At 49.0% G+C, this 243,793-nt stretch overlaps 3 protein-coding genes across 4 annotated transcripts; 1 reads left to right on the forward strand and 2 right to left on the reverse strand.

Moving 5' to 3' along the window:
• Positions 1-120,553: 120,553 nt before the first annotated feature.
• CUNH8orf90 (chromosome unknown C8orf90 homolog) lies at positions 120,554-125,269 on the reverse strand. Its single transcript, XM_063231363.1, has 3 exons — positions 124,966-125,269; positions 124,603-124,722; positions 120,554-121,029 (listed from the first exon to the last, which is right to left on the reverse strand). Exons 2-3 carry the CDS (start codon positions 124,667-124,669, stop codon positions 120,569-120,571), a joined length of 528 nt encoding a protein of 175 aa, XP_063087433.1. The 5' UTR covers positions 124,670-124,722; positions 124,966-125,269; the 3' UTR covers positions 120,554-120,568.
• Positions 125,270-129,753: 4,484 nt separating this feature from the next.
• On the forward strand, positions 129,754-210,825 carry LOC100722093 (maestro heat-like repeat family member 5). The gene is made up of 30 exons (XM_063230981.1): positions 129,754-129,929; positions 161,521-161,678; positions 162,579-162,724; positions 163,382-163,510; positions 165,526-165,685; positions 166,464-166,516; positions 173,329-173,430; positions 173,715-173,831; positions 174,252-174,371; positions 175,094-175,246; positions 175,812-175,934; positions 176,635-176,714; positions 178,067-178,202; positions 179,884-179,979; positions 181,356-181,460; positions 182,415-182,550; positions 182,784-182,953; positions 185,279-185,434; positions 186,155-186,309; positions 197,817-197,973; positions 199,372-199,556; positions 204,695-204,832; positions 205,312-205,426; positions 205,884-206,027; positions 208,445-208,621; positions 209,128-209,283; positions 209,702-209,824; positions 209,961-210,063; positions 210,250-210,324; positions 210,663-210,825. Exons 1-30 carry the CDS (start codon positions 129,850-129,852, stop codon positions 210,761-210,763), a joined length of 3,849 nt encoding a protein of 1,282 aa, XP_063087051.1. The 5' UTR covers positions 129,754-129,849; the 3' UTR covers positions 210,764-210,825.
• Positions 210,826-213,440: 2,615 nt separating this feature from the next.
• Ptp4a3 (protein tyrosine phosphatase 4A3) lies at positions 213,441-223,655 on the reverse strand. Of its 2 annotated transcripts, XM_003473293.5 has the most exons (7): positions 223,503-223,655; positions 220,364-220,677; positions 219,765-219,916; positions 218,079-218,171; positions 216,255-216,385; positions 215,438-215,512; positions 213,441-213,957 (listed from the first exon to the last, which is right to left on the reverse strand). In XM_003473293.5, the coding sequence occupies exons 3-7, from the start codon at positions 219,867-219,869 to the stop codon at positions 213,840-213,842; spliced, it is 522 nt and encodes a 173-aa protein (XP_003473341.1). In that variant the 5' UTR covers positions 219,870-219,916; positions 220,364-220,677; positions 223,503-223,655; the 3' UTR covers positions 213,441-213,839. The 2 variants fall into 2 exon arrangements, with proteins under 2 accessions (XP_003473341.1, XP_013011601.1); XM_013156147.3 differs by having other exon boundaries at positions 219,765-220,677.
• Between the last annotated feature and the right edge of the window lie 20,138 nt (positions 223,656-243,793).

Below are 243,793 nucleotides of genomic sequence, written 5' to 3' on the forward strand. Positions count from 1 at the left end.
AGTGGAAATCTCTAAAGAGCAGAATTTCCAGCAGAGGTGCTCCCGGGCCTAAAGCAGAGAAAGAGGCCAGGTAGGGAGTAATGGTGGCCTTAGACAATGATTTGGTCTGCCCATGACCAAGTGACCAAAAAGGCCAAAGGAAGAACAAGGCTGGCCAGTTAGTCCTCTACAAGGAGAGAAAAAGGAAAACTCCACCTTGTAGCTGGGCAGTTTCCATGGTGTCCACTCTCCCAGACAACTCCAAGTCACTGGCACTTAACATCCAACTGGCAAAACCCTGGAAATGGAAGTCTCTGTGGGTACCACAGTGATCACCACCACCAGAGAGGACAAGGCTTCAAGTAGAGGCTTCCAGGATGACTTCCCAGAGCAGTGGTCCATGGGCAGGAAATTGTCAGGCACATTGTCAAGCAGAAGCAACAAGTGTCCCCCCAAGGTTGGATCACATCCTTGACCCCACATCTGGCTCTGGACAGGAACACAGGAACCTTCTGTCACCAAAGGGCTGGTTTCCAGGGGAACATTCAGGGTCAGTGAGGACTCTGTGGGCTGCCTTTGTGCACTGGGCATGCCTCTCTGCACCTCTGAAAAAAATCACTGCTAATCAACACTCTGCTGCCAGTGCCAGCAGATAGGGAGCTGGGGGCACTGTTGGAGCTAATAGCCAATGCCTGCACAAATCTAAGATCAGTGGACAGAAAAGCTTTCTGTGCAGAGATAAAATTGCAACCTGAGAGTAAAATGAGCAGTCCCTTTTATGAAATCTCTCTGCACCATCTACAATGTGACCGACCTGCAGGCAGTTAAGAGAGGTGGTGGGGGCTGCCTCCTATAATCCCTGTGCCTGCCAGCAAGACCATACCCACCACAGAAAGAAGCCAAAGACTGGACAGAACAGGCTCCTCCTACCTTCTCCTCCTTGAGAAGGCCCATGAAGGTTGGAGCGCAGCACAGAACTTAGCCCACAGAGGGAGATTTTCACAACTCTGGGCACCACATTGGCAGTGGTGGGTGCCAACAGGCCATGAGAGGAGGCAGGAGGGATGGTACCATCATTATCAGATCCCTGAAAGCCAAGATCTCTGCCTGCCTTGCTCCCTGGACATTGGGATGTCCACAAAAACCTTCTGCTCTACACCAACCAGGCCTAGGTCTCAGGGTGGACAATGGGGACAAGTGGGAGCTCTGGTACAGAGGGCACAGAGGAGGCCTTCAAGTGAGCACAGAGGAACAGGGCAGCTTGGGACTCCTCCGGGCAGTAGGTGCTGGGGATAGGAGCCAGCTAGAGACTACAGCAGGTGAAACGTGGCTGGCAGGATGTTGTGACTGGCCTCCCAAGGAAGGGTTGGGGTTGCCAAGAATAGGCCAGATGGCCTTTCACATTCCACTCTGTAAGCTTCCATGAGAGAGGCCTGCAGTGGGTGCAGATAATGTGAATTAAACCATGCCCAGAGGAGGGGTAGAGAACAGAGGGACATGGCCAATTATAGACAGCATAAGAGTGGGTTCTGCAGCCTGACACCCAGAGGCTGTGATTAAAGATGGAAGACATAGCTAGAGCCAATGGTAGGTTTCCCTGGAGGAGTCAGTCTGGGTTGACAACCAACCATGGCAGGGAGGGCTCCTTAGGCTTCTCAGGAGCTGTGCCCCACTGGGGAAGGCCTGGTGCTGCCTTCTGATCTACTATAGCCAGCGCCCCTCATGAACTCCTGATGACTGCACAGGAAAGGCGCCCTTTCCTATCAGACCTCCTCACTGCCTCCACACCTCCAGTCTGTTTCCTCAACTAGAGAATAGAATGATGATAAGTAAAGGACCTTTGAGTGACATTACAGGAGAATAGTGCAGGGACCCACTCTGGCAACACACTCAGCATTGCAGGTTGTGTAGAAGCCAAAGCCAGTGCCACTGTGGAAGATGGACCTCCCACACCTGAGAGAGCAGCTTCCACAGAATGCACTGTTCCTCCACCACCTGCAGAGCTCCTGCACTTGGATGGCCTTGTTCCTGCCTCTGTATCTCCACACACCAGTGTTTCCCTGGACACATACCCAGCTTGCCCCACTCCCTCACCAGCTACAGATGCTGCTGAAACTGACAGTGAGATAGCGACTGCCTCCTGGGAGCCCAGGGTCAGCCTGGGTGTCTGCTGTATACTTGTATCCTACAGCAATTCCCCAAGGAAAAGAAGAGCTCTCTTCCCAGGGAAGGGCACAACAGTTCTAGACACAGCCAATTTCTTACCTATGCTGGAGCACTGTGGCCCAAGTTTACCTGCCTGACTATGGCCAGCATAAGCCATAGACCCAGGTGCAGACAGTTGGAAGCCAGGACCTGGGATCTACCTCTACAAACACACCAGGCTCCAGTCTGTTTATTCAACAGAAATTCTGGCAGACACTTTCTCCCTGGTTTCAGCCCTTTTCCAAACCAGATTCATTGGATTTCTCATCTTTATTTTGGCAAGGGAAAATGTAATTTCTAATTTAAAATTTGAAAAACCATCATCCTCATCAACATGCACTCGGTTTGAATGGTGTTTAGGAAATGAGCTCAGTCACTCCTGCATATATTAGCACAAGGCCCAGTGGCACAGGTGGGCTGTCCCTCCTTAAGGTTCCCTCTGCCCCAGCATGCTTGTGGGTGGTGCACAGATCTCCGAGGGTGGCCAGACAAAGACAAATGCAAGGGCTGAGACTTGGAGCAAATCCTCAGCCTATTCCTTGTCTTCTCTTGCTGATTTGCTATGTAACATCCAACATACGAACTCACCTCTCTGGCCTTCCTCCTCTCCAATATCCAGATGGCATCTCAGAAGACAAGCTGTGACATCATGGAGGCTCATAACTATTGTGGAGAAGTTACAGAAAGGCCCAAGCACAACCTAAGCAATTGGACCAACCAAGATTTTCCCTCCAGGGGAACCACAAATATGCTGAGCAACTTGGGGAAGCCCAAGGGCCTCCCTGACCTTCAGCAGCAGTATCTCCAGAAGAGTTCAGCTTCCCTGAGTCACCACAGGACAAGTGGTCAGATATTCTGAAGGAGCTGAATGCACTTTGAGGAAGAAGAATATCACTTGGACTATTAGAGAAGCTCGCTGTGGGAGTCAAAGGCTGACTTCATGGAGTCTGCATTTCCAGATGGAAAGACAGCTGCTAGAGGAGGCTGAACTCTTCCTTGTTCCTCTCTGTACTTGGGAAGGATAACCAGATCTCAGAGCCCTAAATAACCACCATAGACTCCTCAACCTGTGTGAAAGGTCAGCAAGCATCTAGTCTTCACCATCCTTTAATGGCTCTATCATTTTTTTCTCCCTTTGCATGTATAAAAACCAGCCCAGAGGCTGAGGATATGGACTGTCCAAAGACTACAGGTGTCCTGTTTTTCAGGTTCCTTGTAACAGTGCTAGAAACACAGCACACACAAACTTAGATAAAAAGAGGATTTATTGGCTCACAGCACCCAAGGACAGCTATTCAACCAGTCCCCAGGAAGGCTAGCATTCATCTGCTTAGGCTGTGAAGGCTAAGTATATACTCAGAGCCAGATGCTGTCCCAAGAAGTGTGCAAGGGAACAATAAGAAAACCACAGGACTATCAGGAAGGGACAAGTGTCCACCACACAACAGTGCAATATAGCACAACAGTATAATGCCTGGAACTGGATCACAAGGGAGGCCTCCAAGGAAGAATATTTAGTCCCCGACCAGTAATGAGATCTCATAAACACATTCCTTGGGAATATACGCTCCTCTATGAGTTCAATCTCCTTCTCTCACCACTTGGATGAAAATGAGGACTGCAGCTCACACTGAAGCTCAAACCAGGCCCAGCATCCCACCTTTAGTAACAAGAAACTCTAGGGAAGCACTTTGATTGCCCCGGGTTGAGTTGAATAGCTGTTTTGTACCAATCAGCTGTAGGCTATAGGCAGTGTGCAGGGCCAAGTGAAGATTGGCAGCTCCCATCCCACCTCACAGTTGAATCAAGAAGAAAGACTCAAATTCTCGGAGACAAAAGAGGGTAGCTCTGACCACCATCAGAGCTGGGATACCAAAGAGGGTCTCACACCTTCCCTCATCCATTCACTGCATCTGAGAAGTTCCCAGGATACCTTATCCCTTTTAGTTCAGCACCAAGATTTCAGGTGAATCTTCATTTTCCATCCCTTTGAGAGCTCCTCTGATTCCAGGCCTCGTTAGAGATCATCTCTATATTTTGCCTGCACATCTGTTTTTGGCTCTATACTCCCGAGCCCCCATCACAGGTTCTCCTCAAATCCCCATAACATAGAGGGTCACATTTCGTGGAGCATTAGAAATGCCACCATCATCCTATAGAATGGCTTAACCACTCTCCTGGATTCTAGGAGCCCAGCTTCCCATCTTGAGCACTAGAAATCACAATGCTTGACTCTTGGGATTGTTGCATGGGATGAAGCAGAGCCTGGTTTGGTGACTGGTACAGGTGGCTGCTGATGGATGGCTTATCAGATGCCTGTGTCTGTGATGCAGTTATCCTAATATTGGGGAGGTGTTCACAGAGGCAAGAAGTCCAGTTCCTCAGAACCCCACCATCTGCCAAGGAGAAAGTGGGTGGAAGGGCTGTAGGGCCACAGGCATTCTGACCCAGTGAACAGCTGAGCCATAAGCAAAGACCTGCCACAAGTTTCCAGTCTCCTCAGCAAGAGGAAAAGACATATGGACCCAATGTTGGGAAAAGGGGTATCCTTGGCCAGCTTTGCTCTGTGGAACTATTTGTTTTGAAATTGTCTACTGCTTTGAATTTTCCCAGATGAAAAGCCACCCTCTTGCATGGTCTGGAGATCACCTCAGTTGGGAAGAATCATCCCCAAAAGACCTCACCTTGTGCTGGTTTCTTATGAGTCATAGATCATGCAGGCTAGAGAAATTACTGGCCCTGGAACACCATCTTGAAGACCCCACACAGATGGTAGCCACCCACTGCAGATCCTTGGCCCACAAGGCAAATCTAGTGAGTGGGACACGATGGCTCATTATCCAAGGGCCAGAACAAGAATGAATTGAAACTTTGGGTCTAATATTGTCACTGGAATTCTGTCACCACAATAATACAGCAGCAGCTCTGGCAAAAGGCTTCCTGATTAGTGCTAGGCAGACCCTATTCCTCCCACCTGAGGTTCAGCCCTGGCCTCCTGTGCAACATAGCTGCTCACTATCTGACATCACATAGACATCAACAAGGTGATGGTAGCGGCAAATCAATACCATGTGTCTCTAGCATCTTATCACACTGCTGGAACCTTACCATGAAGTCTCCACTCCTGAATCAAGTATCATCCTTTTAAGATTCAGGGCTTAAGGGATCTCAAATGTGACCAGGCTCTGCTTCATCTTGTGCAACAACCCTAGGGGTCAGACATTGCAATTTCCAATGCTCCAGACAGAAAGTTAGCCTCCTAGAAACCAGGAGAATGTTCAAGGCCATCCTGCAGGAAGTGATACACTAAAAAGTGTATCACAATGATCTGCATTATGGGGGTTTAAGAAGTTGGGAGCACAGAGCCTAGAAGAGATGTGTAGGCAAAACACAGAGATGAACCCTAACATGTCCCAGAAGCAAAGGAGTTCTCAAATGGAAGACATGGTATAAGAACTGTTGTATTCTTCATGCCAAGAAAGATCTGGGCAGGTATGCAAATATATCTCTCCCTGGATTACTACTAAGGCTAGACCTCATTCAAGAGAAAGGAACTCTGGGTGCTGAAGACTTGCTTTTTGTCAAGTACTTGATGAGCAATGTGAGTAGAGTGAAAGGTAGGGGATGCATAATGACATTAAGACTTAGACACAAGTACAGTTCTGTTTGCCCATCCTTTAAGAAGGATTTGGCAGCACGTTTGGTCAGATTAGCCATCAAATAAGTGGGTTGCTTGGGGACTGAAGCAGGGGTAAGGGATGTGCACAAAGAGGAGGCAGAAAGGTATTCGAAGCACTGTCCATGGAGACAAGGGGTGAAGTTTGGATTTCTCAGCTCTAGGAGCAAAGCTTCAGACCTATGCCTGAAGCAGAGCGAATAAAAAATAACTGGGTGGATGGAAAATGGAAGTGATGGTCATAAACCATCTCCCAATTCTTCTCTGAATACGTGTCTTATGTAGGAAAAGTAAGTCCCCAATTCTCTGCAAATCTTCAATGCCTTCTTTGTGTTGCCCTAATTTCACTTTGCTTTATCCAATGTTTGCCTCTAAACCCCTGTTTCCACTTTTTGGATGATCCTCTTAGCACATATGTCTAACTGTCAAAGTCTTATTGCTTTTGGAAGACCCAAACTCAGCTAGGAAGGCAAAAGCGAGATGACAGCCACAGGGGGTAGATGGCTTAGCCAGAGCAACTAATGTCAGTAGGTCCAAAAGGAGTAAAGAGTCATTGCCTTAGTGCCTGGAGCCAAGGGAGCTGGTCTGATGTTACTTGTCAGGTGGGTACGAGCGTAATGAGAAACAGACATGCAGGCTGCTAACTGGAGCAGTGAGAGCTGCTCAGAACAAAGGCTGTGCCTGCAGTGGCAGCATGGGTCACTTTGTATTTTATGGGCAGGGGGTGAAACTTCAGGTTCACACAGTGCTTAATACTGGTTGAGGGTCATCTCCTGACGACTAAGGAAGGCCATGACTTATATGTCCAGTGGCACCCACCAGTGCTCGCTCCATGCAAGTATGCTATCCCCAGGAAGTATCTCCTGACTCCACCCTATCCAGGGCAGAGGACCATCCTGGGCTAGGGGCACCCCCACCTTGCTCAGGTGACCTCCCACCTTCCACAATGGGCCTTAGGTACACTGGGCTCTGATCACTGCACCTTCCTTCGCTACAATCCCACTGCCTGGGACAGTGATTAACAGAGATCACTTGATACTGTTGGGGAAATTCATCAACTAAATAGGATATCATTTTTTCAAGTAAATACCAAGCTCAAGATTCACCATAAATGACCCAAGTTCAAGGAATGAATGGGTTCCATGAAGGTGGATGGGTGGGATGGGGTGGAGTGGGGTGGGGTAGGGTGGGATGGGATGGAGTGGGGTGGGGTGGGAAGGGATAAGGTGGGACAGGGTGGGATGGGATGGGGTGGGGTAGGGTGGGGAGGGATGGGATGAGATGGGATGGGATGGGGGATGGAATGGGGAGATGGGTAGGGTGGGATGGGGTGGGGTGGGGTGAGGTGGGATGGGATGCTCCTTCATGTAGAGATGCTCTCTCTACAACAGAGAGAATGACCAAGACAAAAATATGTTTCACTTCGTGTAATCTTGAGAATGTACAGTGGCAAGCATGTGACAACTCTCTCAACAGCAAGTCTATGTGTATGCATCCTCTCTTTTGCAGGTCATTCTCCTAACAGGGTGTCTTGGTCAGGGACGACACCAAGACAGTATGAGATCATGTGTGAAGAAGAGAGGATACCTCAGGCAGAGGTAGGGGCCCAAGGGAGGTGAGTCACCACAGATAGAAGAGAAAAATTGACTAAGGTTGAATTAGTTGTCAGGACTGGGTCAGAGGCATAAAACTAGATTGAGGACACTTGAAATGGATTGAAGGAATTGAATTTAGTGAGACTGAAGAAATCAAATCAAACAGAAAGAACCCACTGAAAGGGAATTAAAATACATTATATTGGCTCAATTTGATTTGAATTGAGGAGTCAAAGCAATAATTGCAAAGAGTTGAATGGGAGGTCTGGGTAGAGGTGAAGGGAGGGAATCAGGAGGATTTGGGATACACAAGAGGAACTGAGCTGAACTGACACTTTTGAAACCAGAGACAGTGGCCTGAGTTAATTTCACCTGAGGTCAGGATATTCCACACCAAAGTTCCCCCACTGAAGAGCACTTGTTCTCTGAGACATGTTGTTCAGTGAATGTTTATGAAGCACTTACTATAACAGAGAATGTGCCCTCTACCCCCAGCCAGTAACTTCAGTTTCTTCGTTGCCCAGGAAGTAATTCCTGTTCCAATTCTGGTTGCTTTTCTCTTAGAAAAGGCTGGTGGCTGTGATGCATAGTTGGTCACTATAATGCACATTGTACAAACCAATCCCCAACTGACAAGCCATTCTGTCTCTGTACTTCCTGCTTGCTTATCCCATATAAGCCCTAGACCACCAGAGACTGGGACGTGATACTCTGGGAAGGATCCCAATCAGTGCCTGTCAACATAAATATGTCTGTCTCCAAATTCTGGGTGTTGTTTCAGTGTTTCTGCCAGTTGTAGCTCTACTTCACGTAGGAACTAGACTACAACCAGAACTAAGCCTGGCCCTGCCTCCAGAACACCAAGCACGATTATCTTTCCGTGCTAAAGCCCTGAGGTCAGATCCTTGGACAGGGACAAGCATAGTTTGTTAGAGACTGGGGACCTGTGGTCTGAGCCTTAAGTGAAGAGGTGCCTATTCCCTGTTCTCCTTGGGCCTGGCAATTCTAAGAGTGTCATGTAAACCCGGCCTCAGGACTGGGCCAGGAGCCACACATCTAAGGCCGGAGGGGTCAAATCAGAACAAGTTGTGGGGGTTTGGTTTCTGTATCTGCTGACCCTGTTTCTTCACTGTAGAGTGGCAACCAGTAACTTCCATAGAGTGCTTCAAAAAGAAGAGAAAATCTGAGCTTCTGCCTTTTGTTAATATCATTAGCAGTGCCTCCCCTGATTCTGCATTGGTTAATTGCTGGGTCTTCCTTTTCAGCTCCGCAGAGACACTGAGATTCTTCAAAACTGCTTTTGGAGCCCTAAGACACTCCTTTCATTTCCTAGAAGCCAAAGGCCACAGTGGAGCCATCAGGCTGGGCCCTGGAAATGGATTTCCTCCTCCCCTTCTCTCCAGTCCCTCTGATCCTCCGTGGACATTTTACACCATGTGGAAAAGCCACTTTTACATCTCTTCGGCATCTGTATCTCAGGCTTGCAGCTTTAAACAGGAGCCACTCATGCCTCCTTCTGGTTGGATTTTCTGGCTGCTGGACAGGCTGACACCACACCTAGTGGGCCACAACCCCTGTGCCCTAACTTGTGTCACGCCCTGACAGCTTCCTGGGCTCCTCCTGCAGCCCCCATGGACATAGCTGAGGGCTTTCACCCCTGCTGCCCAGGGCAATGAGCCATCTTCTCCTTCAACAACCTTATTCCTGGTCCTTTCTTCCCTAGCTGTCCCCCCTGGAAGCCTTTCAAGGACGAGCTAGACAGCTCCGGTAAGGGCACCTCTGCCTCAGTAGGTAAATTGTAATGAGAATTCACCGAATGTAGCACGTGCCTTTCAGGAAAACATGCTCAGCTGTTTCTGAATGTTTTTTGCATCTTTTCTCTGCTATTTTTTCCAACTTGTGTCAAGTTCAAGGATTTTTAGTCAATTAGTCTAAGAACACTTGTTTTCATATTTCTAATAAGCATTTAGCACACGTGGGAAACAAACACATGGTGACTCTTGCCTGCCTCTCCTCAAGTGCCAAACCTGGCAGTGCCTTTCACTTTTTTTGTTTTCCAAGGAAAGGACAATGAGGCCAGGAAGTGGGGATGGGAAGAGCTGCCCTGCCCAAAGGATGCGGGTTCCTTCAGGCCACCCACACACACCAGGCACTGATCCAGGAGAGACAGGAGCTCTGGCTACCTGAATCCCACAGAGGACCCTGCTCTGTAGAATTCCTTGGTCCTCCTTGGGGGTGAGGGCTAATATCTCATAAGCAAGCCCCACTCTCCCACTCACTAGTTTTTCCCCTGGTCATGTTCTTTACGTCTATTTTGGCTTGCTTATCCTTTTTTTTTTTTAACAAAAAAGAATAAAAACGATATTACAGAATTTCAAAACAACATAATAGAAGATTAACAATGACTAATATATTGCATATTGTTATGATTTGCTTATCTTTAAAATGGGGATAATAACAATGACCTACTGTGGCAAGGGAAAACTAAATGCTTGGATTAGGTAGGATGATAGTAGGTAAAAAATACCTCATGCATAGCAATCAATTAATAGTGGCTAGTACTAATATTTATAATAGTAATAATGGATCACAAAACACTTAAGTGACTTGTACCACTCTTTTTTTAAGGTAAAACACACTCTTTAAAGAAAACTAGGAAAATACAAAAACACTGTCAGGCCTGCGCAAGAGCAGGGCACTTCCCCTATGCAGAAAGGCTGACCTCTCCCTATCACTTTAACAACCTCTTCTCTCTAAAAAAACATCTGAATTTCACATCATGTGCGTTTCCACGTCTTCAGAGAAAGTCTTATAAGCTCTTTATTTAATAAAGAAATTAAGCCTCTGTCTGTCATATTTGCTGCAAGTATATTTTCCAGGCCAATTTTGGGGGGCCTTTTTTTTCTGGTGGCTTAATTTTGACAGGCACGCAATTTTCATTTTTATGCAGTCAGGTCTGTCCATATTTTCTCTCCCAGTTCCTTGTATTAGTTCTAAACTTAGGAAATCTTTTCTCTCCTGAGGCATGATGAATATTAAATTCTACTTAATTCTCACTTTTCTGTGCCCTGATTTTTTTAACTGTACTTAACGCTAATCCCGATGGAATTTAGCGAGGTGGTGAGAGGGTGGAGGGGACTGAGCAGGGCACTGGCCTCCTGCACATCTCAGGCCTTCACCCCCGCAGAGCCAGGGCCCCTGCCCTCCTCCCTGACCATGGTGGAGGGAGCCTCATGGGCTGCCAATTTACTTCCAGAGGAACAAATGAGTTAAATCCTCAAATGCCCAAAAGTCATCTCAAGCAAATGACCACAAAATAACCCAAGTCATTGCCCATGGGACACATTTGGTGAAGGCCTGCCTGCAGGAGTCTGAGGCTCCTCTTCCAGAAGTGCTGCCCCAGGGCTGGCCCCACCTTACCTGATCTTCTTTTTCTACTCTCAGCTATTGCCCCACTGTCCCCTACCCCTGCTGACTGACCCCCAGTAAGGGACTCCCTCCAACCCTGGATCTAAACAGTCAGAAGCTCTTTTAGGGTGCTGAAGAAGTCTCCCTGCTGCTGAGAAGCAGACTTCACACCGCAGGTGGAGAAACCCAGCCGCCAAGATATGACACCTTTATATGGTGACCCAGGGAGTGGGCAGTAGCAATAGATTGCAGACTCAGGCTGGCTGAGCAGCTAAGCGCCTTTGCTAGACCTCTCTCCCATGAAGTGGAGTCACAGAGGCAGTAGATGGAGTTCAGGATTGCAGCAGGCCAGGGGTGGGGTGCTGTGACCCCATCATCCCCATGAAGGGAAACACTGCAGGGGGAGCAGGGCCCTGAGACTTGTGAGCCTCTGTTTATTCTCCTTCTAGATTTGAGGCTAGGATTAGGTGGTTGATCTTCCACACACTTCCAGATCAGCCTTGTCACATCTCAGGCTCTGTCCTGCATGGAAGCTGGGATGCCTATGTCCTTTCCCTCGACTTCCTCCCCTCCAACCCTCCTTGAAGAGCCCATGCTGGAATAAAAGCCAAGAGGACAAAATATGACCCGTGACATGGCAAGGAAGAGCTGGAGACAGGGTCTGGAATGGAAAAGGGCTCAAATAAAACAGGGGATCCCCACCCAAGTCTTAGGCAGCTTGAGCTCTAAGACAGAGTCAGCAAAGCTGAGCCCTTGCAGGGGTGGCAAAAAAGGCAAGAAAGTGGGGAGCAACTGCTGCCTGCCTGGAGTGTTTGGGGACATTCAGGACAAAGAAAAAACCACCCTCTAGGGTACATTGCCTCACTCCAGGACACAGGCCAAAATTTCAGACCCAAAACCCGCAGTGGGCAAGGACAGAGGCAAGGTAGGAAATAGCTACTGCTAAAATTCACATCCACCTTGGCTCCAGCCCTCAGGAGGCACAGATGGACAACCTCACCTCCACTGCACAAATAGGATAACAGAAGCATAGGAGGTGACACCCAGGAACACCGTGAGGAGACAGGGCTGGGAACTGAGCCTATCCTGCAGGACACTATCCCTGGGGCCAAGACCAGTATCCAGGAGTCGGTTGGGATTGGAGGTGAGGGAGCAGGTGGGCATTGAGACCCAGTTTCTGAATGAGGTCCTGGCACCAGATGAGGCTCTCTAGAAAGACCATAAATTGCCAAGAGCTGATGGATGGGGGATGGAGCCAAGCCATTCCTCGGCATTTGAATTTCAGCATGTTTATGGGATTCCGAGATGCTCGCCAGGTGGAAAGGGAGTAGTTGGCCTATTAATTTCCTAGTTAATCATGCAGGACATTTGGTAATTAGAATGCTTGCCATCCCATCTCAGTGGCCAGCCCTGGGCTGAATGGTAACTCACTCCTAATGATGCAGACAGTGCCAGAAGCCCGTGCCTTGGGGCTGGCTGCAGGAGGCATCTCACTGAAGCCCTGTCACCCTGAGTGATGGGAGCTGTTCCCACCTCCACAAGTCTGTCCTCTGTCCCACACTTCAGGACCCCAGAGCCCTCCTGTGTCACAGGGTCTTGTGCCTGCAGAAGGCAGATATGGGGATGAACCAGATGCTGCTAGCTGCATAGGAGGCTTCACCTAGTTGTTCCTATTCTTGCTTCCCAGAAGGAAGATGTTTCTGAATCCTCAAAATGCCATCACCAAAGTAAAGTAAAAGTTAAACCTTTTACTACTGCTCTACATGGCCAGGGATCAGGCACCTGCTGCCTGCCGTCCAGAGATGGAGTCCTACACATTGGCAGGGAACCACCTCTCTGTGCCTCTCAAGGGAAAGCCCTTGTGGGTCACTGTCAGGAATGTCACATAGGGCAGGGAACTGGGGCACAGATCCATACCTGTGAGGGGGTCTGGGAGCAGATGCCTCTGTGTGGTCTCTGTGCCCAGTGAGGCCCATGATCTTTCTGTGGTGGCCCTTGTTTAAGGTTCACAGGACCATGTAGCACAGGTGCCAGGGAAGGGTACAGCTCAGAGCAGTCCATTGTCCACCAGGGACATAACTGGGATTGGAAGAGCAAGGCAGCTCTGCTGTCACAATAGAGACCCACAGACTGGGCGGCTTGACCAGGGCAGCACTGATACCATTTCCTCATGTAGAAAACAGAGAGGTGGGCCTGATGTGCGATGTGAGGCCCTCCTTAAGTGAGTTCAAGTTCTCTTATCTCATAAACTGCCACCCGGAAAAGTGAGCCTCAACAGCTCACAGTGTACCTGGAGTCCTTTTGGGGAGATCAGGAGAATGTATGTAGCATGAAAAGGCAGGAGGGGCCTCATAGAGTCTGGAAGCACTTATATGGGAGTTGGGGGAGAGGTCCCTGGAGAGTCAACCTAAGCAAAGAACTCCCTTTCCCTCCCCACTTCCAGCTGCAACTTCAGCAAATTTCCCCGTGCATAATAAAGCTGCCTGCCCAGCTGTGATCAGACCAAGGCTGCTAACTCTTTTGAGGCTGAAATCAAAACCCAGAGTCCCAGAGAACTCACGTGAGCCTTTTGTCTCTGCACTGAAGCTGTTTCTACAGCTGGAAGCCCCGATCATTCCCACCAGCATCAGGACTGCATGGAAGGCAGCACCAGTCACCATTCACAGACCCACAAGGTAGCAGTGGGCAAGGTAGGGACAAAGCCCTAGGGTTGGGACTAGGCCTAAGAGGAAGGCAGACAGGGTGCAGAGCCAAGAAGGGGAGGAAGCTGCCACCAAAGGTCCTGCAAGGAACTGAATTAAGGAAGGAAGGAGCAGTGAGAGAAGACCTGGGGTAGGGACCAGCAGGTACAAAGGCCGGGTGGCAAGGCAAGAGGAGCTTTCTGATCAGGTCTAGGCAGGATGACATCTTCAGGGTGGACACCACCACTAGGACTCCATAGCTCCCATATAGCCTACCTTTGCTAATTTAAACCACAGTCTCATCCACTTAGCCTCCCAAGCTTCCTACAGGATAGAAAGGGCCTTTCTCTGATATGTAGATACTTCCAAGAAGGAAAGGTATCTGATCAGATGTAGACAGACAGATAGATAGATAGATAGATAGATAGATAGATAGATAGATAGATAACAGATAGAGACAGACAGACAGCTAGATGATAGACAAGCAGAGCATACATATGTATGTAGAGCAAGTGTTCCATGTTAAAAAATGCTTTATATGGATACTCCTCCCTCTAAGATATGGTATATAATTCCCATTCTCAGATAGGGCTGAGTACAGTGCCTCTCCCTACAGCATACAATACAGAAAGGGAGCAGAGGAGAAACCTGACACACGACCTCAGCTAGGTGACCAAAGTTAACAGTGACAGATCACGCTGCTGCAGTAGACTGTGAGATGACTACACCTGGGCTCAGTGGGCTCCCAGACACATGGGTCTCCTCCAGTCCTCTGAAACACACTCAGATGTTCATACTCTTTTAAAGACTGACTGCCAAACACAAAGAAAACCTGAGAAGTTGTCACTGCCAAGAGAAGCCTCATCTTGAGACACAAAGGAACAGGTAAAATCTGAGTAACTGTTAACTGAATATAGAGCTTAGCTAAGGGCACTGTACCAATGCCACTTCCTCAGTCCTGAAGAATGTGCCACAGGGACATGAATGTTAATCACAGGAGAAACTGAGGGTAGGCACACAGGAACTCTCACTACTGTCTTTGGAATACATCTGGAAATCTAAAATTATTCTAGAAGAAAAAGGGTTTTTGTATTAAGTGACAAAAAGAAACAGTGAGACAGAAACAGTTCTAAGTCCAAATCTGACATTCAGTTGTTCTTAAAACATGACACTCTACAGCTCAGGAGCCCTGGGGAGGGTCTGATGGTTCAAGATGACAAGCTTTGTGATTGCTGCAAAAACATCCTTCGGCTGCAAGTCTTAACTCTTTTCGGAGCCTCTCTCCCCATAAGAAAGGGGCACAAGCCAGCAGGGATCAACACCACTACTATGAACAAACCTGGGCTGCCCACTCAGTCCAGAGCTATGCTGTCAGGGCAGCCTGGCCCAGGCGAAGCAGGACACTATGCAACACCTCCATTGACATGGGACCAGAGAGAGGAACAGCTACTTCTTCAAGTGATCAAAGGAAAAGGGATTCTTGAAACTGCTGGGACCTTGTAGTGAGATGAGCAGTGTCCCCCAAATCCATATTCAGTAGCAGAGCATATCCCCAGCATTCATGAGATCCCAGGGTTTAATTTCCAGGACCACAAAAACAGAAATCAAGAAACAAAAAGACAAAGGCAGGCACTGGAGTGCTTCGGTACTCTGTAAACACACCGCACTCAGCACCAGCCTCAGCACCAGCCTCACAGGGCGCAGGCAGTGCCATAAAAAGATTTCCTTCCTTGTGGTGAGTCCAGGGGAGTTCCAGCTGCCAGGCCCCACCCCCAGCACTGAGCAGAAAGGAATCACTTGCAATACAAAAATAACACTTTTATGATTATTAAAGTAATAAGCACTGACTGCAAAAAAACATAAAATAAAAAACTAAGATGATACCTAAAGGAATGATGAAGTGAAAGAAAATTACTGATGATCTCCTTCTCTGGCACCCTTAACACAGCAGTAAATAGGTTTTTAATCTTTGCATTTGCCATTATTCTTACTCAAACCTGGAGAGCTAGAGTGTTGAGGAAAAGAGAGCGTTGCAGTGGCCCCACCTGGGACGCACAACCAGAGGTCTCCGTGGTCTGCCTTCTGTGCAGTAATATACTCCACAGGCACCTTTCTACATCAATAAATGCAAATCCACACTGCCTTGCTGTCTTCAGAGAATCTGTGCGTTGGACCTGACGTCCTCTACTTAACAGTTCTGCTGCCCGTGGACGTTTTGTTCATTTCCAGCTTTGCAGCAGACAGTGGCCTGTAACCAGCAGGACCCACAACACTTTCTTACACGTTCACAGGCTCTCATCCAATTATTTTGTGATGATATACCATAGAAGGGAATTACTTCATCCAAGGGTGTCAGTATCTTAAAATTGCGTACACCACAGGACCAATTGCCTTCCCAGGAAGCTGGAGTCAGTGGCTATCGCCTCCATGCCTGGCTATCACCCTCACTGGTCCCTGTACACCCTAAGCAGTGCAAAGCAGGAAACACTCACACAGGTGGGGGCAGAGACAAGGCCCATCAGCTATTTTCAGCTATGGTGATGGAATGCAGATATCCTATGGCCTCTTTATTCAAAGTTCATTAATTTGATTGTACAATCTGAGAGCTCACTTTGTGACCAGGAAAGGAATGAACAGAAAAGAAAATATCCACAGCAGAGTAGTGCTAGGGTTCACATTTTCAGAGGGAAGCCAGACAGTGCGTGCACACACATGTGCCCTCATACTCATTTACACGCTCACGTGCAAACACATGCCCATACACATTCACACCCAAGTTAGATAATCTAAGTGACTAGAGGGACACAAAGTGCAAGCACATGGCAACAGAGGACTGGAAAATGACAGTGGGAACTGTTTCCCCTACAGACTGCAGGCTCCACAAGGCGACCTCCCTCCCACGGGTCCCTCTTGAACCCACATCTTCCTCTCCACATTGGCCACACTCAGATTCTCTCTATACTAGTCTGCCTGGAGGAGGCAGAGCTGGCAAGAACAAAGTCTGAGGCCCACATGCTGCGGGTTTGATTTCACACTGTGGGTTTATAAAGCCCACATTGCTACTCCAAGGTTTGATCCATGTGAGACCACACTCCAGAATCTTGCCAAGCTCAGTGTTCCACTGTCCCTTAACCTTTGTCTAGGGCTCCTGGGGCCCAGAAGCGGGGCAGACTTGGCACCTCCACACATGAGGCCCTCAACAAAACCCCAGAAAGTGAGCAGACCAGCTGAAGTTGGTGATGGTGTCCATGTGTCCCCACTAGGGTGCACTGTGGCTGCCCCTACATGAAGGGACCTAGGTTCTCCATCCTCACTGCCATTGTGACAACATGATTCTGCTTATAAACAACAGGAGGCACTGCTCACAGTTCTGGGGACCAAGTCTACGCTCAAGGAGCTACATGAGGCTCCAATCCTGTAACCTACACTTTCTGAGAACCCTCTCCATTTAACAGACAGAACCTGCTATGGTCCCCCATACTGACTCAGAGAAAGCAGAGGATCCCACTGTCCCAGGGTCTTGGAGGCAGAGGAATAAGTGGGAGGTGGAGAGGCAGCTCCATACACAGGAGAAGGCCTAGACCTTCCAAACCCTCCTCAGCAGACCAACCTTTGGGGCCCTATCTCCATTTTCCCTAGGGAGGAAGAAAGACTGGCTTATCTGTGACTCCAGGTGCACGTGGCTCTGAATCCCCAATCACGCAGGCTGGCTCTGTCTCTATTTCACAGAGTCTTTTCTCTGCCCCACCCCTTGACCTTGCACTGCCCAGAAACTTTACTTTGGCATCTCTGCTACATTCCTTATTGCCGTCTCCTCTGTTTTCTTTTTATCCCCCTGAATCTCCCTGTCATCGCTCTATTTCTTCCCTTCCCTCCCTGTCAGTGTGGCCTTAGAAAAGTCAAGTTGGGATCCATGTCCTTCATTCCTACCAGGGCAACAATGTCATCAGTACCCCTTGGTAACAAAAGACGTTAACAGAGCACCTAGACATTTATCCCACCTGGCTAACATCCCCTTCCACAGAGCAGTATTAGAAGTCACCAAAATAAAAGCTTGCATAGAATCCAGCATGTTAGAACATGATGCTCAAGATGTCCAAGTTTCCATCTAGAAGCACTAGTCACGTCGAGAGCCAGGAGATCTCAAAATGAGTGATTGATGATGCAAGGGGCTGACCCCAAGATGCTGGACGTTAGAATGACCCAGAGGAGTTTAAAGCAGCTGTCATGAAAAATGTCAGTGAGCAGTCATGAATGTGCCTGCCACCAATGACAAAATAGAAAGCATCACCAGAGAAATAGAAAGTTCCTGCAAAAAGAGAAGATAGAACAACCAAATTGAATTATAGACCTACAAATTACAACCAAAAATTTTTCAAAATTCAGCGTGTGGTTCTCTAGTAGAATCTGTACTTCAAGTTTCAAGGGCGCTCAGCCAGTCTGGGTAACAGAAAAGAAGGTGCTGGAAAATGAGACACACCTGTGGAGTTTCACTGTAGACCACAGTGAAAGATCACATTGTCATTCTCAAAGTCCTGGAAGGAAGGAGAAGGAGAGAGGGAGGCCTGAAAATGTCTTTGAAGAATTCTTGGCTAAAGACTTTCCAAATTAGGCAAGATATAAACACACAGATTCAAGAACATGCATGAGCCCAACAAAGTATCCCAACAAAACTCACAAATCTTCTAAAAATCAGAAGAGAGAGAGAGAGAGAGAGAGAGAGAGAGAGAGAGAGAGAGACAGACAGACAGAGACAGAGACAGAGACAGAGACAGACAGAGACAGAGACAGAGACAGAATTCTGGAAAGTAACCAGAGAAGGGCAAAACCTTATCCATAAGAAAAGGCAAACAGGATGATAGTGCATTTCTCACCAGGAATCATCAGGGCTGGAAAGAAGCGACACCACATTTTTTAAGTACAGAAAGGAAAGAGCTGTCACCCCAGAATTGTATACCCAGGAATCGCTCCTTTCAGAAATGAAATGGAAATCAAAACTTTCTTGGGAGAGGAAAACTAGGAGAGATGTCACCAGCAGTCCTGCCTGTGCAGAATGGCTAGTGGGGTTTCCCTAAACAGAAAGGAAGTAGTGAAAGTGGGAACTTTGGAACGTCAACAGGAAGGAAAGACAACCGAATAAACAAAATATGGCTAAATGCGGTAAATTTTATTTCTCATTGTAAGCTTCCTATATTAGTTTTGATAGTTCAACTAAATATTGTAACACTGTTAGGGCTCTAAATCTTAGTACAAAAGGTGTTTAAAATGCACTATAAACAGGAAAAATAAACGAACATAAAAGGAAGTTCGCGGTCTTCCTTTCTCAAATGAATAATATAAAGATACCAACAGACTGTGAAAGGTTATGTACATATAATGCTATTCTTATAGCAACCAGTGAAATACAGACACAGGGCCATGGATTTAGCTAAGCAGTGTGAGCACCTGCCAGGCAAGTGTGAGGTCATGAGTTTGATCCCCAGTACAAAAACAAAAACAAAAAACAAAAAACGGCTAGCCACTACTGAAAAACAGGATAGATAAATCAAAATGGAACTATTTTTAAAGGACCATTCAGGTAACTCATAAGAAAGCAGAAAAAAAGATGAGAAGAAAAAAGAGAATAAACAGAAAGCAAAACTAAATGACAGCCCCGACATCTTAAGAATTACATTAAATGTAAATTATCTAAACACACTAAATAGAAGACAGGCTGACAGAGAGGATTAAACCACACGGCCTGACCAGAAGCTGCCTACAATAAACTCACTTCAGTGTAACAATGCAGGCCAACAGAAAGTCAAAGGCAAAGATGTGCAGACAGCCCATAAGAAGCAGGACTCTTTAGCATCTGGCAGATAAAGTGGACTCTAAGTGAAAATGAGACGGAAACAATACACTGATAAAGGTGTCAATTTACCAAAACTCAAAGCAATCCTAAATGTATGTGTAGCAAACAACAGAGCAGCAAATTGCAGCAGCAAAACAGAATGGAAAAGAGAAACAGACCAATTCACAGTTCCAGCTGGAGGTGTCAGCCCTCTTCTGTTCGCAGTAAAATAACTAGACAAGAGTGTAGCAAGACTACAGGGCAAGTCCTCATCAATCGCCCCCTCTGTCCAACCGCAGATGGTACATTCTTACTGAGGCCCACATAAGGTAGATCAAAACAGAACACATCCTGGGCCATGCAGTGAACCTTAGCAAATTAAAAAGCAAGACTTCATGGAATGCAGTCTCCAGCACAGTGGATCCGACTGGAATCTATCACAAAAAGGCAACAGGAAAATCTCCAGACATTTGGAAAATAATCATGAAAACAATTCATTAATCAGAGAAGAAATAGTGAGGGAAAAATTTTTAAATGTATCGATCATATAAAAATGAAAACATAATGTGTCAAAGTTTGTGGGGCCCAGTTAAAGCAGTGGTCAAAGAGATTTTTCTAGCAGTAAGTGCTTACCTTAGAAAAGAGGTAATGTTTTCACTCTTTTGTTTTGATCAGTTTTATACTGTTTTGTTTTGTTTGAATTCATTGTGTATGAAGATATGAACAACTATTTCAGGAAGAACAGGAGACAGTTAGGTAGCCTCTGTTGATTTCCTGTTGTCTTATTTTGAAATCCTGTGTTGCTTGCATTGTTTTGTTCTGATCTACTTAGCTCTGACTTGTTTTGTTTTGTTCTATTCTCTTTAAAATAAAAAGAAAAGAGGAAGGATCTCAAAGCACTGATCTATACTCCTGCTTCAAGAACCTAGAAAAAAGAAGAGCAAATAAACACAAGCAAACAGAAGAAGAGAAAAAAACAAGAGCTGAAATCAGTGCAGTTGAAAACCAAAAAACAATAAAGAAAAGACAATGAAACAAAAGCTAGGTCTGTGAAATTATCAATAAAATGAACAAATCCCCAAAGTGCCCCTTGGGACCTGCCTCCCCACCCCTCTTCTACAATATCAGGGGACTCGTTTCTCTTATGTGTGACAGAAGCCCTGGCCTGCCCTGACCCTGGACTTAGGCAGGGATGCCTGGCCTCTCTGAGCTCCAGAGTCCTTGTGTGCATGCTGAGACAATGACAGTGATCTCTCCTTTCAGGTGCAGACATTCTTCTCCTACTATGTTGTGGTGACGGGGGGGGGGGGGGGGGTGATGCTGTCCAAACACCGCTGAGTGCTGATGGCATCGTTCTATTCTCCTGCACTCACCCTCACCTCCTCCTTGCATCACTGGCACAATGCCCAGCCTACTCCAACATCCAGCTCTCAAGGCCCCCAGTCCTCATCCCCACATGGCAGTCAGCACCCACCTCAGGACGCTTGGGCATGAGTGCATCAGTGGGAGGCATTGTGAACCCCACAGCCCACTGTACTTGGCAGGGTTTCCTCTCATGGTGATGATCTGCACTTGAGGGGCTGGGCTGGGTCTGCAAATGAGGTCACGTGGTAGAATGCCCAGGTGTCCTGGAGGACCAAGTCCATAAATTCAGGACAAAGAAGTGAGCTGGATGGGATGCAAAAGGCCACTCATAGTCACACCAAAGCCAGGAGTCAGCACTGGCTGTCCCAAGTTACACAGCACAGAGAGATCAAGCTGTTCCCTCATGTCCCCCAAAGTGGCCTTGGCCCTCAGTGTCCTCATCTGTAAAATGAAAATAATAGTTGTCCCTACCCATAAGACTGTAACAAGGGCAGACATAAGAACTTGCTACTTAAGCAGATTTGGACGGATGCTTACTGGTGGGCTTGACAGCTGCCATGGGGGCTTCTATGAATAGACAACCTGCTGAGTCCCTCTGCAAGTTAAGTTCCCCATATGTAATAGAACAGTAGCTCCTTCCCGCAGGGAGGAGTGGAAATGAAACAGGTTAATGTCCATGGAAGCACAGTTTAAATCCGGTAAATTCTGTGACCCTTCACCACTGCCACTGTTGAGAAACATTGAGCCCCAGATCTCAGCGTAAGCACCACAAGGAAACCAAGGCAGAGCCATTATGTCCAGAAGCAGACCCTCCAACCTTACCCCACTTGGTCTGCAGAAGACATTCCCACTCCACACCCAGACAGCTTCTCCCTCTATATCCTCATCTTCCCTCCCACACCTCCTGGTTTGGTTTTGTTTTTTGCATAGGGAAGAGTAAGGCACATGGCTAGCCAGGCACAGACATTTTCCTGCAGGTCATAGCAGAGGATGCTGCTTCTAGGTTTCAGGGCCTGAGAGTTACTTGCAGAAAGAGGTGTCACATCAAGGGTGTGCATATGGCTCATTGTGACTCCTCTGCTCTCCTAAGGCCTGGCAGAGGGGGTGGGAAGTTAAATTCTCTGCCCACCCCTCACAATTAAATCAGACTGAAATTGCAGAAATGCACTAAAAGAAGATCCCTTCTTGCTACTACAATCCTGCAATCCACTACAGGATTGCAATGGCAATCCTGTCCCCACAGCTATATGCAGAAATAAATGTTCATTAGCACTGTTCACTTGTAGTCCATTTTAAGGTCAGCCCTCGCCTCTGCTCTTCAGATGTTGACATTTGGACTTGGGCTAATGTGGGAGTATACTGAGGCACTGGGGGCCAGGAGGCCTCGATGCTCATCTGTGGCTAAGGGAAGCTAAGTGACCATGGCAGGATCTGCAGTCAAGCACAGCCCATTTTCAGGTTGTGTTCTCCGCCTTCCCTGGCAGTAGCTCACATAATGATGATAGGGATGACAATGACCATGCAAACTTCCACCTGAAGTGGAACCATTTATAAATTCCATATCTAATACCTGCCCCCAACGTGAATTTGTTATCTGCTGCTAGGAGGGTAGGCAGCCTCAGCCCAGAGAACAAGGTCCTCATAGACCATGAGCATCATGCCTGCCAGGTCTGGGTGAGGTGGAGCCAAGACAAGCCATGTGATGGGCAGTACTCTTGGGGACTGGAAGTGTCATGTATCCCACGGGCATGGGTTCATGTCCCATACTCAGCAACAAGCACGCTTCCAAGCTGGGGAGCCAGCCCTGCCTTCTGTAGGCTTCCAGTAGCCAAGATCCCAGCTAGATTGCCAACTTTGAAGGGTCTAAGATAGGACGAAAACATGAGTCCCTGCTTCAGTGAGGTGACTGCAGAGCATCCAATCAGATGGGGCTTCAGGGCCACCCACGGAAAACTGGCATGTCCTTTATTTCCTCATATGCCAACGAGTACCAACTGACACCTGAATTTTTGTGTCTCAGGGTTGCTGAGCATGAACCAAGCAAGAAATGAAAGAATAGAGGTGAAGCCTCTGCCCCATGTCCTGTGGCCAGAGCCGTGAGTGTGAAGGTTGTGACTCTTCATCTGACATTCTGGCCAGTGGGATTAATCGTACCTGCTCTGTCCTGCATCCAGGCTCTTGGCCCTGTGCCAAAAAATTTAATTAAATTAAACTAAAATAAAGCCACTGTCACTGCCATATCTGGGAGCTGATGACATAGCGTGTGGATAAAGACATAAAAGATGCTCGATTTTAACAAGTGGAAGCTACAACTGATTCTAAGATGCCATGATTTCATGTGGCAAAAGACATCACCAATTAAATCATGACATGGTGCCTCATGACAGTTCTGCACACCACATGAAGGGCCACACTTGCCTCTTTCAACTTGAAAATTACCTCCATTTCCTGGGAGGTGTTAGACGATTTTTCCTGTGCTCTGCATCACCTGTGTTAGCTGGGCCTTGTATATACATCTTTGCCCTAAACCAAGTACTTATCCTCTCCCTGAGCACAGAAAGCAACTGGTTGCTGTTTTCCAAGAATGCAGGAGCTGTGGCCTTTTCTTCACAGGTGAGCATTTGCTTTCCCAATACACACAGAAACCCTAGTCTGTGCTGTCTGTGCTTTGCTGTGTGACAAGGCCCACTGCATGACAAATCAGAGTAGCAACTTCAAAGAAACTTCAGATTACAGTTAGATTCAACCAGTGTAATACATCAACAATACACATAACTGAAGGGGAAGCTATATGAAGAGTTATGTATTAGTTAGCTATTGCTGCATAACAAACAACAACAAAACAAGAATTGCTTAACATAATTCAACTAAAGTCATACAATTGCCTAAGACAATAGAACTTAACAGGGCACTCAGGAATCCTAGGTTCATCCTGTGTTTTCCAGTCCCTTTAGGACTGTCTCCTGGTCTGAGGCTGTCTACGGGTTGCACGCGCAGCTCTTCAGGTCTGCACTGGCTGTGGGCTAATTCAGAGCCGTCTTGGCTGGGGCTATGCAACTTGCCCTCATCTGCATAGTTTCATCTACCAGTGGGCTTGCCTGGGACTGCCCTTAGGATGGTTATGGGGTCCAAAGAAGTCAACAAAGCCACTTAAAGCTAAGCACTGTGACCTATCAAGGTCACTTCCACTGCCCCTCTTCCCTGAGTTCCACGACATCATACTGGCAACTGAAAATCAACTGTGATAGGAATTATTCAGGACTGCAAATCAGGGGTTGAAGACTTTGGGTCGAGAAGGGAACCATTAACTAGCTAACAACTAATCATGTTCCATCAGCAAAACTGAGCCACAGAGCCAACCCTACCTTAAGGAATAGAGAACAATAGGACCAACTTGCCTTGAGCTAGTCACATCTTTCCAGTTTTAGTCCTGAATATCCTCTATCTCCAAAATGCCCCCAGTTCCAGAAAAACCAAAGGGTTAGGGTCTTATTTACTTTTTCATAGCTGAGACACAATATCTGATACCCATAAATTAAAGGAAGAAAATTTTATTTTGGCTCACATCTTATGGGAGTTTCAATCCATAGTCAACTGACTCTGGGGCAGAACCTCATGGTAGAGGGACATATTAGAAGAGGGTTGCTCATGACATACAGTCAGGAAGAGAGAGACCCTTGTAAGCCATGCCCCCAGTGATATACCTCCTCAGACAGGCTTCACCTCCCAGTACACACTTAGCTATAAACTCATTGCTGGACTAATCCACTGATGAATATCATACCCATATGATCCACTCACCTCCCCAAAGTCCCACCTATGAGCTAAGGAGACTTTGGGGACTATCTAGATAAAAACCAAAACAGTGGGTCCCCTTAGGAACAGATTCCGCATTTGTATGGGAGAAGCAACCAAAACCATGGTGCAAACATGGCAGACAAGGTGTAAAGAATCTTGAACATAATTGCAATCAACCCGCATCAGCCACAGCCAAATTCAAATCTATATATGAGCAGGCCACAGCAGCTCTCTCTTGATTACCTCTGGGACCACAGCAATTATGAGACCCCCAACAACTGCAAGGTATACCCCAACTTCAGATGAGTTGGAATTCGGAAAAGTGATTGTCTTGGAACTAGCATGGTCAAAAATAAAGATAGCAAAATCTGGGGCTGGGCTGTGAGTGAAAAGAAGGATCCATCCACGTGGTACTGGGGGCAGCTTGCAAAAAACGCCCCTGGCCGAGCTCTGAAGCACTACGCATTGCTCCCAAGTCCCAGAACAAACAGACCCGGCCTCTTTTCTTTTCCCCTGGGCAAGCGAGTACCTGAAATGGCCTCTTTGAGTCCAGCAGGCTGGGGCTGCGTGCTCTGCATGGAGGGTCAAGGGAATGACAATGTGGGGTCTCTCTGACTTGGGCATCCCTGGGGGAGATGGGGCAGAGGTGACTAAGTGTTTGGAATTGAAAGGCTTCCTCTGGTGGATAAAAGAGAGAAGGGAGGGAGGGAGGGAGCCACTGCAGCATTGAGAGCAACAAAGCAGATACAACAGAAGACTGAGCGTGTGACAATTCCCAGGGAGGGTTCAGGCCCCTGAGTGAGCAGGACACATGGAGACCAGGCTTCCCCAGGGGATGCTTGACAATATCTGACAGTATTTTTGGTTGACATACCCAAGGAGGAGGGTGTCACTGGCTTCCAGAGGGTAGAGACCAGGGATGCAGCTAATATCCTATCATGTTCCTGATGGATACCATCAAAGGAGTCCCCAGCCCTAAACATTTGTAGCATGCAAGGAGAGGAGCCTGACTGAGAGGGCAGCTTTCCCCACAGAGGGAGGCAAGACAAGAAGGAATCTGCCCACCAGGTAAGCCCTACGTGGGCCCTGGCTCCACCTTGCCTCAGCCCTAATGCACCAGAGCCCCAGGAACTGCTGACAGGCAGAGACTGGAGGACACCTCAGACCGAGAATACCAGGCACCCAGAGCCCTGAAGAGCTGAGCTCCCACTGCACCCACCCTGGAGTAAGCTGTTTGCTATTCTGCCCCAGGCCCCCAACACAGCTGCTCTGATCCCCGGGAGGTGGAGGGGCTGCCCTAATTGCACTAATGGCTTGTAATCAGGCGTAATGGGGTGTTTGTACACAGGAGCTGAGCTGCAGGTGTGGAAGGCAGGCAAATCCCCTGGGGCCCCCAGAGGCTCTGCTGTGAGCCAGCTGAGAGGCCAGTGCCTGTGAGCAACTTCACTCCCAGTTTAGGCTTTCCCTACTGTACTGGGATACCAGCTCTCTGCCTGCCAGCCCTCCAGAGTGTCAGATTTCATGGCTGCTCTGCCCTGTCTGACTTGCTTTTTACCTGTCAGACAGGCAAAGCGGATAGGTACAGAGCAGACAGAGGAGGGGAAGGGCACCTCACAGTACTAACACTGAACTTCAGCATCCTGGCCCAGTGTTCAGGGTCACCCCTTCAATGGGGCCAGAGGCTTCTGGTTTCAACACAAAGTCTGGTTTCAGAATCCACTGCATCTGTCCTGGAGACTGTGCCTCTGGCTTTTGGAGGTTTATGGGCCGTAAATACCCCCAGGAAAGAAACAGGGGTGGAGGGGAGCCAGAGGTGTAAACTAAGATGGGAGAGAACGACCAATTACACGTCAATCTTATTTTGAAAATAATTTCAGTCAAATTCCTGTAAAAAATAAAGTATGTGATGTAATCAAGGAAATCGGAAGCTTGGTTGGACATGCCTAATATTAAGAAAATATTGTCCTTTCCTACAGGAAAGTGGGACAGCGGCAGAATGGTTGTATATTTTTAGGAGCCCTCATCTTTCAGAACTACATGCTGAAATGTTTATGGATGAAAGATGAGTAGCTCTCTGTGTAGTGACATGGAAAATGTTCATAATTTATAACTTTAAGTGAATGTAGCAAGCTACAGATCAATGCATCAGATGTGATCCAATTTATTTTGTGAAGAAAAGACCAAAGTGGGATGTCTACATGTGGTGTCACTTGCTCAATCTTGGAGAGGGACATGGAAGACCATAGCAAAGTTTGCTGCTGGGCACCTCTTCAAAGCAGCTAAGTAAGGAGACTTGGTACTTTACAATTTTTCTTTGCAGTACAATGTCACTTTGTGAGGAAAAGTAAAATGATAGCCCCATTTAGGAACCTCCAATGACTTACTGAACGTGAATACTGATCATCTACAGCTGAGGTATCACAGACAAAGGCCACCAGACCCAACACCATTCATGAGGCAGTTCTGCAGGCCACCTCCAAGTCATGGGGACCAGTCTAAGAGGATCCAGTGGGGACAATCCAGAATGTGGCACACCCCACAGACAACCCAGTTTCTTCACAGCTGTATGGTAAGAGATAAAAAGAGATGAAAAGGAATCTATAGATTAAAGGAGATTTTTAATGTCACAGAAACAAGTGCTTAGACCTTAGTTGGGTACAGAATCTGGTAAGCTTTTAAGTATAGTATAACTCTGGGGACAGTGGGCAGAACTGGACATTGGGTATCACCTCCTGGGGATGTTGATGACTCATGGCTGTTTTTTTTTAAATCCTATCTTTTATGGACACATATTAAAATAGGTTAGATAAGTGAAATGAAGCCTTAGATTCGCTTCAAATCGTCTCATGGTGGGACATGGAAGTTTCCTGGCATGGGTTAAGACAGATCACGTTGGAGGCTGTTTCACAGGGCTCATTGTATGGCTTTCTGTGCCTCAGCTCAGGTTAGGGATGTCTTACAATATTATTAAAATATTATTTGTACTAACGAATGATTACTTTTTAAAAGAGGGGTGGTGAGAGACACCGGAGTAACCAGGTATGATGTCCACACTAGGGAGATGCAGAGGACAATTACCAGCACGCAGGGTTAGCGAGGGAGCTGGAGCAAGCTTGTTGGTGTCTAGTGACTTGCCTTCCAAGATGAAGGTGACAGCACCCTCCTGGGAGGGTGTCTGTGAGGTGACACCCACAGAGGCAGGGGATGTGGACACTCCAAACCCGAGGCAAAAACTTTCAGAAAACTCTGAAACACTCAGGCATCTACAGGTGATGAAAGGTGAGAGGCTCCTACGGGCAGGTGGCAGTGGTGCAGGTGGGTCAGGGCACAGTAAGCAGTGAAGAGGTAATGAGGGGCCACCAGAGGTCCTAGGCTGCTTCCCACTCCCACTTTCCTCAAAGGTCAGACATGCCTGTCTCACATGCAGACACCTGTCACATGCAGAGTTGTTCTGGCTTATGGCCCAGGCACTTAGTTTCAAGGCTTCTGTCAGTCATCTCAAGTATGTAACCTCACTGTATCTCCCCCAGACACGCTCCAACTTCTGCACCAACATTCCTCACAGGAAGGGAACAAGATCAGTGACAAAATGTCTTTATGCAAACAAGAAATGATGTGGAAAGTATTGCCCCACAATGCTGACTATGGGACAGTCTAGACAGCCAGCCTCACTAGAACAAGGACCAGGCAGAGGGATACAAGATCTCATCAGCACCCAAACCCTGCTGATGGGAAACACAGGGTCCAAGACTGTTTCTGTGAGAGATCCTTCACAGTCTCAGGTCTCTGCTCAGGTTCTTCTGGCTCCTGGAAGGCATGTATTAAGGTAGGAGATTAGGGCACGGAAAGGAGGCTGGACAATAGGGGAGTGTGAATCATCAGTCACAGAGACTCGTCAAATCACGATGCAGATCCGAATCTGATCTCAGAAGGATATAAAAGACTGTGACAACTGACTTATTGGCCACTGTTGCTTTCTTGATGTTTCACTGGCCTGTCCTGAGTATGGGGCATATCTTCACTTTTGTTTGCTTCTCCTCCTTCTTCTTCCATTACTTTAAATAAACACTGCATTTTCAAGTTCATTGGTTGTCCCAACCAATTCTTTGAATAGAACAAGCACAGGGAATAAACACACCATCCTACAACAGTGTGACTTGTCACATGCCAAGGACCTGAGGTGACTTGCAAAAGTCAGAGATCTGAGTGTGAGCTCAGTTTCCCCATCCTTTGGTTCAGTCCCACCCACAATATCCTTGATGGATACCCCAGGCTCAACTAGCCTATGAGTCCCCATTTCTGGGGTCAAAGCATCTCAGTTAAGGTTGACCCCCACCTCAATCCCAGCTTAGGCAGGGTGGGGGTTGAGGGAACCATTTAACACCTGTAACTTAGAAGACATCCATGGCTCTGGGCTCTTGCCACACATACCATGGTGGGAAGTCTCCTGGCCTTACCTTGATCCATATCCTCTCTGCTACTGGGTCTCTTCCTGATCAGGACACAGGTGGCTGTCATCACAAAAAAAATGTCCCACTCAGCCTAGCGTGTCTTCACCCACCCTTTTCCACTACTATCTCTACGAGGACCCTGCATGCCTTCCCTGTTGGGCTCTCATCTCAAGGGGCCTTTGATTCCCAGCCTGCCCGCCAAGCCCTTTTTGCCCAGCAAAGGTCCTGGCTGCTGCCCCAGCCCCTCTTCTAATGCCCTGAGAGGTCCGTGCCTCAGGACCATGTGGCGTGGCCATCACACTTGTCTCAGAGGCTCCTGCTGTGCCTCAGAGCCCACCTACGTCCTCAGAGTCACCAGCACCATTCCTCCAAGACCTCATGAGGAGCCCCGCTATGAGGCTTGGATCTTGCCAGAGGGTCACTGTGGTAGCAAGAGGGGGAATAGGCCAGAGCTGCCACAGGCCTTCCAGTTCCTTCCTCTCCAAACTCAGCTCTTGTTTGCAATGGAGGCCCTTAGCCCTTCATTCTGGAAATTATCTTGTGGAGGGATCATGGAATGCTTTGCTATGGAATTCGGGAACTCCTACATTGGCCACTTCTCATGCCAGGGACTTGGGAGCCCCTCCCTGCAGACCTCAGTGCTGCTCTGCAGCAGCCTGGAAACAGGCAGTAGCCACCCAAACACTACAGGTAAGGAGTGCCCAGCCAGCGAGAGGGAAGTCATGTGGTCTCTATCAGCTGAGACCTGGTCTGAAGACCATGACAATTGCTCAGCAGGGAAATTCCTCCCTCCCCAGGAAAAGTGGCTGCTGTCTCCAGGTTGACTGTGGATTTGCCTTGCACTGTGAATGGGACTTGGCTGACTATGAGTTAGAGGGGCCTATCTCTGGAAAAGTCACCTCTGGATTGACTAGCTAGGTGGTTGAGCCAAACCAAGGGGAACAATTTGCACTACAGGAAGCCCCCAGGGACAGTCTCCACTTTGAGAGCTAAAGTTCCCATGACATGGGCTGTGGGTCTTCAGCACATCACCCTCTATTGCCAACAACCTCCTGTACCCCCAGCCTTGAAACGGCCCTGGGCCTCAGGCACCACCAGAAGGGCTTGTGCTGCACCCCTGAGGACATGCAGTGCCAGGCAGCAGGTGGCCTGGGGGTTGTACCTCTAGCGCAGCCACTAGAGGAGAAAAGGGCCACCTTCTCCAGGAGTCCCGAGACTGGCCCAGGAAATGGCCTCCTCCACCACTCTCCCCAGACTGAAACACTGCTCCTCATTCAGTCATTTCTGCAAGCTTCCCACCCTGAGATTCTTTCCGGAAAGCCTGTCTGCCCCTCTCGAATGCTCCGCACTCTACTCCAAGGCCAGATCTGGGGCAGGGGGGAGGAAAGGAAGCCCACCTCAGAGGTCTGCAGGGGCCTCAGCACGTGGAGTTCAGCACATGGAGCTCCTCCTCCCACCGCAGAGGAAGTGGTGTGGAGCCACAAGAGTTTCATGGTTTGGTTTGTTGTACTGGGTATTGAACCCAGGGCCTTTATACTGAGTTAGACCCCCAGTCTTGTGTTTATTTTTTGAGACATGGTCTTTTTAATCTACTAAATAGTTCAACCAGGACATGATTTTATAAACTTCCTGCCTCAGCCTCCTGGAGTTCTGGGATGACAGGCAAGCACCACCACTATAGATTTCATGTTTGGATTGAACTCCATTAGTGAGGGGAAGGTATGGGGGCAGCACTCAAGTCCCTGTGTCTGGACAGCCACATTAGCCAACCCCATCTAAGCAGTAACAAATGCCACCTTCCAGGTAAGAGCAATGGGCCAGGAGAATGAGCATCCAAAGGCCAGCCATGGTCCAGCCAGCACATAGCCCGCATACTCTCCCAGCACAGCTAGAGCCCATCCCTTCCTCAGGTGCTCTGAGCATCCAGCCTCCCTTGCCATATGCTTTTTCCTAGGACCTGTACCCATCATGAATATATTGGTTCCTCTGGATCTCAGCTTTTCCATCTCAGTTTTTCCATCTGTAAAATGGGTGTGTGAGACCTGCCCATCTTAGGAGCTACCAGAGGCCTTGGGACCATGCCTTCTGGGTGCTCAGGATGACACTCTGATTCCCCTTTCCCAGCAGCCTAGTTTATAGAGTGGAAGGCCTGGCCTGCTGTTGCACCAGCAGCTCCAGGAGGCAGGAAGTGGGGGGTTATGGGCCCGCAAAGCCCACCCACCCAGCTCTCTGCTTAGGGTTTTGCCTGCCTGGCAGGCCGTCATGTTCTCTGCAGAGGACAAGATCTGTGATTATTAAGCACACACAGCCCGCAGACTGTGGGCAGGAGATAAGGAAATCTCCCTCGGACGGCTGTGGGATGGAGATTTTGTCCTTTTTTTTTTTTGGTCTTTTTATTCTTCCCTCAACTTGGGTATTTTTGAGCTTAGAAGTGATTGCTCTAATCGAACCAAAAGACCAGCAGCGGGAGGCGGATTCACTCACAGAAAATGGAAAGTTAAAAAAAAAAAAAAAGAGGCGGAGGTGGGAGGAACTTATTCCAGAAACATGGAAACAGCGGTTAGAGATAAACACAGGCGGGTACACCGCAGCCCAGCCAGAGCACAGGACAGAGGTGAGAGCCCTTGGGAGCCTCTAGTCTGTGGCAGAGACAGAGTGGCTCCAGGACCACCCTTAATGGGCATCTCCCAGGTGCAGACAGCGCCATAAGACACAGGCACAGCTGGTGCTTGGTGTGGCCAGGACTCCTCCCTGATGGCCAACCCCTCTGAGCAAGTCACCCCTGGTGGGCTGTGTGTGTCCTGCTTATTGCCCTAGTCCCCTTACCACCGGCGCCCATTCAGGTCACCTCCCAGGAGTGACAGCCCCCACTGGGGGGACAACCTAGGTACGGGCCAGGGTTCATGCTGGTGCCTAACACCCAGGTCCTCCTGGCCCCAGACACATCAGGTTTAGTCCTGACAAAAGTGCCATGCTGTCTTTCAAGGCCATCACTGTCATTCATGCCCCAGGTAGAGACCCTGACCCCAGGTAGAGAGGCCCGAGAGGAACAGGCCTGTATTAAACCCCAACCTCCAACGAAGTAGACTTCAAAGGATATAAACGGCCAGAAAACATTGTTGAGCATGAGAAAGGTCCTTGAAGCAGCAATAACTGCTTTCAGCTCCCTCTCTCTCCCCAGAAAGCTCCCTGTCACAGAGTCTGACACTCAAGCCTGCCTTCAGTGCTGTTCCTTGCCCAAAATGCTTTTCCTAATGCTCTCCATAGTTCAGCTGGCTGCTTATCCTCTAAGTGTCCACTCCTTGTCTCCTCCTTCAGGCAGCCTCCCCCAGACCAACCTTCCATTTTCTCTACTCTTGCTGGTGCCTCTCGCTTCCTTGGAGTGACAAGGGTGACATACCTGAGCTTGCCTGCTCCCTCTGTCTTTTTCTCCCTCATGGTGGGCATCCTTCATAGGCCAGTCAGTTGGGCTGCAGAAGGTGCCTCCTGCATATGCATCGATGGATAAATGAGGAGCCTCTAATGTTTCTCCTATCAGCCTTTCCCCTGACCACACCTTCACCATGTCAACCCCAATCTAAATAGAGCTGGCAGGTGGCAGGGAGTAGGACCTCCCCAGGGTGAGGCCCCTGTCAGTGTACCAGCCCTTGCCCCACCCAGGAACCAAGGTAGCCTGTTGTGGTTTAGATCTAAAATATCACCCCAAGTCTCATATGTTCAGAGGTGGGAATTTGAGGTGATTAGATCACAGGGGTGCAATTCTCATCAGTGGATTCATTCATTGGTGAGTTCAGAGCCATTAGGACATAAAGCCTTGTTGGAGGTGGGTCCCTAGGGTGTGACTGCTCACTGTGTATTCTTGTCTGCTCACTGCTTTCCCTTCTCTCTTCGTCACTGCCATGGGCTGATCAGTTTCACTCTACCACGTCCTTTCACCAGGGAGCCTTGGAGCCAGTCAACCATGGACTGAACTCTTGAAACCATGAGCCAAAATAAACCTCTTCTCTTTTAACTTGTAAGTGGGATATTTTATTACAGCAATAGGAAAGTGACTAAGACACTGGGATTTTTTTGACCCACAGAATATGGTGGAAGAGACAGTGTATGTATTCCAGAGCTTAGCAGTACATGCTCTCACTGTCTTAGGACCCAGGGCTACACAGACTAGCCCCACGGACACACAACACTTTCCCAAATCTCCAGGCTTGTCACTACCTAAGCCCCTTACTTACTACCTAAGCCCCACCTAGGGGACAAAGCTGAATGGAACACGGGGATGGGAAAGACCCCAGGGTAGGGGGTGGAGGATTTCATGTGTCCCAACCAAGGCACATGAAGGTTCTCAATAGTGGCTGCCTCCTTGGACAGTGTTTCAAAAGCTCTGCGGCCACTCCCTGAAGCACATCGGATTATCCCGTGACCTATATGTGCAAAAGCTGCCTCTGCTGAGCTCCTCTGTGTATGATTTCCTAGAGGACCTTGGAGGCCCCTGGAGGAGGAGTTGTCCTTTCTCAGAGTTCCCAGCAATCAGAGGCCATTCTTTAAACCAGAGTGTTCCCTTGTAAAAGAGAAAGGAAGTGTCCTCGGGCACGTCTTGGGAATGATTATTCTTCCTGTCCCTCAGCCACTCAGCAGTATTTGGGGCAGGATTTGAGCTTTTAACCAAAGCACCCAAGCCTGCTGCTGCCACTTCTGAGTTGATGATCTACCTGCACCTGGCCTGGGAGCAGGGCTCTTCCTCTTCCATAGACCATGACCTTCCACATTGTTCCAAGATCTAAGCATGACATTCCAAGCCCCCAGCATCCACCCTTATGCTCCCCCCTGACAGTCTGCCTGAGCCTGGCCAGCTCCATACATGTCCTCCTTCAAAGGCACCGTATCCTCTGCCTCATCGTCCCTGGAAGGTACTATGCTCTCTGCCTGGCCTTCCTCTATCCCCAGCTCAGCTCCTGCTGCATCACCGTATCCTGCAGCCACCTTCCTTTCCTGCTTGGCAGCAGCCTGGTTGATACCCCAGAAGCCAGGACAGCCTGTTTGCCTTGCCTCCTCACAGGGTCTCACACCTGAGTGTGCTCAGAGGGCTGCACCCAGTGCCTACTGTCTCCATTCCTGGCTTTTCATCCCTGCCATCCTGAGCCTCAGGCCAGGCAGTTCTTCTTGGCCAGGACATCCTGTGCAGGGCTCAGCCTCATCTCCGCCCTCACCCTGCTGGGTACCCATGTCACTTCCCCATGCTATTGCTGACTATAAAACATGCCTCAGGCCAGTTGATAGCCATCTTATGCAAAGCTACATTCCCTAGAGATAGCATCCTCCCTGGCTGAGAAGCTTGCTCCAGGCTGTCCCCCAACCCTGTCTCATACTGGAGGATATGACCATAGAAACCACTGGCATTTTCCAACCCCCTCTGCAGAAAGGTGCCAGGCTGACATGTCAAGGCTCTTTGGAAGAGAAGGATGATTTCCTACAACTCTCTTCCCAGGTCCCCACCACAGGCCCCTACCACAGAGGCAGCCAGGCCAAGGCTGCAGGCATTTGTGACATGTGTATCATAGTATACTCTCCAAGAGACTCTGGTTCTCACGGGCCTTCCAAGGTGCAGTGACACAACTTCCAATGGGGACTGCAGAAGAACTTCGAGACCCAGGATGTGCATACACTCCTGGCTCAACAGGGCTTCCCACACAATGCAGATCATAGGACTGTGGACCAGCAAGTCAGTGAGGCCCAGTAAGCACCTGCAGGCAGGTGAATTCCTCGCTGCTGCTGTGATCTCTGCCCCTACTGCCTCTCGCTCCCCATGAACACAGGTACCTCCAGCAATTCCCAGCCTCAGGTGAACACAGTCCATTAAAAGCAGGATCTTAGGGCAGAACCTTGGCTTCCAGGAGGAAGCTGGGCCACCACTGCCACCCAGAGGCTGGCTGGGAGCCAGGCTGCCTGGCATAAGAATGACTCTAGAATTACTATTCAGGCAATATAGCCAAGCCCACAATGGAGAAGGGCATGTGGACAGCCCAGTACTCACTCTACAGAGCCAGGGATCTGCAGATCAAAGCTGAGACCAGGGCAGCCACAGAGGTGATCCAGGAGCCGGGAGCCAGTGAAAGCACCACATTCTGGCCATGGGGGGTCACCCTGCCTGACCTCTAGAGCTTCCTGGCATTCCAGTCCTGGACACATTCCCTTCAAACACAGCCTATCTGGCCTTCCTAGCTACACTGAGCAGACCTGTCCACCAGGCAGCACCTGCTGCCCCTAGACCAGCATGGACCCAGGCCACCTGCTAGCTACATTTCTCCAGGGAAAAAGTTATAAAAACAATGATAAAACTTGTCTGCAGAACACAGGATGGGGTTACTTCGCTAAAGATAAACAGATGGGGCAGGGATCCTTGGCTCACCTGGAAACCCCTCCCTGACTCTCTTACCCCAGCAAACCTGTAAATGGGCTTAGTGCCTTACAGTCAAGCCATGACTGCAAACATCTCTCCATCTCTCCAACAGCAGGCAGAACACACCCATCAGCCAGCAAGGCCATCCCACTTCCCTCTTGCTCCAGCTCCCAGAGGAAGACATTGAGGCCCACACAGGGCAAGTGACTACAAGGTCCAGCCCCAAACTCGGACTCTTCAGGCAGTCAAGGGATAGAGTGTAGCATGGAAAAAAAATGCCAGTAGGCAGCACCTGGAATTGGCAATCCACTGCTGCCATCCAAAGAGAAATGCCTAGCCAAGGTATTACTCAGGAAGAAAGACCAAAGGTGACCTCCCTCTGCCACCTTTGCCCCTTCTTCTCCTGCAGTGGCACCCAACCTTACTTCAGGATCAGTGACCTGGAAATTCACTAGATTCCTCCTTGGGCCTCAAAGCTGTGCCCACCTCTCCTCAAAGCTTGGCTCATCATAAGTGACTAGAGGTATCCACTCAGAAAGAGTCACCAAGTGCCACCTTGCACACCTGCAAGCGTGGCTGTCCTGATGTCATCACTGCATGCCACACACTCTGGGTTCTTAGAACAAAGGGCCTGGGACCAGGAAGCCTGGGAAGGCCAAGAGGAGCCAGCCACATGGACGCTGGCACAGAGGAGCTACACAGTGCAATGCTCCCGCCCTACAGACTGAGCTGAGAGGCAGGGCAAAAGGGCGCTGAGACATGTCGCTGACATAAACCCCTCTCACATTCATTATAGAAGGGAAATCAAGGCCCAGAGAAAGGACATGGCATCAAGCACATGGATGTCTTTGTCCATGACAGTCTACACTAAGCCCTGTGTCCTAGGGAAGCCACCACGAAGGTGGCCCAGCAGAAGGGCCTGGGTCACCTTCCCTATCCAGAGCCATCTATATAGACTAAAAGGAAGGAACAGGGGTCTCATCAGAGACAGTACTGTGGCAGGCACTGTACTGACCCTCTAGGGACATTCCTTGTTTGTATCTTCACAAACCTACCTGGAGGTGGGATCTTCCCACTTTCACAGGCCAGAGGCCACTACACCTGCAGGGGCAGAAGAGTAGGGACCCCAGCTGGCAGAGCCGTGGGCAGAGACCCAGGTCGGCTTGACACCACCATGCAGTGCTCTGAGCCTACAGGTCCATCTGCAGTCCAGGAATTATGTTGTCATTACTCTTCAGCAATCACCATGAGGAAATGCCAGTTTCTCCTCCTTTCCTATCTGTTCCGTGGACACCTGAAGTTCAGGCCACAGCCACATGATGGACACAGTGACTGACATACAAGTTGTAGGCAAAGCATTCCAAAGTGTCCAGATGAATACTGAAACTTCTGTGTTACAAAAAATCATAATAATTAACAATAGCAACAATGACCATTACCACATGGCAGCTGTCTGGGGCTACAGATGTGGTCACATCCTCAGAGAAGTCAAGCAGACAGACAGCCCTCTAAAGGGTTTAACTGATAGCCTGAAACCCAGCCATACTCCTGAGGAAGTCTGGTTGGGAAGCTGGCATGGACAGGCCCTGCTCCAGAAGGTGTCACAGCAGAACCACCTGCCCTGCCTTCACCATAGGTCATCTGAGAAGCCTGAGTCTGAGGAATGTCCAAGGGAGAAGAAAAGGGACCTTTGTCCAGGAGGAGGAAGGGAGAAAAGGCAGAGGGCAGAGATGGAAGGAGTTGCCTAGTACTTTATACCAAACCAAAGACATTTTAGAAGCTCATGACTCAGCTTTTTGTTTTGCAGATGAGGAACTGCAGATCAGGGAGGGTAAATGACTTGCCAGAGGTCACCCAGTGACAGGGTAAAAAAATTAAGTTCAAGGCTTCATTGACCAGTGGCACCTGCCTTGCACATAGGTCCCTATCTAATTACTAATAGAACAGTCAGCTTAGTCTTGATTATTAAAAAGGTCGCCACCATCCATTAACTCACCCCAAATCTATTTCCTTCTCCTGTCTACTCACCCATTCATCTGTTCATCCACTCACATCATCTTTCATCCATTCACCTACCTCCCATCCACACATAACCATCCATATATACTTCTATCCCCATCTTCCCTTCTCACCAACTCATCCATTCATCCTCCCACCCACTGATATATCACTCATTCATCCACAATACATTCAACCCACATCCTCCCACCCACTTTCAACCAATCCATATAGCTATCCATCCACCATTCATCCTCCCACTTGCTTACTCCTTCGGTCTGTCCCTCCTCCATCTGCGTATCTACATATTGATCCCTCCAACCACCTACCCATCTTTATATTTTTGAATATTTTTAATCCATCCTCACATACACCTATTCATCTCCATACTACTTATGCTGATCCACATATTTATTCATTTATCCTCTCGCCACTGACACCCACCCGTTTATCTTCCCACTCCTCCATCCACCTGTCTGCTATCTTCCCTTTCACCTACCTGTCCACCCATTCACACATACTGATACATGTTTGCATGTATGCATACATCTATCAGTCCATCCCTTTATTCTTTGTCCTTCCTTAGGGCTTATGAGCACAGACTTGTATACTCCTGGCTTTGCACTTATGGATTTGCTTGTGAAAAAAAAGACACCTTGCACAACTCTGTTCACTAGGCTCACGGGGATGCAGGGTCAGGACAGGGAGAATATGAGGAAATAGGGGCATTCTCAGAAATGGAGGCTCACCTTCATCCAGTTCCTCAACATATTATTCTATGTAAGGCCTGCACACTCCCCATCCATATTTCCCACAGGATAATGGCACAAGTCCTGGTCTCTTCCTTCGTCCCTCCCCATGCTATAGGTAAGCTGAATCACCCTGGTCTCTGACCACACTATCAGGCCATGAGCTGCAGAAATCAAGGCTGTGTTCCCCAAATCCTGTGACCTGGTGTCACTGTATACAGCCCTCGTTGGGCCTTCTTGCTGTCCTTTCCTGAATCAGCCTTTCCTTTCCATCTGTGCACTGAGGCACCAAGAGCAGAAGGTCTCCAGGACCCAGGATCTCTGATAGTGTGGCAGCCCCAGGGGAGGAGATGAACCACTGGGGGCATCGAGGAGAGACCTGGCCTGCAACTTCTCAGTATGTACGTCCAGCACCATGTTCAGGTTCACACACTGGAGCCAGGAAGCCATTCTTTACCTCCATCCCGATGACTCACTGTCAACACCTGATGAGTCACATTACTGGCAAATAGGGACCGTGCTCCAGCCACCCCCACAAGGACTCAGCTCTCCCCAGGAACAGCTTGAGCAAGCACTGCAGCCAGAGATGAGCCATGGGGGAGGGCATGCCTCTCCCCCATCCTGATTTGATCCAGGAGAGCAGCTGCCTTGCCCAGAGACACAGCGCATAACAGGCAGTAACAACATGGCACAATACATTCTCAGGTGGAGTTTGTTGGACATTTGCCCTGCTCTTTTCTGTCCAAACTGGGCTCAAGCCTCTAGCCACCACTGATCACACTAGCACTCTACTTTCTCCCCAAGCCCTCTTCCCCTCACTCTCCAGAAAGAAGAAAAGAGGCTCTTCTTCTGGTCCAGGGAGGCTCTGCCTCTGTGGCTCAGAGCCTACCACAGCCCAAGAAGTGGCTCAGAGACTGCAGGTCCCACTCAAGTTCCTGGGTTGGCCATGCCAGTCATCGCAGCAGGACATCATCTGGACTGCTCCCTATGTTCCACTACCATTCTGAAGCAGGCACAGCTCAGCCTGAAGGGCAACTAGTACCTTAGCACCCTAAGTCTTGCACTTCTCCCAGACAGAACAGATTTTGAACCATGTTCATTCTGCACTGATTGCTCATTCCTTCATGTGATAAGCATCTACTGAGCAGTGAGGGGGTTTGCATGTAAGAAGGTTTTGCTCCCTTGCACCCTGCCTCATGGATATGAGGCTACAGGAAGGAAGCCTTGCACCCTGAAGCTGATCTGTGCCAGGATCCACATACCTGACCTCTCTTGTCCATTTAGGACTCCTAGCTCTAGGCCAAGGCACCTGTCTTTAGAGGGCAGTGGTAAGTGTGGGCAGCCCTATGGGCTTTCTGCCGCTGCCACTCTTTATGCTAAATCTCATCCTCAGCAACCCAGTTCTAGCCTGATCCAGCATACAGGGTCCTGCATAGCAGCTTCAGCATCCTCACCCTCCATGACCAAGCCCCTTCCTGATCACTAGCCTGACCTAGTACCAGGCCCACAGCAAGCCATTCCATCAGCCCATGACAAGTTACCAAGTAACTTGAGGGAAGGCTCAGTATCATCTCGTATCTTATCATGATCTCCTACTGGGCCTGGCATGCAGAGACGGGCTCTGAGCTCTGCACCCAGTAAAAGCCACAAGTTGGTCTTGCAGAAACACACAGACATTCCTCAACCTGGGCAGGTGATGAGGTGCTTCCTCTTCTTGGGTGGAAGCGAGTTTCTGTTGTCCCAGAGCTCCTTCCTACCTCCCCTGCTTCCTTAATCAGTTTTATTATCTGATTCACAATATCAGTGTTTTAATACTTCAAGCGGATTTGAATTAGCATAACTGGCCCTAAGTGAAAATAAATTAATGTTAGTGCGTAAGAAGTTTCTCCAGACAATTAGAACTCAAACTAAATTAAATTAATATCTAATCTTTTCCATTCTTATTTCTGAGCCTCAGCTTCCAGATGATGCAGGACTCAGGGGGACATAGGCTGTACTGAGAGGCACCTTAGTCAGGGGGGAATGGGGTTCAGCACCACTCCTCCCCACAGTCTTGTGGAGACACTGAACCAGACGAGAGGAGTATGAGGCTCCAAGCTTGGTGGCCTGTGAATGCTGGAGAACACAGCTGGGAAAGGCAAAGCATGGCATCTGGGGGCTGTGGGACACCCAGTGCAGTGGCTTCGGGAGTCCCAGCTTTAAGAAAGAGCTGTATCCCCTCTCCAGACCTTCTGCCTCTGGCAGTGCAGAAGCTGCTACTGCGGATACTGAGGTGGAATTTTCAGTACCTCTGGCCATCTCTGAGAGGTTTCCTCCAGTTCCCAAGTAGGTATTGCTAAATGAATGCCTAATTTATTCTTACTCTTAAATCTCCAGGGTACAGGTCCTAATCCCGTCCCATGCCTGGGAAACTGAGGTCCAGACCCAAGCCAAGGCCATTGAAGCTTGGATAGCCAGCAGAGAGCCAACCACACTGTAGGGCTCACTGCAGGAGAGCTCAAGCTGGCCTGGAGATATGCCCACAAGAATAACTTCACCCTTCAAAGCACACCCGCGGTTCTGTCTTTGTCATTTCCCTGGGACCTTTGCCCTGCTGGACCATGCAATAAAATCCACCTGCCCTCCCTGCCCACCCATCCCGCACACAGGCCAGTCCTTAGGTCATACCTGATAAGAGGAACTGGAGCAGGAAAGGGATCCAACCAATTGCTCCAAGGAGTCTCAGAGATCCTCAGAGCTCAGGAGTAGCCAGGCTTCTCCAGAATGACTTGGGGTCACCTGTATCACCACACCCCCTTATCTGCCCCTGTCTACCTCCTCTGTACATCGTGCTGAGGAGGACAATTCAGACCCAGAGATGAATCAGTTTGTTCAAGTTCAAATGCAAGAGTTAGGGCTAACTGGACCCAGGACCTTTAGCTTCACACAGGAAAGCAGCTCCTGAGAGACCCCAGGACTAGTGGGATCATTGCCCTGACAAGGTCCCCTAGGCAGGTAGGTCACAAGGGCATTTCTTTACTCGAGGGCCTGCCTGGGGCAGAATTGTGTCAGGGGCTCCTCAGAATCCCTCTTATTTCCCAAATGGGAAAAGAGTTCCCCAACAGGTCCCTCGATCAGCATCACAGCAGGAAGGAAGCAGGGTTCCAACCCCGCAGGTAGCTTCTCCAGGCTCTGCCTTGGCTGAGCCAACCCTTGGCTCCAGTGACGCATACCACCCACCAGCCAGAATATGCCAGCCCCAGCACCCCATTAAACTTGCTTTCAGTTCTCTTGAGAATGTTTTGGGTTTTAAGGTGGGCGTTTAGGAGAGACAAGTCACCTAGGGTGACTTCTACCGGAAATGGCATAATCCAATGTCTCCAGACCCCAAGTTCTCAAAGCAACCACTTAGTTCTTGCCTAGCCCATGCTACCTCCAGCTGCCCCCTCAGATACAGACTCCCAGTCCAGTGCTCCCTCCATAGTGCCATGGAGACTGCCACAGGTGGAAGGAACAAAGACAGGCATGCCATCTTCATGTCACAGCACCCTGCAAGCTGGTCAGCCCAGCGTCTGTTTTCAGAGCACCCTCAGCAGCCCATCCACGGCCGGCAATGAGTGTATGACAGCATCTGCCTTCCAGCCAAGAGCCGGACAGCAATGCCAGCTGTACAGTTGTACCTTTATTTTGGGCAAAGGAGCCAAGCCTGCTCCTCAGAAATCCTGTCCCCATGCCTGAAGCCAGACTGACCCACACTCTGAAGTTTGCTTCCCCAGGCCTGCTTCTTACTATCTGGGAATTACCCTTTAACTAACCAACCTACCTGATGCTTGGAACAGCAGGTGGAAGTCTCTAGGAGCCAGGCAGCTTCTGGGCTGCTTCTGGGGACATCTCCAGCAAGACAGGACAGCAGTCTGAGTTCAGCTGCAGTGAATGCCCTCCTTGCTCAGAAGGGAAAGGTATTGGGCTGAGCAGGGACCCAAAGAATAACAACGGTATGAGACACGGAACCTGACTCTACACCCCCACCCCTCATTTGCTGGAGACTGAGAGCAGCCATGTCTCTTCCCTGCACCTCAGGGCCCCATGTGTCCAATGGGAGAACTGACATGTTGCACTAGAATTCACATCAATATAGGCAGAGCACCTGGAATCCAAAGTCTCAGACAATGCCAAGGACTTTCCTTACAGTGGGAGAAGAGAACACCTACATTCAAAGTCTGTGCTAAAGCAACTGAGAAGTCCACTTGCTGGGGAATCCAGTTTTGTATTTAATCATTTTCTCACCTGTTACTCAAATGTCCGTCTTGGACCAGCTGGACCCTCGAAAGGGAGAGATCAAGCCCCTGGCCTGCCCTTGGTAAGCTTTCAGTGCAGTACCAGGCAAAGCCAGTGTCCACAAGAGAGACCACAGCCAGAGAACCAGAGCACAGCAGTCCCCATGCCACAGAGCCAGGTCTGAGACAGCCAGAAGGGGGTGCCTGGAGGCTGGCAGGCAACCTGGAGGAGGGGGCCTGATGTGAGCTTTGATGGAGAAGGAGAACTCAGAAGATTTCATGGAGAGAGGGGAGCAGGGAGAAGGGATGTGGAAGGCGTCTTCTCTGCTCGGGCACAGGAAGAGGACACGCAGTGAGCAGAGTGCTCTGCTTGAGTGAGCAAATGAAGAAGCCACATTCACAACTTTAACAGTTTACAAAGTACCAAAGCATTTCCACAGAATCATTTTGCTCAGCCTCCACCTTTCACCACTGTGTCCGTCCTGCAATGTGAACCAGCACAGGCAGTCCAATTCCTGGAGGAGGAAAATGGAAACAAGTGGGCAGGGTTAGAGGCTTGTAGAAGATTGTTGCCACTGAAGTGCCAGACTTGAAGCCACACCATCTCCGCCCTTGGACAAGAAACAGAGAAATTGACTCAAATAAGGTCCAAGTGCTGTCAGTGTTGACATGCAATCCAGGCAAGGCTAGATCCAAGGGTCTGATGATGTCATCAAGACCAGGCTTCAGCTCACCCCCTCATTGGTTTCTTTCCCAGGCACTGCATGGCAACAATCTGGCCTCATAAGTTCCAGCCATCTCTTCCAGGCCCAAGTCCAGAAGCAGAGAGAGCTCCTGCACCATCAAGGATACACGCTGACTGGACAGAGCTGAGTCACATGTCCACACTTGAGCCAGTCACAGTGGCCTTAGGCACTGGGTCCTGTAATAGGCCAGAAAATCTTGATATGTCCTATCACACGTCATCAAGAAACACAGCCATTGTAAACCCAAAGCTAAGAGAACAACATGGAAGGCTGAGAAGAAAGTCCTGAATCCTTTCCTCTGCAGAAGAGGAAGGAGAAACTAGATACACACCAATTACCTACCCTGGAAAGAAACAGCTGAGCCCAGCCTTAAAGTAACACAAAGGTTTCAGGCTGAAGATTTCCAGCAGGCCAAATCCACAGCACCTGAGGGTCCCAGGCACAGTGTTAATGTCCTGAATACAAGCTCACGGATAAGAAAGACTGAGATGATAGTGTGAATCCTACCCTGCTTCTCTCTAGGGCAAGCAGTAGGGTGCTCATGACTGACATGGCCCAGGCTGCCAGGCTCAGGTCCTGGGCCACCCAGTGGACTCTATGATGCATTTGCCTTGAGGTCTATGGCTGTACAGATATAGGGTTTGTGGTACGGGGTTCCATGTGTTATAAGCACCCAGCACCACACCTGGACCTAGGGCACATGAATACAGGGGAGCAGCTGCATACAGAAGGAGCAGTTGGACTCAAGGGAAGCATCTGGGCTCAAAAAAAGTAGCTCAACCTAGAGGTAGCAGCTGCACACAGAGAGCACAGCTGGACACAGAAGGAGTAGTCAGGCTCAGAGGGAGCAGCTCGATTTAAAGAAAGTAGCTAAACAAAAGGAGCATGCAGACACAGAGGCAGCATCTAGACACAGGGCTCCTGGGCACAGAGGGAGCACTGGAGACACTAACATTGCAAACTGCAAAGCACTTCAGAGATCTCAGCGAGGGAGACCTGGGTGTAGAGGAGGTCAGGTCTCTGCCTGGGGCTCTTCCCAGTGGCCTCTGCCAGGCCTGCCCCAATAGCTCCCCCTCAGTGGCTTTGCTCAACATCTCTTTTATGTTGGGTTTCATTGCAAGATTTTTTTTCCAGGAAATGATTTGCACTACTTTATAATACATGGGAAACAGATCTATGTATACACAGGGGATAAAGTGAGATAAAGGGATGACATCTCTGAGGATGTCATGGATGACAGGAGCTGGCACTGCACTTGTGGAAAAAAGTGGCCACAATAAAGAATGTGAGCAGGGAGGGATTTGGGGCCACAGTTCTGGGTGAGTCAACTGTCTTCTGACACTTATCACCCAGTAGGCACTCAGAAGCTGCTCACAGATAGGTAAGTGTTCATCAAACACTGTGAAATGGGAGTGGGGGATACGCTGGCTGGGAAGAGGAAGCCTGTAGAGGGTATGGGGTGTCCTGATGCCAGAGGAGGCTGACCTCCTGGACCCAAGACCCAGAAGATGGCCACTTCATGGCAGCCTGAATAGGTCCCCAAATGATGGGTCATGATGCCCAATAAATGACATAGAACAACTGAGTCCTCAGGGAATTGCTTCTCCAGACCTCAGTGTCACCTTCTGTATGGTGACAGAAGGTTCATACCATCCCACCATCACTTGAGCCACCCACAATCTTGTGCTCCACACATGTTCCCTTTCTCCCCACAAAGTCCAGGGGCACACTTTTTGTGCATGCATACGTGCTTGTACATAAGGCCTCTCAGACACCACCGTGTACTGAAATATTTAGTAGAGGGTGTGGTCCAATTAGCTGGAGTTGTTTTGTCCATCTTTTCTCAAAGTTGATCAGATCCATAGTGTGGGGGTTGAGGTTTGCAAACAGAGCTCTCCCAGCAGGATGAGGCTGAACATCGCTCTGGTTGCCTCCTGGGTTTGCTATCTTCTTCAACCAAGATGTCTTTGGAGTGTGTATCAGGCAGCACAGGCTAGATTGTATTGCAGGATCAAACAGCACTCAGATATCTCTGGATTTTGAAAGCCCTAGAGGCTATTTCTCACTGATATTCTGTGCCCACTGGGGTTGTCAACAGGACTCTTTCTGCTGCAACATCTCTAGGACCCAAGCTGTCAGAGCTGTCCCATCTCCCTGTCTCTGGATGTTGCCATAGGAAAGGGAAGAGAGAGCATAGGAATCCATATGCCTGCTGAGGAAGGCACAGAAATGCTCCTCTGAAAGCAATGCTTCTGATCAGCAGAAAGGACACTGCAGGTATCTTCTGGGTCGTTATAGCTAAGAGTATAAAGGGGAAACTGAGGTAACTAGGAACCCATTGGGCACAAAACATGCATTACACAGAAAAAGAAGGAAGGGTGAGCATGACCACCAAGGTAGAAAGCAATCTGTCCCTTAATACTATTAATGCAGTTCCTTAGTTGGCTGAAAAATTGTCCTAAAATAAGTGCTGAGTCTCCTCTGCTTCTTGATGCTAGTTCTGCATATCCAAGGGCTGAGCATCCAGTTTTGAAGACTATTTTGCCTCAGAAACAAGGCCACACCCACCCAACATGGAGCCAGGAGGTGAGCTGGGAGACATGCCTCCTCAGATGAGGCTGCCAGGTGTATACAAGGAGCCATTCCCAGGGCACCATTCAGGCCCTTAGGCCTTGCCACCTGCTCTGGCAAGTACTCTCTACTCAATTAGGACCCCAGGAACCAGGAACGTGGTGGACAGCTGAACTATCCAAGTTGCCCCTGGCCTGGGCAGTGACTTGAAATATCTTCTAGTATTTTGTTAATCTTTCAGCCTCATCTGCTGCTTTTAGCATTCACAGATGGGCTGTAAATGTCACCACTAGGCAGAAAAAAAGTAGGTCTGTGACCAGGTGTTTAGGAGGCACAAGGATGCCCTGAAAGAACTCTGAAGAGTGACGCTCTCTGTTCAGAGCCCCTCTGTTCAGCCTCACACCAGGCTGGGCAGCACCGAATTCTGCAGGGTGCATGGCCCCCACCATAGTCTACCCATGACCTCAGTTGTACTCAGAATACCACTGGGGTTCTGATTTCAAATGCTTATTTCCAACCACCTGAAGAGTTTCTTACAACTCAAGCATGATAATATCAGAGGAAGTGAATTCAAGCAGAAATATTTGACCCACTGTGAGACAAACAAGCATGGAGAACTTCTGAAGTTATTATTAATCATTTACACACAGAATTGACTACAAAGAGGGAAAGGCAGAATCCTTACCTATCCTCACAGCAGGGTTTCTTTTCAACCCTAAGGATTCTTTTTGAAAACTGGGGCCCCAGATTCTCTCTCCTTCCCAGAAACCCCTTCTTCCAAAATATTCAAGGTGCTGGCAAGGCTGTCTTTCTGCTGGGCCTAGAGGCCAGCTGGTAAAAGGCAGGGACACACCAGGGGCAAAATTTAAGCATCATCTGCCTTCATTTTCACAGATAAGCACAAGCTCCTAAACTCCAGCCTTGCTTGTTCCCTAAGAGAGGCTTTCTTCTTCATAAGGAACTAGCAGGGAAGGTGAGGAGAAGGTAAGGCCAGGCTATGTCCACTTCTCCCTATACTTTGGAGGAGGTTGGCACAGGTTGAGTGAGATGCCCCACAGAGAGAAGAACTCCAGGCAGGGAAGGTGGGCATTGATACTAGAGGACTATGTGTCACCTTGTTGTATCTTGTATCTAGATATCCACCTAAATCTGCTTTCAGTAGTTCATAGGTGGGGCTTTTTGGAACTGGCTGGATCGAGACTGTGTGACACTTAAATTAAGGGTGTGTGGCACTAAATGAGTCTCCTGATTGCCACCAGCATAGTTCTGGGTGTGGCCAGATGGATTTATCGAAGGCAGAAGCCCTGCCCTTCTGCCCCCTCAAAAGATTTGCAGCTTGGATGGAATAACAGGGAAAGGTAGGCTTGCTAATGGCTGCCTCACTGCCTGCTGCCTTCTGTCTGCCACACCATGAACTCTTTCTCCTCTGTGACACCTTCTGCCTTGAAATCCTGCCTCCCAGCTGGCTATGAACTGAAACCTCTACAAAATTCAAGCCAAAATAAACCTTTGCTCCTTTAACTTGGAGTGTCAGGTATTTTGTCTCAGCAACAAGAAGCGTGATTCAGACACACCCAAAGATGCTCAAATGCTGGGGCAGTTTGAGGCTGCTGCCGTCGTGGAGAGCTCTACTCTCCACCTAGACAATCCTGAGCACAGGCTGCTTTCTTCCACACTGCCCTTTTGCCTTACCAGCACTGGCTGACTGTGCCATGTTTTCCAGCCCCCAAGGATAGCCCATTGTCCACAAGACCCAGCCACATGATTACAGAGCTCACCTCCCTTCCTTCCTAGCTTAGGAGCCACCTACCAGTAGGGTAGCTGCAAGACCAGCCCAAGGCTCACATCACTCAGCTCCTGGGTCTACTGGGCCCCTGATATCATCTGTTGTGGTTGAATGCCCAACCCTCTTAGACCCCTTAGTGCTACATCCACACTCCCACACTCAGCTCATCCAGACCCAAAACCCCGTCTTCACCCCACATAGCTTTTGTCCTAACTAGACTCTTGGTCATCTTACAAAGAAAGCAAGGGGAGGGCCCAGAGGAGCCAGGCCCCTTCCTTGTGAGGCAGCTCCTGGTGGGCCCACGCTCTGGCAGGGGAGGAGCCAGAGAAGGCTTCCCAGGTGCCACCCCAGGATCCACTACTATGGGTATCTGGGTCAGCAAAGAAGTCCCTGTCCCATTGGCCTCCACAGGCAGCCAATGATCCTGCTGGCACCCAAACCCCCAGGGTCCCCTGGGCAGAACTCTGTCTTTCTCAGTACTCACTAGTGGTGATACAAAAAGGAGGGATCATAGGATGGCTATGCACACTTTGGCCCATGACTGTGGGCCTGTTCCCTGCCTTGCTGCACCTTGGTTCCCTCTTCCATGAAGGTTCAGTAGCTGGGACAAGTAGATCAGCTGGGTAAAGTGATTAGCAGAGTGTCAATAACCACTTCTGGATTTCAAAGGATCACAGCAGGCAGAGGTCAGCACACCTCCCCACGCAGGCCACATATATACCTACACACATGCTATACGCATAGGTTCATCTACATGCACATCTGTGCCCATGCTTGCACACATGGACCATCTGTATAGTTCATAGATGAGCACACACATTCCCTGACCACCTGGCATCTCCACCCTGCAACTGCTTGGACATTGGATTAGCCCTGGGATTCTTGGTTCCCCAGTGGGTAAATTCCCCATAGCTGCCTGGGGTTAGCTTTCTGTCTACATAACAAAATAACTTGAGATAGCGAAGTTATAAAGAGGCAGTGTTTATTTTGGCTGACAGTTATGGAGGCTTCAGTCCATGTCAATTGGCCTTGTTTCTTTGGTGCCTATGGCAAGGTAGTACATTCCCTTCAGAGAAAGCTACTCACTTCATGGCAGAAATCAAAAAAGAGTAAGCAGGGGGCTGGGGCTCCATAACCCCTTGAGGGACAAGCCACCTCCAATGGACTAAAAAGCTCCTACCACATGTCACCTCTTAAAGGTCCCATGACCTCCCAATAGTGCCATCCTGGAGACAGTCTTGAACACATGTGCCTCGCAGAACACTCAAGATCCAAACTATAGCACCCCTCTAAACCTCTGCTCTGGGAGGCTATCTTTAGGCTTGGCCCTGACTCTGGAGTGGCTGTGGTTTCCACAGGGCCTCTGCAGGCTGCAAGCCAGCCCTGAGGCAAGCAAACCACTCTCCAGCCACACAAGGATGCACCAGGCTCTAAGGGGAGCAACAGCTCAGAAACTGATGGAATGAAGTGGACACTTGCCTCCCCCACGTGCCTGCAAGCAGGTCCTCAAAGGCCTGGCGTTCAGGCTGCTGTCACAGAACTCCATGGCTTGGGTGGTTATAAGCCACATCATTTACTTCTCACAGATCTGGAGCCTGAAGTCCAAGGTCAAGGTGCCAGTTGACTTGGCATTTGCTGAGAGTCAAGTCTTGGTTCACAAAGAACACCTCACCACTGTGTCTTCAGGGAGTGAAAAGTGGCAGAGGGCTCTCTGGGGTCTCTTCGTACAGGGCTCTTGTCCTCACGAGCTCCATTCTCACAACTTCATCACTATCCAAAGGCCCCACCTCCTAATACCATTGCCTTCAGTGTTAGGAATTTGACACACTGTGGGGACACAAGCGTTCAGTCTGTGGTACTTGACCACCTTCCTGGGCTAGTGAGGGACACAGCAGAAAGCAGAGTAGTGGACGATGACCCTATAGAAAGCCTTTGCTTCACTGTCCTTTGGAACAAGCCAGCAACACCAGTAGGACACTGGTGTCTTTGGGGCTGTTGGACAAATGACCTGGATGCAGAGAGCCCAGGAACCAGCCATAGACAGCCAGTGGGCAGGATACGAACATTACCTTGGAATTACTCCTTTCTAGGTGGTCTTCCAAGACCTGGGAACTTCACCAGGTTTTCCTGAGATCCTGGGAATTATGCACAGGTGTTTCCAATAGGGAGACAGGGGGAAGTGAGTGTACAGAGGGATCTCATACAGAGGAAGCAGTGCAGTCACGTGGACCCACATGCACTGCAGAGGTTTTGACTGGAGGCACTGTGTTGTCTCCTACCACAGCTCACAGTGGAGAAGAGAAAATGTAGCCCACCGCAAAATGAGGAGACAGCATCCACAATTACCCTTATGCCTCTTTTAGACCCCAATCCTTGCCCAGGGGTGGGTGGCAGACAAACTCTAGAGAAGCTGGAGCCAGCCCAGAAAGCAGATCCCAAGTATCTTGGTTTTTAAGGCAAGTTTATGAAGAGTCCCGTCAATTACCACTTAAGTCCCAAGCCTGGGATACCTCCGCCTAGGATTCTATTTTAAAACGTTAAAAGCACTATTTCAACACAGAAATCAATAAAATGTAACCCCCCGAAAAGGAAAGGAGCATCCTGAGCAAAACATCTCTCTGCCTCCTACTAAATGCTATTTTTGAAAACATCAATAGCTGAAGCTTTTAACTTAAGTCCAGGGTCTGTGGCCAGTCTATTAGGTATTTTTATGGTGTGGCGGTTCCTGTTGTTGTGAACTGAGTCCAGCAAGATCAGGCAGCTCAATTCCCACTTCACCCTTCCAGAATCCAGGCTCCAGGCCCCAGCACGGCTTCTACTCCCAAACCCAAGCCCCGGCAGTGTGGGTGCACAGTGGTTCAAAAGCCACTCCAGAAAGGGAAATTAGCAAACTAAATCCTCACTCCCCTCCTGGGTGACAACTACATGGCAGAGAAGAGATATCACAGGGGTCATAGGCCTGAAATGGACATAGGAGGCAGGGGCGAACAGGCCAGGAAGAGCAGAGCAAACCACAGAGAAGCCCGGGGAGGGGGCCCACCTCCCTGCCTGTGGAGCGGGGGCAGAAGCAGCACCTCGTTCTTGCACATCTTTCTGGCTCTTTGTTCCCACACCACATGGAGTGTCTCCTTTGTCACGATTGTGTCCCTGCTCCGCAGCTGTGGGGTGAGGACTGCCAACTGCGTGAGAGAACCAGGGGCACAAGGGCAGATGTGACCCCTGACAGTCTTAGGACAAAGAAACAACTTCATGCAGTGACACTGGGAATGAGCAGACTCTGAGAGGTGAGAGTCTGGCTCAGTGGCCCTGATACCGCTGCTGTCCAGGGATGAGGCAGCTGCTCTGCTCTCTTAGCTACAATGTCTCCTGGCAGAAATGGAGGTCAGACCAGTCGGCTTCCAAAAAAGACCCTTCGTGATTTCTAGGATCCAGTCTTGTGCTAGAAGGCTGGATATCAAGGCATGTGCTACTTGAAGGCCCAGCAGCATCCCTCTCCCTGAGCCTCAACTTCCTTCTTAGCCCCATCACCAGGGCTGTGCCTAGGAGCCCAGTGAAGCTCATCTGCTCCTGGACATGAGGGAAGTCCAGGGCCTGTTTGACTTTCCTGAATACATTTATTTGTCCTTGCCCTTGTAGAAGCCAAGACAATCCTCAGCTGAATCACTCCTGCCCAATATTTATTCCTATTCTGAAGACAATAAATCCCTAGCACCAAAGTTAAGAAGCATCCAGAAAACTAACAGGTGCACCTTTTCACTGGTGTGTCCCCACCACCACTCCCATCACCAAGCAGGGCCAGGAGGAAGGAGGAAGCTGCAACCACTAGGGGAGGAGTTGAGGGGGCCCGTAGGAGCTGGCACCAGCCTCTGGACCTCTCCCAGCTGCTGCTACCGAAGAAAGTCGAGAATGGCCTAGAAACTTGGACTCTGAGAGCCTGGTGCTCTGAATCTGTAATCTCAGATGCCTACACTGAGGCAACTACAAAAGGCCCCTGTGCTTTAATTATTATAACAAAGGCCCAGAGAAAAAGCGTGTTTACTGAGCTGGCACTGATGAAGCTTCCTTTGTTGCTTGTGATGAACTGCAGGCAGCCGGGCCTGTGGACGAACTGCACAGACGAAGGGTCATCTATGGTTCTGTGGTTCAGGGACTGCAGGACAGTGGTGATGCAGGACTGCAGTAAGACCACCCCCACACTCCAAGACCAGCTGGCTCCCCTGCTCCCTGACCCTAGCAGTTGTCCTATACACTGCTGGACAAGAGTCTGGAGGCACCAGACTTGGCACCCTTGTCCTCAGATGTGAGCTGGTGGAAGCTCTGCTCAGTAAGCTTCCCTGGCCCTTTCCTCACCCTGGGAGGCTGATCTAGCACTGTCCAGGTCCCCATTGTCTCCTGAGTCATTGCAAGCAGGCAGGATAGGCTGGGCCTTGCCAGTAGAGAGAAGATAACAGAAGCCAGGAAAGAGGTGAGAATCCTTGCACTGCACCCAAGGCCCTGAAGGAGGAGGGGCTCATAGACACAGCATAACCTTTAGGATTGTGTGTAGCATGGCCATCATAGGCAAAGGAAGCACAGAAGACATTGAGGAAGGCTTCTGCTCTACGGTGGAAGGATTAGGGCCTCGGGAGTCTTTTGGGTTGGCCAAGGGTATGACTGTGGGAAGGACTAGAACCAGAACCTGTATTTAAGGTGGTACTGGTTCCCTGTGGTGCAAGGGCAGGGTGGACACTAGAGAGGGAGCAACACCCTAAATCGTGTCCCCTGAGGCTCATGTCCCCTTGGCTCACTCCAATGAGAGCTGGTGGGAAGCAGCCCTGGGGACCACTGAAGTGAAATTTAGTAAGGGTGATGGGCTAGGCAGCTTTCACATACACCATCAGCTTTAAATGTTTAAGCACCCTGTTTCATCTTTATTCTGGGGGAGAAAAACTGAGGCTCATGGAGGTTAACATACTTGACCAAAGACACACAGTTGCTCATGGGGGAGGAAAATTAAGGTTTGAATCAGTTCTGGGGGCCAGGAGTCTGAGGTTGAGATGTTGTGGGGCCATCTTAAAGGCTCTGGGGGTAGCTCTTTCTGACCTCTTCTAGCACTGGTGGCTCAGGTCTTCCTGAATAGCCCAAGCCTCTGCTCCATCTCTGTGCAACATCTCCTTTGTGTCTGTGTTTCCTCTTTTTATAAGATACTAGCCATTGAACCCAGGGCCACTCTGTCTCATCTCAAGACCCTAAATTTAATTATAATTGCAAATACATGTACTCCAAATAGGTTATGTACTGAGGTTCTAGGGGACAGGACCTTTTCCATATGAGCTACAGAACATCTCCTAAGTCACAGAAAACCTGGATGAAAGCAGTGTACAGACCCTGGGCAGAAGGGACTCCTGGCCACCACAGCCTCATTTCCACCCTCAGCTTCTCCACCAGCCCTGGCTAGGCAATGTGCCTTTAGTGTCTGTGTCTCTGAAGCAAGCCCAACAGTGTGCATTTAGACAGGGGCGTGATCAGTTCACTGCTGATGAATGCCTTGGGCTTTGGCCAACCCAGGTCCCTACCATGAAAATGTCACAGAACAGTGATGTCACAAGGCTCCTACCACTGACAAGAGACAGTTCCTCCTTCTCTCCTTCCCTGTATGCTTTCCCAAAGCTGCGGTGCCTTGATCTGTTAGAAGCTAGCACAGAACCCATGAAGCTGATTCTTCCGCTTTTGCATATTCGTTGGTTCTCCTAAGCCTCAAATCAGGGTTTAGCCTACAAGAGTTGAGGCATGTGCTACTTGAGGGCCCAACAGTACCCCTCTCCCTGAGCCTCAACTTCCTTTTAACCCCATCACCAGGGCTGTACCTAGGAGCCCGGTGAAGCTCACCTGCTTCAGAAGGTAATCAAGATAATCAAGATCCCTGGATATCCTCCAATCTCTAGGGTGCACCCCATTTTTCCTCAGATCCCACATCCTTCCTGCCCATCCAACAGCAGAAAGCATTCCAGAATTCACCAGCACAGCATATTCTGGGCACACACTGGAACCCGCTGAGAACAGGTCAAGAGGCAGACACACACATAGGAAGTGTGTGGAATGGACTTCCAGTAGCAGCAATGTTTACAATGATCCAGATCCCAGAGAAGGTAAGTAAGCCGCCCAGAGCTGCATACCATCAAGGAGCAGAGCCAGGTTTGCCCACACTTGCCATGTGTGGAGGGTTCGCCATGGTTGCTGAAGTCTGGTTGTATTAGGACACTGCTTCATGGCCAGCTAGCACAGAATAGACTGCCGGCTCCTTCCTCCTTCCCCATCACATCGACCCCTGCTCAGACTGGGTCTTGTCATCTGGGCTCTGGGCTCCCACCCATGTCACTAACTTCAGACTAACTCATTCCCTGTCTGGCCAGATGTGCTGCCTTGCCCATTCCTGCATGTGTATATTGGCAGTAGTGCCCACTCCTGGCAGCCTCCCCAGTTCTGCCACTCTCACAGGGAATTGCTGGCTGGCAGAGAACAAGATAAGATATGTGCAGCCTAACTTGCGGTGACCTTTCTTTTTTTCCTCCAAAAAGCACTTGTTTAAGAAAAAGCTCAGCCATCATAAATCACCATCTTTCAGGAACATAGGGGCCAGAGCTAGAAGCCTGGTACATTCATCATGGTTTTGGGAACTTTGACAGGCATTCATTCTGCAATTTACAAACTGTAGCCCCTTCCCCTGTCACCTACCACCCTTTCTTTAACGAGAAAATGTCTTCCCTCTGGGGCCCTTCCTGCTCCAGTCTCTGGGTAACACCTGCAATTTCAAGACAATTCAGGACCACCTCCTCTAGGAACCCCTCGCTGACCTCCCATCTAAGGGGACAAGGCCACCTGATGGCAAGGCTTATTTTTCCAGGGCTGGAACAGGCACAAAGAGATTCCCCACCATTGAAGGTTAGCATCCCCCAGCCTGTGAATTGAGTCCTGCGAGGTCTCTGTTGTAACTAAAGTTTGGTTGACAGTCATGCCCATTCATTTACATGCTAACCTGCAGCTTGCTATGTAAGAACAAAGGAGAGTGACCACAGCACCAATCTCAAGATGGTAAAAGAATTATTCTTGGGCCTTCACTGGAAAGTTTGCCTCCTCTGGCTGTGGCCTTGACTCCACCTTTCAGGACTCCTCTTTCCACATCGGGTGCAGCTCAGAGACAACCAGAGACTCTCCCAGAACCACATGGTAGTGAGTCCCAGATAAGGAAGCTGGAATCCAGTCCAAGCTCTCCATTCATGGCCCTCCTGGAGACCTGCGTGCTTGAGAACCCAGGCTGAGCACACAGGGGGAAGGCCATAGGGATTGGATGTGCAGAGAAAGGTCAGTGTGATTGTCCAGCAGAAAACAACTGCGCTCAGCCCAGTCAGCCCCAAGCTGCTCTCCTGAGCCCTGGCTATAGGGCGAGCATCAATAAGGCCTTATCCTTGAGCCCCAGCTATTTGCTTTCTGATGCCCCACCTCCTAGAAAACACTCTCTAAGCATAAGCAACCATGTTGAGGAGCAGCCCCTTCCTCCCTGAAAGTTGGGCCTATCACCAAGTGACCAAGGGCAAAGAATCGTAGGAAGGTTCTGGGAAACAAGTGCCAGGTGTGACATAGGGCTCAAAGTGGGAAGAACCCTAGGCCATGAAGCCATGAAGTGGGCACATGGGCTGGCAATGAGTTAGGAAGGGAAGATAGGCTGGGAGGCCACTGGGGAGGGCTTGAGAACAGAAGGGCTCTGCACAGAAGATAGGCAGGGCCAGAGCCACAAGGGACTTGACCCACCAGAGAGTGGCTGTTTCTGGAGCAGAGATCTGGTGATTGTAGGACCGGAACAGCATGGACACTCGCAAGAGTCAAAGGGATGGAAATGTCAAGGGTGGACCCAGGATGAGGCACCTGAGCCCCTGCAGAGGGACAGAGGCCCCTCTGAAGGAAGCAGTGTGGGGAGTGCCCACTCCAGACCATTCTTCTCCCTCTCATCAGCCAGGGACCCCATGGGACCAAAGCAGAGCACAGGACACAGGTCTGGGTCAGTGGGATTATCCCATGCTGAGTCCTGAAACTCCCACCTCCTGCCACCTGCCCAGCATCAATGATAGCTTCCCAGAGGGACCAAGGAGAGCAGAAGGGAGATCCTTTATGGGAAGGGAGGGCCACCACCTGTGGACAGGAGAAGATGCACTAAGATCAGAAGATCAGGAGGAGCTGTGAAGGGCATGATCCTCTACTCTGAGACAATGCACTGCTACTCAGAGGAGGTCAGGCCCCTCCAGATGATGAGGGAAGCAGGAAGCAGGGCCTCAGCTCTCTGGCTCTTGGGACAAAATGGCAAGTGACTCCTCTTTCACCCCTTCCTTCGCTTTTTCTCAAGCCCCTACAGCACATACTGAATGCAGATCACGTTTAGAGCCACCACCACACCATGATTCCTGTCCAGGCATGGGTGTCTAAGATGCCCCTTTCTGCTCAGGCTGGGCCTGCCATGGGGAGAGAGGCCCAACTGGCTGTGAGAGCCCAAATACAGGAATCCTACACAGTCATGCACTCATGTGTCCTATAAGCACCTCCTGTGTGCCAGCTCCAGGGTGCAGTAGCTAGGCCTGGGCCCTTGAGGAGATAGGATCAAACAATGCTACACATGGACCAGCACCACCCACTGCCATGAAGACAGCATGAGGAGACTCTTACTGAGTGTCTCTGAGGGAAGTTCTGACCTGCCGGCAGGAGGCCAGAGCCCAGACTGTAGGGCAGAGAGGAGGGAACAGAATATACGAAGATGAGGAATCCACAGCGGAAACTGCTGGAATTGGGGACGCTGGGTGGAAGGAAGATGCTCAACCACACTTTTATACTGTGCTTGTTTATTTCAAGGGCACTGAGAAGCCACAGGGGTGTCTGGTTTCCTGGGGAGTTGAGGGGGAAGGGTATAGTCAGCTTTATAATGTTAAGCATGAGGTTTAGATGTAAAATGGACAAGGAAAGATGGTAGATGGGGTGAGGGCACGTAGCTGACTCCTAGGTCCTAAGACAGGAGTTGACTCCTGTCCTGAATGAAAGGCATTCATTTCTGTTGCTCTTTGGGGACCCATGGGGAACTCTGGATGCCAGAATAGGTCTGTTGGGACAGGGGCTTCATGGACACTGACCTCCAGCCCAATTCCCCCCTCCCTGACCTACAGAGCAATTTGTGGAAGTCTCAGCTACTTTTGCTGCCCTAGGGGACTCTGCCACCTGATCTGACCCTTCCTGATGCTCTGAGGAGGGTCCAATGACAAAACACCAAAGGTGTGATGTGCAGGACAAGGTCAGCAGAGCTGCCTTCAGGTTTAAGACAGTTGAATATTTTCTTTGGCTCTGTCTGTTGGAATTTTCTTAATGCCCAGAGCTGCAGCCCTTGTGAAATCTGCACACATATTCATGCAAATAATATGCAAACCACACCACCCCCAGATCAGCTGCAGGAATATGGCTGCCTGTCCTTCCCCAGAGGGTCAGCTCCACCCCCACAGCTACGAAGAGGGCAGACCAGGAGAGACTATGCTATCTGCCCTCACTCATGTGCAGATGGGGAAACTGAGCCCAGAGAGAGAGATAAACTTCCCAGATGCAGCAGGCTCCCCCTGAGAATGTGAACAGGACTGGGCCTGGCAGGCAACCAGCAAACAAGACAGTGGTCGGTATGGCAGGGTAGGAGCCTTGCAGGAGGCCCAGACGCCTCCAATGAGAAACAGTAATATTTGCTCTTAAATCCTCTCCCAGGGGACCTAGCTAGCAATCCCTCCCTAATCAAAGCCAGCTCCAAAAATAAAGCATCCGCCATCCCTGCATAGATTAAATGTCACTGCGAAGAGGCAGAGGAATAATGAGTCTGTATGGGGAGCCGGGAAGGGAAGTGATGCGTTCCAATGACCATGATTCCCCCATCAGGACCATGATTCCCCCTCCCCACAGCCCTTCCCTCATAACCAAGCAGCTCTCAGCACCCAGCTCATTGCTTAAGTGAGGGAACTGAGGCAGGGGAGATTAGCATCTCCCAGTGAGAGGTACAGATTCCAAGCTAGAACCAGGTCTCCAGATCATGGGTCCCTCCAGGAACAAGGTTGTGCAGAAGCCTCAGATCCTCTTCTCTGAGAGTGGACGGATGCTAGAGAAGGCTGTGTGCTAGGATCAAGGTGATGGTCCCTCTGTCCTGGAGCTTGCAGAGCCTGAGCCTCAGGATAAAACCTGGAAGGGGAAGAGGGTCCTGCTACAGCTTGAGAGCTGGCAGAGTGGTGCAGTCTGTTCTGAGACCAACCATCACTTCTGAAGTACACAGGTCAAAAGGAGGGCTCCCAGAGGAATGCATGAGGCCTCACCCTGCTTTTGCCACTTGTAAATCCATCAGCCACAGTGTCTTGGCCAGTCCATGGGGTAAGAGTAAGCTTTCTTTCCACAGTAGCCAGGAGCCTAGGAAGAACCACTCAGATCTGCAGAAAATCATGAAGTGGTGTGCCAGAGAGAGTTCTGTCAAATCCAGCTATAGAACATTCTTACTGGGCCTAGAACAGAACCCTACAGCATCCTCTTGAGGAGACTTTTTAGTGTGTCTGCAGCAGCAGCTCTGCAAGGCCATGGTCTGGGGATCAATTCTCCATGGGGCCTCTCCACTAGCCACTCATTCCTCCTCACAACAAGGTACTGGGGCCCATTAGCGAGTGTCACCAAGAACCAGGCCGAGCTGTATGACTTAGGTTTGAAGTTACCTCGCATCATTTCTTTCCTAGTCAGAATGCCATCAGATCACATGAAATGAAGGAACAGACCCATCTCTTATGGAGAGCATTGTCATGGTCACATTGTGAAGGCAGCTCATGAGAAAAGAGAGACTGTCACAGTCCTCCTAGAAAAAGCAGAAAGCCCCTGTGCATGCTCACTGCCTGCCATTCCATAGAGCTGAGGCCCCCACAGTCCCCACAGTCTGTGATCAACCAGTCACCTGACATGTCATCTTTGTCCAACACACCAGCATCTCCAGCTCTGCTCCACATCTGGTTTGGAAGCCCTAGGACAGTATGCAAGGTCCAAGACAAGGGTCGCTATCTTCCCCTCAACCCCAAGTACACCCGTGGGAGAGGCTGTGTTGCACGTGCAGCCTCTGTCTGCCTGCCCCATTTCCAACCAGAAAAATGATGACATCTTCTTGTCCCCATGATTCACAAGTACACAAGGTTCCTAGGGAAAGAGACTGCCATGGGGGCAGGTTTCCTGGGATGAAGGAGAGAGAATGAAATTTATGAGCTGTCAAGAAGACACTGGAGCAGGCAACTCACGGAAGGAAAGGTGAGTTTTAGTTCTGAACCAAAGAGCGTCATGAAGGGAAAAGTCTAGCTCCAAAGGAGGCAATGGCAAGCCTCCGAGCCCTTGGAGCGGGTAGAGCGGAGCTGGAAGCACACTGTGGAATCAGTAAGGAAGGCCTGACCTGGGGATCAGATGCTCCCCTGGAAGTTACCCCTGGCTCATTTGGAAATACTCAGCTGAGCCCAGGAACACACACACACACACACACACACACACACACACACACACACACACACACCAGTGGGGATTCAGGCCTCACCCCGAGGAGGAGAAGAAAGGATGAGAAGTGAGGGCCATGGCCCACTAAGGGGCCAGCACAAGCTGAGGCTCCCCTTGAAGAAAACATGTGGCTCTACATATCAGGTGGAAAAGTAAGGCTCAGGAAGTGAAGATGGAAACACAAGAAGACCTGGCTGGGCACAGACCCACTCCACACAGTGCTGCTGTAGCTGGGGGCTGCCCGCAGGGCTCAGGACTCCACTCTTGGCTCCATGGGAGGTCAAAGCTCTCATGGTCAGCAAAGTGTATGCGTCCTCTCCATACCCTACATAAGGCTCCATCCTGTTGATGGAGGGGGTCACTTTCCATGGGATCCCATGACCGCTCCAGGAGGAGGCATTATGGAAGTGAGAGTGAGGATCCACATCAATTATAGGCACCTCCTGCTACAAGACCACTCTCATTTTCTGAACAGGGACTGGGCACTCCTAAAGGAGCAGGAGCTGGGGCTGCAGGCATTCAGAACACTGCTGGCTCTTTGGGGATGTGCCCCTGCCTTGCCCACCTCCTGCTTTAGGGACAGGAGACAGTTGAGGGACAGAAACACTGAGGTCTCGTTTGCAAGTTAAACAATCTCCTTGAAGAGATAGCACCTGCCACTTTAGTGGATGGCCACTAGCCAGGTCTGCTGCAGGAACAAGGGGGCAGCACTGACAAAGAAGTGCCATCGGTCCTGTACCACCATACCCTGCACCAGAAGCCCCCATGCAGCACCCAAATGGGCCTTTGGGTGACTTTTATCATTTCCTATCTCTCCCTGGTCCCAGGCCTCGAACCAGAAGGCTCACGAACCAGGGATGTTTGGGATATTAGAAACATGATGTGGTACAGTATGTCACAACGTACATTTCACAGAACAGCCACATGGGGTCCAGGCGCTGGATACAGACGCAGATAGCTCTGCAGCAAAGCCCAGAAGTGCTCACCAGTGTGAGGAAGAGACCCAGGTACATCATCAGGTGGCAGTGCTGCTACTTGGGTTACAAGCAGGCTTTTTTGTTTCATTGCCCTTTGGATTCACAGCTCAGATAGGGCTGTGAACTTAATGCTCTTGCAGATAAGCAAACTGAGACTCAGAGATGTTCCACACAGGGGAAGGAGACAGGGCCATTCAGGTCTATCTCTTGTATCAGACTGGCTCCAGTCAATGTGCTCACTGCCCTTGCCCTTGTGACTTCCTCAGCTCACAGCCAGAGCTAAGGGGAGTGACCTTCATAGCCTTCAACTGGTACTTTCCCAGAACCCCATTTACTCCCCTGTGGCATGGAAAGAAAACAGAGTTCAAGGAGCTGCCAGTTGGTGAAGGAGACCAGCCATGGCAAGTGTTATCAGAAAGCAAGGCCAGGATACTACAGCAGCACCCTGGACCCCTTGATCCACATCTCCCTTTTCTTCTTCCTGTACACACACACACACACACACACACACACACACACACACACACATACACATACACACACACACACCTAACAAGGCAGGGCTGAGGTTGGAAACAGCCACACCCACATTCCCAGGACCCAGAGACCACAGGGGCCTTCCCAGGCCCTGGACAGGCAGAGCTGAAAAGCCAGGCTAGGCATCTGAGCAGCACAGCCATCCTCCACACCAGGGACCAATGACACTTCAGTGACATACATGAGCAGTGATCCAGTGGTACTCCAAGGTCCCTCCCAGCTCACTGGTTTTTAGTCGTCGGATCCAGGGTGTGTTCTGTGATTCAGTGCCTGCACTGCCCTTCACATATATTTTCTTGGGATGTGGATGCATTTGGTGTGGAAGTGCTGGCTGGACTCTACTGGGACTTGTCTTGGGCGTTGGCTCCCATTGAGAATGAGGTTGTATACATCTGAGACCGTATACTGATGGAAACCATCAGTCCCTTGCAGCACACAGGGAAAGCTGGCAGGTGGCTACCCTGACTCCTGGCAGCACATTGTTGTGGCCAAGACCTATCTTGCTTCTCCGCCAGTCACCAATTCCCAGGAGCCTGCTAGCCTCCTGCTCTGCTCAGTAGCTCTTCACTGATGCTTCCAGGTCTCTTTCAGCCTCCACAGAGACCTGGAGTTTCCAGAGGGCCGGACCAACACCCAGGCAGCCATACACTGTAGAGGCAGAGTCTGGGTGAGGGAGAAGAGCACGGAGCTAGAGAAGGGACACTGGCTAGGGTCCAGGCTGGAGTCTCATGAGCTGAGGAACTTTGGAAAGGTGCTGAAGCACTCAGAGTCTGTGTCCTCAGCTCTGATGGGGCACCTCGGAAGAGGACCATTGTGTAGGGCTTCATACTCAGTGAGACTCAAAGCTAAGACAAGTCCCAGTAGAGTCCAGCCCTCACTTCCACAGCAAATGCATCCTGGACAGGTAGGGTAGGTGACGGTCCACATATCAAGCACAGGTCACTGAACTTGTGGTTTAAACACAAACAGCTGAGAACAGAACCAAGACCAGTGCAAAGCAGCCCAGCTCGCCAGTCATCAAAACTTTGCAGAGCCCAGCACCTGGCTGCTATGCTCTGTTACTGGCCCAGTTTGCTGATGTCCTGCCCAGCAGCAAGAGGACAGAGGTCATACAGAGGATGTGCAGTGTTGGTGGACAGGCCAAAAGATGAAGCTCCTGGTAAAAAAACAGCAGAAGGGCCTCCTACTCCATGCACACCTGTGACACCTGACACCACACCAACACTGTGAATATGGGGCTGCGGAACCAAAGCCATGCCCTGCAGGCTGTACACTGTGAGGGAAACAACTCAAAGGACGTGGCTGTAAGTGAATGTGGTCCCTGCTAAGACCACGCCAGAAACACCAGGGGAGAGGGAAAAGGGACAAGTGGCCTTTACAGAGGAGGTCAGCCACCAGTATTGTTAAGGGTGGGCAAGCCTATGTGAGCAGACTAGCTAGAGGACACCCTGCTAAGAGGACATAGCCAGGACCCAGGACTCCAAGTCTTATTTCACAGATGGCTATGATGGAACTTTGGCCTGCAGGAATCAGGGCCACCTTACTCCATACCCTGCGCTTCAGAACATCTGTGCCCACCCCACCCCACCCTGTGGCAAATGGTGTCCCTAGGCCACTGCCCCTTTGGGGAAGACGGCATGTGCTACACCATGAGGACTAGCTGTTTCTCACCCTGATGGTCTCTAGATCTGAATATTGGCTGACATCAGCCTTCAGCTCATCTCTGCAGAATTCCTGTGGACACCAACAATCGGCAGATGTCTTCTGAGCTGCCCAGGCATCTTTCCAGGTGCACAGTGTACAAGAAGACACTGTCACACTTTCTGGCAGGAGCAGTGCTGCTGCACGGCCTGGCCATCCCACAGCAGGACTCCCCTCCTGAAGCAAGGGGCTGCCATGCACCTTGAAAACCAGGACACAGCACCCCATTGCTCCTAGACGCCCCACTCTGTGACCACACCTCCCACAACTGGATCCAGCACAGACGGCTGAGAGCCTCTCCACACCTGGTGGTACTTGGTCCCTGGCAGGCAGCAGAATCATTAATGACAATGCCTGCCCTTCAGAGCCTCTCTACCCCTTCCTCCAGAATTTGCCAAGCAGTTTGGCATCTCCCCTGCATTCAACTAGAAGCTCCCAGGAGCCAGGAACCCAGTTTCCAGAGGCCCAGCTAGGATTAAGTGTACAGCACTGGGGATTGCACTACTGACAGGCTATTCCATACCCACCCTGTTTTCCCCCTGCACCCCCAGGCTAAGCCCAGGTTCCTCTCAAGCCCTTCGAGTCCCAACACTGCCACTGCTAGGTGGTCTAGCACTTCCTGAGGCTGATTTTCCTGAGTTTCACTTGCTGTGGGTCTGGAGTCAGCCCAGAGGGACCATACCTTCCCACAGGTATCTGCTCTATTTGATGCCTATAAGTGTCTGTCCACGGGCCTCTGGGCTGGGCCTCAGAACCCCAGCACAGGGGTCAGGATCCCCAGTGCAACCTCAGATGCCCGCCCCATCTCTGAACCTGTTCCTTTCCTATTGGACTTTAACTGTGGAGTGAAGCCCATCTGCCTGCTCCAGTGCTCCGCCTCCCCAGGTCCAGCTCTCTCATTTGGCCAACTTCAAGGAAACAGTTTCCCTCCCAGTGCTTCCTGGGAGTCCGGAGCCCCTGTAATGCATTTCAAATGATGATTAGTGGTTCTGAGCCTGTCATTTTCTCTCCATGCATCAGTGGCTTCTAGCAACTCACCCTATTGCACAGCTATGAAACTTCCTAAACCAACCCATTAGGAGACAGATTTGCATCAGACTCAGCATCCTCACCCATGTCCTTTTTTACTCACCTGCCTTCCCTCACCTGGATTCCAGGCTCACTTACACATCCTCACCCACCAGTCCCAGTCATGGGGTCCAGGTAGGCAAGGGAGTTATGTCAAACATCACTTTCTTAAGGCTCAATTCCTGGGGCAATACTTGGGACCAAGTGTCCTAGTTAGGGTTCATGGGACAGGAATCCTGCAGTGACCTGGGGTGGGGAGCTTCACGGAAAGTTCAGGAAGGAAGTATGCTAGGGCAGAAGGGACTATAGACCCATGAGAGTCCAGGAGTGAGCCTGGTGACCATCTGTCCGCCATGGCCCAGGAGTCCAGAGTATGTGTGTCACCCTGGGAAAGGAGCATCACATCCAGTTAAGGAAGAATGTTGGGTCTGGTCAGACCTCTGTTGGAGGGGTGAGGATGCACCCCAACAGCTGTTCATGAAGGGATTCCCACTGTGTTCGGGTGCAGGGAAGAGGAGGGAGCTAAGGCTTTGAGAAAAAAGCACAGCCCAGCAGCACCCAGGAGTTGAATTAGAACCACTTCCAAAGCTCCACTGTGGCCCTCCTGACACCGTCCATGGTCAGCAGAAAAGGGGTGATGAAAAATAGAGGGGTCAGTGTGCAGGAAGGAGGCTCCAATGGTTCTAGGAACTACTCCATGGGAGACTTGGTTTGTGGCTGCTAGGTCTGAGGCTTTCCAAGAACCACAGTGAGCCCTGGCAGACAAGCCCAAACCTACTGGGGCTGGAAGGGGAGGCAAGGCCTTTAAGAAGCCACCAAAGAGGGATCTGGGAAGTTGAGACCCAGGGTTACTCCAGGACTGGCCTTGCCTGATATCCTGACCTCACAGCCCTGGGTCTGAGCAGCTCCTGACCTGCCGCTGTGAGAACCCAATGAGAGGAGAGCACCTCGCCTGTCACTCACCACAGTCAGAAGAGTAACTCTGAAAGTTCCTGTTCCTTCTGGGCAAAATAAGCCTGCAGGTTCCCAGGCCAAAGCAGAGGGAGTGAGGCTTAGAGGAGGAAACCAGGGAGGTGACAAAGGAGGAGGCTCAAAAGGGCACCCACTCTGTGGATCCTTGTTCCCATCCTGCACCAGCCACCACTCCCTCTGGGCAGACACAGGCCACGACAGTGTGACAGTGAACAGCATCCCAGGATGGAGTCCAGGCAGCTCACAGACCTGCTCCCCTTCTTCCTGTTCCAGCCCCAGCTTCCCAGCACTTCTCCACAAAACCCCGGGAGTCATCAGCTCATGGAGGATAACAGCAGAATAGCGCACCCGGATGACAGAGTGAAACAATGGGATCGCAGAAACGAGTCACGTAATCAAAACCCTTCCGAGCCGCCCAGAATAGAATCACTGCACACTCAAGAATAACTGTGGAGTTGAGTCATAAAACCATGGAACAAGCCAGGGAGGGTGGAGGGAGGGGGACCCAGGTCCACAGGGCCGGCCTCCTCCATTTCCAGGGAGGGGAGTTGAAATCAGCTGCAAGGATCTGGGACTTCCCAGAGAGAGGGTACGGGAGCCTGGGAGTCTTAGAGAGATGGGGCCCCCACCCTATTGATCCAACAAGCACCCCCGTGCAGCCAGGGCCAAGCAAGAAAGATGAGACCAGAGGGAACTGTGTCTCTGGGCATCTCTGGGCCCAGCCACATGGCCTGGAGTCAACAGGCAGCTAACAGTGGTCAGGTCTATGCAGGAAAGATGGCACATCATGAAGCCAATAAACATGAACGAGAGTTTGCTGAATGAATGAATGAACGAGGACTGTAATGCAGACTCTGTGAGAAGTTAAGAGCCCTCGTGCTATGCCCATCACCTCTGGCACTACACAGCATCAGCACATACTTCGCTTTTGTGGAGGTTCCGGTGAAAAATTCCACATCACACTTTTTTTTAAATTGAGGCAAAGCTCACAGCAGATAAAATTAATTACCATAAAGTGCACAACTCCACAACACTTGACGTATTGCCACCTCTGTCTGCCCCAAAACATTTCCATCCCCCCAAGAGGAAACTCCACTCTCAGGAGGCAGTTCCCAGTCCTGCCCCAGGCAGCCACCAGCCTGTGCTGGGATGCCCTGTCGGGACCTGCCCTGGAAGGGAGGTCGGCCTGTGCTGACCCCATGCCCTCACCACCTTCCCTGGACAGTTATTTTGCCTGTGGCTTCTAGTCACACTCGGTGTTGTTTTTCAGTGACTCAGTGCTGTCCTCATGGTCAGCACAGAGAGGCTGAGGAGCTCTCCCAGGTCCCACAGGACAGGCCCAGGCAGGACTGACACCTGCTTGCCTAACAAGAGAGACACGGGCTCTGAGACTGACAGACTGGAGGGAGGGAGCTGGAGCTGAAGGCAGTAAAAGGGACATTTAAGTTGTCCCTTTTATAATGTCTGGGTGCTGGGCATTGGGTACACACAGCGGTTAATTTTAGGCCTGTTGCCATCACAGCCAGGTGATTGCAGGCAGAAGGTGCCGCAGGCCAGGCCGCAGGAAGTGGCAGGACTGTGCAGGAACCCTCGCTCTGTCCGCCTCCTACTGGACCCCCTCAGACAGAGCCACCAGAGGCCATGTGCAGTCTCAGGGGCTCAGGGTAGCCAGCTCCCCTCACTGTCATTTGCCTTAATCCCTTCAGCCATTGTGACAGAATCCCGCCTCTTTCGGCAGCTCACAACCCTGACAGTTCTGCCTCAAGATGCAGCCCAGGCACAGGAGCCCTCAGCGCAGGTCCTGCCTCTACCATGAGACCGAGCCAGAGGAGGCTCCTACAGTGCAGCACCCTGTAAAGCACGGCCTGGCCTATCCCATCATCCCATCCCAGGTCCTGGAACCTGCCAAAGTCACTCCCAAAAGTGATGGCAGATGCCCCAAGTACTCCAGGAGAAGCAGATCCTTCAGATCCTCCCTGAACCCAGAAGAAACCAGGAGTACTTGTTGAGTTGAGCCACTATGTTGGGGCACTTTGTTACTCAGCAGCACCTGGTAGTAGCTGACACTGTATAGGATCCCACCTAGGCCAGCCGGAAAGAGTAGAAGGTAGGACCGGACAGGGGTGACCCAGGACTCTTGGTGTATCCTCAGGCCCTCTCTGCCCAAAACCTTTATTTACTCTGTGCATAGATCCTCCCACTTCTTTTTTCCTTTTCTTCTTTTTGTTTCCTCCTCTACAAGATCAAAGAAAAACCTTAAGAGAAAAATGTAACATTTTTCTTCCATGACAGATCCTGCACTGAAGGGCTTAGCCAGGAGCTGCGCTCAGGGACATCCTTGTAATTAGAGCTGCATAAGGCAACAACAGGGAAGCATGCTCAGCATTCTCTTCCCTGTCCCCTCTCTGGGACAGATGACTGGGCCTTGCCCTCAGCTCCTGGAGGGCACCATCTACATTTTAGAGGAAAGGGACCCCTATGGGAGAGAGCACAAGAACCCCTTGTTCCCAGAAAGAGCCTGGGCCTCTATAGGGGCCCAGCAACTTCCTGGCTCTCAGCTTCCAGCAGTGAGGCCCCAGCTGCAGGTCTTCCTCCCTCCACTGGTGGCCTTACGCTCTGGTCTGGTCCCACCAGGAGCTGCCAGCTCACCTCCCCAGGGTGTACAGGGTCTTGCTCTAGTGAAGCATGTCTCCCCTGCATGCCCTGCAGGTACTGGGTCCCTATGTGGCTCAAAGCCTCTCCTTCAGGTTTGGACCCTAGGGACCATAGTGTTCGAGATTATTTGGGCCTAGGCCAGCGGTGAGGATCCAGGGATGCGGACCCACAGGACTGCATAGATAGGGCAAGAAGCTGCCCATCGGCAAAGGGGCACCTGGGTTCCTTCTGAGGGACTTTTCCCTTCCCTAAAGCCATAATACTATGGTGATGCAGTCAAGGCACCACAGGCTACAGTGGCTGACTCAGAGGTAGCTTTTGACATCCAGTGGTCAGCGTGGTCCCTGTGGAAGAAGGCTGTTGGGCAGAGATTCTCCACGTACCACACACCCTGACCTGGGAGGAATTAAGGTAGGAGCAGCGGCCTATCATGCGGCCCACGGAGCTCTAGAGTGCCCTCACACCTGGAAATCAAAGAAGTAGAGACCAAGAGCTATAGATCCTCCTCTGGATCAAGCTGGCACGAACCCTGGACTTTCACATGGCACTAATGTCCTTTCCTATTTGTGTCCTTTTGAGGTTCACCTTCTTCTACCTTCAATAAAAATTCCCAACTGGTTATGCTCTTCCTTCAAGGGCAAAGGGACTTGTCCTGGAACATCCTCTCATTTTCTCATGTTCCCCACCCTTCTCTTTACCTACTCCTCTTTCCTCTACTCTCCTCCTTTTTCTTCAGGCTGTAGCAGCATGGAGGATAGGTCCATGATAGCCCAGGGCCCTACCTCATCTTGAGATGCAGAGACCCACTCCTCTAATAGCAGGTGGAGTCCACGGTGGCCAGAGCTGCCAAGCAGAAAAGGGGCTGAGCTGCTGCTCCAAAGGCCAGAGCACCCAGGGCCACTGCAGGGACTCTTCAGGAACTCAGGACACCAAAAAGCCCTTCAAGAGGCAGAAGAGGTTGATGTCTTCGCTGGGACCCCACCGGCTCTGCCATCCCAAGTGACTGGTTCTCAGCCCTTTGACCTCTGCACTTGGCACCCCCCACCCTCTCATGGCCCTGTCCATACCCAGCCAGTGTTCTTGGGATTCCTAGAGGCCGGCAGGAGTTGGAGGAAGCACTTCCAGGGTGTCCCAAACATGGGTCCTCTGCTTCCTGGTCAAAAATGGCCCAGTTTTAAAGTTAACAGTTGCTTCATGCATTCTCACTCTGTGGGTGAACCATAGTTTCACTCTCATAGTTTCAAGAGAGTCTGCAAAGAAGAGATCAAGATCAGTGTCAGGGCTCAGTGTCCAGGACCAGACCTTAGTCTGTAGAAAGGATCAGCACTCAGTGTGACCAAGATCAGTGGTCAACCTGGAGCCAGCCAGCATCAGGACTCAGTATATGAGAGGACTGAGGCTGGATCTGTTACCAGAATCAGCCCAAAGTATAACAGGTCAGCCTCAGTATCTACAACCCCTTCCTAAAGGATCAGGTTTCTGCAAAAGTAGAAAATGAGAGAGAAAGTGGAATCCACACTTCCTCATCTGGCCTGTGTTCACCCATGGGGCCAAGGCCCTACCAGCCCTCCTGAGGTCCTCTTGGCTCAATACCCAGGTGGAGGAAGAAGAAACCAGCCGCCAGCGCCTCCTGAGGGATGGACACACAGTCCTTCCTCGGGCGCTGACTCATTTCTTCCCTTTGCTGGGAACTGGGTTCAAATAAACTGTGACTCTCCAATTCATCATGACTCTCACAACCCCAAGCTATCTCTGGAGCTCTGTACTTGAGGACAAAAGGGAGGACTAGATGTGGCCACACAGCAGAGGGAGCTGTGCCTGGGCACTGGCCTGGGGCTCCACACAGCAGACGGGCTCCCCTAGCATTTCTCCTCCTCCTTCCCAGAGATTATCTGACCAGGTCCCATCTGTGGGGTTCTCTTCCCAGCCAGGTGTCTCTGCCAGATCCGCACCAAGAAATCCTACCACTCTGGAGGGTCCCAAGGCCACCCTAAACTCAGGCGGTCTAGAGTCAGGCTCACTACCAGCCTTGCTTACCATCAAGGACAGCAAGGGAAGGCGCAGACACTCCTGCCGGGTGACCGCAGGAAGCTGCTCAGCATCTCTGATCTCAGGTCCTTGAGATCAATGGCAGGGGCTCCTGAGAGCAGCAGCTGACCTGATGGCCACTGCTTGGCAATGACTCCTGCCCATCTGGCTGATTCCCAGTGCATGTGCTGCCTCATGTGACCACAGTATCCACTGATCAGTCAGCAGTCAGCTAGTGTCTGGCTCCCTTCCAGTGTCCTCAGGCCAGCTACCTTCCATCCACACTTCTTTTTTTGTTTTTTTGTCTTTTTCCTTTTTATCGATACCGGGGATTGAACTCACGACTGCCTGCTTGCAAGGCAGGCACTTATGCCGCTGAGCTAAACCTCCAGCCCCCTATCCACACTTCTTGACAGAGACAGACTCCTGCCGGTCCTGGCTGCTCAGGACCTTGCACAGTGTACTTCCCACCTGGAGGGTGGGACAGAAGACTTCTTTCCCACTCAGGTTGTTGTGCTTTTTGTGTTGAGGGGCAGAGACACCAAGAAGATGAAATGTCTGCTTCTATCAGGGTAATGCCTGCGTCCCCAGGATCCCTGAGCACCCACCCTGGCTACCAAGGCCAGTCCAGCAGCATTTGGGCACCGGAGGGTCATGGGACAAGCTGACCAGGATCAGGGGACAACAGGGCCAAGCTCAGATCCTGAGGCCTCAGGAACCACAGAGAAATACTCAGTACAGACCCAGGGTAGATCTCCAAAAGAGAAGTTTCACCATGGGGGGTGGCAATCAAGTGACAATGCCATAGGAGTCCGCAGAAGTCAGCTGTCACCCTGGTACCCCAGGAGACTCTCCGGAGCAGATGGCCTTGGAAAAGTTACAGAGGACACTTGGGGCAGAAGGAAGAGATGGAAGCAGAAGCCCTGGAGGAGCCCAAGGCAAGATAGACTTTTGCCTATAAGAATGCAGAGACAGTATAGGGCAGTGCCAGAATCTGAGCTGGTAGGGCTACAAGGTTAGATGGTAACATCTTCAGGAGTCATAGGGCTGGGAGTTTGTAGCGACATGTGTCAGACCACCAAAGAGTCTGTTGGTGCCCAAGAGAAGCCCCAGGCCAAGGTTGGAGGAGTTTCCAACTCAGGGTGTAGGAGCCACAGCAAGTTTCCATGGTAGGTGGCATCCTGGCCCTCCACGACCCTCTCTCATGGTCACTCTCAGTCCCCGTGCTTCAACCAGACTCACCCTTCCTCTTCCCCATGGTCTCTAATCAAAGGCCACCAGGATAGAGAGATCTTACTTGTCATCATGGGTGTGCAGACCTGTTTGTGTTGTCACCCTCCCACAAGGCTAGGGCAGGACCATGGAGCCAGAGCCCACAGAAAATGCCTACTTTTCCCCTGTGAGTCCCATGCCCTTGCTGTACTTGGCTTCTTCCTCTGTGAAACAGGAAGACCCCAGACTTCTGTATGTGCAGAGCACCTCACCAGGCTAGGCATCTCACAAAAGCCAGATGGACCTGTCACCTGAAGTGTGAGCTGTAGTTCCCCACTCCTATCCCGAGGCAATGACACCTCAGGTTTGGCTGATTCTGAATCCAACAACCTGTGCTCTCAGGAGATGGTTTTGTTGTTATTGTGGGATGTTTGTTTGTTTATTTGTTTGTTTGGCTGGTTGGTTGGTTCTTGCAGTTGTGGGGACTGAACAAAGGCAGCACTGAGCTACAACACTTGCCCTTTTTATTTTAAGACAGGATCATCTTACATTGCCCAGGCTGGCCTTGAAATTATGACCTGCTTCAGCCTCCTGAAGAGCCAGAATGAGAGGGAAGTGCCATTGCTGTGAGGAAATCACTCTTAGATGGGGAACAGACAAACCCTGGTCTGAAAATCCCAAGGTAGCAAGCTATTATTGCATGTGAGAAAGCTCCAGCCCTCTAGACAGTGCTATGGGCAAGGGACAGGGGTCCCCCAACACTCAAGGTAATGTCTCCCTGGGGTGCCTGACTCACATGGCAAGTGAGAAAGGATGATGACAATGAACTGGGACCTTCTGAGCTGCACCCACCTCAGTGGCACCTGGAATCATAAGACACAGTGTCCCTGAGCTGGGACCCCAAGCAGCACCCTCCAGAAGTAGGAGGACTCTGGCAGCCCCTCCTCCAATCCAGCCCAACCTGCATGCTGAACTACAGAGCTCTCCTCATGCTGCTCTGTGTGACGTCTGCTAGAAAGCATCGCACCCCCATTTATTCTACTTGTCAGCTTCCATCTGCCACCTCAGCTCTGGGCGAGAGTGTCCTGTTGAGTTTGGAAGCCATTGCCAAGCTTCTCTCCATAGGCTGGCTCCTGGAGGGAGCCCAGGCGCATGCCTCCCAGCGGGCAGCTGGGTTTAGGATTGGGGCTAGGACCACAGTAACAGTCTCACAGGGCATGACAACCAGGAGGCAGGAGGGGCAGATGGTGCTGGCCAGCAGGGAGCTGGAGAGCGTGTGGGTCAGCCTCCCCCTTGACAAATGCAGAAACTGAGGCTTAGGGTTGAGGAGCACCTCTTACAGGGACAATGTCGCATCTGTCACCAGAGACCTGAGTTCAAATCCTGACGATGCTTCTCAGGATCTGGACCTTCAGCAGTCCCTTGATCTCATAGAGCTGCCATTGCCTCACCATGAAACCCCCAAGGATATGTCCTGCTATGGATCAGGGCCAGGAGCCTACCAAGCCTTGACACTGTGAGGTTCCAGCCACATGGAGCTTCATCACTGACAACAGTGACAGGGTCAGCTATGCACCCAAACCTGAGCCTGGCACGACTTTGCACCTCTCCAAGGACCACCATTTCCTCAGTGCTCCAGGGCTGGTCCCTGCCCACCTCTAGGGCAGGATACCTGAGTGCAGGGATCCAGGGATACGTCCCTGGTCTGTCCAGTGCCACCACAGCAGGTTCCCCTGTCGTGACACATACAAGTGCAGAGAGCCCCAAGTGCTATCCAAGGAAGGCAGAGGCTGGGGGATAGAGAGAGCTTGCCGTCCCTGCAGCTAGAATGCCCAACTTCAGCTGTCACAGCTGGTACCTGCTCCAGGAAACCTCCCCAGATGCAAATCCAGCCAATGGGTAACCAAACCTCCCCTCTGAACTCAGCACACCTGCCCCTGTGTTGGTTTCTCTCAGAGTTATCTGAAACCTAAGGAGCTGGATGGTGCACAGTACTGTGGTACAGGCTGTTCACTATGCCCTAAACAATCTTCTTCTCTTCTGATGAACTTCTATTCATCCATCAATACCCAGTAAGAGGGTCACCTCCAGATATCACCTACCCTCTAGACTCCCATGAACCCCTGGATTCTCCATTGTAGGACATCCCTCCCACTATGGGCTGAGACTATCCACTGGTCCTCCTCTTTCCCTGAAGGACAAGACATGTCCCTGACAATGCTTTCAGGGATGCTAGCACTGTGCATCAGTTGCCTAATTGATGCTTGCTTTGTGAATGAATGAAGGACTAGTGCCCTGCAGGCACTTTCAGCTGCCTCCTTGAATCTGGGCAGCACCCACACTGGAAATGAACCCATTGCTCTTCCAGAGACAGAGCCTCAAGTTTCCTGTCACTGGGAGCAGCCCCCGCCCCACCCATTGCGACATTGTCCCTGTAAGAGGTGCTGGAGTCGTGGTTCCAGGATGAGTCATAGCCCCAAGAACAAGCAAGATCACCATGGCAGGGGGTCCAAGCTCTAGTCTGGACAGAATTAGTGGCCCAAGAGGTTGTGAGGGGCTCATATGGCATGGGGGGACAGGACAGACCTGGGCAGCAGCCCCTGTCTGGAAGGAGCATTTGGACACTCCCATTCTCATAGCCACCGGGATGGGAATGTTCTCCTCGGAGGACAAACTGCTGAGTGTCCCATGTGGGCCCACTGTGTGCCTCAAGTCAGCTACCTAGAGATGTGCCACCAGTGACTGCTTTGTGATTCTTCAGTTTCCTCATCTGCAGATGAGAGAAGATGGCAGTGCTGAGCACATGTGCATGCGCGCACACATGCACACACACACACACATACACACACAGAGGCTGGGACAGAGCTGAGGAATGAGTTTGCACCCTTCTGAAGGACAGAATTGTCCTGCAGCCTTGCTCAAGGCCATGAGGCTTCTCATCCACTCCACTCCTCCTGCCAGCCATCCAGTCCCCAGTGGTCCCCAGAGACACCTCCTCTCCCCAAGCACACTGAGAAGTATCTGGCTGGGCAAGTCTGAGGAGGTGGCTGGAGCCAAGGAACTATTCCAGTGCTAAAGACCTGTTCAGGGTATTAAACGGTCAGTAAACTTTAATACCAAAAACCAGTTTTAAATCAATGAAAGTTTATGGCAAATGTCAGCCCCATAATTATCACACAGCGCAGTCCCCGTCCTGCACACTTTCCACTCTCTTGGGCCCCATGCAGGCCTTGGTGCATGCACCTGACATCAAAGTGACTCTGGAAGTCCACAAAAGCAAGGCTTAGAGGATGGTACACACCAGATGGAGCCAGCTGCTGCTTCCCAGTGACTGCTCCCTGGGGTACAAAGGTCATTTCTGAGAGAGATGGAGAAAGCTGAGCTCCTCCAGGCAGGAGACCTGAGCAGCCCTGAGCCCCATCTGCATGCAGCTCTTCAAACCAACCTGTGTGGGCCCAGACCTGCTTCAGCAGTGAGACCACTATTGCCTGCCTGGCTTGCCTAAAAAGAGGACAGAGCCTCTAGGACCATCCCTGAAAAGTTTTGGTTTGGGGATTTGGGGTTGGTTTGCTTTGGTTTAATTTAGCTTGAGGCAAGTTTTCACTAAATTGTTCATGCAAGGCTCTAACTTGTGTCACCTGCCTCAGCCTCCTAGAATTACAGATGTGTGTCAAAACACCAAGCTGATGCTTTTGACAAGTATTTATGGGGTGTCACTCAGAGCCAGGCTGAGCAAGGTAGGGGCAGCAAGCAGGTCAGACCTAATCAGTCTTGATGCATGACAGTTTCAAAGAACAGTGCCTCAAACAATCCCTTGCTTTCTAGCTCCTGAGGGCTCCAGGTATCCCTTGGGTTTTGGTTCATCACTCCAGGCTCTGCTCCTGTCACATGCTGTATTGGGCACCTCTGCCCTGACTCTGAGCCCTGGGTCTCAGGGCACCACAGGAACACCTACCTCCCCTACTCCCTCCCAAGAACAAAGGCTCAGGGAGACTGGCTCCACTGGGCCACTAGGCCAGCAACTGGCTCACAGTAGGTGTTGACCCTTGCCTACACCCTCTCCCAGGGCCTGAGGCCTGTGGTGTGCGTGGAGCCTGCCTGCACACGTGTTTGTTTTGGCCTGGCTTCCCAAGCCATGCAGCCTCCCTGAAACACTGAGAGAGGGACTGATTCCTAGGACTATACTGGCATTTTCCAAGTAGAACGCAGCACAATGAGGAACAAACTCTGGATGAGCAAGTTACCTTCCCCAAATCCAAACCTCCGCCCCTGGTCCTGTGCTGGATGGATGCAGCTTTATTTTACTCCTTGCTACTGTGTTCACCCGAAGGAAATTGGGAGAATCTCCTCCCAGAGGTGACTCAGAGGGCATACTGGTCCCCCAGTCCTGCCCAAGAATGAGTGAAGAATTACAGCCTCTGTTTTATTAGGATGCATAAACGTCCTGTGTGTTTGATGCTCTGGCTGCCACCATGAGATTGTTAAGAGGGAAGTCGTATTTCTCTCTCTTCCCATGGGTCCCATCCATGTTGAGCATGCTGAGTCAACCAATCCAGCAGACCTGCCCTCCAAGGCAGGCTCTGGAGCAGACTTGGGGGAGCAAGCCTGCCTGTTCAGCCAACCTCAGTATGGTCAGCCCAAAAAGGCATCAGGTCTGAGGCGCCAGAGGAAGGCAAGGCAAGAGCTTTGTGTTCCCCACCTCCCACCCAGTCCCCTCCAGCCTCCAATCCCTCTCCTTGAGGACTTTGATAAGGAGGCAGATTCTCCCAATGAGGTGCAATCTTGTTTAGGAAGAAGAGTTCACGCCTAATTCCCAGAAGAGGAAACCAGGGTTCAGAATAGATGTGCTCTTGGCCATCAGGCCAAAAATGATGGGAGAGCCAGCTTGTCGCACGACCACTAGAAACCATATTGAGCACAGCACAGGTGCTAACTAGGGCAGCCATACCTTCCTCATGCTTGGAATTGTCTGTACTAAGTCTTTTTTCATTTGCATTACCTCATCTCCACAGAGCTGGAGATCCCAAGCAGTGCCCTGCTTTGCAGGGGCACACCTGAAAGGCAGGCAAGGGCAAGCCAGAGTCCTCTCTCTGGCTACTGCACAACCAGACTGTGCACTTGGGTGTGGCTCACACCCTACTATAAGTGGCTGGCCAGGTGTCTCTGCAAGGCTGTTACTGGGACCTGAACACCTTCATGTTTCCTCATTTGCCCATCTATCCTGAAAAGCCCTCAGTGGGGAGTGGGCACCCTCCTTCCAGTTGCTCCTAAGTAACCTGTATCTCTTAGGCAGAGGGGAACAGAGATGCAGCAGGAGCATTGGTGTGCTGTCAAAGGGGTGATCATAGGGTCAAGAGACACATTTGTGGAACTGTGGGGTGTTTTGTCCAACCTTGGTCCTATGGCCCTGACTTCCTTGGGAGTTGGCTGAAGAGCACACTTGTGATGCTGTCCATGGTGCTGATAGCAGAGTCCCTCCCTAGCAGGTAAGCCCTAAAGTGGCCCTGGGTCTATCCACATGAGAGGTGTGGCCTCCATAGTTAGTCCTGGAATCTCTACAATCACTGAATCTCCGTGCCCAGAGACTGTGCCCCTTTATGGGGTTGGACATACTCAGCCAGGACATAGGACACTGACCAGGCTAGGCTTTCATCTCCCTTGGGTGGCATGCTTTGGAGAGCTGCCTCACGCCTTCCTGCCTCTCCAGCAGATCGATATCCCTTTGAGTTGGTGTCAGAGCCTCGTTTGATCTTAGAAAGCCTTGTTCTTCTGCAAAAAGACAGGCAGGTCACATTTATTTTCAGATTCCCAAAGGAGAAGGCCAGAACTATAGCTTTTAGAAGACAGAATGATGCAAACCCCAGGTTTAGGCCATAGCGGCCTACCTGGGTGGGAGGTGTGCTCCATCACCTCAGTCAACTGAACACCAGGAGCTTTTGAGATATTAAACATCTTATACCTGAATTGTCAGCTCACAACATAGAGATCCCCTTCCAACACACAGACAAGGAAACTGAGGAACAGAAAGGTTAGTAACTTACCTGAGATCACACAGTAGTATGTGGAGAAGACAGGGCTCTAGGTTCCAATGTCTGTAATCCTATCATTCTTATGAGCACTAGTCACAGAGCAGATCCTGGACCAAGATAGGCACAGCACTTAGCACACCAAGACATAGCCAGGGCTGAAGGAACTTTGTGCTCCCTCAAGGAAAGTCCATGGATCAGATGTTAAGACACTCTAGTGCACAGCCGGCTATGCCCAAGTCAGGAGCTCCTTCACCAGCTCCCAGGGCCAGAAGCACCCTGTTCCTGGTGATAGCAGGGCCCAACTTCCCATGGGAACACATAGAATTCAAGCAGAGATAACTGGGCTGAAGAGGTGTTCCCAGGACTCCTCGGAAGAAAGAGAGGACAGGACCAGGAACACAGAAGCAGATCAGGGCAGAACAGGCAGGCAGAAAGGAAGAGACCCACTGGTCAGAATCCCTGTCTCTCACATAAAGGGTCCCTGCAGGAGTCATCTGCCATGAAAACCAGCTCCACAGGTCTCAGAAGGGACTTTTCCTCCAGGTAAGACATTAGAAGACACAAGAGCTGTACCTACCCGGCAAGTCCTGAGCAGCTCAACTCTGCCAGCCCCTCAGCCACAGCCTACAGCCATTCTACCTTGAGTGGGGACTAGCACTCCAGACACCACACATTTAGGGCACCAGTAGAAGGTCAACTGCAATGAAGAGGGGAAGCCTCTCACTCAGATACAAGGTTTCAGCCCCTCCTTCTCCTACCGATACTCTCTCCATTTTTTATGACCAGGAAGATGGCACAGAGCTAAAGCCAAGAGCTGCAGACCTGAGAAAAGCCCAGCTGCCCAATTACTTGGACCATGTCCTCCAACTGGCCTACAGTTTGCCTGTCTCATGCAGAGGCTGACTTAGTTGCCCCCAGAATTTGTTTGTGTACCATGTCTGGAGGGGCGGAGTATATTTTTGCTTCCCTCACTCTGCCTACCTGCAATATTGTATATCTCCAAATCCAGCCAGTCCTCAGAGTGTGTGATAGCCTCCAATCTATAGAAACATTAGCCCTTTCTCAGGTTCATTCCTCCCCCCAGGAACACTGTAACAGCCTGGGTACATTGTGGACCTCCCCCTGATTTCCAAATGGGACATCCTCCCCGCTTTGAGCTCCCTGGACACCAGACCCCTCAATCCATATCACTACTCTATGATGGGCTTCAAGGATTTATGCCCAGCTTAGGTGGCCCATGAGCAAGTAAATAACACAGTCAAGCCCTGGTGTGCAACTGAAACTTCCAGGACTATGCCTACCATGACTTTCCAGGCTGATTAGGAGGGCTCAGCTCACACAGCACAGGCTGCACATGTGTCTAGCTCATCTTGCATACCCTTCCCACCTCCCATTCCTAACTAGATTCTTGGCTGGGACCACACAGACCCTTCAGTCTAGCTAAAATAGTTCTAAATTATAAAAGATAAATTTAGAAACCACATGTGTGTCTCATATTAACATGGCACTTATTGACAACATGCCCACCACAATTTTAAACACTTAACTGAAATTAACTTTTAATCCCCATAGCAATCCTGGGGAAATGTGTTATAACTATCTCTGTCATACAGATGAGGAAACTAGGCACAGACTGAGTGGCCAGCCAAAGATAGACAGTGAATTCCTCCCAAGTCATCCCTCAAACCATGACCACCAACTTGCCCACTACTCCCATATCCCAGCCCACACCTCAGCTGGCTGCAGTATAGAGCCCTGAGTGGAGTTTAACCCCTTCAGCATCTGGAAGGGCATAGGGCAAGCCTTTCTGGATCCTTGAGGGCCAACACAGAGGGAAGGGAGAACTTGATGCGTACTTACTGAAGGAATGAGGTCTGGCTGGATGGATGAATTGATATAGGGCTGAATCAATGGATAGAAGGAGTATGGGTGGATGATTAAATGGGTAGACGCACTGGTTGGTGATGGATGGTGGGTGGGTAGAGGAGGGATGGATGAATGGATGATAAATGAATGCATAGATGGTTGGGTAAATGGGTGGGTGAATTGGTGGTGGGTACATGGATATGGATGGAGGAGTGAATGGGTGAATAAGTGGACAAACTGGTAGACATATGCATAGATGGTTGATGGATGGGTAGCTGGATAGACAGATGGAGGATGAGTTTATGGATGGGTGATGGATAAGTGGATAGATGGAAGATAAATTAGTGGATAGATGAGTGGAAGATGAATGGATAGATGGTTGGTAGTTGGATGGATACATACATGAAAGAATGTTTATGATAAAGAATCTGATTGGGCACAAGTGAAGCATTAACTAGGTAATGCCAACATCCCTCAAAGCCTTGTGAAGTTTTGCATATGTGAGAGCATGTGTGAGTGTGTGTACTGGAATAATGCAGGAATTAGTCACACTCTGTACCTCTTCTGAATCATAGAAGCATTCATTTACATAGCCATCACTTCCACCATTAAAAACAGCATCAGTGATGCCAGTCTCATTTCCCAGTGGAAACTTGACTTAAAGGCCACCACTAGCTCCCTCCACAGGACCCCACTGCAACCCAGGTATTGGGCTGTGTCCTGGGGTCTCCCTAGCTGAAGAGATTATACTGAAGGCAGGGAGGGTCCTTGCTCATGACCACTGAATTAGCAAACTTAAGCCTGAGTAGCTCCTTTGTGATCCCATAACACTACCCCATACCATATATGTGCTTGTGCCTACTACACATGTCATGTTTGTACATTTGCACACAGACAATAAGCTTCACATATGTGTGACCTATGTAGTCACATGAGGTCCAAGCTCTCAGGAGCCCATTGCTTAGTTTAATGCTATTCTGAAACTATTATTAATTTTTTAACAGTGGACTCTAAATTTTCGTTTTGCATTTGGTTTCCAGATTCCATAACTGATCCCTAACATGGTGGATATGTTCAGGGGAGCCTGGAAAAGCTTCCTCTCTTCTGGCAGCCTGACATCATTCAAGTATCAGCCTCCCTGTCTTGGTTCTTCGCTGTGAAATGGATGGAGCATGTGCAGAGGACTGGTCAGGGTGAGACCCCGGGGCCTCTACCTGGACCTGCCTTCTGCAGGCTCCAAGTTGACACCACTTCCTACTTTTGGTCCTTTGCTCACTCACTGGGCCCTGTATCTGGGCCCTCTCTCCATCTGTGTGCCAGGAAGAGACAGTATGTCCGGGAATAACAAATAACACCATTAGGGAGGCTGAGCAGCTCTATCCTTCCAGGGGAGAGAAATGAGGCTGTCAGGCAACAGGGGCTCTGGGCCTCCAGGCCATGATTAACGGGATTGGGCGACCCACATGCTGCAGCAGAAGGTGCCAAGAGATGATTGCTTACAAAATGTACCAATTACCTTCGCGCCTTCCCGCCCACCCTGCCGTCAGGCAAATAAACACATCAGTTGCCAGGCTGCTCCAGCCTGAGCTTAGACAGGGCCTAGCAGCAGCCACACAGGGGATGAGGTCCTGGAGAGGAACCTCAGGGTTCAGGCTCACAACCAGTGAGACATGCAGCCAGTGCAGGAGGTGGCATCTTTGCCCAGGAATGGTTAATGTTTAGGCAGGGATATGGGAAAAATGCCAAAGGCTCTCCAGAGAGCCCTTATGGGAGGGGCTGCCCTCCCCCACACTGGAGATGGGAGCAGTGAGCCGTGCACACAGGAACAGCATCAGTCCACTCAAGAGCCATATGGAGGTACATGGGTCTGCATGTGCCTGTGTGTCTGCAGGGTCACCTGTGTGAGTTTGCCAAGTCCATGTGTCACGTGGAATGCCTGCATCACTGTGTTCTTTCTGTGTGATGTTTGTTCCTGCATCCAAGTGAGTGTCTGAGTCTGTATGGGTACACACCCGTGTGTGTACCTACATCGGTGTGTGTGTCCTTGTGTGTGTATGCATCTGTGTGTGTGATGTGTGCAGCTATCTCTGGGTGCATATCTGAGCCAATGCATGTGCACACATTTGTGCAAGTGTGATGTGTGTACCTGCATCCACATGTGTATCTGGGTCTGTGTATATACATCAGTGTGCCTGCATCTGTGTGTGTTTCGGGGTTCCTGTATGTGCATACATCTGTATATGTGATGTGTGCAGTTACTTCTGCGTGTGCATATCTGGGTAAGTGCATGTACACACACTTGTGTGAGTGTGATATGTGTACCTGCACAGGTGTATATTTGGATCTCTACCTGTGTGTGTCCACACACATGCACAGGCTGGTTTCTTGTCTACCTGTCCAGACCAGCATTCGTGGGCATAGTGAGGTGCTGGTGAGACCAGGGCATCCTGAAGAGATCTGCCTTCATTTTATCATGCTTGAACAAGGGTGACCAAAATGAGATTAGAAGTCTAGAATCCCCACCAGAGGAGGGCATGGGGCAGCCAGGTGGTCATCTGGAGGGCTGCTGTGAGGACAGCTGGAAACTGAGCGTAAGAGTGGTTTGGTTCAGTCCAAGGAAGGATTTCCTCACAGTCCCTCCCATAAGTGTGCACAAAACAGTGAGGTGTCTATGAGGTGGTGAGTCTCCTGTCCCTGGAGGTGTGTAAGCATTATCTCCCTTCCTGGGAACTTGTCATTCAGGTCCAAAGGCACTATTCCCTAATAAGAGATGGACCAAGCAATCAAGGAAGCCAGGGAGCGAGAGATCAAGGAGCAGTGCAGGACAGAATCACATGCATGGGCACAGGAGCAGATGTACACGCGTGCACCCACTGTGCCTCTGTCACCCCCTCCAGATGAGCCTAGCCACTTCATTGCATTCAGACCTAGGGCAAGCTCAGAGACAATGTGTGGTCCTGCAGGGGCAGGGAGCTCACTACCTTCCATGAAGATGGAACAAGAATTTTCTTGGCAAGTGCCAATCCTGGTCCTGTCACCGAGTTCATGGTCTACCACTCGTCGCATCTGGACATGGATGGGGTCTTCAGGGAATTGTGTCCTTGCAGCTGCCTGTGTTACAAGTCTTTCACGCAACCCTTCTCCAGACGCCTCCTTCCCTCTACCCCTGCCCTCCTTTGCCTCCCTGTTAGGAGACAAAAATGGTACTGACCTAACCCATGGGAACTTGGAGAGCAATTCACCCTCTGCACCAGACCAGGCGTGTGGCCCCCAAGGACCTCATCTCCACTGGAAGAGGCTCCTCTTCCCTGAGAACAGGAGAGCACAACGGTCAGACTTTCCTGCCACCCTATCTCCTGGGATGTTTTGTGTTTGTTTGTTTCGTTGGTTTTGCTTTGTACTGGGACTGAATCCAGGGCCTTCCCACTGAACTGTGACTACTTCCCCAGACCTTTTTTTACTTTTTTAAGACCTGGTCTCACTAAGTTACCCAGGCTGGAATCAAGCTCATGACCCAGAGGGCTGAGAGGCCAGGTATACGCTACCATGACCAACTCACTTTCAGGATTTTCAGTGCAAGGCAAAACTAGCAACAGAGAAAAGGGAGACCAAAAGGGAGCAGTTGGGCAGACATTCACCACTGCAAGGTGACAATTTGCATGGCCAGTGCCATTTAGAGTGAGGTAGGTAGATGCTTCAAGGTGCTCATAAGTAACAGATGCATTTCCTGAGCCTCAGTTTCATCTGCATGGAAGTGGGCACAACAGTGCTGGCTTTTTGAGGATGAAATGTCATGGACAAGTTGTGGCCAACCTTCAAGCTTCTGCAGAGGAGCCATCCCTCTTAGGAAGCCTTTGACCGCCCCTGTCTCAGCCATCTCTTCTTCTTCCAGGCACAGCTTCTCACATGCTCAGCTCAGAGAGGTCACGCTCTGGGAAGGTGCTGCTCTTTATTCCAGCCCTTGCCATGTGGTAAGGGATGTGGACAAGACTATAATGTTCTGAGACTCAGTCTCCTCATCTGGAAAATGGGAATGAAAGATTTGCACTTGTTAATGCTTATTTCCCATTAGGCACCATGCAAGCCTGTGGCAGAAACTCAGATTCACCCTATGCCTTACAGATGGGAGCTCAAAGCTCAGACAGGTCAGGCAACTTACCTGAGGTCACACAGCTGATCACTGGAGAAGATATATTCTATTTCTGTTTACTTTGATCCCTGTGTGACCTTCATCCTTGCCAGATTTCCCTGCTGTGAGCACCACATGACCATGGGGACACAGACACTCTTTTCTGACTAACCACTAGACTAATGTCTGCTTCCATCCCTCTCTCTCAGGGCCCCAGAAAAGGCATGGTCACAGCACCTCCTGACCAAGGCCTCAGCCCCAGCCCTGGTCCCAGGGGGGACAAACGGAGAGGGAGAGGTATTCCCAGTGTCACTGAGCAAGCATCACCCTCCACCAAGAGGAGAGAGGTGTGCACCACCCCTGACCACAGCCTTGGGGGGACCCAAGCACATGTACTGGGTACCTGTACATGTGAAGCACCTAACTCACCTCCAAATGGCACTAGCAGCTCTATGCCATGCAAATTGTTGCCTTTCAGTGGATCATTTTATATGACAACCTGACTGGGCTAAAGAATGCTGGGTGTGTCTGGAATGGGGTCCAGGAAGAGACCAGACTGGGGCGCCGTAGACTCGGTAAGAAGAGCCCTCACCAGTACAGGGCTTATCTCGCCTGCAGGGGCCAAATATAAGTGAGGTAGAAGGTGGCCCAGTCCTCTCTTCTCAGGAGGGGATGTTCATCTTCTCCTGCCCTTGCACACAAAGCTCCTAATATCAGACCTTCAGACTTGCACTGAATTCCACCTCTGGAATTTCTGGGACCCCAGATTTCAGGTGGCAGACAAAGGACTTAGCCCTAATAATCATGTGAGTTACTTCCTCACAGTGAAAGCCTGTCTATCTCTCTATCTTTCCACCTATCATCTATCTATCTGCCTATCCACCTGTTTATCCACTCAGCCATCCACCCATCCATCACCTCTTCTACCCATCCACCCACCCATCCATGCACTCATTTATCAGTTACCATCGCATTAGTTGCTTCTCTGGAGAACACTGACTAATACACACCCACTGACAGGTAGAGAAACTAAAGTCAGAGGTGAAAACATAAAAGTAATAACAGCATCAGCAGTGGTAGAACCTAAACCATGAGCTGGTTGCACAGACTTCCTCAGGACCCCAGGCTCCAAGCTTGCACAGGCTGGCAGGGTTAGCCTTGCGAGGGTGGGTGGGGCCCTGAAGCAGAAGGTGCCAGAGCCCAGTCTCCCAGGCCAGCACTCACTGACCAGGTGCAGTAGCAGCTGGTCTCTGCCTTTATCTGCCTCCAGCAGCTGCGGCTGTCCTCCACACCATGGCCCAGGTCTCCCTCAACACCTAGACCATCACAGGCACCCTGATGTTGGTCAATAGATTGGATTGAATTTACAGTATGGAGAGGCAAACAGCCTGTGGGTCATGCAGAAGGGACATGTATCTCATTTGACTGTTCTTGGAATGTCAACAATAAATGCCAAGATGAATGATGAATAAAAATATTCCCAGAAATAGCAAGAAAGCGGCTCTCCACAGACCAATCCATGAGCAGAGTGGGTGGAGTGGGCAGATGGGGTGGGGAGTTAACAGCCTATGCTGCCTGATGGCCAGACAAATCCCTCCCTGTCCTGGTCTCAGGTCCCAAGGATGGATCCGGAAAAAGTCCTCTATAGCAGAGAGTGATGGTGGAAAGGAGGGGACCCAGGACTCCTCCCCCACCCTACACACTTCTGGCCGACCTCTTGCCTGTGTACCGCCCAGGCGGCGAGCAGGAAGTGTCCGGGCATTGATTTCCAGCAGGCGCTGGCAGAGCTGTGGATAAACACAGGCTCCTTCATCCACAGAGGCCCCCCGCCAGGCATCCTGAGCTCAGGGCAGCGGCTGCCTGAGCCACACACCTTTGCAGCCCCTTCTCCTTTCTGTACCAGCGCCAATACCAGACTGAAGAGTCCCCAGGAACCATGCTGCCCAGAGCCTGTGACTGTGACCTGACTTGAGTGGCTCTTTGTGGAAATCATAAAATTAACAGTCATACTGAAAAAGGGAGGAGGAGGGTGCTGTGCAATCCTAAAAGTGTCCTAAAAAGAGAAAGAAACTTGGATACAAACTCAGAGGGAAAAGGCCATGTAGCAACAAAGAGTGAGGTCACAGTGATGCATGTGTAAGCCAAGGAACCCAAGAGCCTGCGGAGCCCAGGCGGCAGGGAGGACCCTCGTGGCCTGCAGCAGGTGTGGCCCTGTGCTGCTGTCACTGCGGCCTCAGGCTTAAGCTGCAGGAGAAAGGACACCGCCAGGCCTTCTGCTGTGGAGCGCTTGTTAGCACTGCCACGGAATACTGAAGCCTCCCTTCTCTCCGGTTCCATCCACTGCCCCTAAAACAGGGTTCCACTCCATCCCTGGCTCAGTCTGGGCTTCCCTAGGACTCAGACAGGACCTTACCAGCCTCTTTCCACACTGACCACCCACACCCAGCTCCTAGTCACAGCAGCCTGCTGCCAGCACGTAGCAAACAACCACTCAGGTCTATTCCCCATTCACTACCAGCCGTGGTACCTGCGTGGCAGCCATTCTTGGGGCCCAGAGGTTTTCCCAGCCACCAAGAGTTGAAGTCTTACTCCAAGAACCTGAAATAACATAAAGGGATGGCCCAGGGGAGACAGCAGGGGGCGCTCTGCCAACTTTTGCCCCCTCATCCTATCTTCCACCAACATGTTCTCCCCTCACCACCCCCACCTGTTCTCTGCACATTAGGCAGGTGATTTTCAACACCACATATCTTCCCAGAAGCCCCTGCAGCTCCCCGGGCCAGGGCCACACACTTTGCTTTCAATCCCTTCAGCAGGAGCCCAGCCTGCCAGCTGGTGACGTCCTCCCAACACTACTCCAAGGAGACAGCCAGGACCCCTATGTGAGAGTCAGACTGCTCTCCAGCCCAGAAAGGATCTCCTCATGTGCACCCCACAGTTGCACATCGCTCTTCCATTGCTTCTCTTCCACCCTGATTTCCCACCCACCTCCCTTCCAGGGACACTGCAGTCCCAGGGAACCCCTTCTTTACCAGGGACACACACCCCTCGATCTTCTACTGGTCCACTGACAAAAGCAAGCTGAAAGACCAGCTCAGAGTCGAGATATACTAATGTAGATTCTACCTCCTACAGGAGGAGAAGCAAGGTGACACCACAGAGGTCAGGGACACTGGCTGGAGAGATTTCATCACAAGAGGAAAGTCAGCAATCCGCTTTACGGAAGGCACTCTGGAACAGCTTTAAGATGTGAGTGCATTTGAACCAAGTGGGCCAGCAGGAAGAGTAACATTAGCCATTACTGTTATAGCAGTGAAGGGAAAGAATGGTATCAAGCCAAAAACAAAATAATGCCAGTCACACAGCACAAAGATTGCACTTAGAATTGTGAGGGACACAACCCGAGCAACTGTACATGGCACTCCTGCACATTACCAAGACTCTGTGACAGCACGAAACATCTGCCCTGTGTGCTAATCTTGTATTTAGCCCTAAGAGAACAATAAGACATCTGCCCCATTTCTACCCAGCCCTGATAGTAAAAGGAAGCCTTTCTGGCAGTGCGACTATCCGGCTGTTTTTCCCTCAGATGATGGTTCTTTGTCTCCCACTGAGCCTGCTCTTACCCCTGCAAATTGAAGTCAGCCATTAAGATCCACACAGGGGGCCCCCGCTCCAGTGCTCCATCTCACCCACACTTTTAGAAAGATCCCTTGGGGTGCTGGCCATCAGACCTTGGGAGGTCAGTGACCCTCTGAGTTCTCTGCAGACATAAGTGGCGGGGGGCCTGTGTCCTCTCTTCTTGTCCCGCCCGATGAGCAAACTCATGACAGCAGGCTTCCAAGGAACACCACCAGGGCTGTTTCTGGGTTCAGGGCTTGGATTCAACCCCTCTCCGGCCCTCCTTCTCCTCCAGCTGAAGCCCTGTGCTGAGGTCAGAGCATAGCAGAACCTGGACCTTGAGACAAACTTGAAATCTTCAGAGCTGAGAGGACATTGTCCCAGCGTGAGGTAGCCTGCCCAGGTCACACAGCACAGGAGATTCAGGCGCTTGCTCAGAGCCAGAGGAGGGAGGAGCTGACACTGCAGGATCTTGGCCCAGAACTCACTTGCTCTGAGCTGTGCTCAGGACCACCTGCTCCAGGAAGTCCTCCTTAATCTATCAGTGAGACTGGACCCTCTCAGAAGTGGACAGTTTCCAGGAGCTGGCAGTGTCCAGCACCCATGTGTGCACCCTGGCAGTATCCAGAAGGCTGCATTCACCCTCAGCCTCCCAGGTCAGGACCATCTCCGTGGGCCAAGGTCAGTGTCCCCATCTGTGAAATGAGTATGATGTTCTCCCCTGTTGGTGCCAAGCGCTAATGCGAGGACCCCAAAAAATAATATGAGGGATTCAAAGCGCTGCACTGGGAAAAGGCACAGTGGGCACTGGCCTGGGACAGGGATTTGATGAAGATGGGCTGGGGCAACGCCAGGATGAGCTGCACTGTCTGGATGGAGCTGGCAAAGGGGCACTGCTGAAGCTTGTGACTCTGTGCCCTGCCACAGCGCCTCACCCCAGGACAATTCTGAGACTGAGCCCTGTGTCCTGAGTGTACACATCCCCACAGCTGGACGGAGCTGCCCCTGCTTGGAGCCCTCACTGCAGCTCCCGCTACGCCTGGCCATGTGCCCTATTCTGCTCTGCTGGGCAGCATCTGTGAGTGTGACTGAGCCCCCCAGTGAGCCCCAGGAATGGCATAAGCACATGCCCACACCCATGTGTGTGTATGCATGCACTCAGAGCTCATGTACAAGGCACACCTGAACACACTCACATGCTTAACTACACACATGCCATCCACTTTGGGGATAGTATGATGAGTGTGTCCCTCAAAGCTGGTGCACTAGATCTGTAGTTCCAGAGGGCTAGAGGTTGGGGGCAGGGTCCTCATGGAACACCAATGGCTCTCTGGGGAGGAGTCAGCTTTCCAGGGAGCCAGCCCCCTCCTCCCCCTCCCGCCCCCTTCCCTTCATCCCTTCTCCATAAGTCAAAACAGCACAAGGCCCTGCCAGAAGCAACTGCTCAACCTTGGCCCTCTCAGCCTGCAAAACACAGAGCCAAATTAACCTCATTCCTTACAAATTCCATAATCCCAGGTCCTCTGTTACAGCAACAGAAAATGAGCTAAGACAAGGGGTGAGGAGGCCATGTGGCCACACCAGGTGAGGCCTTGACTAGGAGTGCAACTGTCTGGGGCACCCATCACCAGGTCGGGTGAAAGTCAGGGAAGCAAACTGCTTCTGAAATGGCTAAAAACAACGCAGAGACTCTGAGCAGGGGTGCTTACTGCTGCTGGGCATGATCTGGAGTGGAGAACTGAGGCCACCTGCCTTCTGGGCTTCCCAGAGCAACAGATAGGAGGACAGGGGCTCCCAGGAGCCATGGTCAGAGCAGTGCAGGTGCCAGCTCAGTGGGAAGGCAGGAACAGGAACAGCCATGGAGGTGCAGGGATCCAAGGCAGATGCGTTATGCGCTGCCTGAAGTCCATCTGTACTAAGTGACTGCAGGGTCACCCTCGAGCACAGAACACACATGAAGAAATTCCATGTCCCTATCAGAGTGCAACCAGGTTAAGTCTGTGGCTAAACATTATGGGAAATGTCACAGGGTAACCCACTTAATCACTTTCAGGCTAGGAAGAGGTAGAGACGGGGTCTGACTATTGTTCACAGGGAGCAAAGCAGGGTCCTCAAATCATGAGCTGAGGTCAGGGGTCTCAGCGGGGTCAGAGAGAGACAGGGAAGTAGCTCAGAGAGAGAGGAAGGAGATACTGGAACCCAGAGCTTTGAGACTGTGGAGCAGGAGCCAGAGGAACCGGTCTGGTGCAGGTCCGTAGGGTCATATCTGAGTCTGGCCAAGGTGGGTAAGTTGGCTCCAACCCCAGGGAAGCAGGAGCCTGCAGGGCTAAGGGAACTGGGGTCAGGCAGAAGGCAGATGGGGACCAGAGCTGTGGAATTCACTGGGTTGGATGTGCCCATCACATGGAGGAGCACACATCACAAATACGCCCTGCTCACCTACTGCATGTCAGCCTCTAAGACAAGGGAAGAAATCAAAAGAGCCCGTACTGAGACTCTGGCCACCCAGCATGAGTTACCACAGCCCCCCAGAGTCCCTGATCAGTTGGTATAAAGTGTCCCCAGCCCCCCACGGACACTGACCACTCACACCAGATCCTCTCCATGCCCTTGCTCTCCTTCCTGGCACTGCCTGCTGAGACACCCTTGGCATGTATGTGTCTGCTTCTGGTCCACCCCTCCTCACCCCCACCCTAGTGGCCCCTCCTCAGCACCTATACCACGGTGCAGTAGAAGTTGTCCCCTAGATGCCTGGATGCCTGGAGCATCTTGGATGCTCTCAGGCCAGTTTCACCTTCCTTCCTCATGCAGGGTGACTTGGGCCTGGGCTCCAGCTGACAGTGACTGGCCCAGCACTGAGGGCATGTTCTATCCCACAGCAGGACCCAGGAAGGTGTATTCTGGCTTCTTGACTGTAGCAGCTGGATATTGGAGAGCTGATGCTGCTGCAGAGACGTGAAGCCTGCCACCAGGTAACTCCAGGAGAACTCAGCGTGGGAGACAATGCCTTTTCTTCTGTAGGTCCTGTCTCTGTGCCCTTTGTGTTACAGCCCAGGGTCAGTGACCAGCAGTGACCAGCAGTCAGCCTGAGACGTACAAGCAGGAGCTTTCCAGGGTGAGTTGCTTCCGGCCAAACAACCAGGCAAGCAGTGGGAAGACAGGGAACAACCCAGGCAGAAACAGAGGGACGGGCTGAGCACCTCTGCCTGCCACCAGGCTCCAACCTCCTCAGCAGCAGCCAAGCATGAGGAGGAAGCAGGAAGAGGTGGTGGCCCGGCCCCTCCTTTTCTCCTTTCACACCCAGAGTCCAACTTCTCAAATAGATGGGAGCTACAACCCCATTTCTGGGACTCTGTCCTTGACCTTAAAGAGCCCTGCATTTTTGCCAAGGAAGTGCGGGCAGGACCATCCCTAAGGATGCATCTCAGAGGACTCAGAGGACTCAGAGGACTATTGTGACTGGCAGTGGATGGGGCTGCCCATCCAAGCTATCCAGCAGGAAGATGCCAGCTTCTCCAGTTCTAGCAGCATCTATGAGGTGTACCCCCTTAGCAAGGATGAACCAATACACGGACACGGGGCACTGGGGAAGCTAGTTCTGTGAATCTGTGGGATCCTAGGTGGAAGGATGAGAAGGCTGGGACCCAGTCACCTCCTGTGACTCCTAAGTCCCCACAGGCCCCTGGTGGGGCTCACCAGGACTATTCCTATGATTCTGAAATGGTGGCCTTGGTGTGCCCCAGGATGGAGGGGTGCTGCCCACCAGCATGTGGATTGAGACACTTGGAATGTCACATAGAAAAGCTGGGGTGACAGCTTGCAGGAGAGGTACGGGAGTACCCATCCCCAATGCAAATGCAATCAGCAGATTTGGTTCAGGACTGACGCAGAAGACAGGACCCAGTTCTGGTGCTATCTTCCTCTTCCACATCTTCAGGAGACCCTCGCTGGGGCAGGGAGGATGAAGCCTCATCACTACACAGCCCCCTGAACCCCTAAATCCTTTCTGCACTCTCTGTGCCAACATCTGCAGCCACTAATGTTGCTATACATGTGGCTGCTGGCCCTGGGGAGCCCTCGCCATGGCACTCAAATGTTAAGTGAGTCACAGACCCACCTCCTTGCAAATGTCACTTTCTGAAGTGGAGCCCCCCAGCAATGACACGGGTAGGCAGAGCATCTATCCCTGCAGCAGCCTGAGCTGAAGCTCTCCCAGCTGTCCTCTATACCCCTAAATCCTGTCCACATTAGGTGCAATGTGGGGCTCCAGGGCAGGGAGCACCTCTGCACCAATGACCACAGTGCTGAATCTGAGCATCTGTCAAGCACCAACTGAACACAGCCACTGAGCAGTGCTAAACCACCATCATTTGGTCCTTCCAACCTCAGCCGACCATAATTTCTCCCTTGCATCTACCAGTATCTGAGGGGCAGGGTTCCTGTCTTCCTGGGGTAAGACTCTGCCAGAACAGCCACACAGAGCTGCCAGCTTCCCAGGGGCCACTGCTCAAGTGATGACGGTGCCCATCACTCTTCCCTATCACCTGCGCTAAGACTGGACATATAAGGGCACAAGCCTTTATGTTTACATATGAAGCCCATGCCCCAGGTCATGAGGTGAAGCCTCACAATGGGGCTCATACCCTGGCAGAAGGGGACAAAGAGAGACCTGTGCACCTTCCCTCAAGTCAAGACCTGGTCTGTGACCTGGACCCTAGGCCTTCCAAGCTTTGACTCATCATTTCCTGTGATACAGGCGTTTCTCTCCTCCCAAGTATTCAGACAAGAAGCAGAAACTGCAAAAGGGAAGTTATCACCAGTGCCCCAGAACTCTGTCAAGAGCAGCTGCTGCAGGCCTAGTTCACTGAGCTCCGAAACCATCGCATCACCATCCTCTCTCCCTGTCACTCCCAACTGCCTACACAGGATTTCACTGGAATGGAGCAGGACCTGCATGTGGTCCACAGTTGGGAATACACACCTGCTGGCCCAACCCCAGCCAAATCAGAGATGGTCTGCCCTAGGCTGAAGGACAAAGGCCTCCAAGAAGAGTTGTGGCAGGAGCTGGGCGTAGTGGCACATGCCTAAAGTCCCAACACTCTGGGAGGCTGAGACAAGAGAATCTAGAGCTTGAGCTCTAACTGGGCAAACCTTCAGTGTAGCAAGGCTGTCTCAAAATTTAAAAGGGTTAGGAATACAGCTCAGGGTGAAAACCTTAAGTTCAATCCTCACACAGCAAAAAGGAAATAAAAAGCTGTGACAGCCTGGTCTCCCCCTCCCTGATGGCTGACTTAGCAGGGATGTGGGACTGTCACAGATGCATCATAAACAAATTGTTTTCTACTTTTCCTCAACCATTAAACAGGTGATTGACTTCATGAGGAGGAAACTCGGGTCCACTATTAAACAACCTAATGGCTTTCTAAACTTACAGTGTGGGCCACAGTGGCAGGCTGGGGAAGGGCCAAAAGATCCCCAAAACACTCCCTGCATGAAAAACATGGAAGAAGGTGCATGTTTGAAAGGTGGAACAAGGCACTTCTGGGTAGGGATTGTAGGCCACCAGGAAAGAGGTAAGATTCCTGTCTTCACTCCTCTAGCAACTTTGGCCAGTGCAGAGATGGCCCCCAGGTCAGATTGGGAGGGTTCACCGTGAAGAGCCTAGGCATCTCCAACCCCTGTTTATAGCACCTACTCACACTGGGGAGACAGTTGGGGCAGAACCCAGAGCCTTGTTGGCCACCTGCACAGGTCCACGTCTTTCAGCAACTCTACCTGTAAGCCCTGTATACCTCTGCTCAGTGTCACAGCTCAGAGCCACAGTGCAGCCCAGCTCTCAAGCCTGGGTAGTTTCAGCATCCAGGCTCCCTCAGTCTGGGAAGAGCTCAGGACCTTGCCATTGCAGGACACGATCCCATTTGCTTGTGGCAACAACCAGGGTTGCTCTGGGCAACTGTAGGATTTAGGGAGACTGTTAATGCAAAGGCCACTGGCATCAGCATCTCTAGACATTTTGCCCAGCTTGGGTGATCACATTTCCTACTTCAGGGGCTGGGAGGGGCACTAAATGAAGCAGTGATACTGAGGCTCCCCTCAGGGCCCAGAACCTTCGTTCACAAATTGCTCCACTGGCCAGAGTGTGTAGCAAGTAGTGGAAGGCCTAGCTCCTAGGGAAGCAGTGGTAATGATCTCAGCAGGTGATAGGACCTCACTTGAGTGGCCAGTGTCCCAGCAGCAAACTGCATGTTACATCTGTACTCAGTAAACTCTGACAATCACAGAAGTGCTGTTACAGCCACATCAGTCTTCAATGACCTTCACCAGATCATGCTGGCCAGACTGGAGGCCCTCAGCCTAAAGGACAGGTGCTGTGCTCGGCATCAAACAGGGACAGTCAGGTCATAGGAGCATCTTGGAAACAGGCTTGGTGTTATCTCCCTCTACTGCTCCCAGGACTTTGCTACCCCCAAATAAACCACCACGAGGTCTGCTCTAGCTTTGCATCTGCACCTCACGTCCACAATACAAAGCATGGTCAGCACTGTTGCCACCCACCCTCAGCACCTATCTCTTCCCAACCTCAGTGCCTGGCAAAAGTCAACATACTGGGTCACTCCGTGTTCAACCATGCACTCATTTGGTACACACCGAGTGCCCTGGGCACTGACTCTTATTATGACAATGTCACAGTGCTTCAGTCTGTCCTTAGTTGTATGAGGCCAGCATGGCCAAAATCCTGTTCTATATCATGGCCCCTCACAGTGCCCAAGTGAGCAGTGAGAGGGAGTAGAGTCACAAATATCTTGTGAAGTCTGACTTTAAAAATGTTTTGATATGGCTTCTTTGCTTTATCTTTATCACGTGTGTGTGTGTGTGTGTGTGTGTGTGTGTGTGTGTGTGTCTATATGTGCAGTGCTGAGGAGGTGACCCAGGACCTCAAGTATGCTAGGCAAGTATTCCTGCTGCTACAGCAACAGATAAAACATCACCTAGGATTGGAGGCAGATTTATTTAATAAGTTTTATTTCAAATCAGTTGTTCCTCAAAGTGGCAGGCCCTGAAGCCTCAGGGAGGAAGGTTTTTAAGGGGTTGGTTACAAGGGGGAAGTATAGAGGCAGAGGACTTGGCTGTCTTTGGTTGATTTTTACAATATATATATATCATAGTGACCAGTTATGCATCTCAGTGACCAGCCATTTCTAGGAGACAGTAGTAACAGGAACTGTAACAGGAACTATTACCTGGACACTAAAAACTGAAGTATACTGGATAGGGAGTCATTTTCTGTTACACTACCACTGAGCCACACCCCCGCCTAACATCAAACACAAAAATACCACCTCACGCCCACAAGAATCAACAAGACACAACTACAAGTATGGTGCAGTAGCTAGGGTAATCAAAATGCTCACACACTGCCCAGGAAATATATATGCGGTGTCAGCTCCTCAAACTTCTCACCAGCTACTACATGCCCCAACAACCCCACTCCTAGGCAAATGCCCAAGAAAAATGAAAATGCATGTCCACCCCAGTGTTCATAACAGCTTTCCTTGTATGAGCCAACAGGCACAAATACGCCTGTTCACCATATGAGCAAGGCTGGGGCAACAGGGTATAATGGCACCCAATCATAGGCTTACACCTGGGACTAATCAGCAGGTCCTAATTTGGATCAACCACAGGCCTAACACCTGCTATAGAAGCAGCACTGCCCTCACACTGCCCTGAACCCCCCAAGGCATGGCTGTTACTTCTGTTTTCTTCCCCCAATAGCCATGTTCCTGGGTACTTCATTGTCACTGTGTCCTCAGCTTGTCACATGCAGATGCACCCCAGCCCATGGTAATGTCGGCCAAACTCAGAGGTGCACGAGTTCACACAAAGCCTTGCCCGGCTGGTCCTGTAAATCTTGTCCTGATCTATTTCTTGGGTATAGTGAGCTAGGAAGTTCCTGTAAATCTACTCAGAATTTTATCCCAGGTAGTGTGGACCGAGAAGCAACAGGGGCAGGGGGTGACACCCAGAGCTACTGCATTTCTTTTGAGGTGACAGAAGTGCTGAAATCAACATGGTGGTGTCTGCATGACACTCTGAGCATACTAAAAGGCACTGAAATGTACACTGAAAAAGTGATGAATTGTACAATATGTAAATACCTCACTGAAACTTGTTTTAAAACGAAACATTAAACAGCTTTATTTGACATTAGTCAGTTGGTTTCCAGCCTCAAAGGGAATCTGAGACTGAATTCCCCTTCAAAACTTACCCTTAACATTACCTCTCAGTGTAGATCATGCTGTAGGAACTGACTCTCAGCTCTGAAGTGGGCCTAGTTTGGAGCAGAGCAATCATGGGGCTGAAGCACCCTGGCCCCCTCACTCAGAGGAGCTGCCTCTGCACACAGAAGGAGAGAAGAGCAACCTCAGGAGTCGGGATGGGACCAAAGAACATAGTAGGTGCTCCATCATCCTGCAAACAGGAACCCCCACATCAGGACGAGAAGGAAGAATGGCAGTGGAATTCTCTGATAGGTGAGTCTTGTGTTTATTTTCTGGGTTTGCGTGCATCACCCAGTTTTTCCACATTGCTTGTAGAAACCTAGTTGCAGCTTCAGAAAAACAGCAAGGCTCTGGCCATGACTGCAGAGGGAACCAAGGTGAGTGGGTGCACACCTGGGTGGGGACTCTCAGGAAGGTGAGGGGGGGTGAGGAGCAGAAAGCCAGGAGGAAGATATGGTGTGGAGGTGCTTCCTGGCTGATCCTCGCCTCTCCTTTCATGACAGGTTCCGGCTCAATTTCAGTAACTACTCTATTCAGCGTCATTCTTCCCTCTATTCAAGGAGTGAAAGCACCAGAATCTCTCTGAGAGGAAATTCTCTTAGATTTGCACATCTGTCCTCTGTGTGCGGTAGAGGGAGGCAGCTCTCCCAAGTTACTCTTGCTTTGGTCCCTGTAAGGAATGCTCTTATTCTCCCCATCCAGGGTCTGCTGAGCCCTCTGACAACACGTGGGGCTGGTCGAGATTCACTACTAGTATGCAGAAAGGCTTCTCCTTCTGGCAAGGGATGGAAAAACTTGGATAAAAAAAAGCAAAGGGGGCGCCCCCGGCAAGCAGCAAAGGTATCTCACAGGTGTGGAAACTGAGGCATAGAGGCTTTTCTCAGTGCTGGGCAGGTACTAAATGCTCCCACATCACCCATGGGGGGCCAGGTCATGCACCTACGAGTTTGGCCAACGTTACCAGGGGCTGGGATCACAGTGACAATGAGGTATCATATCCTGTATCATACAGTCTGGTAGGAGAAAAAAACAGACAGAAGGAACCCTGGAGGGGGCCCTTCCCAGGCACCACACTCAGACAACTTCCCTGAGGAGGTCACTTTGGGCAGTGACAGGCTGGTCCTTAACGGGCGATTGTGGGAAGCCCATCAGGCAGAAGGAATGGCAAAAGCAAGGTCCAGGGTGGCACTGAGCAAAGACATAGGATGAATGAACCACAGCAGCTGGGATATCGGACAGGCCACCACTTCCACCTCCTTCCCCAGGAAGCCTCCACGGAGGCCCTAGGGATGAGAGCAGCAGAGCTGCTCTAGTATTCAGGCAATGTGATTAGAGGCAGCCCTCGTCCAGCTGCCCTGTGTGCGCCACCAAGACATGTGGACAAGCCCCTGACAATGCGAGTTGAATTATGATCCCCCATAGACAAAATCATGACATGGCCCTGGAACCTGAGAACATGACTGAGCACCCTGTACAACTCTGTCATCCAGCAGACTCCAGTGTCTCCTTCAGGAGGGTCCCGTGACTCCTTGAGGATCCCCTGTCCACATCCAACCCTGGGTCAGGGCACAGATGCCCCAGGTTGTCACAACAGAATCCCAAAGAACAGCAACCGAATTGACTTTTTCCCCAGCCCTGGGGTAAATCCAGAAGCCACAAGATTGGTTCCCTCCAGAGCAGAGCAAGAGCCTGTCTGACCCTCCTGGTTTCCGCTTCCTCAGTTTGGAGTGCACCACTCTGCTCCCTGCTTCCTTCCTCACAGAGCCTCTCCCTGGGCTTCTCCAGCTTTACATGGCATTTGCTTAGCTCTATGTCTATGTCCTTTCTAATGAAGGCATTGATCGCAGTGACTTAGGGACCACTCTATTCCACTATGCTCCACCTTAGTATCAAATATCAAAATACTCTCACATTTTCAGGTGCCAAGGTTAAGACCTGAGCATGCATTTGTGGGATCCCAATTCTTCCTCCAGTAGTCAAGGACCTTGTCTCTATCTTTCAGCAGCGCAGGATGGTCAGCCAATAGATAAAGGCCTTGCCAAATATCTGTTGACTAAAAAACAGGCCAACACAGCTTTCAGCACTCAACAAGAGTAGATCCAGGCAACTGGCAGCTTATTCCAACACCTGAGTCTCTGTTTTATAGTGGGATGGCTGGGGTCCTCATCCACAACCCTGGGGGAAAGAGACACCCAGGCCAGGTGAGACTTTTATCTCAGCATCTACTTCTTGGGCACAGACACTCCCCAGCCAAGGCAGCTACTATGAGCCCATCAAGTCCCAAACAGACTCACCCTTCCCCAATCCTGCTGAGGGCCAGATCAGTTGGTCTGATTTATTAATCTGCCAGGAACTTCTCATGATCTTAATGCTCATGTGTTTAGAATCTAACTGGGCAACAAAGCACCTATCACCAGAAGCAGTAAATATTATCACGTCCACAGGGCCTTTCATGTGCCCACAGTGGCTTATCCCCTTCTGGGGGACCCACAACCCTCTTCGGCAACTTCCCTCCATTCCAAGCAAGTGCCTGTTTCATCAAGGGATACCCCCACTGTGAATTTGGGAGACCGACATAAAGGGCCCCTGCAAGTCTGTGATTAGAATACAAGAGGCAGGATCAAGGTAATTAATTTTTTAACTTTAAAAAAATTTTTTTAGTATCCCCATCAGTGCCTGCAAAGCCGAGTGAATTATATCTGCTTATGTAAATAAAGCTAACGGGTGATAACATTAATTAGCAGCATAAAACTTTTGCTCATCCAGCTGGAGATAGCAGATAGTTGGGGAGAGGATTAATTCTTATTTTAATTAGAAATTTACATTTTCAGCAGTGTGGCCTCCAGTAGTGAACAGTGTCAGCGTCCAGTAACAAATTTTAGTTTCCTCTAAATGTGGTGGCTTCCAAGAGGACACTAGGGGCATCTGTCCCTGCAAGGGGATCCCAAGGCAGTATAGACTTGACTGACTAAAAGCAAAAGAACAGGAGGACCCCTGGGGTCCTGCATGGGGCTGGCTGTTGCTTGGGTCCACCCACCCACCACCCATCTGCAGCAGGTGAGAGACCTGGGCCCGAGTTATGCTGGTGGGCCGAGAGGGCAGAGGTGAAACCCAGGGAGGAGATGGAGGGCCCCATCCCTCCCTCACCGGCAGGCACGGTCTGTAATGGACTTGACATAAAAGGAAGCCCCTGGGTAAGAGCCCTGGGCAGCAGAGACTTTGGCTCCACCCAGGTGCAGCAGGTGGAACACTGGCAGATCCCAGCACCCCTGGGGCTGGAGAGTCTCTGGTCCAAGTTGGGGCCTGGGCTTGCCCTGCATGCATACAAATATATTCTGAGCAAATATGACCACAAGGTGGACATGAGACTGTGCGTGGAGTACCGGGTGTGATAGGTATGAGCGGTAGATGGGAAGCGTTTGTGTGCAAGGAGAATGTGAGTGATTTGTTACTATTTGATTCTATGAAGAGGGCTACAGGATGCTGCACAAGGGTGTGGCCAACACGGAGAAAAGTCAAATAACAAAAGAATTGCTGTTCCTCTGTACCCCTGGAAGGCACAACATAAGCAAGGGGTTACCTAACCAAGACCAGAAGGGCCTTACAGGCTGAAATATGTTCTCCAAATTCCTATGCAGAATCCCTACCCCTGTCGGTCAGAAAGTGATTACGTTTGGGGAGCTAAGGCAGAATATGGTCACCAGGCCCCCTCCATGGCATTTGTCTTACAGTGCCAGGTCACAGACAGAAAGGGAACAGCATCACAGAAGGAAAGCAAGCCCCAGTATGGGACCAGGATCCACTCCAGTCCCATGAGCCTGCCTGGCCCTCAGGGACATGGCTGTCCCTGTAAGTCCTTGTAGACAAGATTAAGTGGGAGCAGCTGGGCCTAGGTGAGGGACGAGGCTGGCAGTAAGTGAGGTAAATGGCAGGGGCAGAACTGGACACCAGGGAGCCATGAGGCACCCTGCTCAACCCCCACCTGGGCTCAGCCATCCTTTCTGTGGACACGTGATGTTCCAGCTGTGCCACGGCCATGCAATGAGGAAAAAAGACCCCAGGGAGATGCAAGCCCACCAAGGGGCTCTATCCATGGCTTCCCAGGGAAGTCAGCAGGGGACAGAGCATGCTGGGCGCCATTGCCCCACAGGTTTGGATCTCATGTGTGCATGTGGGGGGTAGGTGTATGGGCTGCATGTGTACACGTGTCTGAATGTGTGAGAGCAATACACAAATGTCCATGCTGCTAAGCTAATTTTGTTTGCATGTATTGTATTAAGTGTACATGTGTGTGCATTTGTGTGTTTACTGTACATGTGTGCCAGTGTGAATGAGTGTGCAAGTGGTATAAGCTTGGCATCTGACCATCCTGCATTCACATCCCCACTCTTCTCTGGGCCTCTCCCTTCTTGTCCAGAACATGGGGACAAGGTGCCTAGCTAAATTCTGTCCACAGCTCATGGGGAGGATGAATGTGGTCTGTTTACACACGCACTCCCAGGAGGAGCCCAGTTCCTTCAAAGCCTCACCTTTGCCACTCAGAGCTCTCACATGCACTGAATCCTGCTGTGTGCCACTAAGTCAAGCCGCCTCAGGGAACCATCCCTGCCCTGTCAGCTGCCCTGATGACCCTCAGGAACACAGACCATATAACCCATCTGGGACCACATTACCCCTAACACTCCCATGGTTGCTGAGAAGGAGACTCTGGGGCCCCAGCATTAGCTCAGTCCTGGGTATGGACACAGGCCAGCATGCCCACCAGGTGAGGCTGGAGTTCAAGAGGACAGAGGGGTCCAGAGGTCCTGGCAGTGATGAGGTACCTGAGGACAGCTCCCTGTTCCCAGCCTCTGTTCTGACCTGTCATTCAGTTGGCAAGGATCAAAAGAAGAAGTGACTCCACCAGGGCCACCACTCAGTGGCCAGGGCTAGCCTTGCTCCCAGCTAAAACTCTTCTCTCCACTGCTCCTCAATAGCTCAGCCACAGGTACCTAGAAGAAGGCACTGAGGTCCCCCACTCCCCTAGGCAGGCAGAAGCCCCTCTTGCAGCTTCAACCCACCCAATCCTCTAATTGGGCTCCAAAGAGGAGGCTGACTGGAGTTGTAGCAGGAGACAACTGGGTTAGATGGGAGGGAGGATTTCCCAGGGGGACCTGAGCAACCAGGGGGAGAAATCAGCTAGAGCCTCTGAGCCCAGAATAGGTCTCAGTCCCTGTTCAGGAGACACAGGAATTGATCCCAAGCCCTGCAATCCAGCCCAGTCCACATGAAACCAGGACACTAGCCTCATACCACTGGACCTAAAGTCGTAAAGAGAGGACCTGGTCAGGGTCACTCACAGCTGGGTCCTTGGATCTGGCCCTACACAGGGCCCAAGGAGAGACACTGGGGCCTAATAATGATAACAACCCTCCTGGGCACTGGTGTGGACCAGGTCAGTTCCAAGGGAATCAGATCCAGGTTCATTTAATCAGACCACATCACCCAGAGGAAAATGAGTTATAGAAGGCAGAGAACTCAGCACCAACAAGGTCACAGATGAGAGAATGACCCCTGTGTCTGCCCTTCCCACCAAGCAGTGGCCCTCCTTTGGTATCAGGCTGGCCAGTCCCTTCTTCACGGAACCAGACAGTGCCTGGGTTTCTTTCTTCAGGTTTCTGCCTGCAGAAGGGAACTACACACCTGAGAGCAGGGCCTCCCAGAGACAGACAGGTGGCAGCAGTGCCTCATAGCAACACTTCCACCCCCACCCCGTCACTGTTGGTGCCCGTGCCACAGTCCTAGAGCCTCATGCCCTTAGTTTAGGGCTTCCTGTAGCGGCCCTACCTCTTGTGCTACTGACTACCCGTAACTCTCTCAAGGCAGCATTTGTTCCTAACAGGGACAGACCTGGTGGCAGCTGCTATTTTCGTATAGCATATTTCATTATCTGAGGGTGAATGTTTTGACAGCTCCAGGCACCCAGGGTTGAGACCTATCTGTCCTGCTCCATTCTGCCCAGTCCCATCCTGCCCCATGCTGCCTTGTCCTATCCTGCCCTGCCCTGTCCTTCCAAGGATGAACTTGGATTTCAGACCCAAACCCATCTTCAGTTTTTAAGAGATAAACTCAGTGGCCACGCTGAGAGGACCGTGAGGTTACAAGCCCACTCTGTAGGTGGAGAGAAGGGCTGAATGGGAGCCAGTGACCTCCTAAAGCTGAGACCTCTAAGCCCATGTCCTAGGCAGCTGGACAGCACCAGGATCCCTGAATGTGCCCAGCCTGGATAGGGGTGTGGGAGGAGGAAGGGAAGCCTCCCTCCAAAGAGTCTGAGCTCAGGGGTCAGCCATTCCTTAAGACAGCAGAGAGTAGCCCATTCTTACTGATTTGTCCAAACTTGTGTGGTACGCAGGAGTCAAAAGTGACTCTAATGGATGTAAGGAAATCTGGGGTGCAAGGGGTTGCCCAGGACAGGCTTATGGACAGTGACTGCTGAGTCCCTCCCTCAGGAAAAGTGTTCCCACCTACAGGTCAGCGGTGGTGCCTGCCCCAACCTCTGGCCCCTCCCCACTCCTTGAGCTGACCAGCTACAACCAGGTCAATCTTTCAGTCCCCTGTCCTGCCTGACACCATGGAGAGGTGTCCCTGAGTAACTACTGCCTACCCTTCCAGACACAGAAATGACAGGCCCCTATTACACTACACACCCAGCTCCAACCCCTCCTCCCCTAATCCAGCCTATCATCCTTCAGCAGCCTGGACCAGGAGAAAGCGGTTCCCATGACAACAACCAGGACACCAGCTCCAGATGGGGATTCATCAGAAGATGCTGTGCAGGGAGGACCTCTAGGTGAGTGGGCAGGGTCCAGGGAGGGCCACAGGTAATGGCTTCAGGCAACCAGGAGGGATGGCCTGAATGGAACCTTGCTTGCCATGTGACCCTGGACAGTCACTCTCCCCTGAGCCATAGCCCCCTATCCCACTCCAAGAATAGACAGACACAGCCTGTTTCAACAGGTCGACAGGAAGATTGTTTTTCTCAGCAATGACAGCAAACCCTGGGCAGGGGCCCACCCATGGAAAGGTCAGTAGTTGAGCTTGTAACTAGAACAATGACCAGAAAGCTCCCTCAGACCCCTGTCCTTATGGCATGCAGCAGGGTACCTCAGAGTTCCAAGGGAATTGGTTGGAAGTCATCACCTGCTGGGGTTTGGAGATGAATGCCACATCCCTGCAGAAATTTCTTCACACTGAATACTCAATCAGACATCTAACCAAGGTCAAGACTCAGTGAAAAGTATTTTTCCTACCTCTTCAAACACAGTCATGAGTGTCATTATGGCAGCCACTGCTGATTTTTTATCATTTTGTTTTGAAATCCAATAATGTTTCTGTTCTTTTTTTTGATTGGTTTTAGTGTTTTCTATTAGTTGATTTCAATATGTATGAAGGTATGGGCAGCTATTTTGAAGAGAACAAGAGACACTATGGTAGCCATTGCTGATTTTCCTGTTGTCTGGTTTTGAAGGCTGATAATGCTTCCATTCTTTTGTTTTCATCAGTTTTATACTGTTTTGTTTTGTTTGAATTCATTGTGGGTGAAGATATGGACAACTATTTCAAGGAGAACAAGAGACACTGTGGTAGCTGTGGTTGATTTCCTGTTGTCTTGTCTTGAAATCCTGTGTTACTTGCATAGTTTTGTTCCGATCTGCTTTGTTGTTTTGTTTTGTTTTATTCTCATTAAAATAACAAAAACACAATCATGAGTGAAACTGATTTTTGGTTGGTGGACAGTAACTGCTGAGCCCCTTCCTCATGGATTTTTTGGGGGAGGTGGTTTGTTTTTGAGGCTGGGCTCAAAGTTTTAATCCTCTTGTTTTGGCCTCCCAGGACTGGGCCTTCAGGTATGTGTCACCATACTCAGCCTAATCTGGAGAAAGGGCCAAGTATACCACAGGACCGCAGGCTGCCTTGCTCACTTTCCCTGTCACACTCATGATACACTGGGGAAGGAGTGTACTGTGACTTCCTAGCTCTCACTGCCACAGGAGGCAGGGTTAGGGATGAGAAACAATTGAGCCCACTATCCTTGGCACCAGGCATCTTTGTTACTTTTCTCATTGCTGAGACAAAATGCCCGATGCCCAAAGTTAAAAGAAGAAAGGTTTGTGGAAGTTTCAGTCTTTAATGGGCCGGCTCCAAGGAAGGGTGCCATGGCAGATGAGCATCACAGAAGAGGAACAATGCATGACAAGCAGACACCAAAATCAAGCTACTGACAAGAGTGTGCCAACCCTCTTTCTATCCCTATATTCCATCCACACAACAGGGTAGCCCTTCATCTTATCCAGAACTATGCCAAGCCAATCAGTGGACTGATTTAGTATCACACACCCTTCATCGCAACATAACACACTCCAGTTCCAACCGGCTCTGAAAAAGCCCCCATGAATGATTACATGAGGTTTTGAGGGGACACTTAAACACAAGACATTACACTAGGACAGTGCTGGAACCCAAAGCCCCTTCCCTTGGCCAGGCTGCACCCCGGAGGAAGGCCTCAGGAGCCAGTGGGCTTCACTCTAGCAGGAGATACTCTGGGCCCAAAGGGAAATCTTGGGCATATCAGATGTTGGTCAAAGCAAGCGCTAAGTGTCGCAAAAAGTCAAGGCATGGGGCTCAGTTACCCTGCCCACGGCCTGACATTTTTCTGGGCCCATTCCACCTCCATCTGGTTAGGAATATTTCCTAATCTTCTGGCTACATCAGGCACACCGAAACGCCTAAGCCCTGACCATGAAGCAAGGTTTTCTGCGTCAGGCCCAGGACCATTGGTTCCTTGCTGCTTGCATAAGTCAGCCCAAGGCCTTCCCACCTTGAGAAGGACTCAGTCTGGCCCTTCTGCTGACTGAGGTTGATTCATGACGGGAGGGCAGATGGTTCACCCTGTCCAGCCATTCTCGCTAACCCAGGAATTTAGCATGCTGTCCTGCCTTGGTTTATTCATTCCTCCACTGAAAAGCACATGTTATGGGAATCGTCAGATGCTGGGCAGAAATAAGAGATGCACCCTGGCCCATGAAAATGCAGGGCATATGGCTGTCATCTCAAGGAACTGCTACTGGGTTGATACCTCTATTCCTGCAGACACTAAGTGGAAAGAGAGCAGCTGTTCCAATAGCACACACAGCCTGATGGGGGACAGACATGGAGCAGACCATCAGAGGAAACCACAGGTGTTACCAACTGAACACAAGAAGGAAGCGTGTCTTGGCTGTGGTAACAGCATGGTGAGCATCTGGAAGGACAGAAGAAATGCACTGGAACAGCACAGACCATCCTGAGGGACAGAAGAGGGTTGGCAAGGGAAGGAGGCTGAGCTGTGGGTCTGCCACAACCCTTAGAATCCTCAGGCCAGAATCTAACAACCAGCAAGACAGGAGAATGGCCCAGGACTTTAGCTCACATGCTCATCCGACAGACATGAATGAATCAGCAGATGCCAGCCACCCAAATAGAAGCAAGACTTCCTGGAGGAAGAATGGATATACATGAGTATAGTGGAGGCTTAGGGAAGACCTCAGGACCCCAGTTTGGGTTCTTCCTCTGGGCCTCACAGCAACTTCATCCACTGACAGCATCTTTGGGGCCATGAATTTAGGAACAGCCCTGGCAGGTCACTGTGCAGGAAACTGGGCCAAGGGGGGCAACCACCTGGAGGTTAACACTGAATACTCTAAGTGGGCACAGGAGAACCCATGTTATCCTGAGATCTCAGGGGTCTCCACTTGAATATTAGAGTCACTTTTGATAAATGTAAATAAGGACTTATTCAAGTCAATTGCATCAATTACTGCAGCTTGTCTTTGGGCAAAGACTCATAAATATGACACTAAAATACATAATTTGCACGGTGTTTTCATGAACTCAATATTTTCATTATTGCCACAAAATGCAAGTGACAGATTAAAACAATAAAGACCATCCACCAATGCCCACAGCCATGACATCATCATCGGCAACAATGCCCGTTTCTCCTGATAACAGAATGGATGCCATTTCTGTGCCTCCCAGACTCTCTGTTCCTGTCCCAGGGAACTAGTCTGTTGGGGGAGGCAGCACCCAGGCACTAGGCCCCAGTGGATGTTGTCCCAACAGCTGCTGCTTCGTACAGGCTCTGAGCACATGAGCCATGTGGACCTATCAGGGCCCTTGCCTGGAAATCTTTCAAACTGATCTCTAAGAAATCCTCAGCCTTTTCTGTTGAAGGAGTTGTGAGCCGCTGAACTACTGCTGTATGGAGGAGGCCTAACTGCAGAGAAGAGAATGAAGACAGTGTACACAGACAAGAGAGAGAGCTGGCTGGCCCATGTTTCAGCTCCATCATATGCACAGCTTTCTCTGTCTCCCTAAAATAACAAGGAATATGCAGCCTTTGCAATGAGGAGATGGAATGGGCCATGGTGGAGGCAGGACATGGCTCCATCACCTCCTCTGGACCCAAGGAGGGCTACCTTTCCCCAACACCTGCACACCCTACAGAGGTCCACTGAAGGCCTGGATGTTCTACCATCTGTCTGTCTGCAACCTTGAAACCAGACAGTATCGGCACACAGCTGAGTGACCCTGAGCCACCCAAGCCACCTCCCAGAGCCACCACTGTACTCATGAGATGGAAAGATCCAACAGTGCCTTCCAGGAGTTGGGGAATCAGAAGAGACAGACGATAAGCATGCCCTGTCCTTCCCAGTGCTCCACCAAGATGGAACACTGTGGACTAAATGTGGGAACATCTCCACATCATATGTGGGGACAGGGAAGCCAGGAATCATGTCTCAGCCATATGCAAAGAAGCCCAGCCCTGAGGCCTACATCCTATTTCAGGGTTCACAAAGTCTTCTCTGGATGCTCAGACACACCATATTTGCCTCTCTTTAGGGAAGGAGTCTCTCCCCAAGACAAGAACTGATACTAGTCTGTTAATATATGATACCAGTACTGTTATATGTGATACCAGTACTGTTACCAGTACTGATACCAGTACAGTAATATATGGTACCAGTACTGTTAAGAACTGGGCCACAAGACAGGAGGTGAGCGATGAACAAGCAGGTGAAGTTTCATCTGTATTTACAAACCCTTCCCATCATTCACATTACACGTCATCTCCACCTCCTGTCAAATCAAGGCTGCCGTTAGTTCCTCTAGGAGAGCAAATCCTATTGTGCACTGTGCATGTGAGGCATGCAGACTGAACACTCCTTGCTGAGAATCTAATGATCTGAGATGGAGTTGGCTTGGTGATGCTAGCACTGGGGAGCAACTGCAAATACAGATTATTTCAATGCCCAGAAACCATAATACATCGATTCCTTGAAAACCATATCAAAGCCCTATCCATGAGGGGCAAGTAATAAATGAGATGCATCTGGCTTCAGGCGTTAGCTCGGTAGGTGAGTTGATACACCTCAATTCTGCAGCTGCATCTAATGGCAGGCTACAAATCAAAATTTGATAACTTACATTTAGTCCACGTATAGTGGCCCATTATCTTATTTACTACTTCCGTTCGTGCCTCTGTCCCATACTGTGCACTTTTCTCTGTCACCATTTTGGTAGGCCCACAAGCTAAACCTCACCAAATGAGTAAAACATCAAATATTACTGAGATTCTCTTTTAAAAGGGGAAAACACCAATCATGCGAGAGCAGGAGAGTCTATGACTGCCAACAAAAGAAAGATGCATTTAAAAGAAAATACCAAAAGTCCTGCTTACATTACGGGATCGTTAGAACAGGTGAGTCACGTTTTCCAAGCTCACTTTGTGTAACATGTATCCAACGAAACCATGAGATGTTCAAAACTGCTCTGCCACATGGAAACCAAGCACCCTGCATTAAAAGACAAACCTTTAGAGATTTTTTTAAAATGTGAACCCAGAGGACAACAGCCATTATTAAAGGCCACCACTTCATCAAATGTGTCTGCAGAGAACATCATTCTTAGCGCTGAACTGCTTTGTTAAAGAACTGCTTTACTGTGGTGAAGTTAATCCTACCTGCTGCTAAGGTCCTTTGGCATGAACTTTTAGGAGGAGCTACAGTTCCTCTTTTGTCTAGAATCATAACTAAATGAATCAGTGAACCACAAAACGATATTGAGGTACAGTTGTTAGAAAGGATTAATGAGTTACTTTAACATGTGCTCTAGGTCGCCAAGTCTGTTAATGTTGACAGCAAAATGCTTTTTTCTGCAATATATTTTTCAGGAGGACATGCATGTACACTCCTGTTGCCAGTCACAGCTGCAGAACTACTCAGTTTTTGAATGATTGCCTCTCAAGAAAACTGAATGGATCATTTTGTGTTATATCTGTCTGGACAGAGCAAGTGCCATGACATGACGGCTTTCTGGCTTCACTACTCATGTCAAAGAAATCATTTCTGAATGTTACTGTACACATTATACAATCTGTAAAGAAACCCTGGTGATCTGAGAAGTGTCACCTGAATTTAACATATTTTTAAGTTTGCTATTAAAATTATCAACTACATTAAATATGCCCTTGACTCACATCTGTTCACACAGCTCTGTGAGGTGATAAACAGAGCACATTCTCTCTCTCTCTCCTCCCTGGTTTGTTTTTAGATTTTTGTTTTGTTTGTTTGTCTGTTTGTTTGTTTTGAGACAGAACCTCACTTTGTAATGCAGGCTGGCCTTGAACTCAGGGCAATTTCCTACCTCAGTCTCTTGAGTGCTAGAATTACAGGTGTGCACCACCATACCTGACTGATATACATTTTCTCTTATACACAGAAGTGAGGTGACTTCTCAGGAGTTTTCCAGTTATTAAAGCTGCCCCAGAAATTTCTTTTAGTAAAATCATTATCAAATAGCAAAAGCAATTCTGACCAGCAAGGACAAGGCAGAGGGCATCACAATCCCAGATCTCAAGTTATACTACAAAGCTACAGTAATCAAAACAGCATGATACTAGAAAAAAACTTTATAGATCAGTGGCATAGAATAGAAGATACAAAAACAACGCCAGGCATGCTTAGTTGGGCTCTTTGACAAAGGGTCCAAACCCTTTCACTGGAGGAAAGATAGCCTCTTGAACAAATAGTGCTAGGAAAACTAGCTATCTGCATGCCAAAGCTTGAATTTAGACCCATATCTCTCACCATACACTAAACTAAAATCAAAAATGCTAACATTCGAGCATGGACATTTAATGCGCTGGAAGACAAAATAGGTAAAACTCACAAAGGCTTTCTAAATAAAATCTCAGTTGCACAAGAAATACTGTAGTACCAAGAATCAACAAATGGAATTACTTTAAATTAAAAATCTTTCACACAGCAAAGAAGCCACCAAAAAAGTGAAGAGACAACCTACAGAATGGGGGGGGATGCCAGCTACTCCTCAAGGACTAACACCTGGGATATACAAAGAGCTTGAAAAAATTAGACCCTCCCCCAAATTTAAAGACCCTGCCAAAAAACAGGCATCTGAAATTAATATATACTTCTCAAATGAAGAAATACAATTGGTCAATAAATACATGAAAAAAAAAACATTCAGCATTGCTGGCCACTTCAGAAATGTAAATTAAAACAACATCAAGATTTCCATCTCACCCCAGAAAGAATGGCTACCAACAAGAAATCAACCAACAACAAACACTGGCAAGGACGTGGTGAAAAGGAACCCTTCTTCACTGTCGGTGGTACTGTAAACTAATACAGGCATTGTGGAGATAAGTGTAGAGATTCCTCAAAAAACCAAACATAGAAATTTCATTTGACCTGGGTATTCTCCTACTCGGTATCTTCCCAAGAGACTTAAAAACATACTACAGTGATGTACGCATACCCATGTTTATAGCAGCACCATTCATAATAGCTAAGTCCTGCTAACAGCCTTTACACCCATAAACAGAAGAAGGAATAAACAAATAAAATGTCATGTTTATATGCAGTGGAGCACTACTCTGCCATAAATATAAACTTGAGGCTATGGAGGGAAATGGACGCACATCGAGACCACAATATTAAGTGAAGTAGGTCAGACACGTGAGCTTAAATACTCATGGTTCCTCTTCTATGAAAAAGTTAGCACATAAATAAAGTATGAAATAAAAGACATAATGGAAAAAAGGAAGAAAATTACTGACTTCTAAATATGCTTCTGCTGTCTGTTTCTAGTTTCATTCCAATATGGTATGAGAGCTCACTTTGCAGGACTCCTATTCCTTTGGACTTGTTAAGGTCTTTATTATTACTATGACTATGGTCTATCTTGAATTTAAAAAATTAATTTCCAGAATAGGAAAATCTATGGAGATAAACAGTAGTTCAGCTATTGCGCAGATTTAGGGAAGAGGGCTTGGGAGATGGTGGCTAGTAAGCAGCGTTGTGCTTTGGTATAATAAAAATGATCTAAATTTGGTTGTAGTCGTAGCTGTATGACTTTTTCAAACGCTAAAACCTACTGAGTCATACATTGAGTTTGTAGCTTGTACAGTATGCTCATTTTAGTTCAATGAAGCTTTTGTTTTAAAATTTAAAAAGAAAAAAAAAAGGTCACCAGTGGTAGCACATTTCAGTGACACAGAATGAGTTGCAAACTTGCTTACTTGTGTGACATATTTAACTTGCTCAATGAACTCAATCTGTCACTTTAGGCAAGAATGACAACTATGTTCAAGTCAGCAGATAACATGGAAGTGTTCAAAGCCAAGCTGGAATTATGGATATGATGAGTAAACATCAGAATTTTTGACATTTCAAACATTAGCGGAGATTTTTATAAGACCAAGCCAGAGCATTCTGGTGCTTAATCAGCTCTCTCAGTTTCCAAAAGGGTCGAGCTTTACTTCCCAATCACAAAAGTCTCTTGAACTGGGAAGGAATAGATCTATGATCTATTTGTGAATAAACTAAGTGAATCAACTTTGTTTACACTAGATGAAGACTAATCGCTTGAAAACTCAAATGATGAAAGCCTTAAAACTATGTTGGAAACAACTTCAAATCTCCATACATTCTGGATTAAAATCAAGGCAGAATATGCTGAGATGGCCACAAAAGCTCTGTAAAACCTCTTCCATGTCCAACATCCTGTCTTTGTGAAGCAAGGTATATTGCATAACAGAAACCAACACAAAGTTTCAAAGTAGATGCGAACAATACACTTTGGGTGATACTGTCTCCCATCACCCCCAGATGAGACTGTCTAGTTGCCAGAAAACAATTTCAAGGCTCCCTACTGATTCTGCATTAGGCTGAGTTGTATAACTATTTCATTATATTACAATGTAATAACAGTAGAAATGAAGTGTACAACAAATGTAATGTACTTGAATCATTCTGAAACAACTATCAACCCCCTGCCCAGCCCATGGAAAAAATTGTCTTCCATGAAATGGGTCCCTGATGCCAAAAAGGGTGGGGACAGCTGTTTTAGAGGCATTGTCAAAGGGAGCTGAGATCATCAGTGCATACTCAGGGGCGTAGTCTATAAACAGGACCAGGCCCAGATCATGACCAAGAATTAGGCTCAGTTCATAGCCAGGATCAAGGCTCAGTTAGTGTCCAAGATCAAGTCTCCACCAATGGCTGAAGTCATGGCTCACAGTCTATGACAAGATCAGTGCTCAGTCTGTGACTTGGGTCAAGGCTCACCCTAGGAGAAGGATAAGAGCTCGGTACACAACCAAGATTTGACTCAATGTTCTGCCAAGGTCAGGACGCAGCCTGTGACTGGGAAATAAGGGTTAGCAAGGATGGCACCGTTCCACTCCCTCACTAAGCTCCAGTGTCTGTGTGCGCCACCAGGCAGTGATGTAAAGGGGAGATCCGGAGACACCCGCTGTCGCTTCTGACGCCAAACCACGCTTGTTTTGCCTGGTTGTTTCTCTCATTTTCCCTACTCTCAACCCAGCCAGGCAGCAGGGGAAGGTGTAATTAAAAATCAGGTTTGTTAACATGAACACGACGTACATAATATTTAAAACATCCGAGCGCCTTTAACTCGCTACCAACGTGCATTTGCTCATTAAGCAGGAATTTTTTTTATGGCAGCAACACTGCAAATAGCTCTTATTAAAATGCTCAAAACACCATCTGGTCCTTCACTGAGACTCTGAAGTGTGGCGGAGGTGGCCCAGCATGCCTGGAGACCTGGAGATTCCCAAAGCAGTGGCAGGCTGGCTTTCCCAGCCAGCTCTCCAAGCGTTCTAGAATTGGGGTCTGATTTCCCAGCCAACTCACCTCATGTCATCCTCACAGCACCCCCATTTTGCAGATAAGGACATGGAGGTTCAGAGTTGGAAGCACTTGCTCAGAATCATCAGTGAAGGAGAGGCCTAGTTTGAGCCTGAGTCTCTCTGTTGGGGAAGGAGGGGCCCTTGAGCAGCGAGAGCACAGAGATGGGCGGAGGAAGAACAGGGCAGCTCTAGCAGTGGATGCAGCTGAAGCTGGTTCGGGGAAGGGTGGGGCTAGCCCATCACTGTCTCCCCTACCCAGGAAATTCACCAAAGAGACCCCAACCCTAGTGGGCTTGGGCAGGAGTCAAAAGGTTGAAAAGGGATACGGAGATGCATTTAAGGTATCTTGAAACTATACCACGAATACTACAAGGTCCAAACACAGTGCTCTGGGATGGAGCTGTCAGGAACCCTGGAGACCAGGCTGTGCGCCAGAGGCACAATAGAAAGGTTTGTGCCCAGACAGCTCTGCCCCCACACTGGCCTCTGAGCTAGAGGACAGGGCACAGGATTCAGTCATGTGGACTAGAAAGGATCCTCTTGGTCTCTCTTCTGTCCCCAGTTCTCCTTCCTCTGTTTCTTTTCCCCTATCTTCCCACCCCTGGCTCTCCCCAGTCACTGGGCAGGCATCCTTCCCCTAGCCCCATAGCAGGACAGACACACTGACAGAGGAGGGACCCACTCGTGCTGTTTACAGGCTAAGAGACAGCCAAGAGCTGGCTGGCCTCAGTGGAATGCAGGACCGGCAGCCAGTGCCCCACCCACGCCCATAGCAGCCATCTCCCTGATCAATCAGCACAGGCCTCCGGTTACACTGACAACTCACTCCAGGCTCCTTCTGCATATGTCCCTGGAGGAAGCCTGTGCCCAACAAACAGCACGGGTAGGCAGTGTGACACCTGTCTGCCACCTGGCCGTGACAGTGTGGAAATTAATGCTGGGGCTGGAAGGCTGGCAGCAAATGCAGCCTGAGTTGTGTCAGCCACTGCCCACTTTCGCTTTGGTCCCGGAAAGTGTTCTGCTTCTGGTCCTGAGCAACGCGGTCCCACAGGAAAAAAATGGAGAGTGATAGCAGCAGGAGCCAGGTTTGGGGATCCTAAATCTGGATGTGGGTGTGATGGGGGTGGGGCTTCCTGGAGGAGGTGTGCTCCTGAAGACAATGGCCAGGGACTAACTTCAGAATGGTGAGGAAAGGGAAGGAGAGGTCTGGGAGGAGGGAACAGGAGCCAGAAGAACTGGGTTGGGTCAGGTGCACAGAGAGCAAGCCCTATGAGACTGGCAAGAGAGCCCTCCAGGCAGGATTACCCTGAACAGTCTTTGAGCTCTGTCATGGGCTCTGACAGCATTCCCTGGAGAACACTATAGCAGGAGGACTGATCACAGCAGCGGAGGTAGAATTTCAGGGAGACCCACCAGGTATGAAAGACATGGAGGACTGCAGACATCTTCAGCAGCATATCCTTCCTACTGCCCAGGCCTACAGTGTGGCCACATCTATGTCTCCAAGTGCCCTTGGGTCTTGTGGATATATATCAGGACTGAAAGCCAGAAAAGCCAGCCCATTTGCAGACTCTTGCAGACTGGTTAGTTTTTAATTCAGAGATTTCCAGCAAGACTTCCAACTCCTCCCATATCCTGAGTTTCTTCCTCAGTAAAATAGGCAAAAATCTGGAGCCAGGGATTTAGTTCAGTGGCACAAGCACCTCTCTGGCAAATGCAAGGGCATGAGTTCAATCCCGGGTACCAGAAAAAAAGACAAGAAGCTACAAAGAGCCACTGGGGCAGATAAGGTACAAGGCAGGCCTCAGCTTTCCAGAACTGCAAGACTTTTACGTTATTATGTGCCAAACTACACACACACACGCACACACACACACACACACACAGAAGCATGGCTCATATCTGGGGGCGGTACACAGAAGTACCCATGAGTGTGCACAATACAAGCAAACTGCACACACACACAGCAAATCATGTGCAAAACACAGCACAGCATGCATGCAGAGTGCTTGGAGTGTCACACTGCCACTATTCTGGTGCCTTGCTTTCCTCACCCTCGTGGCTTTAGTCAGTATTAGGAGGTAGTAGGCATGACACCCTGACTGTAAACAGGCAAAATTCAAGTTAAAAAACTAATTTAAGACATTTGGGTAAACATGAAAACGTGAAGTGTTAAAAATGTACAGCATGCAGAAACTCTTCTCTTCCTCATCAATTTGTAATCTGGGTCTTGCGAGGAGTGGCAGCCCCAGAGTTCACAAGAGAACATCCACAGCGAAACCCAGCCCCCAGCCTCCTCAACTGCTCTGCTCCCCCCACTGAACCCCCTGATAAACCAGAGCCCCAGTGCCCCAGCTCCAGATCCGCTGAAGCCAGCTCCCATCCTGGCTGGGACTGCAGGCTTGAAATGCGTGGGCTCCCTTTTCTACACCCCTCCCCAGCGGTAAGTGGCAGTGTTCAGAAAGTGTCAACTTATTCCCAGCTGTTGTTGCCAAAAAAAGGAAAGAAGAACAAAACCTTCATGGTTTCAAGGAAACTTACAACAACTTTAGAAAAACTTGAGAACGTGATAGATGTGCTCATTTCCCTGAATATTCAGCAAAGGCCAGGGGCCTCAAATTTGTCACATGTATTTTGGAGCCTCTGGAAATGGGCCAGCCTGGGGACCTGTTGGGGTCTGGCAGTGTTCGTCCTCAGGCCACTCCAGGCTTCCTGGAAGGAATCATCTTTTATTTCTCTTTATTCCCAGGAATAATGGCTCTTGACATAAACGACTCCCGCTAGCAATTAGCCATGATTAATGTAGAAGTCGGCTGCAAAGGCAGAGGAAGCCATGCAGGAGGGGCGGGCAGCATCCACATATTCACGGCTTGGGAAGAATGAGCCACGGTTTCTTGCCAGTGGGGAGGGGGCTCCCTGGGACTTTTTCCAGCACTCTGGGCCTGGGCAAAGGGTGTGTGCTGCTGTGACGGATGGCAGGCCTGGGTCACAGGGCTGAGGCCACCAGCTGCTCATCGCACATCCCAGACACTGGCATGAGCCTATAGCCTGGGTGAGCCCTCCATAGATGAGGAGACCTGGGGAGCCTTGAGGGCTTACCCTGGCACTGGGCTGAGCACAGGCAATGTGCACCCTTAATTCAACAGTGTCCTTCCAGGAGACACCTGTTACCCCACCTCACAGATAGGAAACTGGGACATTTGGGCCAGGGCACAGAGCAGACATAAGGCACCCAGATTCTAGAACCAGAAACTTCCTGCCATTGCTGCATGCCTGTGCTTCCACAACCAGGAAACGAGGGAACAGCAGTCCCCACCTGGTCTGGGGCTGTGGCCTTCCCACACTCACGGGTATGAGAACTCCGGATGAGTCCATTCTCTCTTCTCTCCTGGGGCTCAGGGGAGACCCAGAGCTTACCTAGTCACCAAATAATTTATAGGTCCCCGTGCCCTTACCCCAGCTGTCATAACCACCCTCCCCAGCACCCATCAGTCCTCTAGATTCCTGTTCTTCTCTGTGATTCAAGAAAAGACAGGATACTGGGTTGTCAGCTCCTCTTCTTAATTCAATTTCAGGGCTCGTTAGTGCTCGGGAATTAAAGGGCCAAGGGAGCACTCATTGCCACGGCAACAACCCAGCCACTCAGGCTGGGAGCAGGCTCAGCAGCTACTGCCAGGGATGCCCCCCACCAGAAATAGAGCCACACCAGCAAGCGTCTGCAGGCCCACTTCATAGATGAACAGCCTGAGGCCTGCCAAGACCAACAACCCCAAGGGGACCTCTCTTGCAGCTACTGTAGTGCCTCGGCACCCGCATAGGGGTCCTGCTTCCTAGCTGAGCCTGTACCCTCAGTGTGCCCTTCGGGAAGGTCCCTCAGCCTCCCCAGACTAGCTCTCCCAGGCCCTATCTCAGGCCACAGCAATGCCAGCCTCCACAGCCAGTGCCAACCTTTGACTCCTGTGTTCATCTGAGTCTGCATCTAACCTTCAGATAACCCCACTGGCTCCACCTTCCAGAAGGTCTTTGAATTGAGTCCCTCTGTACCATCTTTGGCCCCCAGCTACCATGCTGTGGGATCACCTGGACAATCAAAACAGCACCAAACACCTCCCACCTCTCCTCCATTCCCACACACAGCAGCAGAAGCATTCCCCTAAATAAATCCTGGCTCTCCCCAGGGGCTAAGGAGTGTAAAACCTTTTCATCTTAATTTGTGTCCATGGAATGTTAATACCACAGATAATATGTATCTGTGGTATTCATGCATGGAAGGAAGGTTTCTTCTGGCCCTGAGGACTAGAAGTTCCCAGAGTAAGGGGGAAGGGCTGGGTTTGAGAGAATGGGGGTTTGTGGTGGGATCCACCTCAAGAATGCATGTTGAAATTTTTTTTTAAAAAGGAAAGAAAGAGAGAGAGAAGGAAGGAAGAAAAGAATGCATGTTGTAATGCGGTAATGAGATACCCTCACTTCTCAGCTCTAGCCAGGGCCCACTGGCCAGACCCAAGTTCCTCAGTCAGACCTCAGGCCTGTGGGAACTGCACGGCCTCCCTTGGCCCCAGAATACCACCACTCTCTGCATCTGGCAATGCTGGCAATGCTGAGGGCCCCTCCTGGGCCCCAGGGGCCCCCAGGCAGCCTGGATCTCCAGAACAAGGCCCATGCTCTCTGCAGGCCACAGCTGTCTCCAGGGGTCCAGGCTCCCTGCTGAATCCTTGGAAACTATCTGCAGAAGGAGGACTAGACACAAGGGTAGGAGGACAAGAGTCACACCAACTCATTGTCCAGGTGTGCCATATGCTCACACATCCCTGAAACAGGCTCACAGATGAGGAAGCTGAAGTACCAGCAAGGAAGTAACTCAGCCAAAGCCACATACCCACAGCTGCAGCACATGCCCTCTCTCTCTCACCTTCCTGGGACAGAAGGCCTCATCTGTCTCCAGTTGGTTATGCTGTGAAGAAAGGACCCTTAAAGCCTCAGGGTGTCGCTGTGGGCCCCACTCTAGCCGACTCCAGGCTGGGATAGGGGAGCATTGACAATCTCTGTGGCAGATGGATAGGGAACTCTGTGTGGGTTCACGGGCCAGAATGCTCCAGCTCAGAAATGACAGGTGTCGGCACCCCTGTATCTCACTGGCCAGCAGTAGTCACCCCATTCAAACACAGGAGTCAGGGGAGCACCCCTACCCTAGAAGTACTAGAGGCCAGAGTGGGACCCTTGGTGAACTGAACTGTTGATTCCCTGGTGATCATCTGGCTCCCAGAGCCAGCACCCTTAGCCTCAGTCTTGGCAGTGAGGTCTCCAATCCGGCCGTAGTGCCCCCTCTGCCCCACCCCCATCCTCACTGCCGTTCCAGCCAGCTCACTTTCGCCCAGCCAAATATGGACTGCATCTTAAGCAGAAGGATGTAAGTGGGTCCTCTCTGCAACTCAATTAATCCTGTATTGGAAAATCTAACACAATCAATTTGGGGAGCCAGCCGACATCATAACACAGTAATTAGGAACAACTTTCAACTCCAGGCTTCCTTTGAAGATTGTAATTGCAATTAATTAAACATCCCTGCCACGCCTCAGAGTCTGTTCCCAAGGAAACTGAAGATGGGAGTGCCTCAACCCCGTGTTCTCAGCAGCCCAGAAACCAAAGGGGGCACCTGCCTCCTCTGGACACCAAAGGACAAGAGAAACCCCGTCTTAAGATTCTGAATTTCCCAGACTCCTTCATCTTCCAGCCCTTCTTCTGCCCAGAGTGGATGGGTCTCTGGGTGCCTGCTCCTCTGTTCATTTGGCATATTCAGGAAACACTAGTTGAGTACCTGCTGCGTGCAAGCCACAGTGACAATGATAAGACAGACACCCCACCCGGGACTCCAGGGCCCCTACACCACCAGGTAGAGGAAGTGTGGCCAACTCCCAACAAAGACAGAGGACACTGCTTACAAAACCCAATCCAGGCAGGCATCCCAGCTTGAGACCTTACAAGTGTGGATATCACGTCACAGGAAGGCCGAGAGCTTGTTCAAGGACACACAGGTGCCACCGGAAGGAACCAGTGAGCTTCTGACTCCTAAGCTTTCTGTCTCAGCTGAGGCAATCTGGCACTGAAGAGAAGCGGATGGCCTTCTCAGCCCAGGAAGGCCGCTGAGCCAGCCTGAGCAGGGCAGACAGAGAGTAGACAGCTGTGGAAACAGCTGCCCTCTCTCTGTCGGCTGTCCCCATGCTAGGCAAGGGCCCAGAGGCCTGACCAGGACTACCTCACACATCCTTGTTTTCAGCTGAGGATCCAAAACCCTCAAAAGCAGCAGTGATGGTGGGCTATAGAGTCCATGGTAGAAGATGGTAGAGGACCTGCATTCAAGGCCAGCTTCTGAAAACCTGGGCTGGGCCATTTGTTTATGCTCACAACATTCAGCACAGACTCCTGGCCTTGCTCAGAAAAAAACAGCAGAGTCTTCTAGCAAGTCAGTAGGAAGAAGGTGGGGAGGAGTGTCACCATCCAGATCCAGGACTTATGACTTCATGAAGATGATGATTTCCTCCAGTTTCCAAAAATAATTTGGACTCATTCTTACAGCCCAGGCATTGTGAGCCATAAAAGCCAAACAGCAACAAGAAGTAACAATGCCAGAGAGGAGAAAAGCATCCCAGATGATGATGCTTGGGGAAAGTTTGAGCACCTAACAGCTATGGCAGAAATGGTAATGTGAGGGTCACCTGGCTCTCCCTGTGCAATGAAGGAGAAACTGAGGACCAGGGAATTACCTAGGCTTTGTCTTGGGAGCCATGAACACCATCTTGATACCTCCCGCCATGCTCAAAGAGCTCCTTGAGAGAGGAGAAGTCATCCTCTGCAGACAGATGCTGAACTGTGCTTGACACAAAAGGCAGAGCCCCAACCTTTGGCTACTTCAAACCATATTGCTCTCTGGGAACAGTGAGTCCAACTAGGAGGGGAGGCATGAGATGCAGAGAAGCTAGCTTTGGAGCCAGAGCCAAAGGCTGGCGCTTCACCTCCCTGGCTGTGGACATCAAAGTGTCCTGTGCCTTATTGCCACAATCCAATCCCAGTCATCCTACCAAAGGGACTGGCTCAGTGCCACAAGACTACACCAGTCAGTGTCTAGTGCTACCTGAGCTATAGGGATTGGTCAAGAATGGGCACAGGACCCATAGGGCTGCTCATTCTAAAACCATTCTTGGAAGCCAGTGGCCTCTGCTCTTCTCAAGGCTAGGAGAGACTGTAAAGTTAGGCAATGCCTCCACTATTATTATGGTTTGGATTTGAAATGACCCCCAAAATTCATGAGCTAAAGGCTTGGATGCTGACAGGCTTTGGGAAGTGATGGAATCATGAGGCTGATGAGCTCACAATGTGATGGACCTGTTGGGGGTGATGCAAACAGAGGTGCGGTCTAGGAAGAGAGAGTAAGAGCACAGGCACTTGATCTGGTCCCAACCCCTTTCTCAATGGTTCCTTCCTTTCCCTCTTTGATTCCTTGTTGCCATGAGGTAAGCAGCTGCACTCCACTAAAACCTTCCACCATGATGTCCTGTCTTGGAGCCAACCGACCTGAACCACAACTTCTGAATTCATGAGCCAAAATAAACCTTTTCTTCTTTAAATTATTATTGTTGGATGCTAAATCACAGTGATGGAAAGCTAACTCACACAGCCACATTGCCATGGCTGGGAAAGCCAATCTGAAGGCAGAACCAGCATGATGGAAGGCAGGGCCTCCAGGATGACTCTGAACCTCTGGATCAAACCTTTCCTGAAGCTCTTTTTATTTCTGGATATTCCACTACTTAAGCCATTCAGTCTCTTCTTTGGTTTAAGTCATGAAACTTCTTATCTTTCTGCTCTAGCTTTCAGGCCCTTCTTTAGGGTCCTTCCAGTTGCTCAGCCTTTGCCTACACTATCTCCTCTACCTATAATATTTACCCCATGTCCACATAGCTGACTCCTCACTTGTCCATTCTTAACTTGCACACTGCCTCTTCTGAGAGGCCACTTCGGATCCCCTGTTCAAACACGGCTAATGGATACTCATTTTCTTCATAGCGCAGGTCATATTTTCTATGTCTATTTTTCTATTTGATTACTTGCTTGGGGTCTTGGTGCCTTAGACCAATGCTTCTCAAATTAGTAGTTTCTGATCTATAGACTCATGCTCTTGTGAACTACTGTAATAATAAATTTCTAGGAAAATGAAGCAAAAAATAAAATAAAAATCACAAACCCCAAATTTTTGTCATAATACTCCACAATCATCAAATTACTCTATCAAATTGTTATAGTTTTCAAAATGACTTTTCTCACTAATGCTGCTTGTAGGGAAGGTGTATATTCTCATGCCCACAGGGCAGGCTGACCTGCCAAGGGGTGCTGTCCCTGGGAGGCCCTTGCTGTGATGACAGAGAGTTTAACACTGGAGTGTGAGGGAGGACTGTGAGGCACATTCCTGCTTCTGGGGTGGGACAGGTAGGGTATTCTGAGGCATACTGTACTCCCCTATGGCTTCCAGAGGCCCAAGAGGACTACTGACTTCCAGGTGACCCCTGGGGCACCCTGCCTTATATCCCCCCATTACTGGCTTTCTTTCCTGCCTGTTAATCTTCAGTGCCCCATCCATGTTTCTAAGGATGACCCCTCCCAATCAACCCTTCCATTCAAACCCATGTTTAGGGACTATTTCTAGGAAACCAAAAGAGTTCATTTATAAGGGAGCAGTAGCACCAACCAGCACCAGGGACCAGTTTTGTGGGAGACAATTTTTCCACAGACAGCACTGGGAGCTGATGGTATCAGGATGACTCAAAAGAGCATGTAACCTAGATTCCCTCATATGTGCCATTCACAGCAGGACCAGGTCTTATGAGAATCTAATGCTGCCATGGATCTGACAGGAGGAAGAGCTCAGGCTGTAATGAGAGCAGCAATGGCGATTGGCTGTAAATACAAAGGAAGCTTCGCTCAGTCACTTTCTACTGTGCAACCCATGGTTTGGGGACCCCTGCAACATAGGACATCAAATAAAATACAAAACATGCCATTCAAAATCAAGTGCATGATTATCATTACAGGGTAACTATGTGGACGCCTTATTAAACTACTGACAATTTCATCATGGGGAAGAGGCTGGAGCAGGGTCTGGAGATCTAGGTTAGGGCAAGAAACTTTGGAGGAGAGGGAAGGAGGAAGCCTCGGCTCTGGCCTTTTCTCTCTGCAGAGACAGACACTGCCTCTCCAGCTAGTTCTCCAGCAAAACCAATCAGTGGTTTGGAAACACTTTTCTCACCACCAATGAGAAGCCATAAATAAATAAATACAACTCCTAGATTAGAAAAAGAAGAAAAGCTCAGATTCCATTGTACTTGGGACATGGACTCCAGTCCCTGAGTTTCTAGATACCTGGAGCCCAGCTCCCTTGCAAAAACGAGGTCCAGGCCTTTTGACAGACATCTTGCCCTTAGGCCTCTTGGTCTCCCTGCTGACTGTGGAAAGAAGAAGCCACCAGGATCATTGTGCCCCTGGCTAGGGTTTGTCACCTGTACAGGGTGGAACTTGGTCATCTGTGCAATCCCAGGCTCCACAGTTTCTCTCAGCCTGCATAAGGAGATGCAGGAGCACCTCTCTCCCCAGCAGGTGGAAATATGGCAGGCCTGATGCAGAGCCAGTGAGACGGCTCACTCTGTCCTTTCTGCCCTTCCCCCATCCCCTGTCCCCAACCCCATGCTGTCACCATGGAAACTGAAAAAGCAAAACTTAGTTGGGGATGAAATCAGACCACACTGCTCCATACAAGAGGGACCTCAGTGTCCTCCTCTATGGGATGCTCCCCCTCATCCTGCTCATGCCCCCAGAGTCGGGGCAAGATCTCAGAGAGTGGGCCCAGGATGGAAAAACCACCTCTGCCCACCACACCAGTCCTTTTCCGACTGCCCCTCTGCTCTCCAGAGGTTAGCCTGTCTCCACCACTCTTTCCATTATGCTCAGGCACTCACTACACATTTAAGAGACATGTGGGTCTCCCGTCCAGTCTCTGACCAGGGCTGGCCTGGTGTCCACCTGAGATCACAGCCCACCTCCCTGTCCACCCCGCCCTGCCTGGCCCCTGGATCCAACCAGCATAGTGCCTGTCCGGGTGCGCATAGCAAGCCAGCTCAGGGAGGGAGAAGCATAGCCTTTATTCATTGTCGCGGGCCGGAGCGGTCTGCCTGGAGCCCGAAAAGGCTGCGGCGGGGCCGGGCGGCAGCAGTACGAGACCAGATTGGCCGGCTCCCGCACGCGCGTAGCTGCGCGCCAGGTACTCCAGGCGCCTCTTGCGCGCTGCCGCCTGCGCTGTGGCGTGCAGGGGCCGCAGCAGCTGGGGTGGTTGGGCGCCAGGGCCGCGCAACAGGAAGTCGAAGCCTGTGCGGTCCCGCGGGTCGTAGAAGAGCGGCCCGCTGGCGGGGTCGGGCCCAGGCGGCCATGAGAACGGGAAAGGCAGCGTGAAGTCCTCGGTCAGCACGCGGATGGCAAAGTCGTCCTCCTTGCCTAGCGCGCGATAAGCGCGACCAATGCCACGGAAGTGCGCCTCCCAGAGCTGTTTGTCCCCGCTGTAGATGTCTGGAAAGCAGGGCTCCTGGAGCACGGGGGGACCTGCGGCTGGTGAGGGAAGGGAAAGTGAGGCAGGGCAGTGACTGCCACAGTGGAAACAGGACGCATAGGTGGGGAATCGGGAAGAGCCCCCCAGATGTAGAAAGGCAGTGCTCACAGCTGGCCACTTCACGATCAGGGAACAGCACCCATAAATCACCAAGGGTCTTGAACACCAGAAAAGGTGTGCCACTGAGTATTATTTAGGTAGAAAGTTCCTGGTTGAGAAGGCCATGGTGGTACAGAGACTCCTTAGCAAGTACAAGATGCTGAGATCTATCTCATGACAGAGGCATTTGGGACAGTAGGTGAAACAGTCACTCAGTTAAAATCTGTTCTGGACTCTGAACGCAGAGCATGGACTGTGCAACACACCATGGATAGTAAGGGTGAGGAGGGCCGCCCAGCTTCCTGAGCAGAGGCAGAAAGAGCGACTGCCCAGATCCCAGTCTGAATAGCTGGCCTTGCCAGGACAGCAGCCACGTGAAGGTACAGAGTCAGGCTAAGAGCCACGTATGTGATCCTGTTCCAGGAGCAGGCTTTAGATCTGTGGCTTTTCTGATAGTCACACATGGGTCCGGTGAACTCCAACACCCACTCAGAGTCACATGCCCACAGCACTTGTCCTGGCTTGGAGGTCCTATCCTCAGAGCTCATCCATGACTCTCCAAAGCAGCCTGGACATGGCTCTTGGTGCACACCCTGCTTGTGATATGTTTTGTATCTCCTTTCATCAAATGTGCTTAGCTCTGGGAATACTGAAGTAGGCAATGCAACTCTAAGTCCTCCTTCTGCACAAGCTCCAGGGAGGGACACAGTGACACTAAGGTGGACACAGGGACACCAAGGTGGACACAGAAAACCAGACAACTCCCAGGGAATGGGCAGGGCTGGAAGGCCTAAGAAATGGGAAGTAGGAGCTATGCCAGTCTAAGGTCCTTCTCCCAGAGCCCCACCAGAAGTGGCATTATGCAGCTTTCTGACTTGTGAGGTGCAAGGTCCAGAGAAGCTGTCTGAGGTGCCTGCACTAAAAATCTTGGCTGGTCATCACTTCCTGCAGGTCACAGCCTGCCCCAGAGATCCTTCCCTGCACTAACATGCTCCTTGGGCCAGTCCTAGGCACTGATTGCAACCATAAGCCACAAGACTCAAGTCCTTGTGCTCTCCAGTAATGTCAGCACTTCTGGGGCTGGAGCAGTCTGCCTTCCCATGGACCCTAATCCAGGCTTTTACCTTCTATGAGCTTGCTCCCGTTTCTAGAAAATATTAAAAACTGACTTTATTTCCACCCAAACTGAGCACAGCACCGGGTGGTCTCAGCAACATGGACAGTGTCAGTGCTGATGGGAACCTCCTGCATGAGTGGGACCAGGCTTCCAGCTGAAGACTGCCCTGTCCGCTAACTACCGCCTCCCAGCAAGACAGACTGGAAATTGGTGACTGGCTGGAGGCTCAGTCCTGCTTTTGCAGCCTGAATCCTTGGCTTGGTGTGCCACACAGTACCAGTTGATGGGACAGGTAGATAGGGTGGGCCTGGAGTACGGTTCTTGGTTATAAGACAGTGAAGCTTTGGAGAAGAAGGAAGTTGGGGTGGTTCCCACGGAAGGGAGAGGGTCACTGTACTGCCTCACTGTATCACAGCCTTGGACATGAACAAAGTGATGGCCCTGTTTGCTTGCCCCTGGGTGAGTGGTGGCTCTCTTGCAGAGAGGTGGAGGAGGTAAGGCTAGCACAAGGAGGCCAGTGTGACAAGGGAACAGTGGCACAGATGAGAAAGGTTGGGGTTGGAACAGTGTAAGCAGTGCTTAGATGTCTTGAATAAATACATCTGGAGTTGCTGATGTGCAGATGATGGAAGGACAAGAAAGGAGGGAAGACAATGAGGGTTTTAGCTTGAGCAACTGCAAGACAGAAGGCACTATTTTCTGAGACAGAGATGGCTGGAGAAGGAGCAGATGGGGCTGGGGGAGTCTGGAGTTTAATTTTGGATGTCAATGCCATTAGGTGAGGAATGGGCACAAAGGATCTGTGAGTCTCCAGGCAGGAGACAGACACTGGGAGATGGCATATAGAGCCTTCAACCTGGCTGAAATCACCAGGGAAGTAAGCTAGAAATAGATCATTCCAGGAACAGAGCCCAGAGCCCTCTGTCCTTACCAGGTCAGGGTCATGAGAGCCAGCAAGAGAATGAGGGAAAAGGCAGTGTCAAGGCAGTGTGGGGGCTTCTAAAAGCCTGAGGGGAGCTGAATCATGTGCTGCTGATGCATGACGTCAAATGAGTCCTGAGAACTGACCTCAAGCTTAGCAGCAGGGAGGTCATTGGTCACCTTGACCAGAGCCACTTTAGGAAAATGCTGGAAATTAAGCCTGATTAGAGTGGGTTCAAGAGCAAATGAGAGGGAAAGATTTGGAGACAGCAAGGATAAATAACCTTTTGGAAGAGTTCTTCTGTAAATGGGGAGCAGGGAAAGAGGTCAGCTGCTGAGTGAGAAGAAGGGTCAAGAGAAGATGGAGAGCAGCAGGCTTTTATGTTGAAGGGAACGGCCAAGGAAAGAGAGAGCATGACACCATCTAGAGGGGGACAGTTTCTGGAGGACACATGAGCAGGAAAGAAGGAATACAGGAGCAGAGTGCAGGGAGGCTGGCCTTGGTGAGGAGCAGGCCAGTGTGGTGGGCAGGTGCCTGAGCTGTGATCCACCCCTCCAAAGGCTTTGGTTTCTCTGGGGGAGCCAGACACAGCTGCCCTGAGAAGGTGCTGGGCTGTTGCTAGGAGAGGAAAGCTGGGAAGACTAGGACAGGCAGGGGGCTGGCAGAGATGCCCTGCAGGCTAGCAGTCAGGATGGAAAGGTGCAAACCCCACTCTATCAGCTGTGTGAGTGCAGGGAGGGAGGACCGGCATTGGAGATTTGCCAGACAGGTAAAGAACCTGGAGAGGGGTGTATGTGCAGACCTGGGTAAGATCTTGGGCCCCCCAAAGAGTGCTGAGCACAGAGCAGGCATTAACCAGGGGTGGCTGCTGAGATGGGGGAAACACATCCAGGGACCTGAGCTGAGGAAGGGAAGAGAGCCACAGCCTGATGGTGGGGGAGATGGAGAGGGGTCAGTGATCAGCAATGGCAGTGGCTGTTATGTAGATGGGTGGCCACCCCTTCACAGGATGACCAAGGACCTGAGATACAGAGTTTGGGGAGCAGGAGATTTTAGGATCAGGATCTTGCTTATCTGGAGTCCAAGAGCTGCTATAAAGAACTAGCTATCTCCCCAGGGAGCACTGGGGGTATCCTGGGGAGACCAGGAAGGAGGAGGATCCTAGGAGTGGTGGGTGTCCCCACCCTGGCTGGTCCTGCTATGGCTGTCCTGCTGTGTGGCATGCAGATCTCCCATCTCCACCACAGGGAGAGACTGTGGGATGACTGTCTTCTGCTGCCACAGTCTTCCCCCTGGATGCCACTTGCTCACCCTTGTGCCCACTGCTGCCCTCACATCTCACCTGAAATGGTGGCATGGGGAGGAGGCAGACCCACTTCTTGACCCAAATGCCACATGCCCACCCTCACATCCACTGCTGCCCTCGTGTCTTACCTGGAGTGGTGACAGGCGGAGGGGGCAGACCTTTGGGGCTGAGGTCCCCAGAGCAAGGGGAAGCCATGGCAGTAACTGGGTAGGTCAGTCTGGCTTCTGTTTACCTGGCTACCCAGGAGACTGGGGGTGGGGGTTCCAGGGAGAAAAGAACTTTGCATTTAAAGGAACCCCTTCTTGGAAGTGGGCTGGGGCTGAGGGTGAGGTATGCTGGGAGACAGCCTCAAGTTCTGGAAATTCCAGCAGGCTTGAGCAGCCCTGAGACCCTGCAGGGCTCTCTTCCCACCAGCTGCACACTCTTGGTTACTCACTGCACCCACCACCCCTTAGGTCTATTTGCCTGCTCAGGGACCATCTCAACCCTACCTGTCCTCAGTGACGTCCAGGCTGTCCCTCACAGCTCACCCATTCCTGGCCATGTGCCCCTTCTCTTATTCCTTTAGCTTGGATCAGTGCACCACCTTGTACTGGACCTGCCCATGGGGCACATGAGGCCTCAGTGCAGCCCTGTGTGGCCTGCCTCCAACTTCAGGCATCCTAGGCACATTCCCAGGGCTTAAGGAGTCGGGGTCCAGTACCCAGGCTCAGAAGATGAGAGCCAGAACCCTTCACACCACTCCTCCAGGAAGCCCCCGTACCCCCTCTACACCTCACAGCTCACAGGCCTGGCTCGAAGTCCCATTGGAAGTCACCCTGCTGGGCCTGGTCCTTCTCTGGCCTCCTGAGGGCTCCATTGTGACCTGGGAGGACTTGAGTACATCAGGTCACATGTGGCCCCTTCTAAATCTGGTCCAGACCCTACATCCCAGGGCCACACCATCTGACTGCCAAGGATTGGCTCCCTCCTCTGAGATTCCTTGGCTCAGGCCAACTGTACCCTTCAGAAAGATGGCACACAGGAGGTAAGGAAGCCACGGTTGCTATGGCAAAGCCCCTGCAGTCTCTCTGTCTTCTTGCCCCCAAGAACCCCTCAGGAACAGGTCAGGACCACCTCCTATTGACCAGACTTGCTGACATGGTTTATTTACACCTGGTAGGAGTCCCCAAATACCTCTCCTCCAAATAAGCCATATCCACCTCCCACCACTTTCAGTCAAGCTGGGGCACAGGAGAGGAAACTCTGAAAGGGATCCTCACCTACCAAAGGCTGGGCAACCACATTTCGTCCCAGAGCCTCAGTTTCTCCATCTGTAAAATGGCACCAAAAACCACATACTTGAGGTTAAACAAGCAAATAAAATGTGCTTTTGAGAAGAAAAACACAGTGGGAGAAAGCTGGGGCTCAACATGGTCACCCCTACCCAGGAAGAAGTTTGCTACTGCGTGATGTACATGTGAGGACAGCAAGGTACACACAGGATAAGAACCCCTCAGCCAGGCAGTGCTGGAGCCAGGGTGGCGGCCGCCCCTCTGGTGGAGTCCTAGCAGAGAAGAGGCCACCAGAATTCACAGGGTTCCAGATGGCCCCTGTTCTTGGCTCACTGAGATGCTCAGTGGCAGTTGCTGGGTCTGACCTTTGTAGAAAACATTCAGCAAGACCCCTACTAGCTTAAATGTTCAAGTACATGGCGCAGTACTAAGTACCCTGTTGTACGGTGTGTCTCCAGGACCTGCTCATCCTCCACAGCTGCGGCTCTGTGCCGCTCTGCAGCACCAGCATCTGCCTTACACTCTGTCTCTGAGGTTGACAATTTTGGATTCTCCCTGTGAGATCAGTCTATATTTGTCTCTGGTGATGGCTCATTTCACTGAGCACGACGTCTTCCAGGTTCAACCAGGTTGTTAAAGATGGCCACCTGCCTCTTCTCTAAGGCTGGATAGTAGTCCATGGCACAGATGGACACATTTTCCTTCTCCATGTCTCCCTCAGTGGACACAGAGTATTTCCACCTCCTGGCTGTGTGAATCTGAGGCTTCTGTGGGGATGAAATCTCATCTTCAAGATCCCAATTTTGAATTCTTCGGATATATGCCCAGCGTGGGTCAGATGAGAGCTCTATTTTTAAGTTTCTGAGGAACCTCTGAACTGTTTTTCTGCATCAGATGCACCATTTACATTCCCACCAACAGGGTGCAGGATTCCCCCTGCTCCACATTCCCACCACCTTGGTTTTTTGGATAAAAGTCACACTAACAGGTGTCAGGCAAGGGCTCCCTCCAGGTTTGCTGCTGCTCCCTGGTGGTCAGCAGTGGTGAGCACCCTCCCACTGACCTGTCCTTCATTTGTCTTCTCAAGTCCTTGGGCCATGTTTAATTGGGTCATTTTGTTTTCTGCCATTGATTGCAGTAGTGCTTTCTGTATTTGTGCTGTTAACCCCTTATCACCTATAGGGTTTGCAAACATTTTCTCCCAGCCCGCAGACTGCCTTTTCATTTTGTTGATTGTTGCCTTGGCTGTGCAGAAGCTTTCTGGTTGGATAGTGTCTCGCGTGTCTATTTTTGCTTTCTTCGCCTGTGCTTTTGGTTTCATATCCAGAAAATCATTGCCAAGACCAATGTCAAGCCACCTTCCCTGTGTTTTCTTCCAGGAGTTTGACAGTTTCAAGTCTAAGTTCAGGTCTTTGGAAGGGTGTCAGCTGGTCAAACTGTGCTCCTGGGAAGGGACAAGCTGGTGATGGAACCTGTGCCTCACCCCTCTTGTCACCCCCAGCCAGTGCCACAGCCTCTGCCATCTCTCCTCCCAGATGGCATCAGCACGTCTGAAGGAACTTCAGCAAGAATACGCTGTGAAGGTCAAAGAAATCAGGGGTGGCCTCACAGAAGTGGTGGTCTGGATAGGGTCTCCAGGGTCAAAAAGGATAGTTCAAGGAATGTCCTTAAGAAGGGGAGGTGCGTTCCTGGAGGGAGGCATGGCCCACAATAAGCCTGGAGAGCTGACACTGCTGAGCCTGGAACCTGAGAAGTCGGGAGGAGCAGGGGACAGGGTTTTGGGGGTTGCCTTGGCCTGGGCCATGCTGTCTTCTGCCAGAGGAAAGGGACCTGCAAAGGCACAGCATGGAATCAGTGCCCAGTACCCCCGGGTCCAACCTAAGGATGTCCTCCCCACCATCCCCCCTCCGCTGGCCCCTGGCTGGTGGAGGGTGCACTGGGTGGGGAAGCAGGTTGCTGGGGGAACTCCAGGGCTGGATAGCAGCACATTCTGCTGTGTTCCAGGCCCCCGCCATGCATCCTTCCAGCTGCAGCCCTCCCACAGCCAGGTTCCTGTCTGGGGCCACAGCGCCACCTTCTGGCTCTTCCCGAAAGCTTAGGAATCAGGCGGGAGACACTGAGGCAGGGAAGGGAAGGAAATGCTCCTGCTTCACCAAAATGTGCTGGTATCCCAGGAGTGAATCCCAGACATTCCAAGGACCTCATCTTCCCTCTGTGGTCACAAGGTGGGCAGTCTGTGACCCTCAGAAGTGACCCAGCAATGACCATTGCAACCCTAACACTACCATCTCAGATAAAGTGAGAAGTCACAGGAGATAGACAGATCAGACCTCAGGTCTCAGCAGGTCTCCTTTGCCTGCTTCAAAGTCAAACCTCTCCCTTCTTTCCCAGCATTATGTTCAAAATATGCTTTAGCAGTCTCCTAGAGATATATAGGGAGAGAAGGCTACTTGACTATTCTGTCCACTTTCATCGTGCCTGCCTCTGGTTTGCTAGTTTGTCACACTTAAAATGTGATTTCTTAAGGAACCAGATGATCTTGCAGAAAGTTTACCTCACCTTAACCTAGGCGCAAGTCAGCAGAGGGCATGTTGGAAGCCACTAGGGCCAAACAGACATCATGGGAAGACCCCAGGCTAGACAACACAGCCCCTCAGCCTCCTTCCTCTGTACCTCCTGCTCTAAGAGAAGTGTTGTGGCAGCCCATGGAGTTCACGATTCTGATCCCAAAGTCTCACTTCTGGCTCTGCATGCAAGTTCCCAGAGAAAGGACCCAACTGGCCAATCAGTCTGTGTTATCAACCCAGTCGCCACTGACAGGTGCTGTGTGCCAAGCCCTGTGGTGTAAATGCCTCACCAGGGCTGATCTCAAGGCCCTGTGAGATGCTCTGGACTAGGGAGTTGGCAGGATATATGAGAACCCCATTATTAAACATTCTACCCACACGGATGGGATCAGAAGCAATGACCTCACAGAGATAATAGGGGAATAAGCTCACACACCTGAGCAGTCAGCTCAGTGTGTCTAGGTGTCTACGTGTCTAGGTTGGATTCAGCTCCAGCCAGAATCTAGCTACACAGCAGGTTGTCCTCTGGCTTTTCTCTCCCAGCCAATCTCAGGGCCCCAGGTTGGTCCCCTGGCCTGGTTCTGACTGCTCAACAGAAGCAGACAAACCTCCTCATGGCCCTGAGCTGCTAGCACATTTCCCTGCCCCTCAGCCTGGGTGGCCCTGACCTGCTCAGCAGCAGTACCACCCTGCCCTGTGCAGCTTCCTTCCAGGCTTCTCGTAGTTTGAGGTAAATATGAGTCCAGGGTGCCCAAGGCTGAGTGCTAAGGCTCCATCTCCATGTGGTTGTCACTGTCAGCCAGTAGTGACATCATTTTGTTGAGATGAACTTGGACTAGGCATCTGGTTTGCCTACTATCCTGGTGCTGGAAATCACAACCCCAAAGACACCATTCAGAGCGTCCCTCCTTTTACAGACCCTCCGAGCAGTCCAGGAGCTGGGGCAGCTGTGCTCTCATTACACAAATAGGCTGGTACTGGGCCACAGGGCCAGTGAGAGTGGGCTGGGTTGAGTCCAGGCAGCCTTCCCTGTCAGCTGCCCTCTCAGAAGCCCTGGCTGTGCTCACTCCCAATTTTTATAGCTGGAGAGGATGTGGAGACTTCACAGCAAAACCTGAGAGGAGTTCAGCACCTCCATTCTCAGACCAGGGCCCTGAAAGTCAGATTCAGTTCGAGCCTCAAGAAATGCCATTGGCACAGGAGCCCAGGTCCATCAAACAAATGCCCAGTCTAGATCTATTAGTCTCATAAGAAACAACTGAGACCCAGAGAAGGAAAGGGACGTGGAAGGCCTCTTGGGGACACACATCCACAAGCACTTGTCCAGGCACAAGCTTGTACATGCACACACACCATCTCCAGAACAGTGTTGGCTCCCGGAAAGAACTGTGGGCACTGGGACCATTGTGACCTCAAGGATGAGATCAGAGCTGGCCAGAGCGGGGAGAAGCAGTGCCCAGAGACAGAGCTAACGAGCCAGGTGTGAGGACAGAGCTTATGTCTGGGCTCTGAGCTCCCAAACTGCACCCCGATCATGGACAGGCAGCACTCTGAAAAGCCACACAGCCACCGCGCAGCTAACAGAGGGTCATCAACCACGTCCTTCAAACCCAGGTCAGCTTAGTCCCCAGAGACATGAGGGAGTCCACGACACCCTTCCTCCTACCCAGGCACCACAGCTCTCCTCCTTCCAAGACAGTGCGCCCTGCAAGCAGCAAGGCCTTCTGCACTTTGGGCAGAAGCACCTAGGGAGGGTTTTGGGGTAGTTGTGATGCTACTGTCCTTGGCAAAGTAGAGGAGGTGGGAGTGACTGGACCATGGGCTCCGCCTCGCCCTGCACATGGCTGCTGACTGCTCATGAGGACAAGAGGTGTAGATGGACATGGGTCACACCAGGCTGGGCCAGTGAATGAGTGGATAGCCAGACAGATGAACAGACACACTATCCACCTGCTGCTCTGAGCTTTGCTGCCCAGGACCAGATGGTGAGGACACAGCCACCAGGATCTTGCAGAGATTTATAGGAACACAGGGAGAGGAAGGCTCCTCCCAGGTCCCCAGTGACCCACCATATTGTAGGGCCAGCTCCACCCTCCTAGGCCCATAGGCCCCCTCTGACCCCTGCCAGTGCAGATGCTTCTCCACAGGGGCACGAAGCAGACTCTGTTGTGCAAGGACTCTACCCCAGGTGGATTCCCATGAAATGGGCACTTGTGATCTACATGATTGCCTCTAGAAGTGTACTGGTAGCTGCCTGTGCACTTGGTCCCCTGGTCCCTCACAGTTGTCACATGAAGAGGGTTCCTATCTATCCTCAGCCACACCTCAAGTTGCATCTAAGCCAGGGAAAAGCTCCCTTCTGTGGGTGTTTGCTAAAAGTGCTCAAGTTGTTTTCATAGGTTTAAAAATGCATTTGCTTCTGAGGCTTGGGGGTAGCAACGCAGGTTCAAGCCCTGTGAGGTACACCTTACAGGATGGAGAGGAGTACCTCTCCAGTATTTGGCCAGTAATCCCATCATGTGGTCCCACCTCATGACCTCATCTTACATAATCACTCCCCAATCTGCCCACATGGACGCACAACACAGACACTCTGGAGACTGGGCTTCAATGTTTGGACTGAGGGGAGGAGGAGACATAACCCAGCCCACAGCAGGAACTACAGAGATGTGGCCTCCATGCCTCCTCCTCCTCCTCAGAGAAGATGCCAAGCCCTTTCTTTGCTCCCAGAGCTTAAAATTTGTCCCCAGCACATACCCTGGTCCCAGGGAACTTCACTAGGATAAGCCAACTTGCATCTTCTTTATCTAACCAAAGCCCAGATATGCAGGAATGCAAGTTCTCAGGCAGCTTGGCCCAAGGACCTGCTTGATAGAGGAGGTCCACTCCCGCAAATCACCCAAAACATGCTTGAAAAGCTGGCTTCTGGGGTAAAGGTGGCAGGGAGCAGCCTGCCAGGGTCTAGGTGAGTTGGTGGGCAGTGCATCCAAAGACCAGGTAGAGCTGAGGTTTCCTTGAACACATCCCCTCTCCGTTGCGAAAGTTCTTGTGTGCCAGACTTTCTTCCAGATGTCAGGAAACAACTGGGAACCAGTGTTAAAGACCTGGCTAACAGGGGAAATAGCCAATCAACAATAGGCATCATACAATATATAATAGAATGAAAAATGATATGGAAAAAATTGAATTGAGAGGTGGGGGAATCAAGGAAGTGTACACCTCGCAGGTCCTGAACCTACGGGCAAAGTCAGATTGCAGTTTCACATAAATTCATCAAGAAGGTGACTTGAAGAAGGTAGTAAGGGACGGGGACAAGCAGCCATCTAGAGGAAGAGTGGTCCCCACATGAAAAATGTAGCCAGGCCAAGGTCCTGAGGTAGAGGTGTGTCTGGTGATGTGAGGAATAGCTGGAGCTCCCTGGGCTGGAGTAGCATAAGCCAAGGAAGCAGAAGGTGAGATCGGAGAGGAAGGAATAATGTCTCTTCTCATACATCTTTTCTTTCCTTTTTATTATAGTATGGTTTACATATAGTAAAATTCACCCTTTTGAGTGTACTGCTCTGCAAATGTGCATATTCATGTGTCTACTCCCACAGACAAGCTTTGAAGCAGTTTGGTCTCCCAAACACTCCCCCAGACCCATGTAGCAAACTCTCCTCAAACCCCAGCACAACTTTCTATTTGCATGGCATCGCCTTTCCCAGAGTGTCACAGAAATGAAATGAGGCAGGACGCAGCTTTCCTTCCCGCAGTGTAATGTACTTCAGTGCCATCCACGTTACTGAGTTCATCGCTAATTCACTTCTCTTTACGGCTGAGCCATCTTCTGTAGATGGAATACTGCTTGGTTATGCCCTCATCAAGGGGCGTGTTTGTATTCTGTCCATTTTTAACCACTATTACAGATTTGCATGTAGATTTTTGTGTGAACACAATTTTTCACTTGAGTAAACGCCCAGGGTGGGGCAACTGGGTCACACAGTCGGTGTGTCTGTAAGAAGGTACCCAGCTGCCCTTCAGAGGGCTGGCCATAAGCATTTCTACCTGCACAAGTCCCAGCTTCGCTGCAACTGCCCTAGCACTTGGGATTTCCAGTTTTCCTAACACTAGCACATGTGTAATGGCGCCCCGGCAGTATTAACTTACTTCCCTCATAGGAAATAATGTCCACTGTTTTTATGTGCTTGTCATCCGTTGGTCTCTGTTGGTGGACCACTCATTCATGTCCTTTGCCTGCATTCTAATAGTTTGCTTGCATAGGTTATTTGATTTGGTATCAAGAGATTTCTACGTATTCTAGATATAGTATTTTATCACACGTGATTTGCAAATATTTCTTCATCTTTTCATTGTTTTCTGGGTATCTTTCAGAAACCTTAAATTCTTAGTTTTTATTATATCACCATATATATAGGGCTGGGGATATAGCTCAGCAGCTGGATGCCTGTCTTGCAAGCACAAGGTCCTGAGTTCAATTCCCAGTACCAAAAAAATCCCTGGTTGTATCATCATATATCATTTTTATTATAGCATTTTATGGGTAGTGCTTTGGTGTCATATCCAAGAAGTCTTTGTCTCACCCAAAGTCATGAAGATTTTTCTTCTTAGTTTCCTTCTAGAGGTTTCAAAAGTTTAGGATTTACTTTCAGCCCTGCATTCTATTTTGAGGTTTTGTTGTGTTTTGTTTTGTTTTGGTTTGGTTTTTTAGTATGGTGTAAAGTATAGATTAGGAGTTATGTTTGTATGCAAATATCCAGTTGTAGAACCATAAGCTGAACTGACGATCCTTTCTTGACTGCACATTTATCAAAAATCAATCAGCCTTGTATATGTGGATCTCTTTTGTACTCCATGTGCTATTCCACTGATTTATATTCTTGTGCTTTCATTCATGTTGCACTGTCTTGATTACTGTAGCTTTATAATAATTCTTAAAATTGGTAATGGTCTTGAAATTAGTCCTCCAAATTTTCCTTCTTCAGAGTTACTTCAGCTATTCTGCTCATTTTATAACATTTCACATAAATTTTAGAGAAGGTATGTTTATTGCTACAAGAATATGCCATTAGAATTTTAATTGAAATTTCCTACAATGCCTACATTAATTTAGAGGAAATTGACATCATAATAATAGCGAGTTGTCCAATTCATGAATATGTTATGTCTCTCCATTTAATGTCTTCCTGATTCCTTTCATCAGTATATTGTAGTTTACAGTATACAGATCTTGTTAACCAGACATGGTGCCACATGCCTTTAATCCCAGCATTCTGGGAAACTGATTCAGAAATATCGCAAGTTTAAGCCCAGACTAGGTAATTTAGTGACCTAATAATACCCTGTCTCAAAATTTTAAAAATACTTTTAAAATGTTGAGAATGTAGTTCATTGTAAAGCCTCTGGATTCAATCCCCATTATCAAAGCAAAAACATTGTACTGATCTTGCAATTATTTGTACAATTTATACCTACATATCTCATATCTTTAGTATATAATGTTTGTTATTTTAGTTCCCAATTATTCACTGTTAATAAACAGAAATGACTGATTTTTGTATATTGACAGAATTTGCAGTTTTTAAACTACTTTTTAATTCTAGTGTCAAGTTCTGGTTCAACTGTTTGGGATTTTCTACGTTGATAGCAGTGTCTTTTACAAACAAAGTTTCTTTCTTTCCAATATGTTCTTTTATTCTATTTCTTGGCTTTTCACACTGATGAAGCCCACAGTATAACGTTGTATAGAAAGAATATTCTCACCTCATTCCCAATTATGTGGGAAAACTATTCAATATTTCACCTTTTTGTACAATGCAAGTTGTAAGAGTTTTATAGACGCTCTTTATCAGCTTTAGGGAGATCCCTTAGTTCTTGCTTTTACTATGATTAGATGCTGAATTTTGTCAAATGCTTTCTCTGCCTCTATTCATATGGTTATATGATTTTTTCATTAGTTTGTCAATATGGTGAATTATGTTAATTGATTTTTGAATACTTAATCAGCTTTGCATTTCCAGGAGAAGCCCCATTTGGAGATGATGGATGAGAATTTCTGTATCTTAGATCTCTTTGCCATTTAAGAAAGTTTGTGTCTGTTCATAGAGGATAATAGGCTGTAGTTTTTATTTTTTGCAGTATTGTTGTATGGTTTGGGTATCAGGGCAATATTTCCCTGACAGAGAAGTTTTGTAGTTACCAGTGTTTCCTCAGATTCTTGAAATTAAGGAGCCATCTAGGCCTGCCTAAAGTTCTTTGCATGTGTGTGGGGAGATGTGTACTACAAATTAATTTTTATAATGATATGGAGCTATTCCTATTTAATTCTTGAGTGAGCTTTGGTATTTTATAGTTTTAATGAATTTATTTCTGTAACATCAAATTTATTGACTAAGTTATTCATAATACTCCCTTATTATCCTTTAATGTCTGTGGGACCAGAAGTGGTTATTTCTCTTATTCTTAATAATTGGTCTCTTCTTTGTTTTTTGTATCAATAAGTCCTGCTAGAGCTTGATTGATGTATTCATCTTTTTAAGAAATTAGCTGTCTTAGTTACACTTCTCTTTGCTGAGGAAAAAGAATACCCAACACCCAGATTAAAGGAGAAAAGATTTACTTAGTTCACAATTTATGGAGCTTTCAGTTCATAATTGACTGGTTCCAAGATAGGGTGCCATGACAAAGGAGAAACAGTTCGTGGCATGCTGAAGTCATCGAGGCAGCAAGCAGCAAAGTAGCAAAGTTAGGAATAATAGAAAAGCAGGAGGCCTCTTTCTGTCTGTTTTATCCAGGCTTCCTGCCCTTAGCACTCACGACCTTTAATCCCTGCATTGCACCATGAATCAGTCCCAGCATCACACATCCTAGATGCAGCCACCTCCAAAAACCCACCTATGACTGCATGAGGCTTTGGGAGGGCATCTAGACACAAGCTATAGCATAGCTTTTGACTTCACTAATTGTCTCTAATTGTTTCTATTTTTTTGTTGTTGTTTTGCTTTGTTTTCTATTTCATTGGTTTCTGGGCCACTTTTTATTATTTTCCTGAGTTTAATTTGAATTTTTCTTAGTTTTACAAGTAGAGTTGAAGGTCATTGATATCAGACTCATCCTTTTTTTAATACATGTCTTTTAACACTATAAATTTTCCTCCCGGCCATTTGGTAAGTTGTGTTTTCACTTTTACTCCATTCAAAATAATTCTTATTTTCTCTTTTGATATCTTCTTGACCTATGTGTTATTTAAAAGTTGATTAGTTTTCAGATCCTTGGGAACTTCTCATCTTATCTCTTTTTTTATGTACAATTTAATTCTATTGTGACCAATGACCATGTTTCTTTCATCTGAATCCTTTTGGACTTAGTGGAACTTTTTATGCACAGAATGTGGCCTATCTTAGTAAGTGTGCCATGTGTGTTTCAAAAGAACGTGATTTTTACTGCAAGGCAGAGTTTTATAAGTATCAAGAAGGTGACACTGGGGAAGCATTGTCCAACTCTTCCATATCATTATTTAATTTTTTTTTTTTTGTCTTTTTCGTTTTTATCAGTACCAGGGATCGAACTCAGGACTGCCTGCTTGCAAGGCAGGCGCTTATGCCGCTGAGCTAAATCCCCAGCCCCCATATCATTATTGATAACGCCTCATTCTATCAATTATTAAGAAAGCATTATTGAAATCTTTAATTGCGGTTGTTGATTTATCTGCTTCTCCCTTTAGTTCTTTTTTCTTTTATGTATGTTGTAGTTCTAAGATGCATGAGCATTTATGATGGTTGTCATTCTGATAAATGATTCTTGTAGCATTCTAAACTGACTCTTATCCCTGTAATTTATTCTAAAAATAAGTTTGATATTAACAAAGCAATCTCAGTTTTTTTAACGTTAGCATGGTATATCTTTTTCCATCCCCTAATTTTTAATCAGTTGGTATCTATTTCTTTTTTATTTCTTATAGGCAGCATATATTTGGGTCTTGTTTCTTATTTAATTTGAGAACCTGCTATTTGATTTTGGTGGTTGTCATATTTAATGTGACTACTGATATGATGTGGTCTTAATCTATGTCCATGGTTGGATTTTTATATTTTTTATCTTGTGCTTTTTAGTAATTGCTTTAGGGATTGTGGTATACAATGCTACTTCATCTAACTCATTCTATCTTCAAGTCATATTGTACCATGTGCTATCGCTATTATATGTCTTACTTCTGTGTTGTTATAAACCCACAATAAGTTCTTATTTTATGTTAAATTCTTAAAATAAGAAAAACACTTTCTATTCACCTGCTATTTACCATTTCCAGTATTGTTCATGCACTGGTATAATTCCACATTTCTGCCTGGCATCCTCCTTGTGCCTCAACAATTTCTCCTAACATTGTCTACAGTACACATCTTCTAGGATTTAATTCTTAGGAGTTTTATAAACACAGAAACCTTTCATCTCACCTGTATCTCTTCAAAATACTCTGGATATAGAATTTGAGCTTAGCAAGTTACCAGAACTTTTCTTTTTTTCAGTGGTTTATAATGTTATCTCACAGTCTTCTGGCTTGTATTGTTTCCAACAAGAACTATCTGTCATTTTACATTCCTTTAGTGAATATTTTTTCTTTGGCATTTTTGAGATTTCTCTTACAATTCCTTGTAGATAACTTTATTTAGATGTGATTTCGTGTTATTTTATTCGTGTTTCTTTTGCTTGAAATGTATTTAATTTCCTGGCTATATGAATTTATAATTTTCATCAAACTTGGAAATCTTCAGTTATATTATTTCTTCAGATGTTTTCTGTTCCCAGTCTCCTCTGTGAGGACTCAAATTACATGCACACATTGCCTTTAAATTTGTCCCACAACTTGCTGAGACTTAGCTCAGTTTTTTCCAATCTTTTTCCCACTTTTGTTTCATTTTGGAAGTTTCTATTGGTCTTAAAATTTCCTAATCTTATCTCCCACTGTGTCTAACCTACTGTTAAAGAAGTTCATGGTATTCTTAATCTGAAACATGGCTTTTCCTTATATATATAATTTTTTTGAGCATCTCTCTTTAGCGTACTTATACTTTAGTCTACCATGTTGAACATATGGAATATAAACAGCAGTTTTAATATTCTTGTCTACTGAACTATCATTTCTGGGTTAGTGTTAATTAATTTTATCAGCACATTTTAGATACATGTACTGATCACATTTATCACAGGGAATTTGTACCTGTACATTGCTATGTCCAGCACAACTCTCAAAGTTCCTGGGGAGGAAAGATGGTGAGAGGATGGAGAAATAAAGAGATAATATTTAAAAAGCTGAGATCAGGTGGAACCCTCTTTCTGAATGAGAGGAAAGAAACTACTCAACCACCATAGAGTGTTTATTTGTACCTTTGGCATGTTACTGTAACATGACACCCTTTGCCTAGCAACTCATTGCTTGGATTGTCTCACCACGGCGTGGTGTTCTCTGGACCAACACAGGTTGTTCACATGGCTTGCACTGGGTGCTCTTTATTTTCTAATGAGGCTTGCCTGACCCCCACATGTATGATCAATTTCCAGCTTCAGCCTACTCCTACAGTACATAATACATGTTGATTCTTCTTTTTCTTTCCAGGTAGAGTTCCCCTTACCTTTTGAATATCTGCTATACATTTTGATCCTTATTTATTCTTTAGGTTTCTCTCACCAAAGAAACGCTGTGGTATTTACACATGTGTCTGATTTATTTCCCTTAAGAGTATGGTCTCAATGTGCATCCATTTACCTAGAAATGTCTCAGTGTCTGCCTTCCTTATGACAAAACAATTCTCCATCATATAAAAAAGAACACATCTTCTATATCCATTTGTCCATTTGGACATTTAAACTCTTGCCAAGATTTATAAATTACAAAATATGCTGCCATAATCATGAGCATGCATATATCACTGCAGCATGATGCTTTTAATTCTTTTGGGAAGATACCAAGAAGAATAGCTAGGTCAAATAGAACCTCTAATTTTAGTCTCTTGAGGATCTTCACACTTATTTCCACAGTGATTGCGCCAATCTACACTCCCAAAAACAGTGGAGAAAGGTTTTTTTCCTCCACAGCTCTGCCAGAAATTACTGGTTAATTTCTTGGTGACAGTCATTCTTTCTGGAGTGAAATGGAATCTCAGTGTTATTTTAATTTATATCTCTCAAATAACCAATAATATTGAACATTTGTTCATATATTTAATTGCCTTTTGTACCTCTTCATATGAGAAATGTCTATTCATATTAGATGCTCACTTTTGGGCTGGATCTTTAAAGTTTAAGGGTCTGATTTTTTTTCTTGAGTTCTTTATATATTCTAGATATTAGTTCTTTGTTTAAGGAACTGCTGTCAAAAATTTTTCTCACTTAAAGCATTGTCTTTTCATGATGTTAGTGGTTTCTTTTGCTGTGAAAAATTATTTTAATAAGATAAGATCCCATTTGTTGGTCCTTTGTAATATTTTCTATGTGACCAGGTTTTGTTCATATAGTCCTTGCTTATCCCTATGTCTTTAAGAGTTCTATCTATTCTATCTTCCAGCAGATTTAGTGTTTCTTTTTTAATCAGATATTTGATGCATTTTGATGTTAGTTTAGTGTATGGTAAGAGATGCGAGTCTAGGTTTAATGTTTGGCATGTGGAAAGCCAGTTTTCTCTGCACTGTTTATGAAAGAGGCTTTCTTTCTTCCTGTGAGACTATTTGGCTCCTTTGTCAAAGATAACACAGCTGAGTGTGTTTGAAGTTGTTTCTTGTCTTTAATGTGCTCTGTTGACAATTAGGTCTGTTTTGTGGTCAGTTCCATGCTGTTTTGACTACTGTAACCTTGTAGTACCCCTTCAAGTCAGGGATTGTGATGCCTCCTACCTTCCCTTTGTTACCCAGAATTGCGTTTTCTTTTCTAAGTCACTTCTATTTCCAAACAAAGTTTAGGATTGTCTAAGTTTGTGAGGTATGCTGTTGGTATTTTTTTAATTTTATTTAAAGAGAAAAAGAAAATAAAGCAAAAAAAGTGTACAAGTAATACAGAATTTCAAAAAAATGAACAGTAAGAAATCGTTAGTTAGTAGATTACATATTGTCATCTTAGAAATAGTTGTTCAAGTTACAAAATTAAAGCATACAAAGTGGACATTCAAACAGTGAGACTGCAAACAGTTCTGTTCAATGATCCAACAAAAACTCAGTAATATGGTTATCTATCTTATACACTTAAATATACATGCAGTTATATCCTTTAGAGCACTTTCTTTTCCTCTGTTTTTAGAATACTCACTAAAATCAAAAGGATGGACATAGTACATGATGCAAAAACAGAATACAAGGTTGTCAACAATGGTTACTATAATGCCTCTTGCTATCTTAAAAAGAATTGCCTATATCATCAGTTATAATAAAATTGAATAAAACAATACAGAACAAAACCAATAAAACCAAAACATTGGAGACATTACAGGACTTCAAAAGAAGATAATAGTCAAACCAGAATGGGCATCATAGTGGATCTTACTGTCTTCAAAGTAGTTGGCTATTACCCTCAAACTTGATTCTATCAAGCAAAACAATAGAATAAAATCAGTCAAAACAAGACGGTGAGAGCAATACAGGGCTTCAAATCAAGTTAATAAGAAATCAAAATGGTTACTACAATATATTCTGCTATTTTTATTTATTTTTCCCTTAATTAAAAAATAAAAATAAAAAACTAATTAAAAAGAAGATTGAGATAAAAGAGGACATAATAACACAATAGCGCAGGTGAGAACATAACAATTTAAAGCAACATAGTGTTTCACCACAAGATATCCCAACATAACAGTAGTTATCATAGTGTCTCTTTCCTTGAAATATTTGAGTATAACTTCATATACTGTAGCATCAAACATAGCAAGACAATGTAAAACCATTCAAGAGAATGACAGTATTACAGGGTATTTAGAACTAACTAACAGAAAACGAACAATGGTTTCTATATTATCTCTTTGTCTATAAAAGTTTTTGTTTGTACTATCACATATAATAAAATCCAATAAGATACAACATGTTAAGACCAATGGAGACAGAAGAACAAAAGCTTGATGGGACTTCAAAACAAGATATTAAATCAGCACTAACTATTATGATATCTTGTTTTCTTCAAAATAGCTGTTCATACCATCACAGACAATAAAATCAAACAACCCAGAATAAAACCATTCCAATTAATGAATGAAAACATTATGAGGCTTCAAAGCAATATAATGGGGAATCCTGATTACCACATAATTTTATGTACTCTTACCATTTCTTAGGGAAACTATTCAGTATTTATACATGTGGTTTTGATTTATTTCACTCATGAATATGGTCTCAAGCTGCGCCCATTTATTTATAAATATTTCAATGTGATCATTCTTTATAGCTGAGTAGTACTCCACTATATATAAAAATATCACAACTTTTTTAACCATTCCTCACTTGATGGATACTTAGGTTATTTCCAAGATCTGGCTATTACAAATTGTGCTGCTATAAACATGAGGGTACATATATCACTGTGGTATGATGCTTTCAGTTCTTCTGGGGATATGCCTACAAGTGGAATAGCTGGAACAAATGAGACTTCCAATCCCAGCTTTTTGAGAAATCTCCAAACTGACTTCCACAATGGTTCACCAGTCTACACTCCCACCAACAGTGAAGGAGAGTACCTTTTTCCCCACAGCCTCTCCAGCATTTGTTGTTGGTTTTCTTGATCCTAGCCATTCTTTCAGGAGTGAGATGGAATCTCAGTGTGGTTTTAATTTGCATTTCTCTAATGACCAATGATGATGAACATTTTTTCATGTATTTATTTGCCATTTGTATTTCTTCATCTGAGTAGTGCGTATTCATCTCAGATGCCCATTTTTGGATTGGATCTTTGAATTTTGGGGGTCTGATTTTTTTTAATTCTTTATATATTTAGACAGAAGTCCTTAGTCTGAGGGACAGTTCACTAAGATTTTTTCCCAGTTTGTGGATTTTCTTTTCACTATGCTGCAGATTTCTTTTGACATGCTGAAACTTTTTAATAAGATGTGATCCCATTTATTGATTCTGTATTTCACGTGCAGTTTGAGTTCTGTTCATGAATTCTCTACCTATCCCTATGTCTTCAAGGTTTTTACCCAATTTGTCTTCCAATAGATTTAGTGTTTCTGTTTTAATATTCAGATCTTTGATCCATTTAGATTTTAATTGAGTACATGATGATAGGCATGGGTCTAGTTCTAGTTTTTAGCATATGAAGAGCCAGTTTTTCCAACACCACTTATTAAAGAGACTGTCCTTCTTCCAGTGAACATGTTTGCCCCTTTATCAAAGATAAGGTGGTTGAGTGTGTTGGTAGTTGTGGTATCTTCTAATCTGTTCCATCAATCTTAAGTTCTGTTTTGATTCCAGTACCATGTTGATTTTACTACAGTTGCTTTGTAGTATAACTTCAAGTCAGGGATTGTGATGCCTTCTGCCTTGCCTTCGCTGCTTAGAACTGTCTTTGATATTCTAGGTCTCTTCTCACTCCAGATGAATTTTAGGAGTGATTTCTCTAGATCTATGAGGTATGTTGATGGTATTTTTATTGGGATTGCATTAAATCTGTATAACAGTTTTGGGAGAATGGCCATTTTCACAATATTTATTCTTCCTATTCATGAGCAAGGGATGTCTTTCCACTTTCTGAGATCCTCTTCAACTTTTATCAGTGTATTAGAATTTTCCTTGTATAGGTCTTTCACTTCTTTCATGAGAGTAATTCCTAAATATTTCAATTTTTTTGGTTGCTAGTGTGAAGGATGTGACTTCTCTTATTTCTCTCTCTGTTATCTTATTGTTAATGTATAGGAATGCTATTGATTTTGTATCCAGTTATATTGCTGAATTTATTATTTACCATTATATCTAAGAGTCTTTCAATGGAGTTTTGGGGGTCTTTTATGTAGAGTATCATGTCATCTGCAAATAATCTTGTCTAATTGTTTTGGCTAGTATTTCCAGTATTATATTAAATAGGAGCGGTAAGGGGCTGGGGGTTTAGCTCAGTGGCATAACCACCTGCCTTTCAAGCAGGTGGTCGTGAGTTCGATCCCTGGTACCGATAAAAATGAAAAAGACAAAAAAAAAAATAGGAGTGGTGATAAGGGAACTTGTCTTGTGACTGATTTTAAATTTTGGCCATTTAGTATGATACTGGCTGTTGGTTTATCACAGATGGCCTTTATTATATTGAGGTAAAGACCATCTATTCCAATTTTCTGTAAGGTTCTTATCATAAATTAATGTATCTTACCAAAAGCTTTTTCTGCATCTATAGAAATGATAATGTGATTCTTGCAATTTGTTTTATTAATATGGTGGATTACATTTATTGATTTATGTATGTTGAACCATCCCTGCATGCCTAGGATGAATCCCACTTCGTCATGGTGCATAATCTTCTTGATGATTTGCTGCATTCTATTTGCCAATATTTTATTGAGGATATTTGCATCTGTGTTCATCAGGGAGATTGGTCTGTAGTTCTCTTTTTTAGTTGAGTCTTTCTAAGGTTTTGGTACTAGAGTAATATTTGCTTCCAGGAATGACTTAGGAAGGATTGCTTCCTTTTCAATTTCACTGAAGAGTTTGAGGAGTGTCAGCATTAATCTTCATTATTCCTCTTGTAGAATTCTGCAGCGAATCCTTCTGGGCCTGGGATCTTCTTCGTAGGTAAGGACTTAATTACGTTTTCAATTTCATTAATAGAGATTGAGTTATTCAGCAGTTTTACATCTTCTTGACCTAGCTTTGATACTTGATATGTTTCTAGGAATCTGTCCATTTCTTCTGTGTTATCAAACTTATGAGAGTAGAGGTTTTCAAAATAGATGTTGATGATCATCTGTATTTTTACAGAATCTGTAGTGATTTCACCTTTTTCATTCCTTATTACATGAACTAGAGTTTTTCTTCCTTTTTTTTAATAAGGTTGGCTAGGGGCTTATCAATTTTATTTATTCTTTCAAAGAACCAACTCTTTGATTCATTGATTCTTTGGGTTGTTTTCTTAGTCTCTATTGCATTCATTTCTGCTCTAATTTTTATAATTTCCTCTCTTCTTTTGGCTTTGGGCTTGACTTGCTCTTCTTTTTCTAGATGTTTAAAGTGTAACATCAAGTTGTTTATTTGTATTCATTCCATTTTCCTGATATGGGAACTCAGTGCAATAAATTTTCCTCTATCCTTTCATTGTATCCCACAGATTTCAGTTAAGTTGTACTTGTATTTTTGTTTGCTTGTAGGTATTGTTTAATTTCTTCTTTAATTTCCCCTGTGACCCACTGATTACTCTAGAGTGTGTTATTCAGTTTCCATGTGTTTGTGGGATTTTTGCGTATCTTTTATCTTTAATTTCTAATTTCATGTGCTATGATCCGATAACATACAGGGGATAATTTCAACTCTTTTGCATTTAGTTAAATATGTTCTGTGAGCTAATATATGGTCTATTTTAGAGAATAACACATGTACTGTGGAGAAGAATGTGTATTCTGATGTTGTTGGATGGAACACTCTGTATATGTCTATCAAGTCCATTTGTTCACAGGTGTGACTCAGCTCTGTTATTTCTTTGCTGATTTTCTGTTTGGTTGATCTGTCCTTTGGTGTCAATGGTGTGTTAAGGTCTCCTGTTATAATTGTGTTACTGCTAATTTGGTTTTTCATTTCTGTTAATACTTGCTTTATATAACTGGGCACTCTAGAATTTGGTGCATATATATTTAAGATTGTTATGTCTTTCTCTTGAAGTTTTCCCCTAAACAGTGTGCAGTGACCTTCTTTATCTCTTCTGATAATTATTGGTTTAAAGTTCACATTGACTGCAAACAGAATAGCTACCCCCACTTTGGGGGGGGGTTACTGTTGTGTGCAGTATTGTTTTCCATCCTTTGGCTTTCAGTCTGTGAGCATCCTTTTGGGTTAGATGGGTTTCTTATAGACAGCATATGGTTGAATGTTGTTTCTTGATCCATTCTGCCAGTCTGTTTCTTTTAATTTGTGCATGGAGACCATTTACATTAATGGTTATAACTGTTATATGTTGGTTTATTGCTGACATGTTATCTTGCTGCTGTTGCATCTTTATCTTTCTGTTCTGTTTAATTGTCTGCTTTGCTTAGTGGTTTTTCCTAAGTGTATCTAAACTGTCTTTCAGTATTCTTTGCAGGGTTGGCTTGGTGATCATGAAGTTCTTCAGCTGTTTTTTGTCATGGAAGTATCTTATTTCTCCATCCATTTTGAAGGACAGTTTTATAGGGTACATCAGTCTAGGTGGAAATCATTTTCCTTTAGGATCTGAAATACTTCATTCTCTTCTTGACTTTATTGTTTGTACTGAGAAGTCTGCTATGAATCTGATATGTTTTCCTTTATAGGTGCTCTGTCTTTTCACTCTGACAACTTTTAATATTCTATTCTTTTGTTGGATTTCTGGGATGGTGATTATTATATGTCTGGGTGTAGTTTTATTTTGGTTACGGCTGTTTGGAGTTCTATATGCTTCATTGATCCTGGTATCAGTTTCCAATCTCATGTTTGGGAAATTTTCAGCTCTTACTTCTCTAAATATCCTCTTGATATCCTTTATGTTGTCCCCTTCTGTTTCATTTATCCCTATCAATGTTATGTTGTTTTTCTTTGCATCATCTTGCAGCTGTTGAATTGTTATTTCCTGATTTCTTGTTATTTTTAAAAGATCTTTCCTTTCTTGTTCACTAGCTGCAATCTTGTCTTAGAGGTCTGAAATTCTATCTTCACTTTCATTAAGGCAGTTTTTACAGCTTTCAATGGAATTTTTTATTTACTGTGTATCTCTTTGCATCTGCTTTATGTATTCTGTTTGTTTCTTATATTGTTCATCCAGGGATTCTATCTTTTTGTTTAGTTCCTCCAATTTTTTAACTGTGTCTTCTTTTGATATGTTCAGCATCTCTTTCATTTCTTTTATCATTTCTTCTTTTACCTGGGAGATTATTTCTAGTTTGAATTCCTTTAAATCTTCCCAGAGTTGCTTCTTTATTTCAGTTGCTATTATGTCTGATATTTCAGGTTTATGACATATATTTTCTTCTGTGTACATAGCTCCTAGGGTTTCTTGGGATGAGCTAGAGGTTTTAGATTGTAATTAGTCTTTTATTTTGTCATTTTCCCATATTTCTGTGTTTCAAGTGCTATTCCAAGGCTTCCTCAGGGCCTGTTGAAAATCCTCTTCTATGCCCTCAGCTCCTCGGACTCTGGCCACCTAGTTTTCTGTATTGAGAGAGGGTTGCTCAGAGTGGGGCAGGCTGGCTCAAGACCCACCGAGCCGGTCCAGTACAACAGGAAGCTGCAAAATTCCCTGTCTGAGGCTGAGCAAGGGTCCCAAACTAGCTGGTCTCGGGGCATGGTGCGGGGACACTCACCCCAGGCCACCCAGCCTCTGGAATGGATGGCACTGGCAGGCTCAGAACTCTAGAGTCCACAAAGCTCCACAGGGAGCGGCAAGACCTGTGCAGGCCCATACAAGACCCACCAAGCTGGTCCAGTGCAACAGGAAGCTCATTGTTGGTATTTTGATGGAGTTTGTATTAAATCTGTATAATAGCTTTGAAAATATAGCCATTTGCACTATATAGGTTCTTGCTACCTAAAATAAGAGATATGTTTCTATTTTCTGATATCCTCTTTGGTCTCCTTTTTAGTTTTCAATGTAAATTTTCTTTGATTGATTCCAAAGTTTTCTTTTTTTTTTTTTTTTTGTATGCTATTATGAAAGGTGTGGTTTCCATAATTGCTTTCCTGGTGAATTAGTTGTGTACAAGAATGTTATTGATTTTTGAGTGTTCATTTTCTATCCAGCTATGCTACCAAATTTGGTTATTAAATTTAGAAGTCTTTTCATGGACTTTTTGGATTCTTCTATATAGAGTATCATGTCATGTGCAAATAATAATTTCATATCTTCCTTTCCTATCCTTATTCCTTTTATTTCTTTCTCTTGTCTAATTGCTCTGGCTAATAGTTCCAGAACTATATTTAATAGAGTGGTGATAGTGGACATCCTTGTCTTGTTCCTCATTTTAGAGTGAAGCTTTCAGTTTTTTACCATTAAATTAAAGTTGGCCTCTGGTTTGTCATAGGTAGCTTTTATTCAATTGAGATAAAGACAATCTATCCCATTTTTCTGTTTATCATGAATGTGTGTCAAACTTTGTCAAATACTTTTTGTATGTCAAGATGATCATGTGGTTTTTGTCCTTGGTCCTATTAATATAGTGTATTGCATTCTTTTAATTCTTTATTTTTGAAAGACTAAAACCAAACAGAACAAAGCAGAATAAAGCCAATCAAAAGAACAGTGAAAGTGATACAGGACTTTAAAAAAAGATAATAGGAAATCACCAGTCGCTGCCATACTGCCTCTTGTGATCTTTAAAGTAGCTGTCCATACCATCAGACATATTAAAATCAAACCAAACAGAACAGAATAAAATAAATCAAAACAAAATAGTGAAAGTCATGCAGGACTTCTAAAGAAGATAATAGGAAATCAACAATGGATACCATAATATATCTTGTTTCCTTTGAAATAGATGCCCATACCATTAGACATAATAAAATCAAACAAAACAAGTAATAAAACCAATCAAAACAAAACAGTGATATAGAACTGTAAAACAAGATAATAGGAAATCAACAATGGCCATCACAATGTATCTTGTTATCTTCAAACTAGCTGCCTGTGCCATCAGATATAAGAAAATCAAACCAAATAAAATAGAATAAAACCAAACAATGAAAACAATACAAGATTTCAAAACAAAATAATAAGGAATTAACCATGGCTACCACTTTTAGACATTTCCTCCCCTTTCACTTTCACATTATCTATTGTACATTTTTGATCCCACTGAATCCTTTGGTTTTTTATACTAAAGAGATAATATGATGTTCACTTATGTGAGTCTGAACCACTTCACCAAAGAACATGATCACAAATTGCATCCATAGGAAGATGACTGTTTAATAGGTAGCAGGGTAGAGAGCTGAGAAAAACAACTCAGACACTAGAATTTAACAACATGGAGAAGACCAAACAACAGGAGAGGGATTCTCATGACCCAGGAAGAAACTGAGGAAAAAGAAACGAAGATAAAATGTGGATGAAAGGCTGGAACCAGACCCGCTCACTGGGACCAGTCCCACACTGTGTTGGATGTGCCTTAGAATCAGAGGATTCACAGTTGCAATGAAGCCACAGCCACTGATAATGAAAGTTGGTGAGTCCGGGGCCCTTGGCAGGAGGATGCAGTGCAGCATAGAGTAGAACCAATGTAGACAGCTGCATTAATTCACAGTGAGTGCTGAAAATTGGATCCTGCTGTGGCTGGCTGGAGGACGTATTGGAGTTGGGCAGGACAGGCCTGAACCCAGAACTGCAGTGGTGTCAGTCAGCCACTCCTGGCCCAGAGAGGACTGGTGGGATCTGCTTGGGCTGGGTCCCGCCCCTGGTCAGGACCCAATAGCCAGGGATGAAACTGTTCCGAACCTGTGACGTCTGCACAGCACAGGCTAATGTGCTGAAGGCACTCGCTAGTTGACTGGCTCAGAGAAGAGGGGCCAGCCCATGTCATCACTGCATGCATCTCACATAACAGTAAACTGGAGAAGGCAGCAAGTCCCAGCCAACATGCCATAAAAAAACCATAAGCAACACAGAGAGGGCCTGAGACCTCCACCATATACCTGTCTGAAAGAAACCAGAAACACGACAAGAGAAAGAAATAAGAAAAAGCTTCCAGCAGCTGACCCTGGGAGAATAAGTACAAGAGAGGTAAATACAGAAGAGATCCAGGACAGCAATCATGAAATATCAGCCACATCATTGGTGGACATGAAGAAATACCTTCGTGACCTCATAAACAAACTTAAAACTGAAATTCTAATCCAAGTGAGGCAAGATATAAAAAGATTAATAAAAGAAATGCTAATCCCCTCTCAAGAAGACAGATGGAAGAATGGAGGAATCCAGAAAAAAAAAGAATATAAACAAAATTTAGAATACATGAAACAGATCCAAATAGATTACCAGAAAATTAAAAACTCCATTGAAAGCTGGCAACATGCCTCAACAGAAACTAAAGTTAGCCTTTCAAATTTTGAAGGTAAATATGCAGTGTGTAATTGTGAAAGAAAAGACCTCTTAAAAATAACAAGAAACCAGGAAGTAAAAATACAAAGGCTAGAAGATGACAAGAGGATCTATAACTTAAGAATAAAAAACGTGAGCAAAGAAGCAGGAAGAAACACAAATAAATTACAAAGGCTATTCACAGAAATAATTAAGGAAAACTTCCCAAGCATAGGAAAAGAAAATGATATCCAAATAAATAAGGCATACAGAACTCCAGGCAACTACAACCAAAACAGATCTACACCCAGACATATAATAATCAAGTTCCAAGAAGAAATTCACCACAAGAACAAAATATTAAAAGCAGTCAGAGAAAACAAACAGATTACCTATAAAGGGAGAAAGCCATCAAAATCATGACAGACTTCTCAACACAAGCTATTAAATCAAGAAGAGCTTGGAGTGAAGTAATCCAAGCTCTGAAATAAAATAACCTCCAACCCAGATTAATGTACTCTGAAAAACTCTCAAAATTAATGGAGAAACAAGATGTTTCCATGACAAAGAGGAACTGTGGGAGTTCATGACCACCAATCCAGCCCTACAAAAAATACTGAAGGACATTCTAGAGAGAGATAGAAAAAAAACCAGGATTCCAGCAACCATGGCAGAGAGGCCTCAATGAATGGGGCAGACAGTGGAGTGAAGGACAAAAGTGGACAAATAATAGCACAAAAATAAAAATAGAGATGAAGAAAGTTGTCTATAATCTTTAATATAGATGGCCTTGATACACTAACAAAAAGAAATACAGGCAGAATAGATCAGGAAATAGGGTCCATTGAGATGCTCTGAATAGAAAATATACTAAACCTGAAAGAGACTTAATAAACCAAAAGTCAAAGGTGAGAAAATGATGCTCTATGTGACAGGGAACCAGAGAGAAATAGGGACAACTCATCAAGCAGCTGCAGATAAGTTGGAAAGTCTTGATACTTTTGTGCAGTGGAGAACTACTCAGCTATAAGGAAGGAAAACCTTGAGGCTTTGGTAGGTAAATGAATACTGCTCAAGATCAAGTTCAGGGGTAAAAAGGTTCAACACCAATTAGATAGATAATGGGTTGCCTCACTAATCAGAAAACTAAAGGAGTTAGTGAGACCCAAAATATACAAAGCACTCTGAGAAAGGGAAAGGGGATAAATTGTCTTAAAAAGGAAGACAGAGGACATTGTTAATAGTGTATCAGGATTTAAAAGCCATATTAGTCTTATCACTGTTTAGTTTGATTTTATTCTGTTCCAGTCTGTCTATTCATACTAAATTTGAGGGCACAGACAGCTATCCCAAAAAATAGCAGGATATACTATGGTAACTATCCTTAATTTCCTATTAACTTAAACTGAAGCTCTGTATTACCTACATTGTCTTACTGTGACTGATCTTATTAGAATTTGGTTTGTTAGACCACTGTTTTGTCTTGACTCATTTCATTCAAATTTGGTATGCTTGATAGTACCAAGTCTATGAGTACAGGCAACCACTCTGAAAATGACAAGATGTAATAGGATACCCAATCCCGTTTGATTATTAACTGCTTTTGTTGAAGTCCTAAAATGTCTCCAATGTTGTGCTTTTATTAAAATTGCTATGTAATGCTATGTTCAATTATATTATGCCTGAAGAGGTAGACAATTCTATTGAAAATAACAAGAGACAGCATAGTAACTACTGTAGATCACCTAGTATTGTGACTTTATATGTCTTTTTTTCATTTCATGTTTTTTCTAGGAATTTGTTTTGTTGTCTTGTTTTGATCTGTTTTTCCCTATAATAAGGAAAGGATATGCATACATGTAGAGATTCACATGTGTGTAGAATTTCTAAACAATTTGTGAGAACAGATTATATAATGAACAATGTAATGAACAGATACTCTAAAGAAGAGACACTAAGAAACCCAGTGCTAATTCTGTAGCATTATGATATAAAATCTAGCAATACTATTATTCACTGTTCAGAGTGATATTAGTCTAGTCTCATGTTTAATTTCAACATATGTAAAGATATGAACAGCTATTTCTTTTTTATTTTATTTAAGGAGAAAAAGAAAAAACAGAAAAAGGGTACAAGTTATACAGAATTTCAGAAAAAATAAACAGTAGGAAATCACTAGTTAATAGATTACATATTGTTATCTTAGAAATAGTTGTCCAAGTTACAAAATTAAAGCATATAAAGTGGACTTTCAAACAGTGAGACTGCAAACAGTTTTGTTCAATGATCCAACAAAACTCAGTAATATGGTTATCTGTCTTATACACTTAAATATATATGCAGTTATATCCTTTAGAGCACTTTCATGTCCTCTCTTCTGTACAGTGACAATTACACATTTTGGGTTTTATTACTCCCACAGTTCTTATTACATTTTTAAGAGAGTAAAACCAAATGTGACATAACAGAACAGAGTCAGTCGAATCAAAAGGATGGACATAATAGATAATGTAAAAACAAAATACTAGGTGATCAACAATGATTACCATATTGCCTCTTGCTATCTTAAAAAGAATTGCCTATATCATCAGTTATAATAAAATTGAACAAAACAGTAAAGAATAAAACCAAAACATTGGAGACATTACAGGACTTTAAAAGAAGATAATAGTCAACCAGAATGGGCATCATAATGAATCTTATTGTCTTCACAGTTGTTCGAACTTGGTAAAAAATCAGTCAAAACAAGATGGTGAGGGCAATACAGGGTTTCAAATCAAGTTAATAGGAAATCAAAGTGGGTTACCATAATGTATCCTGCTATTTTTATTTTTCCCTTAATTAAAAAGATAAAAATAAAAAAGTAAATAATTTTTTAAAAAGGAGAGTGAGATAAAAGAGGGCATAACAACAAAACAGCACAGGTCAAAGCATAACCATTTAAGCAAAATAGTGTTTCACCACAAGATATGCTAACATAAAAGTAGTTACCATAGTGTCTCTTTCCTTGAAATCTTTGAGTATAACTTCGTATACTGTAGCACCAAACATATCAAGACAATGTAAAACCATTCAAGAGAATGATAGTATTACAGGGTATTTAGAACCAACTATCAGAAAATGAACAATGGTTTCTGTATAATCTCCTTGTCTATAAAAGTTTTTGTTTATATTATCACATATAATAAAATCCAATAAGATACAATATGTTAAGGCCGATGGAGACAGAAGAATAAAAGCTTGATGGGACTTCAAAACTAGATGGTACTAAATCAGCACTAGCTATTATGATGTCTTGTTTTGTCCAAAATAGCTGTTCCTACCATCCAATCTTCTCTGCCTCATTTCTGTTGAGCTCTTTTTCTGTCATTAATCATCAGTTTGTCTTCTTCATTTCACTTTCTGGTCCATTCATTGTGGCCTCTCTGCCACTGTTTCTGGAATCTTGGTATTTTCGTTTTTTAGAATATCCTGCAGTATTCTCTGTAGAGTTGAATTGGTGGTAGCAAATTCCCCTAGTTCCACTTTATTCTGGAAGCACCTTGTTTTTCCATCAGTTTCCAGGGACAGTTGTGCAACATATATCAATCTTGGCTGGAGGTTATTATCTTTCAAAGCTTGAATTATTTCTCCCCACGCTCTTCATGATTTGATGGTTTGTGCCAAAAAGTCTGCTGTAATTCTGATGGGTGTTCCCTTGTAAGTGATCTGTTTCTTGTCTCTGATGGCTTTTAATATTCTGTTCTTATATTGGATTTCTGGAATTTTGATTATTATATGCCTGGGTGTAGCTCTGTTTGGGTTGTAGGTGGCTGGGGTCCTGTATGCCTCATACATCTGAGTATCTTTACCTTTTGCTAAACTAGGGAAATTCTCTTGGATTATTTCTGTAAATAGCTTTTGTATTCCATTTGTTTGTGTCCCTACTTCTTCTTTTATGTTCTTAATTCTTAAGTTATAGATCCTCTTATCATCTTCTAGCCTTTGTATTATTGCTGTTTGGTTTTTTTTGTTATTTTTAACAAGTTTTTCATTTCATGCTCCCACATTACAAATCTGCCCTCCAGTTCAGATAATTTATCCTTAGTTTCTTTCAAGCTGTTATGCCAGCTTTTGATAGAGTTTTTAGTTTCCTTGTAATCTCTTTGAACCTGCTTCACATGTTCTATGTTTTCTCTATTTTCTCCATCAAACAATTCTCCTCTTTTTTCTGTTCTTCCATTCCACCATCTGTTTTTTTCTTGGGCGGTGCTTAGCATTTCTCTAACTATTCTACTTATACCTTGCTTTATTTCATTAAATACTTCACTTTTAAACTCATCTATGAGGCTCCAGAGATATCACTTTATGTCTGTTGGTGCCGTGTCTGATATTGCATGTTTTCTGTCCTCCTTTGCATTTCCCTTTCCTGGATCAGTATTCTAGGATTGGGAACTGAGGACCCTTTCTTGTTGCTTCCTCTTCCCATACTTTTTGTTCCTTCCACACAAGCAAATATAGGAGGCCCAGTTTTTTTCTCTTTGTCTGTTACAGTTTGTTTGAATTATGCCAGCTAGGTGTTCCCACCCACTGCAGTGTACTAGGGAGACACAGACCTGGGCAGCCTCTGCTGGGCCCACTCCTTCAGGTCAACCTACCGAAGGCTTTACCATTAGGGTGTACCTCCAGGCACTGGGACCTGGTTTGGGCTAGCCTACTGTGTCTTACTCAGCAGCATCACCCAGGCCAGGCACTCCCCACCAATCCCACTTGAGAGGGGAATATGCAACTAAAGTCACTGTAGTGTCCTGTTCCAGCAAGTCTGCCCTATGTCCTTGGATGGAGCCTCCTACACTATGGAAGGGTCCCCGTTCCGCTCCCTCACCGCAGGTCGATGCAGGGCTCTCTGCCAGTCCTGCTCTCAACTCTGTTCGCTGACTCCCACTCTGAGAGGTTTCATGCGTCTCTCTCCCTGCTGTGCTGATTTGGATGCAGCAGCGACAGCAGGAAATTCAAATCGCAGCTTCCAGTGGCGCAGGTTCCAGCTTCACACTGAGATTTTATCTATTCCTGTTATAGCACCAATATTGCATTTCCAGTTGGTTTCTCTTAGCTTAGTTCATTCCTGGGTCAGCAGGGTATATCTCCCCTTGCTTAGGACTCCTCATACCGCACCATTCCTGGATTCTAAGTGGGGTATCTCAGAGAGCCTCTGTAGCTGCTGCTATCTATCCACCATGTTCTCCTGGAAGTCCCTATGGACAGCTATTTCAAAGAGAGTGAAAGACATTATGGCAGCCATTATTGACTTTCCTATTGTCTGGTCTTGTAGACATAAAATGGCTGCATTATCCTGTTCTGATTAGTTTAGTACTATACTGCTCAATATGTATTCACTGTGTGTGAAGATATGGACAACTATATGGAAGAAAACAAGACAATATTATAGACAGTGAAGATTTCCAGTGGTCTTGCTTTGAAATCTGTGTTTTTTAAAATTGTTTCCTTCTGATCTGTTTTTGTTCTGTTTAGCTTTACCTTCTTTAAAATCAAAAAATTAATAAAACAAGTTGCATCTATTTACCTGCAAGCGCCTCATGATGATCCTTCTTTATAGCTGAATAGCTTTCCGTTGTATTAAAAATGCCGTATCTTTCATATCCATTCTGGGAAAGCTACTCCAGCTTTTTTCTGGTTCCCTGTTCCATGAAGCATTGTTTTCTCTCCTTTGTACTGGGCACTGAACTCATGACTTCATGCATGCCAGGCATGCACTTATGCTGCTGAACTATATCTCAGCCATTTTCTCTCCTTTGACTTTCAGTCTGTGAATTAACTTCCAAGTGAATTTATTTCTTGTATACCACATATTGATGGCTCTTATTCCTTTATCCACTTTTCTGTTTCTTTTTATTGGTAAATTGACATCATCTACAGAAATGGCTAAGCCAACATGCACTAGCTCATCTCTGCAATACTATTTTTCTGCCATTGGCTCCCTACTTTTCCCCTCTATTCAACTGCTTACCTTGCTAGGTGATCCCCCTCTGCCCCTGCTCCTAGAACCATGGTCATTTTTGTCTTTTTCTAGAATGTTCTTCAGTATTCTTTGTAGGATTGGTTTGGTGGTCATGAATTCCTTCAGCTATTCTTTGTCATGGAATATATTGTTTCTTCAATAGCTTTGAAAGATAGTTTTGCAGAGTACATCAACCTGGATTAAAAATTGTCTTCTTTCATAACTTAAAATACTTCACACCAAGGTGTTCTTGCCTAGATGGTTTCTGTTGAGAAGTCTGTTGCACTTCTGTTGGGTTTTCCTTTATAGGTGATCTGTTTCTTTTCTCTAACAGTCTTTAATATTCTTTTCTTGTGCTGAATTTCTGAGATCTTAATTATATGTCTGGGTGTAGATTTAGTTTGATTATGACTAGTTGGAGTTCTGTGTGCTTCACTTATCTGTAAGTCATGTCCTTTCCCCATGCTTGGGAAGTTTTCTGATACTACTTCTGTAAATAGACATTTAATGTCATTTGTGTTGACTCCACTTTTTTCTGACACCTATCATTCTTAAATTATTTTTCTTTACATCATCTTCCAGCCATTGAATTGTTATTTCCTTGGTCCTTGTTATTTGTAAGAGATCTTTCCTTTCACAATCACTAGCTGTCATCCTGTCTTCAAGGTCAGAAAGTCTACCTTCAGTTTCTTTCAAGTGACTTTGCCAGCATTCAATGGAGTTTTAATTTCCTGGCTATCCCTTTGAATCTGTGTCATGTGTTCTCTATAGTGTTCATTCAAGGTTTGTCTCATTCTCCTACGCTCCTCTTTGCTTTTATCTGTATCTTCTTTGGATATGTTCAGCAACCCTTACGTTATGTTTGTCATTTCTTCTTTTATTTGAAATATTATTTATGATCTGATTTTATTTACAATCTCATGAAGTAGTTTTTTTTTACTTCAGTTGCCATCATCCAAGAAATTTCAGGTGTATGACTTCCAGGGTCTCCTGGATTTGTTCTATGAGGGCTGGATGTCTTTAACTCCTTTGTCTTAACATTTTCTTGGGTTCCTCCAGACAAGTGGGTTGTGGGGTTCCAAGTGCTTCTCATGTTGGCTACCCATCCACAGTATAGGGGTATGGGTCAGGCATCTGGGTTTCTCCTAAACCAGGTTCCCCAGGAGGCAGTGGGTTGTGGGGTAAGCTTCTCCAGGCACTCATGGCTTCTCAAAGTGTGGCTGGCTGGTTCTCTAGCCCTCACTGCCTACCATGGGAGAGTACTGATGGTGTCCTGCATGTGCATGGGGACTCGTCTGGCTTCTTCTTCCCACCCTTGCTGCCTACCTGTGGGAAGTCTGGTGTATTACATTTATTGATTTACACATGTTGAGCTATCCCTGCAGCCCTGAAATTAATTATATTTGATCATGGTGTATAATTATGATGATGATGATTTGCTGAATTCTGTTTGCCAATATTGCATTGAGGATTTTTGCATCTATGTTCATGAGGGAGATCAGCCTGTAGTTCTCTTTTTGGATGGATCTGTATCTGGTTTTGTTATCAGGGTAGTGCTTGCCTTCAGGAACGAGTTTAGGAGTACTCCTTTTTACATTTCATTAAAGAGTTTGAGGAGTAGTGGCATTAGATCTTTTCTAAATTTCTTATAGAATTCAGCAGTGAGTCCATCAGGACTTGGGATTTTCTTTTTTAGTAGATTTTTAATTACATCTTCAATTTCATTGATTGATATTACGGTATTTCAAATTTCCATATCTTCTTGATTCAGCTTTGGTAGTTCACGTGTATGCAGAAACCAGTCAATTTTTTCTGTGTTTTCCATCTTAACTACAGTACATGTCTTGAAGGAGATATTGAACTTGTGGATTTCTATAAGATCTCATGTGATTTCACCTTTTCATTCCTAATTGCATGAATTTGGGTCTTTTATTTCATTTTCTTGATAAGGGTTTCTGTTGATCAAGAGTTGGTTTCAAAGAACAAGCTCTTCAATTCACTGATTCTTTCTATTGTTTTCTTAGTCTTGATTGCATTAATTTCTGCTTTGATTTTTATAATTGTCTGCCTCCTACATGCTTTGGGTTAAACTTGTTCTTTTTATAATAGTTTGGAACTCAACATTAGGTTATTTGTTTGAGATCATTCTGTTTTCTGATATAGTAAGTAACTGCTATGAATTTCCCTTGTAGAAAGACTGTCATTGTATTCCATAAATTCCAGTATGTCAGATTGGCATATCATTTAATCATAGAAACTGTCTAATGTCTTCTTTAATTTCATCTGTGACCCATTGGTTATTTGGGAGAGTATTATTTAATCTTCATGTGTTTATGCAGTACCTGTAGTTTCTTTTACATTGATTTCCAATTTCATTACACTATGGTCTGATAATACACATGGGATTATTTCAATTCCTTTGCGTTTATTTAAGCATATGGTATATTTTGGGGAAATTCTCATCTGCAGCTGAAAAGAATGTGCATTCTGATGATGTGGGTGGAACTTTGTAGATAGCTACTAAGTCCATTTGTTTAAAGGTTTGTTTCAGTTCTGATATTTCTTCATTGAATTTTTGTCTAGTTGATAGTGGAGTATCACTATCAACTAGTGATTGGCTTGGTTGGTGGGTTCACTCTATTGGGGTTTATAGAATTGTAGTCTTAGTTATCTCTTTCTAGAATATCCTTCAGAACATTTTGGAGTGCTGGCTTGGTGGTCATTAATTTCTTCAACTGTTCTTTATCATGAAAGTATCTTATTTCCCCATGAATTGTGAAAGATACTTTTACAGGATACATCAGTCTGGGCTGGAGGTTGTTTTCTTTTAGGACTTCAAATACTTTACTCCATACTCTCCCTGAATTAGGAGTTTTTACTGAGAAGTCTGTATTCCTTTATACATACTTTTTTTCTTTTCTCTTAACAGCTTTTAATAGTGTGCTCATGTGTTCAATTTTTGGAACCTTTACTATTTTATGTCTTGGTGTAGAATTTTTTGATAATGGCTAACTGGAGTTCTGTATGCCTCACTTATCTGATGTCAAATTATTTTTCCATGCTTGGGAAGTTTTCTTCCATTACTTCTGTGAACATATTTTTATGTCCTTTGCTCAACTCCTGATTTTTTCATTGGTTCCAATCAATCTTGTGTTATTCTTCTTTGCATCATCTATCAGTTGTTGGATTTATTTCTCATGGTCCTTTGCCATTTTTATGAAATCTTTCTTTTCAAGATGGCTAACTGCTTCTAGATCTGATATTCTGTCTTCACATTGACTGGTTCTGCTGCATATCCTTTCAATAGAATTTTTAATCTCCTGGATATCTATATGAACTTGTTTCATGGATTCTCATTTTTTTGCTATGTTGGACATTGATTATCTTCATGATTTTCCTAAGCTTCTCTGTTTATCTGTATCTACTCTAGGTTCACTAACAATGTTCTTCTCATAATCCCTTTATTTATCTGAGAAATTATTTCTGATTAGTTTTTTTTCTAGAGCTTCACTCATCTGATTTGTCACTTCTTCTGTTACCATTACAGAGAGTTTCGGGGGGGGGGGTGGATTGTGATTTTCTTCCACTACACTGCCTTCTGGGTTTGCATTGGGCAAGCTGGAGATCTAGGGTTGCATCTTGCTTGTTTTATCATTTGATAAATTTTTTTTTAAATTTCTGCATTGATGTTTGCAAATTGTTTATGGTAGATTGCTAGTATCAGGAATGCCTTAGGAAATGACTGCTTTCCAGAGATGTCTTCTAGAAGTAGCTAGATTTTGGATTTTGAGTCTGCCACAAGAGCCTACCTCTTCCATTTATTAGGAATGAGAAGTTGCTATCTATTTGGCCCTACCCCTGGTTCTTGGTACTGAACAGAAATATTATAGTATTGTTTATGACCTTTATACAATCTTTGTCTTGGCATACAAGGAAAAATAACATCAGAACAATCATGTCACTTTGGCTAAATTAGGCCAATCAGTTATAACAATAGGCTATATCCCGGCCTATAACATGGTAAACTGTGGTAATTATTAATTTGCCATCTTTAACCATATGAACAGGATTTATAGTTATATCACAAAATCTAAAACAAATCAAATTTATATACAGTGAATACACCCACAATTGAGTGATTTTACTCTCTATAGAGAAATTTAAAAGGAATATGAGGAAAACATAGAGAAATAGAGGAAAAGAAAAAGATTAGAAGCAAGGCTGAAGGATAAAAAATTATCTAAGCTTTAGGAGACTGGTGAAGAAGACAAGAGGGAAATGAAGGAAGAAAGAAAAGCAAGAAAGAAACAAAACAAAAATCTAAAAACAATGTTCACACTCAAGAAAAAACAAAAATATTCAATCAAAAAAATTTAAAACAAACAAAAAGGTAGAGAGAGATTTCTCTGTGATTTCAAGCCTGTGGTTATCTTCTGGAGTCTATAGTTTTGTGGTAGTATCCACTTTAGGGTGTCTCTGCTGTCAGTGGTAGACAAAAGAGGCAAACAGAGCCCAGGTCTGTGTTGTATGATCTCAGCAAACCTGCAGTAGGAATAAAGTGAGGTGCTGATTCAACTCCACAGAAGTTCGGGCTGATCCTGGTCTCAGGCTGTGGGAGCTGTGATCCAAATTACTCAGCCTACAACAGTATGGATGTGTCTTGCTGACTTGATCTCAGCTCCCTACTCCTGGGTATCTCCCAGAGCTATGCTTCACCCAGATACCGACAGCCCCAAGATAGACCCAACCCACAGCTGCTCCAAGTCTCAGTTTCAGCTGACCTCACCTCAAAATGGTATCCAGTCAAATAACCCTCTCCTAGGGACATTCAGAAATGGAGTCACTCACCAGCCACTGCAACCCACCGCATCCACAGATCTGCTCCACAGATACATTTCTCCCTGGAGGCCCCTGGGGTCCCCCACCATCCTATACCTCTGTAGGCTTGAGCTTTTGCTCTTGTGCTACAAGCCAGGTCTTCAAGAGAATGCACATTGTGCAAATGAATTGAGGGGAGAAAGCAGTTTGCCACCTCCTCTTTCTGCCTTGAGGTCTATCACCTCATTCTCTCCATGGAGTCCCATCTTCCTCCAAGAAATTTCCTGGGTCTGGGATATCCAGTTCCCTCTTTCTTCTCATCTCCATGTTGCTATACTCCAGTGTTGGTCTCCCTTTCAGGCTGATTTGCTGCTGCTCATCACTCCACCATCTTCCCAGATCTGGGTTGGTTTTGATCAACTAATTTTTCTCTTCATTATGCATCATGTTCTCTTGCTTCTTTGTGTGCCTGATAAATTTTGATTGGATGCCAGATACTGTAAATTTTTACTTTGTTGGGTACTGGGTATTCCTGTACCTTTCAAATATGCTTAAGCTTTGTTCTGGGATGTGAATTATTAAAAAGAGTGTGGTCTTTTTGAGGGTTCCTTTTAGACCATTGTTACATAGGATCAGTGGATCTTTGTTTTTGTCTGATTCTCTGCACACTGAGCTAACACTATTCAAAGTATACTGCCTAATTCCCTGTGTACTGAGACTAGTGGAAATGGAGCTCTTCCAGGTTCTGAGAATCATTCTCTCTAGTCCTTTTGGGCAGTTCTTTCACTGAGTGCAGATGAAGACTGACCTGTTCTACCAATCTCCAGACCCTTCTCTCCCTTGTGTAGATTCCTCCTCTGGCTTCTCACTGCACACCCTAGCCATGTTGGTCTCCCCAAACTGCCACCTCCATTACCTCAGATTGATGAGGTCATCTTGTTCCCTTCATCCTGCACCAGAAACTGGAAACTGTCCTGGCAGCTGGCTGTGATAGTCAGGCTGGCCTTGTTGGTTTCCCATCTCTCAGTGACTCAATTCTGTGCCACACTGTGTGATGTCTGATAGCTGTGCTTTTGTGTATTTTTCCAATTTTCAATTTGCCTGAGGCAGAAGGTGAACCCAGATCTGACTGCACCACATAGCTGCAAGCATCTGTCTTTCCTGTCATCCTCAGGACTTTAGATTTCCCTTTACACAGAGGGGGACCCTGGGCAGAGTCTAACTTGGCCTGACTTGCTTCTGTGGTGAAAGAATTGACAGAACAAAATCTGAGGAAATGAGCTGCAGTCTAAAATGCCTTGTAATTTACCTGTTCAGTTCGCTGACTGTTGCTGCTCTGAGATATGCCCTTGGGAAAGCCTAGGATGGGCTTCATTTGAAGCAGGTGCCAGAAATGAGAACTGAGGGTAAATAAGAAGAAGCCATGGGACCCCACAGAGAGTCAGGGACAGAATGTGCAGCTTCCCCAAAAGCAAGGATGTTTTGTCTTTGTGGCAACTGTCAGTATGTGTTTGCACAATGGGAGGAACAAAGGAGAAGTTACACCAGCTTGAATGGGTTTCACATGCTCTTAAAGCTCTCCCAACCTCCAAGATCTCTGCCATGAACCCTACACAATCAGAGCAATCCTCTGTGTGGTCCCAAAGAGTCTGGCTCCTCCACTGTACATCTACAGTGCTTCTGCAGGGCACCCAGGAAGATGCACTAGTAGGCTATTGGATTTAAATATTTATTTCATGGCTTATTCTACATTTAAATTCATGAGAATTGCAACAACTGCTCATGATACAAGATAAGATTACTTTTCTACCATTTATGGGATTATTACTATTGACAGCTGGAAAATCAGCCCAATTTGGTCTCCACCCATAACTACCTTCAGCAATAGAAGAGCCAACCTCAATATCAGCATTTCCTCATTACAGCACAATAGTAGTTGCAGGAATCTTCCTACTAATTCGGTTCTCTCCACTGATACAAAATAATCACCTCAGAGCAGGCTGTCTACTCAACAGTGTCCTGAGACCTCATCATCTGCCCTTCTTCCAGGCTATCAGAGAGAGTTACAAGTAGACCCAGGGAAGAACACTGTAAGCCTGACCACCACTAGCATCCTCTACACTGGCACCTTGAATACATTCAAGCACCCTCAGACTCTCATACCAGGACTCTTCTCCACTTCATGATCCCCTCTTCTGTCTCCAGATCCATGTTGGACACAGTGCACATGAAAGCCCTTCGGGACTCTACCTGCAGACACCAACAGACCCACTCCTCCAGTATCCTGCCCCACAAGTCCATGAGCAGCCAGAGTGGACTAGTGTTTGACCACAAGATGTTCATGGAGAATGCCTACGACTCAGGTGATCACTATCCCTAGAACTCAGCCATGAAAAGGCAAGGGATCTAGATCCTACCAGACCCCTCCAAAAGAAAAAGACCCAACAGTGAGAGACCTTGATATGGCAAGGAATGTGATGAACATTTGAAGCTTTCAGCAGAGATCCTTCAGAACCCCCCTAGGATTGTTCACACCTCCTGAAACCATCCATAGCCCACAGTATATCCACCTCCCATCCCCTTCCGCTCTCCTTACATATCTCAAAACCTCGGTTAAGGCCTGACCCCTCCTTGAAATGCCTTCCCCTTCACTCAAACACCAAGGGGTGCTGGGTGACAGGATGCAGAGTGGAAGGATTAGTGGAAGCACAGACAGATGGGCAAATTTATGAATGGGTTGGTGGATGGATTTATGAGAGCCTAGGTCAGTGATGGTGAACCTTTTACAGTTTTCAATGATACAATCAGCTGCCACAACACAAGTACTATAGGTTCACCACCATTGGCCTAAGTGAATGAATGTGCAGATGAATGCATAAGTGGACAAATAGGTGGACAGACAGGTCAATAGACCACAATGTATGGATTAATGTGTGAGAAGAGAGACAGATAGATAGATGGATAATGGATAAATAGGTGGATGAAAAAGTAAGTGGTTCAATGAATGGATGGAAATATGATTGGAAAAATAATGACATGTAGACTTGTACATATACCTGCTTTTTACCCTATCTTGAACCTAGTCAGAGCCATTGAGACAGTGAGCAGGTCCAGGACATCCCAATGTGTCTAATTTTCCACTCCTCATTTCAGCTTACTCCTTGCCACTCCCAGATCTACCTTTTCCTGCCCATCCAACAGTTCAGCTACAATGTGATGTCCCCCATAGCCCACTCACCTTCATGCCTTCTTGCTACCTTTAGCCATCTGCTTGAAGATGCTCCAGGACATAAGCAGCTCAGAACTTCCCTACCTTCAGTTCGTCATCAAGAGGCTCAGGAATATGGTTCATAAGTCCCCCAACTTGGTGATGGAAACCATCCATGACTACTTCACAGACAACCCACAGGTGGAAGCTGATGGGGTCTTTGGGGAATAAATGGGAGGGACTGACTCCAAGCTGGGCTCAAATCCTGGATTCTATGTAGAGCAGCTGCATGATTTGGAGCAAGTCTCAATCTCCTATATTCCAAGTGAGCCAGAGAGGAAGGGAGAAAAGCAGACCAGCATATGCTGACCACACTCAGAAAAAGCACAAGAGGTAGATATGATCTCATAGATGGGGAAACTGAGGCTTATGGGAAGGAAAGGATTTGCCAAGTGTCACAGAGCCAGTAAGTGGCAGAAATGGATGGGTGGATAGGTGGATGGATGGATGGATGGATGGATGGATGGATGGATGGATTTAGAGGTGGGTTTGGTGGGGAGAACATTTGCCTAAGTATTAAAAAGTGAAATGAATGAATTATCTGACTTTGAAGGTGGAATGTTTTAAACTGCTAGAGCAATTCCCTAAAGATAGAAATTTTTGTTCATTGCGATCCCTGCAGCTCTGGTTTAATATCTGCATAGAGCAATATTTACTAAGGATTATTGAGTGAGTGGTCAAAAGCAGCTTCCTGTGATTTTTTCCCTGTGACCTCTTCACACACCTCCCACCCATGCTCCACAGACATGTGCGGCGTGTCAGACCCAACCACTCTAGTGTCCATTCTGCCACCCACAGATCTCCAGCCGGCACAAGTTTAGGCTGTTCCAGGTCCTGGAGAATGTCATCAAAGCCAGTGACTGCCTGGAGGAGACATGGAGGAAAAACTTCATGCAGCTGGCCCTGGATAACATGGTCAAATGCACGGTGGGCCCCCACCTCACCCCCTCAAGTCAGCCAGTCCCTAGGCCCTTGGGTTTGCAGGCAGCTGCCCAGGACTCCAAATGGTGAAGGTGTGCTAGCCTTGTGTGCTGGCAGGCGTTTTCTCTCTTCCTAACATCCTGGCCACATGCTCCTTCAGAGGGACACTTTCAGGCACTCTCCAGAAACAGCAGCTGAAACCCAAGAGGCAGTCTTAGTCTAAGGCCATAGGGCCTCTAAGTAGAGACACAATTCCGCCTGCAGCTTTTCCTCCCACAGGAGGCTGTCCTTGAGGTGGGCCCAGGGGTCCCTGCCCATCACTGTCCTTACCATCCTTTTGTTGTTACCTATAGGCCAGCTCTAGAAAGCTGCCTGCCAGTTTAGTCCATTCCCCAGACCATAATCCAGCCTTTGGCTCCCCATCTTGGCCATGAACTGCCCCACACACACTGAGCCCTAACCTCAACCAGGACAATAGTCAGGTTGCTCACTCTCCACAGGCTGGCCAGCAATCTCTGTGACTGCCCCTGGGAACCAGAGGCAGGTTGTTTCATTTAGACCCACTAGCCCTGGAAGCCCCATGGTGGACTACTCAGTACACACAGGATGGCCAGAGAGTAGTGACGGTCTCCTCGAGCCTCCACAACCCAAGTCTTGGCACCACACAAGTGTGGCAAGGCCTATTTCACCCTCTGTGTTGTGTGGGTGACATGGAAGGCTAATGCCATGAAATAATATTTTTAGTACCAACCTGTCACCCAGAAATGAGCAACACAGGATGCCATGTAGGGCCATGAGGAGCCTGCAAGTTGGGAACAAATAGAGGAGCCACAAGGGACTGTGCCTCTAAGACTACAGCTATGAGAAGTAATAAGTGGAAATGACCCCTGGGTCACTGAGAGGACACAGTCCATGGTTGGTGAATTATAATTGTGACAGACTATTTGCATACCTGCCAAGATATAAACAATGTTGATGTTTCATCTGCTCTGTGTACAGCAGATTTAGGAGAGGTTGTTCAGAGTAACATGTCAAATGGCTAGTTCAGAGTCCAAAGGCCTGTGCAAGACACCCTCATTCTTAAGAAGCCATTATAGCCATATTTTCAATAAGTTGTAAATGAAATATCAACTTATACAGTGATTCAAAGTACATCACAGGGAGAGTAGAGTAGAGGGACCTTAGATACCTACACATTCAGATGTCACAGAATGCAGGCAACCCTGCTGTGCCTCTCTGCACCAGCATCCACCACAAGATGGAAAGGAGTAGTACTTTACACAAAGCCAGAGCAAAATACCAGTGCACTTGCTGAGAAAGTGTGATCACCATGGCATAGGGCCAGTCCAGGCGCAAGTGGTCCCTTCCTGACAGAGCATGACCCTTGGGAGACAGGGTACCTCACAGGACCCAGCAAGTCCCAGGAAACTATCAGCAGGCTTTATCTTACATCAGCTGACATGCTCACTCCACAGGCAGGCAGCCCTAGAGCAAGAAGAGCCTCTGTTCTTAAATGCATGGTGACAAAGAATTAAAGGATGATTTTGTTGTCCTGAGCTTCCAGGAGCCAGAAAGGGGAGAGGTGATATCAGGTGGGGACTTTCAGACAGGTGTCTCAAGGATAGGAGACAGTGGGCCTTAGAAATGGCCCACAATCTGAATAGACAGGCAAGCAGGGATAGATGGAGCTGCTCGGCAGGGGCACAGCATGCCCAAGGCTTTAATGTGGAAAGGATCCATAAGGAACTGTGCCTTTAAGACTATAGATATGGAAAATAATAAGTGGGAATGTCCCCCTGGCTACCGAGAGGACATGGGTCAGACAGTTTCAGCATGTCCTGAAACTACTAGAGAGCAAAGAATGTGGAGAGTTATGGGTACAGGGTTCCTCGGCCTCTGTCTTCCATCCAAATAAATGGTTTTATCACAGCTGCCTGCCTGACAAAGCAGGCACACATCTGTGCAGACCCTCAGCACTACAAAAGCCTGCTCTGATTTTTGGACCCCTGCCCCCACCCCAGGAGCTGGAAGACACATACCAGGATGCAGCCAGCAATGTTCTGGTGGCCATCTGCAAGCACTCGTGGCAGGCAGTGGCCCAGCACCTGGAGACTGAGCTCTTGACTGGCATCTTCCCACACCGCAGCCTCTTCTATGTGATGGGCGTCCTGTCCTCCCATGGTAGGTCCTGTCCACAGCACAGGAGGGGAAGTCAAGGGGAGATACTAGGCCCACAGAGCACCAGAGTCCACAGCAGTGATGTCACAGTGTGGGTAGTAACAGGCTGCCACCTCTCGCCAGGGAGTCCACTGTGCTGCCACCAACCTGACTAATGCACCTGCTCTCAGTACCAGGACAGAGCCCAGAGAGGGCAGTGACCAGCTAGAGGTCATTGGAGAGGGATTCTGAGATGAGCCAGTCTGGAGCAGTGGGAGTAGGGCTACTTGGAAAGGGCCTCTGAAGAGTGGGTGGATAGCCAGCAGGGTCAGCAGGAGGAGGCTGGGAAAGGCTGCACTCTAAGGCCTGAGACCAGCAGAACCTGGCTTGGCTTGGCCTTGCACCCCTACCCAGGAATTGACAGCCTGGGCAGGAGGTCCTCTGTACCTTGGGGACCCCCAAAGCAGCCCCTCCCTCTAAGTAGGAGTCCCAAAATTCCTAAAAATTTTTTGGACTCTCAAGCACCCCTTTTGTGCCTCCACTCCTCATACTTGCCTGGGAGGACCCCAAGGCACAGAGAAGAAATAGCTTGTCTGAGCTCACTCAGCAAGGGGGCAGGGCCATCATTCCAGCCCAGCTGTCTGGGTCCTGAGCCTATGTTGTCCTGCAAACCAGGCCAGAATGAGGTAGGACAGTGTCACCCTGACTCATTCATTGTCTGAGAGACAGAGAGAAGGGGTGTGGGGTTCTCCCCTGGCCGTGGGTATCAATAGAGGTCCTATAGCCCATCCCCCTCTTGCAGAGGAACTACTCAGCAAGGAAGACAAGGCGCACTGGGAAGAACTGCTGGCCCAGGTAGGGACACCAGCGGAAGGGCAACAGCCATCACGGGGGCACCTGCTGCAACCCAAAGGTGGAGGGAAGAAAGGAAAAAGAGGGAAGGGAGGAAGGGTGCAGGGTGGCAGAGGGGACCTCCACTTTCCAGATGAAACAGCAGCATCCGGGATGAGGCAACCTGGTCACAGCAGGAGTTGGAATTTGGACCTTGGTCTGTAGTTGCCTGGCACAGAGCAGGTGGCCAACACACACCACCCCTCCCACCCATCTTGGGAGAGAGAGAAAGGGTTCAGGGCCAGAGCTGAGACCAGAGACGGAAGGAGGCGTGTTGGGGTGGACTGAGAATGCCACAACCAAGAAACAAGAGTCCCATTTCTGACACACATAGGGATGAGAGGTTGATACTTCTGAGAGGAGGATCACAGGGCCCGGACAGACCTGGGTTCACATTCTGGGTCAGCCAACCACAGTATGTGCCTGGGGTGACCTCCTTACCCTCTCTGTGCCTTCATTGCCTCACCTGTCAAATGGGGTTAAATGTCTTTTGCTTGAATAGTCATAAGGACAGTAGGCACAAATCCCCAAAAGGGATCTTTACAGAGGGACAAAGGAAGCCCTTGGGGAAGGGAAGGCACGGAGCAGCACAGTTAATCACACTAACATCCTTTCCATGCAGACAGGACAGGGCCCGGCCAGGCCACAAAGTCTCAAGTTTCAGTAAATTTAAAAGGACTAAAATCAGAGTACATTCTCTGATAAAAACATAAATTAGAACTCAATATTAAAATCTATCTGGAAAATCTACAAATTCCTAGAATTTAAACAATGCACTGCTAAATAACTCTTACATCAAAGAAGAACTCACAAAGGAAACTATGAAATATTCCAAACTGAATGTAGTGAACAATACAAGCAAATATTGGTAAGATACAACCAAAAGCAATACTTAGAATGAAACACAAAGGGCTGAGGATGTAGCTCAGTGGCATAAGCATCTGCCTGGCAACTGCAAGGTCATGAGTTCAATCCCTGGCACAAAAAAAAGAATGAAATTTGTATTAATGCCCACATTAGAGAAGAAGGAGAGTATAAAATCAATTATTTAAACTTTCATTTAAATAAGCTACCTAAAATAGCAAATTTAGCCCAAAGTAAGCAGAAAGAAGGAAATAGCAAAAACTAAATCAGAAATCAAAGAATTTTTAAAAAGGAACAGCTAATAAAGAATAACTCAAGCCAAGAGTAAGTTGATAAACCTCTCATTGATCAAAAAAAACCTCAAAATACCAATTTCAGATAGGAATAGAGGGCCATTAAAAAATCTTTAGGCAGGTAAGCCACCAGCTAATCCAGAGAAACACAGGCTGTGATGATAGCTATGGAGGTGAAATGCAATTAGATGCTTGTGGTATTTCACTAACATTGCAGGTCTAGGGCCAGTGGCCTGATCATGGGTTCAGAGGATAGTGGCACGCAGTGTGACATCTAGAAGGGATCTCCTTCTAGGGTTGCAGCCATTGTTGATTCCCTATGGTCTTGTTTGGAAGTTCTATATCATTTCCACTGTTTTATTGGGATGGGTTTTATTCTCTTTTATTTTGTTTGATTATGTCAAATCCAATGACAGGACCAGCTATTTCAAAGATAGCAAGATATATTATGGTAGCAATTTGGATTCTCTATTAGCTTATTTTGAAGCCCTTTTTTGCATTTGTTGTTTTGTTTTTATCATTTCTATTCTATTCTGTTCTGTTTGATTTTTACTGTGTCCAAAGTTATCTGTAGCTATTTTGAAGACATCAATATTGCAGTCTTAAAAATACCAGGGCTGAGGATTTAGCTCAGTGGCATAAGCATCTGGTTGGCAAATGCAAAACTGTGATTTCGATCCCTAGTATCCCCCCCCCAAAAAAATACTAGAACTGATAATCACCAGTAGTCAAATTTAGCAAGATCTCAAGACACAGGATAAATATTAAAATGAATCAATTAAATATCTGTTTACAAGTAACAAACTATTGAAAAATCGCTTTTTTAATGACCCAGTATCATGAAAGATATAAAAGACTCAAAGAAAGATAAATATCACAAAATATATACCAAGTCTTGACAAAGTATTACAAAGAGGTATATGGATATAAAAGTTCTTACGCAAGAAAAATTAAAACTGTTAAGATGGTAACTCTCAAAAAATTGACTTACAAATGATACAGCACCAATCAAAATCCTAAAAGATTTTATTGCAGAATTTATGCTATAGATTCAATTTTATGAAAAGTTTAACAAACTTAGAATAGTAAAAAAAAATCTTGAAAAGAAACAGTTACAAGAACCCCATTGCTTTGATTTCAAAACTTAGTAAAAGACTAAATAAAATAATACAGTAAGATTGGGTTTTTAATTTAATTTTATTTTTTTTTAAAAAAAGGGTAAAACTAAGCATAACAAAACAGAACCAAGCAGATCAGAAGAAAACAATGTAAGTGACACAGATTTCAAAACAAGACAGCAGGAAATCTGTAGTGGCTACAATAATGTCTTGTTTTCTCCTAAATGCTTATCTATATCTTCACACACAATGGATTAATACAAAACAAAATAGTGAAAAACTGATCAGAACAGGGTTATGAAGGGATTACAGGCCTTCAAAACTAGACAATAGGGAAATCAACAATGGCTGCCATAATGTCTCTTCTTCTCTTCAAAACAGCTGTTAATACCTTCATGTAATGTTGAAATTAAACAATACAAAACAGACTAAAATCACTTTGAACAAAGAATAGAAGCATTATTGAATTTCACAGCATGATGATACAAAATCAGCAATGGATACATAATGTATGTTTTTCTTCAAAATAGCTGTTCATTTCATCACACATAATAGAATCAATTCTCATAAACTATTTAGGAGAAGTTCTAGGTATTTATAAGCCTTTACATGTATACCTATCCTTTCTGCATTAGACAAAAAACAAAACACATTACTAGAAAAATAAGAAACAAAAAAGACAAATAACAATAGTAAAGAGCCCAAAACAATAATGATACAAGCCTTTAAAACACAGTGATAGGAATAGAACTAAAGCTGATACTTTACATAATGATCTTCAAGAGTTCCTCAGGTCACCTAACACAAACATGCAAAACTGTTCCAATCCTATGAATATTAACTGCTTTGTTCTATGAATTTATACAGTTTGTAGCACAATCATCTTAGCTATCCTAAGTGTGTTTATACAAATTAAGATATTTTTTATTTTCCCTTCCTTTTTCCTGCTTTTCTGAGAGATATTATCCCCCCCCCTTTGAGAAGATTCTTACCCTTTCACTGTATTTATTGAGGATTTTGTATCTTATGTACTCTTATCATTTCTTACACTATGAAAACAATATGGTATTTACTCATGGGAGTTTGATTTATTCCACTTATGAGTATGCTCTCAAGTTGCATCCACTTATAAATATCTCAATGTGATCATGCTTTATAGCTGAGTAGTACTCAGCTATTGTATAAAAGAACCACATCTTTTTTATCCATTCCTCAGGTGATAGACACTTAGGTTGTTTCCAAGATCTGGCTACTACAAATTGTGCTGATATAAACATGGGTGTACATATATCACTGTGATATGATGGTTTCAGTTCTTCTAGGAATATGCCTAGAAGTGGAATTGCTGGAACAAATGGGACTTCCAATCCCAGCTTTTTGAGGAACCTCCAGACTGATCTCCACAGTGGTTGCACCAGTCTATACTCCCACCAACAGTGCAAAAGAGTTCTTGTTTCCCCCACAGCCTCTCCAGCATTTGTTGCTGGTAGTTTTCTTTACCTTGGCCATTCTTTCTGGAGTGAGATGAAATCTCAGTGTGGTTTTAATTTGCATTCCTCTAATGACCAATGATGCTGAACATTTTTTCATGTATTTATTTGTCATTTGTATTTCTTTATCTGAGAACTGTGTATTCATCTCAGATGCCCATTTTTGGATTGGATCTTTGAGTATCAGGGGTCTGACTTTTTTTAATTCTTTATATGTTCTAGACAGAAATCCTTTGTCTGAGAGACAATTCATTAAGATTTTTTCAAAATTCATTTTCATTTGCTTGTAGATATTGTTTAATTTCTTCTTTAATTTCCTCTGTGATCCACTGATTGCTCAGGAGTATATTATTCAAGTTCCACATGTTTGTGGGGTTTTTACAGTTCCTTCTGTCGTTGATTTCTAGTTTCATGGTGCTATGATCTGATAACATGAGTGGGATGATTTCAATCCTTTTGCATTTACTTAAGAATGTTCTGTGGGCTATATCATGGTTTATGTCTGTGACCCCCAGGTCTCATGAGTTTTCATTGTGCATTTGTGATTGGTTCATTGTCTAGTGCTTGGATTGATGGTGTCAGTGCTCCACCTACATATGGGTGGAGCCAGGATGTGATGTAATGGCAGGAAGAAGGTGTGTCTTCCTCTTTGCTGGTTTCTGCTTGCTGTTGGCAGCCGCTATGAAGTCCAGCCATGCCTGCCTGCCTTGGAGCCAACTGAGTGTGGACTGAAACCTCCAAAAACTGTAAGAAATAAACCTTCCCTTTCCCAACTTTGGGCTTCAGGTATTTTGTCTCAGCAACGAGTGAAAGTAACTAAGACAGGCTAGTATATGGCTTATTTTAGAGAATGTCTTATGTGCTGCTGAGAAGAATGTATATTCTGATGTTTTTGAGTGGGACATTCTGTATACGTCCATCAAGATCATTTGTTCACAGGTGTGATTCATTTCTGTTATTTCTTTGCTGATTTTCTGTCTAATTGATCTGTCTCTTTGTGTCAATGGGTTGTTAAGATCTTCCATTATAATTGTGTTATTGCTTATTTGATTTTTCATTTCTATTAATATTTGTTTTGTATATCTGGGTGCTCCCAAATTTGGTGCATATATATTTAAGAGTGTTATCTCTTCCTCTGGAATTTTTCCCCTAACTAGTGTGTAGTGACCTTCTTTATCTCTTTTGTTCTATGTCCATGTCTCCTAGGCTTGCTTGGGATGGGCTAGAGGTTTGAGATTGCATTTTGCTCTTTTGTTTTGTCATTGTCCTATATTCCCTTAGGGAAGCCAAATGCAAAATCTCAGTTGTTTTTTGGGTTGAGAATATCTATTCCTACTCTGCAGAGAGTTTCCCCAGTTGAGTGAGGTCCTTAGACAGATCTTATCAGCTGGCTTCATCCACTTGGGTATGCTGGGCAGGGCCTTACCAGTCCAGGAGCGAAGCGCCAAAGCTTCCTGGTGGGCTGGAGGGCACTGTGCACACTTTCAGCTTGCCAGGCCAAAGGCAGGCTGTGGTCAGCTTGGGAGTTGCTGGGTAGGACCTAGATAAACCAGGTGGGACCTCCTGATACATCCTCTGGCACTGTGGGAGACAGGACAGGGTCGTACCAGGCTCCTATCAAAGCACCAAAGTTTCCCCATGGGCTGGGGAGCACTGCATGCACTTTCTTTCGCTCCAAGCAGAATGTGGGCAGCTAGGTAATCACTGGACAGCCCAGATCAGTCAAAGATTGTTGACTGTAAGGTAGAGTAAACAGGAAGATGAAACACTGGCATAGTATCTTAGTTACTTTCCTAATCACTGAGATGCAATACCCAATGCCCACAAATTAAAGGTAAAGAGGTTTATACTGGTCCATCGTTTCAATCCATAGTCACATGGTTCCAAGGCAGGAAGGCCAAAGTTGAAGGGTCTGGTGGAAGAAAGCTGCTCAGACCATGTCAGGAAGGAAGCATAAAGAGAAGCAAGGAGATGGAAAGGGAGATTCATCTTCGAAGGTCTACCCCCGATAATCGCCCTCTTCCAACCAGACCCACAACAAGTGAGCCAGCAGTATCATCACCACCATGATTCAATCAACTTCCATATATCCCACCTCTAAGTGCATGAGGCTTTGGAGGAACATTCTTTGTCTAAACCATAGCATACAGGATAGGTTAAACAACCAATGGAACAGACCAGAAAGTCCAGGATGCAATCACACTTACACACTATAATGATATTTAAAGGTATTAAAGCAATTCAGTGGGGAAAGGAAAATCACCTTGGCAATAAGTTACAGGAAAAAACTGCCCTTTTTTTCAAATTTTGTTTCATACCAGTTTTTCTCAGCAAACATCTTTAAATATTTATCATCATATTTATCAGTATTTTAAGATTTTGAGATTTAGGATCATAACACCAGAGGAATCTCCCATACCACCCTCTTGGGAACAAAAACCTAACACTTACTGAAATACAGAATCAAGAAACATTGGAAATATAAAGACCTTGTAGTCATTACAAAATCATGTGATGTTAGGATCAGAAATTTCAGAATCCTGTTTTTTGAAAACATATTCCATTCATCCATCTGATCTGTCTTCATTGATTAAGAAGCACTAATACAGCATCCACCATGTGCTGAGCATCATGCAGTGCTGGAACAACAAGGGCAAACAAAACTGATCAAGTCCTGCCTCCTAGCATCCACTCTGCAAAGGGGCTACGACCTTCAGTCAACCCAGCATCTGCCATATCTGAGACCTGTTCTGTGCTAGGGACACGGCCAGGATTCCTTTCTGTAACCCCCCAGGCCCCTGATTTCCCTACCTCACCTGAACATATCTGGGGTCCCTTGAGGAGTGTGTTCCTTGTCCCTTAGAGACATCAAACAAGTAAGAGAGCTGATTCTAGGGAACCAGAAGAGAGGGAAAGAGAATGACAGAGTTGGGCCTGGAGTGTCTGTTAGCAGCCTGACAGAGGATGGAGGGAGAGAGGCTCCAGGCCTATCCACCCTCATCTGCTAACAGATAACTGTCAAGTCAGTCAATTTCCTGAACACATGGTCCAAGGAGTTGCTGGAGGCCCTCACCAGACCCAGCCAGACTCAGCAGGACCAATGCCCAGAGAAGGTGGGTCTTGCTACCCCAGGCAGCCTCTTATCAACATTCAGGCTCAGGGCTCTATTCACAGAATGCCCAGAGCCCTAGAGAGAGATTGGTGGGTCTGACAGGAACAGAAGCCTGGCCTGGACAGCAGACTCTAAACACACACTGCTGTCCCACCAGGCAGGGTGGGGAGGGTGACTATAAGGCCCAGAAGGCTGAGGGACCATGATCAGGGAGGCTTCTCGGAAGAAGTGGTGGGCCAGTCCATGTGGGTCAGGATAAGGACAAGACACTGACCTCATCACTAGACTTTCCTGTTCACCTACTATGGACTGATCCTGCAAGCAGCAGACGACAGTACCACAGTCAGGACACACCTGCAAGCCCTCCTGGAAACATCCCATCAGTGGCCCGAGCAGAGGGAGGTGAGGATCCCCCCCCCCTTGACCCCACAGCTTCCTGGCACTGACGACAGGCTTAGCCTGATCCTGGTCACAACCTGAGCCCTGACCTAGTTCTAGATTAATCCCCAGTCTCCTTCACAACCTGGGTCCTTTTCCTCCACTCCCCTACAACCCTTCAATCCTACCCTGGTACAAGTCTGTTCAGAGTTGGTACAATGACAACCTGCCTCCAGGACTCCGCCTCCTGCCTCTCCTCATTCTGCCCATCAGAGATACCCCATTGGGCTAGGCCACATGTCCTAAAAAGCATGTGGATGGGAGATAGATGCCCTGTCATATTGGATGAGAACCCTACCCCTTCTGACGGACCAAGTGAGAGGCCAAGTCCAGTACTGTAGTTTCAGGGTCCCCTCCTCAGTGGCACTGGGCCATCTCCAACAGGGAATCGCGCTCACTGTGGGGTTGGCTGCAGCCCATCATTTGGATGACGTCTGGGCGGTACTGGACCAGTTTGGCCGGAGCCGGCCAGTCAAGTGGACTCTCCAAAGCCCCATCTCAAAGGTACCAGAGCTGCCAGACTAGGATCCCAGGTTTAGGGTCAAGAGCATGGGCTTGGAGCCTTTGATTCTGATTCCAGTCCCACCTGTGCCTCCACCTACAGTGTGAGACCCAATGCTTCAGTTTACTTCTTCTAAGAAGGAGTCCCCTACCTGGCCTGTTGGGGGCAGAAATGGGCCATGGCCATTGAAAGCCTGGTACATTATAAGCCAGTGACTGCTGAGGTCTGCAGTCTGCTGAGTCTGAGTCAAACCCATGTCCCAATGCCTACAGAGGGTACCTTTACCGAGGGAGTAGTGCCATGGTGGTCCTTAGGTACATCTGTCCACTATTCCCTGAGTCTCAGCCATTGGGGAAGCATCACATGCCATATTGCTGTCTCTCTGGATAGAAGCACAAAGGCTTCCAGACCCCCAGCAACCCAATGGGATACAAAGCACCAGATGCAGCATGGTAGGCTTCTGGCAGGAACTGTCACGGCAGTAGATCTGCAATCTTCCAGTTCCAGAAGAGTCAATCCTCTGTACATAGCCCTGTGGGCTCCCCCAAGTCCACTTCAACCCCTCAAAGAGCCGATGCTATCTTTTGTTTTCCCAAGGTAACCTTAGGCTCCCCTGGGATGCTCTGTCTTTAGCATCCTGGTAGGGCCGGGGGTACCTCCTTCCCCACTCCCCCTAAGGAAGGCTCCAGCAGGGCCTGACATCCCCTATCTGGCCACTCCCCAGGACCAGAGCTTCGAGGACCTGCAGTGGAAATGGGCAAGCAGCACCATCCTCCTTGCCTACGGTCAGATGGCAGCCAGGGCCAAGGCCCATATTCTTCCATGGGTGGACAACATCTTGTCTAGGATGATCTTCTATTTCCGATACAGCTCCTGGGTATGGCAAGCTACCATTCCCAAACTCACACTCTTCAGGAGAGAATTAGATCTCCAGACCAGAACCACTATCACCACCCAAGAATGGTACAGGCAGAGAGATTTAGACCTCAAGGCAGGCTGCTCACCTCCTGCCCTCCCCCAGGCCTGGCTTCCTGTTTGATTCTCCCTTCTTCCTCCATGCTCTCCCAGACATGCTCGGGCTTTCATGAGGATCCATCTCCACTGCACAAAACAAACCCCAGACTTTGACTTTTGGGTGGAACTGGGCACTAAGAGGGCAGAGTGACATCTGTGGGACTCTGCACCCATGCCTCCAACTTGAGAAGCAGTGAGGGGCAGCACCAATTGCTACCTAACTGTGGGCTCACTGAGACTTTCACTGACATGTCCTGAGTGTTTGAACATTGTCACCTCATTCACACTTAATCCACTTGGCAGTCTCTACTGTGATTTTCAGCCACTGCCCTGCAACCTGTGGCCTCACTATTTTCACCTGGACTCTTGCCCTCTCCCTTGCATTCTTGACTTCTCAGCTTGCCCGTCCCCTTTGTCCCTTTGTTCAGGATGAGAACCTCAAGCAGAGTTTCCTCTTAGCCGTCATGATGCTGGTGAAGGCTATCAGCCGAAGAGAGGGTGCCCACAGCTACGAGTTCTCCCAGACCTCCCAACTCCTCGAGTGTCTGATAGTGAGTGCTTGACCTTCCTCTCAAAACAGCACCTTCCTGGGCAGGAAGGGTCTCCTCCCTCATACAAGCATATGTTGGAGTTGCAGAAGGTGTGCGGTGGGTTCCAGAGTATGTCCTCCTCCCTCACAAGCCTTTGTACGTGGAAACACCCCATGTTCCTGGCCACTTGGCACTTAAGGGGCCCCTGCTTGGCCAGTCCACCCTCACAGGCAATACCACAGAGGCCCAGAAAGGCCAGAACTGTCTGCCCTGCACATGTTGACCTGGACCCCAGACCAGGTTAAGGATTCAACCTTCATGGCATCTCCAGGCAGTGGAGTCACACAGGAGGGACTGGGCAGAGGTAATGGGAACACTAATAGGACAGCCTGTCCCCTCCCCACTGGAGCTCCAACTCTGAGACTCCACACCTTACTTTACATGGAACACACATACAAGGCCACCTACTTGTGCTCTAATGAGCTCAGAGCAATATGGAGATTTGCCCACGTCATACAACTGGCAGGCAGAATGGGAACTCGGGTCTGCCATGTCTGACTGCAGAGGCTGTGCTCTGAGTCTCTAAGCTGGGTCCAGATCACAGAGGGGTCTGTGGGTCCCAAGGCTTCTGGACACTGAGGTCTTGAGATGGAGCAGAGATGCAGCATCAGAGTGGGATGGGCCAGACCTGAGTGGCTCAACCTTCATGGTGGATTTGCAGGTTCTAATGGAAAAAGAGTCCCCAGGTGTACTGTGCACCACCAACCGCCAGCAGGCCATCCACATCGCGTCCAAGCTCTGGTAGGGGTCCAGCCCATTGCAGGGCTGTCTGCCAGTTTTCCTGGGGTAAGGGGAAGAGCAGGGCACAATGATATAAGTCTGTAATCTCAGCAAGGCTGGGACACTGATGCAGGAGGACAGTAAGTCCAAGCTCCGCCTGGGCAACTTAGTAACTTAGACACTATGTCAGAATAAAACAGAGTTAGAGATGCAACTCAGTGGTGGAGGGTTTGCGTGCACGAAACCCCGAATTCAATTTCCAGCACCAAAAAAAGGTCAAGGCCTAGTTGGCCCAGGACTTGGAGCCTGAACCAGCACAAGTGGAATGGGTTTGGGGTGGGAGGCCTAGGAAGGCGCAAACATTTGATGTGGGCACAGCCCCTCCCCAAGGTGACCTGGTACTCCAGATGCTTGGGGTGAGAGGAACCATTGACAGCAAGACATTAGCACACAGGCAGGATCTGGGGGCGGGGGGGACCTACAAAGGGAAGCTGACTCTAGACCCCATCCAACCCCAGGGAAAGGGAGGAAGGTCAGAGTCCAGGAGCTCAGGGACCCCTGAGTCAAGGAGCAGACCCCAAATCAGTCCTCTGCCCCCAGAGAGTGAGGGGAGATCAGGTGAGGAGGAAGTGAAGGTCCAGTGAGTTCAAAGTCGCCTGAACTTGCCTGCAGGGAGTGGGCAGCCCTGTGGGCCTGAGCAAGATGGCAAGCAGACCAGGACAAGCACCCACCCAAAGATTGGGTCAATCCCCCCCAAAGCTTAACCTCTCCCAGCCTCATTTACTAATTCATCCATTGTACACACAGCTACTGAGCACCTACTGTGTTTCAGGCCCCCTGCCGCAAGCCAACAGAGAACAGGCATGTGCCCTGAAAACTGACTCTTAGGGTACAGACCACACATATCAGGGCTGATGAAGACACTAGAGGAACCAGCAGTAGGGGGGTGAGACTGGTGGGGATGCAGAACCCTCAGGAGCTGAGGACCACAGAAGACCCAAGCTCAGGTCAATGGAAGTGGTGGACTATTGACTATTAATTGAATACCCCCATGAATCTCATACCCTACTAGGCTCCACGACACAGCTAGAAACTGAGATAGCTTGCCCCAAAAGAGGACTTTTGAACAAAGTCCCAGAAGGGCAAGAGAGTAAACCCTGCATGTACTTAGCTAAATATCACATGCAAAGGCCCTGTGGCAAGGGGACCAATGAGGTATATGTGTACACGTGTCTCTTTAAGAGGCAGAAACCTCTAAAGTCTGCAGTGTTGGCAGCAGATGCCAGGGGATGCCCTGCATCCCAGCTACTTCAGGCTTGCTGACAGCACCTTCCATTACCCGTCCTCAGGCTCCTGTCCTCTCTTCCCAACAGTGAGCTGAGGCCACCGATAGACAAAGACAGGAAGTCACGGCTCCTGTCCACTTGCTTCCGCAGCGTGTTTGCCTTGCCCCTGATGGACACTCTGGAGAGACATACCTGCCTTTTTCTGGAACCACCCAATATACAGGTGAAGTCCTACTCAGCATGCAGTGCCCAGGGCCTTCAGGGGCAGGGCATTGGGCTCCATCTTTTGCTAACAACTGCAGGGGAGACAGCCTGCATGAAGGGTCCCTGGCCACCACACAGCCAGGGCTGGGGCCCTAAGCAGTTTCTAATTGTGCTGGGCCTCCATTTTTCCACCTGAGAAATGGGAAGGGTAATAGAACTGTGGTCCTGAGCCAGAGGGCTGAAATGAGAGGCTGGGGCTCATTCCTGGTGCAGAGCGCTCTGTAAACAGGGCTGTGAGTGACCTCCCTGCCGATCCTGAGCAGGGCCACCACAGCCCAGCCACCCTGCTGGCCTTGAACTGGTGGGGTTTGTGGCAGGGTCAGGTTTACATTTTCCTCTGAGTGCCCCAGCAGGCCAAGAAAAATACACAGAGGAAAGGGTGAGGTCCCCAGTCTTGCAGGGATCCAAGACTTGATCCAAGTCCCAAGTCACCGCTAAGAGCTGGACATCTGAAAAGATGTCGCCTTTCCAACAGTGAGGCTGTCTCACCACACGGCTCCTGACTGCTCACACCCCTCTCAGGCCTCACCCACCTCACCCTGCTGCCTCGCCAGGCCGGAGGAAGGCTCTCTGCTCCCTTTTGCTCCTGCCTTGGCTCCTGATACCTGTCCTTGCACATTGCCACCACAAGGGGGCACATGTGCCCCACGGGCACAGTCAGTACTGAGTGTCCTCTATGAAGGGGAGGTGGTTAAGGAGAGTCTCAGTGAACACTTCCGGGCAGCGGCCAGAGAGGGAGGAAGCCCACTTAGAGGAATGAGGCTGACTGGTGGGAGACTCAGAGTTTGAATCCCACCCCAATGCCCTAGGACAGTGCTCTACTCATAAGACGAGTCCAGACTAAATCTCACCTCAAGCCCTCTGGATAAGATAGTGACAGAGCAGGGTCCCTGGGCTCTAGGAACGTCACAGCCACAACTCTCCAGAAGAGACCCATCTGCTCAAGGCCAAACCCATGGGCATCAGAGATCCCACGACAAGGAGATTCCATAACCCTGCACTGACCACCCTGCCAGCCTTGACTGGTGGGCTACCACTGGGGATTGGCATTGGAGCTGGGGGTGCTGGGCTGGGCTCATGTTCAACCCTATCCCATCTGGCACATGGGGCTGCTTCCTGCCATCTTCACAAAGGAAGTGACTAGCTTTCCAAGGCACCCAGCCAGCTAGTATCCAGAGGTTCATGGCTCCTGGTGCCCCTATGGTGGGGACAATTTCTGTGACCTTTCCCAATATGAATATGCTCAGCAAACAATGCAGTTAAGTTATTGGGAACCTGGTACGAGCCCCAGAAACCAGCGCCAGCTGCATGATTTGATAGGCCCAATGCACAGTGAAAGCCAGGGCCTATCTAAAACTTCAAGACAGCAGTGGCAGACCATCACAGCTATTACAGGTCACCCACCAAGGAGGCCAGCCCGCTAAGGATAAGTTCTCCTGGTCACCAAAAATCTGTTGGGTGGTCATGGACGGCCCCCTTCCCCATCTCCTGGTCTGTGGCAGGTCCCCTTCTGAGCCAGTGTGAACCGTCATGGCAGGAGCCTGACCTGCAGTGTGCTGGGAGTGAGCAGCACCTGTGTGCTGTGGCCCCCATCCCTTGCCCCCAGGCTTGGCTGACACCACACCCCTACTCCCCCACAGGCTCTGTACAACCAGACTCTGGAGGCATTGGACCACATGCTGCAGAGCTTCATTCTGCAGAGCCCCACAACCAGTGAAGTACAATACCTGCTGTTGGTAAGCACTGGTGGGGCACCCCAGGGCTGGGGACAAAGGCTTCTCACCCTTGGCCAGAGCCCAAAGAAGGCATCCCAGAGGACACAGGGCCTGCCCAGGACAATTATGGATCACAGTGGTTTGATCACAGTGGTTTGTTTCTTGCTCCTCCAAGAGAACCCCTGCAGCAATGTCCCCAAGGCCTCAGAGCCCAAGGCTTCCACTCTCCCCTGTCCACGAGCCCAGAGAGAATGCTGGCTCTGTCCACAGGGTCAGAAGCCAAGGCCAGTGGCGCTTCACCAAGGAGCCCTGGATGAGGACCTAGGCAGTCCCTGGGCATCCCTGGGCAGGGCAGAGCCCCAAGGCAAATAGCATCACACGGGTAAAATAAGTGCACTCACTTGGCCATGGTGGAGGGAGGTGGATGGCCAGGCAGGGATGAGGAGGTTAAAATGAGGGTCAGGTCAGCAGACCTGCCTACTTACCAAGAAGCCAGGCTGAAGCCAGATGTGATAGCATGTACCTGTGATCCCAGCTACTCCAGAGGCGGAGGCAGAGCAATTGAAAATTGGAGGTCACCTTGGGTAACTTAATGAGACCCCATTCAAAATAAAAATGTTAAAGGGATGGGAGTATAGTGTTTACCTAGCACACAGGAGGTCTTGGGTTCAGGCTCTAATACAGAAGAAGGGGAAGGGGAAGAGGGAGGAAAAGGAAATGGAAAAAGAGAGGAGGAAGGCTGAGAGGAGGAGGGGAAGAAAAAGGTGAGGGAAGGGGAGAGGAGGGAGAGAAAGAGAGAAAAAGTAGAGGGGGAAGCAGAATAGGAGGGAAACCAGGGCCCTCAACTTGGATGCATAAATGGAAGTTAAGAGCCATTGTGTGTAGCCTGGGGAGCAAGGCACCATGCCATCCCCTAAATGTGACAAGTGGCAGTCACCAGTGGAAGTCCCAGCTGCTAGCAAGCAATCACTACATCACTCAGTCTCCAAATACCATGTGTCCTCATCCTCTTCAAATCACCAACACTAAACACTGAGCCTTTAATGGAGAGGCTTAAGTGCGATCTCCAACCACACAGCGTGTCTGTACAGAGGCCTGTGTGTGCCACACATATGGGGAAGCATGGTTCTAGCCAGGGTTCAGGGCAGGCCAGGAACCAGGAGCCTTGGAGGGCTCTGAGCAGGAAGAAATGATCACTCCCTGTGGGGATCTTCTCAGGACAGAAGGTGTGGGGATGCACAGTGTGGGGAAAGGACAGTGAAGGCTGGACAGGGAGAGAGTGGAGACCCGTGATCCCAGTGGAGGAGGTGGGCAGGGCCTTCCTCTGGGCAGGGCCTGACGGACGGTGGGCGGGGCTGACCAGCTACCTGGTCCAGTCCCCCGCCCGCCACCCCCAGCACCTGTATCCCTGGCTGGCATCGGAGAAGGTGCATGAGCGGCAGCGCGCTGCACACTGTTGCATGATCCTGCTCAGATTCCTGAATCATCGATGTTGCCTGGATGTAAGTACCCTACCCAGCCTGCAGACCACTGGAACTGGGCCTCCTGTCCCACCAGGGCTCCATGGTAGTGAGCAGCCCAGGTGATGTCTCTCTTTACACTTGAGGAACCAGGGCTCTGAAGCTAGGGCTCTGTTCCCTATACTTGAGGCCTGGAGTAGGCGCTTCCCCTCCCCCAGTCTCAGCATCTCACCTATAGAAGGAAAAACAATAACTTCTCTTTAGAAGGGCAGGTGAGAATCACCTCCATCATGCCCTGGGGTTGATGAACTTGAGATGGTTTTTCTGAAAGTGAGTGTTTCTGTGTTATCAGCCAAAATCAGCACTAAATTCTGGGAGAAGGTGGGCATCAGTGCCTCATCTGATACCTGAGGCTACCTGGGCTAAGGAAGGTAGGGGGTGCAAGTGCTAGAGGGGGAGGGGACTGCTCTACCCTCAGAAAGTCACTTCTCCCAGGGAAAAAGCCCTCTAGAATGGATCAAAGTGGCTTCAATTTACTCACAATCCATATCTGCACCAAGGACTGGGACTGGGGTAAGGCAAGGGAAATACTCCCCTTGGGTGAAAATTTACGAGAGCACCAAAATATTCCATAGTCAAAATTAATCATATTTTTAAATGATGAATGGCTAATAGGCTAGCCCCTTGTTTTAATTAAATAAAGTTTTATTGGAACCAGGCCAGCAGGTACAAAGTTGGATCCTGTCTAATGATTTTGACCCTTTATCATGGAGGGAAATTATTTTTTGCATTCATTTTTATTAATGTTGCATTAACAACATTTCACTTGCTTACTGACTTCTGTGGCAGCCCCTGTTTTATCCACTACCTAGTCCCAGCACGGTTATATAATTTGAGAGGATCCCTTCCGACATAGGTGTGCTGGGGCGTGTGCATGGTTGAGCAGGGACTTTGGGGGTGCATCCTGCCATCACTAGTCCCACACTCTTAACACAGCCAAAGGAGGACTTCAGACCAATGGGACAACTGACGGGCATGCTGGGAATTCTGTGCCAGGACCCAGACAGGGCCACTCAGCACTCCAGCCTGGAAGGGATTGGCCAGCTCTACCAGTTCCTGCTGCACCAGAAAGGTGAGTTTCTACAGATTCGGGAGGACCCTAACCCTAAATCTACCCCAAAGCAGCCCTGACATCAACCATAACCCTGCAATGGCCTCACTCAACCCCCAAACCCACACTGACTCCTACCCCCAAACTAGGGCACAGGCCTGACCCTGATTACAAATGACCTCACCCTAACTCCCAGATATAGATCGTGGTCCACCCTTGCCCTGCTTCACCCCTGCTCTCCCTCTGGCCACCAGAAGCAGCGTTACAAGAAGAATTACAGAACCCCGAAGAGCTCTTCCAGCCAGATGCAGATGAAGCCTCCCTATGCAGCACTGGAGACCAAAGGACCACATCTTTATTGTCTCAGAAGGTGGTGACCCCAGAGGACAGCATAAGCCAGCTGGACAGCTCCAAAGCCATCAAGGTCAAAGCTCTTACAGTTGTGGCAGGTGCAGGTGGGGGCATGGCTGAAGAATAAACTCACATGGAGAATAAACTCACAAACTCACTTGCTCTTGCCTATACCGTTGAAGTGAAGCTGGGGGTTTGGAGAAAGCCAGCACACATTAGATGCCTATCGTATGCCAGGGGCATCATAGGCATTAATATGCCCTTTTCTCAGATTTGACAAACCTGCCCTGCACTGCTCAAAATTTCCTGTACCATGATTTGAATTTCACTATTCTCAAAAGAGACAAGCTGAGATGCATGTGGGAAGTGGGTGCTGTCATTGACTGCTAGGTTCATGGAGCCTCAGAGTTGTCAGTTCATGAAGTCTGTGAGGTGGTCATTGCTCCTAGCTAGCAATGACCCTGTAACCACTATGCTTGTCAGTTCCTATTACACCTGAGCCCTTCACACCACAAATGGGGTCTCCCTAAGGCTCAGTGCAAGCCCTAAGGGTGGAGGTGGCCTTTAGCACACAGCCATGAAGGCCAACCAGACTGAACCATATGATGAAGTGTGCATACAGCAAGGAATAAGTGCTCCAGCAGGATTTGATACAGTCCCAGCGGACTCCAAAACCTGTGCTTTCACAGCTGTAATTAGCTGTCTGTGAGCTGAGACCTATCAGAAGTTTAGCACAGAAATATAAAACCCTAGGGCCAATGTATCTGTGGTCCATGTCCAGAAAGATGAAATCCAGCTTACAGCAGATAACTTGGGCTGGGGGCAAAAGGAGGGTCCCACTAGCGATCAGCTTTGTAAGGACTGGCATGAAGGTACCTGAGCCACTAGGAGCATAGCACTGGGACCTGGAAGGGGCAGCCCACTCCACTCTGTGTGGCCCCTGCACACAGAGTGTAGGCACCAGGCTCTGGCTCTCTTTGACAAGGGGTAGTGATGAATAGAACAGGGAGAGGGGCAAGGATGAGAGGCTCTGATATTCACAGGATGGCACATCTGGGAAGGTTCAGTTGAAGAAAGACACTCTGCCTGGGTTCTGATTATAAGTTTGTCCCTGATTCCTCAGGTGTTCTTGAATATCTTCATCACCATCACCATCATCGTCTCTATCATTATCAACATGCAACATCACCTACTAGCAATATCATCAACACTCCCATCATCACACTCAGCAGTGTCATCCCCATCTCTACCACCACCACCATCACCAGTACTGTTACCATCATCACCATCACCACCTCCATCTCCTCCACCACCTCCGTCACCACTGATATCACCATGGCACCGTTACTATGCCTCACCCCATCCTCATCACCACCCCAGCTCTGCCCTCACTGCCTCCTCCATCCCACATTTATCCATGCCCTTGATAAAGCACGATATCTCAAATGACTTTTCCTGACCTGTGATTGTATACTCTGAGATTCTGAGAGTCTCATCACCTTGAACCTTCTGGGAGGTGAATATGTTCTATGTCTGTGCATTCAAAACAGCCGCTGACCAGCTGGCTGCTAAGCACTTGAGATGCAATCTGTGCTGCTGAGGAACTGAAGTTTTAATTTCATTAAAGTAATATATATTTAAATAACTATGGGTGGCTGAGGGCAACAGGGCTCCAAATCTGTGCCAGGACTTAACCACCCTACCTTGGAGAGCAAGGATCAGATTCACCACCTTGCATTTCTCCAGGAGCCCTTTTGTCTCATAAGCAGCTTGTGATCAGCCTGCAAAGGACAGAGCCACCTCCCTGGGCCTTTAGAGTGGCCCTAGGAGAGTGTCAATAGTGACACAGTGGGGGTCATACGGAGGCCCCACACAGGAGGTTCTAGGTTTCACACCAGCCTGGCCCCACCTCTGCAAACTACCCTGCTTTATGGCTGAAGGTTGCCATGGACCTCATGGGGCCAAGGGTTTTGTGCAGATAACCTCAATGATCTTCACAGCCCTGAGGTTCAGTGTATCTATGAGATACACTGTGAGAAGGAGCAGGGCCTGGCTATAGGGAGAATAGAGCATCCCTGTAGGCAAAGACTAGAAAATGGTGGCGCCTGAGAAGGCAAAGATGGGCATAGCTCAAGTAGCTGGGGCAGCTACAAGGTCCCCAGAACAAGCACAAGGCTGGCAGAGGAGAGGAGCTCTGTGCCCACCCTGAATGGGCGTTATGCCCTCCGTACCTGCCCTAGTCTATGGTGGCCATAAGCTGCAAATGCTGGATCCATCTGGGAGTCCTGGAAAATGGATGGCCAGAGACCTGGGGAGCCTGAGTAAAAGTGGAAGTCGAAGAAACGGGGTCCAAACATGGGTCCAAAATGACAAGGTGACAGTTTCTCTGCTCCCACAGGAGATCATGAGTTACCTCACAATGGAGGAGCTGACGGACCTCATCTGGACAGTCATTGAAGGCCTGGGCTCCACCAGTGCCTTCCGCGTGCAGGCAGCTGCTCAGCTGTTCCTCGATGTCATTCAGGAGTGTGAGGCCAAGCTGGAGACCACAAAGGTCTGGGATGTCCGGACAGTGTGGGAAGGTGGGGCAGAGGGCTGACCGCAGTCAGGGCATTCTCTGCACTGAGACTGAACCCTGGCTCTTGGGGCAGATGGGGCAGATTCATTTCAGATCCCCATCCAACCAGTTGATTGGTTGAATGAATGAATGAATGAATGGCCCACAGATCCTTCCAGGGGTCTAGTGGGAACTGCAGGTGAGGGTAGACATGCACAGATTGAACCCCAGTATGTGCCCTAGTGTAGAAGCCAGTTCAGGGGAAGCACAGACCAGATCTTCAAGCAGCTGGTAGACAGAAGTGGACAAGATGGCTCAGTAGACCAAGGCAGAGGAGGTGGGTGGGAGGCCCCCTGACAAGAAGAAGATGGAGACGGCGTCTGCAGATAGGCGGCTTCAGGCGGCAGTGCTGGAGCCAGGCCTTAGTGGAGGCACAGCAGAGACCCAAACAGACCCAGTAGCAGGTGAAAGGAGTCCCAGACACTCAGGCAGCAGGTGCCAGAGGAGTGGGCTTAGGAAAAGATGAGCAGGAGTGGGGCTCTGAATTGTCCTGAGACTTCAGGGCCATTGGAGCAGAGTATGAAGTTCCCAGATACCTCCAAGGATAGTGGGATCCCGCCAGGGATTCAGGGCAAGGCAGGGCTATGCCTCCCCGCTCAGTATCCCCCACAGCAGAGCAGGTCCACCTGCACATCTGACTGCCCCTTTCCTGAACAGGTTGCCAACATGGGCCGGGCCATCCACTGCCACCTCTGCTCTATCCACATCCCCGAGGCCAAGGCCAATGTCCTCCAAGCCGTCACCATGCTGGCACGGGACCACACCTCTGAGCTGGTGGCTGCCTTCCTAGACTTCTCTATGCCCTTGGACAGGTGCCAACCCCAACTTCTCTCACTGTCCCTGCACCCCCTACCTGAGCAGGAGCAGAACTGGGCCTTCCTGTGGGAACTGCATATCTCACGGCGGGCACTGGGGAGGCTGACATACCCCACATGACACACCTCGCCCAGCCCAATAAACAGGGGGTCCCTCGGAACCTTAAGTGCTCTGCTAAGACCTCGGCTAACCCCAAAGCCTTCCCGTCTAACAGCAGAGCCACCGCCTTCCCCCTTCCCCTCCAAACATTCTCTGATCCTTCTCGCTCTTCTCATCCAGCAGCCTCCCAGTCCTCTTAGTGATGCTAGTTTTTCTACCGCGCCCCACAGATCCCTGGGCTAGAGGTGAGACAGGGTCCTTACTCCTCCCTAAAATCCAGCTCTGAATCTCCTACACTCAGTCTATGCCACCTGCCACCCACCCACCACACACCTACCCTGGGCCGCCGCCTCACTCTCTGAGGATGTAGCTCCTTGTCAGGGAAGCCCTCTTGCCTTGATTTACTCTCCCTGCCTTGATACTGGGAATTTCATTCCTTCCTTTATCCTGTCTTCTCCTGCTTAGATCTCTGTTCCAGGGAGCTTGTCTTCCATCCTCCTTCAGCTGCCCACTCCCATGAGCCTACCCTCTGCTGCATCATCATCAGGTTCAACATCCCCTTCAAGACACCCCCACCTTACAGCCTCTCCCTGGTACCCTGAGTCCTCTGCCCCCAGGACCTATAGGCCATCACCTGCACATCCACTTTCACCTGGCCTCACCTGCCTCCCTGCCTCCCAGGATGGGTCCTGCACCCTACATTACAGTGACTCCTACACATAGCCAGGTCCTTAACCTCAGAGGCTCACTATGCTGCCCAAGTCCCTGGGAACTCAGGACCACCACGCCCGCCCCACCCCCATCCCCCCACCCTACCCCCCACCCCGCACCAGGCAGGTCCTCACAGGCTTCCCGTGCCCAGTTCTTTCCAAGGAGGTTTCTAAATTCAGTGTGGAAGCATCTTTGTTTTTCCAGTAAATTCTGATTTTATTGCATTGTGGCCATATTGTTCATAATATTTCTACAGTATGGAGTTTACTGAACTTCTAAGCTTTTTAGTGAAATGTACTTGAAAAAAGGCATATTTCCTATCACCAGAGTATGGAGTATGACATATGGGCATAAGGCTTATTTTACTGATGACTGTATGTGATTTAGGTTTTCTACTTCCTTACTTAGTTTTCGGTCACTCAATCTGTCTTGTACTGGTAATATTTCGATGTTTACTAAAGCAGCATTAGTGTGTTTCTTTGTATTTGTCTGGCTTCTCTACTTACTGACTTCATAAATGTGGTTGCCCAGTGACTTGGTTCAGGCGTGTTGAGGAATGTTATATGTTATCTATGGATTGTGACTTTTAGCATTAAAAGGTGCTCTGCTTTATTGTGTTTGATACTTTGGGGACTTGAGCTGTATTTGTTGTCTGAATCACTGCCCTGCGTTTCCATCTGCTCAGGATGCATTTATTCATTCTTTTATGTAAACTTTTCAGAATCTCTATGTTTTAGGTCTGCATCTTATACACACCATGTAGTTTGATTTCCAATTGTGACTGAAATTGAAACTTTTTTAATACAAAAGTTAAGCCTGTCAACATTTATTGCTGTGGTTGATTTGCTTTGCCTGTCCTAACGTTTTGTGACTGTGCATTGTTACATTTGCTATTTTCCTCAATGAGAGGCATATTCTTAGTGAAGTTTCTGTTTTGGTTTTAGTTTTTTTTTTTTTTTTTTGCTTGTTTTTTAATGTTGGAAATGTAACACAAGGCTTCCCACATGTTAATGCTCTGCCACTGAGATACATCCTCAAACTCTACATTTTATTTTGAGACAGCCCTGCTTAGTTTCCCAGGCTGTCTTCAAACTGACAAACCCTTCTGCCTCAGCCTCCCGAGTAGCTGGGATTATAAGCACGCACCACCACCCCAGGCTGTGTTCTTATTTTAGTTTATGGAGGATTATAATTTTGTTCCAGTTGTTTATTGTGTTTCTCACATTATTTTATTTTAATTTCAGTTTATTTTTTGGTGCTGGGGATTGAACCCAGAGCCTTGTACATTTTAAGAATGTGCTCTACCATTGAGCAATTCCATCAGGCCTCCTAACCCACCTAGTCCTGTATTTTACTATTTAGGCTTTTAAAATCTGATTTACTTTTATTTGATACCCTTTAACTCCCATGCATTTCTACACCACAGCCAGTGAGATCATCTGTGTTCATCTCCGTGCCTCCCTTCTCCCAGTCCTCAGTTGTTCTTTATCAAAATGTACAGCATTTGCATTCATACCACCTGGCCCTCTTCACGGTCAGCTCCCTCGTGTACAGACACCTGACTTCTGAGCCTTCTCATCCATGGGATACCATGCCAACACCCACAACTAGCAAGAGAAAAGGTTTGATTTGACTCCCAGTCTCAGAGGATATAGGACTAAGTGGCTCTAAGCCAGGAGCATCCTGGCAGAAAGATGTGACAGAATAAAGGTGCTTTTCATGGTGATTGGGAGGCCGAGCAGGAGACGAACACCAGAGAGGGAAAAGCTAAGGAGCCTGTGTATCTCTGAGGTCACATCTCCATGACCCACGCAGACCCAATAGCTGCCTCACTGGTGCTCAGAGTAAATCAAGTGGACAAGTCAAGTTCAACTGTCACAAAATCACACCCACCCTCATGCTAGGCTGCCCGACCACCCCTCTGCTTGGTAAAGCCCGTCCTCCACACCTCAAGTGCTTCTGTGTGACGTTGTCCACACGGCTATAACGGCCTTGGCTCACATCTGCCATTCTGAAGTGTTTTTATAGTGCTGTTCCGTTGTTACCTAACATTGCTGATTTTTCTCATTAAGGTGATGTAATTCTATGTTTTTGTAAGTTAGTCGGTCGTTTTGTGTGGTGAAATTCAGGATTATTTTCTTTAACTTTGAAATCTAAACATTTCACTAGAAAATGTCTCAGAGTTTATCATTCTGGGCAAATACTTCCAGGTATCTTATATATTCTTTGATTATGTGATTGAGGCCTTTTATCACTATTTCTGGAAAGTTCTCCTATTTATCATTTTAAATATAGCTCTGTTCTTCCTTGGGGATTCCAACAATACAGATGTCACCTCTTCCTCATCCGTCTACCCGTCCTGACTCTCTCTCTAACATTTTTCTTTCCTAAATTCACCATCATGCTTATGTCCTAACTGGCCCTTATTAAATTTTCATGGCAGTATTACCTCTTACACACCTATTTTTTTCAATTTTGAGATACTTTTTTTCTATTTCTTTTTTGAATTCAGTCAACTTTCTTCTCAGTTCGTATTGAGCAGATTTTTTGTCCTTTTTTTGTTTGAAGTTATGACCAGGGTGGGTCTCATGTCTTTAAATGCTTATTTGAGTATATTTAACTACATTTGGAAGAAGTGTTCTTTTAGCAGTGTCTTCTTAACTATGATTCTTCTTCAAATGAAGTTCCTGCATTGTATGGCTTGCAATTCTTATTTTCTGATTTTTTGCAATAACTCTCCGAATCAGTTGATTTTGTTCCCATTTATGTTTGTATGGTTGGGGTATTACACGGGATTTCGAGTTCAATGGCACCTTCTCTGTTACTACAGCAAAGACCAAATAATCTAACAGACTTCGTGTTGCAGGTCAGCAAGCGTTACACATCTTCCAATTCTTTTGGCTCTCTTTTCTCTGCCAGGCCCTAATATCTCCCTTTTTTTCTTTCCCTTTCAACAACCACCTGATTTCCAAAAGATTCTTTCTTTCCTATTTAATGTTTTTTCCCCAAAACCTATGCATTTTCAAAACTGCCCTTTTCTACAGCTGGTGCTCTGACCTTCCAGGACTTTTTTTTTTTTTTTTAAGTATTTAAGACTCGAAGTGGATCGGTCTTCCCGAAGGCAGCTTAGTGCGCCTTTGAGCACTGCTGCTTGTTCTGTCTTCTCTTTTCCCACACTTTGTTTCAGTCTGCCTTGCACTGGGGGAGATAAGAGCCCGCACCTAGAGGCTAGCATTTTTATTTTTAATAATTTTAAAGTCTGGACTTTCTCTGTATCTACACTGAGGTCAGGTTCCAGGTAATTAATTTCCCTTCTTGTTCTGTGTTGTTTTTCAAGAGAGTCTTGGGAGGCAGAGACCCAAACGGCAGGCAGACATTGTCTCCAACTATTCACCAGTTTATAGTTCCATTTTGCTTACATTGGAATTTATATCTGATTTCTCAATTCTAGGATTATTTTTCACATGCTAACATTTATGAAATCAGAGCCAATTTCACAGAGACAGCGCCTTGTAACTAGATTTCTATCTGCATCTGCCGGTCACTTGAACCCTGTGACCTTGGGACTACTTTAAGTCTTGCTTGAGCTGGACACAGTGGCACATGCCTGTGGCCCTAAGTCTCTGGGAGATTGCAAGTTCAAGCTAATTTGGGTAATTTAATGACTTAGCATGGTTGTCTCAAAATAAAAAAGAAAAATAAGGCTGTGGATAGAGCTCAGTGTCCTAGGTTCAATCCCTAATAGTGAAAAAAATTTTTAAGTTTCTTTTTGAAATTTGTTGGGTTCCGTTGGTGTGAATTTGGACATCAAAACAGGTTTAGTGACTTGGATTCTCAGCCTCTCTCCCACTCCAGACATAAGGTTGTCCTCACCTTTTCTTTCTGCAGAGCAGAGGTGGACTTGCTTGTTCTAATCACATGCAGCTCTGGGCAGGAGTTCCTCTTGGGCTCCCTTCTCGGATAATCTCTCTTAAAAATATACGATGTAATGATGGAACACATCTCAAACCTGGAACAGAATCATACAACATGTCTTTTCCAACGTTGTTCTTGTGTGGCTTTTTTTCCTCCAATACTATGTATTTAAGATTCATCCTAACAAGTTGTAGTTCATTGATTTCTGATGCCACCTGGTATTCCATCCTACAAATGCTGGTTGGTGATCCTTCTTACTACAGGTGGATAATTGAGTGACTTCTTATTTGGGACCCTGGGTGACAGTTAATAGGAAATGTCTGACACATTTCTTCCTGATGCACATGGGTGCTCAGTTTGCATGGTGTTAGGATAAAGTACCGAAAGATCTGGTGTCTTTGAACAGTAAAGCATGCAAACATCCAACTGTCATAGGGGATTCAAGATGCCTTCCAAAGTGCCTGCACTGATTAGTCATACTCCTGGTAATATTCTCCTCTTTTTTGAGTTCCAGTTGATCCACATCTTCACTAACATTTAACATCAATATTTAAGCAAAGCATCCAAATTTTAGCTAAGCTAGGAGGTGCTATTCATCAAACAGTGGTATTTATTTTCACTTCCATGACTACCTGAACACCTTTTCCTTTTTTTTGACCATTTGGGCTCCTCCTTTAGTGATCTGCACATGCAAGTGTCCTACAAACCTTTATGTCTCGTCCCCTCTTTCCCTATAGATGTCTAGGAATCCTCTAAAACAATCTGTTTAGATCCTTTCTTGATTCTGACATTAAAAATGTCTTTTTCTGCAGGAAAGCCTGCATTTTTCACGCCTTTAGTATCTCCTCTCCTGGACAGGATGGTAGCTTCCATCATTCTCCCAATTGTTCCGTAGAAGTTCATCTGCTACCCTCACATAGTTAGTTCCCTGGCTCACCTGGAGTGATTTCCATGTGTGATGCAACATAGGGCTCCATTTCCGTCGAATCATCTCAGCATCATGGTTTGAAAGGCCTGTTCTTTCCTCACCATCCCTCACAAATGAAGTGTCAAAGTTGGGGGCTTTCGTGGGCTGTCATTGCCTTCACACTTTTCTTCTGGTGCAGCTCAAGGGCAGTACCCATGGCTCTAACTCCTACAGCCTTTTGATAATTCTCACCTGATATGAAATGGCCTCTGTTTGCCTCAAGTTTGTCTTGGCTGTGCTTGGCCTGCTACATTCCATGTAACTCTTAATATTGAGTTACCAAATTTCCCTTCTTCTCTTTCCCACATCAAGGACTGTTTTTATTTGATTAGAGTTCAATTTAGCAAAACTAGATTGGACAAAACCCTTGGTTTATGGCGCTCTTCCATCATTGGTTCATTCATGGACAACAGCTTAGATATTTACTGTCAGTAGGTACTAACTTAGCATTTACTTACATTAGTAACTTTAACTTAGGTATTTACTTATCTTAGTGATTATTTTTAGTAATCTAATAAACACCTATGTGGATGGAGCTCCATTGTTCTTTGGATATAGTTTTATGGACGTAAATACATTATTCAATATTTTGCTGTCTTTATAAGATGAGATGATTTATCATATAATGGGAATCATGTTGATGTATTCTTTAGAAATGTTTCCATTTGGTTACTGATAAATCAGCTTTTCAGAGTTCACATGTCTGGTATGAAGTCAATTCCAGTGCTTATCTCACCACACCAGCTTCTCTTGGCATTGTATGGCATGCATCTTCTCTTGCTTTCTCTTTAAATGTTTCTACATTCTTTTGCTTCAGAGTTGCTCCTTGCAAACAACATTTAGTTGGGTCACTTATAGCCAGACAATCTCTTTGATTGGAGCACTTACCCATCTACATGTAATATAATTATCAATATGTCCAGGATTAAATTTATTTTCTTTGTTTTCTTTCCAGACAAAAATAGTATCTTCAAAGTCCTCAAATGACTGAACACACTCCCCTTTTTAATGTGTGTGTTGCTTATTTTAATTCTGTGCTATCTGAAATCTCACAAGTCAAATTCATTTAGACTTGTGCACATTTTACTACTTTCTCTGTTCCTCACCCTCTTATGAAACTCCAGCCTCTCAGCCAAGACCATCTGCCTCCAGCCTGAAGCACATCCTTTAAAATATCTTTCACTTTGGATCTGTCCTTAACAAATGCTCTCAGTTTCTGTCTGAAGTGTCCTTAGCTCACCTTAGTTCTGAAAGACATTTCACAAAGTACAGAAACCCCATTGTCCACTACAGTGGTCCCCTCTCACCTGCAGCAACAGTTACGCACATTCAACCACAGTCCAAAAATAATAAATGGAAAAAATCCCAGAAGTAAACAATTATGTTTTAAATTGGGCACTGTTCTGAATGGCCAGGACACAAACCTGCCCCTTCCCAGTTTACTCACACTGCATACGCTGTCTGTATGTTAATCACTCTGTAGTGAGCTCAGTTACCAGATGGACTATAGCAGCACTGTGTTGGGTAACCCTTATATAGCAGTCTGATACCACATCACACCTACATTCTTCACCTTAGTTCATTTGAGTGCATGGACTGTGTACCCTGTACCTCTCACACCATCTTACAGTAAGATGTTTTCAGAAAGTGACCATATTACAAATTAGAGTATAGTTATAATTGTTCTATTTTATTATTGCTGTTGCTCATCTTATATTGTGTCTAATTTATAAATTGAATTTTACAGAATATATGTACCCATAGGGAAAAATATAGTCTATTTGAGGTTGAGTACTGTTTATGGTTTCAAGCATCCAGTGAGGGTCTTGGGACAGATGCCCTGTGGATTAGGGGCTACTGTATTCTCCTTCAGTGTAACAAGGTCATGTGGTCATTTCATTGTCTTCCAGCTTCCATTGTTACTGCTGAAAAGTCAGCTGTAAATTTGCTGCTCTTTTGTTTAGACAATCATTTTTTTCTGAATCAATGGGGAATTTTTTGCTACTGGTCACTAGTTCTCCTTCAGTGATATCTACTCTGATGTTAAACTCCTCCATTAAATTTTTAATTTTAGATTTGATATTTTTTCTAAAATTTCAAACTTTTTTTTTCTAATCAGCTAATCTACCATATATAGATTTCTATCTCATGAAGAAATTCTCAAGCATGCTCTTATAGTCCATGTCTGATCATTCTAACATTTGAGCTTTGTCAGATTTATTTTATTTATTGTTCTTGCTATGTGTCACCCATGGAGTTGGCTTCTTCATTAGTCTGTTCATCTTTAACTATATGCTAGACATTATTTTTCAAACAAAATTGTAAGAATAATTCCAGGCTTATAATACAGATACTTTCCTCACAAATCCTCCAGGGAGTGCCTGAGAGCATGACCATTTAAGATCACCATCAGTCAAATCCAAGACTGGAGATTCCCTGGATGACTCCAGTCAATTGAAACCTGGCTGAAATGCACCTGGATTTCCCCATATCTAGCTCAGCTACTTGCAAATGGTGCAGGGTTCTCTGTTAGAGTAATTGGTCTTTGAGCCTCTGACCAAGTACTTCTTATAGTCTCGTCATCTCTAATGCCTTGTTTATATTTTCTCCAGTCTTTTGATTTGTTTTCAAATGAGGTGCTTATTTGAGAGATTAAGTACACCATTACTGGAAGACGAATGTCCTCACAGTCCTTTTGAAAATGGGTCCATTAAGACAGGTCCTCAAGGTGGGTGTAGCTCACTAGTAAAACACTTACCTGGTGTGTGTGGTACACTGAGTTCAATCTCTAGTACTGAAAAAAAAAGATATTATTTACATTCTATATAATTCACCCATTCTAAGTATACAATTTAATGTTTTGGGCATATGACCGTATTAAATCTTTTTTTTTTTTTGTATCGGGATTCAAACTCAGGACCTTGCACTTGCCAGACATGTGCTTGTGCCACTGAACTACATCCCCAGCCACTTAAGTCTTTTAATTATGGTAAAAGTTTGCCATTTCAATTACACTTCAGGGCACAATTCCACAGCATAAGTTACATTTACAGTATCACACAACTGTCAGCACTATCTAATTCCAAGACTTTCTCAATACTCTAAAGAGAAAACAGTAGTCCCCAAACAGTAATTCCCAACAGCCACCCTCTGTGGGGCTGGTAGCACACACACTGGGCCCATGTCCATAACTCTCCATCCCAGCCCCACCCCTGAGAGCCTCTAACCACTATCCGTCTTCACAAGTTTGCATAGATGTTCACACAGGGCAGTCGTATGCTGCTTTATTTTGAGGGCCTGGATTCTATCCCCTGGCACTGCTTTCAAGGTTCATCCATGCTAATGCATGTACCAGAGTTTCCACTTTCTGGCTGAAAAATACTCTCTTACTTGCACATAGCACACTTTATCTGTTCATCTGCTCGTGGACACCTATGCTATTTCCACCTTTGGGTCACTGTAATGCTGCCATCAATACTGGCGGGTACACATAAACCAGTCTTGTGGACCTACACATTCCACACCAGTGGATTCAAAACATTTTTCCAAAAGTACTGGACACCAAATATTCACGGACATTTTTTCCTGTTGTTACTTCTGAAACATCAAGCGGCAACTGTTTGCATAGTACTGACACTGTCCTGTGGTATTCTGCATAGTCTCAGGGTAAAATGCACACACAGGAAGGTGTGTGAAGGTTATCTGTGTGTACGTACTGTGCCATTTTATGTAAGGAACCTAAACATCCTTGAATTTTGATATCTGAAAGAGGTCCTGAAACCAATCCCTTAAGAAACTGAAGGACCAAGGTGTATGTTCAAGCCCCGAAAATAATTTTGGGCACAAACCTGAATATGAGATTTCTGGGCTGAATAACAGCACTAAGTTCTTCCTGAGGGACTGCGATATACTTTTCCACAGCTGCTGGCCCATTTTGTCCCTGCCAGAAGCAAAGCATTTCAGCTTCTCCACAGCATCACTAGCACTTGCTATTTGCCATTTCCTGGACTGTAGCCATCGTAGGAGGTGTGAGTGACATGTAGTTTCAGCTTGCACTTCCCAGATGACGACGGTAGTGAGCACCTTTCCATGTGCCTCTCAGCCATTTGCTTTTTTGGAAAAATCCCTGTGTTAGCCCTTTGTTCCTTTATGAGTTGGCTCATTTGTCCTTTTGTTGCTGAATTGTGGCCTCCCGTGCCCCTTAAACATTCCCAGGTCAGACTCTCTCCACTGCCATGGCAATGAAACTGTCCTTGTTTAGATCACAAGGAACTTCACACTGCCAAGTGTAATGGTTGGTCCCTGGCCCCCTTCATGTGACCTGTCAACTGGATCAGCCAGCAACTCTCTAGTCCTGGGAGCCTTCTCTCCTGATCTCTAAGTGCAGACTCTTGCCTCACACCACCTATCTGTTCCTACACCCTTTCCTCTACTGGCTCCCTCTCCTCCCTGGTTTCTCAGCCCTGGGACAGCAGGGTACTCTCAGACCTCATCATCAGTTCTACTCGTTTCCATGGGGTCACATCCATTCAGGGCTTTAAAGCTCCCCCAAGTGCTGATACCACACAGTATTCACATCTGGCCCAAACCCCTCACAGCCCATGTACTAGTAAATGTCCAACAGTGCTTCACACACAACAGCCGCAGGCCACACCTCTGTCACAAGGACACCTCCAGGCCACACTGTCACTACAGGTACATTCCCAGACCACTCCCAATCCTCTAGAACACACACCTCCCATGGTTCCCAAGCCTACCTAGCCATGTACAGCTCTAAAGTCACCCTAACTCCTTCCCAGCATCACCTCAAAGCCCCTAGGGAACCCTTCCCAGCATCACCATCCACCCCACTCCAGGAAGTCAGCAGCACCCACCAGAGTGCCCCACCCATACTAATGCGGCTGCCAGAGGATTAATGTTGTATAAATCACTACTGGGTTGTCTGTCCCTAGGTCACTAAGTGGTCCTCTCCTGCCATCTTCACCCAAGAGGCCAGGAACTTTGCCTGATTTTGCCCTGACTCAGTCCCCTGGGACACACAGGCCAGATACCAATTAACACAAATGTCCAAACTGAAGAACAGGAGCACCCACAAGGCAGAATAAGAAATACACCTCCCCAGACACTCGGGCTTAGCAAGTATCCCCCTCACTCTAGTCATGCGAACACACTGAGGCCCAGAGGAGCTCAGTGATTTGTACATCATCACACAGACAGTGAAGGGAGGACCAAGAGCTCAAGCCCAGATCCTCTGACATCAGAGGTCCCTCTCCTTCCAGGCAGTGACCATACTTTTTGTCTCCTGGAATCCTATGAGCTGGTGTGCCCATCCTGTAGGGGCCAGCTAGAACTGTGATGGCCTTCAAGGCACTGAGTCTGTCTTAATGCGTGGATTGGGGCTCTCTTTGCACCCTGCTATGGCCCTCCCCCCATGCTACACCATGGAGCCCCTTCATCCAACACTTTGATGGCCTGTAAACCATCAAAGACAGGAAATAGAAAGTCACATGGTCGCTGATGTCTTAGGGCAGCCCTAATGTCACTTCTCTTCCCCAAGCCTCACAGGACATTGCCCTGAGACCAGGTAGAAAAGCCAGAGGATTGCCTTCAAGGCCAGGCTCCTTTTCCCAGGCAAAATCTTAATCAGGGCCAGCCCCCTCCAGGGCCTTGATGTTTCACCTGCAAATTGGGCAAGAGGTCACCATACCAATGGCAAAACTCAGTGCAAGGATCAGGGCCTCTCCCTGGGCATTGCCTCTAGAGCCAGGCTCTGGTCACAGCAAAGCCCTTAAGATCTATCTCTGCCCACAGCCATGCCGTATGCCTCTGGAAAGCCCTGGGCACCGAGCACTCCACCAGCCGCCTGGTGCTGGCTGTGCTGCTGGCCTGGATGCAGGAGCGTCCTCTGTTCACCAGAGCAGGTGATGGTAGCCCCCACTCCAAGAAGACCAACCTGCGCTCGTTGGCCGTGAGTCTGTCCCTCCAACCTTGGCTTCTTGGGTGCCCTCAATCAGTGTCCAGGCTATGGGAAGGGAGAACCCCACTCCAAGCCCACAAAAGGGCAACCTAGGCCTGGCCAAGAGGCCAAGGGCTTCAGGCATCCTGGCCAGGGACTGACCCACAACCCCAGCTGAAGGCCCAGCTGCCCACCTCCCAGCCCAGGGTTCTAGGCCTCTGTGAGTCAGGACAGTACTGTCCCTGCAAGTGGAAAAGGGGAACTTTTCCTGGTCTGGCACTCACTGTGCAGGATGGCTTCACAAAGAGAGGGTCTGGGGCAGAATTCAGCTGGAGGGGAAGGGCATGGAGACACTCCAGAGTCTACCCAGCCATAGTGAGACTCCCGGGAGCAGTGGATTCTGGAGATCTCAGAGGCTGCCTCCTGTTGTGCCCTCCTCCTGTGGGAATTCCTTTCAGCTTGCCCCTAAGCCTCTAAGCCCCAGGCCAGCTGCACCACCAGGGGCAGGGCATTCAAATCCTAAGGCAGTATTTTGTGTTCCCCATGGCGGACTCCAGTGAGGCAGAAGCCTGTGCCTTCAATCCTGTTAGGATGTCACCAAGGCAGAACTGTAGCCCCAAAAGTCTCTGGGAAGCACCCCAGAGCAGACAACTCTCCTTCTTCACTCAGACAAACAACTGCCTGCGTGGGATTGCTGACCACCACACATGGCAGGAAGAGAGAGATCCTGGTGCTCATCAGCCCTATTCCTCAGTCTATCCCAGCCTTAGCTGATGCCACCAGCATCCATCAGGAGACCACACAGTAGAGTGGGGTCAGATCCATCAGGCTAGGTCCCAGCAAAGCAGCCACCTCCGCATTCCACATGCCCCCACCTCTCAGTTCACCCTTCACCATCTCCGTTCAGTACTGCACCCCCAGACAGAGCATTCTGGGCCGAGTGCCCCTTCATCCGTGGCAGGCCTCAGGGCCTGGGACTGCGCTCATAGGCTCTGCCTTCAAGAGCTATTTGTCTCCAGCTCCACTGTGTTAAACCCCGGTTGTGTGTGGCCACCTCACAGCACAGGACTTCACTCTCAGGGCCCAAGCCAACACTATCAGTCACTAATGGCACTCACTAGGGGCAGAGTCCAGGGAGATCGGCAAAGTGGCACTGGGCCATGTGAGAGGGTCTGAGAGTGCTGGCAGGTGTCACCCAACAGACAGTGGAGAAGAAAGGTCACAGGCGCAGAGAGGTGACCTGAGCAGCAAGTCCAGTGAGCTCATGGACAGGACAGGCCAAGGCTGACCACAGGGAGGGGCATCATCTGGATGCTGCAGAGAATGTGAGAATGACATGACCTGGCTTTGACTCGGCACCTCCAGCCCAGGAGCCCAGGCACAGAAGCCTCGCTTTCTCCCCCCTCACAGGCTATGAACATGCTGCACGTGCTGCAGTTCATGCAGGAGTTCAAGAAGGCCATCCAGGAGGCCTTTCCACAGCTCCTTCTGGCCCTCCTCACCCAGGTGCACTACGTCCTGGAACTGAACCTGCCCAAAGCCAAGTCCCTGCCAGGGCAGCAGGTCCAGGAGGCAGCCCTGCCCAATCCCGAGAGGTAAGCATGGGCCTCTCGGCCTTCTAGCCATTTGGCCAACAGAAATGCCCAGCACAAGTTAGGTGTGAGCTTCAGACGGCGACTACCGCCTACAGTTGGTTCCCGAGGACACAAATCAAAGTGTCCTCAGGCAGTGCTCTTCTGAAGACCATAGGGGAGAAGTCTCCCTTATTCTTCCATCACTTGTGGCTTCAAACTCCATAACTCTGATCTCTGCCTCTGCTGTCACATAGCATTGTGCTCTGTGCCTGTGTCCAAGGTTTCCCTTCTTAAAAGGACACCAGTCATGAGAATAAGGCCACCTTACTGGCCTCATTTTAATTCAGTCACATCTGTAAAGACTTCAGATAAGGTCGCATTCACAGGTACTGGGTTAGGCTTCTAAAATGACTCTTAGGGGAGACACATTCCTCCCACCACAGCCATGGCCCAAACAGTGACCCCAGCCACGTGGCTGCCAGCACGGAGAGCCCTATAGGCAGACACTTATCTCCTCAGGCTTCCTCATCACCTCAGGGAGCCTAGTGGCTGCTCCTACTCATTTCTTAGCCTCCAGTCACATGCAGAAATCCAATAAGCAAGTCTCAAAACCACTGGGGCCGCTCTTTCATTTGTTTGGGTTATGGCGTTCTCCACGCAGCGTGTCAGATTCCACAGCGTGCACATCACTGAAAGAAAAATGTCCTCCTCGTATCGCCTCTGAGTTCCAATGTGGATAGAGTTCTTTTTTCATTCAGATCAAACATACAAATCCATGAATCTTCCGTAAAAAGCTAATCACACCCTCTCCTCCCAGAGCATGGGAGTGCTGGGAGGAAGTTACAACTGTCTCCACTCATCCCTCTCCCCTCCCAAGGTTCCCTTTGCCCCATGCCACCTCAGCCGGCCACCCTCTATCAATAGCAGCCCCTCCCTGGGCCCATCTAACATCTGATACCTGTGCCTTTCCTGGTTTACTGCCTGCACCTCAGAAGTGAATGGTCCTTCAGAGCAGGGATGTCTATCTCAGGCTTCCACATACACTATGGGCATTTGTCTTTCTTGGGGCACCCCATACACTAGTGATGTCTGTAAGTCTCTCCTGGGGCTCTCTCATGCACCATGGGCATCTGTCTGTCTCTTGGGGCCCTTGAGTAGCTTTCTGCTAGGCTTGTTTGGATGACGGAGCTCTCAAACTGTAGCCACCCGCCTCTCTCCCCTCAGTTCTACGTTCCCCCTCTGGCTTCTCTCTGAGCAGGTCCTCTCTAGTGCAGAGGTGGCACCAGAAGCCACAATAACAGAAACTCTCGTCCTGGGCAAGGTCTTGGCTTTGATTGGCCCAGTCACATGCCCATTCCTGAACCAATCCCTTGGCCACAGAGGCATTAGAGGCGTGGTTGGCCAAGCCTGGCATCCATCCCCACCTCAGAGCTGGGATAGGGACTTGAGTGTCCCTTCCCCGAAGGGAAATTGCCAGACCAGGACCACCTAACGGAGCCTAGGCATGAGGTGGACCAACAAGCAGCCGTATCAGCAGGGATAATGGGAAGTAAAGGACAGGGGAGAGGCTGACAGTCACTCTCTGGTCCTCGAGAGTAGGTGGTGTCACCCCATGTATCATGGTCCAGGACTTGACTCATATTCCAGGTGGACTGGTGGGAGGGGACAGTGGGCTGAAGAGATGGTCTGGGGTCTAGTGCTGAGTAGCTCTCTGACAGAGGACAACCCAGCAGGGTTGGCTCAGGCCTGGAGGACAGTCGGGTGAGGCATAAGGCTGTTGAGACTCCTTATGGGCTTCCAAAGTTTCTGTCACCCTCTCCTTGGGTCCAGCATGAGTCTTAGGCCAGGGCTACACCACGTGCATTGACTATGCCCCACTGCTGCCCTGACTGACAAGACTCTCACCTTGAAGATGGAGTCTGCGTTGGCCAGTTCTCAGCTGGGTCCTCCCCTCGCTGATGCACGCTTGGCCCCGTGAAGGACTTCCATCCCTCCCTGCATCCCTCAGCTCCCTCAAGCCCCTCATTCCCTATTTCAACCCAAGCTCATCCTCACCTGTGTGACTTCCTTGATGTCCCTATGTTCCACTGTGAAGGGGACAAAGGCCTGGGATAAAGATGAGAAGCCTCAACCCATTAGGATGGCTAGGATGGGGGGAAAAGGCAGAAAGTAACAAGCATTTGCAAGGATGGAGAGAAACCAGGGGCCTGAGGGTGAGAACAGAAAAAGATGCTGCTGCTGCTGCTGCTGTGAAAGACAGCATGTGGCAGCTTCTCAAAAAATGTAAACAGAGTAGCTAGGCATGCCGAAGCGAGTCCAGCCCTAATCTGGATGACTCACCAATTTCCTGAGACCCTGTCTCACAATAAGAAGGCACAATGCCTGGGGATGTAGCTCCATGTGAAGACCATGGGTTCAATCCCCAGTACCAGAGTGGGGGTTAAAAAACCATAAACTAAAACTCACCCTTATGACCCTAATCGCACCCCTAAGTTTATACCTGAAAGAATGAAAGCAGGAACTGATAGATCCTAGAAAACTCCAGTCACTTGTACCACTCACAGAAGCCAACGAATGGAAACTGCCCAAGTACCCAGCGCGGATGAACAGTAAAGAAAATATGGTCATGATCAAAGACCTACAATGTCTCCAATGTTTTGGTTTTGTCGGTTTTATTCTTTACTGTTTTGTTCAATTGTATTATAACTAACGATATAGGCAATTCTATTAGAGATAGCAGGAGGCATTATGGTAACCATTGTTGATCACCTTGTATTATGTTTTTACATTATCTATTATGTCCACCCTTTTGACTTGACCGATTCTGTTCTGTTATGTCACATTTGGTTTTACTCTCTTCCAAAAAGTAATAAGAACCGTGGGAGCAATGAAACCCAAAATGTGTAATAGTCATGGTACAAAAGAGAGGAAAAGAAAGTGCTCCAAACTATATAACTGCATGTATATTTAAGTGTATAAGATAGAAAATGATATCACAGAGTTTTATTGGATCAATGAACAGAACTGTTTGCAGTATCATTGATGGAATGTCCACTTTACAAGCTTTAATTTTGTGACTTGAACAATTATTTCTAAGATGACAATATGTAATCCATTAACTAGTGATTTCCTACTGTTCTTTTTTTCTGTAAATCTGTATAACTTGTACCCTTTCCCTGCTTTTTTTTTCTTTTCTCCTTAAATAAAATTAAAAAAAAAAGAAAGAAAGAAAATATGGTCAGTACAAGCAAGGGCCTACTACACAGCCTTAAAAAGGAAGGTGTCCTGGTGTATGAGGAGACAGCGGAAGCTGGAGGGCAGCTTGCTGAGCGGAAAAAAGGCAGCCACAGGAACCGAGGGCTGTAGGATTCCACTCCCGAGATCCTAAGGGAATCAAATCTCTGGAGACAGAAAGACAAACGGAAGACTCCAGGGCTGGGGCAAGAAATTCAAAGTCAATTTCAGCTTGGGAAGATTCTGGAAAAGTTCTGTGGGTGAATGGCAGCCACGGTTACACAGCGCGTCAGTGTGTTCAGCACTGCCATGCTATACATTTAAAAGCTATTGGATGCCACACTGCGCAAACATATTTTGCGGCAATTAAAAACAAAAGGGAAACCAGGATGAGGAGATGATGAGCTTGGGGAAGTATGAGGCTGTGTCTGGTCAGCTCTCAGGGAACACATGTGTTGTTTCTTCCTCTTTCCTTTGAGACTTTGTCCCCTCCAGGGAAAGTGGAGTCCCTTGGGGATGGGGTGGGCATCATTGATGCCAGAGTGTTGAGAGCCATGACGTTGGGGCCAGGAAGAAAGACAAACTATCTTGCCACAGTCAGCATAAGAGATGCATGTCCTTGAAAGTTGCTAAGGGGCCTGGGGAGGGCCACAGGTTACAGGTTGTAGGAACCCTCAGAGGATTTCCAGGAAAGCTCAGCTGGCAGCCACCTTCCCAGAAGTCCCACTGTGGCTACAGGGTCAGCGCAGTCACAAAGGACAATCAATCACAATGCCCAAAGTCCCTAAGACCAAAACTTCCAGAGCTTCCCAGAGTGAACAAAATGTCCCATCTTCGCAAGTTCTTGTCTTCCGAAAAACCATCATCACTTTGTGGCTGAGACCAGTGACCTGAATGCTGCCTCTTTTTAATGAAACAGCTTGGGGCAAGATCACAAGCCAGCTGGCATTTGAATTGGCATCATCAGGGACTTTCAGAATGGCATTTCATCCTTGAACACTTGGTTTTGCAAATCTGCTCAGAAACATGCTGTCCAAGCTGACAGCCTCGTTCCAGTGTGTGACCACACACCCAGGTGACAGACTCCCAGTGACCAGGCAAAGGGTAGCCAGGAATAGAGACAGGATAGCGAGCCAAGCAAGCCTGCATTCCCAGACTGTCCATGTGTGTTCACGCCCTGTAATCAGTGCCCAGGGCAGCCCTGTACCTGTTGTAGTGACGTTACAAGTTTGGAGCCAGACCCCTGGCTTGACTCCATTCCTGCTGTCCTTGACCAGGCTGTGAGGCCTGGCCAGGACACCTCACCTCGCTGGGATGCTTCTTCCTCTGTGAAGGAGGGCAACAAGGGATGGTTACCTGAGAAGTTCAGGCGAGGCACCTGCACACAGGTACACCCTGTACCCCACAGGGTGTTCTCCCTTACCTTCGCAGGGGCATGCACCCTGGTCTCCCTATTCTCTGCAGGTACCAGAGTCCCGGAGCCTCTCAGGCTTCCATGGTCCCTCATGTCCTCTGAGCTCCACCCCATTGCCCAGCCAAAGGGTCACTGTCCCCTCCAGGATGCTCTAAAGGCACCACAATCACAGTGGGTCAAACCAAGGTTGAGTCTCTCTCCCCAAGAGCTGGTTTCACACACACACACACACACACACACTCTCTCTCTCTCTCTCTCTCTCTCTCTCTCTTTCTCTCTCTCTCTCTCTCTCTCTCTCTCCCCTTGGGGGACCCCAGCCTACCACACTAGAGTGTTTCTGTGATGAAGAAGGCAGAACCATGCAGGTGTCACGAGGTCCTCAGAATGGCTGCAGTCAAGACAGGAGTCGAGTGTATTTCCCCACAAGAAGGTGCCCTCTTTCCAAGAGCAGGGGTGGCCTGGATGACCACTGTGAATCTAGGTGGCCCCTGACTCCTCTGTCTGGTTACAGCACATCCCTGGAAGCCCTGAAGAGCCTGCTGTTCACCACAGGACACTGTCATGACTTTGCTCACCTGGAGCTTCAGGGTGCCTGGGAACACTTCTCCTCCATCAGCACCTACCCGCAGGGTGTGGTCCTCCTTGCCAGGTAACAGTGTGTGGGTCAGAGGAGGAGCACCTGCTCTAGGCCACCACCACCCCCAAGGGCTGCATGTAGCAGGCAGAGTGACAGAGCCACTAGGAAATCCAAGAGGTCCTGCTCACAGGCAGGCTCTGGGGACCCTAAGTGTATACACAGAGGCTCTGGGGCGCCAAAGGGAATGTGTCCCTGGCCTAATCACAGGCATGCCTGTTGATGCTGGAATCTCCTAAGCCCTCACCTGGTCTGAGACCTCCTGAGGAACAAGGATTGTCACTGCTACTTCTTGGCCTCCCCCATCCCAGCCCAAGCCTGGCACAAATTGGGAACTGTGGTGCAAATGGAGTGGGGTGTGCTCAGAGGTGCGTGCCTGCCACATCAGAATGCTCACCCACATCAGGACACTCCTGGCCACAGACACCCCTGGCCTAGGTTCTGGCAGGAGGATAGACTCTGGAAGTGACCACAGCCTAGGCCCTGTACCCTAGGGCCATGGTGCAGAACCACTGCAGAAAGATTAAGGCCGTGCTTAGCCAGCTGCTGCCCAGCCTGCAGAGCCAAGAGGAGCGTGAGAGGAAGGTGGCCATCCTCATCCTCATGGAGGTAGAAGCAAGACTGGGGGTTGGGGGTCCTGTCTCTCTGTACCTTGCAAAGGCTTCTGGGGACCTGGAGGAACACTGGACACAGGCTCCGGCAAACCCATGTGCTAGCATTAGCCTTGTCCTGCCTTGGTGGGTCCAGGTGCTTGCCTGGATCTGTAAAACTGCAAAACTCAGAAAGATGTTGTGTTGGCTAGTTGCAGAGCTAAGGTCTCTGAATCAAACTGGGGGCGGAGTGGGGGGCTGGGGCAGGCCTTTTGTATGGTAGACAACAGGGGACACAAACCCTTGAACCCAAGTCAAACCCTACGGCCTCAGCCTCCACCCCACTCATAGGAAAGTCTGGACCACTTGTGCTCCTGTCCCCCTGTACCCACCCAGACCCTGACCCCTGAGCCCCATAATGCACATGCAAATGCCCAGAGAGGGCAGCAAACCTTACCTGCATGTCCCAACCCCAGTTTCTCTACAGCCCCGCTCTGCTGAAGGTCCTTCCCAGTCAGGCTGCCAGGACTGTGCTGGCAAAATGTCTCTGCGACACTAGCCCAGAGGTGCGTGTGTACAGCTTGCAGGCACTTGGAAATATTCTCTTCCACCCAGAGAAGGTGAGGACCAGCAGGCATGATGGTTACAGGAACTGGGGCAGGAAGGCCCGCTGGGTGGGATCCTGGCTCTGTTCCTTCAGGCTCTACCCCTTCAGGACAGTGACATCAGACAATCTCCCCTCATCAGTAGACAGGAACAGGCTGTAGGAGGGATAGCAGTGTCCTTTCCCGAGAGACAAGTCTACTGCAGACCTCAGCTGCCCACTGAGGAAGCTCTCCACACCTGGCCAGAGATCGGCACCAGAGAACCTGGTGGATGGGTTCCCCCAACTCACAGTTGACATTGCTTCACCATTCCAACCAACACTTCTCCATTACCATAGCAATCCACATCCCATAATGAATGGCTGGTGGAGAGAAGGCCTACAAGTTGACTTGGGGAGGTACCCAGTTCAGGCCATCAAATTCCCAACACCCTGTTCTGTGGGTTTTTGAGGCACCGTACATGGTTAGAAGCCAAGAAGCAGACCAGCCCCCCCCCACTCCAGTACCTTCTAGCTAACAATTCTTTAGACCTTGGGCCATCTGTCTACATAAAATGGAAGTGGAAATAGGAGCTGCAGAGACCAGTGCTGGGCCATGAACAGCCCTCGAGCCATGATCAGCCCTTGAGCCACTGGCTGTCACAAACAGCAGCAGTACCTTTTATGAGGACATCCTGTATGGGTCCAGCCACTGGTGACACCATACAATAAAAATGCTGAGCCGGACAGAGATATCCCAGGTGGTCAGGAAGGGTAAGGCTTTCACCTCCCTTCAACTGCCATGGGGCCTCCCTCGAGGGAGGTCCAGCCTGTTCTGCTACAGTTAGAGAAGGCTGCTGTGAATGCACAGATGACTGTTCAGGGCTCACGGGATAAAATGAGGTCATGGGAAGGCCACATAAGGGGCATTTTGCTAAGACTCCCTAAAGCCATTTAACCATCAGATTGGTGCAACAATTCTGTTCAATTCATAGGTCTCCATGTGGGTAGGAGGAGATCTGCATTAGCGTTAACAAAGCCATATGCATCGCATGTGACTCAGGGGCACTTCATATTAGGAAATGGAGACTAGATAGCACTTATTCATCTATCTATCCACCCATTCACGAATCCATCTATCTATACATCCATCATGCAGTCATTCACCCATCTGCCTATCTAACCATTCATTTACCCATGCACATTCATCCATCCACCCACCCGTCTGCACATCCATCCGTGCATATGTTTGTTCTTAGAGTCCTTCATCTGACTCATTCTTCCATTATTTCACTTATTCATTCCTTTTATAATCACTCATCCAATCATTCATTCATTCATTCAGTAACCCCTGCACTTTCTCTAGCCATTCGCCCAGACATGTGATCCTAGAGAGTTCCCATGCGCCTCCTGCACACCCTGCCCTGACAGGAGCCATAGGGAATAGAGAAGGCGGGTAAGGGCCCTGCTAGACCAGTAGAGCTTGGTATGAAGAAGAGGACATAGGTCCCTTTTCATCCCAAGTGAAGTATGAGCCAGAAGGCCCATGAGCAAGGAAGACTATCCGAGCAGGGTCAAGATGGGCCAACCAAGATGGGATGAAGCAGGCCAGCCTGCCCAGGGAGAGTAGACACACATCATAGATGCCCATCCAGCTTCTTTTCTGGCCTGTTCACTAGAATTCCCTGCTGCCAGTCCTGCCCATAAGTGGAACCCCATCCCCTCAAACTAGCTCCGTCAAAGGCGGGCAGAAAGTGAAAATGAACTTAATATTTTTAAATGAAACAGAGCTTAGGAAGCTAACAAAATCTGCTTCAAACTTATTTAAATGAGTTTTGAAAAAAAAACCAACCTGGTTTGCACGCAAGTGGCCAATGGCAGGAAGCATCCATGCTGCTTACTGCCAATGCGCCTGAGAACACAGGAATGCAATGCCACAGTGGGCAGACAGAACTGGCTGGAAATAAATTCAAAAAGAATGTTTAAAGCAAAACGTGTAACAATGGTCACCAGTAACACCAAAGGTCTGGAGCCACCACCAGGCGCACACAGAATCCCAGTTACGAGAGGAACCAGTGATTTCCGGACTTACAAAGGACCAGCCTTTCCCCTCAGGCTCAGAACTCCTCTCCTCTGATCTGGGCAAGCCTGGAAATGGGGTGAAGGTAGGGGTGTTCTAGGCCTGGGAGTAGGAAGGAGCTGGGACCCACGTAGCAGCGAGGGCTCTGTGCATCCATATCTCTCCTTTAATTGCGAAGCCCAGGTGCTATAGCGAGAAGCAGCTCTGTCCAAGACAACAACGGGCGGCGGACGGTGGGTGGGATCTAAGCTCTCAGTCACTGGAAGCCACAGTCGCGGGTGGGTCGGGCGGACCGCAGTTGGTCAGGGATATGGGCGCACAGGGGCCAGAGGAGCAGGTCCCCTCCCGCCACCCACCACCCTGCTGCCCCGCAGGAAAGCCTGCTTCGTGCGCAGCTGCCGCATTTCCATGAAGGCTTCTTCCAGAAGAGTGAGCCAGTGGTCCTGGGCATCATGAGCACCGTGTCGGACGTGCTGCACCGCCTGGGCAGGCAGGGCGCAGGCGCCCAGAGCCTCGGTGTCGCCATCAATGTCCACACTTTCTTCGACGACGTAGGCGCTCGGGGATAAGGCGGGCAGGGGGTGCCTCCCTCTTCAGGCAGCAGGTGGACCGGGTTAGCTGATTGTCCACTAGGTGGCGCTCGGCTCCACCTCAAAGCTGAACACTGTCAAATCCAGTCACTCTGACCTTCAATCTCAGATCCTGCAACAGCCCCACAGATCTCTTAGCCTTCTGACTGCCCTGGGGTCTCATTTAGAGGGACTACTTTTCCTTCACTGGAAACTATGTGGGATAGCACCTCCCTTGAACTGCATTCATGACAGTTTTATACTATAGTTATAAAAGAGAATAATTTTATGTCTTTGAGTTTGACCTGGGACATAGCCAGGGAACTTTGTCTGAGGGAGAAAGTCTGTCCTGCCCTGAGTCTTGTCTGAGGGAGGAGATTCACTCTGCCCTGGGAGACCCAGGCCTAGTCAAAGGACTCTGCAGAAAGAATCCAGTGGGCTGGGGTCCCAAGTAGGGTAAGACCTGGGCCCTGAGACCTGTCTTGCAGGAGCGGGACCAGATTCGAGCAGCAGCCATGGCACTCTTTGGGGACCTGGTGACCTCGATGGCAAATGGGAATCCCAGTGACCTTCAAACCCAGGTGTACCAGAGCATGGTGCCCCTGCTCCTGCACCTAAAGGACCAATGCCCAGCCGTTGCCATGGTCAGTGCCCTCTGTGGCAGGACAGGATGACGGGGCTTCACCTTAGCCAGGGGCTGGGCAAGAGGTGGAAAAGTAAGGGGGTCCCTGGGCCAGCACCAGACCTCAGCCCCTACACACACACACACACACACACACACACGACTCTGCCGTCTGTTCTGCTATTGGGTCCCCAGCCCAGGCTCAGGTAGGGCTCAGTCACGCCCTGAATTTGCTGGAATGTAGACAGAATTCTCCTGGTCTCATCCTCAGCTTGCACAGTGCAGAAGAGCTGCACGTGGGCATCTGGGTAGGGAGGAGGGTGTACCCCAGAGCACCACACAGCAGAACACCTCCGATACTCACCGAGCTGTGATTCCTGGGCTAGGGCATAGCTGGGTAAATCAGGCAGTGGGTGACCCTCCTGTGGCTGTCCCCACAGCAGGCCAAGTTTGCCTTCTACCGCTGTGCTGCCCTGCTGCACTGGCAGCCACAGCACATCCTCTTCTGCACGCTGGCTTGGGAGCACAGCCTCAGTGCCCGCCACTTCCTCTGGACCTGCCTGGTGAGGGTTAGGGTGTGGTGAAACCGGGATGGCTGTATCCTGTTTGGTTTGAGGGCTTTGGAGAGGGCATGGCTGGAGATCAGTGGTCCCTCCGGGCCCAGCTCCAAACAATGACAGGTGGCTGTCCTCTCACCAGATGACCCGCAGCCAGGAAGAGTTCAACAACCACCTGGCACAGGCCCTCAAGTACCTGTACAGATGCCACCGCCACATGAAGACCTGGGCAATACTCTTCATAGGTGGGCAGAGGGCCAGGCTTGGAGACCTCAGGCTTAACCTGGCCTACACCCACTCTGACCCACCCACCACCAACAGGGAAAGGAGTGGGTGAAGGAGCTTGGGGCTGAGGAAGAGCAGGAGTGCTCTGGGCTCCCAAGGAGATGGGAGCTGCTACCCACTGGCCAGCTGCACCCCATTTTGGACAGGTTACACCATCTGCTACTTCCCCCGGGCCTTGTCCCAGACGCTGAACAACAGGGATATGGACCTACTGCTCCACAGTAAGCAGCCCTGCCCCAGCCCTCCCCACCCACAGCCCCCAAGTCCAGCTCAGTGTCCTACGACCATTTCAAAAGTAGCAAGACTGAGGCCCCCAGGAGTAGGGCTCTTCCAGCCCTCCAAGTCCAGAGTCCACCTCCGCATATTGCCCATTCCCCTCTCCACGCTTCAGTCATGGCACAGAATGGTGGGTGAGCTCACTCTTGAGCTCCCATAAAACAAGGGCCCGACAGATGCCTTGAGAATAGGGAAAGGAATTGTCTGGGACCTCAGTCAGCTGGAACGAGGGGGACTGCTCCCAGATCAGGATCACCTCTGACTTAACCCTTTTCTCCTGAAGCTTTTGAAGATCTCAAAAGAGACCCAGAGCCCAGCATCCAAGAATTTGCCACCAGGCAGCTCTGCTTCTTGCAGAAGGTGTCAGCCAGACCCCAGAAGTGACTTCCTGCTGTCCTCCCACCCTCTCTCCCTCTCTGCCCAACCTCAAAGTCCAGCCTGGCACACAGAGCTTCGTTATATAACTTTTCCATTTAAAAGAAAGGTCTAGATTCAACAAAGAAGCATTAGACCTGTTGGCCGCTCGCTGTCCACCCCATGGGCCTCACTGTAGTCAAGCTAAGCCCCTGGAGACACTGGCAGAAAAGATAAAGGGATGGGGGTTGTGGGGCTGTGAAGCCTGTGATGGGTCCTACAGCTGGCTGCCCCTCCATTCCCAGAGATGGGGTCAATTTGATGTGACCTAGTCTGAGTCCTGGGCATGCACAGATGAATGGAGCCACTGGTCAAGCCCATGGCCTTCAGTTTGTCTCTAGCTGGAGTTTGGAGTGGCTGAGGGACTGATGGCGGAGACAAGCTCCTCAAGCCAGCCTCCCTCCATCCTTCTGGTCAGAACTGTCCCTGGGAGCTGGCAGCAGGCCCAGCCTAGCCCAAGTCATACCCCCAGGTGCACAAGGGCTGACTTTGAGTTGCATGGCCTGAGGCAAGGCCTAGGCTTCTGGTGTTCCATCTAAAATGCCATGGCTTCCTTGTGAGCCTCAGTTTACCAAGAGTAGAGGGGGCAGGTGGGTCTTGCCTGGAGTCCAGCACACATCACAGTGGGGGATCTCCCAGGACCCTGCCAGACCAGCCAGTTCCCCCACAGAGCACTCCCACAAGGTCTGCCTCTTCTCCTCAGTCAGGTCAGGTGAGACTGGGGTGTTGCTCTGACCACACCTGAGCTCCTCTAGGCTTAGACACCACCCCGTACAATATCCCCCAAATCCAGTGGACAAGCCCCAGCCCTCTTTAGACCAAGTACCCCACCTTCCCAACAGAATCCCAGCCCATATTTCCCAAACCCCAAGACTGTGCGCATCTTGGGGCAGCCATGCTGCTGGAGCACAAGGCCTGGAATTAGGAAAGAGGACTGAAAAAAATACAACATCTTTCCCCAAATGTACCATAGATGTAGCTAAATCCATGGGTGTGCTCAAGCAGAGGAGAGACCAAACACTGACAGACCTGGCAAACCTCCAGCCAAGAGCCCGGGCCAGCAGGCCACACTGAGTCTCCTCCCTCTGTTCTTTCCAGAAGTGCAGCTACCTGGGGGCTTTGGGGCAGTTTCACCCTTTTACATATCCCACTGGCAACCCTGACCTCACGGGCATCTGTCTCAGAGCTCTCCTCTGCTTCAGTCCTTAGCTAGTGACAGCAGCTTAGATCTAGCCTAGCAGGTGGCAGAGCTGTCTCAGCAGGGTGGTGGTCTCCTTGGGGTGAGCTTGCTAGCTGCCCAATCAGCTGCCCTCAAGTCACCCTGAGTCCCCTGGAGCTCTTCTGTACTTCTGGAAAGTCTCACTTAGCTAAAGCTTGGGACTCCGGAGTGAGTTTGTGCAGCCAACATTGACAGGACAAAGCCCTCAGGTTCCATGAGTCTGTCCCTCAGCTGGAAATGAGGTGGGGGCGCTAGCCAAGTTCTGGGGACATGCAGGCTCTGGGAACTCGGCTTGAGCAGGAGCTCTGTTGTAGCACTGACAGAATAGTATTTAAAGCTAGGCCTCGCATAGCAGGTGGGATATGGGAAGACAGGGTCTTCTCCCCCACTGCAGTGGCCTTATTGTGAGGATAGCAGACAGGCTGAGGCGGTGAGCACCTGCCTTTGGTGGAATGAGCTCTGGCAAGTGCTCACCGTGCAGCCTGTGTACAAGCCTCGCCTTCTAGGGAAGAGCAGAAACAGTGATCTCTGGGAATCCAAATGAGACCCCCACCCCCACCCCAGCTGCCCTGGGGACCCATCACAGAGGGCGTAGTATGAGAGAAGGGAAACTGGTACGGTGGGGTTCTGGGGAGGGGATGGCCAAAGGCTGGGCAGCAGATGCAGAGGGACAGTGCTCTGGGCCCCTTTCTAGGGCTGAAAGTACCAGCTTAGGCAGTGGCCAGGAGGAATGGTCAGAGCAGGTCTGTAGGTGGCACCCACAGGTGGCTGTCAATGCCTAAGGGCCTTAAGGCAAATGCACTCCCAGCCCCTCTACACATTCAGCCAGGTAAGCCCTGAGCCTACGCTTCCAGGGGTGCCCCCGCCCCTTACACTCTTTCCTGCACAGGCAGGCAGCCGTCATATTAGGAACCTACACCCAGAAGCAGATATGGTGTGAGCCAGGCCCATAGGCAGCTCCCTCCCCAAACAGCATTCACCTTCCTCTGCCCTAAGCTGCAGGTGGCCTCTGTACCTGTTGTTCACATCACCTCTTGCTGGGCCACTTCCCTTGGCCTTCAAGGCGGACACACAGACCCTGCTGGAGGTGGAATAGGAAACCTTCCCCTCTTTGTGGACCCAAGGCCCCAAAATTGCCACATAAACCTACCCTGACTTGCAGAGAAGCAACACTGGTGACCCAGCCTCCCTTCTTAACTTCCTGACCCCAAAACTGCAACCCGCCATCCTTTAGGGACCCAGCTCCACTCTGGTATACCAGGAATGCGGACCTAAATTCGAGTGCATGGTCCCAACATGGCCACCAGGGGGCACCACAGGACCCAGCATATGGGGTTCACACAGGCTTGAGTTCCCTGTTAGGGACCTCCTAGACCCAAGGCCACCATCCACCCCCACTTGGCCCTGTACTCACTCTCCACACATGACCACGGTTCCTGTTTTATTGCCTTTGAGTGTCCAGAGCATCTGACTGCTCCAGAATCAAATAATTTAAGGTGCCAAGAACAGGGCAGGGTAAGGGACCACACCCGAGGGGCTGGGCCCAGTGGTTAAAAATACACCCACCACCATGTCCAGGTGAGAGAAGAGACCTGTGGTAGCGGTGGGCTTGTTGGAGGTCACTGGCAGGAGGTCCAGAGATAAGGGCTGACCAATCTCAGGAACACCATGCCCAGGAGAGGGGCACACGAGGCCAAGACACAGAACACACAGCTGCCTCACTCCTGGGACACAGGGGCACGGAGGCACAGGAAGACAGACCAATGGAGGTCAACCAGGACAAGGGAGGGCAAATCACCACAGGCCCAGGCCTGGCCAAGGCCTGAGCTACATGATGCAGCATTTGGTCTTGTGTGTGTTTGGGTCTTTGAACCGCAGTCTCTGTTTGGGCCGGTATTTCTCCAGGTAGGTGAGCTGCTTGCTGTTAATGGCACCACGACGTTTCCTGGGGAAATGGGATCAGTCAGAAGGTCGCCCAGGCTCCGGCTTGACCACTTGTCCACCCACACAAAGGACAAAAGCCTGGGGCTGCGCCTCATGACCAACAGAACTGTCCCTGCCTGCCTGGCACAGGCTTGGGCTGCAGAGGTGAGATGAGGGGTACCAGTGACCCAAAGGCCTAACTCTTTCCGTGCAGCCAGTCCTGCTCAAGACTATAGCCCAGAGCCTGGAGAGAAACAGTACTAGTATACCCACATGTATACTGTTACGTATGCACACGTGCCCATGTATGCGAGCACGTGTGTCCTGGTACAATGTGTTGAGAGTGTATATGCATTCATACCCTTATCTCTGTGTGCATGTCACCCAGGCCCCTTAGTATACTTGCAGTTGCAGTAAAACCATGTTAGGTGGCAAGCTAGGAACAAGCATGTCTTGAGAAGATGCCTGAGTCCTGGCAGAGGCTGTCTCAGGACAACCTCCAAGAGCATGTGCACATCAAACTTGTACGTGTACATGCACATACACACACAGGCTGAGGGGACAGGGTCAGCCACTGTTGTCCCTGCCTGGCTGAGTAAGGCAGATAGGAGCCTTCCCTGGGGAGCCACCAAGTGACTAGAAGACAGCTGGCTAGAAATCTCCAAGGAGGTTAGAGAGGGGCCAAGCCACAGACAACAGGCTGAGGGACAGCCAGGCCCTGGTTCTGGTGTCTCTGTGCATAGATAAGACACTGGAAGGCTTTGAGGTTCCTGCTTCCCACTGAGAGGCTGGACCATACCCAAGGTCCTCTGCACATGGCAGGGTCACCAGATGTTTTAGCTTGTAGATGTTCCCCTAAAACCTCATCCACTATGGGACTGTTCACAACTGTCAGATCAAGGGTATATGATACTGGGATTAAGGGCATGTGGTACCAATTTAGCCCACTGTTGGAGTTATCATAGTTCTGGGTGTGACTGAATGAATTTATTGAAAACAGAGGTCTCACCTGGGTGTGGGTGGCACCACCCAAAAGGCTTATAGTCTAGATGGGATAAAAGATGGAAGGCAGGCTGCTGCTGCCTGCTGTTTGCTGCCTTATGCCTGCCATATCATGAGTGGTTTCACCTCTGTGATGTCCCTCTGCCATGCCACCCAGCCTTGGAGCCAGCTGACTAAGGACTTAAACCTCTACAAACTGAGAGCTGAAATAAACCTTTCCACCTTTAACTCTGGGTCTCAAACACTTTGTTTCAGCAATGAGGAAAGTAAAAACACTAGAGGCATTAAGCAGACAGGATCTGCGGGGGTAGGAGGGATGCCCCTGGCCACTCCACGCAGCCTCAGGCCAAGGGAGTCATGTGAATAGAGAGAAGACCTGTGGCAGGAGTGGGGTTGCTGGAGATTGCTGCACCACCAGAGAGGGATGTGGGAAGAGAGGCCACAACGAAAACCCAGGCCCCCAAGCAGTTGCCCACTGAGCCCCACAGCCGGCCACTCACTGACGAATGAACTGGATGGCATCTTCATACTTCATCCCACTCTCGATGAGGGCCAATGCCACCAGGACTGGAGCCCTGCAAACAGACAGCTGGGCTGGTATTCTCTGAGTCTCTGTACCCTGGCTGTCCCCTAACAGGCTCCCTACTGAGGATGCAAGGTATGGGGGGGTTCAGAGGGACAAGACCCCCACCTACCCAGTTTCCCCAGCTCCCCTGAGAAGGGCACTGACTTGGAGACCAGCCCCATTGCCAGGTCCAGACCCTGACTCTCTCCTGTCCCTCCTGTGCAACCCAGGGGATGTGGACTGCCTCTCTGTGCCTCATCAGTAAAATGTGTCACAGAGGGATAAACAAGCACACAAATGAAGGCCTTAGCTCAGGTCTGTCTCAGGGTAAGGACTCTTAATACAGGCTTGCTGGGAACCCCAATCAGCTGCTGCTCTGACCAACATAGAGGACCCCACTGCCCGGTCCTTTCAAGTAGACCTAGGCTGCTGATCCTTGTCTGAGCAGAAATCCATTCATGGCCCAGTTCACCGGGGTACCTATGTGTCTGGGGAGGAGCACAGGGGAGCAACCACTGCAGGAGGGTGTCAGGCCAGACTTTGGAAAGGACTTCCTCACTGCCAGGCCATTAGAAGGCTTGTCAGGGAAGCCTTGACCTTGGGGAGTCAGATCTCTGGGATGCTCATGTGGATGTGGCTCACGTTGGAAAGTGAGGTTTGGCTACAAGATCCCAAGCTCCGAGAGAGCTCCCAGCAACAGCAGCACCCGAGGACTAGAGCCCGTTCCACCCCCACCTCTTTCCCCTACTCACCGTCCCAGGCCTGCCACGCAGTGCACAGCCACGCAGCTGCCAGGATCATCGCAGAACTTGGCCTTCAGCAGACTTAGCCAGTCCTCCACCACCTTGCTGGGTGGGGGTGCCCCATCATCAAATGGCCAGTCCTGTGGGTAAATCAGTCCATGAGGACCCCAACTTGTAGGGGTGGGAGTGGCCACCCTGCCACTCTGTGCCTGCTGGGAGGGGGAGAGAATGCCAGGAGCTAGCAAGAGGGGCTGGTGGGGCTAAAGGCACCTTGCTGTGAACAACTAATTCTCTGATCCTGCCTACTTCAACTGCACCCACCGGAGTACCTCACTGAATCACCCCATCCTTTCTGAGTGTGAGCTCCTAGGGAGCCTGGGGGCCCTCTGCCCACCTCAACCCAGCCCTAGAAGTGGTCCCTCCCACCTGAATACCTGAGGTTGGCCTGAGGGGACCTGTCCCCTGCAGTAACACACAAGCCTGGCACCCATGCCTGCTGCATCCCCAGCCTCCGGGGCTGCCACACAGCCCAGGTGTCACAAAGCATAAAGACAGGTGTGCAGTGAAGGCCATGTTTTTGGGAGTTGGACTCTGCATACCAGCTGGATCCCCAGCTGGGGAGGTGAGGACAGTCCCCAGCAGAGGCAGCCCCGTCCAGCATGTACTGCAGGGGGACAAGACATTCACATATTGGTAACGCGGGTGCACAGGGACTGCTGTAGATTGCTATTGGGGCGAAACCACATGGGCCCATGAGTACTGCCTTAAATCTAACCCCAGTGCCTCCTGCTGCTGGGGAAGGGGAGGGGAGACTGTTGAGGTGCCCTGCGCTAAGATGTGCTTCTGTACCTTTATCTCAAATCCTTCTAAGCAACTATATTTTCAGGTGAGGACCCTGAGGCTCAGAGGGGCCCGTGAGGTCCCACAGCTGGAAAGGGACAATGGTGGAATTCAGCCTAGGTCTTTGTGACCCCAAAGAACAGACTCTTCCCCACACACACACTCCAACTCCCAGGCAGTAGCTGCTACACACAGTAACAGCTGTGGACAGGTGAATGGAGAACTGCGCACCGGCTCCTGGGTACGAAGCCCATTGCCAGGGGCTGGGGGGCCTCATAGGTACTGTGGCTCAACCCACAGGCAGATGGCCACAGAGCCACCCCATCCACCACATGAACTGGGTCCGTGGGGCCATGGGAGCCAAGGAAACAGCCCCAAGGGTCCCCCACAGCCTCCACAGAGGGCCTCCCCAGCCCATCTGCTGCCCAGAAACAGAGCCCCAGACAAGAAGTGGTAAGAGGCTGAGACAAGGCCCCTGGGCAGGCCATGCTCCCCACCATGTGGGCTGCTGGGCTCAGGCCACCCCCATGGCAAACACCTGGCAGGCAGGGCCAGATGTGATATGAGCACCTCTCCCCAAGGCACTGTCATGTCACAAACTATGTGGCCTCAGATCAATACAGTCCCCATGCCTTGCTTTCCCCAAGATGGAACCATATAAGAGGCTGCAGGCTGCCCTATGGTTGAGATTTGGTAGCACCTCATGGGCTACAGACACACCCCACGCCAACACATAAGACCCAACTGCAGGAGCCATGGCTTCAACCAACAAACCTGACCCTTGCTTCATGGCCCAAGTCTGAGAAAAGGGAGTTCAGGAGGAGTAACTTACTCTGGGTCACACATCCCAACCTCTGACCTCCTCCAGGTATCCACACACCTACGGACCAGCCACCCAAGGGACACCATGCACTGGCCTCTCAGCAAGAAATACCCACCAGCCTACAAAGCCTTACCCCCAGGGCAGCCACCATGTCCCCTGGGCCCCCTCACCACAACAGTGATGCCGTCCTTCTCCAAGGGGGCCTTGTCGTAGGTCACTTCACACACTCGCACCACTGTGGTAGCCCCATACTTCTTCAGGTCCTGGCAGGGTGTCAAGAAGGAACAGGCTGAGCAGGGCTGGGGGCTCAGGACCAAACCCCTAGCTAGGATATGTCCAAGTGTCCTCAGGTCAAAGACAGGACTGTGTTTTCCTCGGTGCCCCCTCCAGGGCTGTGTCCTCCACAGCAAGACAGTGACTGGCGGACGGTCTCACTTGATGTCCCAGGTGCCTATTCCTCGGCTACCTAAAGACAGGTAGGCATCCCCATCTTTGTTCACCATCATTCACACTCAAAGCTGTGACAGCGCACTGCATGTACCCCTAGCCACTACAGTACTCAACACCCCAACTCCACCAGCAGGGTCTCATTCACTAGATAAAAGCCCTGGCTTCCCAATAGGCAGGGCCTGAATGGGCCTCTGAGGGGCAGGCCCCACGGGCAGCAGGCCTCGGAGCCAGCAGGGCAGCCTGAGCAGGGGTGCTGCACACGCACGGGAACCCCATGCTGACCAGCCAAAAGGTCATCAAGCTCACAGCCAGACAAGGGATATTTATACCCAAGGGCACGGGCAGGGCCAGTGCCACCCCCACCTGCTCCCGGCAGATATTCTGGGAGTGATGAGGGATCACTGGGTCGCACTGGTCATGCAATGCGGACACCAGATACAGAGAGGCCAGGACCCAACTATTCTAAGAATACAGGGAGGGAGAGGGGTGGCCGCCTCTGAGGCCAAGGGATCCCTCTGAACCATTCTGTACCTTCAGTGGAGGAAGCTGCCATCCTGCTCAGGACTGAGCCCTAAATCTAGCCACAGACTAAGCCATCCCTGACACTGCTTACGCACTGAGCCCCGGTCCACACTGGGCCCTGATGCTAATCACTCCCTGGACCGTGAACCTGGGCCTGCACTGAGCCCTCATCCTGGTTCCCCCAGTCACTCACAGTGCTGTGCTTACTTCCTTCCCCATGCCCTGCTGTTGTCCCAAGGGTCTCAGCTGTGCGAGGGGGCAGTTGCTCTCAGCAAGGCACCAAGCTCGGGGGCTGGGACCAGGCTCCCTACACAGTTTCCCGTGCCCTCTCACATCCACATCCCCACTTGACTATGACAGGCCCATCAGGGATGGGAGGGCTGAGGGATGGCTCTGCAAAGTGCCTCTGTAATGGGTTCTGTAATTGGCCCACATGCAGCTGCCAGCTCTGTAAATGGCCCTGGGGCTGCAAATACACTGACCACTCTAGTAGTCTGTCCCCAACACAAATCCTGCAAATGCATTGGGGCAGCAGGCATCTCTTCCTGCCATCCCTCAAGGGTCAACGGTCTCTCACTCCTGTGGCCTACTCAGATGGGGCCTGGGTGTCACCCCATCACATGGAGTCCTCACCTCTCTGCCTGCCTGGATTCCCACAGGCTCAAGCCCCACTGCTCTCATGCTGGTCCCAGGGAACCCACTGGACCGTGAGACTCCCCACTCCCAAGCCTCTCAAACATCTCCATATGCCCCATCCAGGACCCTGTAACAGGCACCTGTGTCCAGCTGCACACAGAGAGGATTGGACATGGACAGCTACCCATCCCCTCACCACTTACCAGGCTCCCCAAACCCCTGTCTGCTACCCACCCAGCCCCACTCACCTCCACGAAGGTGCTGAGAGTGGCATCAGTGGGGTTGTGTGTGATGAGGAAGCGCATGTTACGGTAGCTCACCTCCACCGGGGCAGGCCGGTTCATCCGCGCCATGCCTCCCAAAGGCAGAGGGCAGGGTGGGAGGCAGCTGCAGAGAGGACCTGGGATACAGCCAGAGGAGCCCCCTGGAGCCTCAGAAAACTGAGTAGAGCAATACCCTAATACTTGTCTGAGAGAAAGGATCTTTTTTTAAACCCAACCCTACACTCTGCACAAATATTTGGGAAAGAGAAAGAGGCCATTCAATGTTTGTACAATTAAAAAAAAAACCCAATCCCACCACCCCCAAAAAGGAGCAAAACAGTCCCCCAAAATAAGATGGGCAATTCCAAACTCCCGTCTCTCAGAGACCGGGAGTAAACCGGGTATAACCGAGAATAAAGGGGATAACAACCATCCAAAGAACATTTAAAAACCCCCGAGTGAGTAGGTCCACTATGCAATGTCTAAGGTGGGTTCTTCTCTGGGGACACCCTCTCAGCATTGGAGAGCAGCCCCTTTGCTCCAATGTGGGCTCCACACCCCCAAAGTCTGGAGGAAAACTGAACTTGAGCAGAAGCAACTCTGGCAGCCCTGAGGCAGAGGTCACAGTTGTGGCAGGCAGGAGGTCTCGGGTGCACAGGCCCTTGGTCACGTTACCCCATTGGGGTATGATAAGTCCTGAGGGGGGAAGGGGCTCAGTCAGCAGAGCTGACCCCAGGCCTGGCAGCAGAGGCCATCAGCAGGCAAGGGCAATGGTGAGGGCCAGAGGCACGTGGCTTCCTCAGCAGCAGGCTCAGGGCAATGCTGGGCACGGCAGTGCTCAGAGCTGGCCCACAAGGGCCACTCCATAGATTGTAGGCTGGTCCTCAGCAGCTGACATCTGGGAGAGGAGAAAGAAATGAATGGCCCTCCTTCTGCCTCAGTCTCCTTATATGAAAACCCAAGGAAGGACAGAGCTGGCCCAGGGTCCTAAGGAGAAAGGACACTCAGGCACAGTCACCAGGATGGGTGAGGTGGAACACAGGAAGAGAAGGCTAGCAGGCACACACCCCTCCAACATGCAGAAGCCCCACAAGCAGACTCCAGATCTACCTGCCCCCAAGCTTGGCCCTGCCTGAGTCACCAGATAGTCTACCCTGAAGACATACTCAGGACAGTCGCTCTTTCTCAGGCTTATTGGCCACTGAGTGTTGGCAGAGTCCAGATCACTCTGCATGGCCCACCCTCAGGGAAAATCACTCAGGACAGTGTGAGACCCACCCACTGGGAGCCACTGGGAGCCCATCTTGGCCTCTGCCTCTACCCCTGATTACTCATAGGCTGGTCCAGCAGGGAGGAAAATGAGCCACCTTGCCCTTTAGGAGTTCAGAGTGGAACAGCTGCCAGGCAAATGTCAGGGTGGTGACAGCACAGGTGGCCTGTAGTGAGGTCTATCCGTGATAGGGCCTTGAGAAAGGATGTTGCTGGGGGTCATAAAGTCAGCCCTCAGTACCTGCACCCCTTCTCTCTCCTCAGCTAAACGGCTCTGAAAGTCCTCAGGAGCATCAGCTCCCTCCTATGCCCAGAAGGGTCAGGAGACCTTGGGTATGTGACTGGCCTCTCGGGGCCTCTGTTTCCCTATCTGCACAACAAAGAAACACAAAAGATGCTTCCAGGGTCTCTCCACTGTGACTCGGTGGTCAGCAGACCCTTCCAGTCCCATGGATTCACCCCAACTCCCATTTCCCATAAGTCCTGTGTGTCCACACCTCACCTCCTCTACCCAAGGAAAAGACACCTCACAGGTGAGGTGAGGGCCGAGACTCTCGTGGCAGTCTTCCATCTCTTCCATGCCCACCACCTCTGACCTCTTTTCCCGCCCCAGTGACCTTTTCTCCAGCTGCCCATCAGGCGGCTGGGGTCCCAGAGCCACAGCCAGGGTAAGGAAGGGTCATGGTGAGACCCTGGTCTCGGAGGCACCACTGCTGGACTTGAGCCGTGGACACAGGCCCACTGTCCCAGCTCCAGCTGTTCGGGGAGGTAGGGACTCTTCAGCCTGTCCTCCACAACATGGCAGGCTCGGTGCCCCCAGACTCTGGGCAGGGGTTCCATTCACATTCCAGCCTCAACCCCCAGAAGAGGAACACTCACTAAGAGGGAAAGGCAGAAGGAAGGGGTCTTGTCCCTGGTTTAACAACCTGTGTGCCACTCAGAGCAATCATCTGATGCTCTGACGGAAGCCAGCGGTGCTGACAGCACACAAACACCTGGGGGCCTCCTGGGACTAGCGTGAGTGCACGTGTGTGTGTGTGTGTGTGTGTGTGTGTGTGTGTGTGTGTGTGTGTACACATGCACAAGTTACACTCATGTTTATAAAAATAAAGGAGGGAAAAGGCCCAAGATGGCCATAGGACTCGGGAGCGCTAATGCCATCATCCACAGGGGCCGAAGACCTGATTACCAGGGTCACAACACATGGCCTGCTCTGTTACCCAGTACCAGAGGACAGTGCCTCCTGGCTCTTGAGAGCTGCCAATCAGAGGGGGCCTGAGTCACCCCCATACTGCTCTTATGGGAGCCCAAAGTTGTCAGAGGCCTGCGACAATCTAGGGTTAGACTGGACTGGGTCAGCAGCAGACATCAGAGCCTGGGCTAGACCAGCTGGCCCAGCAAAGCTGGCATTTCACCACTTCCCATCACTCATCGATGCAGTCTGGACCCGCACCCCAGGAAGGCAAAGCAGGGATGTGAGGCCCTCCTACCCCAGGAATCCTCATGTGGCCCAATTCTACCTGTTGCTGGCCCTAGGCAAGAGCCCCCATCTCTAACACACATCCCCAGGTGAGGTCACCAAGAAGCCCAGAAATGAAGGACCAAGAGACTCCAGCTGCAGGGGCAGAGGCCAGGATGCTATCAGAACCCCGCACCCACCCCCAGGTAAGGCTGACCCAAGACCTGTGGTCCCCACCTGCTATCCCCCATCCCATTAACTCCAGGCTGGCCCACCCCCACTCCAGGTAGTGAACACTCCCGTGGCCCAACCCTAGACTCTCCATCTGTAAGCAGGCACAGGCCACCTGGCCCCCTCTGCTGGCCCCCCACCATGCCCACCACCTATGCTATCCTACTCAGCTTAAGCTCCTCCTCCCCTCGGGCCCTCCCCTTCCTGGGATCCTGGCCCAGCCTCCTCTGGCCAGTGCCCCGGCCCTCTGCTTTCTGCAGAACCGCTCCTTTTCAAAACCCTTTAAGGGAGGCCCATCTCGGTCCCTTTGCCAGATGAGGAAACAGGCCAGGGAGAGACAGAAGGACACTGTCTGGTCCTCAGCCAACCCGCCTCGCGCTGAGTGGGTTTTCTCAGCCGCAAGTCAAAGGCAGTAGGAACAACACTGAATCCCGAGTTAAGAAAAGGAGACCGAGGTTCAGGCAAGCACAGTTAGTTAAGGAGTTTGAATCACCCGGACTTCAGAAAGGAAAGGGTCCTTCCGAACGCGGGACCCACTGATACCGGAGGAAGTGCCTGGAGGATTAGGCTCGGTGGTTTCCCACCAGAGACAGGACGGAGATCAGCTCGGCGGGCTGGGAGCCCCCAAGGCCGCTGGGGTTATGGGTGTGGTGAGGGGCATTAGCGGGCGCGTCCCACCCGCTCACCAGGGCGCCACCTCCCCGGGGCAGGGCCAGGGTCCCCCGAGGGTCCGGAGGGTCTCGCCCGCTCCCCTCCTGGCTCACCCGCGCCCGAGGGCTCGCCCGCCGCCGCCTCCATGCGCCTGCCCGGCGGGCCGCGCTGCGCCCGAGACCGGGGCGCGCCCTCCCGCAGCGCCGGCTCTGCTGCTCCCGGCCCGGCTGGCTATTTATAGCGCCCGGCGTCACGTGGGGGGCGGTGACCGGCGGGCAACCGGGATAGCGGGCTCCGCACCTGCCGCCTAAAGATAGCCGCGCCCGGCCGGCGGGAAACAAAGGGCGGCGGCAGGCTGCCGAGGAAGAGGAAGCGCGGCAGGCGCAGGAAGGGGAGCGGCCGCTGGCCTCCGCGGGCGCACTGACCACCCGGCCGACTGCAGGCCGAGCGGAAGGAAGGGTTCTCGCCCCGGAGAGGAGGGCGGCAAGAGTCCAGGCAGCCCAGCGAGCACGGGGTCGCCCAGCCCCGCAGTCCCCTGACCCCTTCATCAGCCCATCAGCAAGAATGCCTTCGTTTCCCAGTGGCACACGCTGTCTCTTCCTCTGACCCTCACGACACCCCTATGGGTGGTTGCTCTCATCCCATCAGCAGACGACTGGGGAAACTGAGGCACTGGCTCTAGAAACACTTTAGGTTGCAGGAGTCCTCTCAGGATCTGCCACCACACCTATCCACACGCACTGCCCCATCCCACGAAGCCTTTCAGGACACCCTCCCCAAACGACCCTCTCCTGGTTCCTGATATCCCCCACCAGCAGTGCTCCCAGCAGTGTTTCCAGAACTCAGGTCCAAGAACTGACATGCTCCCCAGAAGGGGAGCTCCAGTAAGACCTGGTGTGACTATCACCTCCACACCTGCTCCGGCCCAGAGGCCCTGAGTGGGGTGCCCAGGACTCAGAGCTCCTTGTTTACTGGGTCCCCTGAGGCCTCGCCTTCCTGGGAACTTAGCTCTGAGCCCAGCTCTCAATCAGACAGCCTGGCCCCTGCAATCAGCGGTCAGCACAGGGAGGGGGTGAACCAGGAAAGCTAGCCAGGGGCCCAGCAGAGAATGTGCCCCCCCCCACTCTCCCCGAGAGAGCACCCTGGTTAGCCCAGCCTGGCACAGCCATGTGGTCTTCCCTTGCCTCCTGCCACACCCAGCGACTGTGCCCAGAGGACTCACAGGGCTTCACGTCTCCAAGCCAGGGCTCTGGAACTCCTAAATGTGCTCCTAGCAAGGCCCTATCCTGGCAGAGTCAGCACTGAGGCAGGCTGTGGCTCTTCCCTCTTATAGCAGCTTCTCCTCCCTGAGGCCGAAAAGTGGATGGATCAGTGCTGGCACGCACTACCCCTCCACTCTCCACCTGGAGCACCCTGGTGGGACATGGTGCAGGCAGGCGGCTGCCCCAGCAACCAGACACCAACCTCAGTCACACTGTGCTGATAAAATGCAGAGCTGGACCTAATGGTGCATGCTTATAGTTGCAGTACTCTGGAATGCTGAGGAAGGAGGATCACCAAGTTCAAGCCCAGCCTGGGCAACTTAGTGAATGAGTGAGACCCGGTCTCAAAATAAAACTTAATTAAAAAGGGCTAAGGATGTAGCTCATCCAGTTCCACAAAGTACCATCAGAGAGAGAGAGAGGCATCGAGCTCCACAAAGTACCATCAGACAGAGATAGAGAGAGAGAGAGGAGGGAAGAAGGGAAGAAGAAAAGGCAGGCAGACAGGAAGGAAATCACAGCAGCTCAAAGAAACTAACAGTCTATCCATGTCACCCAGAAAAGAACAGGGGAACCATAGCTGGAGATGGATCTTCTGAGCCCCACCCTAGCCCCTTTGCCACCCAGCCTCAGTTTTCTCACCCATAAAAGGGGTCCTTTAGTAAGAGATCTCAGCAAGCTCTGGGAGCTGGGAAGTTCCAGGACCTGGGACCAAGACCCAGTGCCACCATGCTGTGGGGGTTGTACACATTGTCCACGTGCCTGCCCCCACTTTGGGCCCACTCCCTCACCTAGGCCCTCTGGCCGAGCTTGGGGGCACCTGCTGCAGCTGGCGCAGCCCCAGCCTTTCAGAGAAATCTATTTATACCACAGGCGAAGTGGTTCCTGGAGCCCTGCCAGAGCCTGCTAGGGTCAGGGGGAGCCAGAGTGCCAGGCCCATACCTCTCCCCAGGGACATCACCCCTGGCCCTCATGCCCCTGCCCCAAAGCTCCAAAGGAGACCGGGTGCTTTGCCCTTCCCCTTCCCTGTCCTGTCTCCTCTCTCCTGGGCCACATGCCCTTCAGAACAGCAAGTCCCAGCCCCAAGTTAGGGAAGGTATCCTAACTTGGAGAGGATGGAGCCTTTGGCTCTACCCCACCTCCCACACAAGCACCAAGAGCGCCCCACTTGTTTGTGGAAAGAATAAATGATCCAATGTTCCAGGCAGAGGTCCAGATCTCAGAAACATGCAGAACCCACAGTGGGATCTCAGCCTTTGACGCCTGGAGGAACCCCAAAGGGCACCCATCCTGTCCAGTCCCCAGCTAGATCACACACCTCCAGTGATCACTACCCATCGGCAGGCCTTGTGCTTTCTGCCTTCAGTAACACCCCAAATTACAAGTCTCTTTCTCTAGGACTCTCAGGCAACCTATGGCTGGGGTGGGATCAGCATAAAAGACTAAGCAGAAATCCCAGGCAGTAGGTTAGCTGGAAGAGATGGCCAGAGGGTCGGTGGGTGTAGTCCCTTGGGCCATGTCATTCAGGTTCAACCTGTAACTAGCACTAGCCCTGCCTGCATCCAAAGTCCATAAAGGAGTTTATAAATGGAGATGTTTCCATAGAGGGAAGCCGTCTTCCGAGTAGGAGCCAGCTCTAAGCTGGTCACGGGGCCTGGGCTGTGCCCTGGAAGCAGAGGTGTTAGGAGCAAGCCTCGGTTTCCACCACATGGCACCTGTTCTCCCCTCTGAGGACTTGAGACGGAGGAGCTGGCTGCAGGGTTCTCCGCTCAGGCAGCCCTCCCCACACACATCTACCAGCACCTGGGGGGGTGGTACCAGCTTGGCAAACCTCGCCTGCCAAAACCACCCTCACCTACCTACTTCACAAAAGATACAGAAATTGTTTTAAAAGACTAGTAGGTATGGAAAGAAGAGAGACTCAACTACAAATAGTAATACCAAAAATAAGAAGAAATTATAACCAACAATAAAACATAACAAATGATTTTGCTAAGAAAAAAACACTTTTATTATTAAAAAAAAAAAAAAAAAACTTACTCTGTCCCAAATGGTGCCTTAGAAAAACTATACGAGGAACATGGAGTATTAGGTAAACTTGACGTCCTTTAAAAAGTGCTTACTGCACTGTATAAGCAAGCGGTGTTCTGATTGTATAACGCTACCCATGCACTGATCAGTGATTCTCGGGATGGCAGAAAGCAGTGCTAGAACAGTAAGTGGGGAATGGTGTAAGTCAGAGCCTTGCTCTTCTAACCATAGTCAGTACTTCTGGACTGGAGCCCTGGAGACCGCCTCCAGTTGCTTATACAAAGCAATGCAAAAGAACGGAGAATTATGTGAAGGGAAGAGAGTGAAGCTGCCCATATGGGAAGCCACCAACTCTGCCTGGGCTGTCACTCCACTGAGACGAGACAGCTACAGTTTCTTCCAGGGGCCAGTGGGCAGATGGACACTAGCATCATGGCTGAGGTCACTGAGTTCCATCTTGGCTGTCATTAAGCCAGCAAAGGTCACTGGGGGGCAGGCAGCTGGGTGCCACTCCCAGGGACCATGCTTCTGGAACACGTGAGGACTCAAACAGTACTAGGACTCAAATCCTGAGCCTTCTAGCCTTCAACTGCACAGGCGAGCCTGACCCCTGGCAGCCACTGCAGCCACCCAGGATGTCCCACCTGGACATGTTGAGTCTGCCCTTTGCCCTCTCCTGGTCTCAGCATTGCCAGGCATCTTCTGTCCCCTGCATCTCTCTGTGGTCTCCCCTACTCCCATCCCAGACCTCAGACTCCCACTGAGGGGACAGGACCCAGCTGTCAATCTCTGCCTCAGTCATCTCATCTGACCAGTGTGTGTAGGCACCTTCAGATGCCAGATGCTGGGCAGGGTTGACAGATGTCAGAGAAGAAATGAACAGAGAAATCAGCCCCCCAGGCTGGCTCCCCAGGACCCTGTCACATTCACCCATGTGTCATTCCCCCACTCTCCCACACACACATTTCCACCAGAGACCAAAGACCCCAGTTTACATGAGCCCAGACAGATGGGCCTGAATCCTGGTGCTCTGTTCCAAACCTAGATCCTTGTCTTCTCCTCATCCAGTGCATCACGTGGACCTCTTCTGCCCAGAGTCCAGACCCTGGCAGGTTCCAAACATACAGTGAGACCTGAAAAGTAGCCAGATCAGATGGTTGGAACCATGGGACAGATAACCAGCCACTGAACCCAGGAGCCTCTCGGGAATTCCAGATTGTACACAACTGGGACCAAACTAAAACCTAGGATACTTCAGAATCTCACAGGAGCTACACACCCAAGATAACATAGATGACCATCTAAGCTGCCTCAAAGAAATGATAACCATGAATAATGGTAGCCATTGATAGAGCACCCACTTCTCAACAGAGCCCAAAGTCTACAGGGTCAGCAGGTCCTAGGGCTCCTCTATTCACTAGCTGGGGGTGCAAGTCTGGCTCTGAAGTTCCACTGAGTTGTTCTGTGCAGTAGGGTTCACCATCCTCACAGTGGTCAGGATCAGGGTCAAAGTCAGAGAAAAAAAGAAGGCCACAGCCCTGCTGCAGAGGGCCTCAAATTCTTCTCACTTAATGGCTATGCCAACCTAAAGTCCAGGCCAGTTCAGTCCACAGAATCCCAAGGCCACCTGTGAGGCAGGTGATTCAAGACAGCCCTGAGCTTTCAGCTATCCTAAAGTCACAGCTGACAGCACTTTCTTTAGAAAAATGAATAAACCACCCAAGCACTGTATGATGACCTCATTTAACAAAACAGGATATAGGCAGAGCAGTCAGAAACTATCCTAGTGACAGAAAGCAGCTGGTCTGCACCCACTAGACCCAGTCCCTGTACTGTTCCTGATGGCGAGCCTTCCCACCTTCTGATGGCACAGTCAGTGAAGTGCCCAGGCGTCATGTCTTCTGCAGGGGATGCTCCACCAGCCTATCCAAAGACTGGGCACCACAGCGTGGGGAGGCAAACACATGACCATGTTCAAAGAACCAGAGGAAAGCAGAAGTTCCTGTTCCTTCCTGTCTGAATTCTGGAGGGAGAAGCTTCCACTCTGGCCGTCAGGGAAGGGCTCTTGCCCTACCAACTCCTTGACTTCTGTGACTCCCAGCTGCATGAGCCTGTCCTTTGTGGCAACACCTCTCTGGGGTCTACCTCAGCGTCAACTGGGCTAGCAACACTCACAGGCACCCTGGACCTCCGTGTTCCAGCCCTTGTCCTCCCTGGCTTTATCCCACCTGTAGGTCACAGGCCTGGTGGGATTAGAGAAAGATGGGGGAGGGGGAGTGCGGAGCTCTGACTTGCAGTTGCCCAAGCAGGTTGGTATACAGGATCTTAGGCTTCATGGACACCTTGGCCAAGTGACAGAGCCTCCCCCATTTGGAGCAGGACACAGGCAGAGAGATGACACTCCCTTGGATCCTGTGATGGTATGATTGCATTTGGGCTTCAGCTGGGGGTAGGCAGCCTGATTGCACCAATCACAGAGCCAGTCCCAGTGACCATCCCTACCCACTAAGACCCTGTCACCTGACAGGCAGAGCTGGCTGTCCCAGAGTTGACTGTGGGCTCTAGGCATTCAGCATATGCCAGGACCCACACTTCCTCCACTGCAAAGCAGGAGAATGTCTGCAAGCCCTGCTCCCCAGTTCCACCCTGACTTTGCACAGGTCCCTAGCCACACTCACCCAATTCCTGCCTGGTTCCAACGCAGTTTCTTCCTGATGTGAAACCCATCAACGTGTAAGGGTGGTCCTGGCTCCAGTGCCCAGATATCTGGCCGAGGTCCTGTGGGAATATATCAGGATGACCAGTCTTCAGAGCTGTGCCTCCTCAGGACAGAGGGGCCACCAAGAAGCCCATGTTTACCTCTGTTGCTAAAGAGAATTACAGAGCTACTCCTAACCTTAGGTGGGACCCCATAACCCTGCTATCTCTGCCCTGGCACACCCATTCATGATCTGCCTCCCTACAGGCTTCCAGCCCTCTACCACCCTACCACCCCACCCTAGACAGGAGCTTTTCCCAAGATCCCAAGTGCCACACTCCCTGTATCTTTCTAAATGCTCAAAGGATCCCTTAGCACCTAGGCCATATACCACTTCTGCACCCAAGGCTCCCAGTGTGGTCCACTGGACCTCTGGCTCCTGCTGGGCCTCTGGCTGCCCTTTTGCTTCCCTACTGCTACCTCTTCCATCCCAGCCATACCTGAGCCTCTCCACCCTCTGCCACCATAGCGAAGTCACAAGTAACATTTGCCTCTTCCCACTGGAGGTGTCATACCTCCAAGGATCACAGCACACAAATGCACTGCACAATAGGGGGACAGGTCAGCCCCATACTTCAGGCCTATTCATGGCTCAAAAAGGACCCCATCCACTGGTTATTGCCCAGTGTGACTGAGAGCCCAGCATGGACACAGGCCAGTAGGGAGCTCTGAGCACACACATGCCACACACAGAGGGGACCAAATCACTTCTGAAACAGCCTGGCCCATGAGGCCCACCAGAGGCTCCAAGGGTATTGCATGCCTTCAGGTCCCTCACCTCTCTTCCCTCTTGCCTGCCTCCTCCACACTGAGATGGGGGAGCCACTTTTCAGAGGGCCAAGGTTTTGCCTGGCACCTGGGAGGTTGGCATGGCTGGCAGACCCCCACTGCAGGCATAGACCTGCTACGCTCTTCCCCAGGGCAGCCCAGCCTGGTCCCACATGGACAATCTAGACCTACCAGTGCTTTCAAAACTGCACCTTTCCTGGGTGTGCTTGTACATGCCTGTAATCCCAGCTACTCAGGAGATTAAGGCAGAATAATGGTATGTTCCAGACCAGCCTGAGAAACTTAGCAAGACCTTGTCTCAAAAAAAAAAAAAAGTAGTTTTTGAAAGTGCTGACCATGTAGCTCAGTGGTAAAGTCAAGTGTAGAGTCCTGGGCAACCCACTCAGGACCCCTTCTGTCTCTCTCAGACAGAAGCTTTCTTTCTCTCAATAAATATATTCTGCTCTTAACCTCTGTTGTTCCTAAAATTCATTCTTTGATTTTAGAGAACACAAACTCATACCGGGCATAGGAGGTGGAGAGTTTCATTCCCCTATATCACTTGGAGGTCCCACTGAGATCATCGGACAGAGGCAAGAATTTGCTTTTGTTTCCTAGACTCTGGACTGGGTTAGGTAACAAATTTTTAACCACAGTTCTGTCCCACCTTATGCCCATTTGCCTTGTGAGTTTCCAGTTTTCCCCACCTTGATTTTACACTATCGAAGTCCCTGGAAAAGACAGAGTCCTTGGCAACCTGCTCAGAAAGCTCTCTCAGAAGCTTTCTTTCTCTCAATAAATATATTCTTCTATTTAAAAAAAAAGTGTAAGGTCCTCAGTTCAATCCCCCATACTGCAAGCACACACAGACACACATACACAATCCTATCCCCTTAGATACAGGTGGTTCCCAGGCCATGTCCTGATGAGGGCCCATCTGTATTTATATGTGCAGGGAGCTGAGTTTCATAGGCCACTGCACCTGGCACCTGCAGCTCAGCTTCCAGTATATAGAGCTTGGGATTCTAGTTATGGGATGCTGGCAGTGGCTTCCAGTTATGAGCAGGGAATTCTAGGGAATAGGGTGTCAAATGAGGAATTCTGTGGCTCTAGGATCCCAGATGGAGGAAGCAGGCTCTGCCTTGAAAGCTGGTCCTGGTCTTGGCATTAACCTAAATGTTCAAGGTCCTGGTGCTTTCTCTCTGGGCCCCATCAAGCTGGCACTGACTCCTGGCACTGTGCCACTCAAACTCTAAGGTTCCAAAAGGCCAGTTCCCAGAAGAGGGCATGGTATCTCAGAGACCAGAGTTTCACATACCCACTTGGAGTTTAATGATCCCCTAGAGGGGCCTGCTCCCAGCTCCACCAAAGCCCCTACCAGTAGGGCAGAGGCTAAAAGGAGACCCCTGATCTTGGTCTCCCCCAGCTCTCCATGTGCCATCCCCTACCCATCTGTCTCCCATACATAGGACCTTACCAGACACAATGATCCCCAGGGCAGAAAGCAGGCCTAGAGGCCAGGGCCTGAGAGAACTAGTGGGTTCTGTATCTAACAGTCCCTCTTGTTGGCCAGATGAGGTCACCCAGCAAAGCCCTACCCATCCAAGGCCCTGAGGGGTAGGGAGATAATCTGGCACTCAACAGTGCCTGGCATGGCCTTCACCCCAGATGCTGCCATGCACTGAGAAAACCCTGTGTGCTGCAGACTCTTCCGGACGAATCATGAGCCCAATATGGGACCACTCCCAAGAAGAACACTGAGATTCATCTCATAGTGATGACATGGGTGTTACAGTGCCCAGAAGGTACCGTGACACACTGTGGGTTCACATCAAGCCCACTCTGCAGAAAGGACACAGAACTTGGCTGGATTCCACACACCCACCGGATGGAACCAGGCCAGCAGCCCACAGCTTCTATCCATGGAGGATTGGCCACAGCTCCTTCTCAGGATCCCTGGAAAACAGAAGGGCCAGGGCCCTAGAGGGACATCAGCTTCAGCCAGCACCAGGCAGGCCATGCACATCTCTCTGATGCTCAGCCCCCTGGAAATAGCATCAGATCCCACCCCAGCCTCCAAGGTGGAGAGCTCTGCCTTTGTTCCTTCCATCTTTCCATGGCAGGACCCTGTCAGTGAGCTGTCCAAGAAGCCATGTCCCTTGGGGTCACCACATTTACTCACTATAGCCAGAATTCCTGAGTCAGCCCCATGTACCCATGTTACTGAGGAAAATGGCCAGTCAGAACTCAGATGTATAAATTGTTCCTGGCCAAAGTTTACTATCAGTCACTTCCCAGCTCACAGTCATCTGCTCTATGATGTCCCTGCCCTAAGCCCAATGTCCAGTCCTGTGGAATGAGAAGAAGCCCAAGGACTCCTCTTGCACAGTGCCCTAAGCATCACCCTCTGTTTATCTTCAAAGCAGCCTGGAAGGTACTTATCTCCACATCTTATGGAAGAAGAAACTGAGGCTCAGCTGACTCTGATGGGCTGAGACAAGATTCAGAGCCAGCCTGGTATGGATGTTTTCTGTGCACTTTCTCCTTAAAACAGCTGGACTCTCCAAGCCAGCCCAGGCCTCAGGGGAGGCCATTACCCAGCATCTGCCCCAGTCCACGTGTTCCCCTTCCCCAGTCTCGCCTGGAGCCCAGGCCTCTGGGTCAGACTGCAGGACGGGGGCTCAAGATCACGGAAGGAGCCAGGGCAACTGGCCAAGGCCCTATGAATGCACGTCAGAGGGCCTGGCGGGTCTGCGGGAAAAAGCCCTGACCTGGCCTCGGGAGGCCATGTCCAAAATAGTCGGCCACGCACGGTGAGAGGACTCAGCTGGGTGCACGTAGGCCTCGAAGCTCTGGGCACTGCCAGACTGTCTGTGGAAGGTCACAGTTATTTCTGGGCAGGACTGGTAGCAAGGAGCAGCCCCGGTACCCCTAAAGAGCTGGCACCTGAAGGGAAACCAGAGAGGGACACACAACAGAAGGCTCATGCAGCCATATTTCTTGAGGTGCTGAGATCTCCTGGGACTCTGCTTGTGGCCTGTCACCCCTTGGCACCTCCCTTTCCAAAAGGCACTAGGCTGTGTGTTAATGACAAGCTCCCTAGTGGCACTTTCAGATTGTTAATTGTGCTGGCACTTGGGCAGCACAGCAGCAGACCCAGTCCTAGAATGACAGATTGGCAGGTGGCCAGGAAAGCCACCCAGTCACCGGGTGCACAAACAGGCACCCCACATCTCCCCAGGTCCTCAGATACAGACCCAGGAATCTCAGGTTCCCAGAGAAGCCAGCACAGAGCCTGCATGTGTAGCCTCCACTCAGGTGCCACCAACTTCCCATCTGTCACACAAGAACTAGGCTGAGCAGCCTGGAACTCTTCCCACAACCCCATACCTTGCTTCAGCCCAAGGCAGCAGGTTCCCCGCAGCTGGCAGTGGTGCTGAAGGCTCCTTCCCGTTGCCTGGCCCCAGGCTTGCTCCCATATCTGTCTCACACCTCACTCACCTCCTGACTGCTGTACTCAGAGCCCACCCTTCACAGAGTGTCACCAGTTTAGGAGTCAGCCTGGTCCCCTCCTGGTGCCTCCTTGTGAACAGTGCAATATTGGGCTCTGTACCTCCATATGTTCTCATATGTAACATGGATTCTCCAGAAGCCCATCCTTTGGGAAAGCCTCCCGCAGTGTTCTTCAGGGATCTGCAGTGACATTTCCTATCTCAAGAGGCCTTGCCATAGACCCTCTGGCTGTCTAGGCACCCCCAGGGCTCTGAGAAGACATTGAAACCAGGAGGACCCACACTCAGTGGTCTCATGTGGGAGGATGTTCTGCCAGAGGCCCCTTGGGATGCTTAGGTAGATTAGGTTTAGGGGCTTCTTTCCCCAAATGACCTGTCCCCAAATGAGCCTGTATACCAGACATGGGATCTCAGGGACAGTAAAGCACCTCACAGAGTCCCCCCTCAGCAATGCCTATGAAGGACAAGAAACCTATAGGTACTTCAGGAAAGGACTGGCCCAGAGGATGCCCTTCAGCACAGGGACATCCTTTAATGCCTTCTCTGGCATCGTGTCGGCATTCAGCAGGGGTAGACAAGAGGATCAGACGACCACCAGGCCTGAGGCAAGTGTGTTAGCATCCTGCCTCCAGCGCAGGGTGCCACCACAAAACTACTCAGTCTTCCGGGTATTCCCAGGGCAGAGGGAGCTCTTTGAGGAGCTGGTCTGCTTCAAGGATGGACCCTGGCCGGGAACTTTGCCCCACTTGGCAGTGCTGCAGTCAGGCCGTTCACATGGGTCAGACAGACACAGAGGCTCCCAGGCCTTCTCCGGCACGACCAGGCGAAGACTCAGGAGGGCAGTGCTGGTCAGTGCCTTGGGGACTGGGAAGCCCGTGGCTGCATTTCCTTCACAGCCAGACTCTGGGGATGTGCAGGGAACCCAGCAGTGAGAAGCAGATATCCCACAGAGCCTTGGGGAAAAGCCAGAAACAGGTCACCCCATGGATGCAAAGGGGGAGGGGGAGTACCACATGGAAGCCACCTCGGCCTCCACACTCCCGTCTCCTTTCACCCACAGAGCCCCACAGCATCGCTCTGCAAAGACAAGAGAGACTCTATACAGGACCCAGAACTCAGAGTTCCAGCCCCAGCCCCCCACAAGCACTGGCACACACTTCTCCAGAGGCTGAGAAGATTTCACATGCCTTGCCAGAGCCAAGGTAGAACAAAGGCATGCTGATCCTGAGTCCCCAGCCTCTGGGCCCTGCTTGGCCAGCCCCGGGAGGGACCATTTAATGCTTTGTCAATGAGACATAACTCCCATTCCATTTGAAAGTGGGACACAAATCCATGTAGGTTAGTAGATTATGTCCTACCGTCATCATCACTAATTTCAAAACATTTTCATAACCTCAAAAGAGACCCCAAGCCCATGAGCAGTCACCTGTCCCCTTGCCAACCCTGGGTCTACCTTAATGTCAGAGATTGGCCTGTTCTGGATGTTCTGGTATAAATGAGATATACACCTGGACTTCAGTGACTGTTTCCTCCAGTTTGATGTCTCTGAGGTTCGCTCTCCTCTGAGCACACTGAGGACTGTGGCTGACTGAGCGATGTCTATTGTAGGGAGATGCCACATGCTGTTTATCTGTTCCTCAGGTGAAGGACACTGGGGTGATCTTCTGGTTTTAATTCTACCCTCAGGGGATGAGCCAGGGATTGGAAAGGGAGGTGAGCAATTTTCCTACATACACACACACACACACACACACACACACACACACACTCACACTCACACTGACATTCATATATAGTCACACTCCCTCACACACACATGGAAGCACGTACTGCCCCTTCTGCAGAGACCCTGGGCTCAGGAGAACTGGGGCGCAGGATAAAGGCCAGGAGCTGGGCCAGCAGAGTCCAGGCAGAGAGTGAATGGACAACACAGGGAAGGACAGCAGAACCTTACCCACACCTGGGTCAGCCCCACTGGTCAGCCCCACTGTGCCTGGCAGACCATGCAGGCTACTGAGGGAAGGTGGCTGCCAGTGCTAGGTAGGGGTGCTAGGAAAGTCTGGGACAGAAGTCCCAGAGGCAGGTAAGGGATCCCAGACAGGATGGGCAATAGGGGCCCCACAAGGACCCAACCCCCTCTCCTCGGGACCCGTAAGATGAAGGCAGCTTCGGAATGGGCCTTCAGAAGTGGGAAGGACTTCCTAAGACTGAAACACACCCTGACACACACACAGAGCATGGAGCAAGGAGTTTTGTAAGTTGGGTGATGGAACCAGCAGGAGGCACAGCTGGTTCCCGGGGGCCTCGGATAGGGGACATCAAGTGCTGGATTAAGATGAGAAAGAAGCTATGGGTGTGGTCACGTCCACTCTGACTTCAGTGAGTTCAGCCCACCTGGTCTTCAACAGTGGAGGACATCCGTACAGAAGCTGGATCACCCTTGTAGGTCTTCTGGACAGCACCCCAACAGGACACTAAATGACACCATTCCCCTCTTGCCTCAGCAAATCCAGTGGAGTAGAGTAAGGCTGGCATTCAGGCCAGGGTACAGCCAGAACAAAAACTCAGGGCAGGAAGGCCACAGCAAGAGGCAGAGAGGCCTTCAGCTCAATCAGGTCTCCACAGTCCTGATTCTGGTCTTATGATGGTGTCAAGGACACAGTGAGGACATGGAATAAGTCCCCAGAAGCCCCACATAGGGGCAAGAGAGTAGCTGTGGGCAGATGCTGGCACCTGTGCTCAGAACAGGATGATGTAGGGTGGCCAGGCATCTGGGGGTGCCCATTCAGAGCCAGACCCACCCTGGCATCTTAGGTATTCCCACCCCACTCCACCTACATATAACTCCCACCTGGTGACACATAAGTCAGAACACAACTTCTGCTCAAACCTTCCCATGGTACCCTCATCACACAAAAGGGTCTAAATCCAGACCACCTGGAGGCACACTGCTCCCCACCCCTTTGCTCGCTGACCTCCTACCACACCTCACTTCTGATATGCACCAGCCTCATCTGCCTCCCAGCTGTCCTTGTGAAGCATAATCCTGTCTTTTGGCCTTTATGCAGCAGTACCAGTGGCGGAGCACTCTTTCCCCCAGCTCATCCGCCTCTATCATTCAGACATCAGGCTGCATGTCTTCCAGGCCACTCACTAACCATCACCGGGACCCAAAGCAGCAGTTGCTCACCTGACAACACCTCCCCTTACCACTGTCTGTCTCTCCCCTGCATCTGCTGAAGTGCTACTGCCTGGTTCTCGGTAGGCACCACATATAGGAGGTGTCCAACAGATGTCTGAATGTATTTAACTTACCCTGTGAGAGCGTGGTCCAGCAGGGAGAGCCACACTTAATTGATAGATGGGGACAGTGGGGATCAGGCCTCGTCAGGATCTTGCTGCCAGGGAGGGTGACCAAGGATCCACTGATAAGCCTACCCCTCTCACCCAGCCTCCCTGGGCCTGGGCCTGGGGCTGTTCTGTGAGACCATGAGCAGGGCCCCTTTGTGGGTGGACCCAAACTCACCACTCAGAGCATCTTGGGAGAGCAAGCACAAGGTCACTAAGGACTCCCCAAAGAAGGCAGAACTCATTCAGAAAGAACTGGGGTCACCTCTAATTGGGCCACAGAGCCACGATGCTGGGTACCCATGATGGGGAACTCGAAATCCACACTCAGATGCAGCTATTTCCTCAGTGGACCCTAAAGAGCCTCTGGCAATCCCAGAGGTGGCCAACAGAAGGAAGCTTGCCCTTCCCCTGGGTACCCCCACACCACTGATTACTAGGACCTGTATGTTCCCCCTTAAGGACTATAAGTAGCAGAAAGGGTGTTGGCTGATACATCCTGGGGTCTCCAGTTGCAGGCACAGGATCAGCCTTACTGATGGCACCAGGATTTCTGCAACTGCTATTACTTCGCAGAGACCTCTGGCAGTATAAACAGTCAGCATTCAGCAGGCACTGCCAGTAATGAGGGTCTCACTGGTGCTTCCTTGGTACCTGCTCTGCCCATGTGCTTCATGTATGAACACTGCAAGGCTCCACAGTAGCCAGAGGAAGTGTGGGAGGTGTGGGAAGTGGGGTAGGGGCAGGGCTCCTTCTTCCACACCTCTTCAGGCTCTCCCAGGGTCCCTAAAGATGGAGCCCTCTTACTCTCACTCTGGGAAAAGATTCTCTGATCAATGGCTCTGGGTCCCCACACAAGGCACACTGGTCACTGATTCGCTGAGCCCCTTCTAAGCACCAAGCACCTCATAGTGCCCCCCAGATCTCACTGCCTTATATCCTACAGTCTTCAAGCACCTGCTCTAATTCTCCCTCCTATTGATGTCCTCAAGGTGTCTCCAGGGCCCCCACACGACACCTATGTATCTTGCTATCAGGCCTTCATGTACTGGGTGCCACCTACCTGAAACCCCCTCTGGGTCCATTCTGACTCCCAACTCCTACCTCTCTAAGTCCCGGCATTGCCTCTGAAGGACGGTCCACCCCCAGAACTACTACACCCCACAATCACATTTTCAATGTGTACAGGAGGCATTTGAGACCTGCTAGTGTTCTTCCTGGGATACTCCATGACTTCCATCATCCCCCAGCAGAACATTCACTTCAGCCCAGAACTGTCCCACACACTGAGGTCCAGCTGGTGACCTCCAGTTGCTCCTATGTCCCATCACGTTCCAATTCTCATACTCACCTCCTCAGGCATAGGGAAGGATTGGGACATATTTGTCTAGGAGAACTTCCACACTATCTCAGGGAGGGACCCAAGAGCCAGAGCCTTCCAAAGGGAAAGGGGAATGAGAAAAGAGGGAGAGGATGGGAGAGGGGAAACTGAGGTTGAGGAGTGCTTGCTGCTGCTCCTGGGCCTCCTGTGGAACCCACCCAACTGCCAAAGCCATGAGCCAGGCCAAAGATCCCACCAGGGTCAATGTCTCTCCTAGGACCAGGCAGGCCCAGTTGGCAGCATTCGTGGGAATGATCCCAGGCCCCACTGGCCACACACAGGCCAGTCAGTGGGCACTGGGACCGTCACAAATGCCAGGGCAACTGGACAGGTCCCATGGGGCAGAAGTCCAGGCCTGAGCCTATGCCAAGCACGTCCACACTTGTAGGCTGAGCTGGGGGTCCTGGCGACCCAGAGGTTGTAGCAGTGGAGAGAGGAGTCTGCTGGGCTGTAACCATCCCCGCCCAATGCTCTGAGTCTGGAAACCTTCCCAAAGGCCACACCTTCCACCCATACACTACTCCAACCCCTCTCCTGGACACCTCTTCTTCCACCCCATCTGGAGTGTCTGTGACCCCATACTATGTCACACAGAACCCCGAGGCTGAGGTAACCAAGGCCCTGCTGAGTCTAGTCTGGATCAATAGGCAGGAAGGGCAGCAGATGGGTGGGTGCACAGACAGATCTTCCTGCAGGGAATGGCTGAGTTCTGCCTGGCCCACTGTCACAGCACCCCTGGCTCCCAGCCTGCTCTACTCCACTCTCCCAGCTCCCTGCCCCCTGGCTTCACTTGGGGACTCCACAGCCCAGGCCCCCAGGCCCCCAAGCCCCTAGGCCACTGGCCATCTTCACAGAACTAGAGGCCCCTGGGGACGGCCCTTCCTGTGACTTCCTGCCAGGGAGGCCGGGGGAGGGTAAACAAGGCCTCCAGATGGTTTCCTGCGGCTGGGCAGCCGTGGGAACTGCCGGCGACAGAGGCCATGGAGGGCAGTGGAAGCAGGCACATCCTGCATGATGTCCCCAAGAAGACCTCATACCCCCTGGAAAGAAGGGGAAACTGAGGCACCAGCAGGCAAGTTATAATAGACGCAGCTGCAGGCACTCCCATTAACTATTTATACACTGTCTTTGCCAAGGGAGCAGAACTGGGACTGCCTGGTCCCCAATCCTTACATACTTTGGGGTTGCCCTCTCTCCAAGCTCATTTGTAAACAAGGGGCAAAGGAGTTCTCTACAAGGCCACTATGGGCAGCTGTGCAGTCAACAGTACCTTGCCTTCCATTTCAGCCATACCACCAGGAAAGGCCAGCCTCAGACAGCTGCTTCCCCCAGGGAAATGGGGTAGTGACAGCAGCCACAACCAGGTTACCTTGAAGATTAAAGAGATACCCTGGGAAAGCTTCCCATTGCCAGCCCTAAATGGGTCAGCAAATGATGCTGTGGCCCTGGGCTCCCACAGGGGCCTGCCTATACTGTGTGCCCCTCTCTGGAGCCCATGTGCCCATACCTCCTCATCATGATGCCACCATCTCCAAGAAGCCCACTCTGGCTATGATCTTGAAGTCTCAGGAACAATGCTCTAGGAAGATGACTGCTAACCCCTGCACAGGCTTGCAATCCATCTGGGTCAAGATTCCTCTCTCTGACAGTCTTAATCTCCTAGGGCCAGTGCAGGCAGGGGTAGGCTGCCCTTGAGAGACACAGGGAGTTAGGAACAAGGCCAAGCCAGCAGCCAGGACAGAGCAATGGAGTGACAGGCAGGGGAGCAGAGACCATCAACCCTGCTCCAGCCTGAGGCTCTACCAATGGGACTAACAGGTGGGAAAGGCCCAAGATGCATGAGCTGGCCATGGAGGTGGGACTGATTAATAAAGGAGGGTCCATGCAGATTCAGGATCAGGACCCAGCTGCCCCTGGGGGAGATATCCACAGTCAAGGCTCCAAGTAAGACACCCAAGTAAGAAACTCCAAGACAGAAACTCCAAGTAAGACACTAGGCCAGTTGTCCTGTTCTTGTGGTGTTCGTGCCCAGGCACCTAATGACCAAGGCACTGAGGTGCGTCCTGGGCTGTTTAAATTTTGTACACGATGTGCTTAAGTCTGTAATCAGAATAAGAATCATGCATTTGGAGTTCTAGGGCCAGGAGGGGCTTCCTGCAAGTGCCCAGCCCCATCGCCGCCACTAAGTGCCACCTAACAGACAAGGAAACTGAAGCATCTACAGACAACATTCACTGAGGTCACAGCTTGGGGGAGATCAAGGGGCAGACAACTGTGACAGATCATTTGAAGGTGGCCGGCTTGGTGAGTCAACCATCAAGGGCACCTGGTTTGTGTGCTGCTAGCAACATGGTCCTGTAAAGCTTCCCATTCTCCGGGTGAAAACACTGAGGCTTCAGAAGAACAGGGCAGGCCCAAGGCTACCGAGAAAGGCCCAGAAAAGATGAGGCCATGCCTTGTGTTTCCCTAGGGGCCAGCAGGGAAGACAGGGGAGGTCACTGTGGGGAGGGGCAGCTAGGAGATCCGGGTACTCTGGGCACCCCCTGAGCTCTGCCCGGCAATTCCCAGAAGATGGCCTCTGGGCAGCTGGCCAGAGAGAAGCAGAGCCCAGAAGTAAGGACCTCAGCACTGACCCCAGGCAGGGAGATTAAAGGGGAGAAATGTTTGCCTTGGCAGGGGCCTTAGTCAAGGCAGAGGGAGAGGTGGGAGTCAGTGTTCTTGGCCCCCGTGAATGAGGCTGGGGGCGGGTTCCAGGGGCAGGTGGTGTCCTCTCTGAGCTGGGGGCAAAGTGAAGCCCACTATGTGCAGCAGCAGAGACAGCGATGAATGGGGGCAGATAGGCAGGGACTCTGGGCAGGGTTGTAGGGAATCCTCCAAACCCAGCTGAGAACTCTTCCAGGAAGCCTGAGTCAGAGGAGGGCCCTGGGGCGGAGCACAACCGGGAGCCCCAGTCCCGTGGGAAGGGGACAGGGCAGGCCCACTCTCCTCCTGCCTGCCTCCTCCAGCTGGGCCAGCCCTGGATCAGGGTCTCTGGGTTCCCGGGGCCATGGGAACAGACTCCACAGCTCCCAGGAGGGGCAGGATGAGGAAGATGGAGATGCTACTCTACACCGTACTCTACAGACAGAGAAACTGAGCCTAAGAGAAGGGCTTCTTGGCCAATGACTTATCACATATTTTACTGAAGCATCCTGTGGGCCCCTAACCCTAGCTACTAGGCAGACTGAGGCAAGCAGCCAGCAGGAGCCTCAGTGCCAACTCCCATTTTCTTGCTCAGAGAGTGTTAAGGCACCTGGACACGAGCTCCACCTACAGACCAGGGGAATCTGATTCTCACGGGCTGTGCTACACGCACGCGCACACACACACAGATGCACACACCCTGCTCCAGAACACTCTATGGCTTCTGCCTCCAAGTCCCCAAGGAGAATCAGGGAATGGGGCCATAGCACGCTACAGTGCAGAGAACTTCCAACCTCCCATCTGGTGGGCCCTGTGGAATGTGAGAGCCTCCTGGAGGGGTACACCTCAAACTGTACCAAACACTCAGGAATATTTGCCCAACCATTGACTTGGTCCAATAGGCATGGAACAGAGTTTCTGCCAAACCCTGAAGGTCTCCCAGCTGAGCACCTGAGCTCTGACCCACTTCTACACCCAGCCCACTGGCCCACCTCTTGTCCACGTAGGACCAGAGGCCTCTTCCCTGCTGCCCCCAGCCCCACCTGGCCCTGAGCAGGGGCTGCAGCACAGCCTATCCAAGCAGGTCTCCTCCTTCCCTGAACAGCCCCATGGATCATCCAGACCTCAGCCACACAGTTGATACATAGTAAAGCCTAGAGCTGAGCAGAGGCCAGAAAGAGTGCTGAGGTGCCATAGCCAGAGAGTCAGGCAACAGGGGAACCAGGCCCAACTCAGATCCAATTTGGGGGTGACTTTTTCCTACCTTCACTCCTACCTCAGAGTGAAAGGAAACATCTCACAGCAGCCTCCCTGAAAAGCACTGCTTTTAGCAACAAGGAAACATCCCAGAAAACCTGGATGATCCCACATGGAGACTCTGTGTACAATGCCCATGCCACCATCTGCACTTCAGGGGCTGCAGCAAACATGCACCCACGCCTCAGCTTCCCCCTCAGGAACACTTCTGGGCCTCAGATCTCCCAAAGGGATCTGAGTCATTGGGGCCTCCCAAGAGCCACCCTTGCTGTAGTCCACATGACCTTGAGAGGTGACATAGCCTCTCTGAGCCTGGCCTCTTGCGGTATAGCAGGTAGACAATCTGTCCTGCTATTGCATGTGTTAACAAGGACAAGGTCAAACAGTGGCCTGGCATGCAGCAGGTGCTCTACACACCCCAGCAGTCATATTCACAGGGCCACAGTTTCCCCACCTGTAAAGCACAGCTATCACACCGGCCCCCCAGAGTTGCAGTCAAGTGGTCACAGCTCAGCACAACAGCCTATCCCTGAACCATCTAAGTCCTCGGACCTGGTTTCCTCACCAGGAAAGCCATACAATCAGAGAGGCTGAGTTCCAGACTTCCCACCAGCCACCCAACAGGATACCTGGCTCATGGGAGACCATGAACATACAACCCACACTGTACTGTCCTCTGGATTCTCAAGGGGCAAGTGACACATGCCTCAGCTCATTGGCTCAGCACACTCCACAGCATCAGCAGCATACTGTCTCTGTTCCACACGACAGTAAGGACACTGGAGCTCAGAGGGTGGCATGTTCAAGGTGACCCAGGCAAGCTAGACCTTCTGTGGCTACCCACCCCTCCACCTGTAGCCCCAGCCCTACTGCAGTCTTTCAACAACCGCTACCCTCCCAAAGTGTGAACTAACAGTACACTGGGGTGGCTAGCTCCATGGGCATAGCCAGTCTGCCCATCTGGAATGGTAAGCCAGCTAGCTGCCTAGGGCCAGACTGGACAACACCTGTAGACCCCACCACTACCTTTCCAAAGAACCACCATCATTTAGAGAGACCTTGCCTTACCCATTTACTGATCCACCCCCAAGAAAGGGGCACAATGGACACATAACTCTATTCATAAGGCCCTATCTGGCTGCAGACTGAACAATGTTCATACTTCCCAGAGGTCTCTATTCTCTTCTTGAGGATGAAGTAAGGTAAGATATATTAAGTGTCATGTGGAAGCAGACCATGGCCATGGTCAGTGACACCCACAGCCCAGATGATGCGACCACTGCTGACTGTGCCACAGTCACCAACCACTGCTGAGGAACACCCCCCTTCATACAACACATCTGGAGGATTCTGGATCATGCACTGGCTGAGTTGCTCCCTCTGAGCAGTGCATGGAGGGTCCCAG

This window comes from Cavia porcellus, unplaced genomic scaffold (genome assembly GCF_034190915.1).
Source record: "Cavia porcellus strain 051 isolate PalLab524CR breed Dunkin Hartley unplaced genomic scaffold, mCavPor4.1 scaffold_19, whole genome shotgun sequence".
Taxonomy (NCBI): domain Eukaryota; kingdom Metazoa; phylum Chordata; class Mammalia; order Rodentia; family Caviidae; genus Cavia; species Cavia porcellus.

Coding starts and splice junctions, on each gene's coding strand:
- LOC100722093 (XM_063230981.1), top strand. CDS start 129,850: ATGGACAGGCAGCACTCTGAAAAGCCACACAGCCACCGCGCAGCTAAC. Junction 165,686..166,463: donor GGGCGTCCTGTCCTCCCATG/GTAGGTCCTGTC, acceptor CCCCTCTTGCAG/AGGAACTACTCAGCAAGGAA. Junction 179,980..181,355: donor AAGTACAATACCTGCTGTTG/GTAAGCACTGGT, acceptor CGCCACCCCCAG/CACCTGTATCCCTGGCTGGC.
- Ptp4a3 (XM_003473293.5), bottom strand. CDS start 219,869: ATGGCGCGGATGAACCGGCCTGCCCCGGTGGAGGTGAGCTACCGTAAC. Junction 215,513..216,254: donor TGCGTGGCAGGCCTGGGACG/GTGAGTAGGGGA, acceptor GTCTGTTTGCAG/GGCTCCAGTCCTGGTGGCAT. Junction 213,958..215,437: donor GCCATCCAGTTCATTCGTCA/GTGAGTGGCCGG, acceptor CCATTTCCCCAG/GAAACGTCGTGGTGCCATTA.
- CUNH8orf90 (XM_063231363.1), bottom strand. CDS start 124,669: ATGGCTTCCCCTTGCTCTGGGGACCTCAGCCCCAAAGGTCTGCCCCCT. Junction 121,030..124,602: donor TCCGCCTGTCACCACTCCAG/GTAAGACACGAG, acceptor TTCCCTCACCAG/CCGCAGGTCCCCCCGTGCTC.